The sequence below is a fragment of the Scyliorhinus canicula genome, chromosome 10 (assembly GCF_902713615.1).
Source record: "Scyliorhinus canicula chromosome 10, sScyCan1.1, whole genome shotgun sequence".
Lineage (NCBI taxonomy): Eukaryota > Metazoa > Chordata > Chondrichthyes > Carcharhiniformes > Scyliorhinidae > Scyliorhinus > Scyliorhinus canicula.
The window spans coordinates 123,141,883-123,391,794 of record NC_052155.1 but is presented as its reverse complement, the minus strand read 5'-3'; the positions used below and the strand labels follow the sequence as shown (position 1 = coordinate 123,391,794).

Here is a 249,912-nt window from a genome sequence, read left to right as displayed (position 1 = left end):
GGGGAGGGAGGGCTGTGGCGGAAAGGTGCACTGTGGGGGGGGGGGGGGGGGGCTGTGGCGGAAAGGTGCCCTGTGGGGGGGGCTGTGGCGGGAAGGTGCCCTGTGGGGGAGGGGGGCTGTACGAGAAGGTGCCCTGTGGGGATGCTGTGGCGGGAAGGTGCCCTGTGGGGAGGGGGGGCTGTGGCGGGAAGGTGCCCTGTGGGGGGGGCTGTGGCAGGAAGGTGCCCTGTGGGAGGGGGGGCTGTGGCGAGAAGGTGCCCTGTGGGAGGGGGGGCTGTGGCGGGAAGGTGCCCTGTGGGAGGGGGGGCTGTGGCGGGAAGGTGCCCTGTTGCCTGCCTGTGGCGGGAGGGTGCCCTGTGGGGGGGGGGGGGGGGGGGGGTGGCTGTGGCGGGAAGGTGCCCTGTGGGGGGGGGGGCTCTGGCGGGAAGGTGCCCTGTGGGGGTGGCTGTGGTGGGAAGGTGCCCTGTGGGTTGGGGGGGGGGGGGGGGACTGTGGTGGGAAAGTGCCCTGTGGGGGGGCTGTGGTGGGAAAGTGCCCTGTGGGGGGGCTGTGGTGGGAAAGTGCCCTGTGGGGGTGGGGTGGGGGGGGGGGTGGCTGTGGTGGGAAAGTGCCCTGTGGGGGGGCAGTGGTGGGAAAGTGCCCTGTGGGGGGGCTGTGGTGGGAAAGTGCCCTGTGGGGGGGCTGTGGTGGGAAAGTGCCCTGTGGGGGGGCTGTGGTGGGAAAGTGCCCTGTGGGGGTGGGTGGGGGGGGGGCTGTGGCGGGAAGTTGCCCTGTGGGGGGGGGGGGGGGGGCTGTGGCGGGAGGGTGCCCTGTGGGCGGGGTCCTGTGGCAGGAGGGTGCCCTGTGGGCGGGGGGCCTGTGGCAGGAGGGTGCCCTGTGGGGGGGGGGCTGTGGCAGGAGGGTGCCCTGTGGGGGGGGGGCTGTGGCAGGAGGGTGCCCTGTGGGGGGGGGGGGGCTGTGGCAGGAGGTTGCCCTGTGGGGGGGGGCTGTGGCAGGAGGGTGCCCTGTGGGGGTGGCTGTGGTGGGAAGGTGCCCTGTGGGTTGGGGGGGGGGGGCTGTGGTGGGAAAGTGCCCTGTGGGGGGGCTGTGGTGGGAAAGTGCCCAGTGGGGGGGCTGTGGTGGGAAAGTGCCCTGTGGGGGTGGGGTGGGGGGGGGGGGGTGGCTGTGGTGGGAAAGTGCCCTGTGGGGGGGCAGTGGTGGGAAAGTGCCCTGTGGGGGGGCAGTGGTGGGAAAGTGCCCTGTGGGGGGGCTGTGGTGGGAAGGTGCCCTGTGGGGGGACTGTGGCGGGAAGGTGCCCTGTGGGGGGGGGGGGGGGGGGGGGGGGGGGGCTGTGGCGGGAAGTTGCCCTGTGGGGGGGGGGGGGGGCTGTGGCGGGAGGGTGCCCTGTGGGCGGGGGGCCTGTGGCAGGAGGGTGCCCTGTGGGCGGGGGGCCTGTGGCAGGAGGGTGCCCTGTGGGGGGGGGGGCTGTGGCAGGAGGGTGCCCTGTGGGGGGGGGGCTGTGGCAGGAGGGTGCCCTGTGGGGGGGGGGGCTGTGGCAGGAGGTTGCCCTGTGGGGGGGGGGGCTGTGGCAGGAGGGTGCCCTGTGGGGGGGGCTGTGGCAGGAGGGTGCCCTGTGGGGGGGGGGCTGTGGCAGGAGGGTGCCCTGTGGGGGGGGTGGGGGCTGTGGCAGGAGGGTGCCCTGTGGGGGAGGGGGGGGGGCGCTGTGGCAGGAGGGTGCCCTGTGGGGTGGGGGGGCGGCTATGGCGGGAAGGTGCCCTGTGGCGGGAAGGTGCCCTGTGGCGGGAAGGTGCCCTGTGGGGGGGGCTGTGGCAGGAAGGTGCCCTGTGGGGGGGGGGGTGGGTGGCGGGAAGGTGCCCTGTGGGGGGGAGGCTGTGGCGGGAAGGTGCCCTGTGGGGGGGGGGGCGCTGTAGCGGGAGGGTGCCCTGTGGGGGGGGCTGTGGCAGGAGGGTGTCCTGTGGCGGGAAGGCGCCCTGTGGGGGGGGGGCTCTGGCGGGAAGGTGCCCTGTGGGTGGGGCTCTGGCGGGAAGGTGTCCTGTGGCGGGAAGGTGCCCTGTGGCGGGAAGGTGCCCTGTGGGGGGGCTGTGGTGGGAGGGTGCCCTGTGGGGGGGGGGGGGGGGGGGGGTGGCTGTGGCGGGAAGGTGCCCTGTGGAGGGGCTGTGGCGGGAAGGTGCCCTGTGGGGGGGGGGGGGCTGTAGCGGGAGAGTGCCCTGTGGGGGGTGGGGGGGGGGGGAGTGGCTGTGGTGGGAAGGTGCCCTGTGGGGGGGCTGTGGCGGGAAGGTGCCCTGTGGGGGGGGGGGGGCTGTAGCGGGAGAGTGCCCTGTGGGGGGGGGGGGCTGTGGCAGCAGGGTGCCCTGTGGGGGGGGGGGCTGTGGCAGGAGGGTGCCCTGTGGGGGGGGGGGGGGGCTGTAGCGGGAGAGTGCCCTGTGGGGGGGGGGGGCTGTGGCAGCAGGGTGCCCTGTGGGGGGGGGGGCTGTGGCAGGAGGGTGCCCTGTGGGGGGGGGGCTGTGGCAGGAGGGTGCCCTGTGGGGGGGGGGCTGTGGCAGGAGGGTGCCCTGTGGGGGGTGGGGGGGGCTGTGGCAGGAGGGTGCCCTGTGGGGGGGGGGGCTGTGGCAGGAGGGTGCCCTGTGGGGGGGGGGGGCTGTGGCAGGAGGGTGCCCTGTGGGGGGGGGGGCTGTGGCAGGAGGGTGCCCTGTGGGGGGGGGGGGGGGGCTGTGGCAGGAGGGTGCCCTGTGGGGGGGGGGCTATGGCGGGAAGATGCCCTGTGGCGGGAAGGTGCCCTGTGGCGGGAAGGTGCCCTGTGGGGGGGGGGCTGTGGCAGGAGGGTGCCCTGTGGGGGGGGGGGGGCTGTGGCAGGAGGGTGCCCTGTGGGGGGGGGGCGCTGTGGCAGGAGGGTGCCCTGTGGGGGGGGGGGGGCTGTGGCAGGAGGGTGCCCTGTGGGGGGGGGGCTGTGGCAGGAGGGTGCCCTGTGGGGGGGGGCTGTGGCAGGAGGGTGCCCTGTGGGGGGGCTGTGGCAGGAGGGTGCCCTGTGTGGGGGGGGGGGGCTGTGGCAGGAGGGTGCCCTGTGGGGGGGGGGCGCGCTGTGGCAGGAGGGTGCCCTGTGGGGTGGGGGGGCGGCTATGGCGGGAAGGTGCCCTGTGGCGGGAAGGTGCCCTGTGGCGGGAAGGTGCCCTGTGGGGGGGGCTGTGGCAGGAAGGTGCCCTGTGGGGGGGGGGGGGGTGGGTGGCGGGAAGGTGCCCTGTGGGGGGAAGGTGCCCTGTGGGGGGGGCTGTGGCAGGAGGGTGCCCTGTGGGGGGGGGGGCTGTGGCAGGAGGGTGCCCGTGGGGGGGGGGGGGCGCTGTGGCAGGAGGGTGCCCTGTGGGGGGGGGGGGCTGTGGCAGGAGGGTGCCCTGTGGGGGGGGGCTGTGGCAGGAGGGTTTTCTGTGGGGGGGGGCTGTGGCAGGAGGGTGCCCTGTGGGGGGGGCTGTGGCAGGAGGGTGCCCTGTGGGGGGGGGGGCTGTGGCAGGAGGGTGCCCTGTGGGGGGGGGGGCGCGCTGTGGCAGGAGGGTGCCCTGTGGGGTGGGGGGGCGGCTATGGCGGGAAGGTGCCCTGTGGCGGGAAGGTGCCCTGTGGCGGGAAGGTGCCCTGTGGCGGGAAGGTGCCCTGTGGGGGGGGCTGTGGCAGGAAGGGGCCCTGTGGGGGGGGGGGGGGGTGGCGGGAAGGTGCCCTGTGGGGGGAGGCTGTGGCGGGAAGGTGCCCTGTGGGGGGGGGGGGGGCGCTGTAGCGGGAGGGTGCCCTGTGGGGGGGGGGCTGTGGCAGGAGGGTGCCCTGTGGCGGGAAGGCGCCCTGTGGGGGGGGGGGGCTCTGGCGGGAAGGTGCCCTGTGGGTGGGGCTCTGGCGGGAAGGTGCCCTGTGGCGGGAAGGTGCCCTGTGGCGGGAAGGTGCCCTGTGGCGGGAAGGTGCCCTGTGGCGGGAAGGTGCCCTGTGGGGGGGCTGTGGTGGGAAGGTGCCCTGTGGGGGGGGGGGGGGGGGGGGTGGGTGGCTGTGGTGGGAAGGTGCCCTGTGGCGGGAAGGTGCCCTGTGGGGGGGGGGGGGGCTGTAGCGGGAGAGTGCCCTGTGGGGGGTGGGGGAGTGGCTGTGGTGGGAAGGTGCCCTGTGGGGGGGCTGTGGCGGGAAGGTGCCCTGTGGGGAGGGGGGGGCTGTAGCGGGAGAGTGCCCTGTGGGGGGGGGGGTGGCTGTGGCAGGAGGGTGCCCTGTGGGGGGGGGGCTGTGGCAGGAGGGTGCCCTGTGGGGGGGGGGGGGGGCTGTGGCGGGAAGGTGCCCTGTGGGGGTGGCTTTAGTGGGAAGGTGCCCTGTGGGGAGGGCTGTGGCGGGAAGGTGCCCTGTGGCGGGAAGGTGCCCTGTGGCGGGAAGGTGCCCTGTGGGGGGGGCTGTGGCATGAAGGTGCCCTGTGGGGGGTGGCGGGAAGGTGCCCTGTGGGGGGGGGGGGGTGGGTGGCAGGAAGGTGCCCTGTGGGGGGGGGGGTGGCGGGAAGGTGCCCTGTGGGGGGGGGGGGGTGGCGGGAAGGTGCCCTGTGGGGGGGGGGTGGCGGGAAGGTGCCCTGTGGGGGGGGGGGGTGGCGGGAAGGTGCCCTGTGGGGGGGGAGGTGGCGGGAAGGTGCCCTGTGGGGGGGGGGGGGGGGGTGGCGGGAAGGTGCCCTGTGGGGGGGAGGCTGTGGCGGGAAGGTGCCCTGTGGGGGGGAGGCTGTGGCGGGAAGGTGCCCTGTGGGGGGAGGGTGGCTGTGGCGGGAAGGTGCCCTGTGGGGGGGGGGGGGGGGGGGGCGCTGTGGCGGGAAAGTGCCCAGGATTAAGAAAATGATTCTGCAGAGAGAATGGGTAGGCGGGGCTGGGGTTAGGCCGGCCAAACTTGCTGTTCTGTTATTGGGCGGTGAATGCAAAGAAGGTGCAGGGCTGGAGCAAGGAGAGGGAGGTCTGGTGGGTTAAGATGATGGTGGGCATGTGCAGGGGGTCAGAGTTGCGGGTGCTGGCAACATCGCCGCTCCTGATGGCCCCAGAAAAGTACTCGGTGAGTCTGGTGTCCATATTGAAGATATGGAGGCAGTTCAGGCAACATTTTAAACTGGGGACCAGGTCAGGGGGGGTGTTGCTGATTACGGGGAACTATCTGTTCGAGCCGGGGAGGATGGATGTGAGGTTTCAGAGATGGGATGAGAGGGGTATCAAGGAAATGAAGGATTTGTGCCTTGCAGGCAGGTGGGTGGGGGGGGGGGGGGGGGGGGGTGATTTGCGAGCTTGGAGCAGTTGGAGAGAGGTATGGGTTGGTGCAGGGTGAAAGGTTTAGGTACCTGCAGGCTCGGGATTTCGCAATAAAGGTTTTCCCTACCTTCCCGATAGCACCGGCCTCTTTGTTGCTGGAGGTGGTGCTGTCAGCGGGAGTGCTTGAAAGGTGGGTTGTTTCGGCGATATAAGGGAGGATCCTGGAGGAGGACTGGGTGTCTATGGATGGGAATAAGACAAAGTGGGAGGAGGAGATGATGGGGTGGGGGTGGCGATGGAAGCGGGATTGTGGTGTGAGGTGCTGCGGAGGGTGAATGCCTTGACCTCGTGTGCAAGGTTGGGGTTGATGCAGCTGAAAGTCGTACATTGGGCACACCTCACAAAATCAAGAATGAGCCGGCTGTTCGAGGGAGTGGAGGATGTTTGTTAGCGATTTGGAGCCGGCCAACCTGCGCATGCGCGGCTGACGTTATTAGACGCGCCGGCCACGTCATTACCGTCGGCCGAGATTTACGACACGGCCCTCTTAGCCCCCCGGGGGCGGGGGGGGGGGTTAATAGGGGGCCAGGAGCGGCTTCCGACGGCGTCGTGAACCTCTCCGGCTTTCACGGCTGCATCGGGCCTTGCAGAGAATTCCGCGCAATATCTTTCTTCACAGTTTCGGGCTTTGATGCATAAAGTGCACATAATTGAAGAGTGACCAATTATGCTGTTTGAGTTGAGGATTTGACTTTATACTTTTTAAAACCAGTGCAGCTTTGATATTTTCTTTTGATCTGATTTCATAAAGGAACATGGAAACAATGAAATAAAATTGTTTGATGCAGCACAGGAGGCCAATCTTCCCATTATGGTTCTGTTGGCTCTTCGGTAAAGCTCTCTTATTAATCCCATTTCTCTTCCTGTAGTTTATTTTATTTCCAAGTATTTATCCAGTTCTCATGGCTGTTACAAGTACAGTACTGTGCTAAACCACTGTATTGTATGATATCTGCTGTATGTAACATGCCTGGGCTTGCCCCTGCTGGCTCCGCCTGTGGCTCCTCCCCACGCGCTCAAGTATAAAGGTGGCCAACCTCCGGCCCTGCTTTCAGTCTGGGGCCGGCTGCCAGCAGGTATCTTTAAGCCAATTAAAGTCACAGTTTCACTCTCAACTCATCTTCTGTCGTTATTGATGGTACATCAATTTAATTAGCTCAAAGTTTTAAGATGGACCAATCACTCAAACTTGATCGCCTGGAGCTGGACCCCCAAGCAGCCGATGCCACTACCACGTTCGAACACTGGCTACTCTGCTTTGAATCCTACATCAAATTCTCCGCCATCGCCAAGACCCACAAGCTGAGAATTCTCAACTCCTGGGTGAGCCCGCAAGTATACTTTATTATTAGGGATGCTGCCTCGTACGCGGATGCGATAACGCTATTGAAAGGACAGTATGTCAGGAAAGGCAATGAGGTGTACGCTGGGCATCTCCTTGCCACGAGGCGACAGTGCCCCGGAGAATCGCAAGCTGAATCTCTGCGCGCATTGCGGGTACTTGGCCGGAACTAAAATTGTAAGGCGGTATCGGTTGTTGAGCACACACAGTTGTTGATCTGGGACCCTTATGTCGCAGGCATAAAGTCAAATTACACCCGGCAGCACCTACTAGAAAGGGGTACACTCGACCTCCAAGAGACAGTACAGCTTTTGGACTCAGTAGAAGTGGCCATCCACAACATAGATGCCTACACCTCCGACCATGCGGCAACCTCGTGGACGTCGTGGGCGCCGCCAATCACCCGACCCGGGGGCGCCGCAAGCGTGTGCCGCGCAGCAACCCTCCAATTCCGGAGCCCCAAAGTGCTACTTCTGTGGCCAGGATAAGCACCCCAGACAACACTGCCCAGCGAGGAGGGCGACCTGCAACGGGGGCAGAAAGAAGGACCATTTTGCTTAAGTCTGCCAGGCCCGTCTTGTTTTTAAAACCAACAGCACTGCGTGGAGGCCGCCATTTTCACCATCACTCACCACGTGCGACCCCTGGGGCCGCCATCTTTGAATCACCCCGCCATCTCCCGGAACCCATGCTCACCCGATCGTAAGCGTCCTCTCACAACTCTGCGCTTCCGTGCTACTGGGGCTCGATTTCCAGTGCTATTTCAAAAGTGTTACCTTGGGGTTCAATGGACCCCTGCCCCCCCCCTCCCCCTCACCGTCTGTGGCCTCTCGACCCTTAAGGTCGCCCCACCCCTGCTCTTCACTAACCTCACCCCGGACTGTCAGCCCGTCGCCACTAGGAGCAGACAATACTGTGCTTGGGATAAGGCCTTTATCAGATCGGAGGTCCAGCGACTCCTGCGGGAAGGGCTCATAGAGGCCAGTACTAGCCTCTGGAGAGCCCAAGTGGTGGTCGTCAAGACTGGGACAAAGCACTGGTTGGTCATTGACTACAGTCAGACTATCAACCAGTCCATGCAGCTCGATGCGTACCCCCTCCCCCGCATATCTGACATGGTCAATCAGATGGCGCAGTACCGAGTCTTCTCCACTATTGATCTGAAGTCCACTTACCACCAGCTCCCTATCCACCCGGAGGACCGCCAATACACTGCCTTCAAGGCAGATGGCCTCCTCTATCACTTCCTCAGGGTCCCCTTCGGCGTCACCAATGGGGTCTCGGTCTTCCAACGGAAGATGGACCGAATGGTTGACCAGTACAAGCTGCAGGCCATGTTCCCGTATCTGGATAATGTCACCCTCTGCGGCCGTGACCAGCAGGACCATGACGCTAACCTCTGTAGCCACCTGGGGTGTCCACGTCCCGATTTCAAAATGGATGCCCGCAGAGAATGCAGGGAATATCGGCCAGCCACAGGAAAAACAAGCAGGTGCAAGGTTTCCTGTGTATTAAGATTTGCAGAACCCAGACAGAACCAAAACCAATAGCCATCTACATATTAATGAGCAATCCCCAGAAACAATCAGAAACATTGAATTAGTCGGGACCAAACCAGACACCCCGGCGCCAGCGGGAGCCAGGACAAAGGCAGGCCAACGGACACATAGGGCCCGCCCAACGATCAGGGAACAGCTCCAGTATTGGAGAAATCAATAGAAACGATTGGGACATGGTCCAATTAATTGGGACCAAGTCCGGGGTCAGCCCAAAAGGGCGCGAAAACCCCTGGGGACTATAAAGTAGAGTCCCCAAGTTCAGTTCGCTATCTTGGCCTTGGCTCTTAGTGCGGAGAGACCTGCCTAACAGCTCTTGGCAGCTCTCAAAGAACTCTTGACCGTGACTCTCAGCGAGGAGAGACCTGCCTAGCAGCTGCACCAACCAAGTAAGTCTCCAGTCAACACACGCTACGAGATAGACGCTCCTAGCTACTATTCCATATCAGCTTGAAGCCAGCAGATTCGGAACCGGACAAAGGCCATTGTTCCTCTAACCTGGTGGGCCATTCAAAAGCTAAGTATAGGCCTTTAGTTGCAGTGATAGTTTAGTAAGTAGAGTTTTATGCATGAGTAGTGATTGACTGTGTGTATAATAAATGCGTTTTGATTTGAAACTTACTAACTGGTGTATTAAGTTATTGATCAGCACTTGGCTTTGAACCTCGTGGTGGTATCAGAAAGATACCTGGCGACTCTAGAGCAAAGGTTATTAAAACAGAGCAATTAAGGAAAAGCATAACAAGCAACATTTATTGGCGACTCCGCCGAGACTTGAGTTAAAAGTGCCCCCCCCCCCCCCCTCCCCCACTCCCCCACTCCGAGAGAAGCCATAATTTGAATTAGAATCCAATTGGGAACAGAAATAACCACAAGTGTCCAAGCAGTTCTGATCAATCCTCCAGAATTCGGAAGTGTGTTAATGCATGCGTACTAACAGGGTTATAAGGTATAACTGAGAGATTTTGTTGCGGAAAAATGTTGTGAGTTTGTATTCCGGAAATTAGCGAAAGCCGTACCCGTGTTCGCAGCACCGCCTTATTACCCCTTTTCCAAATTTAAAGAGAGCCCTCAGACATATAAAAATGGCAATGAAGGCAATGGAACGCCTTATGAACCTGCTGGAATTCATGGTCGCAGCGACCAGTAGAGTAGGACAGTGGGAAGAAGAGATCAGAAAGTACCTGAATGGGAAGGGATAGCCCCTTTGGAGCGAATTTTTTGCAAATGAGGAAACAGGTCCCGGGAGTATAGCACATACTTGGTGGGAGAACCTGACAGAGATCCATAAGAAGAGCCTTGGGGAAAGCTCGCAAGCCGATGGTAATCGTGTCCTGTCTGGCACAATTGCGAGGCACAGAGGAGATGAGATCGTTCAGACGCTCCGTAAAGAGATAGATGAGAGGAATAGGATGAGTAAAGTCGATGTAAGCGACATAGAGAAGGAGAACATAGAATTAAAAGGGAAGTTGGCAGCGAAAGACAGAGAGGTGGATGATGCCAAGAGGGCACACCAGTCTTGTCTGGCGCACTTAAGCAGCTTCCAAACCCAGTACGACAAGGCCTACCAGGACACACAACGTGTGGTCCTGGTAAGACAAGAAACGGAACAGCAGGTAGAGGCATTGCAGAAGCAGTGCAGCGATTTAAATGCAGCTCTACGAGCACTCCATGCTTCCACCACGGAACAAAGGCAGAGCTTGGTAGACCATGCAAAGTGCCGGAAGCAGATTGCAGAATTGCAATCTCTGCTTTCAGTCCAGAATGGCTTTCAGAGCACATTCGGATCCCAATTAAATGAGGAAAACGGCCCCGATTGGCAAGAGTTAAATGAAACAGCGCATAGGTATGTACATGGAACATGTGCGCAAGAAAAGCCCCAGAAGAGAAGAGCACCCCAGCCCCCACAGAGCAGATAGATCACACCCCCATGAATCCAGTAACTACCCACCGCAGAGCCGCACCAGAAGGAGACACCGAGTTCCTTTATACAACCCCCTTAACCGTGACCCAATTACGGGACGCGTGCGAGAAGATCACACCGTCCCTCCCCACTTCAGACCCCCACCAATTCTTTGCTAAGGTCAAGCAGCAGGCAACTATGTACGGCCTGGACGAGCGAGAGCAAGTGAAGCTCACAGTTTTGAGCCTAGACCCTTCTGTAGTAGCAGCCCTTCCCGACCCACAGAATGTAGGAGGAGGCACCCTAGCAGAGATGCACATGGCGATCCTAGATGCGATTGGTTACAATAGAGGAGACCCAGTAGAAGGTTTGAATAGATGCAGGCAGAAGAAAACCGACCACCCCACAGCGTTTGCTGCTTGTGGATCCATTTCACGGCAGTTTTCGGAGATTTAACCCGCGCCCATTTGTCCTCCGATAACACGGCCAAATGGACTTGAATCCTGATCTCTCATGCCACAGAGGCAGGACAGAGAGCTTGTGCAAATTATGACCCCTCAGATGAGGCCCACAACGAAAAATTGGTTTTAAAAAGGTTGTCCCACGCTTGGGAGCAATCCGTGCACAATAAACCCACGTTTAGGAAACCCGATGAAGATCAGGCAGAGGCAGACATTCAGGCGGTAAAAACACACCAAAACGGTAAATGAAGGTAGGAACAGCCCACCCCAGAAATCTCAAGAATGTTATAACCGTGGTCAATTGGGATACTTTGCATGAGAGTGCAATGCCCCACAAAAGCCACAGAGAGCCCAACAGACAGGCACCCTAAATAGGAATAGGACAAAGCCTATTCACAGTGTTAGCGCCCGTTCAGACCAGGCAGGCATGAACGGCACAGACTGACGGTGTTCTGGCTCCCCAACTTGGGTCTGCGACACCCTTTGGGATAGGTCCCGTCGACCGGTCATTGCAGCAAAAGCACGGGGTCAGCCCGTTGAATTTCTATGGGACACAGGAGGGTCCCGCACCACACTTAATTCCTCCACCATGTTTCAGAACGACACGTGGCCCACTACCGACACCATCACCCTCAGCGGCTTTACAGGCCACTCACAGCAGGGACACATCACAGCCCCTGTCTCCATTCAGATTGGCAATATTACGACCAAACACCCCATAGTTTTAGTTGATCTGCTCCACACAGCAGAACACATTTTGGGAATTGATTTCCTGAGCTCCCACAACCTTTCATTCGATCCAGTAAACAAATGTGTCTGGAAAATGGCGAAAACAGGAAGAGCCCCCACCACGCTCACAGTAGGAGATTATGCTAATAGGATCAGCGCAGTAGGCGAATACTGGTTTGACCCGAGGATAATCAGCACAGACAAGCAGGTTAGGGCAGTTCTGCAGGAAAACAGAGCAGCATTTGCACATCATAAACACGATTGTGGTAGTATGGCTGGCTCGGTTCAGATTACAGCACCTGACCCCAGACCCCAGAAGCAATATGGATTTCCCCAAGAAGCAGAGGGAGAAATCTCAAAAGTTATGACAGCTTATTAGAACAGGGCGTACTAAGATCAGTAGCCTCCACTAATAATGCCCCGATTTGGTCAGTAAGAAAACCCAATGGATCATGGCGACTGACCATCGATTACCGGGAACTCAACAAAGTCACCCCAGCAGCAGCCCCCACTGTAGCCACAAGTCCCGAGACGATGCTCAAACAGGGTCTCCATTCCCGATATTTTACGGTTTTGGACATGAGCAACGGATTCTGGTCCATTCCATGCCAGTATAAATTTGCGTTCACTTTCAAAGGTCAGCAATATACGTGGACATGCCTCCCACAAGGATTCCACAACTCCCCTCCATTTTCCACCAACAGCTGGCAAATGGTTTATCTAAATTTTCTCGCCCCGAATGTCTGATCCAGTACATAGACGACCTGTTACTGCAGACAGACACAAAGGCAGAGCACATCTCGCTTCTGTCAGAACTCCTAGGACTCCTGCAGCAGATTGGATGTAAAGTTAACCCCAAAAAGGCCCAAATTTTGGAAGACAAGGTGCTATATTTGGGAACAATTATCAATCACGGTAAACACGAGATCGAGCATAAAAGGATTGATTCGATTGTCAAATTGCCCCTTCCCCAGAATGTATCACCCTCCGGTCGTTTTTAGGACTGGTTGGCTACTGCCGAAACCACATTGACGGTTTCGCCACTAAAGCAGCGCCCCTATCCGACCTTCTAAAGAAAAAAGCTCCTTGGGAATGGCTTCCGCAGCATACGGATGCTGTGGATGCTTTAAAACGCGCAGCCCCCGCACTACAGGTTCCCGACCCACTCTCCCCCTACGCTATAGAGGTAGCTAGCACAGACCGCACCCTTTCGGCCGTATTCCTCCAGGAACGACACGAACAGTTAAGACCCGTGGCATACGCCTCAAGAGTTTTAGATCCTAGGAGTTTCTGCCTGTGAAAGGCACCTGCTCGCAGTTTTTTGGGCAGTTCAGTATTTTTCATACATAACAGGACTCAACCCCATCACAATCCTCACAGAACACACCCCAACACAACATTTATTAGACGGAAGACTTAAGGATGGCACAGTCAGCCAGATCCGAGCAGCCCATTGGACCCTTCTTTTGCAGGGACGGGACATCACTGTTAAAAGGACTAAAATCTAAACTTTCCTTGTGGATAACTTACAGTACCCAGGCACCCCTCATGAATGTGAGATTATCTCACCACAACACAGGCCCCTTCATCGCTAAAACACCTCCCAAGAAGATAGGTAGTTCACCCCAGAGACCCCAGCCCAGACACGTGCGCACCCCTGAGAATATATGTGGATGGCTCTTCCACTGTATTAGATGGGAAACGCATAACAGGATGCAGAATTTATGTAGAGGACGCGCAGGGACGCGCCCTAGAAGAAATCTCCTTAAAGCTACCAGGACACTTAGGCTTGCAGGCAGCAGAACTGGCAGCCATTGCTTATATAGTAGATCACCCCGATTCATTCCCCAGCCCAGCAGACATATACTCGGACAGCCTCTATGTCTGCAACAGCCTGACAGAATTCCTACCCCTGTGGGAAGCAAGAGGAGTTGTTTCCGCAGACGGAAAGCCCCTACCATCAGCCCCAGTACTCCGACATATTTTAGAACAAGCCAAGGACAGGACATATGGAATCATAAAAGTTCGTAGTCACCACCGTTCTTCCCCACCTGGAAATGTAAAAGCTGACGCACTAGCTAAAGCAGGTTCCAGGCATGGTTATTTTTGGAACCCCCCCCCCCCCCCCCGAAAGCGCCCCGGACACGCAGTTCAGGTCTCACAGACCAATATCCAAGATTTAGCGCAGGCCCAGAAACAAGACGAAAATCTCAGGGAAATTTTAAAGGGAAACTTCCCAGCACCGTACGACAGATTTAGGAATTCTCTGACCACACATGACGGTGTGATCCCTAAGGATAGTCTCTATGTAGTTCCTGAGCAGGACAGGAATCAACTCATTTGTTTGTTCCATGACAGTCATGGACACCAGGGAATTGAGCCCACTGTTGCCCACCTCAGACAGCTCTGTTGGTGGCCAAATGTAAAAGCAGACATCACCCACTTCGTTGAGAATTGCTTGATCTGTGCCCAGAACAATCCAGACAGATATGCAAAAAAGGCTCAACTTAGCCACACCCACCCTGTTAATGGCCCCTGGACTAACCTCCAGATTGACTTTATCGGACACTTACCCCCTTGCAGGAATGGTTACAAATATGTGTTGGTGATCAGCGACACATTTACAAAATGGGTAGAGGCATTCCCATCAAGGACTAATACGGCGAAGACCACAGCCAAAATTCTGACCCACCACATCTCTACGAGATGGGGACTCCCCCGCAGCATTGAATCTGACCAAGGCTCTCATTTTACGGGACGCGTTATGAAAAACGTTCTGACAATATTTGGCATTACGCAAAAATTTCACATTGCATACCACCCCCAGTCAAGTGGTATTGTGGAAGGATGGACCCTGAAAGCCACCCTCAGAAAGATGGTTCAACAGAACAACAGCACATGGGACTCACTCCTCCCATTTGCTCTCATATTTTTACGCAACACAGTTTCCACATCCACAGGTTACACCCCCCACACTCTCATGACCGGATGACCCATGAAAGGCACAGAATATTTATTAGGTCTAGACTTGACAAGCCCCGAAGTAACGGCCCTCACCCACGAGAATGCAGTAAGACAGCTTGTACATAATGTTAAAACAGCTCAGCTAGAACATAGAACATAGAACATAGAACACTACAGCGCAGTACGGGCCCTTCTGTCCTCGATGTTGCGCCGACCTGTGAAACCATCTGAAGCCTATCTGACCTAGACTATTCCATTTTCATCCATATGTCTATCCAGTGACCACTTAAATGCCCTTAAAGTTGGCGAGTCTACTACTGTTGCAGGCAGGGCGTTCCACACCCCTACTACTCTCTGAGTAAAGAAACTGCCTCTGACATCTGTCCTATATCTATCACCCCTCAATTTAAAGCTATGTCCCCTCGTGTTGGTCATCACCATCCGAGGAAAAAGACTCTCACTGTCCACCCTATCTAACCCTCTGACTATCTTATATATCTCTATTAAGTCACCTCTCAGCCTTCTCCTCTCTAACGAAAACAACCTCAATTCCCTGAGCCTTTCCTCGTAAGACCTTCCCTCCATACCAGGCAACATCCTAGTAAATCTCCTCTGAACCCTTTCCAAAGCTTCCACATCCTTCCTATAATGTGGTGACCAGAACTGCACGCAGTACTCCAGGTGTGGCCGCACCAGAGTTATGTACAGCTGCAGCATGACCTTGTGGTTCCGAAACTCAATCCCCCTGCTTATAAAGGCTAGCACACCATATGCCTTCTTAACAGCCCTATTAACCTGGGTGGCAACTTTCAGGGATTTATGTACCTGGATGCCGAGATCGCTCTGTTCATCTACACTACCAAGAATCTTGCCATCAGCCCAGTACTCTGCATTCCTGTTACTCCTTCCAAAGTGAACCAGCTCACACTTTTCCGCATTAAACTCCATCTGCCACCTCTCAGCCCAGCTCTGCAGCTTATCTATGTCCCTCTGTATCCTATAACATCCTTCAGCACTATCCACAACTCCACCGACCTTCGTGTCATCTGCAAATTCACTAACCCATCCTTCTACACCTTCTTCCAGGTCATTTATAAAAATGACAAACAGCAGTGGCCCCAAAACAGATCCTTGCGGTACACCACTAGTAACTGAACTCCAGGATGAACATTTGCCATCAACCACCACCCTCTGTCTTCTTTCAGCTAGCCAATTACTGATCCAAACCGCTAAATCACCTTCAATTCCACACTTCCTTATTTTCTGCAATAGCCTACCGTGGGGAACCTTATCAAACGCCTTACTGAAATCCATATACACCACATCAACAGCTTTACCCTGATCCACCTGTTTGGTCACCTTCTCAAAAAACTTAATAAGGTTTGTGAGACATGACCTACCCTTCACAAAACCGTGTTGAGTATCGCTAATCAACTTGTTCTTTTCAAGATGATTATAAACCCTATCTCTTATAACCTTTTCCAACATTTTACCCACAACCGAAGTAAGGCTCACAGGTCTATAATTACCAGGGTTGTCTCTACTCCCCTTCTTGAACAAGGGGACAACATTTGCTATCCTCCAGTCTTCCGGCACTATTCCTGTCGACAAAGACGACATAAAGATCAAGGACAAAGGCTCTGCAATCTCCTCCCTGGCTTCCCAGAGAATCCTAGGATAAATCCCATCTGGCCCAGGGGACTTATCTATTTTGACATTTTCTAAAATTGCTAACACCTCCTCCTTTTGAACCTCAATTCCATCTAGCCTGGTCGACTGAACCTGAGTGTTCTCCTCGACAACATTGTCTTTCTCCAGTGTAAACACTGACGAAAAATATCCATTTAATGCTTCCCCTATCTCCTCTGATTCCACACACAACTTTCCACTACTATCCTTGATTGGCCCTAATCTTACTCGAGTCATTCTTTTGTTCCTGATATACCTATAGAAAACCTTAGGGTTTTCCTTGATCCTATCTGCCAACGACTTTTCGTGTCCTCTCCTCGCTCTTCTTAACTCTCCCTTTAGGTCCTTCCTGGCTAACTTGTAACTCTCAAGTGCCCTAACTGAGCCTTCATGTCTCATCCTAACATAAGCCTTCTTCTTCCTCTTGACAAGTGCTTCAACTTCCTTAGTAAACCACGGTTCCCTTGCTCGACAAATTCCTCCCTGCCTGACAGGTACATACTTATCAAGGACACGCAGTAGCTGTTCCTTGAAAAAGCTCCACATTTCGATTGTACCCATCCCCTGCAGTTTCCTTCCCCATCCTATACATCCTAAATCTTTTTTTAAAATAATTTTTATTGAAAGAATTTTTTACATGAAGATATTTACCCCAACTAAATACATCCTAAATCTTGCCGAATAGCATCATAATTGCCTTTCCCCCAGCTATAATTCTTGCCTTGCGGTATATACCTATCCCCCATTGCTAAAGTAAACATAACCGAGTTGTGATCACTATCACCAAAGTGCTCACCTACATCTAAATCTAACACCTGGCCGGGTTCATTACCCAGTACCAAATCCAATGTGGCCTCGCCCCTTGTTGGCCTGTCTACATACTGTGTCAGAAAACCCTCCTGCACACACTGCACAAAAACTGACCCATCTATAGTACTCGAACTATAGTATTTCCAGTCAATATTTGGAAAGTTAAAGTCCCCCATAACAACTACCCTGTTACTCTCGATCCTGTCAAGAATCATCTTTGCAATCCTTTCATCTACATCTCTGGAACTATTCGGAGGTCTATAGACAACTCCCAACAGGGTGACCTCTCCTCTACCGTTCCTAACCTCGGCCCATACTGCCTCAGTAGATGAGTCCTCAAGCGTCCTTTCTACCACCGTAATACTTTCCTTGATTAACAATGCCACACCCCCCCCTCTTTTACCATCTTCTCTGTTCTTACAAAAACATCTAAATCCTGGAACCTGCAACAACCATTCCTGTCCCTGCTCTACCCAGGTCTCCGAAATCGCCACAACATCGAGATCCCAGGTACCAACCCATGCTGCAAGCTCACCCACCTTATTCCGGATGCTCCTGGCGTTGAAGTAGACACACTTCAAACCAGCGTCCTGCTTGCCGGTGCCCTCTTTCGAACTTTTAACCCTATCCCTGACCTCACTACTCTCAACATCCTGTACACTGGGACTACAATTTAGGTTCCCATCCCCCTGCTGAATTAGTTTAAACCCCCCTGAAGAGCACTAGCAAATCTACCCCCCAGGATATTGGTACCCCTCTGGCTCAGGTGAAGACCATCCTGTTTGTAGAGGTCCCACCTACCCCAGAATGAGCCCCAATTATCCAGGAAACCAAAACCCTCCCTCCTGCACCATCCCTGTAGCCACGTGTTCAACTCCTCTAGTGGCTAGCAGCCGCAGTAAAACTAGGCACCAGAAAGAAACAGAGCAAGGCTTGTTTCGACAAGACAGTGCATGCAACTGAGTTTGCTGTAGGACAGCAGGTTATGCTGTCCCTTTACAACCCCAGCACATTCCTGTCACCCAAGTACTCAGGTCCATACTCCATTTCGGACAAAGTAAGCCCCTCCATGTATAAAATAAAGTACCCCAATGGAAAGTCTGCGTGGTTTCATATTAACCAGCTCAAGGCATATGGCTCGCAGTCTAACCACGCACACCACGTCATGCTCGCCGCAGCAGATGACCACACCCCGCCCACAGGACACTCATTCGTCCCCTCCCCCAGCCCGACCAGCCCATCCATGGACTCGACCTCGACTCTGCCCCGACTCCGCCCCGAAACGCCCACAGACGGCAGCGACAGTGACTGCGAAAACACAGTCGACAGCCACAGCACACCTCGCTACCATCCCCCTGCAACAGGCCCCACTCCCAGCGACTCTGAACACGATTCGAGTGATCCCTTCCTGATCACATTCCTTAATACCCCACACCCAGGATCACCGCCCTACGATGATGACCCCGACTCCATTACCTCCAAACTCGACACACATATTTGGCACCGCGACAATTCGTTCAGGCTCATCCGGAACGATGAGATGAACCCCAACTCACACCACGCAGCTTTGGCGACCCTTATCCACACAAGAGCATGGCATTCGGGAGAAGATGATGACGTTGAGTCTGACTCCCAAAACGAGAATCCCTTTGCGACCCTGTTCTCAACAGAAAACTGAGGTGTCCAGATGATGTTTTAAAAAGGAACCGCTAGGGAGAAACGGTGTCCTTTCTGATGGAACCTGCACGATATTCGTTGCATGTTTGTTTGTTTGTGTTTGTCAAATGTTCTTTGTTTGAATTTAAACAGCCTTCCACAGCCCCATGCCGAATTTGTCCACAGTTACCTATGAGAACTTACCGGCATGCTTATCAGCCGAAACCGCTGAGACCTTGCCAGCACCCATTTCATAATTGCTGTTCCGATTGGATGGTAGAGGCATTACTGCAACCCCCACGATTACTACATTCTTGCCCGTTCTTGCCGGTTACTCAGGCAGTGGAGAAACGAAACTAACCCCCGCCCTGTCTGAGGACCCCCCCCCTCTGGTCAGCCAAGCTCGGGTACAGCACAGCCCGCCCTACCCGGGGATTCCATCCAACTCTTACCCGCTACGGCCCATACGTACCTCATTTTGGCTCTTTTTATAGAATTTTCATAGAATTTACAGTGCAAAAGGAGGCCATTCAGCCCATCGAGTCTGCACCGGCTCTTGGAAAGAGCACCCTACCCAAGGTCAACACCTCCACCCTATCCCAATAACCCAGTAACCCCACCTAACACTAAGGGCAATTTATCATGGCCAATCCACCTAACCTGCACATCTTTGGACTGTGGGAGGAAGCCAGAGCACCTGGAGGAAACCCACGCACACACGGGGAGGATGTGCAGACTCCGCACAGACAGTGACCCAAGCCGGAATCGAACTTGGGACTCTGGAGCTGTGAAGCGATTGTGCTATCCACAATGCTACCGTGCTGCCCCAAATTTTGAAATTTTGTTTCAAAATGTTTTTGTTTTGTTTTAAGGTGACCCTTCGGTTGCTTCCCCTCATGCTATTTAGATCCTCAAACATTGGGATGGTAAATTGCACAGGCTGCGAGACGGCTCGCACTGTTTCAGTATTTTCAAGAATGTCCGGTCCAGAAATTCGGTTTAAAAAAAATGAGGGAGTCACAGATGGTGACCAATTATAATAGGTAATTGGCATTAAAGGACAGACAGACTAACACACGAGATCTTAATAATAACACGATAATAACAGATATTATGCTTGTATCCACAGAATTCCAGAAACTCCAGGACAAAAAGAGAAGGAGAAAGAGAAGAGAAGATGAGGACGACCTCCATCTTTCTTTACTGGACATTGTGTATTTGGTTGCGCGCGAACGCGAACCCTCTCACCCCCACCCCCCAGGCCATCAATGATTCACTCCCCTATAGTACACAGAGCCCAGTGACAATTAACAGTACCCCGACATGGTGTGATAAGTTTACCACATGGTATTCCCTTTCGTATGTTGTCGAAGCACTTCTAGCACTGGCGATACTCTGCAGCATCGTGCAGACTATCTGCATGAAGAAATGGCGAAGGAGAGCCTACCGCTCTCGCACCCCGGTATACAGGATAAGATCCCCTATTTTCGGTTTCCACCAGGCCCCTGAACCCCTTGACCTAGAATAAAGAACATTCGTTTTGTTTGTGCGTCTTCATTTGTAAATAAAGAAATGTGTTCATTTGTGACTAAAGGATTGTAAAACTCTGTGTTTGACTGCCAAACCAGAGGAAAATTTGAATGCTGCTATTTGAACAGTTAGGAAGTTAGTATGTTTGAATGATTTAAGTGAGAGTAGTTTATTGAGGATAGTTAGAGGTTCCAGTTTTTTGTTTTGTAATGCATGTCCTTTAATGACATAGCACCCCTTAGAGTTTTGATGATGTGCATGTAAAGTTGTTAGTTAAAGTTTTATTGCATAGTTATGGTCAGTGTAGAGGCCAAGCAGGAGTGCCCGCTGGGTCAGGGAATGAAGACACCACAGTAATGTGATCCTTCACACTTCGCGTTGAGGATCACAAGGAGGGAGTGTAGCCACCTGGGGTGGCCACTTCCCGATTCCAAAATGGAGGCCCGCAAAAAATGCAGGGAAAATCGGCCAGCCACAGGAAAAACAAGCAGTTTCCTGTGTATTAGGATTTGCAGAACCCAGACAGAACCGAAACCAATAGCCATCTACATACTAATGAGCAATCCCCAGAAACAATCAAAAACATTGAATCAATCGGGACCAAACCAGACTCCCCGGCGCCAGCGGGAACCAGGACAAAGGCAGGCCAACGGACACATAGGGCCCACCCAACGATCAAGGAACAGCTCCAGTATCAGAGAAATCAATAGAAATGATTGGGACATGGTCTAATTAATTGGGACCAAGTCCGGGGTCAGCCCAAAAGGGCGCGAAACCCCTGGGGACTATAAAGTAGAGTCCCCAAGTTCAGTTCGCTATCTTGGCCTTGGCTCTCAGTGAGGAGAGAGCTGCCTAACAGCTCTTGGCAGCTCTCAAAGAACTCTTGACCGTGACTCTCAGCAAGGAGAGACCTGCCTAGCAGCTGCACCAACCAAGTAAGTCTCCAGTCAACGCACGCTACGAGATAGACGCTCCTAGCTACTATTCCATACCAGCTTGAAGCCTGCAGATTCAGAACCGGACAAAGGCCATTGTTCCTCTGACCTGGTGGGCCACTTGAAAGCTAAGTATAGGCCTTTAGTTGCAGTGATAGTTTAGTAAGTAGAGTTTTATGCATGAGTAGTGATTGACTTTGTGTATAATAAATGTGTTTTAGTTTGAAACTTACTAACTGGTTTATTGAGTTATTGATCAGCACTTGGCTTTGAACCTCGTGGTGGTATCAGAAAGATACCTGGCGACACTAGAGCAAAGGTTATTAAAACAGAGCAATTAAGTAAAAGCATAACGAGCAACACCTCCAAAAATTCCTCCACACCGCCAAGCTCTTTAACCTCACATACAACAAGGAGAAATACGGTTTCCGCACAACCCGCCCAGCCATCCTTGGCTACGTTGTGGAAAACAGAGTTCTAGGGCCCGACCCCGACCACATGCACTCCCTTCTGGAGCTTCCCCTTCCCCACTGCCTCAAGGCCCTGAAGAGATGCCTGGGGTTCTTTTTCTACTATGCCCAGTAGGTCCCCAATTATGCCGTCAAGGCCCGCCCACTCATTAAATCCACCCTTTTTCCCCTGATGGCTGAGGTCCGCCTGGCCTTCAACTGCATCAAAGCAGATATTGCCAAGGCTGCAATGCATGCAATAGACAAGTCCATTCCCTTCCAGGTGGAGAGCAATACGTCCGACTTTGCCCTGGCTGCTACCCTCAACCAGGCGGGCAGGCCCGTGGCTTTCTTCTCCCGTTCCCTCCAGAGCTCTGAAAATCAACACTCCTCCATCGAAAAGAAGCCCAAGCCATTGTGGAAGCTGTGCAACATTGGAGGCATTAACTGGCCGGCAGGCGATTCACTCTCCTCACTGAACAACGGCCGGTTGCCTTCATGTTCAATAACACACAGCGAGGCAAGATCAAGAATGACAAGATCCTAAGGTGGAGGATCGAACTCTCCATCTATAATTATGATATCTTGTATCGACCTGGGAAGCTCAATGAGCCCCTATATGCCCTATCCCGCAGTACATGTGCCAGCGCACGAGTAGACTGACTCCGGTCCCCGGAGAATCGCTCGAGCTCGGATTACGCGGCGCGACTGGGGGGCCATTGACAGAGGCCCCCCCCCAGCGATTCTCCGGGCAAAACTGACGGTGTGGTTCTAACCACGTATTGCCGGTCGGGACCCCTGGTGGCGGCTGCGGACTCAGCACCACCCGGGCGGATCGAGCACTGGGGGAGTAGGCCTCATGGGTGGCTGGGGCAGCTCGGATCCGCGGGCACGCACCATCTCAGGGGGAGGGGCCTACATTGTCAATGTCGGTCTGTGGTCCGAGTCCGCCATGGCGCACGCCGTGGCTGCTGGAGGCCGCTGACGTGCACATGCGTGGACTCCCGACCGGAAGTGCGGGAGCCCGTATCCGCACCCAGAGCTGCGAGAAGCACTCCAGGGCCCTGCTAGCCCCCTGTAGGTAAGTGAATCAATTTAGTTTTTTGTAAGGAAAAACAAGAGTGAAACGCCAGCGTTTTTACGCCGCCTTGGGGACAGCCCCATTTTTGGAGAATCCAGCCCCATATGTCCCAAAAACTGGTGGATTGCATCAAACAGAATGTCCCTTCGTCTTTTTGCACCGGGCAAGGTACAAATCATATCTGACCAGGACATACTTGCAAAACGCAAAACAGTGTCCAACATTAGATATGATTCCGTGATTGGACAACATTTGCTAAATAACCCTCCGCGTGCTTAAAAATGACACTGACAACCAATGGAAGACCCATTGCTGCATCGCAGTGCAGCACTTGTGAGTGTGGAAAATTACATATATTAATAAACAGGACACTATTATTTGCAGAAAACATCTACACACATTGGACCTGTTTGAGCGCAGTTTAGATTTACCAAAAAATTCCAAGATTTTCATTATGAGGAGAGATTTTTTTTTAAATGTTTTTGTTAAGGCATTTATATATATATATATATATATCTAATATATCAAACACAACCAGAACCAAAAAGAGAACAGGAAATCTCATAACAGATAAATAACCAACACCCCCACGCCCTAAATTCCCTGCAGTTTCCTCCCTCCCCCCCCCCCCCCACCCCGCCTCTCTGCCTCTTTTTTTTTAAACCCCAAAGACCCCCCCCAATCCCATCCCCTGCTGACGTAACTATCCTGGAAGAAGTCGATAAACGGTTTCTATATAAACCCCTCCACAGACCCTCTCGAGGCGAACTTGATTTTTTACCAGCTTAAGGAATTCCGCGAGGTCGCTCACCCACATCCCTGGTTTTGGCGACCCCGAGTCCCTCCATCCCAGTAGGATCCGTCTCCGGGGTACCAGAGAGGCAAAGGCCAAAACATCAGCCTCTCTCAACCCCTGGACTCCCAGGTCTCCCGACTCTCCTAAAGTTTCCGATTCTGGACTCGGGATCACCTTCACCCTCAGCATCTCAGACATCATGTCTGTGAACCCCTGCCAAAATCCCTCCAGCTTCTGGCTTATCTCCCAAACCTCTGGCTTATCAAGAATCTATCTACTTAATTGTAGTCAACTACAACAGTGACACCAATGGGTGTACTTTTCCTGCACAAGCAAGCTCGTCTCCACAGCCTTTGATGGGTGTGATAGTTAGGGTCCATTCTCCGCGGTGCAATTCCAGTTATCAACACTAAATCTCACGACAGGGCCAGAATTAGATTTGCACCAACGAGATCTCGGTTTGAGATCTTCCCCGCCCTTCCACCGCTGACGTGACCAGGTATCCAGAAATTTAAATGTATTTAAATATAATTAGACGGCTTTATGCCCTAACTTCCAGCCCCCTAATGTTCCCCCGGTGGTGTGATGTCACGCTTGCGCAAATTACTACTGGTGTTTGAAAATGAAATCCAGTCCTGAGGTGCGCAGGTGCTTGGAAGCTCCGGAGTTGAGGGCCGACATCCCTCTCACAATGAAGGACAAAATTCCATTCGCCTTCTTAATCACCTGTTGCACCTGTAAACCAATTTTTTGTGACTCATGCACTCGCACACCCAGGTCTCTCTCTGCACAGCAGCATGTTTTAATATTTTATCATTTAAATAATAATCCCTTTTGCTGTTATTCCTACCAAAATGGATAACCTCTCATTTGTCAACATTGTATTCCATCTGCCAGACCCTAGCCCATTCACTTAACATATCCAAATCCCTCTGCAGACTTCCGGTATCCTCTGCACTTTTTGCTTTACCACTCATCTTAGTGTGGTCTGCAAACTGACACTTTGTCATTTTCTTGGAACATTCCGCCCGATATCTTGAATTTGGTAATTAATCTGCATTTTGGAGAAAGCATTAATAGATAGTAACAAAGTTGAGTAGATCGCTGCTACATCTGAGCAGACGCAATATAAAGACCATTCTGTCATTAAGATTAAAACACCTGATGCTTCTGTTTTCAAAGTAAAATTTGCTTCCTCCTCTTGTGAATGGAGACCAGGTATTTTCAGTCCTGCCCACTTTAATTCACCTGATAGAAGTCCTAATCCCACTTTAACTGTTTGGGACTCAAGAACAAAATTTCCATCCATTTGCCCCATTCAGCCAAATCTGCTTCTCTGTGTCTACAGTAATGCTGAACCTTGCTCTACCACCAGAGGTCGATCTTTCATGTTACCCGCTGCTGCTCATTGAACCTTTACAAAAGAATCCTTTGTTTTCACACCCATCTCCCTTGCTATTTCTTGAGCTGCTGTTCTGATAAATCCTATCTTTCGTTCCCATCTCAGTTTAAATAATTCATGAGGAACTTCTAATGAGAGATATACTAATGCATGTAGTTCTTGGATTCTTTTATTTTTGAGGACGTAGTCCTTATGTCGTAAATACATAATTAGAATTATAATCTTTATTATTGTCACAAGTAGGCTTACATTAACACTGCAATGAAGTTACTGTGAAAAGCCCCTCTTCGCCACACTTTTCGGATACACGGTGAATTCAGGATGTCCAATTCACCTAACAAGCACGCCTTTCAGGACTTGTGGGAGGAAACTGGAGCATCCGGAGGAAACCCACGCAGACACGGCGGGGAACGTGCAGACTCCACACAGACAGTGACCCAAGCAGGAATTGAACCTGGGACCCTGGTGCTGTGAAGCAACAGTGCTAACCACTGTGTTACTGTGCCACCCTATGATTGGCATCACGAGGATAAACTAAATGGGAATTAATAAACTACTTGCAGACTAAGTTTTGAGCAGCAAAAGCACAAGAACATGGGAACAGGAGTATGCCATTCAACCGTCAAGCCTGTCCCACCATTGAATTAGATCATGGCTGATCTGTGGCCTAACTCTATATCTGCATTAGGCCCATATTCCTTAATATCTTTGCTTAACAAAAATCTATCTCCCTCAGATTTAAATTAACAACTGATCTAGCTCCAACTGCTGTTTGTGGGAGAGAGTTCGTAACCCCTACCAACCTTTGTATGAAGATGTGTTTCCTAACATCTCTCCTGAACGGTCAAGCCCTAATTTGTATAGTAAGCACCCAAGCTTTAGAATCTCCAACCAGTGAACCTCTGTCTTTCCCTGTTAATAACTTGAAGACTTCAATCAGATCACCCTTAACCTTCAAACTTCTAGTGAAAACAGGCCTAATCCCTGTAGCCCAAGTTTAATTTTTGTAAACCTATGTTGCAGTCCTTCCGAGGTCAATGTATCCTTCCTGAGCTGTGGTGCCCAGAACTGCTCATAGTACTTCAAGTGGGGTCTAATTAGGGTTTTGTGTAGCTACAGCACAACTTCCATATCTTTATACTTCAATCCTCCAGATATAAATGCTAGCCTTCTATTAGCTTTATTGATTATTTTCTGCACTAGTTCATGGCATTTTAAGGATCTGTGCACTTGATCGCTCAAGTCATTTTGGACATCCACTGTACTTCACCTCTTCCCATTTGGAAAGTACAATCCTCTATCCTTTTTTTGGTCCAAAATGATAATCTCACATTTACTTACATTGAATTTCATCTCCCACAATTTTGCCCATTCACTTAGTCTGTCATTATAGCCTTGTAATTTTATGCTATCATCTTAGATTTAGATTTATTGTCATGTCTACCAAGGTACAATGAAAAGTATTGTTCTGCCTACGGTCCAGGCAGATTGTTCCATACATGAAAAACATAGGACATATGATAAATACACAATGTATGGACATAGAAATTGGGTGACGCATACGGAGTAAAGTGCTAGACTGATCTATGGATCTAGACTGTTTACAATGCCACCTAACTTGGAATCATCAGCAAATTTGGATATATGACTTTCTATGCCATCATCCAAGTCATTAATGAATAATATGAATAACTGAGGCCCCAACACAGATCCCTGTGGCACACACCACTAGTCACATCCTGCCAATTAGAATACTTACCCATTATCCCCACTTTCTGTCGCTTGCCATTCAACCAATTTCCTAACCATGTCAATAATTTGCTCTCAACTCTGAGGGCTTCCACCTTAGTTAACAGTCTCTGATGTGGGACTTTATCAAATGCCTTCTGGAAGTCCATATATAACATCCATAGACATTCCCCTGTCCACTACCTTAGTCACCTCTTCAAAAAATTAAATGAGATTTGTCAACAGAGCAACTGGATTAAAGCAAAATAACAAGCTGAAATCAAATCATTATTAGAAGCAACAGAGAGAACAGGCAACAGAATTTTTCTTCACATCGTTGTCTCTATATCCGTACCAATTCCGAGTGACAACTGCACAAACAGACGCACAATTGCACATACGACAGCACGGTGGCCGAGTGGTTAGTACTGTGGCTTCATAGAGCCAGGGTCCCAGGTTCGATTCCAGGCGGGGTCACTGTATGTGCGGCGTCTGCACGTTCTCCCCGTGTCTGCATGGGTTTCCTCCGGGTGCTCTGGTATCCTCCCACATCTGAAAGATGTGTTATTAGGTAATTTGGACATTCTGAATTCTCCCTCTGTGTACCCGAACAGGTGCCGGAATGTGGCGACTGGGGATTTTCCCAGTAACTTCATTTCAATGTCAGCCTACTTATGACAATAAAGATTATTATTATTACATACATTACAACTTATTATTGAACCAATGCATTACTGGTCATTAGTTGTGTCACACAAATCAGCTTAACGTGCATCCACTAAATAACAATGAGATAAACTTTGTCCCTGTGTGGTAGTATTACGGTACCTAACAATGCCGAGACACCATTGGTGGATAAGGCTCTCTGCTTATTGGTCCATTGGTATGTAAACTTGTTATCTATTGGTTAAGGCTGTAAGGTAGCTCCGCCCAGTAAAGGCAGGGTATAAGACCCCGTGTATCCCCCGCAGCTTCCTTTCTGTCCCTGAGCTGCTGGGGGAAACATCAAGCCTATTAAAGCCTTCAGTTCGGACTACAACCTTGTTTCTGTGGTCATTGATAGTGCATCAATTTAATAGGCTAGATGTTTCCCCCCAGCAGCTCAGGTACAGTGCCCAGGACCGGACCTTATCAGGTCTGAGGTCCAACGGCTTCTGAGGGAAGGGGTCATTGAAGCTAGCAACAGCCCCTGGAAAGTTCAAGTCGTGGTGGTAAAGACCGGGGAAAAGAAGAGGATAGTCATCGACTACAGTCAGACCATCAACAAGTTTACGCTGCTGGACGCGTATCCTCTCCCCCGCATATCCGACCTGGTCAACAGGATCACGCAATACAAGGTCTTCTCCATGGTGGACCTCAAGTCCGCCTACCACCAGCTCCCCATCCGCGCGAGTGTTCGCAAGTACACTGCTTTCGAGTCGGATGGGCGATTCTGCCACTCGGTGTCACGAACGGGGTATCGGTCTTTCAGCGAGAGATGGACCGAATGGTTGACCGATACGGTTTACGGGCAACATTCCCGTATCTCGACAATGTCACCATCTGCGGCCATGATCAGCAGGACCACGACACCAACCTACGTAAATTCCTCCAGACTGCAAAGATTCTTAATCTTGCATACAACGAGGACAAATGCATGTTTAGCACCGACCGCCTATCCATCCTTGGCTACGTAGTGCGAAATGGAGTGATAGGCCCTGACCCTGAACGCATGCGCCCCCTTAAGGAGTTCCCCCTCCCTCACTGCTCCAAGGCCCTGAAGCGCTGCCTAGGATTGTTCTCTTACTACGCCCAGTGGGTCCCCAACAATGCAGACAAAGCCTGTCCCCTGATCCAAACCACAACTTTTCCACTGTCGACAGAGGCCCACCAGGCCTTCAGCTGCATCAAAGCAGACATCGCCACGATGCACGTCAATGACGAGTCCCTCACCTTCCAGGTCGAGAGCGGCGCGTCTGATGTAGCTCTGGCAGCCACCCTCAACCAACCGGGCAGACCCGTGGCCGCCTTCTCGTGTACCCCCCATGCTTCCGAAATCCGCCATTCCTCGGACGAAAAGGAAGCACAGGCAATAGATCCTGTATCATCCCGGGAAGCTGAATGAGCCTCCTGATGCCCTGTCCCATGGCACATGTGCCAACGCACAAGTGGACCGCCTCCGAGCCCTCCACGAGGACCTCATCCACCCGGGGGTCACTCGTTTCTTCCATTTTGTAAAGACCCGCAACCTGCCCTACTCCATCGAGGAGGCCAGGGCAGCCACTAGGAATTGCCAAATATGCGTGGAGTGCAAGTCGCATTTCTACCGACCAGAGAAAGCGCACCTAATAAAGTCTTCCCATCCCTTTGAACGCCTCAGCATGGACTTCAAAGGTCCCCTCCCCTCTACCAACCGCAACATGTACTTTCTCAACATGATTGACGAGTACTCCCATTTCCCGTTCGCCATCCCCTGACCCGACATGACCACAACCACCATCATCAAAGCCCTCCACAACATTTTTACTCTGTTCAGATTCCCCACCTACATACACAGTGATAGGGGGTCCTCCTTTATGAGTGACGAACTGCATCAATTCCTGCTCAGCAAGAGCATTGCCTCGAGCAGGACGACCAGTTACAACCCCCGGGGTAACGGACAAGTTGAGAGGGAGAACGGAACGGTCTGGAAGACCGTCCTACTGGCCCTACGGTCTAGAAATCTCCCGGTCTCCCGCTGGCAGGAGGTCCTCCCGGATGCCCTCCACTCCATCCGGTCACTTCTCTGCACCGCAACTAATCAAACACCTCACCTCACCTCACCTCTCCTTGTTTTCCCCAGGAAGTCCTCTCAGGGACCTCGCTCCCGACCTGGCTGGTAGCCCCCGGGCCCATTCTGCTCCGAAAAAACGTGCGGGCGCACAAGTCGGACCTGTTGGTCGAGAGGGTCCATCTTCTCCACGCTAACCCCCAGTATGCCTACGTGGAGTACCCCGATGGCCGACAAGACACGGTCTCCCTACTAGACCTGGCGCCTGCCGGATCCCCTCGCACACCCTCGCCACCAGTCCCACCCTCCACCCCACCAGTGCACCTCACGGCAGCCCGCTTCCCTTGAGAATTGGTCTTTCCGCCGGCCCTGCCTGGGCCTCCCCGCACACCGACGCACTCTACAGGTGCTCCCTTCCCAGGTCAGTCAACCTCCCCACCAGCGCCATCTAAAGGTCTGGATGCCCCCTTCCTAGGTCAGCCAGCCCCACCAGCGCCATCTAGGAGTGTTGAAGCCTCCACGGAGACCGAGTCCACGCACCCGGAGTTACAGACGCCTGAACCTCCACCGACGTCACCGCCAAAGCTCCGTTGATCGTAGAGGATGAGCAAGGCCCCCGACAGTCTGATTGCATCATTGTGAACTGTACATAGACAATTAATTTGAAATGTGCATAACCAATTGTAATTTTGCAAGACTGTACTTTATTGTTGTAAATAGTTGTGACCAGTACGCAAACGCAGTACGAGGGTAATGCAGTACCTCCATAACCATTCATACTACCAGTTGTGCTATTCGACCCGTTCGTACTATCAGTTGTGGGTTGTGCGACCAAGCCTCCACCCCCGCCGGACTCTTTTTTTTTCAACAGGGGGTGAATCTATCGAGCCTATTAAAGCCTTCAGTTCGGACTACAACCTCGTTTCTGTGGTCATTGATAGTCCATCACCCTGCACATTGAACTTCTGTCTCCCCAAAGTGTGTGTGGGGTTCTCCCTATCTGGGCGTATCTATCTTCCTGAACTTTAATTTCTTTATTTGTTATTATTTTACTTCCTGTCATACCCTGCTTCACTTACTATTCATTCCTGAGCTGCATCTTGTGTCCATAGTCTTTTTAATGTTTCTTCAACATTTGCTCTTCTTTTTCTGCCATAGGGTGCGATTCAGTGACCCCGCTGCGCCTGTTGCGGATCCGGGTGCAATAGGTGAATTGCGCACAAGTCTCAAATCAGGCTCCACACTGGGCCGAACGTTGGTCACTTGCCCGGCACGATCTGGATCTTCCAACTCACTTAAATACCTGATGCCGGATTCACCCAGCGCCCGGGACTCAACAGCCATGCCCGGGAGACCTCACAGGGCCCCATTTAGTAATGGTCCACACAAACGTGTACCAGTCATAACAGCACCTGGGGGGGGGGGGGGGGGTCTCCCTCCCAGGCCATTGGAGAACCCGGCTGGTCAGTGACAGGGCAGGGTGGCATCCTGACACCCAGGCACTGCCAGTGTGTATCCGGGGGTCCTTGCTGGTGGGGGGGGGGGGGCGGCTGAGATGTGTTTTCGGGGCCTCCCCACGTTTGAGCAGTGAGGGGGCTCAAAAGAGCAGAGGGCCTGAAAGGGGAAAGATTGCCTAACAATATGGTGCCTGGATCGGAGTTGATACAAACTGTCTCGATTGAATTGATGGTCATCACCAGGATTCTGACCCAGTGAGTGAAGGAATGGCATGGTGTGTGCAGCTCTCATGTAATCCTCTTCCCTGTGCCAGCCTCTATAGACCCATCCTGCCTCTCCTTTCCCTGAACCTGTCCCTGCTTGGTCGAGCGGTAGGTTATTTATTAAAGTTCTCACAGCAGTTGGAATATATTTATTTAATGAATTACTGAGCACACGTCTAGTTTGGCCGAGGTGGGAAGCTGCCCCAGGGGAATGGGGCACAGGACTGAACTGAACTCTGAGTCAGGTCGGGCCGAGTCCTGGGCCTGCAGTTGCAGGGTAGCCGGTGGGTGGCGCGGGCGCCGGAGGTCGGATCAGCGGAAACCTCTTGATCGCGGCGGGAGGAGATGGCCGGCGCCATGGCGACGCTGCGGAGCGGCATGGGGACAGCGGTGGCCCGGGGCCCAGCGCTCATCCCGCGGGCTCTCCGTGCCAGGACTGCCTCGTCAGACACTGAGAAGCGGAGCGGCTTCGCAGTCGCCTACGAGCTGCACTCGGACCTGCAGCGAGGGTCGGAACCGGAGAGGCCAGCTTTGGGCGGCAGGAAGGTCGGTGTTTCCCCCCATACCTCCTGCGAATTGACATTAAATCAGGTTTTCATTTTAAAACTGGAGATTGAGAGATTTTTTGTGTAAAGACAGGTTTCAGATCAGCCATGATCTCATTGAATGAGGGGCTGGAGCGGCGCTTGCTCGGTCAGCTGGAGTCTGCCTGGTGCTCTGGACTCCTGTTGGTTCAAGGTTGAGCACAGTAAGAAGTCTTACAACACCAGGTTAAAGTCCAACAGGTTTGTTTCAAACACTAGCTTTCGGGGCACTACTCCTTCTTCAGGTGAATGAGCAGTGCTCCGAAAGCTAGTGTTTGAAACAAACCTGTTGGACTTTAACCTGGTGTTGTAAGACTTCTTGCTGTGCTCACCGCAGTCCAACGGGGGCATCTCCACATCATGGTTCAACGTTGGATTGCTGGATATTGCCCCAGGGACGGCTTGGCACATCTGTAATGGATGATGGGTGTCCAGAGGAAGGCGGTGGTCTTCCTGTCATATAACTGCACCGCCTGCCATGTTGCTGTTCTGTTACTTATTATGTTGCTGTTCTTGCTCTTCTCTGATGAGGGTCGCAGGTGACTTTGGCGAGTTACTGCAGTGCAGCTGCTATTCGCTGGAGCCATAACGTGCAGCGGTGGATATTGAGTCTGGGGACAAGGGCGAGGTCAAGGAGTAGTACTCAGGAAAGGGGTGAATATTTCCTCACACGACTTGCTTGAACATTTTGTAGAGTTGCTGATGGGTCACTTGTCACAGAGTGACCAGCCTCTGCCCTGCTCTAAGAACGTATAACATAGAACATACAGTGCAGAAGGAGGCCATTCACCCCATCGAGTCTGCACCAACCCACTTAAGCCTTCACTTCCACCCTATCCCTGTAACCCAATAACCCCTCCTAACCTTTTTGGTCACTAAGGTCATTTAGCATTGCCAATCCACCTAACCTGCACGTCTTTGGACTGTGGGAGGAAACCGGAGCACCCAGAGGAAATCCACGCAGACACGGGGAGAACGTGCAGACTCCGCACAGACAGTGACCCAGCAGGGAATCAAACCTGGGACCCTGGCGCTGTGAAGCCACAGTGCAATCCATTTGTGCTCCCGTGATGCCCCCTAATTAGAATAATAGGGCACTTGAATTTATTGCTTTGCTGTAGCCCGCCCCCTCATAACCCATAAAATACTTGAGTGTTCCTGCTATTCTCTTATGGTCAATTACAGATAGCCCCTAATGCAAAAACAAAATATTCTAGATTCTGCAATAGAAAATGCTGGAAATGCTCAGTAGGTCAGGTAGTATTTTTGGAAAAGAACAAAGAGGTTTTTTTTTCAGAATGGGCAAAAGTTAGAGATGTAACCGGATGTAAGCAAATCTAGAGGCAAAGAAAGGGAGAAAAGAACAAAAGGGAATGCCTGATAGAATGGAAGGCCAGAGAGATTAAATGACAAAGATTAAATGATAATGCAAGAAAACTGGAGATAGTAATGGGGATAAGTAAAGAAACAAAAAAGGTGGGTACAGTGGAGCTGTAAATGGGAAAGTGGGTGGTGTTACCATGCAACTGTTCTTGTCCTTGTCCTTCTAGATGGTAGTAGTTGTGAGTTTGGGAAGTGCTGTCGAGGGCAAGTTTGTCGAACTTTTTTCCTGGGACCCACTTTTGCCAACCAGCCGACCTTCATGACAAGGCTTCAGTTTGATGTTAAGAATCCCTGACATGGTGTTAAAGGAGACCCAAAAGCTTAACAACGTAGCACACGACCAGAACATATGAGTATGATTAGCTGGCTCCCAAGAATACCGCCCACAGCTGCCATCCACCTCTGAAAAAGGTGCTTGCCTTGGTTAGATGAGCCCTGTGCATCACCTTGAACTGATCAAACTGAACTGAGCTTAGGAGGATGTGGAGTTTATCCTGCGAAGAGCCTCACTCCACACCATTTCATACAGAACAGGACCCAATACATCCTCCCACTTTGTCTTCATCTCATTCAACAGAGCCGACTCCGCTGATAGAAGATCTTGCCATACATACCTGAAATACTCTCTTTCCCCCCCCCCACCCCGCAAACCACCACCAGATGTGGCCAAAGGTAATATCCAAGGAGGCGGTGGTATCATGGTGTCAAAGGAAATGAAGGAAAGTCCCTCCGCAAAAAAATCCTAAATCTGGGACTATCAAAACAAATTAGTAACTGCCTCGCAAGATATTCTTTGAATCTGGTGGTGGTGAGTACCCTGAGAATCTGGAGTTGAAATTTTACCGACAGCTCTTCAAAACTGGCAAGCCGACCTTCCACGAGCAAGTCCCCAAACCATTCCAGACCCTTACCATGTCTTAAACATCGAGTCTAAACATGCTGGCGCAAAGAAATGGTTGACACAGACAGGGGCCAATGACGACATGGAGCTAAATGTCCGAATTGCTTCCAGATCCTAAGGGTAGACACCACCACTGGATTCAAAGAATATTTCGTAGGAGAGAACAGAAACGAGGCAGGTACTAAGGCATCCAAAGTAGAGCCCCTACAAGAACTCGCCTCCATTTTCCCCGATATGGAAAACGGATCACTAACCCACCCCAGCACTTTCTCAATATTGACAGCCCAATAATAAAATAACAAATTGGGTAAAGCTAAACCACCTGATTTGTCTATCCCTCTGGAGGAATGCCCTACAGACCTTTGGAGTCTTGCCTGCCCAAATATACGAGGGCACCAATTTGTGAACTCTAACAAAAAAGGAGTTAGGGAGAAAGGTGGGGAGACACTGAGTAAAAAATAAAAACTTCAGGAGGACAGTCATATTAATAGTCTGAACCCTGCCCGCCAAGGACAGGGGTTAGTTATCCCACTTTTGCGACTCAGATTTGACCCCATTCACCAGGCTAGCATAATTTAATTTATGAAGTGAGGCCCAATCGTGGACCACCAGGATACTAAGATAACAAAAGCGAGATCTGACAAGGCCAAAAGGTAATGCCCCCCCAGACTGCTCCCCTTCCCGAGGGATTAACTGGGAAATATTTGTTCTTATCCAGATTCAGCTTATACCCAGAGAAGGAGCCAGAACTCCCAAGTAGCTTCATTATCTATCCATAGTGGAAACTGGGTCCATAATATAAAGAAGCAGATCACCTTTGAACAAGGACATCCTATGTTCCCATTCTCCCTGACTGATCCCGTCCCACCTATCAGAAGATCTCAACCCTACCACCAATGGTTTAATCGCTAAAGGAAATAATAGTGCAGACTGGACATCCTTGTCCCGTTCCCCTGTTCAAGCTCAAGGCATTAGTGCGGACGTGAGCCGCAGGAGCTCCATACAGTAACCAAACCAAAGACATGAACTTTTGTCCCAAACCAAACCTCCACCCTATCAAACGCTTTTTTGTCGTCCATGGATACAACCTCTGGTTCTGGCACAGGAGAAGTCATCTCTGAGGGTGGTAGGGCTCCAATCGCAGTGAGAATTTGCAAATAATTTAGTGTCCGCATTCAAAAGCAAATGAGTCATACAACCCATTCTTAGGATCCTTGCCTTCTTGGGATTCAAGAATAGAAGCCTGTGTAGGGCAAGGAATCATTGAACATTTCCAATAGTAACGGAATCAACTGACCTGCAAACACAATGGGGAATCCATCAGGGCTGCGTGTTTTACCCATCTGCATTAACCTCATACCGTTCAAAATCTCCGCAGAACTCAACGGGGATTCAAACTCCCGCCTTTCTCTCCAATGGGAAGGACAGCCTGTCTAAAACCTTACTCTCCTCTGGGGGCTCCGATCTATAAAGGTCCCTATCGAATGCTTTGTTGACTTTAAACGAGGTGGAAACCAAACAGCCACTGGAGCCCCTAATCTGTATAATCTCCTGGGAAGCCGCCTGCTGCCTCAGTTGATGAACTAAAAATGCTACTGACCTCCCAATGTTCATAGAATACCCCTTTCGAGGGACACAGTTGACTCACCACCTTACCTGTTGATAATTCAAGTTGCGTCTGCAACTTTTTCCTGCTCGCAAGCAACTCTGGGGTAGGGTCAAGCGAGTACTGATGGTCAACCTCCAAGGATGGAGTCCATCAGCCTCTGCCGTTCCACCATTGCAGTCCTTCCATGTGTGCATTTAAAAAAAATTTTTTTTTTTAGAGTACCCAATTCTCTTTTTTGTTCCAATTAAGGGGCAATTTAGCGTGGCCAATCCATCTATCCTGCACATCTTTGGGTTGTAAGGGTGAGACCCACACATATACGGGGAGAATGTGCAAACTCCACATGGACAGTGACCCAGGCCGGGATCGAACCCGGGTCCTCAGCGCCGTGAGGCAGCAGGCAGCAGTGCTAATCACCGCCACTGTGCTGACCCTTTTCCATATGTGCTTTAGAGGAAGTTATCCCTCCCCCCCTCCTCGTTTAAAGTCAACAAAGCATTCAATAGGGACCTTTATAGCCCTTAAGGGCTTCCTATAGCATAGAGGGTGATGTAGACTTGCTGTTGTAAAACTTGATATATTCCTCAATGGTGGAGGATATACATTCGCAAAATGCTTTGTCTGCAAATAACGCCGGATTCCAACCTCCCATGGTGGCCGCTGAGAGGGACCTGACTCTAGGAAAAAGTCCACAAAGTGTGGAGCATGGTCCAAAATCATAATATCCGAATACCCCACCCTCTTCACCCAGGGAGAAGAGACTTACCTACCAGAAAAAAGTCAATTTGTGAGTAAACCTGATGGATATGGGAATAAAAATGAAAAAACCTTATACCTCGGCTGTAAAAAATGGTAAGGATCTGCGCCCCCTCTCCATCTGTTCCATAAAAGCCAAAAGCGCTTTTGTCACCCCTGATGGAGCCAGCGACTTGCGCCTAGATTGATCCAACTCTGGATCTCGAACACAGTTTACGCTACCTGGCTCACCTATCCCTTCAGTAGGCGGCACAGTAGCACCGGGGTTGGCACTGTTGCTTCAAGCAGCAGGGTCCGAGGTTCAATTTCCTGCTTGGGTCACTATGTGTGGAGTCTGCACGTTCTCCCCATGTCTGCATGGGTTTCCTCCAGGTGCACCGGTTTCCTCCCACAAGTCTCAAAAGACGTGCTTGTTAGGTTAGGTGAATTGGACATTCTGAATTGTCACTCTGTGTACCAGAACAGAATGTGGCGACTAGGGCATTTTCTCAGTAACTTCATTGCAGTGTTAATGTAAACCTGATTGTGACACTAATAAAGATTATATTGTTCTGCAACCTGGTCTGGTCCCTTACCCGCAAATGAGTCTCCTGCGAAAACATCACATCGGCAAGCACTCAAACTTTTCAGGTGAGCGCATATACTCACCTTTTGTCTGGGCCGCCTAACCCCCTTAAATTCCAGGTGACCATCCGAATTGCCCCCCCCAAAAAAAATGGAGCCAGCCATTTCCACCAAAAGGTGTTGTCTAACAACTACTTAGAGAGTACAGACACAAGGCCCACCCAAGATGACAGCCACACCCACCAGCAAGACAAAACAAAGAGTAATTTGTAGAAAACTAACCCTATCCCCACCCCACTTCATCCCACTCCCCTTTCCTCCCACCTCCAAATAATACCTCACCCAAATGTACATACCGATAACACCATAACGAACACAACTCCCTCAACTAATCCTAACCCCAAACCAAACAAAAACCCTGAGTTAATTATCCCAAACCAAACTAGTATAACGAGCTGCAGCTACCCTCACCACTTTGCTCTCATTAGTTAGCTAACTCTTTGGCTAGCAGGGCAGCTCCCACCTTGGGTGAAAAAAAAACTACTGCCCAGTCCAAAGAAACAAAGTAGAACAAAATCCCATCGAATATCATAATGCAACTGGGAGCTATATCTCCCATAACAACCATAGTACAAAGAACAACATCTATCGTAACATTTAACGCCCCCCCAACATCCAACAGACGAAACAATCATCCCACCCAAGAGCAAAGAAATACAAACATGTACAAATAACCCCAACAACTCTCCACACCCACTTGCCCAACCTCAACAACCAAAAACCTTACAAAAACACAATCAACTCGAACCAAGCCCATGTTCTTTTACAAAGGCATCTGCATCCTCTGGAGCACTGAAATAATAGTCCTTCATCTCTAAAATCACTTGGAGCCATGCCAGGTACACCACCCCAAACCAAACTCCACTCTTATGCAGGGCGACTTTGGCCTTGTTGAACACTGTCAGCTTCCAATGTCCTGGTAAAGCCTGATGGCGTGGCCTTTCCATTTATAACAAGGTGCTCCTTAGCCCATTTCAGGACCTGTTCCTTCTCCTGGAAGCTGTGGAACGGTACAATAACAGCCCATGGTGTTTTGCTGGGTCGGGGTTCTGCCGGAATGTCCGATGGGCTCGATCCAGCTTGTGGAAAGGATCTGAATCCACCCTCCCCCAACATCTTCCCAAACATTTTTGAGAAGTACTCTGTGGGAGTTGGATCTTCCATACCTTCCTGCAACCCCACGATTCTGACGTTCTGCGAGTGGTTCTTCAGATATCTACCGTGGCCCTCAGTGCTTTATTTTAATCGGCCATCAGGGAGATCACAGCTTCCAGTGCGGCAATTTGTTCATAGTGTTTTGAAAGAGCCGTCTCCACGCTCTTAATCGGCAAGCCATGAGCTTTTACCGTTTCAAAGGTCTTTTCTAACTTTGACCAAATGGGAGCCAGGGCATCCTCTTATCGACTTACGAAGGTTGCCAGATACAGCCCTTCATTGCTTCTCAAATTCTATTACTAAGACGCTGAAAAGCACCTTGGCTGTTAGGAGTGGCCGGAGTCACAGGAGCAGCCTCCGCCATTTTCTCCACCGAGGAATCTTGAGAAGCCTCCAAATTCGTCGATGAATTTCTATCAACAGTTTTGATTGCCCTGGTCTTTCTTGGCTTTTCCCTTGTGTGGACACCTTATGCCATTGATCAGATGGGATTTTACTCAGAAACATCCATAGAAACTGGGCAAGAAGGGCCTAAATGCAAGTACAATCGCGGGAGCCACTTTATGCATGACTTCTTTCTACATGCCGCCATCAGAGGTCGTTCACTTTTGTCAATGTTTTGAATCAAGGCTGTAGTAAGATCAGGAGCTGTGTCGTCCTAGCAGAACCCAAACTGAGCATCAGTGAACAGGTATTGCAAAGCAAGTGCCGCTTGATAGCACTGTTGATGACCCCTTCATCGCTTTACTGTTGATCGATAGTAGATTGCTATCTGTTGGATTTGTCCCGGTTCTTGTGTATGGGACATACCTGGGCAATTTTCCATATTGCTGGGTAGAGGCCAGTGTTTTAGCTATACTGGAACAGCTTGGCTAGAGGTGTGGCAAGTTCTGGAGCAGAAGTCTTCAGTATACTATGCCAGAATATTGTCAGGGCCAGCAGCCATGGCAATATGTGGTGCCTTCAGTAGTTTCTTTATATCACTAGGAATGCATCGAATTGACTGAAGACTGATATTTGTGATGATGGGGACCCCTGGAGGAGGCTGTTATAGATCATCCAGTTCTGGCTGAAGATTGTTGTGAATGCTTCAGCTTTATCTTTTGCACTGATGTACTAAGATGCCGGCAAGCATCTCGGCTCCCCACCATGGGGACGGGAATGTTTGTGGAATCTCCTGCACACTCTTCACTTCCTTTCCCTCGCCTGTCACCTGGACACACCTTGTAGGACCTTGTTGCTGTTCGGCAATGGAGGTCCCGCTATAGAGGTAAGTCCTCCCCCTTAACACCAGAGACTTGGGGTGGAGGGCATTGCATGCAGCAGTCCCATACATCCATATGATCCATCACTTCACGGACTTTGAAGATGTCTGCCCTTTCTGTGGCTTTATGAAGTTCTTGGACCATGCTTGTATCAGTTTTAGACTCTTTTCAGTTACTTAAAAAACCCATTGTTGTAGTTTTATTCGCTCTTTAGCCCCACACTGCTGATCTGAAGGCACCTGGTGAGGGGAGGGGCTTGGAAGGAAGGGACCTCCTCATGAATCTGCTCCTGGGCCTGACAAATTTCCCATCAACCGTTCCAGGCAGAGGGCGATAAAGGGGATAATCCGACCCAACTGTCTGCCCCTCTGCTGCAGCTACATTCGTGGCTCGGTGTCCCTGGAGAGGGAGCGTGAGGTGTTCATTGGCACACTCGAGGCCTTCCGTGCACTTTGGGCATCACAAGGGCTTGGGTACTTTATTAACTTCTTTAATCCCATTTTGGTTTGATGTTTTAACTGTCATTTGTGATTTGATTTTGTTGTAGGGAGTTTTCCTTTAAGTGGCTGTCCCTATTACTTTGACTAATTAATATTTAATTAATTTAGTTTAATTGGTTTAAACCCAAAATAGTCGCAGCACAATATCAACATTAAAATGCCTGAGCATCCTCGATAAGGTTTACCCGACCCTGATATCACCCCTTTGCTTTGGGAGAGGAGTGCATCAGGCTGTGCCTTGTCTGGCCTACTGCATTCTATCTGCAGTGGAATCTTTCATTGCCTCTTGTGGAGGAGGTTGCCGGGATTTTCGTCCAGCAGAAGAGGATTCTGGGAGAAGTCAACTCCATCACCTTGACTGTATTGTGGATAGCTGAAGAACTGGTGTCAAGGAGCGGTTAAGCCTGAAACACTACATTAGTGTTTCCCTCCCTCCCTCCCTCCTTCCTCCTCTAAAAAAGGCACTGTGCGGAGAACAAGCAAGGTAAGATTCTTATTATATATTTCTTAAGTGTACAAGGACAGAGATGGCAGTTAGGACAGTGTTATGCTCTTCCTGCCAGATGTGGGAGATCGGGGAGCTTTCTAGCTTCTCTGATGACCATGTCAGCAGGAAGTGTGACCAACTGCATCTCCTCACAGACTACTGTTAGAGCAGCAGCTGGACACATTGAGGAAGATACAGAGGGGCAGAGAGTGTGATAACTAACTTCAAGGAGGTGGTTACACCACAGGTTCAGACAGGTAGATGGATGACCGCCAGGACAGGCAGTCAGGTAAGGCAGGATTCTCTTTTGGCTATTCCTCTCTCAAACAGGTATACCATTTTGGATACTGTTTGGGGGTGGCATAGCCTCTCAGAAGAAGGTAGCAGCATCAGCCAGGCCTGTGGCACCACAACTAGTTCTGCTGTAGAGCAGGGTCGGGCTAAATCTAAGCAAGTGATAGTGGTAGGAGACTTGATAGTCAGGGACACAGGCATTTTTTGTGGCCGCAAACTGGACTCAAGGATAGTGTGTTGCCTCCCTGGTGCCAGGATCCTGGATGTGTCTAAACAGCTACAGGTGGGAGAGTTTGCTAATTAGGGAGTAGATCACAGCTGTGTTGAGGGTAGATACATTGGAGGGATCTTGTAGAGAGGCATTATGGGTAGAGTTTAGGAATAAGAAGGATGAAATCACAAGGTTTGGGTGTGTACTATACACCTCAAAACAGACCGCAGGAGACAGAGTAGCAGTTGTGTAGTCAAATACTGAAAAGGTGTGAAAAAAGGGTCGTTGTGATGGGTAACTTTTACTTCCTCCATATTGACTGGGAATACCTTCCAACCAGGGGCTCGGATCTAGAGCAATTTGTTAGATGTGTCCAGGAGGGCTTTTTTGATACAGTATGTTCACAATCCATCAGGGAAGGGGCCATACTAGACTTGATATTGGGGAATGAGCCAGGCCAGGTGATTGATGTTTCAGTGGATGGGTGGGGTGGGGGGGGGGGGGGGGGGTGCAATTTGGGCTGAGCAACCATAAATCCAGAAGATTTTGGTTAGTAATCGACAAGGACAAGAGTGTCCCGTGGATGAGGCTGCTTAATTAGGCAAGGGCCAATTACATCCAAATTAGACAGGAACTGGGAAATGTGGATTGGGAGCGGCTATTTGAGGGCAAATCCATGTCTGACATGTGGGAGGCTTTTAAAAGCCAGTTGATTGAAGTGCAGGACAGGCATGTCCTCACAAAAATGAAGGATAGAAATGGCAGGATCCGGGAACCATTGGTGACGAAGGGAATTGTAAACTTAGTCACAAGGAAAAAGGAAGCATACGATAGGTCTAGGCATCTAAAAACTGGCAAAGTCCTTGAGGAGTACAGTGAAAGTAGGAAGGAGCCTAAACGTGGAATTAGGATGCTGAAAAGGGGCCATGAAATGGCTTTGGAAAATATGGTCAAGGGGAATCCCAAGGCGTTTTATGGATAGATTAGGAGCAAGAGGGTAGCACGAGAAATAGGAGGAATGTTATGTGTGGAACCACTGGAAGTGGGTGAAATCCTTAATGAGTACTTTGTATCGGTATTCACCCGGGAGAAGGAAATGGTGGATGTTGAGGTCAGGGATAGGTGTGTGAACGCTCTTGAGAATGTCACTATATGAAAGGAGGAAGTGTTGAGTATCCTAAATTGCATTAGGGCAGACAGTTCCCCGGGGCCAGCTGGGATCTATCCAGGTTATTGTGGGAGGCAAGGGGAGAAACAGCTGGACTCTTAACAGATATCTTCACTTCTTCTTTGATCACAGGCGAGGTTCCAGAGGACTGGAAAATAGCAATGTTGTCCCCTTGTTTAAGAAAGGAAGCAGGAATAATCCAGCAAATTGTAGGCCCGCGAACCTGATATCCGTGATGGGGAAGCTTTTGGAAAAGATGCTGAGGGACAGGATATATGCACATTTGAAGGAAAATGGACTAGTCAGTGACAGGCAGCATGGTTTTGTGTGGGGGAGGTCATGTCTCACCACGAGATTGAATTTTTTTGAAACTAAATTCACATGGAATACGGGGACACGTGGGCTGGTTAGATGGGATACAGAACTGGCTTGGTTAATATAGACAGAGTAGCGGTGGAAAGGAGTTTTTCAGAATGGAGATTTGTAACGAGTGGTGTTCCGCAGGAATCCGTGCTGGGACCTTTGTTTGTCGTATATATAAATGATCTAGAGGAAACTGTGGGTGGCCTGATTAATAAGTTTGCGGATGACACGAAGATTGGCGGAGTTGCTGATAGTGCCGAGGATTGTCAGAGATACAACAGGATATAGATAAATTGGAGACTTGGGCACAGAAATGGCAGATGGAGTTTAATCCGGACAAATGCGAGGTGATGCATTTTGGAGGATCAAATCCAGGTATGAATTATAATTTGTAAATGGCAGAACCCTTGGGAAGATTAACATGCAAAGGGATCTGGGCATGCAGGTCCACAGTTCCCTAAAAGTGGCAACACAGGTGGCCAAGAAAAAAGTGATTAAGAAAGCATATAGCACGTTTGCCTTCATCAGCCAGGAGTTGGGGTATCGTGTTGCAGCTATATAAAACCTTGGTTAGGCTGCATTTGGAGGATTGTGTGCAGTTCTGGTCACCACATTGTCAGAAGGATGTGGAAGCTTTGGAGAGAGTGCAAAGAAGGTTCACCAGGATGTTGCGTGGTCTCGAGGGTGTTGGCTATGAGGAAAGGTTGAATAAATTTACTGAGGTTGAGGGGAGAGCTGATCGAGGTCTATAACATTGAGAGGCATAGACAGGGTGGATAGTCAGAAGCTTTATCCAAGGGTGGAAGTGTCAATTACAAGGGGCCACAGGTTGAAGGTGAGTGGGGAGAAGTTTAAGGGAGATGTGCAGGGTATATTTTTAACGCAGAGAGTGGTGGGTGCCTGGAATGCAGTGCCTGAGGATGTGGTGGAAGCAGACACATTAGCAACATTTAAGAGGCACTTGGATGGGTACATGAATAGGGAGCAATAGAAGGAAACGGACTGAGTGAGGTCAGAAGGTTTTTTTTAGTTAGGGCATCATAATTGGCTTGGGCTTGGAGGGCCGAATGGCCTGTTCTTGTGCTATACTTTTCTTTGTTCTTAGTTCTTCTCTTTGATCTTGGGATTCATTCTGCATGGGTAGGGTATAGGAGTGGTCCTTTAGGTCTACACTGATGACGTGCCAGTCATGTTCACTTACCCTGCTGACCTGCAGAGGATGCGCGAGTGCCAGGCTGCGAACAGTGCTGCGGCCTCTGCCAGGATCAACTGGGTCATATGTTCCGGACTCCTGGTTGGTTCATGGCAGATGGACCTCCTGGAGGAGCTCAGGCCCCTGGAGCAGGACCAGCTTCCACTACTTGCAAGTGCACCTTTGCCCGGCTGGGGAATCCTGGCTGTGAATTGGCAGGAGCTGGAGGCCAAGGTCGCTGCTTGCATGAAACGCTGGACAGAGTTTTGGTCATAAACTAGCTGATTCCCCCCATGCTGTGGTACTGGCTGGTCACTTTGACCCCTCCCCCTGACTTTGTCACAATAATCCAGAAAATGCTCATACAGTTCTCCACAACATCATAGAATCCCGACAGTGCAGAAGGAGACCATTGAGGGGGGCGCTGGGCTTGACCTTCCTCCAGTCTCATATCCACATAATGTGATGCATGATCCGATATTACTATCGCAGTGTACTCAGCCCTACCATCCCCGGAGTACCAATTTCCCCATCACAGAAAAGTCATGAGTATACCTGCTTCATGTGGGAGAAGGAGAACTCCCTCTCTCCAGGGTGACTAAACCTCCAGGGGTCCATCCCACGTCCCCATCTGCTCCCATAAACACACCAATTATTTTGCTATCCCTGAAGTTATGAAGGACTATGCTTCTGGGATTCTCCAATAATGAATTCCATTAGCTGCTCCATCGGCAACTTGAGGGCATCGTGACATTGCGAGGTCTGTCATGTTCTCCTTTACTCCACCACGCCGTTCCTTTGAATCTTGGGCAGGGGCTTTGTTCAATTTTTGCCTTGTGTTATAGCCTGCCGATATCCTGCACCGAAGGAGAAACTACGAACTTGACAAACATTCTTCCCACCATGACACCAGTTGACACGTTTACCGGGTAAAAAGGGCCAGAAACCAAGTCTCCACGCAGGAGCCACCTTGTGTGCGACCACTTCGCTTATGGCCGCCACCAGTAGTTTATTTTTAACTCATTGGAGAGACACTTTTCTCTGAAGATGGTGTTAAAATGATTATATTTTAGTTGCAACCATCTCTTTTCTCTTGATCTTATTTGTCTGAAATGATGCTCCAATGTGAGGGTGTCCTTGACCACAACAGATACTAGTGAGACTGTTACACCAAGTGCACTTTAAATCGAAAGACAATTGCATCAAAGTTTTTAAAAAGAGATTTTAAACTTCTGTATCTTTCAAAAGGAGTGAAACTGCTGTTTTTATTTGTGCTTCTAATGGTGAGGGAGGTCATTGTTGACGAATGGAACAATTTTAATTTCAGGTAGCCAGTATTCATTCCACATTCAGATAAAGCACAGCTAAATGCTCAATAAAGTTCCTTCTACACTGCTCTACGCTCCCTCAGCCATCACTTGTGAAAAGAATCTTTACTGTACCGGTATGACATTTTCCAGTTTGCATGATAGCCATCCTTAGACCTAGATGAGAGACAATGCCAGTTAGTGCTGAATCAGGGTTTTCATTTTCTAGAATAGAATCATAGAATGGTTACAACACAGAAGGAAGCTCTTCACCCTGTCGTGTTCATGCCTATTCTCTGCGAGGGCAACTCAGCCAGAACGACTCCTGCCCTTTCCCTGGGCCCAGTATTTTTTCCTTTTTGTATGCTTATCCAATTTCCTCATTTGTGCTGCACCAAAGCAGCCTTAATTGAATCTCAATCAGGGCATTCCAATCCTAAACACGTTGCATAAAATACATTTTTCCTCATGAAAAATTTGTTTTCCTTTGCTTCTTATGCCATTCACCTTAAATTAGTGTCCTCCGGTTCTTGACATTTCCAACAAAGGGAACAGTTTCTCTCCATCTACTCTATCTTGATCACTCGTGAATCTATTATGATCTCCTTTCAACTTTCTTCCAAGGAGAACAACCCCCAGATACTCCAAACAATCCTCATAACTGGAGTCTCTCATCTCCCGAGCCATTCTCATAAATCTAATATGCACCCACTCTAAAGCCTTCCTACCCTTCCTAAAGTGTGGGGTGCCAAGAATTGGATAAAGTACTCTAGTTGAGGTTAAATCGGTGTTTTATAAAGGATCATTATAGCTTTATTGCTTTTGTACCCTATCCCTCTTGTTGTAAAGCCCAGATGCCAAATGCCTTTTAACCACTTTCTTTAAAAAAAAATTTAGAGTAACCAATTATTTTTTTTCCAATTAAGGGGCAATTTAGCATGGCCAATCCACCTAGCCTGCACATCTTTGGGTTGTGGGGGTGAAACCCATGCAAACACTCCACACGGACAGTGACCCAGAGCCGAGACAGAACCTGGGACCTCGGTGCCGTGAGGCAGCAGTGCTAACCATTGCGCCACCGTGCTGCTCACTAACCACTTTCTCAACCTGCTCTTCCACCTTCAATGATTTGTGTTACGGGTGTTGGGCTAATCTTATTTCACACCTTCTTTCCAGATAGCAGACAGGAGAATTTCATCTAATCATTCTTGACTGTTGTGACTCCGGTTTCAGAAGTGAAAGGCCAGTTTCTAACCCACTACACTACGCAGTTACCTTTGGTTACTTTTCAGTTGTTAATTTTCATAGAATAATTAAAAATGTGATGGAAACCGCCTCAGTTTTTAATTTGCATGGATGTGCAAATATATGCTTCATGGACTGTGTTGTTTACAGAAATCTCTTCTTTAGTTCTAACAGCCAGGCCTAATGATTAACATTGAATCAACTTCAACACTTTCTCCATCATTGGTCAAATTCTTTCTCTTCCAATTTTCCCTCCCTTTATCTTCTCTCTTGAATTTATTGACTACGCATGGATCTGTTTTCCTGGGTGACGCAGTGCCCTGGCATTTATTTCTTTGTGCAGATGGATAACAAGAGTTGTTAGGCTACTCAACCACGAACAACATAACTTAATTCTGTCCTCATCTGGGCCCTTGGATAAGTAGGTGGTCTGGCTAATATTTTCCTGTTTTCTCCCCTAATGAAACCAATTGTGATCTTCTAAAATGAGCTCAGTTAACTAAACACAGAGCAGGATTAAACCCAATGATTTTCCTGATCTCTATGGCTCAGTGGAAGATCAGATATTTTACAGTGAGCTTCTGTGAGAAATTGGATTTATATTTAGCAAATGATTTCAATTAAAATTTAAAAAAATTGAAGCAACTTAATTTTGTAAATTGATTTTTTTGCATTTGTTCCAAATTAATATAGTACAGGGCACATTTCATGATGTCTGTGCCAACCATAGCTTATCGGTTGTTACTCTTACCTCATGGTCAGATGGTTGCAGCTTCAAACCCCAGGCTGATAATCTAATCTTGTCTTGAGGGAACAGTTGCCGGTACTGTCTTTCAGATGACATACTAAACTGTGGTTCTGTCTGCCCCCTCAGGTAGATATACAAATCCTGAAGCACTATTTCAAAGAAGAGCAGAGAAGTTTTGCAAATGTCCTGCTCAGTATTTATCCCTCAGCCAACATCACTGAAGCAGATTATCGCGTTATTATTTGTGGAAGATTGCCTAGCGTAAATTGGCTGCTGTGATTTGTACATTACAAATGGTCATGTGTCAAAAAGTGCTTTATTGGTTGCAAACTGCTATGAGACATCCCGAGGATGTGAAATGTGCTACAAAAATGCAAGTTATTTCTTGTATTGAATTTGTTAACTTTATATTTATTGTAAGAAATAAATCATTAGGTTTATAGGACGAATTGAAATCCGAGAGTAATTTTAGAAATCCGTGATTGTTAGCATGAGGGACAGTGGTAAGTTATATTATTATCAGACAATCCCTAAAAGGCCCCAGACGCATTTATTATTATGTAGAAATAATTTGTTTTTTTTATGTAAGCCATAATCTTCCTGTTTCCCAGGAATTGATGTAAAACCTCCTTGAAGGATTTTAAGAAAATAGTCTGCGTTACCTCCTCTGGTATCCAAGTTGATTTCTCACCAGGAATAAATCAACTTAACACACTGCTTCCTTAATTCATATTGGTAGCCCTTAATTCTACCTAACTCCGGTCAAATACCATACTTGTATGATGGCTGCTTTAATTACCTTAAATGTGTGGATTAAATCTTCTCTAAATCTTTTCCGAGCCAACACAATTCCCGGTTTCTAGTTCTGCTCATTCACAGTCCAATGATCATAGTCCATGCTTATAAAGGGATGTGACAGGACAGCGCTGTGGCGCAGTGAGTTAGCCCTGCAGCCTCATGGTGCCGAGGTTCCAGGTTTAATCCCAGCTCTGGGTCCCAGTCTGAGTGGAGTTTGCACATTCTCCCTTGTCTGCGTGGGTTTCGCCCCCACAATCCAAAGATGTGCCGGTTAGGTGGATTGGCCACGCTAAATTGACCCTGAATTGGAAAAAATGAATTGGGTACTCTAAATTTTTTTTTTTTTAAATAAAGGGATGTGACTATGTTAGGTAAATGTGTTGGAACTATTTACTCATGTGAATGGTAAATGGTGATATGGGCGAGGAGGATTGCGTTTCTATCATTTTTTGTTGCGCTTCTTGTTGTGCAGGTTAGGTGGATTGGCCATAATAAATTGCCCTTAGTGACCAAAAAGGTTAGATGGGGTTATTGGGTTACGGGGATAGGGTGGAAGTGATGGTTGAAGTGGGTCGGTGAAGACTCGATGGGCCGAATGGCCTCCTTCTGCACTGGGTGTTCTATGTCTCTGTTCTCTGCACTTTCTCCAATGTAAAAGTATTCAGAGAAAAAACTGTATACAGTGCGCCAAATGAGATGATAAAGCCTAATATCACTCTATTTGAATTTTGTACTTAGTTGTCTGGTAAATACTATTCCGGCTCGGGTCACTATTTGCTTTGGCTATGGCCCATGACACCTGAGCTTGAACTTTGAGTGATGAGTGACCACTACCAAATCTTTTTCCCCTTCGGTTAACCTTTAACCAACAGGCATTCAGTTCTATTAGATGCACACTTGTGCGCATAACTGTGTACTTGTCCTTGTAGAAGGACATTTGCTGGCATTGGACCATCTTCCCAAACCTATTCAATATGGTTGCCGTCTGTTCCCTCTTCCAAGTTACTTAATCCAACATACAGTTTGTCATTTTGTAATCTTTATTACTGTGCTGCCTATACCCTTGGAAATTAATTATTATAATGAACAGAAGTCTGAGGCATCTCTCTTATGACCATTGCTATCCCATTTTCAATTTCCATTGTTTGTAGTCTCTTTGCTTTTAAACCCTACGTTTCACTCCCAGTGCTCCTAAATGTTAGGATCCCTTACCACAGTAATGGCATATGCATGATGCTACCATATTATCTTCCTGTTAGTGTGGAGTTTAAAACAGGAAAGGGATAACATTTATAAAGGCAGATGAACATATAATTTTTTTTTTTAATAAACAATTTTATTGAGGTAGTTTTTGGCTTTGTAAACAGTTACAGACATCAACAGAAAGAAAGCAAAAAAGGAAAAAATGTGCAAACATCCACGTACATTCAATACTTCAATCGTAACATACTGCACAAGCCCGCTCCTCTCCCACCGGTACTACCTGCCATTTCATCCCTCCTACTCTACTCTACCCCCCCCCCCCTTCCAGGAACATATCGCCCACACTTCCCACCCCCGCCCGCCGCCATGCTCGAAACCCCCCATCCATACTCCCGGGGGAAAACCAATGGTTGTCGCAGATTGGCGCCCAAACCGACGCCCCCGTCTCCCCTACATGCCTCCTCCACTGGCCCCATATCCTGGGGGCTGGTTTAGCTTACTGAGCTAAATCGCTGGCTTTTAAAGCAGACCAAGCAGGCCAGCAGCACGGTTCGATTCCCGTACCAGCCTCCCCGGACAGGCGCCGGAATGTGGCGACTCGGGGCTTTTCACAGTAACTTCATTGAAGCCTACTCGTGACAATAAGCCATTTTCATTTAATTTCATTTCATTCATTTCATATCCGCAGGGTCGCCACCACTACCGGGCTGGTGGAGTACCTGGCCGGCGGCAGCGTTAGAGGAGCCGTGACCAGGGCTGCCAAGCTGGAGCTCCTGCACGAAGCCGCCTCCACCCGCTCCCAGATAGACCCCGTACCCACCATCCACTTCCTTATCATAGCGATGTTGGCCGCCCAGTAATAATTAATCAGACTCGGCAAAGCCACCCGTCCATCGCTGCGGTTCCTCTCCAGCATCGCCGCCTTCACCCGCGGGGATTTTCCCGCCCAGACAAAGCTCATGATCAACCTGTTAACTCTTTTGAAGAAGGACTGTGGGACAAAGATCGGGAGGCACTGAAAAACAAACAGAAATCTAGGGAGGATTGTCATCTTTACAGTCTGCACCCTCCCTGCCAGCGACAGCGGGAGTGCATCCCATCTCCGAAACTCTCCCTTCATTTGCTCCACCACCCTGGCCAAATTTAACTTGTGCAGCCTTCCCCAGTCTCAAACAGCCTAAACGGTAGCCCTCTCAATCTGTTCTCCTGACCCCTTGCCTGTACCACAAACATTTCACTCTTGGCCGTATTTAATTTGTATCCTGAAAACTGGCCGAACTTCCTCAACATTCCCAGTATACTTCCCATCCCAGCCACTGGGTCCGACACGTACAGGAGCAGGTCGTCTGCGTAGAGAGACCCTATGTTCTACCCCGCCCCTCACCAACCCCTTCCATCCCTCTGCGGCTCTCAGCGCAATCGCCAGCGGCTCTATGGCCAGCGCAAACAGCAGCGGGGAGAGCGGGCAGCCCTGTCTGGTCCCTCGGTACAGCCTAAAGTACTCCGACACTTCTCTGTTAGTCCTGACGCTGGCCTTCGGGGCCTGATATAATAATTTGATCCAATCCACCTGTCCCTCCCCGAACCCAAACCGTCCGAGCACCTCCCATAGATAGTCCCACTCCACCCGGTCAAAGGCCTTCTCGGCGTCCATCGCCACCACTACCTCCACCTCCCTGCCCGCCAGTGCACCATTATTACATTAAGTAATCTTCTCAGGTTGGCCACCAGCTGCCTACCTTTCACAAACCCAGTTTGGCCCTCCCCAATCACCTCCATTACCCAGTCCTCCATTCTAACCCCCAGTACCTTTGCCAGGAGCTTGGCGTCAACATTAATCAGGGAGATTCGCCTGTAGGACCCGCACGTCTCCGGGTCTTTACCCCGCTTCAATATCAGTGATATAGTGGCTTGCGACATTATCGGCGGCAGGGTCCCTCTGTCCCTTGCCTCATTGAAAACCCTCACCAAGACCGGGCCCATCAGCTCAGAAAACGTCCTATAGAACTCTACTGGGTATCCATGCGGCCCCGGGGCTTAGATGAACATATAATTTAACCACTCAATATGTCTTGCCACCTTCAAAGATTGAGGCATATGCACCCGACTGCCCTCTGTTCCTGCACACTCTTGAGAATTGTGCCATTCTGCCAAAATACATCCTATTTCTCTATGTTGAATTCCATCTGTCACTTGTCTGCCCATTATGCAAGTCTGTCTGTGTCCTGCTGCAAGCAAGTGGTATCATCCTCACTGCTTACCATTCCTCAAAGTTTGTTAACATAGGAAAACTTTCACTTCCGGTTGCGGCTATGCGGAGCTAAGCCGCACGTTTGGCAGCTCCCGCTTTAAAAGGACTTGTGGGCTCTATTAAGGGTCCCAAATGGTGCTGATTTGATGATTCCCGGTGGATAAAGGGGTCTGGAGCAAAACCCCCTGAGATTTATGGTTCGGCTCGAAGTGGGGCGAGGAGAAAAACGGCAGCAGCTCCCCTGGAAAAGCGGGGGAAGGTGGACAAAATGGCGGCCGGTGGAGCCCCTGAGGAGTGGAGGCAGTGGGCTGAGGAGCAGCAGGCGGCCCTTCTGCGCTATTTCACGGAGCTGAAAGGGGAGTTGTTGGAATCCCTGAAGGTGACGACGAGTAAGCTGCTGGAGACCCAGACAACCCAGGGTGCAGCGATACTTGAGTTGCAGCAGCAGGCCTCTGAGCGCGAGGAGGATGTTTCGGCCCTCGTGGGGAAGGTGGAGATACACGAGGCACTTCATAAAAAGTGGCACGATCGGTTCGAGGAGATGGAGCTTCGGTCACGGAGGAAGAACCTGCGGATCCTGGGACTCGAGGAGGGGCTGGAGGGGTCGGACCTGCCGGCCTATGTGGCCGTGATGTTGAACTCGCTGGTGGGGGCAGGATCCTTCCATCTGCCCCTGGAGCTGGAGGGGGCCCATAGAGTGCTGGCCAGGCGGCCTAAGGCGAATGAACCCCCGCAGGCGGTGCTGGTGCGGTTCCATCGGTTCAGTGACCGGGAGTGTGTTCTCCGATGGGCCAAGAAGGTGAGGAGTAGTAAGTGGGAGAATTCGGTAGTGCGTATCTACCAGGACTGGAGTGCGGAGGTGGCCAAGCGGAGAGCCGGGTTTAACCGGACGAAGGCGGTGCTCCATGGAAAACAGGTGAAGTTCGGCATGTTGCCGCCTGCGCGCCTGTGGGTCACCTACAAGGACCGGCATCACTACTTTGAGTCCCCGGAGGAAGCGTGGGCCTTTGTGCAGGCTGAAAAGCTGGACTCGAACTAGAGATTGGGGGCTGTGTTTTTCTGAGTTTTCTATGAGTTTTTCTATTCTATTCATGTATCATTGTTTATGCTGTAGCGGGTTATTCTGTTTGTTTTTGTTTTTTCTCTCGCTTACGGACGATGTGCGTTATGGTTCTGTGTTCTAAGTGGGGTACTGGGGTTTGTGGTTGATCTGTGTCTTTGTTTGTATGGAGTTGGTGGTTGGGTTGGGACTGCGGTTTGGGAGCTGCATTGGTGGGGTGGGGCAGTGTGAAAGCGCGGGCTTTTCTCTGGTTTCCCGCGCTGCGGGACGAGGGGGTGGAGCTGGTGGCGAGGGGCGTGGTTATTAGACCGAGTTTCCCGCGCTGAAGCGGTGCCCAGGAGCTGATGCAGGGGAGAAGGGGGGGACCTCATATCGGGAGGGGTCGGAGTTAGAGCGGGAGCTGCCGGGGTCAGCAGAAGTCAGCTGGCTCACGGGACTACAGTGGAGGGAGAGTCGCGGCGAGGAGGGGTCCTAGCCTTGGGGGGGGGGGGGGGGGGGAGGATACCGGGTTGCTGCTGGATTGGCCAGGGAGGAGCTCGGGGGGGGGGGGGGGTCGGGGTGAGGCTCTATCGCCGTGGGAAACGGGCCGAATGGGTGATGGCCAGGGGCGAGCAGTCGATGGGTTATGGCTAGTCGAGGGGGCGGGGTGCCCCCTGATCCGGCTGATTACGTGGAACGTGAGGGGGTTGAATGGGCCAGTTAAGCGGGCTCGGGTATTTTCGCATCTGAAGGGGCTGAAGGCGGCCGTGGCCATGCTCCAGGAGACCCACCTGAAGGTGGCGGACCAGGTCCGTCTGAGGAAGGGGTGGGTGGGCAGGTTTTCCACTCTGGGCTCGACTCGAAGAACTGGGGGGTGGCGATCCTGGTGGGGAAGAGGGTGGCGTTTGAGGCGTCTGAGGTTGTGGCTGATAGTGGCGGCAGATATGTGATGGTGAGCGGTAAGTTGCAGGGGAAAGGGTGGTGTTGGTTAATGTGTACGCCCCAAATTGGGATGATGCTAGTTTCATGAGGCGTATGTTGGGCCGCATTCCTTTTTTTTTAATAAATTTAGAGTACCCAATTATTTTTTTCCAATTAAGGGGAAAAAATTTAGCGTGGCCAATTCACCTATCCTGCACATCTTTGGGTTGTGGGGGCGAAACCCACACAAACACGGGGAGAATGTGCAAACTCCACACGGACAGTGACCCAGACCTGGGATCGAACCTGGGACCTCGGCGCCGTGAGGCAGCAGGGCTAACCCACTGCGCCACCGTGCTGCCCTTGGGCCGCATTCCTGGCCTGGAGGTGGGGGGCTTGATCATGGGGGGGGACTTCAATGCGGTGCTGGATCCCCTACTGGATCGTTCTAGTTCAAGGACAGGCAGGAGGCCAGCGGCGGCCAAGGTATTGAGGGGGTTTATGGACCAGATGGGAGGAGTGGATCCCTGGAGGTTCGGGAGGCCGAGGGCTTGGGAGTACTCCTTTTTCTCCCATGTGCACAGGGTTTATTCCCGCATTGATTTCTTTGTCTTGAGCAGGGGACTGGTCTCGAGGGTGGAGGAGGCCGAATATTCGGCTATCGCGATTTTGGACCATGCTCCGCATTGGGTGGATCTGGAGATGGGGGAGGCGCAGGACCAGCGCCCGCTTTGGCATCTGGACGTGGGGTTGTTGGCTGATGAGGAGGTGTGCAGGAGGGTCCGGGGATGTATTGAGAGGTACCTCGAGGCCAATGATACTGGGGAGGTCCAGGTGAGGACGGTGTGGGAGGCTCTGAAGGCAGTGATTAGAGGGGAGCTGATCTCCATCCGAGCTCAGAGGGAGAGGGGGGAGAGGAGGGAGAGGGAGAGACTGGTGGAGGAGCTGTTGAGTGTGGATAGGAGGTATGCGGAGGCCCTGGAGGAGGGATTGCTGGGGGAACGGCGTAGCTTGCAGGCCAAGTTTGATTTATTGACCACCAGAAAGGCGGAGACACAGTGGAGGAAGGCGCAGGGAGCGGTCTATGAGTATGGAGAGAAGGCGAGCAGGATGCTGGCGCACCAGCTGCGTAAGCGGGACGCGGCTAGAGAGATTGGTGGAGTGAAGGATAGAGATGGGAATGTGGTGCGGCAGGGTGCAGAGGTCAATGAGGTCTTTAGGGACTTCTATAGGGAACTGTACTGGTCGGAGCCGCCGGCGGTGGGAGGGGGAATGGAGAATTTTTTGGACAGGCTCCGATTTCCAAGGGTGCAGGAGGAGCAGGTGGAGGGACTGGGGTCACCGATCGAGTTGGAGGAGCTGGTCAGTGAGATTGGCCGCATGCAGTCGGGGAAGGCGCCGGGACCGGATGGGTTCCCGGTTGAATTTTATAAGAAATATGCGGACCTGCTGGGCCCCCTGTTGGTCAGAACCTTTAATGAGGCATGGGAGGGGGGTGTTCTGCCCACGACGATGTCTTGGGCACAAACTGCCTGATCCTGATGCGTGATAAGGACCCCTTGCAGTGCAGTTCATACAGGCCGATTTCACTGCTGAATGTGGATGCCAAGTTGCTGGCGAAAATCTTGGCCACTAGAATAGAGGACTGTGTGCCGGGGGTGATACATGAAGATCAGACGGGTTTTGTGAAGGGGAGGCAGCTGAACGCTAACTTGCGAAGGCTGCTAAATGTGATAATGATGCCGGCAGCAGAAGGAGAGACAGAGATTGTGGTGGCATTGGATGCGGAGAAGGCCTTTGACAGGGTTGAGTGGGGGTACTTGTGGGAGAGATTCTGGTTTGGGGTGGGGTTTATTAAATGGGTGAGGTTGCTGTACGAGGCCCCGATGGCGAGTGTAGCGACAAATGGGAGGAGGTCCGAGTACTTCAGGCTCCACCGTGGGACGAGGCAGGGGTGCCCCCTGTCCCCCTTGCTTTTTGCGCTGGCAATAGAGCCTCTTGCCATGGCTCTCAGGGAGTCGGGGAGGTGGAGGGGTCTGGTGCGGGGTGGGGAGGAGCACCGAGTGTCGCTGTATGCAGACGACTTGCTGTTTTATGTAGCAGACCCGGTGTGGGGAATGCCGGAGGTGATGGAGATTCTTGCTGAGTTCGAGAGTTTCTCGGGATATAAATTGAACCTGGGCAAGCGTGAGCTGTTTGTCGTACACCCAGGAGATCAGGAGGAGGGGATTGGTAGGTTCCCGCTAAAGAGGGCAGTGAGGAGTTTTAGGTACCTGTGGGTTCAGGTGGCTAGGAGCTGGGGGACTCTGCACAAGCTCAATTTTACTAGGTTGGTGGAGCAGATGGAGGATGAATTTAAAAGGTGGGACATGCTGCCGTTGTCGTTGGAGGGTAGAGTACAGTCCGTTAAAATGACGGTGCTCCCGAGGTTTTGGTTTTTGTTTCAGTGCCTCCCCATTTTCGTTCCGAGGGCCTTTTTTAGGAGGGTGAACAGCAGCATTCTGGGATTTGTTTGGGCGCATGGGACTCCGAGGGTCAGGAGGGTCTTTTTGGAGCGGGGCAGGGATAGAGGGGGGCTGGCACTGCCCAGCCTCTCTGGGTACTATTGGGCGGCTAATGTCTCGATGGTACGCAAGTGGGTAATGGAGGGGGAGGGGGCAGCATGGAAAAGGATGGAGATGGCGTCCTGCGGAGGCACGAGCCTGAAGGCACTGGTAACGGCTCCGTTGCCGCTCCCTCCAACGAGGTACACCACGAGCCCGGTGGTGGCGGCCACCCTCAAAATTTACGGGCAGTGGAGGCGACACAGGGGGGAAGTGGGGGGCTCGGTGGAGGCCCCGCTGCGGGGGAACCACCGGTTTGTCCCAGGGAACACGGATGGCGGGTTCCTGGGGTGGCACAGGGCGGGCATTAGGAAGTTGGGAGACCTGTTTATTGACGGGAGGTTCGCGAGCCTTGGTGAACTGGAGGAGAAGTTTGAGCTCCCCCCGGGGAATATGTTCAGGTACCTTCAGGTCAAGGCGTTTGCTAGGCGAAAGCTGGAGGGGTTCCCTTTGCTGCCCCCGAGGGGGGTAAGGGATAGGGTGCGCCATGAATCCAATGTCCCGGTTGAGGCCGTATTCATGCGAGGGGAACTTGGCTATCAATTTCTGCTTGGTGATTCTGCGTTGTTGCACGTCCTGAAGGCCGCCTTGGAGAACGCTTACCCGAAGATCAGAGGATGAATGCCCTTGGCTGCTGAAGTGTTGCCCGACTGGAAGGGAACATTCCTGCCTGGCGATTGTCGGTCTCGCCAATATACCACGCCTCCGGACATCCATTCCTGCAGCGTATGCGGTAGACAACGTCGGCCAAGTCGCACAAGTATGTACCACATACCTAATGGGTGGTGTTCTCACGTGTAATGGTGGTACCCATGTTGCTGACCTGGCATGTCTTGCAGAGGTTGCCATGGTGGGGTTGTGTGATGTCGTGGTCACTGTTCTCCTGAAGGCTGGGTACTTTGCTGCAAACAGTGGTCTGTTTGAGGTCTTGCTGTTGTTTGAAGGCAAGTAGTGGGGATGGCCTTGGCAAGATGTTCGTCTTCATTGATTACGTGTTGAAGGTTGCGAAGAAGATGTTGTAGGTTCTCCATCACGGAAGGTCATCTCAGCACTTCGCTTTACCGCAAGCCCACGGATAACCTCACGATGCTCCACTTCTCCAGCTTCCACCCTAAACACATTACAGAAACCATCCCCTATGGACAAACCCTCTGCATACACAGGATCTGCCCAGCGGAGGAGGAATGTAACAGACATCTACAGATGCTGAAAGACGCACTCGTAAGAACGGAATATGGCGCTCGACTCATAGCTCAGTCTGTGACGGCCATGGCTGAGGGCCTTGACATCATGTCCCAGTCGCTGAGGGACATGTCCCAGATGCAGGTGGACATTACCGAGGCACTCCGGAGCGTGGCTCAGTCTCTGAGTACCATCGCTGAGGGTGAAACCATGATGCAGACAATGGGGAGCCTTCAGGACTGGCAGCGCCAGATGACTCACAGGCTTCTGGAGCTCAGTCCAGCTGCCCCTTCAACTCATGGAGTCACCAGGGCCCTACGTGCACCCTTGGGAAGGAGGAAGAGCTGGAGGTATCACGGGGCCTGCCACCATGGAGACTGAAGCAGTATCCAGTTCTTTTGAATCCGCCCCCTGACACTGGTGAGGGCAGTGGGCAGCGCGGTAGCATTGTGGATAGCACAATCGCTTCACAGCTCCAGGGTCCCAGGTTCGATTCCGGCTTGGGTCACACTCTGTGCAGAGTCTGCACATCCTCCCCGTGTGTGCGTGGGCTTCCTCCGGGTGCTCCGGTTTCCTCCCACAGTCCAAAGATGTGCAGGTTAGGTGGATTGGCCATGATAAATTGCCCTTAGTGTCCAAAATTGCCCTTAGGGTTGGGTGGGGTTACTGGGTTATGAGGTTATGGGGATAGGGTGGAGTTGTTGACCTTGGGTAGGGTGCTCTTTCCAAGAGCCGGTGCAGACTCGATGGGCTGAATGGCCTCCTTCTGCACTGTAAATTCTATGATTCTATGATTCTAACAGGGTGGCATGCGATGCTTGTGACACTGGCAAGTCGACTGGGGTCCTCCGACTCCAGGCCCTCCAGGGAACATCCACCAAAGGCTTCAAAGGCCATCGGACACGGAAAGCTACCTTCACCTCAGATGTACATACTAGGGGTGTTAGCGCGCTGTCAGCAGAAAGACAGACCTCTAATTTAATTGGATCCTGAGGAGCAGCAGAGCTTTCCTCACAGCGAGTGGTCAACGCACTCCTGCCTTGTATAGGGACCCACTGACAGTGTGAACACAAGCCCATCACCCTGGAGTGATATTACATCGACCCTTGGAGGGGGGGAACAGGATAGTCAGGGAAGAGGAAGTGTGACTGGGGTTGGGTGCTGGGGAATTGAGATGACTACACAGCCTCGTCTCGGGAGAATCTGGAGATAAGGGCCTCCCTAGTTTTCCTAGCATGTCGGGCCTTTGCCTTCGCCTGTCCTCCATCCTCCAACTCATCCTCGGACTGGTCCTCCAGCCCCTCCTGGTCTGTCTCTTCCGTCTACTCTTCAGATGAGGCTCCATGTTCCTCCTCTTCCAGCATGTCGCCCCGCTGCTGTGCCAGATTGTGGAGAGTACAGCAGACCATCACAAAGCAGGAAATTCTCTGGGGTCTGTAGAGCCCCACCAGAGTGGACCAGGCATCGAAACTGAGCCCGATGTACCACTGGTAGCATGGGCTTCATTCCGCGTCATCAGTCATGACCTCAAAGGGTATCCCTTGTCCTCCACGAGCCAACCCATCATCCTATTGAAGACATCGGTGATCTCCAATTGCCCCAGAATGTAGCTCTCATGAATGTTCCCAGGGTAGAGGGCACATGCATTTATGATCTTCAGGTGATGATCGCACATGATCAGAAGTGGAACCCCTTCCTGTTAATATAGGGTACTCCTTATTCCCCAGCGCTCGCAGGGTGGCATGCATGCCATCAATGGTCCCATGGACCTGGGATATCCCAGTAATGGCAGCGAATCCTGCAGTCCCAGCATCTTGGTGGACCTGGTCCAGGTCGAAGGTGATATAATCGGATGCTGTCACCTCCAAGATGCACATGTGGGCAGAAGATGGCGATATGCTCGAACCCTGGAATGACCCAGTGGCATAGAAATTTAGGGCTGTAGTGATCTTCACGGCCACCGGGAGCAGGTGTCCTTAAACTTCACAGGGTGCCATGTCTGTGAGGCTGTGGCATAGGTGCCGTACTATCTATCTTGAAACGAAGACTTCTGCCGCACATGCTGTCAGTTGGCTCATGCAAGGACAAATGACTTTTGTACCCCTTGGCACATCACTAGAATCCCCTTCTGGCCCTCTCCTCCGCCTGATGGGCAGCCAGCTCTTAAGGGTGTGAGGAGCCCCCTGTACAGGAGGTGCCTCCGGCCTTGCTGCCATCTTCAGCATCTGGCTGCCTCGGCTGCGACAAGCACAGCAGCCTCGGGATACACATCAGCAAACATATTTGTATCTGGACGAAATTTGAGAGGAGAGACCGCCAATCGGTCAAGGCTTCCATCCAGGGACCCTCCAGTTCCCCAAACCTCCCCCACCCTTAACATGATTGTCTTGCCTTCCCTCCGAGTGCAGTGCAGCGAACCAGTTGTGCTGGCAAACTTTACTCTGCACCACACCCCCAGCCAGATCACAAACCCCTTGACCCCAGACATCTGCCAGCAACATTAGGGACGTCGTGCTCAGCTGTCCTCTACTCGTCCAGACACTTACCCTTTGGATGCGAGACTGTCCTGAGTGGTAAAGCCCTGTTCTTTGGTGTTTGATTGTTGGTAGCTGCCCAGGGGTGACCTCTGACCTGGACCCTTCCAGCTCCCGGAACAACCCCAACCCCTCAGCTTCCTGTTTTTGTAAAGGAGTACTAAAGGACCCCTGCGTGACCTCAGGCTGGGAAGTCGATTGACTCCCAGGAGGCCACTGCATTTGACTTCAATCTCGCTAATGAGATTGAAATTAATGCAAATTAGGCTTACTAAACGTCTCACCATTTTTGGGCAAGATCCGGAACACGCCAGCGGAAGCGGGCTGGGTGAATTCAAATTGGTTTGCGCCTGGCAAGAATTTTGATTTTGGCCTCTCCCGTGATTTGCCTGGCGTGCCTAGATCAGTGCCGGGTGCGATGTGGGAGTTGAATCACGCCCATTATGTTTGGCCTTAGTAATATGTTGTAGCTAATGGGAGGAGCCAGGGGTTGAAGTAGTCATATATTAAGTTTCAGTGTTGGGTTTCAGTTTCTTTATAGATTTGATTGTGTACAGACCAACAGTTTTTCTCAAGACAGTTCAGTTAAAAAGATTTTGCCTGTGAACAGAACAGCAGTTTCTGATAAGGCTGGCAGATTAACCAGTAGTTTGACTCGGCAAGGAATCTGCAGCTGGTTCCTGAAGGATCTCTTTTTCAAAACGCTTTACTCAAGATATCTCTAACCAGTATGCATTCCTGGGTTGGCTAACTATATTTAAACGTGGATTTTGACCTGAGGTGGGCTTTGCTTGAGTGGAGATAAGACAGCAGTTTGAGTTGGTGTTTCATGTTACTGTTGAGCATTGTTTAACTGCTAAATTGTAAGCTATTTTTCTTTGAGTTTCAAATTAGTAATACAGTTTATTTTAATATACCATATCCCTATTTGTGTGTGGGATCACTCCTGGAGCGAAGTATCCTTTCTTCACAGTCTTACAAATGAAATAAAATATTGAGGTTTCTATCGGGTATCCTAGCAACTGTTGGGGTCTGGTCCGGTATCGTAATACCCTCCTCCCGCTGTACTTCACCTGCTTCTCCCTATGTTATAATTCAGATAATAAGATGGTGAAGCCTAGAAATGGAACCTAGTCTTTATATACTTATAGGCTTTTATTTACAAATACACACATGTATTGTAATCTCCGACTGACAACTGCATTTAAGCCTGTTCCTATAATACCATCAACTGAATACAAATAACGCCCAGTTTACACCCTATTCTGGAGGTATGAGACCATGTTAAACTGTGCTTCAAACTACCCATGCCAAACAGAGATTAATTTAAAAGCTTCAAGAAGTCATAATATAACATGAATGCAGCTGATAAAATGAATGAACTCTGTATCCATTGCTGGAGTACTGCTTGAAATGATTCGTGTTTCATAAAGCAGTTTATCAAATGTATGTAGCTATGTTTATTTAATGTTATTATGAATAGTGTCCTGTAGATCTGAACCTGCCTGTTTCACTTAATCAGTTTGGTACTCGGATTGTTGCGGCAATTGTCAACATTTTAGGTAATTTAAAAAGCTACAGAGGCATGTATGAGGCGCTTGGTATTATCCTCTGATGCCAGTGCAATAAAGCATCCAGAGTAACAGTCGACAGATGCTGAAAGCGCAGGATTAATTTATCCATTATAGAAGTCATGAATATATCAACAGTTTGAGGGACTTGGCAAGAATATTGGTCGCATTTTTAAATATTTCTTGATGTTTGTTTCTTCATGTTTGTTTCTATGCACAATACCCTACCAGTTATTCTATTTTATTTTTTATTGTATTTTTTATATTATTTACTATTTTCTTATCTTTGGTATGTTTGGGTGTGCCCTTTTCTTCTATATATGTGTGTATCTATATATATGTCTCTTACCCTGTGTACATAACGGTAAATATACTTTGTTCAAAAACCCAATAAAAAACATTTATTAAAAAATGTTTGTTTCTATCACTGTCTATACCCCCCACCATCCACCAAAGCCCTCCCTCTTCTTCCAGCCATTCATCTTTTTATAGTTAGGGGACTAAAGGAATGACACTCCCTCACAATCCAGGTTTTTTTGTCGATATCCAGTGACACAGAACAATAGAAAGTAGATATTGTTCCCATGACAGTAGATGGTGCCATTTGAAGTAAATGTAAGAATACATGTGGAATCACAACTTTAAAAATCTTTTTCATTCAGAAAACAAGATTAGAAAGGAATCTTTTTCATTCAGAAAACAAGATTAAAATCACCCATTTATAGATGTGAACGGGGGCGAAATTCTTTACTGCCTTTTTATTAGATTTTAGCAATGCGCATTTGCATGACAAGATTATCAGTGCAAATGGCTGAATCTTTTAAATCAGGACACCTTTTCTGGTTCACCCCTTGAGTTAATAATCATGTGTACAAATCCCTCTGGGATAGATTGCGGAAAGATGTTTAGAAGGAGACTGAACAGGCTTGTCTGGTGCATTTTCCTTCCTCTCCGTGGACCAAAAAAAGCTGCTGTTCTATCATTTGCAAAGGAAAATTGAAATTCTTAATATGAACACTGCATGTGAAAACTCATCAATAAGATTTATCATTTTTAACTTTGGCAACATGAAACAGAAATTAAATCTATCTGCACTTAAAAATCTAGGTAAGAGGGAGCAGAGGAGGTAGCATCTTTTAAGCACCAATTAAGTACTAATACTTTGATTTTATAGAACCAGCTCTTTGATGTAAAGAAGGTTATGTGATAGTCTCAGTTTTCAGTGCTGTGTAAGCCATCTTGTTTATATAGTAGCCAAGCATGAGTAAGCTTGGCTTCAAACTATAAGAACAATTCATTACTTACTTTCAAGCAACCACACCTTCCTCAGTGGCTGGGAAAGTCTATCGAACAGTGATGGAAAAAAGTGTACAGTACTCCTCCAGATTTGCTGAATGCTTAGCTTGCCTACAGCCAGAAAGGATTGCAGCTCATGCTGCTGAAGCATTGCCTCATGTACTTTACAGCTGTGCTATCAAAGTTAGGAATGCACTTCAGCAAAGTGCTACAGGTAAAAGGAGAAATTCACCAATATGGTGTACCGAAAGGTTTTTTTTTGATTAGTTTTATGATATTGCTGTTTTTTTTTTAAAAAGCATTTATTTGTACAGTTGTGATAACACTAATTGCTGCACTTGAAACTTTTTATAAAACTCATTTTACATTTAGGTAAGAATCACTTGAGGCATGAGGAAGGCAAAGGTATCAGTTATTTATAAAAGTGGGAATCATTTGATACCCATTTGATACACAGAAGCTTGGGCTTCTGTGAAAGAGTGAGCAAGTTAGAACCAATAATTCTCACCTCTACCTCTGCTTGTCTCTGTGAATGCACCAAGTATTGCAGTTGCATGGCTGTTATACTGCTGTTCCTAAAACTATCCACACAGAGGCATATCTGAGCAAAGTGCAAATTGTAGAGCCATAGTCAAAACACCAGAGGGAGACTTGCTAATTGATCTATTATTGGGACATTTTGTTTCAATATACTGTAGCTTTACATTTGAACAGCTGGTTCTGTTGTCTTGTAAAATGTTTGGTAGATTTCATTATGGTATACTGCATTGATTTGCAATTTAGCCAAGAGCACTGAAGCCCTTTTTTTGGTGTGTTAATTTTCCTGTTGTTTCACCCTCTCCTGGAGGTGATGTCACAAACTGGGATAAATAATAAATACTCACTTATTGTCACAAGTAGGCTTCAATGAAGTTACTGTGAAAACCCACATTCTGATGCTTGTTCGGGGAGGTTGGTACGGGAATTGAACCTGCGCTGCTGGCCTTTAGCCCACTGTACTATGTGGGTTCCACCATTCCTTCTGGTACTTTAGCTATTTGGTTAACCTCTTAAGTAAACAGTGAATGTCTGCGAGCTAACTCATCCTTGGAAAATACACAACTGATTTTGCCATTTACCAGAGTCTGCACTTGTGTATGTGCATCGTCTGTCTGGACAATAATCAGAAGAAGGGACCCTGCTTTATTTTTGCTTTCTCCAGTTTGGGTACCCCACTTCTTCTCCATCTAAATGATCAGCTCTCTCAAAATAAACCAAGGATTCAACCTGGGTTACTAAACGTTCACCCATTGATGAGCATTGCAGGATCATAACAAGGTGATGTGATTTCCCATTTGCCAAAATTAATGTTTTCATTGTGACATGTTAAATAACTGAAATTCTAGGGACATGCAATGCCTTCTATGTAATCCGTAAGAAGTCTTACAACACCAGGTTAAAGTCCAACAGGTTTGATTCAAACACGAGCTTTCGGAGCGGAGCTCCTTCCTCAGGTGAATGTCTGCACCTGAGGAAGGAGCTGCGCTCTGAAAGCTCGTGTTTGAATCAAACCTGTTGGACTTTAACCTGGTGTTGTAAGACTTCCTACTGTGCTCACCCCAGTCCAACACCGGCATCTCCACATCATGGCTATGTAATCCAATTACTATGTTATTAGATAACACATGATATACTGTCTCAGGCAGACATGAGCCAAAAGGAGGACACCTGTACTCACAGTAGTTTAATTTGCACTGAAAATACTGGTGAAACTTTTGCTGAGTGACAGCTCTTTATGAACATTATCAGAAAGTTATAGGTGGTCTTTGGGAACTTTTCTTCTATAAATTTAGAGTGCCCAATTCTTTTTTTCCAATTAACGGGCAATTTAGCGTGGCCAATCTACTTACCCTACACATCTTTTGGGTTTGTGGGGGTGACACACGCAGACACGGGGAGAATGTGCAAACTCCACACACTGACCTGGGGCCGAACCACGGTCCTTGGTGCCGTGAGGCAGCAGTGCTAACCACTGCACCACCAATGCCACCTCTGAATCTGGGAACTTTTTTAAGTTTAAAGTTTTATTTATTGCAGCATGTGGAAGTGTCAAGTTACCTCCTGGTTTGATCTTCCAAGGGATTCTGAAATAAGATTAATTTTGTTTCAGTTATCTGCCTATTTTGCTGCAAATGGAATTCCAACTTTTCAGCAATGCAAACCATACCCTATCACATTGTCTGGTTGTTAGCTCACATTTTTTTAAATCCATCACCCGTTACTCATTGAACTATTATTATTTTAGACAACAAGGAAGCATTTAATGTGACTTCCTTGCTAATTTTCCCTTCCTCACCTTTTCATTATGGATCCCCTCCAGACAGTTTAGATGAATTCTGGAATCTATTTTTGAGGAAAGCATGTCCAAAAATATCTCGTGATTCAGTTATTTCAATATATCTCTGCACTGTACAATTAGGACTTGGGAAATATAGATATTTGCTAATATAAATTGTTATTAGTCATAGTCCACAAAGGCTCCTGTATCAATTGAAGAGAAAATTGCTTATATAATAATTATCACTTATTGTCACAAGTAGGCTTCAATGAAGTTACTGTGAAAAGCCCCTAGTCGGCACATTCCGGTACCTGTTCGGGGAGGTACAGGAATTGAACCGGCGCTGCTAGCCTTGTTCTGCATTACAAACCAACTGTTTAGCCCACTGTGCTAAACCAGCCTCTGCATATAGCTTGAGGGGCACTACTCCAAAGGTATGGGGCAAGGTGATGAGGCAGGCCTCCATGAATTACCACTGCCAGTTCAGGGATTGAATCCAAAGTGTTGGCCTCGTTCTGACCACACTCTAGCCAACTGGGCTGACCGACCACCCTTGTATGGTGTTGCTTGATAATTTATTTGGTTAATACTAAATCACTCTGTTATAGTGTTGTGAACGGCCATGTCTAAGAGATTTAATTGATTTCCAGCAAATATAACGCTATATATTTCCCTATAGGTGGTCTTTGGGAACTTTTCTTCTATAAATTTAGAGTGCCCAATCCTTTTTTCCAATTAACGGGCAATTTAGCGTGGCCAATCTACTTACCCTGCACATCTTTTGGGTTTGTGGGGGTGACACACGCAGACACGGGGAGAATGTGCAAACTCCACACACTGACCCGGGGCCGAACCATGGTCCTTGATGCCATGAGACAGCAGTGCTAACCATTGCACCACCAATGCCACCTATATATAACCCTATGTATTATTATCATATTATCCATGATCAAGAAGTTTAATTTTTACCGATATTACATTTCTTTTTCTAGTATTTGAAATAAATGGCTGTCAAGTTGTTTTCTCGTATAATGTTTGTTCAGTGGATTACTCAACACGAGCTCCAGTGTGTGACATATGTTATCTGTATGCCTGGCACCAGCCTGCAAGAGCAATGGCTTTATCCAGAACTTAAGCGCTACAGTTGGATAGCTTTAATTACTTACACTTGCATTTGCATTTGGGTGGCACAGTGGTTAGCACTGTTGCCTCACAGCACCAGAGACCTGCGTTCGATTCTGACATTGGGTGACTGTGTGGAGTTTGCACTTTCTCCCCATATCTCTGTGGGTTTCCTCCAGGTGCTCCGGTTTCCTCCCACAGTCCAAAGATGTGCAGGTTAGATGGATTGGCCATGCTAAATTGTTCCTTTGTGTCCAAAGGTTAGGTAGGGTTAAGGGGATAGGGCAGAGGAGTGGGCTAGGTTAAGTGCTCTTTCTGAGGCTCTCTGCAGATTCAGTGGGCTGAATGACCTTCTGCACTGTAGGGATTCTATGTTCACAGAGCATACCTGAAGAGGTCAAAGATATCTACTGGCTCATAGGAGACCCTGGCTTGTGACTGACCAAAATGTAGAAGGCTCATTCAGGGGGGCACCGAGCACATTGAGAGACTTTGTTGGGAACGTGCAGAGGCAAAGTCGAACTGTCAGAGGCATCACACATAGCTCCAAACAGCCCATTTACCTAACCCTTCACCCTAACCCATTTGTGGAAGAGTCTGCAGGTCAAGCATTGAACCTATTGGCCATTTTAGAGAAGCCATTGAATCATAATAGAAACAAGTCATTCTCGTTCCTCAGGGATTGCCTAAAAAGAAGAGGCTCATTTTGATGAGAACTGCAAATGCAAACAAAATGTTTTCTGAACACATTTTGAAGAAAATGTTAATCATGAATTGGATTTTCTTTATTTCTTGTTTGTTTCTATACTGTTTATGTTTTTTTATTAGGTCACAAGATGTGAGCATGGCTGTCTAGGCCACCATTTTATTACCCATCCCTAATTGCCCCTGAGAAGGTGGTGATGAGCTGTCCTCTTGAACCATTGCAGTACACCTACATTGCTGCTAGGAAGGGAGTTTGAGGATTTTGATCCTGCGACAGTGAAGGAATAGCAATATAAGTCAGGATGATGTGTGACTTGGAGGGAATCTTGCAGGTTGTGGTGTTCCCATGTATTTGCTGCCCTTGCATCTTGTCGATGGTACACAGTACTGCATCTGTGCATCAGAGGTGGAGCAAATTGATGTTTCAGGTGGAATGTTTAGGGTGGTAATCAAGAAGTCTACTTGTCCTGGATGTTGTTGAATGTTGGAGCTTCATCCATCCAGGTAATTGGTGAGTATTGCATCGCACTCCTAACTTGTGGCTTGTAGATGGTGGACAGGCTTTGGGGAGCCAGGAGTTGTTACCCGTGGCAGAATTCTCAGCCTCTGACCAGCTTTTGTAGCCACAGTATTTAATAATAATCTTATTAGTGTCACAAGTAGACTCACATTAACACTGCAGTGAAGTTACTGTGAAAATCTCCTAGTTGCCACACTCTGGCGCCTGTTCAGATACACAGGGAGAACTCAGAATGTCCAATTCATCTAACAAGCACATCTTTCATGACTTGTAGAGGAAACCGGAGCACCCGGAAGAAACCCAAACAGACACTGGTAGAACGCACAGACTGTAACCCAAGCCGGGAATCAAACCCGGGTGTGAAACAACAGTGCTAACCACTGTGCTACCATGTCACCCCATTTATATACTGGTCTAGTTCAGTTTCTGGTTAATGTAACCCCCGCCTCCCGAAGGCTAATTAAATTGTGGACTTAAAGAGAAGCTGGTGCAATTTTAGTGATACCTTGCTAGGATCTTTAAATCTGAACCAATTGAGAATTAAGTTATGGCTGAATGCCTGATGGGGAGGTTTATTACTTATGAAATTTATAGAAATCATGAAGTATGCAGAAATTGAAAATACATATTCCTTGCAGTCATAACACAAGTTTATCCTTAGATTTAACCCGGCTCAGATTTCTCACAGCCCAATGTACAATGAACGTGTTTAGTTTTAGATTTCTTACATTCCAGGTTGATGATGGTGTTGCTCAGGTTTCACATAACAATCATCTGGTTCCTTCATGTCTGTTGAAATTTGATGTTCCAATATTATTCCCTTTGGAGAACATTAGTCAGAGATACAGTGAGCTAATCTTTTTCTTGTAACCTTTTTCACTGCCTATCATGCAAATTCATGAATGGGTTTAAGGCAGTCACCTTTGGTCCTGAAAAATGCTTCAGAATACTGAGAAAGAATAAGGTATATTAAACATTTGAGCAACAGATTAAGCTAGCCATATCATGCTGCTACTATGCTGTATCAACACGCGTTGTATTCTCCACTAACAGGATGCTGCAGTCAAGCCAAATAGACATTCTGCCTAACACACACATTAGGCAGTGTGGTATATGGATTTTAGTGCTGCTGTGATGCAGGTATGTAAGACATACATACATGAGAGGTGGATCTTATCAAACAGCATGATCCCGTTGGCTGTTTCCAACAGGCAGAGAGAGTTCAGACTATACTCGACCAGTCAGTGTATGCAAAGCTCAGAACATAATTCATGACTGGACAGTACTTAACAAACAATCCCGAGTGTGCTAATAATTACACTAGCAACCAATTTAAGATTATCAGTTGGACTCACATTGTGACTTTCTTAAGCTTGCTAGAAGCTACATAAGTTTGTATACAGGGCAGCGTCCACTGCAAATAGAATATTTCCAGGCATTGTGCCTTTTTCAATTAAACAAAAGCATAGGGGAACAATGGTTCCTTGTGCATTCTGCATGGTAGTACCTCGACCAAGCGGAGTCCATATGCCACCCTTTTCGCATGCACGATAAATTATTGTTCCCTTTTAAATGTTGTATTCTTGTGTCTGTCCTGATGAATGCAAGCTGAAATGCTTTGACAGTAGGTCTCATTTTTCAGCAATATTCAAGTTCTGTGTTACCAAGTGATAAATCATATATATGCTGTCACTGAAAAGTGGGAGATTCAGATCATGCATTTGTCAATCTTGAAATTTTCTGTATTTATGATTTCAGATCTCTAAACAGCTATTGACTCTTGCTCGTATTGTATCTCAACTGGGTTGTTGTCTTCACATAGCAGTTGAAAGTAAATGCTACCCATATTTAATTCAGAAACTGTAACTTCGTTATTAAATAACATGGTATATTTAAGTACCTGATGAATCACAACTGGCATTGTTCACAGTTGGTAAGTAGTGTTATGATCCCAGTTGATATAACTAGATGGGAAGATCCTAGATTGGAACCCTGGTTCAAAAGACCGTAACTCTTACTTTTTAAAAAGTAAAGTATGGAGGAACAGAGTCACAGGATCTCTCATTGGTTTTAACAATGAGAAAAAAACATTTATTAAACTTGAAAAATTGAATTCTAATGGAATACTCCTCTACCACACCTGCTTACCTTAAAAATACCCATATATTTAAAGATTGATATGGGTTACAAAGAACATCTTAAGTTAAAATGGTCTCATTAACACACACAGTCCCATTTAAGCATACAAGATGACTGTGGTCAAGTACATATTCTGCTCTGAACCCAAGTTAGTGTCTGGTTTTATGAGAATTTCCAAACTGCATTCCCAAAACACGCTTTAAATTTCTCTCGCATAATAATGCTTTCCCTTGGCAGCTTTATTCCAACATCCAGTCCAAGCTTTACAAATTACACTTTCAAACAAAGCTTCCACTCCATTTTTAACAATGAATCCTGTCCAGGTTTTTACACTAACCCCTTTAGGATTTCTTTGTCATCACTGCTATGCAAACTCCTCATAATTGCATTCACTCTCGATTCCTAGACTCTTATTAAAATTACATCAAGCCTTTCATCTATTTCTTAAGTCTGCTGTCCCACTTTAAATCTAGTCACTGCGATTGTCTCTTTAATTCAGAACATTTTGTTTACTCTTCTTTGAATTCTTCTGAACAATACCTTGGTCTCTGTTCAATTAACTCCAGTCTTACTGGACACTCTTGGCTGTCCCAATTCCCTGGTTATCTGGACTATAAGTTATACGTTAGGAGGTCTGCCTCTTTGCAGCTCTCATCCTGTCCAGTCTGATGGCATAATCAAGAGATGTTCTATCCCTGAGATCCTGTCTCCAACTACTCTCAAATTATCCAAACTTAAAACATTAAAGCTTTTTACCCTATAAGGGATTTATAAGGACCTCCAGTTGCTAAGCAGCCTCCACATGCATATGTCTTTTGTTTATTTTTGACACTATAGCCCTTTCTAAGCACAATAGAAACCAAGTTGGAACTTAACCAACCCCGACACATAAACTGCTGTATCCAGCATGAAGCTAACTATAAGTTTTACCTTTCCAGGCATCAAAACATTAAATTAAACACACCCTTCTAATGTTTACCAGTACAAATATAAATCCCTTGAAACTACTTTTGCTTTCCCAACAGCAGTGGGAAGTAGAGTTTCAGGGCATGGGAATATTAGGAATGACAGGAGTGTGTTATGCTAGGTGCGGCAGTGGTAAAGAGTGACAGTTTGATATTGGAACATCAAGATGGTGGCAAATTATGGGAGCATTGCAAGATATGTCAGTACTGAGGAAAGGTTCCTGAAGGTGGAGTGAGTGGGAAGAAGATGGTGTGTGTGGTCCTTTAGTGCTCTGGTGGAATCTAGGAGCTATGGCTATGGGGGGCTTGGGAGCTGACAGACAATATTCTTGGGTCTAGGGGTATTGGAGGCCTGCACTTGGAACTGCAGGTGAACAGATTTGATGTGGTGTGATTTCAGGATGCAGTAATATAGCATAGGAAAAAGGCACAGAGTCTGTTATGATTGAGGAAAGTAAGTTTGTTTTCTGAGCATTGAGGGAGTCAGTCTGAAGCTATTGGTGAAGGCTTGGCTTAGATTTGGTTAGGTATGCTACCAAGGACAGTCTAAAGTTACTTGAATGTGGATCTTCACTCGGTGACGAGAAAGGTGTTGATAGCCACCTCTTCCCACTCTTATAAAAGCCATACTGTTGCAGTTTTTGGGAACTGATTGTTCTGATTTAACGTTCAGTATTCATAAAATAACTTTAACCCAATTCTGGAGTCATGATCAATTGGGCATTTATGTGATTGGGAGGAAACAGTGGAGAATCGGGAAAGGAGAGAACAATGAGGGTTGGAGGCAGCAGAGAGTTAGAGTTCAAAGAACTGAGCACCAATTCACAAGAAATTGCAGAGCAAGTATCAGATAAGTGGCATGCTTTACACACAGGCTTTGGACAAGTGCACTGTGGCGAATAGTGTCACATATACAAAAGCTACAAATTGAGAACTCGGTATTCAATTAGAGGCAAGCATAATAAATAGGTTTTAAAGATGATGGAAAAAAACATTGGTTGTTAATTGTTCGACTAGCAGGAAAATCAAGCTATGGTCAAGAGTTTTTTTTTTATAAATGTTTTTATTCAGTTTTCATATTTTATATTGAACAAATTACAAATTGTTAGGAGAGAAAAAGAACAAAAAAAAAAAAAAAAAAAAAAAAAAAAAAAAAAAAACAACAAACAAAAACGCAAAAAATAACATACATATTTACAGGTAAGCATCTTCGTAGTAGTAACTGCGCCCCCCCCCCCCCCCCCCCCCAACATGTTTATTTAGTTTGGTTTTGGGCCTTAGCTAGCCATCGAACCCCCGTACCGAACCTGTAGCCCCTCCCGCTACCTTCCCCCGACTATTCTTCCTCTTGTACATTGGCCACAAATAGGTCCCGGAACAGTTGCATGAATGGCTCCCACGTTCTGTGGAAGCCGTCGTCCGACCCTCGGATGGCAAATTTGATTTTCTCCATTTGGAGAGATTCCGAGAGGTCGGACAGCCAATCCGCAGCTCTGGGCGGTGCTGCTGACCGCCAGCCAAACAGGATTCTACGGCGGGCGATCAGGGAGGCAAAGGCAAGGGCGTCCGCCCTCCTCCCCAGGAATAGATCTGGCTGTTCTGAAACCCCGAAGACCGCCACTATCGGGCATGGCTCCACCCTCACTCCCACCACTTTGGACATAACCTCGAAGAAGGCTGTCCAGTACTCCACGAGTCTGGGGCAAGACCAGAACATGTGGGCGTGGTTGGCCGGGCCTCTTTGGCACCGTTCACATCTGTCTTCCACCTCCGGGAAGAACCTACTCATACGGGTTCTTGTTAAGTGGGCTCTATGTACCACTTTTAGTTGCGTCAGGCTGAGCCTTGCGCACGTGGAGGTGGAGTTGACCCTATGCAGTGCTTCGCTCCAGAGTCCCCACCCTATCTCCATCCCCAGGTCGTCCTCCCATTTCCTTCTTGTTGCGTCCAGTACGGTGTCGTCCCTATCTACCAGTCGGTCATACATGTCACTACAGTTCCCTTTCTCTAGGATACTTGCGTCCAGTAGGTCTTCCAGTAGTGTCTGTCGTGGCGGTTGTGGGTACGTCCTTGTCTCCTTTCGTAGGAAGTTTTTGAGCTGCAGGTACCGTAGCTCGTTCCCCCCAGCTAGCTGAAACTTCTCTGTCAGTTCGTCCAGTGTCGTAGGAAGTTTTTGAGCTGCAGGTACCGTATGGTCAAGAGTTTTAATGGATAGTATCTACTGAGTGAAGATCCACATGCAAGTATCAATGATCAAGATACCAAGAGTGGGACAACATTGTTGCAGCATCGTTTCCTCCACTATTTGCCATTTATTGTTTAGTGTGCTAAAACATGTTTTTTAAATCTGCGGTGATTAAATTGGATATTTTAAAATATAATTTTGATAATTTTCTTATTCAGTGAGTCTTAGCTAATGACTTCTCAGCTGCAAAAGTTAACTATTTTAAAATTAATCATTGCTGAATTTACTTAGAACCATAGAACGGTTATGGTACAGAAACAAACAATTCAGCCCATGTATCTGCATGGGCCAAAAATGTAATCCTACTTTCCAGCACCTGGTCTGTCGTCTTGAAGGTTGCAGCACTTCAGATGCTGATCCAGGTACCTTTTAAATGTGTTGAGCATTTCAGCCTCCGCTACCAACTTCAGCAGTGAAATCCAGACCCCACCACCATCTGAGGAGGCTTTTCCTCATGTCTCCTCTAATCCGTCAACCAATCACCTTAAATCCATGCCCCCTGGTACTTGACCCCTCAGTTTGGGGAAACATGTCTTTTCTGTCTACACTATCTTGGCGCCTCATAATTTTGTACACCTCAATTAGGTTATCCCTTGGTCTCCTCTATTTTAAGGAAAACAGCCCTAGGCTATCCGATCTCTCCTCATAGCTGCAATTTTCAAGCCTGGTAACATTCTTGTAAACCTCTCTGCACCCTCTCCAGAACAATTATGTGCTTTACCTAACACAAAGGCTCCTTTGGGCCATAAATAACTTTGTCTGTGGCCTCATCATTAATTTAGCAAGTGTTAGGATCCTGGACAAGAACGCAACTGTTTGTAATTTGTAAAACTGTGAGGAAATGTTATTGCACCACAGGAATGATAACACTGACCCATAGGTATCTTGTGTTAAAATAAACTTTAACTTAAACACCAAATTCATCACGTTACCAACAAAGAAACAGCTTTACAGTTAACAGTTACAACAGTTTTTATGTAAAAGAGAAAACCGTAACTTCCTAAACCTGCCACTATATTCCAATTAAGCAAACCAAATATTTCAAATACCACTCTTGAATAAAGTTAACAACACCCAGGTTTCTACTTGCTTTTCCCCTGTGCGGAATCTTTGGAGAGAACCTACGATTGTGACAAAACTAAAACACCTCTGTTCAGATGAGAGTTCTCGGATCAACTGATTTAAGATAGACCTGGCTCCTCCCATTAACTATATCATCTGCACCCAAAGTGTAAGGCGCTATTTTGCCTATTATGTCAAGATGCTCTGACAAGGGGCGGCACAATGGCACACACCTCCAGGATCCCTGGTTCAATTCCGGTCTTGGGTGACTGCCTGTGTAGAGTTTGCACCCCATGTCTGCGTGGGTTTCCTCTGGGTGCTCCGGTTTCCTCCCACAGTCCAAAGATGTGCAGGTTAGGTGGGTTGGCCATGCTAAATTGCCCCTTAGTGTTCAAAAGGTAGGTCGGGTTACTGGGATACGGGGATAGGGTGGAGGCCTGGGCTTGAGTAGGATGCTCTTTCCAGACTCGATGGGCCGATTGGCCTCCTGCACTGTAAATTCTATGATGTCCCTTGACTTGTTTAGCCAGGACCAAAACAATACCCCTCATTAATTCTAATCTAAACAATATTTCATTAGCTAGTTATCTGTAAACAAGTACATGTTTCTCAATCTATTAGCAGAAGATTTGACCTGCAGATCTTTTACAACGTTTTAATCAGAGCTTCACCAGTCATACTGTCTATATGCATCTTAACCCAGGTTTAAACATTGCTGAAAAACCACATAAAACATAATAGATGGCAATTTATTGCATTCATCATCTGAGTAAGTCATTTATTTCCTGGTCACTCGCTTGATTTTATAACTGTTCAGTTTTGGCATAAGTTCATTTATTCTTTGTAACAGTATGGTTTGCAATCTAATAAAGGTGAACTTTGCATCATTCATCTCAAACAAAATGAAGAGTTTAGAAAATTTAGAATGCAAATTTATTATCTCCAGCAACCCCCCAACCCTTCCACTGCAACACCAACCACTTCGATAAGTGGAAATGGTCTTCCCTATAATCCAGAGTGTGCTTTAAAATGCCTACTATTTAGGTAAACAACAGAATTTAGTAATTGATCAGAGGGCCTCTATCATTGTACACCAACTAATTAAAAGGTATTCATGCACCTCATATCGCTGGCTTTAAAAGCAGGCCAGCAGCACGGTTCGATTCCCGTAACAGCCTCCCCGAACAGGCGCCGGAATGTGGCGACTAGGGGCTTTTCACAGTAACTTCATTTGAAGCCTACTCGTGACAATAAGCGATTTTCATTTCATTTCATTTCAAAGGTGGATTTAACATATACATTGATAATTAAGCTGTAAAACATATGACAGGTAATGAGCAAAATTTAGTACCAAAGTGTATTTACAGTAAGTATTGCTATAATACTATAAACCTGAACATTAGAACTACTTGCCTGTTGTGCCAAACTCTTGTAGTGCAACTATGACATTCATGATGTGTAAACATTCTCGGGTAAACCTTCTGTACAAAAAGCAGCAAATCTAACCAGTCAATTACTGTGCTCCTAGTCTGCTTCTATTCATCAGGAAAATTATGGAAGGAGTTATCAACAATGCCACCAAGTAACACCAATAATGTACTTGCTGGTGCTCAGTTGGGTTCATTTAGACCTGTTTAGCTTCAGGCTTTGTCAAAACCTTAGTCCAGACTAAAGCTAACAAAAGAAATTAGATGCTGTTATCAAAATTCAGTCATTGTAGTGCCTGGACTGCATTGCAGAAATACTTCTTTTAAATATTCTCAGCCCAACCATATTTAGCTGCTTCATTATGACCTTCCCTCCATCATAGAGTCAGAATTATTGACGATTATACAGTGCCGTTTTGAATATCAAGGATACCAATAAACTGCTGCATTGAGATATCTCTGCAGTAAATCAGTGTTAGACTACAAAATTCATATTTTGTTTCAACTGGAGCCAATCACCGATCACTAAAGTACATGCATTTCCTCTTTGACACCCATATGTCTGGTTTCCCTATCAAATGTGTCTTTTTAAAATATATTTATTGAAACAAGGGAACATTGACATGTCACATTTATTATTCATCCTTCACTGTACTGAGGAAACAGTGTTGGGCCTTCTTGAAAAGACTGGCCATTTTGATTGTTAATCTATGTTGTTAACCACTCTTCCACTGTTAATATAGGAGTCAAATCAATAATCTAACGCAGACAAAGTATATTTAACCACAGAGAGATGAAAAAGTAAAACTTTCTACAATATCCCTTTGTACACTGTTTTACTAGAGGCGTTACTACATTATATTTGCCATTCCCCAAAACCAAAAAGTGTCTTGGTCTCTGATGTTTTTCACTGGCGACGCAATCAGGATTGGGAGGAGATCAGTGAGGGAAATCATTGCCACAACACGCACATGCTATTAGTCTGTGGCATAGCACTTCAGAGCAACTGTTCCTTTATTGCTCTCTTGATGTGTATTCTAAAGTAAAATTAGAAAAACATAGAATGTCTCATAAAATATTTTACTGTTTTATGTGGAAGAAATGCTTTTCATTTGTTTTTTTATTGCTATGCAATAATTCATATAAACACATTTTGTTAGACGTTGCAAAATTGGACAGAACATTAGGCAAAGTGTTCTAATTCTTGTGTCTGTTGTTTTAGGATTAGTAAATGTACCTTGAACCCACGTCTTACATTACATATACTGTGTCCACCCCAGTCCAATGCCGGCATCTCCACATCGTTATATTTTGATGACGGTGTCTTTTAAATTAAATTTCTGCCCCCCCCCCCCCCCCCCCCCCGCCTCCCCTCCCCATCCCCATCCCCATCCCCATCCCCATTCTGGTTGTGTCTCTCAAGGAAACTCCGTTCTTTAACAAAACAAGTAGCGTGAGCTTGGGTAAAAGAAGGCTGCTGCTTTGCCCCTTACCATAGAGACATTGGAATAGATTTTTGTCTTCACCACATGGGTGGAAAATTGCCCGAGCACTTCACCATGCTTTATAGAACTTTTCTGATTCTTATTCAATTAAAATTGTTAGGATGCCAAATGTGAGCGTTTTGGAAAGGCTGTATGATCTGCTCTGCCAGATTACAGCCTGGTTGGTGAGTCAAAAATCTACCCCATAGTATTCTATTGGTACAGGACTCCCACATCCGGGAAACTCGGAACCAAATGTGTGCCTGATTGGGAATTTGATGGATTTTGGCACCCAGGCCTAGCATGTACTTTTAATATATAAATAAAGTAACATAAGTAAAGAACAAAATGCTTTTATTCTATTATTTTATTTTGGGGAATTCTGTTGTGCATGAATTGGCATTTCCTACATGAAACAGTGATTTCAAAAGAAAAAGTACTTGATTGGCTAGAAACAGCTTTGGGATGCACTTACTGCGTTAATGGCATTATGGATGAAAACTTTTTTTCCCTTTTTAAATGTCTGTTTTATGTACTATTGATGTTATTAATGCTCATCAATGTGAGTGATATTAGTGCTGGTGAAGGGAATGCTTTGACATAGCGCATTAGCATTATCAGCATTCTATCGGTGTCAATCAGCAGAAGATTGGGAGCATCAAAATATTAACAGAACAAGCTACTAATTTGAGTCCTTCTCCAATTAGGTTATTTCTTCTTGCTAAGTGGGATAGCCAACTTAGTGTCATTGTGTGCAGAGTTCTGATAGTTTGTGTGGTAGATCAGGAACTGTATTGAGACTGCAGATACTTTGTCTTGAAACTCAAGTTGAGAGAGATGAGCCATTTGTCCCATTGATTAGGGTTGGTTTCGAATCGAGATCCCATTGAAATTTTTGTGATCCCAGTTTATTTTTCATACTATACAATGAATCCTGTATCTTTTAATGAAACAACATAAATAATAAATCAAATTCAAAACTGACAACTTGGAATTTTACATAAGAATTTTTAAAGTAATTATTGCTGCAATATTAGCATTGTTTAACAGTGTTTTAGCACATCGTAGTGCAGAAATATTTTGTGGAGTACCAGTAGGAGTGCTAATTCTTTTAAATATTTTATGTATTTGAGAAGTTTGCACAATAACATCTTATTCACCATACTAATTGAGAACCAAAGATGCCTGGACAGTTCTGAAAGGAGCAAGTTATTTTTCCCCTTCCTCCATTTCTTGCCAAACATTGAAACTTTACCCCTTTTAGCTCTAATGATTAATTCAAGCAATCCGCATGGGAATGAATCATTAGAATCATAGAATGTACAGTGCAGAAGGAGGCCATTCGGCCCATCAGGTCTGCACCGGCCCTTGGAAAGAGGATCCTACTTAAGATCACGCCTCCACCCTATCCCCATAACCCAGAAACTCCACCTAACCCTTTGGACGCAAAGGGACAATTTAGCATGGCCAATCCACCTAACCTGCACATCTTTGGACTGTGGAAGGAAACCCACGCACACATAGGGAGAACATACAAAGTGCAAACACCACACAGTTACCCGAGGCTGGAATTGCACCCAATGAAAACTTTGAGAATCTATCCTGTCAAATTTGACAACTGATTGATTTGATTTGATTTATTGTCACATGTACCGAAGTATAGTGAAAGTTCTGCGGCCGCGGGAACGTAAACAGTACATACATAGTAGACAAAAGAATAATCAATAGAGCGCATTGACAGTGCTCCTCACAAACATAACTGCTTTTAGACAAAAAACAAAATGTTAACTGCAATAAGGTCTGTAATTTACTTAGCCAAACATAAATTATTTTGTGTAGCAATAGACTGCACAAAACACTAGGCACATGGATTGAAGTAGAGCTTGTGAATCCTGCTTGGCACATGTTCCATACTGCACTATTAAATTGATGCTGTTTATCTTAGGACTTGGAATAGTTGAATACTTAAAGATTTGATAAGTTATCTCAAAGTGTTGTATGAAATGTTTTTGACTCTTCCCATTAAAGCTAACTTCTACCCTTTAACCATTAGTGTTTTTTACCTTCGATAGTTCTGTCTGCCTGTTCCAGTGATCCCAGTACTTTGCTAAAAGCGTGTGTGTGGTCATAATTTTTGACCATTGGGTGATGCTGTGAGTATATGTTGAGCAAAAACAGCGAGTAATGTTGCAGCTACACTACAGCTACAGTGCAGCATGTATAATTTTTAATACTCTACTTTTGTCATTGATCATTAGAGAATAAAAGTTATTAAAACACTTTCAATAATAATTAACCAAGTCCTCCTTATTGTGAAGTTTAAGACACAACTTCATATCATTATGACATTATGGATAAACTGTCCCGAGGGCCGAAGGCCCTGTTCTGTGCTGTACTGTTCTATTCAAGAACCATATCAACTTGATGAGGGCCTTGTTATCCATGAATGATTGTTAATGAGGCTTTCTTGTGACTAAATTATTAGTGCCATAAGAATTCAAGCTACAACAAAGCTTTTAACTTGAATGTAGTAATTGAAGGATTTGGGCATTTTCAAGATTTTATTCACACAGCAGGAGTGATTCCTTCCAAAGACATCCATGCTTCCTACGAACTGAAACGTTACCTAGTGGTCTGAGAGTTAGGACGCTCCAGGTGAACAATATCTGGACACTAGTGACAAAAAAAATAAGGACCTCTGTGGCTGATGAGTAAATAATGCTTTGATAAATCATATTCTTCAGACAACAAGTCAAATCTATTTTTTTAAAATCTAAATATTAAAAATAAAAGCAATTATGAAGAGATAATTTACAAGGTTTCTCATTTAATTCATGGAAACTGTTGTAAAATAACAAAATATTTGGAATACCTCAAGTTCCTGACATTTTCTGTAGTGTCACACTGTAATGCAAATTCCCTGTTGCCCCTGTGCTCACTGACCTCCATTCGTTCCAGGTTAAAGTAATACCTTGAATTTAAAATTCTCATCTTTGTTTTCAAATCCCTCCATGGCCTTGCTACTCCCTATCTCTGCTCTGGCTTCTTGAGCATCCCTGCTTTTAATTACTCCACCAGCTCCCTAAGTCTAGGCTCTGAAGTACAATCTCCGTGCCTTTAAATTGTTTTCCTCTTTTTAGACACTCTGTAAAACCTACATCTTTTACGAAGCTTTTGGTCATCTAACCTACTTATCTGACATGGTGTCAAGTTATGTTTGATGATACTCCTGTGAAGCACCTTAGAATGTTTCATTACATTGCATATAAATATAAGTTGCTGTTTTTGCAGTATAACTCCAGTTACTCTCTAAAGTCAGAATTTTCTGACAAAATGCTTGGGTGATTTGTTGGACTTGAGACCTATATAAACTGAAATCCTTTTAATGTTATGAAAAAGTGCCAAGTCTTTCTGGCACTTTGGCAATTAAAAAAAAATCTTGGTGTAAAGCTCTATACATGTATGTAAGTGTGAATGCATAGAGCTTATTCCTCGTGGGCAGCGTGCAGTTCAGAATCATGGTCAAACTCCAGTATTGCTTTCTTCCCACTGCCAATTTAGAAAACAGACGAGTAATGCAGCAGAATTAGCAATGTGCAAACTAAATGTACAGTGGCATTTGCTTGGTGTTGTACAGCTATTACCAGAGTTGGATGTTGGAGCCAGAGATTTGCCAAAATTTGCTTATTTTCAAGGAAGATTACAACAGGTGCTTAAAGAAGTGCTTGAGACAAAAATGCATACTGCTTTTCTAGAACTGTCTTAATGAAAAATGAAAATGAAAATCGCTTATTGTCACGAGTAGGTTTCAATGAAGTTACTGTGAAAAGCCCCTAGTCGCCACATTCCGGCGCCTGTAAGACTTTCTACATTTAAAATAAAGAGTTGGAACGCATTTTATAGGAATAATTACTATGTGAAGATTTACAGAAGTCTTTATTCATCTCGGTCACACATAGGTCATCTTGGTTTCTAAGAAGGGCATGAGAGAATTCAAAGATTCACCAAGGCTGCTAGATTTTAAGTAGTCTCTTCCCCAAATTCTTAATTTTCTGCAATTGCAGACCTAGTGGCTCATTGTTTTTCTTGCTGTATTTCACTTGCTGTATTTCAATATGTTGTCTTGCTAATGCTGGAAGTTATTTTTGGAAAGAAAAATATAAAGAATTCCTGCGAGTGTGTTAACAGAATCATTGTATGCTTGCAGGACAGAGGGATGCTATTTGCCTTCCATTGGTGGAATGGGATACTAACACAAGAGTTGAAAACCATTGCTTAAGCTGCTTTATTGATGGCAGCAGGATTAAACACTTCAGTTAGATCTTGAGTTACATCTTTGGTCTGAGGGTTCACAGTCAATGTTGAAGTGACAGCACTTGCCGCTGGCCTCAGAGAAAGCTCTCCACAGAGGTCTAGTCTGTCTATATGGCATGGATTTCTCCTGTCCTGATATCAGTTTGAATCCAATGCCAAGCAAGCCATTGGGATTTCCAGGCACCCAGAAACAATGATGTAATCAAGCAGGATGAACAGCCAATTGCATTGAAATATTTTCACAACAGAAAATCAGGGGGTAAAATCTATTGACTCTCTTCAATTAAAATTTAGTGGAGAGCAAAATAAATAATTAGGAGATAAACTTGAAGCTGAAATATCAAACTTGGTTGTGAGCCACATTTTGAGCTCCTCCCCCGGCGGGTTTGTAGGCTCTGGGGGAGGCTGGGGCGCATGAAAACGAGATTTCTGCTGCACGTGCTCCCCACCCTCAAAGCCCCAGTGACCTCGATCACTCCCCAAACCTAGATTTGGTCGCTGGCTTCCTGGTGCAGTTCTTCGTCCAACCACTGCAGCATTGTTGCTGTACGAACTGGAGAACTGCTGGCCAGTCATATTGGTCGACAGGTCTCCAAGGTGGGCCTTCCTCCCAAGTGAGGTACAGAAGTCCCACCCACTGCCATTCAATGCTTATTTGAATCTAAAATGGCAACGGGTCAGCTAGAGTCAGAGTGGGTATGTTGCTTGTTGACTCTTCAGATGGTGAGGATCCTATGAGGGATACATTTTAAATTGCACAAAAATTAATTTTTCTGGAGCAATGAGACTGTTTAGCAATAATTATGAACTTCGTATGTTGTTAACCCTTTTATATAACTATACAAGGCATTGGTGAGATCACATCTAGAATATTGTGCACAGTTTTGGTCCCCTTATTTGAGGAAAGATGTAGTGGCATTGGAGGTAGTTCAGAGGAGGTTCACAAGGTTGATTCCAGAGATGAGGGGTTTGTCGAATGAAGAGAGATTGAACAGTTTAGGCCTATAGTTTAGAAGAATGAGGGGAGATCAAATTGAGGTATACAAGATGATAAAAGGTATGGATAACATAGACGTGGAGCAGAATTAGCCAAATGACCTAATTCTGCTTCTGTATCTTGTATCTCATTCAACAGGGTGCAAAGTATTAAAGGGCTTTTACAGCAAGTTTAACAAATTAAAAGGGCAAGTTCTTATCAGTTCTGTGATTTCTTCTTAGAGGGCTGTCCGAGGTAGGTTCTTTACTCAGAGTGGTTAGAGTGTGGAATGGACTGCCTGCTGTGATAGTGGAGTCGGACACTTTAGGAACTTTCAAGCAGTTATTGGATAGGCACATAGAACATAGAACAGTACAGCACAGAACAGGCCCTTCGGCCCTCAATGTTGTGCCGAGCCATGATCACCCTACTCAAACCCACGTATCCACCCTATACCCATAACCCAACAACCCCCCCCCCCCCCCCCCCCCCCTTAACCTTACTTTTATTAGGACACTACGGGCAATTTAGCATGGCCAATCCACCTAACCCGCACATCTTTGGACTTTGGGAGGAAACCGGAGCACCCGGAGGAAACCCACGCACACAGGGGGAGGACGTGCAGACTCCACACAGACAGTGACCCAGCTGGGAATCGAACCTGGGACCCTGGAGCTGTGAAGCATTTATGCTAACCACCATGCTACCCTGCTGCCCCTTTGGAGCACATGGAGCACACCAGAATGACAGGGAGTGGGATAGCTTGATCTTGGTTTCGGACAAAGCTCAGCACAACATCGAGGGCTGAAGGGCCTGTTCTGTGCTGTCCTGTTCTATGTTCTTGATTGCAGCCTGGGGAATTTCACCAGAGCATCTTTTTGTACAGTATAGGAATCACTGAAAGCATTTCTTGGATTTCCACATTTGACTGGGCCTGTGCAGATTCCGGAAGTTCTGTCAGTTTCAGAGGAGTGGCAAAATAATTTGCTGATCATTACTCCTGCCGCAAAATCAGGTCCAATTTTGTTGGAGTTAGCTAAGTAGACTAAGTATTGTAAAATATGGTCTGAAAGAGTAGGTTACATTGGAATTGCATGATGAACAAGCCTCGAATGTAATTTTTAAAAAATGTCTTAATGTTTCTCTTTTAGGTGACTTCCCAGAAAGAGGACTCATTTGCGTCGTTATTGAGGCACTGCCCTCTGACACAGATGGGCCCTTCCAAAGACAAAATAGTCATTGGTAAAATCTTCCATATAGTGGATGATGACCTTTATATCGACTTCGGTGGAAAGTTTCATTGTGTGTGCAGAAGACCAGCAGAAGATGGAGAGTAAGTTGCTTAGTGCCAATCATGAAACATCTGACAGTTCATTTTAAACTAATATATCTTTAAAATGTGATTCTAATTATAAGATCAATAGTTTATTGGTTAAAATTAAATATTTTCATCATGTTACCTGCTTATTGCCAGTAAAAAAAATAATTTCAAATCAATTTTGGTAAAGACGAAGAAAATAAATGCTAACGTTCTCAGAATCATTTTATTCACAAAAGCTTAAGAAAAGCTTAAATAAATCCAAAGATGTGCAGGTAACGTGGATTGGCCAAACTAAATTGCCCTTTAGTGTCCAAAGATGTGTAGGTTAGGTGGGGTTACGGGGATAGGGCAGGAGATTGGGCCTGGGTAGGGTGCTTTCTCGGTGGGTGGGTGCAGAATCAATGGGCCAAATGGCCTCCTTCTGCACTGTAGGGATTCTATTCTGTCAAGCGTAATTTAGTGCTCGTGTTGAAAAATGTTTCCTGACACGTAGGTTTTTTGAGGACACGTGAAAAGGTTCACTCTTTTCAGTCCATTTGTCTGTGAATGACGACATCAGTAGTTTAAAAGTGTTTGTTAATAAAGAATTATCTTGGAAACTTTTCATTCATATTACTTAGGAATAGAAGATACCCTGATTATTGTGTTCACTCTTTTCCAAATGAGATGAGTGTATTCAATTGATGGTTATCTTGAAACTTTAGTCTGCATGTTGTGAGGCATGTTGAATAAAATACACATCATCCTGGCATTCTTCATCATTGTTGGAGAAGTTTTAAAAAAGTGACATTGTCATCAAAGCTTTCCAAGGGTTTTACTGTTGTCTGGTGAACTGACTTTTGCTGAACAGAAGCAGAATACCAACTCTCCAACACTTCTTCCTACCATTCTCTGGACTTGACCTCCACCATTGAATATCAAGCTATTGCTTCGAGAAATGTAATTGATCTCATCTCCTCTGGCGCTCTTCCCACCATGGCTTCTAAATTAATAGCCCCTTAACCTTGAACCCTTCTACTTCTTTCCCAAGATCAGCAAACAGGACTGACCTGTTAAACCTATAATTGCACTGAAGTTATTATTTCTTATTCTTTCTTTCCCTTGCCTTATCCAGTCTCTTTCAATCTATGTCTGTGACTCTTCCAATACCCTGCCACTTTGATAGTTTTCAATTTCCTGGTCCTAATTGTCGTCTCTTCACCATGGACTTCTATCTCCCCACATCTCTTTCCCCACCAGGACAGTGTTAGGGCTCTGCACTACTTCCCTAAGAGACCCAATCAGTCTCCATCCTCGTCTGCCTGGTGAATATGTTCTGAAATTTACATTTCTTGTTAACCTCGGATCACTTCCTTCAAATATAAGGTGTTGTTCTGGATACCTGCATGTGTCTTGCCTTTTTATAGAAATGTGGAGCATCCCTTGCTCTAGTTCCAGTCCAACTTTTGGGGGAGGGGGGGTTGGGGGGGGGGGGGGGGGAGGGGGGGGGGGTTAGGGGGGGTGGTTAGGGGTAGTGGAGTCATTGTCGTCTTCTTCTTCCTCTTCTTCTCCTCTTTCCATAACATTCCTAATTTTCCCTTCGGTCTCTGTATCTGAGGGTAGGCTATCAACAAAGATTCACTGAAAGTCTGTTGACTTTCTCAGCTACCTTACAACCTGCTTCCTGTAAGGACTCCATTTCATTCTCCCTGTTTATTTGCCTTTGCCTTTGTCACATCTGTTCTGTTAAAGCAATCTTCTGTATCACCGTTTCTGATATGTTTTTCTTTTTCCTCAACCAGCGATATCCCCAAACTGTTAGGCATGGGCATTAAATTGTGGCCCAGCCAGCAACAATCACATCCCGTAAACATACAAAGTGTCATTCCCTGCGGTTCTGTTCTTAACCCATTCAATCCCATTCCTCCCCAGCAAGAGCCACAATAGGGTCCCCTTGTTCTCACCTTCCACTCCATCATCCTCCGTATTCAATGAAACATCCACTGCCATTTTCACTACCTCCAGTCTGATGCCACAACCAAACAGGTCTTCCCATGTCAGCATTCTGAAGGGACTCTGGTCTATTCCTCAATCATCCCCAACAGCTACTCCCCTTCCCACACACCTACCATGCAAGTGCAGGAAATGTAATATCTGCCCTTTAGCTCCTTTATCCTCACTATCCATGGCCCCAAATATTGTTTCCAGATGAAACAGTGATTTACATTTATCTCTTTTAATTAAGTGTACTATATTCACTGTTCATAATGCAGTTTGCCCGACACTGGGGAGACCAAACGCAGATTGGATGACTGCTTTGCAGAATACCACTGCAAACATGACCACCTCTTCCAGTTGACTGTCATTTTAGTTCTCCAATCTGCTCTCGCAGTGATCTCTATCCTTGGCCACTGCAGTATTTTAATAAAGCTCCGCTTCTGGAGGAACAGGCACAATAGCACAGAGGTTAGCACCATTGCTTCACGGCTCCAGAGTCCCAAGTTCAATTCCTGGCTTGGGTCACTGTCTGTGCGGAGTCTGCACGTTCTCCCTGTGTCTGCGTGAGTTTCCTCCGGGTGCTCCGGTTTCCCCCCACAGTCCAAAAATGTGAAGGTTAGGTGGATTAGCCATGATAAAATTGCCCTTAGTGTCCTAAAAGGTTATGTGGGGTTGCAGGGATAGGGTGGAAGCGTGGGATTAAGTAGGATGCTCTTTACAAGGGCCGGTGCAGACTCAATAGCCTCCTTCTGCACTGTAAATTCTATGATTCTATGAACAGTACCTGATCTTTTGACCATTTTACAGCCTTCCAAGCTTTCTCCTCCTTTGATCATCTCATTTTTTTTAGCCTTTTCACCTCCCAAGTACAATAAAAATGTTCTCACTAAGATACCTTAAGTATTGCTAAAAAATAAATATGCCGTCAAATTGGACAGACAGAAAAATGTCAGATTTCAAAAGGAGCAATAATTTATACTGCATGGAAAAAATATTGGTTTGCAAGTCAACTCTGGTCCAATTTTCTGATCTCTCTCCCCTGAGTTCACTGCGCTCTTATCCTCTCTTATGCTCTAGCAGGAGCCATCCATTGTGCGACCTCCACTACACGTTGCCACTGGAAGCCAGCTTGCAGGGTGGGGGCATGCCCATTACAGTGGATATGCTGGCTGAGTGAAGGCGGTGAAGTTTGAGCATCAATTCGGCAAATATTTTGATCGGCATCAGAAGGAGATGATGTCCTCACTAAAGGAGTTGGTGGATGATGACCTGGCCCTGATAAAAGAGACTCTGGGAAAGACATTGGCGGTGTGGGAGCAAGGAGAGGTGTTGAAGTGGATGGAGGAGGCGTTGCCGCGGCACAGCGACTAGTTCATTTCGATGAGTGAGGCATTATGGAAGGTGCAGGAGAGTAACAAAGGGCTGAGGGCTAAAGTGGAGGACCTGGAGAACATGTCACAAAGGCAGAATCTGTGGATTGTGGGACTGCCCGAGGGGTTGGAGGGCCGGGAGCCGATGGAGTACTTTTGAGGAGATTTCAGCCAAGTTGTTGGGGGGAGGAGGACGACCCCTCCCTCTATAGACTGGATAGTGCTCACCGGTTGCTCCGGCCGTAACTGAACAAACTACCAAGAGCTGTGAAAGTCTGATTCCACAGCTACCAGGTGAAGGAGAAAGTGCTGAGATGAGCGAAGCCGAATGGAGAGGTGAGGCGGGAAGACGTTGGTATTCATATATACCAGGATCTCGTGGCAGAGCTGGCAAGATGGCAGGTGGTCTTTGGTAGGACGAAGGCAGCGTTGTACAAGAGCAACGTGCGGTTTGGGATGGTCTATCCGGAGAAGCTAAGAGTTACACACAACCCCAGCGACTATTAATTTGAGATGGCGGAGGCATTCGTGAAATGCTGAAGGACTGGAACTGAACTGTGTTTAGACTTTGTTTTTCTTCATGTTGTGTTGGGCAGTGAATGGTTTTGGGGCATTGGAGTAATATGCTGGGATTTGTTTCCCTATGTTTGGGGTCTATTTTGTGGGGATGTGTGGAGGAATTGGGTGTGGATGTCGTCTTGTTGGTATATTTGGTATTGAACCTGTGGGGGGAGGAACCGCCTCGCTAGCAAACTCAGATTGGATAGTGATCGGGAGGAAGGTGGGGAAAGGGCCCTGCCTGTTGGAACCTGTGTGGACAGGTTTCGATGGGCCTGGTTTGAATGGTGGGGTGATGGGTACTATGCAGGGAGAAGTGGTTTCAAGAGGAGGTGGCTGAGGAGCATCTGGAAAGGGGGAGGGAGGACAAGTTGGCTGACGGTAATAAGGGGTAGGGATGGGTCCCGCTTGCTGGGTTGGGCCAGGAGCAGTGATCATGACTGATCGGGGGAGGGAGGGGGGTGGTAAGGGGGAGGGGGAGGTGTTGAGAGACACCCGGTCTGTATGGTAAGGTGGAACGTGTGAGGGTTGGGTGGGAGCCGGTGAAGTGAGTGAGAGTCTTGTCACATTTGAAAAGCTTGAGAGTTGATGTGGAACTGCTGCATGAGACCCATCTGAGGGTGAAAGACCAGGTGAGGCTTCGGAAGGGCTGGGTGAGTCAGGTGTTCCACTCGGACTTTGACAGCAGGGTCCGGGCCGTAGCGATACTGGTATGTAAGAGAGTGAGATTTCAGATGGGCAGACTAGAGAGGGTGGGTATGTTCTAATAATGGGTGCTTTTGAGGGGAGGCTGTTGGTGTTGGTTAGTGTGTATGCCTTGAATTGGGACAATCGGTTCTTCAAGAGGATGGTGGCTGACATACCAAGTTTGGGTATGCACCAGTTAATTCTGGGAGGGGAGTGGTTGTGAATAGATCTAAGCACGCAGCTGATGGATTTCTTTGTCACTGTGATCGAGACCATTCACTCAGTTGTCTTTGCTGCATCCCTCTCTTCCATTTGCCTACTGGGCCAAGCTTCCGCAAAAGCTCTTCCTGCCCTTAGCCTTGAACTTGCATCATTGTACAGTTTCTGACCTATCTTCCCTCATGCCATCTAGCTTTTTTTGCCATTAGCCTCACTTCATGTTACCTTCACCCTATTCCCACTGATTTGCAGACCACCTAACTTCCCTTCCAGATGTTAGTGTTAGTTGATATTGTTAATGGTTCCCTTTCTCCAGTTACTACCCCCAGTTTAAATCGCTGTCATCAACCTCTTTTCAAAAAACCCAAACCTTGCTGTCACCACCTCATTTCCAACCTCCCATTCCTCTCCAAAGCCCTTAACATGTCATCTCCTCAAATCATGTTTCCGCCCCTCCTACCAAAGTCACAAATGATATCAAATGTGAACGTGACAAAGATAAACTATCCTCCTCTGATTAAATTCTTCTAGTCTGATCTTTCTAAGAAATGGAAACGTTTATTAAGATTTTATATTTTCCTCAAGCCTTCAGAACTATAAAGATGTAAGAAACATGTTTTTATTCTTACAGCAGCATTCTAGGGGTTAACTAATATGTTTCACATTTAAATGTTTTGAAACATTAGCATGTGTAATTTGTCTATTAATACAATGTGTAGTGAATTTTCCATCTTTCATTTATCATCGTCTTGGTTGGAGTTAATCCAGGTCTAGATTTCCTCTCTGAAATCCAAGGTTAGTGCATTTTGATGGATGTTTCATGTAAGGTCCTGCTCAAATACATTGAATAATTTCTGGTTGTTTGTTGGAACATCAATTGGGTTATCTCCTTGCCACAAATATTTTCTCCTTTCCTCTTAACAAGGACATGCAGAAAGTTATGCTTAGTCCAGTTTTCAGTTTATCATTATAGCTGCTTGTGAAATAACAGTTCATTACTGAGGTGTTTAACACTTTCTAGATTTGTTGAAAGTTTGCAGTCATCAGTTGAAGCCCCAGTCAGTTATTGCGTGCTACACTGATGACATTCAGCTCTATTAAGGATGATGTACTAGCTTATTTACTGCTGCAGATGGCAATGATTAATGCTTACAATCATATGTAAGTGACAAACAGAAAAAAGCCTTAGTAGGCCTGTCTCATAGTCATGTTCGAACTGAGCTACATAGCTCTCAATGCACCCTATCCATCATCCGCCTTGCTGTCTCCTGGGAAAGGCAAAAACACAGACTTTAAAAAAAAACTCAGACCAATCCAAGGAACAATAAATTCTGGTTAAATCCCTTCATGGCTGCATTCTCTTTCTCCACCCTGACGCACCACACCTTAAATTCTGCGTTCCTTTCGCTTGCCTCTTATACATTACCAGTGCTGCTAACTAGCACAGATTTTCCGTACTTCATACGGAAAATCTGCTTGAATATGGCAATACGATTTCTCGCATTGAAATACACAATCCACTGCAGCCCTTGGTCAAATTCAACCTGACACCACACTGAAGGAGAGTATTTAAGCGAGAGGAGTTTTATTTTAGGAGGAAAGAAAATAAATATTAAGAGGCAGCTCCCTATAAATGGCCGGCTGGCTTGTGGCATCGGGGGCGGGGGGAGGTGGGAAGAGGAGCTGATTGGCAAGCCGCAGCGAATGCATTCTCCCAAAACGCTTTGATTGGTTTCCTTGGCGACGGATGCTGGAAGACAGGGCCCCACGCAGAGGTCCCCTCTCTGCGCCCACACACTATACAGCGTATGCGTGTCATGTGATCTTTGCGCGTATGTAAAAGCTTTCTATTTGCATTTTCCATTAATGTTTTAGATTTGTGCAATAAATGTGTAAACTTGGTGGGCATTTTTTCTTTGAAATGAAAATACCGATTTTACTGCCAAAATACTGATTTTTGTTATCTGGAATACTGATTTCTGTTGAAAAAGGTTGGCAGCTCTGCATTACCACATTGACTATCGTACAATCGTACAATCTGAAATGTCTTCTCATCTTGTTTGGCCATGATTAAACCCACCTCTTTGACTACACTTTTGCTTTTTTTGTCCTATCCTGGGTCTCTGATTTGTCATAGAATGCCTACAGTGCAGAAGGAGGCCATTAGGCCCATCGAGTTTCCACCGGCCCTCTGAAAGAGGGCCCTACCCAGATTCACTCCCCTGCTTTATACCCGTAACGCCACCTAGCCATTGGACATTAAGGGACAATTTAGTATGGGGATAGGGTGGAAGTGAGGGCTTAAGTGAGTCGGTGCAGACTCAATGGGCCGAATGGCCTCCCTCTGCACTGTATGTTCTATGTTCTAATCATCTAACCTGAACATCTTTGGACTGTAGGAGGAAATGGGAGCACCTGGAGGAAACCCATGCAGACACGGGGAGAATGTGCAGATTCAGTCACCCAAGGATGGAATTGAGCCCGAGTCCCTGGTGCAGTGAGGCAGCAGTGCTAGCCACTGTGCCACCGTGCCATCCTTGTCTTGGGACCTTTTCCGATAGTGAAGGCATGATATAAGTGGAGTTTTTTTTTTAAAATTAGATTTTGTCACCAATCACCTTTCCTGTTTATGTTTGCTACCTACTATGAGACAATTTGGAACAGTACTGTGTGGGGAAGCCCTCCAATTTGTGCTGATTATCTATCACACTACAGTTAATGAGGATATAACCCTCATCTTGCTCACTGTCCATGTCTAATGTAAACCCTTGTTACATATATGTTTATTTGATTATTATTATACAGATCATCTTGAAGCTTTCTCCTTGCAATTGATTCCCTTAGCTTTCCAGTTACTGATGGATTTGTGGTTGCTTGGGTATTAAATGTCACCTTTAACTAGCATAAAATGTTTGAAGAGATTTCAGTCTTTTATTATACATTTTTAAATTTTGCAATTTCTAATTATTAAAGTACAATTTTAAAAAAGTTATTAACCCAAATATTATGTGGCCAACTATTAAAATAAGCAGATAAGAAAGGGTTACTATCTACAATTGAATTAAAGTGTTCAAATTAAAGCGAGCAGCTAATTCAAGCAAGTAAAAGTGGCTTTATACTTCAGGAGATGACTTTAGGCTTCTTTGCTGGCCTATCACACGCACTGAACGTTGTGCTGACTGGAGGTGGGAGTAAAAGGCTTTTCTTATGATTGCACTTCCTAGACTATTTAGCCCGCATTCAGAAGAGAACAGTGGCTGGAGACAAAAGCTGTATACACTGTAAAAACAGAGCACCAAAGCAGCAGTACACTGACTCATTCTTCGCTGTGTGTGAGAACTGAGGGGGACTCTATTCACTGCCTTTGTGCTGGTGTCTGTCAACAGCGCTGTTTGAGGCAATGGCTATTGTGTTCGCCAATGTTTCTTATTGACCTATGTCTCTGCTTGTAATGTTCCCAGGGTTGGACCTGTGAGTGAAAGAATATTTGGAAAGGGTAATAGTCGACCAAATGCATTTCACAGTACTGTCAACTGAACTATTAAATCTAAACTGTGGTTTGCAGTAATGCAAACAGGTAATTATGTAGTCACAGCTGTAGTGTACAATAATGTCTTTTGGCATTTGATAATCTTTTTAAAATTATGGTTTAGTATGCCTGTTCCATTGTGAGTACTAATGGTAGTAACAGAAAATTGACAAGATGATTTGTGATGTTGGCAAGTCAGAAAAGTGGAAAGTTTTTGAAAATTGTCATATTTATAGTTAATGTTTGTCTTTTTTCTACGGCTTTTAATGGTTCAATCTTGATAGTTAATCTGACTTTCTTGCTCACTGTATTTGACCTTGGCTGAATGCCACAGTCGGTTCAGACTGGTTTTAGATTTGACTGCGGGAATTCTTGTGGCTTTAGGGCCTCTTGGCTGTGCCTTGTATATTTAGCACTGCCTGTCTCTTTGCCTACCTTTCTGGGAAAGAGAGAAGCAGCTTAAATCTTAAAACAAAACACGGAATTTCTCCCATCTGGCTTTGCAGTTCTGTTGAAGGTACCTGTCAGAGGTGCAGATTTCTAATGATTCACTACACTTGCCGCAGACCATTTACAGGAGGACTGTGACCGCAAAGAAAATCTCAGTCAACTTTCCCAGAGTTTGCAGCTGGTCAGTCCTGACTAAAAGGACACGACTCATTGTATGAAAATGGCTGAGGATTTTCACCTCTGAAGATCGTGTAAACCTGTTGCTGTCTGTCCATTTGGTAATCTGACAGATAACCGGTCTGAATGATTTGAACCCCAAAGTTAAACAGGTGTCAAGTATTTTACAATGAGGATGTGTTATTTTTAAATTATTTTTTAAAAACTGACTATTTAATGTACCTAATTTAAACTTCAAATTTGTTAAAGAATGAGCCAGCAGAATAAATGTTTTAACATAATTGGAAAAATATGTAGTTTTTCATGTTTTAATTTTAAATAGTTTATTTTTAGGATTTTCCATCGCAGTACATTGCCTTTTCTCAATTTTCCCACACAGTTGGGTGTGGTATATTTTAACTATTTGAGACCATAACTCAATGTTCTGTCGCTGTCAAGTACATTTGTAGCTTGCTTTATGCTTTTTTTAGTGGATTAGTTGGGAGAAGTGCTTTTGGTCAATTAAATTGATTGGTCATGCAATGGATTTTTCACATCTACTAAGGTCTCTTCATTGCTTATCCAGCATCCAATACTGTGTAAGCAAAAATTACTTTTTTAAAAAAATATATATATTTTTATTCTCCTCATTTTCCACTTTTTCATCAAAAATATACACCCAACAAAAGATAACCAACAATAACAAATACAATAATAATCCCCCAACCAGCATCCTCTTCAATATATAAACCCAACCCTCCCCCTACAACCCAAATACAAAACAATACAAACCAAAAGAGAACCCACGGTCATCCCATACGTGGTAAACAATAAACAATACACTCAAACCACCCTCCCCTAATGTTTGATGGCATCTAATTCGTGAAAGCGCAGGATAAACAATGCCCATGAATTGTAGAGCCTTTCCATCCTCCTCCACAACTCAAACTTCACCTTCTCGAACATCAAAATTTCCAGCAGGTCCCCCGCCACGCCGAGGCACAGGACGGAGAAGCATACCTCCACCTTTCGGGAAATCAGCGAGGCGAAGGCTAAGACATCTGCCCCCACATCCGCCTGCAGCCCAGGCTGGTCCGACACCCCGAATATGGCTCCTGGGAGACCTGGTACGAATCTCTCTCTCATGCATCACCCCTGAGATGACCTTAAAGACCTCCCTCAAATGCCCCTCCAGCTTTGGACAGGACCCAAACATGTGAACGTAGTTTGCGCGACTCCTTCTATAGTGCTCACACACATCCTCCACCCCCTTAAAGAGTTAGCTCAATTGTATCAGCTCCAACCTCGTGCAAGAAGTTGAGGCATTCACCCTCTGGAGCACCTCACACCACAGCCCGCCCTCCATACCCTCCCCCAACTTTTCCTCCCACTTCACTTTAATCCCCTCCAATGATACCTTGTCCTCTCCCAGAATCTTCCCATAAATGCCGACACCACCCCTGCCATTAATACCTCCTCCAACAATGTGGACGACGCATTCACCACCCACTAATAATATAATAGATTCGGGAGCCCCAACCCCATGCTGCTGTCCTCTCTGCCGAAGTACCTTCCTAATCCTAGCTACCCCCCCCCCCCCCCCCCCCCCCCCCCAACCCCCAAATAAATGAGGTAATCAACTTCTCCACCTCCTTGAAAAATGCCTTCGGTAAAAAAGGTCGGTAAACAAAAACTGCAGCAACACATTCATTTTAATCGTCTGCACCCAACCTGCGAGCGACAGAGGACGACCACCCCACCTTGCCAAGTCTGCCTTTACCCTCCCACCAAACTAGTAAGATTGTACCTACAGAGCCCCCCCCACCCCCAGTCCTGCGCCACCTGCACTCCCAGATATCTAAAGTGTGTCGCCGCCCTGCAAAATGGCAGCCCACCCCACTCCCAGCCGGGACACCGCAAAGTATTCACTTTGGTCCAAATTTAGCTCATACCCCGAAAAGGACCCAAACGCCGAAGCAGTGTTAGCATACCCCTCATCAACGCACTCGGCTCTGACATGTACAGTAATAAATCATCCGCGTATAAAGATACCCTATGTTGCCCCCCCCTCCCGCACTATTCCCTACCACACCCCCAAACAACTCAACGCGATGGCCAAAGGCTCGATCGCTAGCGCAAATAACAGAGGGAACATGGGATACCCCTGCCTGGTCCCCCAGTCCAGAGCAAAATACCCCAAACTCATATTGTTTGTTCGGACACTCGCCTCGGCTCCCTATACAATAACCGTACCCACTCCACAAATCGCAGCCCAAAACCAAACCGCTCTGCCACCGCCATCAAATACCCACTCTACCCAATCAAATGCTTTTTCTGCGTTCAGCACAATCACAATCTCTAGCGCCCTCCCCTCTGCTGGTGCCATAACTACATTCAACACCCTCCTAATATTCGAAAATAGCTGCCTCCCTTTCACGAGTGTCTTTGCATCCACATTCAGTAGCGATATAGTCCTGTACGACCCACACTGTTGGATCCTTATCCTTCTTTAGCAACAAGGAGATCGAGGCCTGCCCCAAAGTCTGTTGGAGCACCCCCTTCCCTATCGCCTCCTCAAGCATCCCCACCATTAGTGGCGTCAATTTATCCCTCAACTTCTTAGAATACTCCACCGGGAACCCATCCGGCCCTGCTACCTTCCCCGACTGCCTCCTCCCAATTGCTTCCTTTATCTTCTGCTCCCCTATTGCCCCCTCCAATGTGGCCCTATCCTCCTCCCCCAACCTCGGGTGTTCCAAACCGTCCAGGAATTCCCGCATCTGCCTATCCTATACCCGGTGGCTCTGACCTATACAACTTCTCGTAAAACTCCTCGAATACCCTAGTAATCTGGTCCGGGACCACCACCAATTTCCCCGTCCTATCCCGCACCTGAACAATTTAGCAAAAATTACTTCTTACTAAATATTTGGAAGTCAGAACTCATTGTATTCAGTGCCTGCTGCAAGCTCGGTGTCTTACCCATTGACAGCATCCCTCTTCAAAAACAACTTTCGAAGATTGAACCAGACTGTTTGTAATCTTGGTGTTATTTTTGACCCTGGGATGAGCTTCTCACCATATATCCGTGCAATCAATAAGAATAGCTGTTTCTATCTCTAACATCTTCCGACTCAGCTCCTTTTCTGCTGAAATCCTCAACTTGTCTTCCTGTTTAGACAATTGTTCTAATGCACTCCTGGTCGACTTCCTGGATTTTACCCTTTTGTAAACCTGAGGTCCTCCAAAAAACTCCTGCCCATGTCATAGCTCACAGCGAGACCTGTTTACCCATCACCCTTGTGCGTAGCGGCACATGTTGGTTCACGGTTAAGCAAAACCTCAGTTTTAATATTCCCAGTATGCGTTTTCAAAGCTCTCCGTTGCCTTGCAGCTCCTTGTGTCTGTCGTTTCCTCCAGCCTTACAACCCTCCGAGATGTGTTCTAATTCTGAACTCTTGAAAATCCCCAGTTTTAGTCACTTCCTCGTTGGCAACTATGGCTTCAGCTGCCAACACACGAGGTTCTGGAATTCCCACCCTATACCTCTCTGCCTTGTTTTTCCTTTAAGATGCTCTGATCGATAAGTCCCATTGTCTTGAGAGATAGTTGGGTGCCTCGGATTGTTTGAGAGCGTTCCTGTTCATCACGTGGGAGGTTTTTCTAGGTTAGAGGGGCTATAAAGACGAGATGTTGTCATAATTGAAGCTTAGCACTAATCTTTGAGATTAGAATTTGAACAGATAATCTTTTGCTTAAGTAAAGATCAGAGCATTACTTAAGGCCTGGTTTGTCAAACTTAATTCCAGATTCATGTCAAATATTGTACGAAAGCATCATTGTACAATATATTTAAATAATTGAGTTCTAAGGATACATTGCTCATAATTGCCCATTTCTCCTTTTTCTCTCAGAATTGATCCAGAATTATGATTTATTTTCTGTTATTAAAGATTGCAGTTTTATTATTTTCTTTTAAAAAGTGTTTGATTTTAAGATAACAATCCTGAAAGATGTGCTGTTAGGTGAATTGGACATTCTGAATTCTCCCTCTGTGTACCTGAACAGGACTGGAGTGTGGCGACTAGGGGCTTTTCTCAGTAACTTCATTGCAGTGTTAATGTAAGCCTACTTGTGACAATAAAGATTATTATTATTAGCAGTAACATGAAGATGCTAACTGCACTCCGGTATTTGATTCAAAAATTTGCAGTTTCTGTTTCAGGAAGCCTGGTCAAAAATATTGCATTGAGCCTACAACATAGGAAACAGGCCTAGAGTCATAATTTGCAGATCATATAAAAATAGGAGATGTAGTTTAAGATCAAAGGAGATTGCATAGGGATAATGATAAGATAGGGAATGGGCTAATAAGTGGCAGATGTCAGTTAATGTGAGGTGGATCATTTTGGTTAATAAAAAGCCGTAATTATACTCCCTGTTGTGGAAGAAGAGAGTGATTTAGGAGTAAAGTTACATGGAGTATGATGGCCTTGTCATTTTCACTGCTGGATTATTAGTCCAAAGCTATGAGTTCAAATTTCATCATGGTATGTTGGGAAATTTAATTAATGAAAAACTGGTAATTTAGGCCTGGCACCAGATTAAGTAACAATGAAAGCTGCTGGATTTTCATTTAAATCCAACTGGTTCAGTTAAGTCCTTCATGCAAGGGAACCTGCCACCCATTTCCAGTCCTGGCCCCTGTCTGACCTTAGTTCCATATAACGTGGTTGATTCTTAATACTCATGGGGCAGTTGGGGCTGGGAAATAAATGTGTCCTTGTCAGCATCACCCATGTTGCAAGAAATTTTTTTTTAAAGGTAGCACCATAGGTTAATAAGATTGTAAAACAAAAAGCAAATGGAATTGTGGTTTTATTGTGAACAGTCTAGATAATGAAAGCCAAGAAGGTTTTTAAATTAATTTACTGGATGTGGGTATCACTGGTTCGGCCAGAATTTATTGCCCATCCCTCATTGCTGTTGAGAAGGTGGTGGTGAGCTGCCTTCTTGAACAGTTGCAGTCCCTGAGGTATAGGAACACCCACGATGCTCTTAGAAAGGGAATTCCAAGATTTTGATTCAGCGACACTGAAGGAACGGTGCTATATTTCCAAGTACGGATGGTGAATGAGTTGGAGTGGAATCTCCAGATGCTGGTTTCTCAGATATCTGCTGGCCTTACCCTTTCTAGATGGTAGTGGTGGTGGGTTTGGAAGGTGCAGCCCAAAGAACTTTGGCGAGGTCCTGAATGCATTTTGTAGATAGTGCACACTGCTAGCATAGTTCATTGATGATGGAGGGATTACATGTTTGTGGAAGGGGAAGGTATCATTCCGTTGATGGTGGAGGGATTGCATGTTTGTGGAAGGGGAAGGTATGATTCCGTGAGTGTGATTATGTCAGGCTGTTGTTTGATTAATCTGTGGCACAGCTGTCCCAATTTTGGCACAAGCGTCCTGAGTAAGGAGGACTTTGCAGGGTCGACACGGTTTTCGGTTGCCGTTTCCGGTGCTTAGGTGAATGACTGTTGGCCCGTCTGGTTTTGTTCCTTTTTGTTTCCTTTGTAGCAGTTGGTTACAACCAAATGGCTTGCTAGGCCATTTTGGAGGGCATTTCAGAATTAACCACATAGCTCTGGGTCTGGAGTCACATATAGGCCAGACCAGGTAAAGGTGGCAGGTTTCCTTCCCTAAAGGACATTACTGAACCAAATGGGTAATGATTAGCATATTTTATATAAGACCTAAGTTACTAGCTACTGACTTTTGATTTATGCTTAAAATGTTACATTAATTACACCTTCCAATTATTCAAGAAAAAAAATCAAATCTGTTTTGGACAGCAAGTAAAGCTCACCTGCACTATGTCTACCACATTTTCACTCCTGGCTTGTGCAGGCGCACTTAATTCTAGTAATTCTTCAGATGATGCAAGGTGTTGCCTATATGGGTTTTCTAGTAAAGTTCCAGTGGAAAACATAGCCAACTTTAAGTCCTGGGGCATGTCTACTTGTCGGGTAAAATTTCTAGCTGCTCAGAAACATATGCTTGGCAAAACTATACTTGGGGGAACTCAAGCCTGATAGCAACCATGTTTATATCCTCCGATACAAAGCTGTTTATTTCAGCAGTTCAATCTACTGGTACAGTGGTTTCCTTCTCAGACTTCTGCAGAAACAAAATCCATCAATTCTATCTTGGTGGGTAGTTAGGGGAAGTGACCTGGCTCCGACAGTTTCCCTATTAACACACCTATCACTGGTCATCCCCCTTCAGATAAGTTGCAATAATTTTGAACTCTTATGAACTGATATGAATTTTCTATGATCGAAGAAACTACTTCTCCACATTTGTAGAGATATTCAGATTGTTGCAAAGCATACAAGAGTATCCATGCTGGCTCATTATTTATTAAGTATCGAAGGCATCCTTACATGAAGTTCATCCCCATGGTAACCTAGAAGTTGAAGTGTTTTCAGCTTGGCATCTTCACACGAGGACATCTGAGCTTGATTATAGTTTTAGCACAGGCTTTTACAACATTGTCATGGGCGCTCACTTCTTTTTCTGTTTCTTTCACACAGCTTTTTCTCTGCCTCTTTCACTAGTTTTTCAAAATTCTTGTAATTCATTCCAGATTTCGAGCAATAATACATCACTTACCATTGTCTCAAAACCCTAAAAGTAGTTATTAGGTGGTACCTTACTGTGTAACTGAGGCTGTACTCTACATAGACTTGACCATTCTCAAATAATTTTGAAAATACAGTATTCAAATAGTTACTGTCCTTCTATGAGCTGTAATAAATTATTTTGGTGCATTAAAGGAACATTTCAACTTGCTCCTTAGAATGGCTCTATTCACATACCTTCATGGAGCTAATATTTGTATCTAATTTAGCAAACATCAAACTTTTTATTTAAAGCTGCTCAAGTTGTCTAACATTTCAAATAGAAATGCTACTAACTCTGGCTGAGGTTTTACACTTGGCTACGGTCAACGGGACATTAATTGGCTTCAGGAGAGACTTCCACCCCCATCTGCAGAGGAGGTCACACCTCCAAGAATGGACAGCCATTCTCTCACTTCAGAAGAGAGGTGGCCACAGCTGGTACTGCATCCAGTCCCCAAAGGCGATCATCACTGGAGCCAGAGACTGAAATAGATGTGGTGGTGTGGAAGGCATTTGCACTCGGAGAAGGCTGGTAGGACCCGGCAAGAGGGTTGGGGAGACCAGTAAGAGCAAGCCAGGTTGGAGAGGGGTAAATATGGGGTTGGGAGGAAAGACATTGGGGAGAGCGGGATTTGTAATGGCAAAGGGGGCCTTGTAAAGCAGGAACTCACTCACTCCTCCATGCCCGCCCGCCTTCCTCTCCAAAGCCTCGCCAACCTGAGCAGTAAGTGCTGCTGGACTTTACACTAGGTGTCTGCCTGCCGCGAGAAGAAATTGGCCACTTAAAGGCCTCAGTTGGCACATGGGTAGATGAGCCACCTGACGTTTCTGCCCGCTGCCTTTAAAATTACAGTGGGTCAGGAGAGCGAAACTAGGTGCCAGGAATGGCACCTATGGCATTGAACCCATTTTATTACCCTGCTGCATCCTAATCGTACCTGGGAGATAGTAAAATTCAGCCCTGTGTCTACAATTGAGGTGCAGAAACTTTGGCAAATTTTTTCGGAAGGGGAAGGAAGCATGCCACTTCTCCTCTTTAAGGCTTGCAACAAATGTTTCACTTGTTTACTTTCCTATGGAGGATGGAAAGATGTGGAAAAGTAAGTGACTTTTAACTTGATATGGGAAGCAATTTGTTGCAAATGCTACAGGATTAATCCAAACCATTGCCTTATTCCGAGCTTTTCACAGTAACTACATTGATGCCTGCTTGTGACAATAAGGGATTATTATAATATTATTATTATTATTCTGGGTTGTTTCTTAAGTGTCATTATAAGGTTGAAGTAGGGCAACATGGTGGCACAGTGGTTAGCACTGCAGCCTCATGGCGCCGAGGTCCCAGGTTCGATCCCGTCCCTGGGTCACTGTCCGTGTGGAGTTTGCACATTCTCCTCGTGTTTGCGTTGATTTCACCCCCACAACCCAAAGCTTTGCAGGGTAGGTGGATTGGCCACGCTAAATTGCCCCCTTAATTGGAAAAAATTAATTGGGCACTTTAATTTTTTTTGATTATACGGTTGAGGTAGCACATCATAGGTACAAAAAATAGCTTCCGTCTCCATGAATTTAGCAGGGAATTGATTGTGGTTGTGAAATACGAGTCTCACAATTCTCCAATGGGGTAACCTCCACTCAACAAGACATTCTGACTCTTTATTTTCACTCTGGTGCACGAGAGCTGCTATTTTCTCAAAGCAATAGTCTTTGAAGGGTTTTATTACAAAAATAATGTCCTCCCATTCCCTTTCAAGATGACAGGTACAAAGTTTGAAATCTATCCCAGTAGCTTGGGTGGTTAGCATGTAGTTCAGAGTAGCACCAACAGCGTGAGCTTGGCTCTGGCCTGGCTGAGGTAGAGTTGGCACCTGCCTCCTTGCCCTGCCCCTGAGAGTGGAGGGCAACTGACAAAAACTTGTCAAGAAAATGGTTCATGATCAAGCATCAGCAGACTATGAGCCATAGTCCTGTCCTGCCTTTCAGCAAAGCACACATGACTTCACATGATCACTAGATGGTAAACAATGTAGATGTGAAGATGAAAAACTGGACTTAGCCACTAGCAAAACCAGGAAACTATTCTAGTTTTATAGCCACGTGTTAGAACTGGATATTTCAAACCTTTTTAGTTAAGTAACATGTGCATCCAGACACCTGGTTTGTGAAAATCTATAATTCACTTGTGTTCATTCTTGCGTTTCAATAGGTGCAGCAATATGCTTTCCTTGGGCCTGTATTTACATCAGCTACTGTGGCTAATTTCCTCTAACTTGTTGGAACTCATACACAAACAATTTTATTTTGTATTAGATATATTGTGACATGATGCTATCAGTGTAAAATATATTGCTGTTCAGTTGAAGGTATTTCTACTTCAAGGGACAAGTAGTTAATTTTGAGTACATCCCACAGCCAGGGAATTGTTTTGGGGTTTTAATAAATTGTAGCCTTTAGTTATGAAACATATGCTTTAATCTTTCTAAAAGGATCATGAGCAGGCCTTGAATAGTCCATTGTTAGTATATAATGAAAAACAGGAGTTCCTACACATATCCTTTAAATATGTTAAAGTGGTAAATGTATTCTTTTAGTGCAAAGATTTAATAGAATAACATTTTTTGATGTTTTTGAACTTTCTTACTTATGGTCTGCCAAACATCTGCCGCACTCATATGTTCATAAGGAATGAGAATGGGAGTAGGCCACTCAAGCCTGCTCTGACATTCAGTAGGATCATGACTGATCTGACATTCCTCGTGCACTTTCCTGCCGTTTTCCCAGAACACTTGATTCCTTTATTGATCAAGAAGCTATTTATCGTGATCTAAAATATAAACATGGACTCTGCCCCCACAGTTCTGTGACAAGGAGTTCCAAAGTACTCAAGAGAAGAAATTCCTCCCGATCTCCAGTCTTAAATTGGCACCCCTTTATTCTGAGACTATGCCCTCTGGTCCGAGACTCTCCCGTGAGGGGAAACATCCTATCCGCTTTGTCCTTCCTACACCCATAATTTTGCCTTCTAAATATAGGATTGGTTTTGTTGTCTGCTCGAAATGTGATCTCAAAGTTCCAATTTTGTTGATAGTTGAAGCAGCACTGCATGAATGCCCAAACCTTTTCAAATCGGAAAACATAAACACGTGGCTTGTTATCCTATGCATGGAAAGATCACCAATTGTTTTAACTAAGTTTAACACGATGCAACATTGTTTATATTTGAGAATCTGGAACTTTCCCAATCTGCATCAATTTATGTTGGAGAAGTTCCATCCTAGGTTTCCTATTATATTGGTTGTAATTGAACTGAATATTAGGTGCTGCATATAATGTGCAGCGATCCATGTTGCCCATACTTACCTGGTTATGTATGGCTCCAACAACTCTCAAGAAGCTTGACACAATCCTAAAAGAAATAGCTTCTGTGATCGTGGATGCATTGGTTGTAATTTTCCCCAAATCCTTGGATTCTGTTGATGTATCGGAAAACTGCCAATGTGACCCCTATTCAAAAAGGGAGGGAGGCAAAACACGGGTAAATATAGTTTAATTAACCATATGTCTATTGTTGGAAAAGTGTTGGAATCAATTACTAAGGAAGTAATAGCATATTTGGACAATCATAATCTAATCAAACAGTCAGCATGGCTTTGTGAAAGGGAAATCGCGGCGGCGCAGTGATTAGCACTGCTGCCTCACGGTGCCGAGCACCCAGGTTCGATCATGGCCCCAGGTCGCTGTCTGTGTTTAGTGGTGTATCTACATGAGATGGACTGAGGGGATTAAAAAGAAACCTTTCAAACCTGTTAGATTTCTAACTTTTTCCCCTTTGGATGAAGAGTCATCAACCTGAAACATTAACTCTGCTTCTCTCTTAATGGCACTTCAGGGGGGTCTTGCCATTGGAGACCCCTGAGTGGTGGGAACAGGGCAGGGTAGTACCCTGGCACTCCCCCTGGTACCTAGGTGCCTTGACACTGTCATCTGAGCACCCTAGCAGTGCCACCTGGGCTCTGCCAGGCTTCCATGGTGACCCTGTCTGAGTGGCTGGCAGTGTTAGGGTTCCTGGCTACCAAGTTGGGGCTGCCAAGGGTCAGGGTCGATGGGGGGGGGGGGGGTCTCTGCCAATTGGAAGGGGGGTTCCCAGGGCCATGACAAGGTTGGATGGGTGATGGGGTCGATAAAGCCGTGGGGAGGGGTGATGAGGGTCAATAAAGCAATGGGGGGCCTGAAATGGTGGGCGGGTGCGGGGTTAGGCTGGGGCTACCGCTCAGCTAGCTCGCAGGAAATCCCTCTAAGTGCAGCCTCGACAGGGAGAAACACCCCGAGGCCCCAAAAAACGGCAAGTGCTGTTAAATTGCGGGGTGTTTATTGGTGCTGCAACCACCGAGAAACACCCCACTAAATGTGCCCAAAAGCGGACTTTAACATTTGTCTGCTAAATCGCACCCTATATTTCAGATTTCCAGCACCTGCAGTATTTTGCTTTTGTTTTGCGTAACAGTTTTGTAAAGAGCGTTCCAAGGTAATTCACAGATATAAAGAAGGTGTCACTGAACCAGGAAAAGAGTGATGAATGCAGCCAATTTTAAGTTGAAGTTAATCGAAGGCAGAGGTGAGGCTAGTAAGAAGAGTGCTCGAATAATCAGATGTGGAGGTGACACAAACGTGTCTGCTATGGTTAGGGCAATGTCATTGAGGGAAAATAAGCTCACTTTGAGATTGCAAAGATTTGGGTTCTGAAATTAGGCTTTGCGGAGTATGTGCCAGATGCATAAATTTCAGATGTAACTGTCATCTTACAAGCCTGGAAAGCTTATTTTCTGTCCATAGAACGGAGTGCAAGAAACTGCCTGGTATCATGAAACTTGCTTTAAAGGATTTAGAGAGAGAATTACATAAATGTTACAGCACAGAAATACATCACCAATCCGAATCACTTCAGGTTGGACATTTATTCTCCATGAACTGTTGCCCTAAATCTTATGCATCTGCAATGTTTCTTCATTACTTTAATTCAAAATACTTGCCTAATGTATTCACTGACCCTACAGACCAAGAAGCTCTGAAACTTTGCTGCGTTAAATCATGGTGTTGGCTACAGATTATACAGCAGTTCGGCACTACAATTGGTCTTAACGTCTCAAAATGAGGAAAGATGGGGACACTGAACCACAAAGGTTTTGAGATCTGATTGCTATTTTCTGATCCTGGCTGCAAGTATGCTTGGATAAAGGTTGGAAAAAAGCAGGATTAAGCTTTGTGTCAACCTAGTCCACATTCTCCCATGAATACTGTGCCATTACATGACTTTGGTGAGATACTCGAGGGCTGATGGAGGGGCGGTGGTGGTATTGTCACGGGATGGGTCATCCAGAGACCCAGGGTAATACTCTGGAGACCCGGGCCCGAATACAGTATGGTAGAAATTGAATCCAATAAATATCTGGAATTAAAAGTCTAATGATGACCATGAAACCTTTATCGATTGTTGTAGAAAAACCCAGCTTCACGAATGTCCTTTTGGGAAGGAAACCTGTTGTCCTCACCTTGTCTGACCAAATAGACTCCAGATCCACAGCAATGTGGTTGACTCTTAAATGCCCTCTGAAATGGCCTAGCAAGCCACTCAGTTGTATCAAACTGCGACAAATTCAATAAAAAGGGAAAGAAAGCGGATGGACCATTCGCCAACCTAGGCACTGGAAAACAACAAAGGCAAGCGCAGCCCTGTCAACCCTGCAAAGTGCTCCTTCCTAACATCTGGGGGCTTGTACCAAAGTTGGGAGAGCAGTCTAAAGACTAATCAGATAACAACCTGACATAGTCATACTCACAGAATCATACTTTACAGATAATGTCCCAGACATCATTTTCACCATCTTTAGGTATGTCCTGTTCCACCTGCAGACCCAGCAGAGAGTCAGTGGTATAAAGTTGAGAGGGAGTCCTCAACTACGTCTCGAGACCACATGAAGTCTTATGGCATCAGGTCAAACATGGGCAAGGAAACCCCCTGCTGATTACCACCGTCAGCTGGAATCAGTACCCCTCCATGTCATGACACCCTGGGCCAGAGCGCAGTCAATTCCAGCCACACTTGACCGGAGTCGCAACACAGTTAAAATTAACTTTTAATTTTAAAAATAGCCAAATCTTTGACTGCCCATTATCGACAGTCACCAGGTTTGAAAATTCAAACACAATTAATTTTTATTATTAACAGTAACTATAATTAAAGAGGCAACAAATGCAACTGGTTAACTGCAATAGCATTTCTAAAACCCCCTCTTTAACTCGCTCCACCCTCTACGTACACATAAGACAAACAAACACAGTGGTGTTAAGAAAAAGTACTAAAAGTATAAGTCTTTCAGATGAATATCTTCCAGTTAAATTCTTTCTTCAGTCTAGCCCTACAGTTGGATGACACCTTTGCTTCATTCTATAATGGTTTTCATTATAGACTCATCAGGGTCTAGAGACTTCTGCCTTTAGACAGTAGGCAGCAGAGAGAGAGGAGTTCCAACAATTTGACCCAGCTACAGTAAAGGAACAATGAGTTAGTTCAAAGTCACGATGTGTGTTTCATGTGTTGTTTTAGGATCACAGTGGTTGCTGATAATTTGCACTAAAACATAGCTAATTTTTCATGATTGTGCAACGATTTTTTTTGTTGCAGGAATTTCTTTCCCCCATTTGTTGATGTCAATTAATGCCTATGGCATCTGCACAGATCCTTCTTGTGAGAACATCAGTCTGGCTTCTTGGTACTGATCAGCTGCTAAAGGGATAGGAATCTGCCAGATGGTAGCAACTGACTGATTCAGGCTAAAATTCAGTTAAGTGAAAGGAAAAGAACAAACAGGTTCTAGGTCTGAAAGAAATGTGAAACTGGGGGTGTATGGTGTTCAGGGCACCAGCTTGCATTGTTTCTGCCTGGGAAAGAATGTCGAGGCTAGCAGGAAGACCACAGCAAATGAAATGATGTCTTGTTTAGTGCAACTAACCTCAAGACTGCGGAGGCAGTCTGTCTCTGTAGCGGAATTAAGTTTGAACTGTGTTCCATGTGTACAGGGCCGTCACCTGATTTTTTTCCCCATTTTGTGTAATTAGCTTTGTTATTTTTACTCTAGCTTTTTTTGTGGTTTGATTTTAAATAGAAATGCCACAATAAAAACTAATTAGAGATGAGACATTTTTTAAAAAGTTTTTGTCGAGGTTTTACATATTTTTAATATTTCTAGAATAAAGGGATAATGAGCATGTAACGCAAAGCCACTGGTGGGTTCAAGAGCTAGAGAAATCTTCAAACTTAGTGAGGTGGAAATTACCAAATTATGCCGTTCCACAGATGTGTGGAGTAGATTAAAATGGTAGTAAATAGAAATCAAGAATGACAAACCTGTCTGTAGTCTAGAAAAGAGGTTTTAATATCTTCTAGGCTGCACTTTATGTTCACTTTTTCTTCTTCCCAACTTTAGAAAAGGGAAGATCATATTATGTTATCCTGTGTAGCTGTGAGAAGTGTAAATTATCCCCCTCTATCCTTCTCAATCTGTCAGATGCCTTTGACACGGTTGACCACACCATACATTTTTAATGTCTGCAATATCATCCAGATGGGTGGGACTGCTGTCGCCTGGTTTCATTCCTATCTATTTTTCAATTCATTAGCTGGATACGGGGGTCGTTGGCTAGGCCAGAATTTATTTCCCATTCCTCTTTGCCCTTGAGAAGTCGATGAGCTGCCTTCTGAGCCACTGGAGTCCTGAGCTGTAGGTACACCCACAGTGCTGTTAAGGAGTTTTGGGATTTTGGCCCAGCGACTGTAAAGGAACATTTACATGCCAGGATGGTAAGTTACTTGGAATGGAACTTCCAGGTGGTGGTGTTCCCATGTATCTAGAACAAAGAACATTACAGCTCAGGAACAGGCCCTTCGGCCCACCTGCTCCAATCCAGATTCCTTATTTAGACCTACTTGCCCAAATGACCTGTATCTCTCCCTTCCCCGCCCGTTCTTGTGTCTATCAAGATACATCTTAAAGTTGCTCTTGTGCCTGCCTCCACCATCTCCACTGGTAACGCGTTCCAGGCACTCACCACCCTCTGCGTGACTTTCCCTGCACATCTCTCCTAAACTTTCCCCCCATCTGCTGCCCTTGTCCTTCTAGATGGTAGCTGTTGTGGGTTTGGAAGGTACTGTCTAAGGAGTCTTGGTGAGTTCCTGGTGGAGCCAATTCATCAATGGTGGAGGGAATAAATGTTTGTGAAAGCGATACCAATTGAGCGGGCTGCTTTTTCCTGTGTGGTGTTGAACATCTGGAATATTGTTGGAGCTGCACTCATCCAGAAAAGTGGAGAGTATTCCGCCACACTCCTGACTTGTCCTTTGTAGATGATGGACAGGCTTTGTGGAGTCAGAAGGTGAGTTACACACCACATAGTTCCTAGCCCTTAACCTGCTCTTGTCGCCATAGGGAGATAGATATAGGACAGATGTCAGAGGTAGGTTCTTTACTCGGAGAGTAGTAAGGGCGTGGAATGCCCTGCCTGCAACAGTAGTGGACTCGCCAACACTAAACGCATTCAAATGGTCATTGGATAGGCATATGGACGATAAGGGAATAGTGTAGAGGAACTTTAGAAGGGTTTCACAGGACGGTGCAACAGGGCCTGTACTGCGCTGTAATGTTCTATGTTCTATAAAATATATGGCCATTTAGCCCATCGAGTCTGCTCTGCCTTTCAATGCGATCATGACTGATCTGATGTACACAGTATTCAAATGGCTAGTCCAGTTCAGTTTCTGGTCAATGGCATCCCCAGGATGGTGTTGGCGTTGGCGATGATAATGCCGTTGAATGTCCAGGGCAATGGTTAGATTCTCTCTCGTTGGAGATGGTCATTGCTTAGCACTTGTGTGGCATGAATGTCATTTTCTACATGTAGTCTCAAACCTGGATATGGACTGTTTCAGTATCTGTGGAGTTGCGGATGATGCTGAACATGATGCAATCATCAACGAACATCCCCAGTTTTGATGTTATGATGGAAGGAAGGTCATTCATGAAGCAGCTGAAGATAGTTTGGCCGAGAACACTACCCTGAAGAACTCTTGCAGTGGTATCCTGGAACTGAGATGATTGACATCCAACCACCACAACCATCTTCCCTTGTGCCAGATATGACTCCCAACAGTGGAGGGTTTCCCCCTGATTCCCATTGACTACAGTTTTGCTAGGGTCCTTGATGTCACATTCGGCTTAAATGCTGCCTTGATGTCAAGGGCTGTCCCTCTAATTTCAACACTGGAATTGAGCTTTTTTGTCCATGCTTGAACCGAGGCTATAATGAGGTCAGGAGTGAGTGACACTGGTGAACCCAAACTGAGCATCAGTGAGCAGGCTAATACTAAACAATTGCCGCTTGATAGCACTGTTGATGACCCCTTCCATCACTTTGCTGATGATTGAGTGTAGCCTGATGGACTGATAATTGGTCAGTTTAGATTTTTGTCCTGTTTCTTGAATATAGGACATATAGGAAATTTTCCATATTGCCAGGTAGATGCCAGTGTTTGAGCTGGACTGGAACACCTATCTTATCATAGCCTTCCTGATTTTGCAAAAAAATTATATTTTCCGTTCACTTGAGTTCACCTTGTTGCTCGTGTCATAACACACACCAGGTCCTCTTCACCTATTAACTCTGTGCTCCCAATCATGCAACATCTTGATTTTAAAATTGTCACCCTTCGTTCCAAATCCTTCTATGTCCTTGTCCTTCTTTATCTCTGCAATATCTTCCAGTCATACAATCCTACACCCCTTGAGAACCCACAATTTAAATTGCTCCGCAATGATTGACTGGTTCTCACTGCAAAGCACCCAAACTTGGGAATTTTGGGAGGGGGTTGCTAGGATAGGTCAGCGATGGTCAATGTGGAGGGCTCGGATTGGTCGGGTGGTCAATGGGTGATGTTGATTGTCAACGTGGGGAGGTAGGATGGGTCTTTATCCATGTAAATATATTGCCCTCTACTCCATCAGCCCTCATCTTGCCTATTAGCCTTTTGTGTGGCACCTTGTTGAATGCCTCTTGGAAGTCCAAGTGTATTACATCTTCCCTTTTATTTATCATTTTAGTTACATCCTTAAAATAATCTAATATATTTGTCAATCAGGATTCCCCTTTTGTAAAAACAAGTTGACTTGTTCTAATCACACGATACTTGTCTTAAGTGTGTTGTTAAAATTTCCTAAATAGACTTCCGGAGGTGGCTATGAAGGAGTAAGTCGCACATTTGGTGGCTCCCGCTCGGGTCGGACTGCTCCCCCGGTTTCTTACCATACTTGAACTGTAAAACTGAAGACAGAGGCAATTGTGTACTGAATTCCCACATCGGTGCATGGAGAGGAGGATTAGGAGTGCTCGTAAAGGCAGAAACAGAAAGACAGAGAAGGCTTGGGCTGAAGCTGCAGCGGGAGACAGCATGGCGGACCCAGCGGTCAACGGAACAACTGATGCAAGTTATTCAGGAAGGCTTTGCTAAGCAGAAACGGGACTGCTTGAACCCGAGAAAAGAGTCGATTGAGCGACTGGAGCTTAGATTGGACGCCCAAGATCGGGCGATCCAGAAGGTAGAGAAGGCGCTGGCTGAGCAGGAGGAACATCAAACTGCGGTGGAGTTGGAGGTGGGGATGCTGAGAGACCAGCAGAAGAAGCTCCTGGAGAAGGTGGAGGACCTAGAGAACAGGTCCCGCCGGCAGAATGTGAGAATCATTGGGCTCTCGGAGGGGTCCGAAGGAGCGGACCCTGGGGCATACATCGCAGATATGTTTGAGAAGCTGCTGGGGGATGGGGCATTCTCCCGACCCTTGGAGGTGGGCAGGGCTCACAGAGCATTCGCAAGGAATACGCGAACGGGAGAACCCCTCCCGAAGGCAATGGTGGTGAGATTCCCACAGGTACTTGGATAAGGAGCACATTCTACAGTGGGCCAAGCACAGACACGGAGCTGTAGTTGGACAACAGTATCCTGCAGGTTTAACAAGATCTGAGTGTGGCGGTGGCCAGGAGAAGAGCAGGCTTCAACCCAGGTTAGGTCGATCCTTTTTAAGAAAAAGCTGAAGTTCGGACTGTTGTATCCGGCCCGTCTCTGGGTCACGTACGAGGAACAGCATTTTTATTTTGAGTCGCCTGAGGATGCGCTGGACTTTGTGAGAAGGAAAGGACTGGTGGTGGACTGAGACCTTTCGAACTTTGCTGCAACGTTCGTGTTTTTTTTTCTTTTTGTTTCTCTGTGCTTTTTTAAAAAAAGTTTCTCGTTTTTTCGTTTTGTGGAAGCTGTTTGTAATGCCTTCTGTATTGATTTGGGACCAGTGGCAGAGCTGAGTGAGTTAAGGTTTTCATTTGCACTGTTGGGGGATGGAGGTGTACTTGTTTAGATTTTGGTGTTTTTCTGTCGGGCAATTGTGTGGGGTTTGTTTCATGTTGGAGTATGTTTGTAAGGGGAGGGGGGGACAATAGGTGGGAGACTATCTGGCGCCAGGTATGGGGGCCACCAAGCTAGCTGGGCAGGCTAGCTCACGGAAGTGCAGTGGGGGGGGGGGGGGGGGGGGGCATATGTTCAGTTTATCAAAGGGGTTGGGTTACAGAGTGTTGTTACTGGGGGGGGGGGGGGGGAATGTTCTGCTGATGCGGGAGGGACTTGGGCCAAGTGACAGAGAGGAGGTTGGGGGCTGAGGCTGCCTGGGGTCGGGCCAGTGGAGGCGCGGAGCATGGGCTGGAGGTGGGCCCAAAAAAGGGGATGGCTGATCGACGAAGGTGGGGAGGGGTAATGAGCCCCCCGACTAGGCTGTTCACCTGGAATGTTTGAGGGTTAAATGGGCTGGTCAAGAGGGCACGTGTGTTCGCGAATCTTTGGGGACTGAAGGCGGACGTGGTAATGTTGCAGGAGATGCACCTTAGAGTAACTGACCAGATTAGATTGAGGAAAGGCTGGGTCAGTTAGGTCTTTCACTCGGGACTGGATGCAAGGACTAGAGGGGTCGTGATCCTGATCAATAAGCGGGTGGTGTTTAAGGCGGGTCGAATAGTTTCGATGTGGGAGGTCGGTGCATGAGAGGGTGCAGGTGATATTAGTAAGTGTGTATGCACCAAATTAGGATGATGCGGAGTTTATAAAGAGGATGCTCTGGAAGATACTGGACCTGGACTCGCACAGGTTGGCCATGGGAGAGGACTTCAACACAATTATTGACCCTGGCTTGGACCGGTCAAGCTCAAATGGGCAGGGTGCCAGCAATGGCAAAGGAGCTAAAAGGGCTCATGGAGCAAGGGGGGGGGTGGAGGTGGAGTGGGGGGGGTGGATCCAGGGAGATTTGGGAAGCCAAGGGTGAAGGAGTTCTCACACGTGCATAAAGTATACTCCCGGATCGATTTCTTAATTTTGAGCAGGGCCTTTCTGGCTGGGGTAATGGACACGGGGTACTCGCCGATCACAATCTCAGACTATGCTCCGCACTGGGTTGACCTGCAGGTTAGTAAAGACAGGAACCAGCGCCCGCACTGGAGGTTAAATGTGGGACTTTTGGCTGACGAAGCGGTTTGCGAGCGGCTGAGGAAATGTATTCAGAACTACCTTCAGGTCAACGACACGGGGAAAATTTCAGCAGCGATGGTCTGGGAAGCACTGAAGGCAGTGGTCAGAGGGGAGCTGATCTCGATATGGGCCCATAGGGAGATGGTGGACAAGGCAGAGATGGACCGACTGGTTAAGGAGATACTACAGATGGATGGGAGGTATGCCGAGACCCCAGAGGCAGGGCTTTTAAGGGAACGACGAAGGCTAAAGGCGGAGTTCGGCTTGTGTAAGGGAGGGCGGTGGAGCAGCTGAGAAAGGCGTGGGGGGGGCGATCTATGAGTATGGTGAGAAGGCCAGCAGAATTCTTGCACAGCAGCTCAAAGAGGGAGGCAGCTGGTGAGATGGGGAAAGTAAATGAAGGAGATGCGAACCTGGTTGGAGATGCAGCATGGGTGAATAAGGTGTTTAGGGATTTCTACAGTAGGCTGTATAGGTCGGAACCCCCTATGGGGCCGGAGGGGATGAGGCACTTCTTGGGGGGGCTCAATTTCCCAAAGGTGGACGGGGAGCTGGTAGAAGGGCTGGGTGCGCCGATCGGATTGGAAGAGACAGTGGAAGGGCTGAAGGCAATGCAGGCTGGTAAAGCCCCAGGGCGGACGGTTACCCAGTGGAGCTTTATAAAATGTTTTCTGCGATGTTGGGGCTGTTGTTGATGAGGATGTTCAATGAGGCAAGGGAAAGAGGGGTGCTGCCCCCGACGATGTCCCAGGCCACGATTTCACTGATTCTGAAGTGGGACAAGAACCTGGAGCTGTGTGGGTCCTACAGGCCGATATCCCTGTTGAATGTGAACGCCAAACTGCTGGCCAAAATTTTGTCCTTCCGGGATTGAGGATTGTGTTCCGGACGTTACTGGGGTGGATCAGGAGGGGTTTGTTATGGGTAGGCAGTTGGTGGTAAATGTAAGAAGGCTGTTAAACGTGATCATGATGCCCTTGGAAGGTAGGGAGGTGGAGGTAGTGATCGCAATGGATGCAGAAAAGGTTTTTGATCGGGTAGAATGGGATTATCTTTGGGAGGTACTGGGACGCTTCAGATTTGGGCGGGGCTTTACCGACTGGGTCAGGTTGCTGTATCAGGCTCCTGTGGCAAGTGTACAGACGAATAGGATAACATCGGACTATTTTAGACTGCACCAGGGGACGAGACAGGGATGCCCCCTCTCCCCACTGTTGTTCGCGCTAGCTATAGAACCATTGGCAATTGCTCTGAGAGCCTCGAGGGGCTGGTCCGGTGAGGAGTGGTGGAGCACAGAGTCTCGCTCTATGCAGACGACTGGCTTCTGTATGTATCGGACCCATTAGAGGGGATGGAAGAAATCATGAGGATTCTAGGGGAATTTGGCCGGTTTTTGGGGTATAAGCTAAATGGGAAAAGTGAGATGTTTGCGGTCCAGGAGCGGGGACAGGAGAGGCGATTGGGGGAGTTGCCGTTTAGATTAGGAGGGGGAAACTTTAGCTCCCTAGGCATTCAAGTGGCGTGGGAATGGGACCGGCTGCATAAATTAAATCTGGCCCGGCTAGTAGACCAAATGAATGATTTTTGGAGATGGGACGCGCACCCGTTGCCACTAGCTGGGGGATGCAGACGGTGAAGATGATGGTCCTCCCGAAATTCCTGTTTGTGTTTCAATGTTGCCCCATCTTTATCCCGCGGTCCTTTTTTAAACGGGTCAACAAAGTGATCTCTGGCTTTGTTTAGGTGGGCAAGACCCCGCGGGTAAGGAAGGTCATGCTTGAGCAGAGTCGGGGAGAGGGCGGGCTGGCGCTGCCAAATTTTAGTAACTATTATTGGGCGGCGAATATAGCCATGATGATGAAGTGCGTGGTGGGGGACGGGTCGGCATGGGAGCGAATGGAGGCGGCTTCATGCAAAGGCACCAGTTTGGGGGCGTTGGTAACTGCGCTCTGCCGTTCCCGCCGGCATAGTACTCCACCAGCCCCGTGGTGGTGACGGCCCTGAGAGTCTGGGGGCAAGGAGGAGACATGTGGGAGCAGAGGGAGCATCGGTCTGGTCCTCAATCTGTAATAATCACCAGTTTAGACTGGGAAGTATGGATGGGGGATTCCAGATATGGCAGAAAGCAGGGATTGTGTGGATGGGGGATATGTTTATAGAGGGGAGCTTTCCGAGTATGAGGAGGAGAAGTTTGGGTTGGCGAGGGAAACAAATTCAGGTATCTGCAGGTGGGGGAATTTCCTACGTAAACAGGTGTCAACCTTCCCGCTCCTACCGCTAAGGGGGATTCAGGACAGAGTAGTTTCCAAAGAGTGGGTAGGAGAAGGGAGCATCTCGGACATTTACAAGGAACTTATGGGGTCAGAGGAGACTCAGACCGAGGAGCTGAAGCGCAAGTGGGAGGAGGAGCTGGGAGAAGAGATAGAGGATGGTCTATGGGCGGACGAGTTGGGTGGAGTCGACGCGTCCACAACATGTGCCAGGCTCAGCCTGACACAATTTAAGGTTGTTCACCGACCTCACATGACAGTGGCTCAGATGAGCAGATTCTTTGGGGTGGAAGATAGGTGTGCAAAATGTGCGGGAGGACCAACAAACCATGTCCACATGTTCTGGACATGTCCGAAGCTTAGGGTATTTTGGCAGGGGTTTGCAGATGTCATGTCCATGGTGTTAAAAACAAGGGTGGCGCTGAGTCCAGAGGTGGCGATTTTTGGGGTGTCGGAAGATCCGGGAATCCAGGAGGAGAAAGAGGCAGACGTTCTGGCCTTTGCTTCCCTGGTAGCACGGAGACGGATACTATTAGCTTGGAGGGACACAAAACCCCCAAAGTCGGAGACCTGGCTATCGGACATGGCTAGCTTCCTCTGTTTGGAGAAAATCAAGTTCACCTTGAGAGGGTAACTGTCCTGGTTCGCCCGGAGTTGGCAACCGTTCGCCGACTTCGGGGAAAATTAATCATCAGCAGAAGGCAGGGGGGGTGTTAGTTTAGCTTAGAGTAGGGGGTTAATAAATATAAGGGATGGAGATGGCTTTTGCACTATGTTGATAGTTTCATGTACATTGTTTATTGTGTTGTTATAATACCAAAAAATACCTCAATAAAATGTTTCTTTTTTTTAAAAATCCGAAATAGATTTCAGTATTTTCCCAAAGACTGATGTTAGGTTAAATGGCCTGTAGTTAACTCCCTGTGATCTCTCTCTCTCCTTTCTTGAAAAGCATGTTACATTTGCCAACTTCAAATCTCATGGGGCCATTCCCGAACCTAAGGAATTTTGGAAAATCGTAGCCAGTTCATCCGCAACTCTGCAGCTGTCTCATTTAGATTCCTCGGGTGTAGGCCATCAGGTGCTTGGGATTTGTCGCATTTTAATCACTCAAGTTTCTCTAATACTTTTCTCTGCAGATAGTAATTATCTAAATTTCCACAATCTTCTTAGCCCCTAGGTTACCCCTCTACTTGTATAAAACTCGTGTCTTCTACACAAAGTAATTGTTCACTGTCTCTGCTATTTCTTCATTCCACAAGATACTTTCTCCTGTCTCTACTTCTAAGGGACCAATGTTTAATTTAGCTACTGTCTTCCTTTTTGTATACTTATGAAACACCCTACAATTTGTTTTCATATCGCTGATTAATTTATTCTCATTCTATTTTTCCCATTTAATTGACTTTTTGGTGGCCCTTTGCTGGTTTGTAAAACACTCCCAATTCTCAGACTTGCTACTGTTCTTTGAAACATTTTAAGCCACGTGTTTTAATCTAATAATATCCTTAATTTACTCAGTTAACCATGGATGAGTGTTTCTTGTGGAGTTTGTTTATTAACGGAATATATTTTTGTTGAACATTTTGAATTGTTCCTTTAAAGGTTTCCAATGTTTATTTACCACCAGACCTTTTAGTCTATTTACCCATTTACTTTCATACCACCTTTGTCACAGAAGAGTATCCCAGGGTGCTTCACAAAGTTATAATCCGACAAAAATTAAAACAAAAGCAAAGGCATTGGCAAAGGTGACTAAAAATTTGGTCAAAGAGGTAGGTTTTAAGGAGGATCTCGAAGGAAGAGAAGTGGAGATATTTAGGGTTGAATTCCCACTGCTTCAGCCCCAACCAGCTGAAGGCCAATGGAGTGGCAAAGGGAGTGGAGGGTGCATTAGAGACCAGAGTTGTGGCACAGTTCTCAAGAGTTTTTTCTGACTAGAGGAGGTTACAGAAAGAGCAACAGGAAATAAATAAATACTTGCATTTTTATAGCTCTTACCATATCCACCAGACATCTCAAAGTGCTTTGCGGTCAATGAAGTGCCTTTGAAACATAGAGTGGAATTCTCAGACCCCTCTGTCGCGTGTTTCTCGGTGGCACGCCATTCTTTCTTCCCTCCACTTGTCAATGAGATTTCCCATTGAAGCCACCCCACGTTACTGGGAAACACTCGGACGGGAGTGTGCTGCCAGTGGGAAAAGAGAATCCCAACGGCCTGAGAATTCCAGTCATGGTCATTGTTGTATTGTGGGAAGAACAGCAACCATTTGTGCAAAGCAAACTCTCTCAAACAGCAGTGAGATAATGACCAGGCAATTGGGTTTTATGACGCTGATTAAAGTATAAATATTGGCCAGGACACTGAGAACTCCCCTGCTTTTCTTCAAAATAGTGCCATAGGATCTGTTACATCCAGTGAAGTAGGCAGATGGAGCCTCAGCTGAGAGTTCACCTGAAAGATGTGACCTCTGATGGTGCAGTGCTCCCTCAGTAGTGCAGTGGAATGTCAGCCTTAATTTTGTTTGTCTTGAGCCCTGTAGGGGGAATTGAAACCAGAACCTTTTGAGTCGGGTGAGAGGGCCATCAACTGAGCCACAGCTGAATTTAAAATCAAGGGGGACTGCAGGTCAAACCACAGGAGTGCTGACTACAAGAGTATTGTAATAGTTGAATGGAGAGGTAAGAAAGATTCATTTTGACTGAAGCAGGGGCTAAGACAAGTAATACTATGGAGTGGCTGAAAGCTGCCTTTATGATGAAATTGATAAGGGATCCAAAGCTCAGCTGGGAGTCCTATAGGCTGAGGATGTGGACGGTCAGCTTCAATTTGAGGTAATGGAAGGGGGTGTGGATGAAATTGGTAACGAGGGTAATAGAATTTGCGATAGGGATGGACTATGGACTCTATTTTAGAACCATAGAATTCCTACAGTTCAGATGGAGGCCTTTGGCCCATCAAGACTACACCGACCCTCTGAAAGAGCAACCACCCTAGGCCCACTCCCCTGCCCTATCCCTGTACCCCACCTAACCTGCACACCTTTGGACTGTGGGAGGAAACCATGCAGACACGGGAACGAAGTGCAAACTCCGCACAGTCCCCCAAGGCTGGAATGGAACCCGGGTCGCTGGTGCTGTGAGGCAGCAGTGCTAACCGCTGTGCTATCGTGCTGCCCATTTTGTAAACATTTTGTATTGTTTAATGATGGTTGAATGTTTTTCCCAATGCGGCAATTCAGATGTATGGAGGGGATAGCAGTTAAGAGCAATGGTCTTGTCAGACCCACAGTATATTTTCAGCATAATAGTCTTTTAAAATGTTGAAATCTTGTCTGTCTGGAATGACCCTATCCCATGAACTTTGTACTTGAAGAAAAACTTGAAATGCCACTTGACTTACCATACATAATGTATTCATCATTCAACTGAAAAAGTAATACATTAAACTTTAAATAGTAATTGGGTACACAAGAATACAGGATATTGTTGTAATTATTTTGTTAATATTCCTTGAAATAACTCAGGCTATCTTGGTGGGGGATGTCAGTGCTGCTTGAGGAATCTTTTTATTTTACGTAATAAGTAACAGCATTCCCAAATTTCCTTTATTCTGCATTAACCCTCTTCTCAGGCAAACACTCCCCATGATATTTTCCTATTTACTTGTATATTTTACAAGAAATGGCTTCACACCAAATAGTTCCACAGAATAAATATCCAAGTCTGAGTTGCTTGTTTTTAGTTCTAGCAAAGATGAACACGATCAATGGGTGCTTTAGGTTCACATGTTCCATGTAATACCTCAGCCTGAAAGATGCAATTTGAGATTTGGCGATGTATCCAGAAAAGTGAAAGCTCAGCTGATTTATCCAAATAGACTTGCATTTTTCAGGAAACTTTAAGAACAGCGGTCTCCAAAGAATATTAACCTCTTGCACACTGATTCCACATCTGTTTAATATTGTGCCCTTGTCTTTTTCCACCTTGGTGGACAGTGGATCAATGCATTTTCTACTGTATTCATTTTAAACATTTTCACAACTAGATGTTAGAGGGTAGATGATGAATTTTACACAAGCCCACACCAGGAGCAGTGCTTCACTGAGATGGTAGGGCTGGCAACTTTGGGTCAAGAAGCTTCTGTGCTAGTAGTGAAGCAATGCTATATTTTTCAAGGAAGAATTTTCACCCTAAAGTTTCCCTTCGGCCCTCATGTATAACTTCCACAATTATTAGACTGAGTTGGTAACTGTCTGGTCTGAGCTTACAAGTATAAAATGGGTGCATCTGTAATCCTGGGACCCCACCTACTTCAGTACGCTTCTTAAAAGATTATTGTTTTGCATTAACTAATTAAATTTTTGGATATTTTTCTTTCAATGCTTTCCTTCATTTTTTTCTTTCTGCAATTTAAATACCATGAAAAGTGGTAAAATGGGAATTCCTTTTTGGTTCTGATCATTCTATCTAACTTAACTGAGATGGACATTCATGACAGACTAAACAAATGCAGACACGATGCAGCACAGAGGCTGAAGTAGGGGAAAGGTAGTTAATGCTGTGGAGGTAGAGACGTTAATGGACTTGTCCTCACTAACGTTCTTAAATTGATCTGATGTAAGTCTGAACTTGTCAAAAACTGCCATCCACCTAGTATCTTGCACTAATTTCTCTTGCTTTTTTCCGTCTTCTTGTCTGCCTTCATTAGTTTTGCATCAATCAATCTACTTTTCCTCAACTCCATGGCCTTGCCGTTTCCTATCTCTGCCATTTCATCCAGTGTTGTCAGTTCATGCTGTTTGCTCTTCAGGCTCCTCCTATCTCCCCATCAATTCCAGCCACATAACCTTTACCCATATTGGCCCCACCCTGTGATATGTTCTTACTCTACCTCATTTGCACCTCCTTCAAAAACCAGCTCCAAAATTAACTGATCGGCACCATAACCCACCTCAGGACGCTTAGTTCATGGTTTGCTTAGTTCTTGGTTTCGCTTTTAAGCATTTTGGGATACTTCATGTGATAAAATGCAAAATGAATACTTGCTTATTCAGTTCAAGTTGCCTTTCCTCCAATCTATTCCAGGGTCCTGATCATTGTCCCTTAAATTGTATATAGCTGTTGTAAAATTCAACAAATTATGTCCACTGTCTCACTTTTGTCCAGAAGTTAAGTAAATTTATTAATGATTATGAAGTCCAAAAATAGTTGCTGTACTGAAGCAGATGGAAAATTCCAAATGCAGTGTAGCAATTTATATTTTTGTCTACATTCCATTGGCATTTTACTCTGTTTTATTAATTTCCTGCCTTAACCTGCATTTCTTCACACGACTGTGAGAAATTAAATGAATTAAACAAAATTTTGAGCTTCCTATTTTTTTCAGTCAATTGCTGCTATTTCCCTGATATCCCAAGCTGATCGGTTGATAGCAATTTCAACAAAGTAGTTATCTGCATTTCTCAAGTGTGTGGAAATTATGCCACATTTATCAAAAATTTTAATATGGGACAATCAAAATGAATATTTATTGGGATAAGATTCTATCCATTTTTACGGATGCATGTGACGCCTTCAGATTTTCTTTGGGAAGCTTAATTACTATTTCTTGCTTCATGTCATTATAGGTGCCAGTCTTGAACCTGGTTGACGCTCGTTAGCCAATAGTACATGATGAGAATTTGAATATCTTTTAGTCCACTAGGTGGCACACCTGTTAAAATGAAGCTTCTTGAATGTGAGTTAAAGGAGCAAATTGTGTTGTTCAGTTGCTTATTGTTTTTGACTTAATAGAAAAATGTGCAGGTTCAAAAGGAGAGTGGTGAATAGGAGGTGTTGACACGATTGCCAATTTAAAGAAAAAAATTTGAAGAACTTCTGCTTGTTTTCTGCTTAAATTCCAGCACAAATTTAAAATGAGCACTTGCTCTCATGTTTTCCATCATCTATTCCACTTGTTCAAAGATTCGGAGATTTGGTTTGCCAAAACCAGGGCTCACCTCCACCAAGGTTGAAGTTGTGAGCTTCCACTGATTCAGTTGGCATGAGAAGGAATCTGTGCTTCTATTTAGGCACCAGTACTCTCTCCAGGGCCTGTGGCTGCACAACCATTTGAAATGTTCAATGTATTGTAAAAAACAGACCACTCATAATAGCAAACTCCAACAGGGAGTGAGGCTGAACATCAAATCCCAACAACAAAAGGCTCGAGCGAGAACAGGAAAAAAGTGCAACTATGATTGGAAGAGTAGAGTGCGAGTGAGCGAGGAGATACCCGTGATTGCGGGAGCAGCAAACGCAGGAAAGAAGGAATCTGTTACTGGAGGAGCAGTGAGTATGGGACAAAGGGAATCTGTGATTGGAGAAGGAGTGAGCGTGGGAAAGAGGATATCTCTAATTGGAGGAGCAGGAGAAAGGAAATTAGTATATTGAGGAATAGCAGTGCAGGGCAGAGGTAACCTGTAACTGGAGGATTTGTGAACATGGGAGAGAGGGAATCTCTAATTGGAGGAGCAGCGAATGAAGTAGAAAGAAAATCTGTGATTGGATCAGCAAGTCATGCAGAAGGGGGAGAGGGTGATTGAAAGAGCAGCAAGTTTGAGTGGGTAGAGACACCCACTGGGACTGCAAAACCAGACAAGGCCTCAGCCCAGGGAAAGACTGAACTTCAGAAGGTGAATGGGCTCCAGATTCATCTGTCAAGGGTTCGAGATTAGATGGGGTGGGGATTGGATGGGGTGTGTTTTCGGGGATGGGGGAGGAGACTCTGAATAATTCCCTGGTAGCTGGCCAGCCTGTGAGGAGAGGGATGAGCCAGAGGACAGTGCTGAGAGCGAGGGAACAATCTGATTGCCAACTCTGCATTAGAACAAGCTTGGGAGTGCTTCGAATTTGTAAGTTTAGAATGACCCAGAAAGTCCCACCACAGCGATACTTTCATGGCCCATCACATGCAGATAAACCCACAGAGTATGAGATAAAATGATCAATGGATGAAACTTCAGTCAGCTCCTAATGATTTCTGTTGGGCAGGCTTATGCAGATTGCCTAACTGATCGTATATATGGAACATGCACAATCAACTATCTCAATCAACAGCCAACTACCTTTAGAGTGGGAAAGGGACATATGAGGAGAGGGGGAATGGGACGTGTGTGGAGAGGAGAGGGGGAAGGGACGTGTGTATAGAGTTGAGGGGGAAGGGACGTGTGTATAGAGTTGAGGGGGAAGGGACGTGCATGGAGAGGAGAGGGGGAAGGGGACGCGTGTGCAGAGGAGAGGGGAAGGGGACGCGGGTGGAGAGGAGGGGGGAAGGGGACGCGGGTGGAGAGGAGAGGAGGAAGGGGATGCGGGTGGAGAGGAGAGGGGGAAGGGGACGTGTGTAGAGAGGAGAGGGGGAAGGGGACGTGTGTGGAGAGGAGAGGGGGAAGGGGATGCGGGTGGAGAGGAGAGGAGAGGGGAAGGGGACGCGTGTGGAGAGTTGAGGGGGAAGGGACATGTGTGGAGAGGGGGAAGGGGACGTGTGTGGAGAGGGGGAAGGGGACGTGTGTGAAGGGGAAAGGGAGCGCGTGGAGAGGGGGAAAGGGGTGAGTGTGGAGAGTTGAGGGGGAAGGGAAGCATGTGGAGAGTTGACCGGGAAGGGGACGCATATGCAGAGGAGAGGGGGAAGGGAAATGTATGCAGCGGAGAGGGGGAAAGGAACACGTGTAGAGAGTTGGGGGAAGGGGACGCGTGTGGCGAGGAGAGGGGAAAAAGGGGCGTGTATGGAGAGGAGAGGGGAAACAGCACTCAAAAAGATCGACACTATCAATGACAATACAGCCCATTTGATCGGCACCCCATCCACCACCTTCAACATTCACTCTCTCCACCAGTGGCGCATAGCTGCAGCAATGAATGCCATGCACAGCTTCAACAGCACCGTTCCAAGGCTTCATCAACAGCACCTTCCCAAGGCTTCATCAACAGCACCTTCCCACGGCTTCGTCGACAGCACCTTCCCAAGGCTTCATCGACAGCACCTTCCCAAGGCTTCGTCGACAGCACCTTCCCAAGGCTTCGTCGACAGCACCTTCCCAAGGCTTCGCCGACAGCACCTTCCCAAGGCTTCGACAGCACCTTCCCAAGGCTTCGACAGCACCTTCCCAAGGCTTCATCAACAGCACCTTCCCAAGGCTTCGTCGACAGCACCTTCCCAAGGCTTCGTTGACAGCACCTTCCCAAGGCTTCGTTGACAGCACCTTCCCAAGGCTTCGTCGACAGCACCTTCCCAAGGCTTCGTCGACAGCACCTTCCCAAGGCTTCGTCGACAGCACCTTCCCAAGGCTTCGTCGACAGCACCTTCCCAAGGCTTCGTCGATAGTACCTTTCCAAGGCTTCAGACTCTATCACTTAAAAGAACAAGAGCTGCAGACGCATGGGAACACCGCTACCTGCACGTTCTTTTCCAAATCAGTTACCATCCTGACTTGGAATTAGACTGTGTTCTTTCAGTGTTGCTGTGTCACAACCTGGAACTTCCTTAACAGCACTATAGGTATACTTCCCCCACATTTACACGAAGGCAGCTCACCACCACCATCTCAATATAACTAAGGGTGAGCAATAAATGCTGGCCTAGCCAGAGATACTTTCCAAGAATTTTTTTTTAAAGGCAGGGTCCACTCCTGTTTCAGTGAGCAGTGCAGGAGCAGCAGCAGGCATAGTTAAAAATGAGATGCCAGAAGCTATGACGATATGAATGCTAAAAAGTGGAAGGATCCTTCGATAGACAGAGCAAAGTAATCTCACAACCAACAGATCAGACCAAAGCTCTGCAGTCTTGCTGCGTCCAGTTGTGAATGGTGGTGACCAATTTAACATCTAACCTGAGGAGAAGGCTCCAATAAAATCCCCATCTTAATAATGACAGAACCTTGCATGTCAGTGTGAAAGACAAGGCTGAAACATTTGCAATCATCTTCAACCAGAAGTGCCAAGTTGAGGAAACTTCTTGACATTACTATCATTGAATGCTCACCATCATGGTGGGGAGTGAGTGGAGGTGTTGCATCATTGACCAGAATGATAACTTGACCAAGCATATATATACTGTGGCTGCAAGAGTAGATCAATGGCTGTGAATTCTGCAGTGAGTAACTTGTCTCCTCACTCCCCCAATCCTGCCAACCATCTGCAAGGCACCAGGCAGGACTGTGATGGCATAATCTTCACTTGCCTGAATGAGTGCAGTTTCAACAAGACTCGAGCGTGACACCATCCAAGACAAAGAAGTTTGCTTGGTCATCAGCCCAACCACTGCCTTAAAACATCAAATCCTTCCATCACTTCCAGCAGCAGTATGTGCCATTTGAAAGATGCCGCAGCACACCAACATGCCTTTGACAGCACCTTTCAAACTTGCTATCTCTACTGTTTAGAAGAGCAAAGGGAGCAGATGCATGGGAACATCACCATCTGCAGCTTCCACTCCAAGCCGCCCATGATCCTGACATGGAACTACATCATCATTCCCTCCCTCCCAAACAGCATTGTGTGTACCTATACCAGATGGACTGCAGCTTTTCACGAGGGTAATTAGGGATGAGCAGTAAATGCTGATCTTGCTGACAGAACTCGTACCAAGAGCAAATAACGAAACATTAAGTCAGGTTAATCACAGGCTGAGGGCTGAGCACCCTGATTAAAAATACTTATGATGATAAATCAACTTTCAGCTCTATCAATGAAACTGGTCCAGGTTGTTACTCTTAAATGCATAAAAGAATATTTTTAATGGAAGGAGAAAACATTTTCATATACTATTACACTGTTCAATTGTGTTAGGTCATATTAGTTACTATGTGGTTATACTGATACATTTTAGCAGAAACTAGAAATGTAACAACGTGCACAATTTCCCAATTGCACCTAAAGTGGCATCTCTACCCCTCATGCTAAATGAGCACTTAGCAGCTTTTTTCAGAATCTTTTTGGATTTTATTGTGGAACACATCCTGTAAAGGAACAGGGCTGAAAATGCTGAAATCCTTAAAAGCCCACATGGTTGTCTATTTTACTGGTCTATTTGAGTCGATAGCAAAATATAATTGTTTTTAAATGATTCCTGATGCAACTTGTTATAGAACATAGAACAGTACAGCACAGAACAGGCCCTTCGGCCCTCGATGTTGTGCCGAGCCATGATCACCCTACTCAAACCCACGTATCCACCCTATACCCGTAACCCAACAACCCCCCCCCCCTTAACCTTACTTTTTAGGACACTACGGGCAATTTAGCATGGCCAATCCACCTAACCCGCACATCTTTGGACTGTGGGAGGAAACCGGAGCACCCGGAGGAAACCCACGCACACACGGGGAGGACGTGCAGACTCCGCACAGACAGTGACCCAGCCGGGAATCGAACCTGGGACCCTGGAGCTGTGAAGCATTTGTGCTAACCACCATGCTACCGTGCTGCCCATTACTACATTGTTGTATTCTAATTGCACACACAGCACATTAGCAGATGTATGGCGCTACTGACAATTGGAAAACTTGTCAGGATGTGAGGGGTTAATAAGCTGTTTGATGCTAGTGAAAACTGCAGCAGCCTGCTGGTTGACAACAGCTGAAACATGGTGGCATCTGCTGTGACAGCACCTTTCTGACAGATTCTCAGGTTTGTAACTGGGGTAAAAGCTCTGCTGAGACTGTCAAACTGCTACTTTCACACCGGCAGCTGTGTTGTTTGATCAGGATGCACTCAGGGTAAATTGACCTTAGATCTGTGGCTTCAAAAGAATCTGGTACCTGTCAAAAATTATTCGCAGTAGTTCAGAATGAACAGTACTGACCGATTAACATTGCAATGATGTTAAAAATTAATTTTATATTCACTGAAATTTAGTTCTCGAGCCCAGTATTTAATATGCGGTACAAAGTATTTCACTGCTGGTTTGTTGAGTCACATAATATCATAATCAGTAATGCGGAGTTGAATTGAGCATCTTCACTGAATGGGAAAAGCAAAATCAGCCAATCTTCAAATGGAACAGAAGAAAATCACAGGAAGAAACAAAAAAAAATTCATTATTTGTGTCATTATTATATTAGTCAAAATCTAATGATATATTTTGCAGCTTAATTATGTTTTTCACACTGTAATGGATGGTATGCTCAGGGAATTCATATATAATTCAGTTGGTACCATTTTAGCATTGTGTTTTATTGTATAAGAAACTATTGGCCAGAGCATTGTGCAGTAGAATCCTTTTGCATTTTTAGGTCTTTGGTTGGAATCCATTCCTGTCGGGGCCTTTTAAAATCAGATTTAATTGGCAATTTATAAACTTGTTTCATTCTCGAGATGTTATTTGGTTTTTATTCCCAGAATCGGAAACTGGGTCAGGTAGAATTAGATCCAAAAACTAGGAAAGATTCACAGAAAATTAGTTAAAACTAGTTTTATTTCAGCATCACCAAACCTGTAAAAGCAGCTAATGAGATGCAGTTAAGCTAAATGGCAACCGATAATTTTTTACTCCGTTCACAAACATTACTTTTATTGGCCTTGATGGCAGTTCTGAAGTTTTGGCAATTGCAATGGTTGCATTGAACAATGTTGCCAAGGTTGGTTTGTGCACAATCTTGGATGAATGGTATAATAAAATCATTATAGTTAGGATATATATTTGGTTTAACAACATTCTCAAGGCTGTTCAGATATACTTGCCTCAAAATACAGCATTGTTCCCAGTATAGAAGTTCTCAAATGATAATACATCCTGAGACACATTTTCATTCCTTCTTTATCCGATGAACATTGTAAACTCTAATTGCTCCCTGTTCGATGGGGGTTCTAGATTGTTGCTCAGTCTTTTACTTCAGGCTAATGTTGGGGTAGCCAGTAATTGCCCTCATCTAATAAGTGTGTAAATTGTTCGAGTTTGCTGCAATATCTCTTTGATTGCCACCGTTATTCTTCATGAGACAGCATTTAATTCTCTCTCGAATTCTTCTAAGTGCTCAGAAAACTTATTTTGGGTTGCCTCTCTTCCTGAATTTGGCACTGAAAGTCCGGTCTTAGAATGTGAATGCATTGTGTTGCTACTGTGTCTGTGCACACTTGAAAACACAATGCAGTTGTGTCGGGGGATGGAGGAAAACCAGCAAGAATTTTTCTTCTGATCCACCAAGCTAGGTGAGTTCATTTTAGTGAAAATTGGCAATACACCTCCTATGTGAGTTGGCCATGCTTAATAATGCAGAGATCACAAATCCATTTATCAACTCTGCTATATAGTTCATTTGTGAAAGCAATCTTAAACCTCTCACAAAATTGATTGTTTGAAGAATTTTCTGTGGGGCTTCTTGAGGTGCATTGGGATGAGGGTGTTCCAATACAGACTTCGAGAAGAACATTGCCAGGCCTCTTTCTTAGCGTGTACTTTAATGGCAAGTTGACTTAAGCACAATTTTTGAAATTACAAACCAACTAGCTACATTATATACCAGAAAGCACTGTGGATAGAATCCACACAAGATAAATCAATAAACTATTTTGATGATAAATACTTTTCTGTATGAAGCATGCAAGGCACATGTAATAAAATTTTAAGTCAGGTTTTTTAGAAGATAGAGTAATGTAAAGAGGCAATGTTTGCATGAAAACACATTTAGTAACACTTTTTTGTTTAAAAACAACTATTGAAAATTACGTTGAAATTCGCCATTATTTAACATGCATATTGTGCTGCCGTGCAAAAGATTTAGTATAGTTTTTTATCCTCCCCAATATGTCTTCTCCATTTGGTTCCGTTTTTAGTTTTATTCTATTTGCATCTTTGTTAATGGCCTTGGCATTTTTCTATGTCAGAGGCACAATATCTATACAAATTGTTGCTGCTTTCTTCCCCTGGATTTCATACATTTAATCTTCTACCCATAGAACATAGAACGGTACAGCACAGAACAGACCCTTCAGCCCTTGATGTTGTGCCGAACATTGTCCGAAACCGAGATCAAGCTATCCCACTCCCTGTCATTCTGGTGTGCTCCATGTGCCTATCGAATAACCGCTTGATAGTTCCTAAAGTGTCTGACTCCACTATCCATCCACAGGCAGTCCATTCCACACCCTAACCACACTCTGAGTAAAGAACCTACCTCGGACATCCCTCCTATATCTCCCACCCTGAATCTTATAGTTATGCACCCTTGTGACAGCTACATCCACCCGAGGAAATAGTCTCTGAACGTCCACTCTATCTATCCCGCTCATCATCTTATAAACCTCTATTAAGTCACCTCTCATCCTCCTCCGCTCCAGAGAAAAGCCCTAGCTCCCTCAACCTTTCCTCATAAGACCTATCCTGCAAACCAGGCAGCATCCTGGTAAATCTCCTTTGCACCCTTTCCAATGCTTCCACATCCTTCCTATAATGAGGTGACCAGAACTGCACACAATTCTCCAAATGTGGTCTCACCAGGGTCATGTATAGTTGCAGCATAACCCCGCGGCTCTTAAACTCAAGCCCCCTGTTAATAAACACTAACACACTATAAGCCTTCTTCACGGCTCTATCCACTTGAGTGGCAACCTTCAGAGATCTGTGGACATGAACCCCAAGATCTCTCTGTTCCTCCACATTCCTCAGAACCCTGCTGTTGACCCTGTAATCCGCATTCAAATTTTTTCTACCAAAATGAATCACCTCGCACTTAACAGGGTTAAACTCCATCTGCCATTTTTCGGCCCAGCTCTGCATGCTATCAATGTCTCTTTGCAGCCTACAACAGCCCTCCACCTCATCCACTACTCCACCAATCTTGGTGTCATCAGCAAATTTACTGACCCACCCTTCAGCCCCCTCCTCCAATGTTCCCTGATCCCTCCCTGATCCCTTTGGTACACTGCTGGTAACTGGTCTCCAGTCTGAAAATTTTCCATCCACCACCACCCCTCTGTCTTCTATGTGATAGCCAGTTACTTATCCAATTGGCCAAATTTCCCTCTATCCCACACCTCCTCACTTTCTTCATGAGACGACCATGGGGAACCGTATCAAACGCCTTACTAAAATCCATATCTACCTTTATTCTAGCTCCCTCAAATTCCTGAACTGCTAATTTTCTGTTGACTCTAGTCCATTGTTTAATTTTAAACACCTCAATAAAAGCATCCTGAAATCTTTGCGTTCTAATAATTGTTGTCTCCTAAAATGTGTTAAACATACAGCATGCTAATCACAAAAGAGAATCAAGAGTTATTGTCATCAACAGCAACCTATATTTACCTGGCGCCTTCATGTCCCAAGGGGCTTCACAGGAGCATTTATAAAACAAAATATAAGACCAAACCACATTAGGAGTTATTTAAAAAAATATAAATTTGGAATACCCAATATTTTGTTCTCCAATTAAAGGGCAATTAAGCGTGGCCAATCCGCCTAACCTGTACATCTTTGGGTTGTGGGGGTGAAACCCACACAGACCTGGGGAGAATGTGAAAACTCCACACGGACAGTGACCCAGGGCCGGGATTCGAACCTGGGACCTCAGCGCCGCAGTCCCAGTGCTAACCACTGCGCCACATGTCGCCCCTTACGTTAGGAGTTATTAGATCAGATGATCAAAAGATTGGTGAAAGTGGCAGGTTTTCAGGAGTGTTTCAAAGGAAGAAAGCAAGGTAGAGAGATATAGGAAGAAAATTCCAAAACCATGCTGAAACAGCTGAAGGTGGGGTCATTAAAAATGGCTCAAGAGTCTAAAATTAGATGAACGCAGATATCCTTAAGGGTTGTGGGACTGGAGGAGGTTACAGAGGTAGGAAGAAGTGAAAACCACGGAGGGATTTGAAAACAATGAGAATTTTAAAATGAAGACATTGCTTGATTGGGAGCCAATGCAGGTCAAAAAGCACCCAGCAGAGGCTGCAGAAGAGGTTTCTGGGAGGAGTCAACTCAGTCACCTCAACTGTACGGTGGGTAGCTGAAGAACTGGTGTCAAGGAGCGGTTAAGCCCGAACAATACATTAATGTTTCCCTCCCTCCCTCCTCTAACCAAAAAAAAAGGCCCTGTGAGGAGGACAAGCAAAGTAAGATTCTTATTCTTATATCTGTCTTAAATGTGCAAGGACAGAGATAGCAATTAGTGTGATATACTCCTCCTGCCAGATGTTGGAGATCAAGGAGCTTTCTAACATTCCTGATGACAATGCCTGCGGGAAGTGTGACCAGCTGCATCTCCTCACAGACTATGTAGTTCGGTTGGAGCAGCAGCTGAACACATAGTGAGCTTACAGGGGGAAGAGTGTGAGATATTGATAGATACTAGCTTCAGGGAGGTAGTCACACCACAGGTTCAGACAGGTAGATGGGTGACCGCCAGGGCAGGTAAGGCAGGAGCCTCCTGTGGCTATTTCCCTCTCAAACAGGTAAATCATTTTGGATACTGTTGTGGGGATAGCCTTTTAGAGGAAGGTACCAGCAGCAGCCAGGTTAGTTCAAATGTAGAGCAGGGTCGATCAAGTGAGTGATAGTAGTAGGAGACTCGGCAGTCAGGGGCACATACAGGCGTTTCTGTGGCTGCAAATGGGACTCAAGGATGGTGTGTTGCCTCCCTGGTGCCAAGGTCCTGGATGTCACTAAACAGCTACAGGGTAAACAGGAGGGTAAACAGACAGTTGTCATTGTCCATATTGATACTAATGACATAGGCAGAAAGAGGGAAGAGCTCCTGAAAAGATAATTCAGGGAGTTAGGTCGGGAGCTAAAAAGCAGGACCTCTAGGGTAGTAATTTCATGATTACTCCTCATGCCACATGCTAGTGAGGCTTGGAGTAGGGAGATAGTACAGTTGAACACGTGGCTAAAGAACTTGTGTATGAGAGAGGGCTTTAGATATTTGGATCACTGGGATGTCTTCCAGGGAAGGTGGGACCTGTACAAGAAGGACGGGTTGTACCTGAACTGAAGGGGCACCAATATCCTGGGGGGGGGGAGGTTTGCCAGTGCTGTTCAGAAGGGTTTAAACTAGTGTGGCGGGGGTGGGAACTGGAACATTAAGCCAGTAAGTGTAGAGACTGGGGAAAAAAGTGAGACTGAGATAAACATAGCGCAGAGTAAGAGCAGGCAGAGGGAAGCCGCAGGGTTCTGTGGGATTGTAGGTCTGGGGTGCGTTTGCTTCAATGCAAGAAGTGTAACAGGTAAGACAGATGAACTGAGAGCTTGGATTACTGCATGAAACTATGATGTAATTTACGGAGACATGGGCAGCGATTCTCCGCAACCACGATGGGTGGGAGAATAGCGGGAGGACCGCTCCCGCACCTCCCGCTATCTCCCCCCCCCCCCCCCCCCCCCCCCAAAATGGCGTGTCCGGTTTTCCGCCTGCCGTTCCTGACCTGTTCATGACGGCGGCAACCACACCTGGTCGCTGCCGTCGTGAACATGGCGCGCCAGGTAAGTGTGGGGTCTGGGGGAACGGATCGGGGATCGAGCACCACGACCGTGCTTGGGAGGGGACTGGCCCGCGATCGGTGCCCACCGATCGTCGGGCTGGCGTCTCAAGGGGACGCACTCTTTCCCCTCTGCCGCCCCGCAAGATCAAGCCGCCACGTCTTGCGGGGCAGCTGAGGGGAAAGACGGCAACCGCACATGCGCGGGATGGAGCTGTCCAACCCGCGCATGCGCGGCTGATGTCATTAGGCGCCGCCACCGCGTCATTCTTGGCGCGCCGGGCCTTGAAGCCAGGGACAAGGCCTGCCGCCGAGTTTCCCGGTACGGCCCTTCTATCCCCTGGGTAGGGGAGAATAGGGGGCCGGGAGACGCTTCCGACGGCGTCGGGCCTTGCGGAGAATTCCGCCCTTGGTTAAAGAATGGCCAGGACTGGCAGCTTAACATTCCGGGATATCGTTTTAGACGGGACAGAAGGTGAAACAAAAGAGATGGAAAAGTTGCATTGCTCATTAGAGAGCAGATCACAGCTGTTGAGGGAAGACACATTGGATGGATCTTGTACTGAGGCATTGTGGGTGGAGCTCGGGAATAGAAAGGGTTAAATCACAATGTTGGGAGTGCACTAAGACCTCAAAACAGCCCGAGACAGAGGAGTAGTTGTGTAGTCACATACTGAAAAAGTGTGGGGGGAAAAAGACAGGGTAGTTGCGATGGGTGACTTTAACTTCCCCCATATTGACTGGGAATTCCTTACAGCCAGGGGCTAAGATGTAGAGCAATTTGTTAGATATGTCCAGGAGGGCTTTTTGATACAATATGTTGCCAATCCAACCAGGGAAGGGGCCATACTAGACTTGATATTGGGGAATAAGCCAGGCCAGTAGATTGATGTTTCAGTGGGGGAGCATTTTGGGCTTAATCGTCATAATTCCATAAGATTTCGAGTGGCCCACGGGTGAGGGTGCTGAATTGAGTGAGGGACAATTATATCCAAATTAGACAGGAACTGGGGAATGTGGATTGGTTGCAGCTATTTGAGGGCAAATCCACGTATGACACGTGGGAGGCTTTTAAAGGCCAGTTGCTTGAAGTGCAAGACAGGCATGTCCCCGAAAAAGTGAAGAATAGAAATGGCAGGATTCGAGAACCATGGATGACAAGGGAAATTGTAAGCTTAGTCAAAAGGAAAAAGGAGACATATGATAGGTCTAGGTGTCTAAAAACTGATGAAGCGCTTGAGGAGTACAGTGAAAGTAGGAAGGAACTTAAACGTGGAATTAGGAGGGCTAAAAGGGGCCAGGAAATATCTTTAGCAAACATGGTTAATGAGAATCCACAAGGCTTTTTATGCATATATTTGGAGCAAGAGGATAGTAAGAGAAAGAGTAGGTCCACTCAATTATTATTAATAATCTTTATTGTCACAAGTAGGCTTACATTAACACTGCAATGAAGTTACTGTGAAAAGCCCCTATTCGCCACATTTTGGCGCTTGTTCGGGTACATGGAGGGAGAATTCTGAATGTCAAAATTACCTAACACCACATATGGGTGGCAAAGCAGCACAGTGGTTAGCACTGTTGCTTCACAACGCCAGGGCCCCAGGTTTGATTCCCCACTTGGGTTACTGTCAATGCGGAGTCTGTACGTTCTCAGTGTGCGTGGGATTCCTCCGGGTGCTCCGGTTTCCTCGGAAGTTACGCGTGGAACCACAGAAAGTGGGTGAAATCCTTAATAAGTACTTTGTATTGGTATTCACCAGGGAGAAGGACATGACGGATGCTGAGGTCAGAGTTAGGTGTGTGAACGCTCTTGAGTACGTTAAAGGAGGAAGTGTTGAGTATTCAAAATTGCTTTAGGTTGACAAGTCCCCAGGGCCAGGTGGGATCTATCCCAGGCTACTGTGGGAGGCAAGTGGAGAAATAGCTAGGAACTTAACAGCTATCTTCACATCCTCTTTGACCACAGGCGAGGTTCCAGAGGACTGGAAAATAGCCAATGTTGCTCCCTTGTTTAAGAAAGGAAGCAGGGATAATCCGCAAACTATAGGCCGGTGAGCCTGACATCAGTGGTGGGGAAGCTTTTGGAAAAGATACTTGGGGACAGGATACATGCACGTGTGGAGGAAAATGGACTCGTTAGTGACAGGCAGCATGGTTTTGTACAGGGAAGGTCATGTTTTTGTTTTTAATAAATGTTTTTTATTGGGTTTTTGAATAAAGTATATTTACCGTTATGTACACAAAATAGAATACATGTGTGTATATATACATAGAAGAGAAGGGAACACGCACAAAAAACAGAACAAGCAACAACAAGCAAAGAAAAGTTAGAATAAAATAACTGGTGTAGGGTATTATGTGCTGGCTCAACAACAGCAGCTCTGTACAGTTGGCAGTATTGTTTTTAGCACATAAGTAGGCATCTGTTTGTGGGGGGGGGGAACTCGGGGGTACATATACATTTGGGCGTCAGGGAAACAATTACAGAGGGCAATACGCAAATGGATCTGTTGTTGCTTGCTTCTCCTGGACAGTTTTCGCTGCCGTTGTCGTCTCCGCTTCCTCCTTTTGTCCCGTCTTTCGCCCGGATTTTCCTTGTTCCCTGCTCCTGTAGATGGCAAGTTTGTTATTGTTTCCCTCCTTCCGGCTGCCATTCCCTTGCCTCCCTCCCACCTCACTGGTTACCCTCTATTGTTCCCTATCTCCTCCCTCTTCCACCCCCTCCCATTCTCCTGTGGTTCGCCTTTCTTTTCTCTTAGGTATAGCTGCTATTTCCCCCCGCCCCCGGTCTATCCCTCACTCCCCCGCCTCGGTTACTTTCCCCTGATTCTTGGCTACCTGGCTATTCTTCTGCTTGTTTGTTGGCCACGAACAGGTCCTGGAACAATTGGGTGAATGGCTCCCACGTTCTGTGGAAGCTGTCGTCTGACCCTCTGATGGCGAATTTGATTTTCTCCATTTGGAGAGATTCTGAGAGGTTGGACAGCCAGTCTGCAGCTCTGGGTGGTGCTGCTGACCACCAGCCAAACAGGATTCTATGGCGGGCGATCAGGGAGGCAAAGGCAAGGACGGATACAGAACTGGCTTGGTTATAGAAGACAGAGTAGCGGTGGAAGGATGTTTTTCAGAATAGAGATCTGTAGCTAGTGGTATTGCGCAGGAATCAGTGCTGGGGCCTCTGTTTGTCGTATATATCAATGACCTGGAGAAAAATGTGTGTGGTCTGATTAGTAAATTTGCGGATGACACGAAGATTGGTGGAGTTGCTGATAGTGCCGAGGATTGTCAAAGGATACAACAGGATATAGATTGGATACTTGGGCACAGAAATGGCAGATGGAGTTTAATCCGAACAAATGTGAGGCGATGCATTTTGGACGATCAAATCCAGGTATGAATTATACTGTAAATGGCAGAACCTTTAGGAACATTAACATACACAGGGATCTGGGCTTGCAGATCGACAGTTCTCTGAAAGTGGCAACACAGGTGGCCAATCCTTCTCTTGCTCAAATTGGTGATTAATGAAAAAAACTGTCATTCATGTTGATTTGAATGTTTCAGCGATCATAGCTCAATCAAATTTGTTATTTATACAATTGCTTAGTAAAGAGACATTTTTGGCATGTGTAGTTGGTGGGACAACAACTCAGACAATCAAGGAGGGCAGACTAGATGCTCTTAGATTCTCCCGAATCTAAGAAGCCCTGAGATACTGGAAATACCAATGGCTCAAGTGCAATGGGGAATTAGGAACAGGAGTGCCATGAGCGTGCCAATTCTCCGCTTTGCTTCTTTTGCTTCCAGTCCAGTTTTAAACCCAGTTTTAAACCCAAATCTATTTTGCGAAGAGTGGCAATAAAGGATAAAAGAGAAAGGTTTGGGATCACTGCCCTTCACTCCTGCGGCATTCCTGCTCGCATTGTTTAACAAGTAAGTCTGCAACACTGTGTTACAGATGGGAGAGGTGGTAGGATAATGTTTCCCCTTCTCACCTCTTGGCTGTCTGCAAGAAGATGTGTTTTAGAGGGAGTGTTCAGACTTTTGGAATGTTGTGATTTTCATCAATAAATATTATGCAGGCTTTCATATAAATTTAAATCAAAAGAACACATGGGTTTTTATTCACACACCACACCCCAAAATATATGGAATTAAACATACTCACTCCCTCATACACACAGGTCAAGATGGATTCTAGAGACAAAGCATGCATTTAGGTTTCTAGCAAAATAAAATACAAGAAGTAAATCACGTGTCCAAATTTTAGTACTTTAAAAATGTACGTGTATCAGTCTTGGATTGTTCTCCCTTGTGGTCCTTCAGTGAATGGAAGGTGGCAGCCTCTGAGCCACGAGATGAAGTTGTGCTCAAGTTTTGTAGAGGCAAAGCTTTGCAGATGGAAACGAATTAATCCCCCTCTCTCATGCGTGGGTTACCTTCTTGGTGGGAGGGGTTCTTTCCTGTTAGTTTGCAGACTGACCTACTTGGTCTCCTTATGGAGTCATAAGATTGTTATCTTAAGCCAGTTTTGATCTCAAGATGTCAGGTTTCAGTGCCTCCCATAATTGGTTGGAGCTAGGCTGATTGATGCACAACAGGGAAATGATTGATGACCCAGCAACATGCCAGCTACGATTAGCTCACTTGAAGGCTTTATTTGATATTCCCACCTCGCGACCTTGGCAAACCTGGTAGTCATTTTTTGTTAATCTCTTCCATTGGACTGGTAAGGGTGGTCCATTTCCACTTGGGAAACCCATTTGCATTTGAGAACTTTCCAGAAGCAGGTTCAGATGTGAGTTCATACTTTGCCTGTGTAGCAATTACAAAGAGTAGCCACCTGACCCTCAGCAGCCATCATGGGCAGCATTTTGACCACTTTTTAAAGTCAATTTTCAAATGTCCATATTTGCTGAAGACTGAAAGGTAAGAATTGGATACCCTTGTAGGAAGGACATGACCGTGACAACTGCTGATTCAAGACAATGAGCTGAGCTCTCAATGTTTTTTCTATGTTGTGCAGTGTCGAGCGATGGTTATCCACTGTAAGGCGTTTGTTTCTTTAGGATAATGTTTTTCTTGAATGTACATGTACATTTGGTGCCACAACACTGAACAAAGGATCACTGAATTGGAACCTTTGTGCATTCTGTGTGCTTTTCCTGAGACTTGGCAGTGTTAGGAAAAAGAGATAGTTCAAGTCATTTATTTTTATTTTTGTGGATATTATAAATAAGGTATGGCTTTAAGTAAACTTAATTTATGTTTATGTATTTGTGTGCTAAGAAAGGATTAAAACTTTAGTGTTAGTTTCATGTAAAAAGAAGTGCCTGCAAGTCTGTAGGTTGGTTTTGATGCCTACATTATATTGAGGTTTTGGTACGTTAAAACAAACACGTTATAAAGATAAGCTGTGGCTTAGCAACCAGGGCCCCACAAAAAAGCAGAAACAGTTAGTTGAGTTGAAAGATGCTTACCCAGGAGTAAGCAGCTTTCTTGGAAACTGATAGAACAGGCAGGACAATGCACAGGGACAGAAAGCTAGTTCCAATCTCAGGAAGAGCAAGTCCCAGAAACCAGTGAATGGGACAGAAGAGAGCTTGAGGAAGACTGTTGTCAAAGAACGAGGCATAATGGAGCAGTGGGTAACACGGCTGCTTCATGGTGCCAGGGACCAGGTTCGATTCTGACCTCGGGCGACTGTCTGTGTGGAGTTTACGCAGTCTCCCAATGTCTGCATGTGTTTCCTCTGGGTGCTCCAGTTTTCCCTCTCAATCCAAAGATGTGCTGGTAAGGTGGATTAGCCACGCTAAATTGCCCCTTACTGTCCAAAGGCTAGGTGGGGTTTCGGAGCTGGGTAAGGGGCTCTTTCGGAGGGTTGATGCAGACTCAAAGGGCTGAATGGCCTCCTTCTGCACTGTAAGCATACTTCTATTATATGAACGTGAATCTGGAAAAACGATTTTGTTTGGTGAAGTCAAGAGCAGGAGAGGCTCCAAATTGAAGACCGGGCTGCAAGGTGCAGATCTGGGGGACGTTAGCTGTGAGAAGCCAGATATCCGAGGTGATAAATAGGTTGGTGACACCATAATACAGCCTGTGAAGCAGTGGTGTTCTGTTGGCGTGACTGAGCACCTGAGAGATTGAGTGGATGTTTGAATACACATGGTGATCTAGGGAAGGGGAATACCAAAAGGAGAGGTTGAAATGCTCAAGGTGGACCTTTGGTGAAGTAATCTGAGAGAAAACATTATTTGAGAAGTGATTCCAAGGAATGTTCTGTCGGGCGGAGTTTGGAAACCCTCGTGTGAAAGACGTGCCAGTGAGATCAGCTGGTTCATCAAGTGACTAGCATCTGGGGGGAAGTGACAAAAAATTCATAGAAGTTATACTGGGTAGCTAGCATCTGTTACTTGTTTTCAGAGTGTGGGTGTCTGACCACATTTCACCGATTGGTTTATCTGGAATGTGTACTTATTAAGAACATTAGAGTCTAAGATGGATTTTGTAACTGGTGTTATCCTTATAAATTTGTATGTGTCTGTAACGGTATAGCTGGGGTGAAGGAGTAATGTGTTCTAGTTAATCTTTTCTTGTTTAATGTGTTATTCCTTTGTTACATGTTCATCGACTATCCTGTGACTCTGTTCATCCACCTATCTAAAAGTTAGAATCTATCAAGCTGGATTCCATCCTGGGATCTGACTTATCCAGTCGTAACATCAGTTGGGATCTTAACAAAAGTGGGAGCACATCTGGGATCTTCTTGCAACTTGGACAGCAGGTTACTGGATGCTGAATAGTAATACTTGATCTCTGGTTTATTCTTATCAGGTGGGATCTGTACTTGGTACAGTGTACTGAGGTACTGGACATAGAAATTAGAATTGCAATGAGGTATGCTATACAGTTTGGAATCAGAAATGTTGTTGGAAATTACAAGGGAAGATGTAACCCTGACTGATTTATAAAAGTAGTTACGAGTAAGCTAACTAAATTGGCAGGTAGATTGCAGTTAGCATTAACTGTAGGGACGAAGAAAGCAGGCATAATTCATTATAGGCAACCCTGACCTATGCAAGAAATCTAGGTATGACCTTCGCAAAGCCATCAGGGGTGCCAAGAGACAATGCTAGACTAAGCAAGAGTCACAAAGTAACGACATGGATTCTCGTCAGTTTTAACAAGGCTTAACAACATAACATGGTACAAAGCAAAACCAAGTAGAATCTCCGGCAGCAGTGCGTCCCTCTCTGATGAACTCTATGCATTCTATGCTTGTTACGAGCAGGAAACCAAAAAACCATCGTCAACTGCCCCAATAGCCTCAGACACACCCATACCGACCGTCTTAACCTCTGACGTCAGATTGGCCTTCTTGAAAGTGAACCCTTGGAAAGCAATGGAGCCTGACAAAGTCCCTGGGCGTGCACTCAGATTCTGCACGTAGCAACTGCCGGGTGTGTTCGGGGACATCTTTAATCTCTTCTCTACTCCGTTCCAAGGTTCCCACCTGCTTTAAGAAGACCACCATCAAACCAGTACCAAAGAAGAACCAGGCAACGTGCCTTAAGGATGACCATACACCTATCATTACAAAGTGCTGCGAGAGGTTTGGTCATGAGACACATCAACTCCATACTCCTGGAATGCCTTGATCCACTGCATTCCGCAAACCACCAAAACCAGTCCACAGCAAATGCAATCTCCCTGGCCCTACACTCATTCCTGAACATCTCGACAACAGAGACTCCTACATCAGACTCCTAATATTGACTACAGCTCCGCCTTCAACACCGTAACCCCAGCTAAGCTGATATCAGAACTCCAAAACCTAGGACTTGGTTCCTCCCTCTGCAACTTCCAGACCCATAGGCCACAATCAGTAAGGATAAACAACAACACCTCCTCCATGATAGTCCTCAATACTGGGGCCCCACAAGGCTGTGTACAAAACCCCCTACTATGCTCCCTATACACACGCAACTGTATGGCAAAATTTGGTTCCAACTCTATCTACAAGTTTGCCGATGACATGTTGTAGTGGGTCGGATCTCGAATAACGATGAGTCAGAGTACAGGAGGGAGATAGATAATTTAGTGGTGTGGTGCAACGACAACAATCTCTCCCTCAATGTCAGCAAAACTTTGGATTTTGCAAGCCCAGGCTAGATGGTGGGGGATGAATGTAATGTGACATGAATACAAGGTCCCGGTTGAGGCCGTACTCATGTGTGCGGAACTTGGCTATAAGTTTCTGCTTGGCGATTTTGCGTTGTCGTATGTCCTGTAGACCGCCTTGGAGAACGCTTACCCGGAGATCAGAGGCTGAATGCCCTTGACTGCTGAAGTGTTCCCCAACTGGAAGGGAATATTCCTGCCTGGCGATTGTCGCGCGATGTCCGTTAATCTGATGTCTCAGCGTCTGCATGGTCGCGCCAATGTACCGCGCTTCGGGACATCCTTTCGTGCAGCGTTTGAGGTGGACATCGTTGGTCGAGTCGCACGATTATGTACTGCATACCTGGTGGGTGGTGTTCTCGCGTGTAATGGTGGTACCCATGTTGATGATCTGGCACGTCTTGCAGCGATTGCCATGGCAGGGTTGTGTGGTGTTGTGGTCGCTGTTCTGAAGGCTGGGTAGTTTGCTGCAAACAATGGTATGTTTGAGGTTGCACGGTTGTTTGAAGGCAAAGTAGTGGGGGTGTGTGGATGACCATGGCAAGATGTTCATCTTCATCGATGACTTTTTGAAGGCTGCGAAGAAGATGTCGTAGTTTCTCCGCTCCGGGGAAGTACTGGACGACAAATGGTACTCTTGTCGGTTGTGTCCCGTGTTTGTCTTTGGTCGGTGCGGTTTTTTGCTGTGACACGTTGGAACTGCAATCGATCAGTCGAGCACCATATCCTGTTTTTCGAGAGCATCTTTCAGCATCTGTAGATGTCTGTTATGCTCGTCCTCATCTGAGCAGATCCTGTGTATAGGGAGGTCTTGCCCATAGGGGATGGCTTCTTTAATGTGTTTAGGGTGGAAGCTGGAGAAGTGGAGCATTGTGAGGTTATCCCTGGGCTTGCGGTAAAGCGAAGTGCTGAGGTGATCGTCCTTGATGGAGATGAGTGTGTTCAAGAATGCAACCGATTTTGGAAAGTAGTCCGTGATGAGTCTGATGGTGGATGGAACTTATTGATATCTTTGTGTAGTCCTTTCAGTGATTCTTCGCCGTGGGTCCAAAGGAAAAAAATGTCATCGATGTATCTGATGTATAACGTCGGTTGAAGGTCCTGTGCGGTGAGGAGGTCCTGTTCAAACTTGTGCATGAAGATGTTGGCATATTGAATTGCGAATTTGGTCCCCATGGCTGTTCCGTGCATCTGGATTAAGAACTTGATGTCGAAGGTGAAGACGTTGTGATCCAGAATGAAGTAGATGAGTTGCAGAATTGCGTCTGGAGATTGGCAGTTGTCGGTGTTGAGTACTGAGGCTGTTGCAACAATGCCGTCGTCATGGGGGATGCTGGTGTCGAGTGCCGTGACATCCATTGTGACAAGGAATGTTCCTGGTTCAACTGGTCCATGGGTGCTGAGTTTCTGTAGGAAGTCCGTTGTGTCGCGACAAAAGCTGGGCGTATCTTATACGATGGGTTTCAAGATGCCCTTGATGTAGCCAGAGAGGTTCTCACACAGGGTCCCATTGCCTGATACGATAGGACGGCCTGGTGTGTTGGCCTTGTGTATTTTCGGGAGGCAATAGAGATCTCCAACGCAGGGAGTACGTGGGATGAGAGCACGTAGGGTGCTCTGAAGATCTGGATCGAAGGTCTTGATCAGTCTGTTGAGTTGGCGGGTGTGTTCCTTGGTCGGATCTGCGGGTAAATGTCTGTAATGTTCCTGGTTGTTGGGTTGTCGGCACACTTCTTTACAGTAGTCCGTTCTGTTCAGTATGATAGCAGCCCTCCTTTGTCAGCTGGTTTGATGACTATGTTGCGGTTGGTCTTGAGAGCACGGAAGGCATTCTGTTGTGCTTGGGTGACGTTCGGGGCTGTCTTGTGAATCCGACTGATGAATCTGGCTTTGACGCGACTCCTGAAGGCTTGAGCATACATGTCGCGTCTAGGGCAGCAGCCTTCCGAAGAGGTCCAATTCGACTCCTTCTTCAGCAGTCAGGGGCATTCAGCCTCTGACCTCTGGGTAAGCGTTCTCCAAGGTGGCATTCAGGACGCGCGACAACGCAAAATCGCCGAGCAGAAACTTATAGTCAATTTCCGCACACGTGAGTACGGTCTCAAACGGGATCTTGGATTCATGTCGCATTACATTCATCCCCCCACCTGGCTTGGGCTTGCAAAATCCTACCAACTGTCCTGGCTTGAGACAATTCACAACTACTTAACCTGGGGTTACCCCTAGGAAGGAGCAGTGCTCCGAAAGCTAGTGTTTGAAACAAATCTGTTGGACTTTAACCTGGTGTTGTAAGACTTCTTACCAAGAAAGCAGAACAGCACCTATACTTCCTCAGGAAACGCGGCATGTCCACGTTGACTCTTACCAATTTTTACAGAAGTCGGCAGCATCACAGTTTGGTATGGCAACTGCTGGGCCCAAGACCATTAGATACTGCAGAGAGCCGTGAAAACAGCCCAGTACATCACGTGAACCCACCTCCCACCCATTGACTCCATTTCCATGTCGTGCTGGCTTGGGAAAAGCGGGTATCATAATCAAAGACCTCTCCGCCACGGATTATTCCATCTTCAAACCTCTTCCATCAGACAGGAGATACAAAAGTCTGAGAACACGCACTAACAGATTCAAAAACAGCTTCTTCACCGCACTTGCCAGACTCCTGAATGACTCTCTTATGGACTGAATTGATATCTCCGGGCATCTTCTCTACTACGTTCTGTATGCTTCACCCTATCTATGTATTTACATTGTATATCTATCGCATGTCCAATGTTTTTGATGTATGGAACAATCTGTCTGGATTGCAGACAGAACAATACTTTTCACCATACCTCGGTACACGGGATAATAAACCCAAATCAAATATTGAAGTAATTGGAAGGGATACCAAGGAGACCACATTCTCCAGGATGAGTTAAATGAGTTAAAATTCAGTTGCAAATGAAAAAGTTGAATTGGAGGCGAGAGAAAGCGAAGAAAATGTAAGAGAAAGCATTTCAAAGGGAGAAAGTAGAAAAGCAAGAGTGAGAAAGGCGACAGGAAATGGAATTGGAGAAGCCAACAAGGGAGAAAAGAAAAAAGGAGAGAGACAGTAAAGTCCGCTTATAAGGCTGACAATTAAAGAAGTACTTCCTTCCAACATAAGGTCAGATATGAGGAAGTTCGCTGATGATTGCACAATGTTCAGCATCATTCGTGACTCCTCAGATACTGAAACAGTCCATGTGTAAATGTAGTGAGACCTGGCAACATACAGGCTTGGGCTGACAAATGGCAAGTAACATTCATGCCCCACAAGTGCCAGGCAATGACCATCTCCAATAAGAGGATTGAATCATTGCCCCATGACATTCAATGCCATTACCATCACTGAATCCCCTACTATCAACATCCTGGGGGTTACCACTGACCAGAAACTGAACTGGCCTAGCCATATAAATACTGTGGCTACAGGTGCAGGTCCGAGGTACGAAATCCTGCGACGAGTAATTCCCCTCCTGACTCCTCAAAGCCTGTCCACCACCTACAAGGTGCTAGATAGGAGAATAATGGAATACTCCCCACTTGCCTGGATGAGTGTAGCTCGAACAATACTCAAGAAGCTCGACACCCAGGCCAAAGCAACCCACTTGATTGACAACCCTTCCACAAACATTCATTCCCTCCAGCACCAATGCACAGTAGCAGTAGTGTGTACCATCTACAAGATGCACTGCAGGAACTCACCAAGGCTCCGTAGACAGTACTTTCCATCTGCCATCTAGGACGAGAAGAGCAGCAGATACATGGGAATATCACCACCTGGAAATTCCCCTCCCAAGTCATTCACCATCCTGACTTGGAAATATATCGCCATTCCTTCACTGTCGCTGGGTCAAAATGCTGGAACTCCCTTTTTTTCAATTTTTCCAATTAAGGGTCAATTTGATGTTGCCAATCTACCTACCTTGCACATCTTTGGATTATGGGGGTGAAACCTATGCAGACTCAGGGCGAATGTGTAAATTCCACACGGGAAGTGACCTGGGGCCAGGATCGAACCCGGGTTCACGGCGCCGTGAGTGCTAACCACTGTGCCGCCCGGAACTCCCTAACAGTACTTTGGTTCTACCTACACCACATGGATTGCAATCCATGATTGGATTCAAGAGGCAGCTCACTACCATCTTCAGGCCAACTAGGGATGGGCAACAAATGCTATCCTAGCCAGTGACACCCACATCTTGTAAAAATTAATGTTAAAAAGATGACACCAGAAGATGAGGAAGGACTTATTTCCTGATCAGAACTCTGTGGAGAGATGTTTAAATTTGTACAAGCTCTTCTAAAGTTTGAGGAAAGAGATGTAGAAGCATTCTTTGTTTAGTTCGAAAATATAGCTAGGCAAGTTAAATGGCTACAAGAAATCTGGAGTTTGTTCTTACAGGTTGGTAGTCAGATCTCATGAGTTTTATGCCAAAAGTATGTGGATTCTGATGCAGTAAAGAAGGCAATTCTGAGTGTGTTTGAGTTAATTCTTGAAGCTAACAGACAGAAGTTTTGATTGGCAAGGAAACAGCCTGGACAGATTTATTTTGAATTTAAGAGGGTAAAGCAAAGTAATTTTGACCATTGGATACATACATCAAAGGTAGACAACATACGAAGGTGAGGGAAACAATTTTCCTGGAATAATTTAAAGGTTCACTTCCTTCGGCAATTAGAATCCATGTGGAAAATCAGAAAGTTAAAACAGTTAGACAGGTAGCAGAGATGGGTGATGATTATGAGCTGGTCCATAGATCAAAACCTTTTTTTCCTGACACCCTTTTAAACCTGTGGACAAACGGTGGGAAGGTAAAAGGAAGGTAAGCAAGCAGGGAACAGTTTGGAACGGTCATGAAATTCCACCTTGGACCAGAAAAGAAGGTTTTGAGAGTGGAAATGGCATCCAACGATAAGTGTTTCCATTGTAACAAGGTGAGACGTTTGCAGGCAGATTGCTAGAAACTAAAAGGGAGACTAATTGTAGTGGCAGGAAAGTCAGGCTATTAAAGATTCTGAATGTTTTGTTTCAAAGGGAGAAGTGTTCCCTTGCTCCCTTCTCAAAATAAGTAAATAAATTATAATTTTGATACAGGGACAGATCAGTCATTGACAGTGGCTGAAGAAACAATGTGTTCCTGATGGCTTTATGAAGGTATAGTATTAATATGGGTATTAATGGGTTTATGAACCTGTTTCTTTGTGCAAAGTCAATGTAAGAAGTCGCTTCGTAAATGGAATTGATACAATGGGAACTATTCCTGAATCACCTATTGAAGAGGTAGATTTTCGGGTAATGATTTGGCTAATGGAGGCAGCTGTGTTGCAGTAGCCGGTCAATCATGTTGATCTTAACCAACTCTTGTAAAGTGATCAAAATGACACTCTCATTGCAGGTACCAAGCAATTGAAGGAAAAGTTAGAACTTTGTTATGAAAAGAACAGTGATATGCTTGGACTTGGAAGCAAACTGGAAAAATGAAAGAGAGAATAGGTGGTATGGTGAGTCGCAGTTCTGAGGTTGTTCCTGTGAATAAGAACTAATTTCCAAACTGTGATCCAGTCACCAGAAGACCAGAAGACGCAGGAGTAGCCCATTTGGCCCATTGGATCTGCTCCCCCATTCAATGAGGTAATTGAATGGTGACACAGTGGTTAGCATGGCTGCCTCACAGCGCCAGGGAACCTGGGTTTGGCCTTGGGTTGCTGTTTGTGTGGAGTTTGTACATTCTCGCCATGTCTGTGAGGGTTTTCTGAGTGCTCTGGTTTCTCCCCACAGTTAAAGATGTGTGGGTTAGGCAGACTGACCATGATGAATTGCCCCTTAGTGTCCAGGGATGTGCAGGTTAGGGTGTGAGGTTACAGGGATATGGCGGAGTGGACATGGGTAAAGTGCTCATTCGAAAGATCGGTGCAGAGTCGATGGGCTGAATGGCCTCCTTCTGCACTGCTGGGATTCCTTGATTCTATGACTAATATATATATAATCCTCAACTCTGCTTTCCCAACTTCACAGAGAATTGATCCAAGTAACCTGACTAATGTATCAAATTCAGTAATGGACAACAGGAAAACAATTGAAGGGCCTGAAAAATTAGAAATTATAAAGTGTCAACAAAAAGCGACTAAATTTGGAACATGATACATCCAGGTCAATGACCAGGGACAGTGATCCCTCTGCTCTCCCCCCCCCCCCCCCCTCTTCTCTCTCTCCCCCCCCCCCCTCTTCTCTCTCCCCCCCCCCCCCCCTCTTCTCTCTGGCCCCCTCCCTCTGGTTTCCACACCTCTTCCCCCACTCTCTCTTTCTTCACCCCCTTCTTTCTTCCCCCCTCTTTCCTTTCTTCCCAAATCAACATTAACAGTATACCAGTGATGTTCAGCAGTAACTTTGAACTACATTGCTCTTTGTGCTGTCAGATTGCTTGTTCATCTCCTGTTTTATGCATCTTAACATTCTCCAACTAGACATTGGAAGGACTGAAGCCATCATCTTTGTCCACAACCTCCAGTAGCTTACTCCAGTAGCTTACTCCAGTATCCTCATTGGTAACTTCCCATCTCTATCCTTCATAAAATGCAGATTCTCCCAAATTTATTGCTGTATCCTATTCATCAACGGGAACTGCTCGCCCATCACCCCTTCATTGATTGTGTCCAACCTGTCTCACATTTAAATGTTTTGTTTTTGCCTTTAAATCCTTAGCTTCTGCCTCCTCCATCTCTAATCTTCTGCCAAACAGCTATTTCTCTTCCTGTCACTTCTTTCCCCTGTCTTTCATCTCTTTTGCATTCCCCTTTGTCTTGGCACTGAAAGCATGTTTCTAAATATCTTTATTTCTCTCTATTAAAGACTACAACTTCTAATCAAACCTTTGGTCACTGTCCCAAATTTTTTCGGTGAAGTATTGGCAAATGTGCCGCATACAGGCATTTGTTGGGTTAGTTTTTCTTCATTGTGAGGAAATGCCATGATTCGATCCATTCAGACCTTTGACCCTTCACTAGAAATTATCCTTAGCCTTCATGGAAAAGTGTCAGATTTTTACAACCTATTGGGCATTTGTAGAAAATAAAACAAAAATGTTGGAAATACTCAAAAGGCCAGACAGCATCTGTAGAGAAAAATAGAGTTAACACTTCAGGTTGATGACCTTACATTTCTATCTTCTGTCTGATGTAAGAGTTTTTAAGCCAGTAGAAGGTGAAGGCGGGGCAGAAAGAACAAAATGGAGGGTATATGATAGGGAACTTTTCTACGACTTTCATCGGAGGTTCCGGAAGCATAGTACCTATAGTACTTTGTATATTTATCTTTTTTTTATTGTCACAAGTAGACTTATATTAACACTGCAATGAAGTTACTGTGAAAAGCCCCTAGTCGCCACATTCCAGCACCTGTTCGGGTACACAGAGGGAGAATTCAGAATTCTCAGCTGGTACAGGAATTGAACCCACGCTGCTGGCCTTGGTCTGCATTACAAACCAGCTATCTAGCCCACTGAGCTTAACCAGCCCTGTCCCCTTCTTTGACAGCAATTCTGACGAGAATCTTGCCTCAGGGATTTCCACTACATGGCTAGCAATAGGCCTTCTGTTATCAGTTTTTAGCCCCTCAATAACCACTGTTTCAGCTCGAGTAAGCTCTTTGCAACTCAATGATTTGGACAACTTTATTATTGAATTGATTTGATTGGTTTTTAGTTTCTCAGATAGAAATGCAATGAACTATTCAATGCATCTATGCAATCTGATTTTATATATGCCTTCTATTCATTGTATAATCTTTCAGTTCTAAATAAGGGTGACCAAAGCCATGGAAGACTCATTGTTAACAACCTTATCAGATTACACATTTCTTGTTACAGAAACTGCAGTATGAAAATTAAAACAAACTTAATTTTTAGAATAACCCAGTCTTGAACATAACTACTGATTATTAAATTTTCAGTTATAATTCATTGAAACTTACCACCTTACCATCCTCTATTTCTGACTGGTGACTAATTAGTACAATTATTTGATGAATGCATTTGATTGATTACAGATTACAAAATAGCTTTGTCAGTTAAATGTTAGTCTCAAACTGGCTTCCTTGATCTTGTTAGCTTATTAAAGTGAATGTAAAATAAAACTGGCCTAGAAATGTTCAAATTCTAATAAAATTCACTACCTAGGCCACATGGACCTAATCATCCATCTTGGCACTCTACAGACTTCCGAACTTAATCTCGAGTTCAAAAAATTTAGATCATAACCTCTGTTTCCATCTTGTTCTAAGTTTTGTCTGTAGTTTTTTTTGCTGGTTTGTTTCTTTATTACTTCATGTTGCATTTGGATGGCTGCTTTATAGCCATTTACACTTCATCTGGACCCAACTTATATCCCTTTACTGCACCCATTATCACTCATGGCTTTTGTACCACGTTGGCTTTTGCATCATGAAATATTTTGTTAGTTAATCTCTCCTGCCCTCCCTATCACATTCCAGCCCGTTGTTCTTTGTAGCCCTTCCCTTCACCCATAGCTTCACGTTATCGGCCTGAAACATTAAATATTTCTCTCTATGGATGCTCCAGACTTGCTGACTGTTTCCAGCATTTTTTGTTTTCATTTCACATTTCCAGCATCCACAGTATTTAGCATTTGTAGAATTCAACCTCGTGTTTTAGCCCCAATGTTATAAACACACACTGGTTTCAATGAATTAATGATTAGAATGTCAGCAAGGTCTCTGAAATTGCTAGCCTGCTTGGCTTATTTTCAGCTGATTTGTTATTATCCAGAAAATATACACATTACAATAGAGCTTCTCAAATTTCAAAAATATCCTTATTGATGTGCTAAAGCCTGAAATACCGTATTAAACAGTGGAAGAACAATACTTAAAATAAGCATGATATAAAAGCAAAATATGTTGGATGCTGGAAATCTGAAATAAAAACAGAAATTGCTGGAAATAGTCAGCATGAATGGCAGCATCTCTGGAGAGAGAAACCGTTAACATGAAGAAGAGGCATGTTGAGCTCAAAATGTTGACTCTGTTTCTCTCTCCATAGTTGTTACCAGACCCATTAAATATTTCTAGCAGTTTGTTTTTTTAAAGTAAGCCCTTTGCCAGCACTGATACAATGCTCCATTTTCCTTTTTTAACATTTATCTTCAACTTAATTCCTTTATTAGTCCTGTTTATTACACCAATTCTTTTTATTTTTGCAATGTATTTAATTTGAAAATATATATTTTCCTTTGTTCTAACTCCTTGCTTGCTCTTCAAAAAAAGACAAGTTGAAAAAGGCAAGATTTAGTTTCCAGTCAACACAAAATGTATACATTGGCATACATTTGCCATAGTCCCAGATGACCGTAGGCTGCTTTCTCCTTTGAGGGGGAGAGCTGACTGGTGGTGATTTAACCTGAGAATCACCACACCTCAGGTGAGGGATAAGGTTGAGAAGGCGGGCCTTCATGGATAACCTCAGTCGGTACAGGAATTAAGCCCATGTTTTAAAAAAACTTTAGATTACCCAATTTTTTTTCCCAATTAGCGTGGCCAATCCACCTAACTTGCACATCTTTGGGTTGTGGGGGTGAAACCTATGCAGACAGAGGGAGAATGTGCAAACTCCACACGGACAGTGAACCAGGGCCGGGATTCGAACCTGGGTCCTCAGCGCCATAGTCCCAGTGTTAACCACTGCGCCACGTGCCACCCAAATTAAGCACATATTATTGGTCTGCATCATAAAGAGGCTGTCCAGCCAACTGAGCTAAACTAGCCCCTGTTCATGTAATTACGCGTAAATTGTAAATGCATTCACTCGGAGGTGTTCGGAGGGTTAAAAATGCTCATTCTCGTATGTTTTGTTTGCTTTCTTCAAATTGCATAGGTTGTTGAGACAGGTTGAAAGAATTAAAATTAATGAAGTTAGTTCTATTATTACGAGGATATTAACTTTTAAAGACCACCTTCTGGCTACAGTGCCTCCCAAATGTATTGCACATTAAATGTTACGGTTTAGAGTTGGTTTCAGATGAACGTCACTCAGTTGGGGAGATGGGGATACTGTTTTGAGTGAAATGTGCTAACACTCGTCAAATTTCACGGTCATGCACAAGATATTATCTGCAACTAGTGATTCCACACTGCCGAAACCCCCTGAGACTATGGTTCTTTGCCAAAGGCATTTTTCCACCAGGAGATTAGAGAAGAGACTAAAAAGGGCCGATCTGCCTAAAATGTAGGCTGTATTGTGCATGTGGGTCACATGGTGTGAAGAGATGGAGTAAAAAGAGAAATAGATTGCAAAACAACCAAATTTAAGCCAAATTATTCAGCCTTATTTTTCCATGAAATAATGCAGGATTGATATTAATGCAATTATCTTGTAATTACACTTACTGCCAGCGATTAGCTCATTGTACCCATCAAAAAACCAAGCACATTGAAGTGAATGATTTTTTGATTAAAATATTCTCTCCCTAACTAGCTTGTAGAGTTTTAAACCAACTTGCACTTTTTTCAAAAATCAGTAAGTATTTTTCTCTTACAATTCAGACAGTAAACAATTTACTACCGTCTCCGTCCTCCAAAGGTATGACTTTCTTTATGATTCTCGACCATCAGTTTTTATTGCTGCGTCTCTTGAGCTTGGATAATTGGTTTTGGAACACTGCATTTAAGCACGGTGAGCTGAATGTTCTTTTTACCTTCCATTGGACCTCAGAAGTTTGCAACGCTGAAAAACGCTTTGTTGGATTGTTGCCAGAGCAATCGAAAACTGGATCTGAGCCCCCTACCATGGCCCAGAACTTTTTACTTCTTTCAAGATATATATATATCCAATTTTTCCTTAAAGCACAATAGTGTCTGCCTCAATTACTTGCGATATGGCAAATTATTCTATGCTTCAAAAACTCTAGTTTTAGCTGAGTTGGGAAATCGTAAAAAAAGACTTGAATTTTAAAAGAAAGCAATTTGCCACTTTGGTAACAAGCCTGAAGCAGATCCAGGTCAGAATGGAACAATATAGATTGAAGTACCTTGCATTCTGTTCCAACAATGTGTTTCAATCCCATTTTCTTAACAGCTTTGAATGACTGTGAAAGTTAGTTCCCACACAAACCATTGTGTGTGAAATTCTAGATTTTTGATCATTTCACACCTTATTTCTTGTAGTTTTGCCCATGGATTTGGCTAACTAGAAACTAGGTTGAAATCATCCAGTCACACTCCTTACCAGTAAGTGAATAACTTGCCCCTATCAGCCAGAGTTTGGTTTGTGCTCTGGTACATGCAATAATCCATACTCTTAAAATGGAAAAAAAAATGTTGCATTTGTTCACATTGCACATGTGTACATGTACATCCTCAATAGGATTCACTCCTTGTTAATTGGGGGGGATTTATGACAGGAAATGGATCAGATTCTGCATGATTTCAAGCAAATTCTGTCTGCTGTTTGCCACTATATTGATGAGCTTGTCAGCTAAAAGCAGTAAAAAAAAGTATTATGGTTGAAAAGACCCTGTGGTGAAGAGGTTAAGGTGCAAGTTTCACAGCACCGTCCTGTGTGGGTGGTGGCAGACACTTGAGTTGATGTGTCTGATGTCTGAGGGGTTTTGTCGGGTCCCAGCATGACTATTTGCTGGGAATGTCTTGGGGACACCCATCCCAGGGAAAAGGCTGACATTTGATCTGCATTTTTAGCATGTTGTGCCTCTTATCCACTAAATCATAGCATAGCATTGGCAATGAAACACAAACCTGCAATTCAAGAATGACTGAAAGTTAGCAGAGGAGCACACAGTGGACAAAATAAAAACAGAAATGGCTGAGTTGCAGGGGACACTTGTTTTCATGAGTGATAGATATGTAGAAAATATAACTCCAATAGGTTAATATAAAATATATTGCGATAATGCTTTTAGCAAAATCTGAAGAACACTTAAAAAAAAACCTATCTGGCTTGAATTGCAGAATTTAGCAACAGATTAAAAAAATTTAAAAACACCGAGCTAATTAAGGAGAATTTACAAAGATAGTTGCTACTTATGCATTTGATAGATGCTACATATTGAGGATTGGTGGCATGCTTCTTCCATAAACGAGAAGCTCCAAGGAATAATTGCAATTTAGTTATTCCAGAAATCTAGTGCGGAGCAGAATTCAGGCACATTGGCACAGGGAGGAATGAAAGGAAATGACTCGGCCATCACCTACCATTAGACTGAGTAGAATATGTTGCATGTAGTGGAGTCATGCCATGGACTCACCAGTCCGAGGCCCGAGCGAGAAATTAAACCAGTTTCCCATTCCTAATTGCTATTCAGTGATCTCAATTGAAAGCCCACTTATGTGAATGTCAAGTCAGCATGGATCTGGATGTGGTTACGATGCATCCAAGGTCAAATAATCTGCTGGAATTTTAGCCAGACTTTCAGAGAGATGATGGGCACTTCGGTAAAATGCTGTATTCCGCCAATCATTAAATACTTCAGGAAAATATATTATATTGAGAAAAAGGAGAAAGAGGAATATTATGTTGAGAAAAGGGAGAGGAGATGTAATGTCTGAATACTTGGTCATCTAAGTCGCACATTTCTGAATTCTAACAATCAAATATTTCTATCTTACTGTGAAATGCACTTAGTTTAGTTTACCTTTTGTGAATAAGGTAGAGGATTTAACTTTTGTATATACATGGTAACAAGTTCAAATAATGTGTTCTTAAATATCCACTACTCAGTAATACTATCTATTTTGTATACTTCAAAGTCATCATCTGAGTTTTAAAAAATCTTGATGTGGAGATGCCGGCGTTGGACTGGGGTGAGCACAGTAAGAAGTCATACAACACCAGGTTAAAGTCCAACATGTTTGTATCAAACACTAGCTTTCGGAGCACGGCTCCTTCATTCACCTGAGAAAGGAGCAGTGCTCCGAAAGCTAGTTTTAAAAAATCTGAAATACCCAATAATTTACAAAAAGAAAAGTAAATAACACCAGTGAAAATTTAGTGCAAAAATGCATGAAATTCAAATTAAGCAATTTTGAATAGAGAATCATAGAATCTCTAAAGAGCAGAAGAAGACTATTCCGCCTATCGAGTCTGCACCGACCTCTGAAAAAGCACCCTACCTAGGCCCAATCCCCCACTGTTGTATTAGTCAATGTCCATCACTGGAGCCATAGGTGGCCTCCAACACTGTCAACATGAGAGGGCTGTGGAGTAGCTCGATCGCACTCCGGTTGTCCCTTCTTCAGGGGTCAGCCAGGGTCCCACAAATACCCAAAAGGTGAAGATCAGCAGCTGGACACCCCAGGTCCAACTGCCCAGTAGTCTGCAGCTCCCCTCTTCCTGTGACCCGATCAGCTGCAGCTCCACAGGCCCAGGAGGATGCAGCAGGCCCACAGCAGGACATCTCAAGCAGGCTCTCTCGGTCTCTGCTCTCAAGAGGATGTCTGCCAAAGCCATCACAGACAACAAAGCACTGCAGTCAACAGGCTGCCTCCAACTCCACTGTGGATGTCGGGGAACCAGAAGATGTATCATAGAATCCCTACAGTGCAGAAGGAGGCCATTCAGCCCACCGAGTCTGCACCAACTCTCTGAAAGAGCCCCGCCCTATCCCTGTAACCCAGTAACCCCACCTAACCTTTTGGATACTAAGGGGCAATTTAGGATGGCCAATCCACCTAACCTGCACATCTTTGGACTGGGAGGAAACTAGCACCCAGAGGAAACCCACGCAGACACAGGCAGTCACCCAAGGCCGGAATTGAACTTGGGTCCCTGGCGCTGTGAGACAGCAGTGATAACCACTGTGCCATTGTGCGATAGATTTAGGAAAATTAAGAAATATTAAGGTCACAACGGATGTTCGCAAGATATATATATTGTGCAAAACTGTCAATAGAATATGACCATTCCACATCTCTTGTGTTTGCTTCCTTTTCATTAAGAGATGTGTTGCAGTCAAACAGGTAGCACGCTGTGATCCTTCACCCCCACTTATTTCAGATGTTGTGATCATGGTCATGTTGTATGTGTAACCTACTTGCATTTCACTGCAGTGTCTGGTTGTTTTCATATTAATTCCGACATCAGTGATGCCTCACCTGTAATGTTATATGTGCTTGTGGAAGGCATTTTGTTCACAGGCTTTGCAAAGTTGTCTAATTTTCACTCTTTGCTGCATGACGTAAAGGCAGAGATCTTCCCCAATGTTGTATGCATGCTCGAAACGTGATGATGTCATTTGGAAGGACAGAAGTGTAAACAGATTGAGATGGGTGACATGTCCTAAAACGGCATGCACTCTCATCTGCCAGGACCTTTGTGCTATGACACTATACTCTCAGGGATTGTGCGTTCTTGTCTGGCTGCTTCTACCTTAAGCAAACCGGCCTCCTCCTTTGCAATCATAACCCCCTTCATTCATTTCTCTGTGGAATTATGCAGGCAGCAATGAATGCAGGCTCCATTTTCTTGGTGGTCTCCTCTCTGTCGCATCAATGAGTAAGACACAAGAGTCAGGACTCCTGCAATACTAATCTTTATGTCAATGACTTGAAAGTGATTTGTGGCTTCACATCCCTGGATCCTAGATTGCCAAGTAGTCGCGACAGAGATTGCAACTTTCTGACTGTACACTAATAAGCTGAGCATTACGTGCAAACACTTTGCCATCTTAAGTCTACGACATTCTGGCACTCTGAGCCAAATTAGTATCCTTGCACTCAAACCTTCAGGCCTGAGCATTTCTAACTATGTAGCGTCTGTGTTACAGCCACAAGGCACTCTTTTCATTGCACATATGGAGCACTGTGCATCCTCTCACCTGACCACTGGCCGTGGTCACATGTGCTAATTCCAAATGATCATGTGGTGGACCATGGACTCATTGAGCACCTGGAGGAAACCCACAAAAACGCTGGGAGAAATGCAGACTCCGCACAGACAGTGACCCAGCAGGGAATCGAACCTGGGACCCTGGCGCTGTGAAGCCATGGTGCTATCCACTTGTGCTACCGTGCTGCCCTGGAGGCATGTTAACGGCTGACATGCAGTTGTTTGAATGCCATCCTCCTCAGGTGGTCCATATTCATTGAAAAAGTGAGAAAACATGCAGGCCACCATCCCTGAGTGAAAGGGTCAGATATCATTAGGATTGGGAACAAGGTGACCGGGTGGATTGACCATCTGTAATGAATTGAGACCTACCAAACCTCCTTGGCAGCCTTGGCCTAAGTCTCACCATTCAGTCACCCCATCGATGTTACTCAGAATATGTCGTCTATGATCTTTTGCATGCATTTGTGTGCAGATGCTTGGGAGATCCTGCAGAGGTCCCCAGTCGAGCCCTGAAAGGAGCCAGTGGCATAGACGTTGAGTGCAGCTGTTACTTTAACATCCACCAGCAAAGAATATCCTCTGAGTCCTTATGGCGGAGATTTGTGGAAGATGTGGTAAATGTTGTGTAACCAGATCACAAGACATGGAGGCATCGGCGACACTGGTTCGTGGCCATCTACAGATAAGACAAATGATGTCTGTGCACTGGGTGCAGTGAGATGTTCTGATCTCCTTAACCTCTGCATCTGGGCCTGAGTCTTCAGGGTTTGGCTTCTATCTTGAGGAAACCGGCCTCCTCCTTTGAAATCATGTCCTCCTTCACTCATTTTTCTCTGGAATTATGCAAGCAGCAATGAATGCAGACTCCATTTTCTTGGTGGTCTCCTCTCTGCCGCATCAATGAGAAACACACAAGTCAGGACTCGACTGCAATACTGATCTTTATGTCAATGACTTGAAAGTAATTTGTGGCTTCACAGCCCTGGATCCCATATTGCCAAGTAATCACCACAGAGACAATTTACAAAGTGGGGTGAGTACCAAGGTGCTCCCCGTCTCCCGAATCATGAACAACTGCAATATGACTGCTTTGACCAGGTGCCTGGATATGCTATTTTCAGCACAGGCATGGGCATCCTCATACATAGCACTGTAATACTACAGTGTTTGGAATATACATGAATGTAAATTTTTAAACAGACAATACAATATGTTGAGGGTAGCCTAAGGCTCCGGCAGGGAGGGTGATGGTGGTGGTAAGTTCTCAGTGCCAGACTAACTAGAGTTCTCCCTTTACAAGAGCAGGAACCACCAGAGGGTCATCGCTGAAGAAGTAAACATTAAGATTACTCTCCCTCATAAGCTTGTCAGCCCTCCCCATATCCGTTGATGACATTATTCTTGTAGTGTATATCTGTTAGTTAGTCCACCAACATTCTGAGGTGGAGATGCTTATTCCCGGTGGCTACCTGAGCCTTCAACACCTTGGGTCACTGTCACACTCTGGGAATGTCCCCTTCGCCATGCATGTCCTTGCCTTCCAGCCTTCAAATGTGCCAGAGGCCACTTACATCTTTCGCCAAGAAAGCCTTCCATCTGCAGCCTTTGAATAGATCTATATCCCCGCCTTATCGATGGTCTGGTGGGTCGACACTTTCACGGACAATCACAAACTGGATTTATGATGGCGTAAAACCAATTTTTGCAATCTTGCTAGAATTTCCTCTTCCGCCCGCCATGATGTCCGCCGCAACTGGGAGCAGAAAATCCCGGCCTATGTGCCAACATGTTATAATAGAAAATTTGAATGGTAGTGACACTTGGTTCATGAACAATGAATGCAGTAATAATAATAATGATCTGAACAGAATAACAGTGAATTATTAATAATAATCTTTATTGTCACAAGTAGGCTTACATTAACACTGCAATGAAGTTACTGTGAAAATCCCCTAGTCGCCACACTCCAACGCCTGTTCGGGTACACTGAGGGAGAATTCAGAAGGGGATAGGGTGGGGGAGTGGAACCAGGTAGGGAACTCTTTCAGAGGGTCAGTGGAGACTTGATGGGCTGAATTCCACTGTAGGAATTCTAGTGTTCTATTCCATGGTTCTAGGAAACCCATGCAGACATGGGGAGAATGTATAAACACCACACAGTCACCCAAAGTCCGAATTAAACACGTGCTAACCGGTGTGCCACCATGTTAAATATCTTTCTGCCTTGTTTACTTCAATTATCTTATTCATTTATAATTATCTCAATTAAATGTTGTGTCCTGATGTTTCAGTAAGACATCTGTATAAGTTTGTGCAGTTTAATGTAAAACATTTATTCACAAAAATAATTTTCTAAATACAAAATCTTGAAACCAGTTAACATTAAACTTAACGTTTAACTTTATCAGCTGAACAATGATATATAACTACTTCAACTTTTATAAATTTCTTGTAATAAAATATATTTTCTCACTTAAACGGTTCTATCAATTTGTAAAGGGGAGGGAGGGAAGAGGGTGGGAGGAAAGAGGGAGGATGGGAAGGATTTTGCCAATTATTAATTGACAAGCTCAAAGTCCTAAAGCCAGCAGCTGCTGAAGCGCAGTGTCCTGGCACACATTTCCTCTGACATCATTTTGGGATGTCTTTTGGCAGTGCACTCTTAAGGGTGGGTGATTGATTTGCTGCAATACCTGTGGGACAGATAGTTCATATGAGCTCATAGGAGGCTAGCCTATATCAACTAAGGAATTAAATTTCGTTAGTCCATTTGAAGTAAACACAGGCGTCTAAGGATGAGCATTACATCAGGGAGACTCATAAAAAACTCAGCTTAAAATACATTGCAAAATCCAAGTGTACTTTAGCTCTGCTAACATTAGTGTCATTGAAGGAGTCAATAGCACCAGTATCACTGCCCATATGCTTCGGGTGTCAGAGTCCTGACTGCTAAAGCAAATTTTCTTCACAGAGTTCGAGGAAGGATCCCGAACAAGAGGAGGACAAAGGAATCTCTTCAAAGATACCTTGTAGAGGGCAGCACGGTGGCCTAGTGGTTAGCACAACCACCTCACGGCGCTGAGGTCCCAGGTTCGATCCCGGCTCTGGGTCACTGTCCGTGTGGAGTTTGCACATTCTCCCCGTGTCTGCGTGGATTTTGCCCCCACAACCCAAAAATGTGGAGAGTAGGTGGATTGGCCACGCTACATTGCCCCTTAATTGGAAAAAATAATTGGGTAATCTAAATTTATAAAAAAAAAATACCTTGTAGGCTTATCTCAGGAAATGGAACGTAGATATCAATGCCTGGAAGACCTTTGCTCAGAAGAGCCCTATTTGGCGGAACGTTCAAACCCTCCACCACCGACGAACAGTGGCAGCCGTGTGTACCATCTACAAGATGCACTGCAGTAATTCATCAAGGTTCCTTAGATAGCACCTTCCAAACCCAAGACCACTACCATCTAGGGCGGGATCATAGAGCCAAAGATGTTTACAGCATGGAAACGGGCCCTTCGGCCCAGCTTGTCCATGCTGCCCAGTTTCTATCACTAAGCTAGTCCCACTTGCCTGCATTTGGCCCACATCCCTGTATACCCACCCTGCCCATGTAACTGTCTAACAGTTTTTGAAAGGACAAAATTGTACCCGCCTCTACCCCTGCCTCTGGTATCTGAGAATTCCACTCTACTCCTTCAAAGAATCAGCTCATCCTCGCCCTTGTGAGGTGTGCTCTGTATATCACCTTCAGCTGTATCAGCCCCAACCTCACGCACACGGTGGAGGCATTTACTCTCCGGGGCACTCTCCAGAACCCCTCCTCCGTATCCTCTCCCAACTCTTCCTCCCACTTTGCTTTGATCACTTCCAATAGTGCCTTCTCTTCCAAAATAGCTCCGTAAATCGCTGACACTACCCCCTTCTCCAGTCCCCCGTCGTCAGCACCTCCTCCTGCAACGTGGAGGCCGGCTCCTCAGGGAAGTTCTGTATTTCCTTTCTGGCAAAATCTCGAACCTGCATGTATCTAAACATTTCCCCCTGCTCCAGCCCATACTTCGTGTCCAGCTTCTTCAATCCTGCAAACTGATCCCAAAAAAACAAATCTTTCAGTGCCTTAATCCCCTTCTCCTCCCATTGCCGAAAATTTCCATCCCACCTCCCTGGCTCAAATCAGTGGTTCCCCCGAATCGGCATTTCCCTTGACCCTGCCCCCAACCCGAAGTGTTGGCGAAACTTCCTCCAAATTTTAACACGGAGTATCTTAGGTGTACAATTATACCCGTTAGTGAGTGATCACCACATGCTATCCATTATAGCTCCATTAATGGAATTAACATCCTCATGACAAATCAAAATTTAAAAACATCCTTCTTTCACCTTCTGTGACTTCCAACTCATTTTGTACAATAAAGTGCCCTTTTAATGGAATTAGCAGCGTTAGGATAAACCAAAGTTTAAAAAAATATATCTCATACTTTAATTGTATTTGCATTTTAAACATATTTATAAACGCTAAACACTAATAATATAAAATGTTAACCTTCCAAGAAAAAAACTCCTGATGTTTCCTGCCTTTGCTAGATTGAAAAGGTTCCATGTAAATAAAAGGTGTAAAAACTCATCAAAAATCCGGGTAAGTGGCCCAAGTTAGCGCTGTAGCTGGATTTTTCATTCAGGGCTCCAGAGCAGCGCAGGGCATTAAGCAGTCAGAAAAAGCAGCCGAGAGTTGAAACGCTGCATGCTTCCAGCGCACATGCCTGAATGCCTGCACCTCCGCGGCACACCAGCGACTTAAGTTGAGAATCATGCAGGAAGTTGAGGGCCCAAATCTTGCATTTTAACCTTTTTTGTGCTACCTTATGAAATGCCAATTCCCTGGTTCCACTTTATCAGCCCTGCCAGTGAGACCTTCAAAGAAACTTCAATAAACTTGAATTTCCCTTTCGCTGGGAGGCACGGTAGCGCAGTGGTTAACACTTGCTTCACAGCTCCAGGGTTCCATATTCGATTCCCGGCTTGGGTCACTGTCTGTGCGGGGTCTGCACGTTCTCCACGTGTTGGCGTGGGTTTCCTCCGGTTTCCTCCCCAAGTCCCGAAAGAAGCGCTGTTTGGTAATTTTGACATTCTGAATTCTCCCTCAGTGTACCCGAACAGGCGCCTGAATGTGGTGACTCGGGGATTTTCACAGTAACTTCATTGTAGTGTTCATGAAAGCCTACTTGTGGCAATAATAAAGATTATTATTAAACTCGTATTGATTTTTTTTGATCACTGAGATTTTCTTAAGTGTTTTGTTAAGAATTCCTTATGAATAGATTCCAGCATTTTTCTGACATCTGATGTCAGGTTTACTTGTCTGTAGTTCCCTGTTTATTGTTCTCTCCCTCCTTTCTTAAATAGTGGTAACATTTGCTAATGTAAATCTGCTTTAACTGTTCTAGAATCTCGGGAATTTTGGTGAATCATAACCAGTGCATCATCTATCTCAGAACCCTTAGACATAGGTCATTAGGTGATGGGGATTTGTTGACTTTTAGTCCTTCGGGTTCCTCTAATATTTGTCTCTGCTGATAATTACCTTGAGTTCCTCACTCTAATTTGTCCCTAGTTTACCCTCTATTTCTGGTATATAATTTTTGTCATCTACTGCGAAGTAAAGACAAAATCTCTGGCCTCCTGCAGCATGTTTCACAGTGGCGGGAGATGACCCACCATTGGCCGGTGGTGGGATTTCCCAGTGAATCCGCCCCATACGGTGGGGGGGGGGGTGTGCTGTTGACCAGACGAGAAGGTCCTCCAGCTTGAAGAGCTGGAAAATCTCACCCAAAGTATTCGTTCAAAACCTGGTCTATTTTCTGATTCTTCTATTATTTTAACCTGGCTCTGCCTCCAAAGGACCACATGTACTTCAGTTACTCTAATCTTTTTAAATGTAATTATGAAAGCTCTTCATTCTATTCTTATATCTGTCCCTGGCTAGCTTGCTGTCATGTATTATTTTTCCCTTTTTTATTAACTTTATTCAGACTTATTACTATGCTTTGTAACATTTAAAGTCCTTAGCTTCCCTTGTAAACCACGGCTGCATTGTTAGATCCACAAAATGGATTTATTTTTTATTCCAGAAACAATTGCATTTCTTTTATTAAAGTGTATATTTTTAAGTTTTATACAATAAAAAGATAAACAATCAACCAATGAAGATGTAAAGCTGCAAAGTCAAAAAGTTACAAAAAATCCCTAATAAAAAATACAAATTAAAACCTATAACTAAACCCCCTGCGTTGACCTGGAGAAAGGCGGAAACAAGTTCCCTACCTTATTGCATGTCCGAGGGATCTCATGTGAGGCTGATTGCCGCTTGAGTTGATGAGCCAGAAGACGACTGGCCTCCTCCTCATGCTCATAAAACATACTCCTGGAGAATTGTTACTGACGCAAAGGATTGCCGGTGCACACCAGCTCAAATTAGGTCTGTAATTTTATCATGTTCACCAGTAGCTGCGGAGTAGGATCAAACGAGTACTGGTGGTCCACCTCTGGGATCGAGTCCACCAGCCTCTGCTGCTCCACTTTCACCATCTTCAGCATGTATGCCCCATAAGAAATAATTTCCCTCACTAATGACGACCTTAAGAGCCTCCTAAAGAGTGGAAAAAGAGATTGAGTCTGACTTGTTTATTTTAATATAATCTTCTATAGACATTTATTGTCTCACGGAAGAGTAGTGTCTGGTCTCTAGGGTGGGCATTGGGTAGGGCCGGACTGTTAACAGTAGATCAACAAAATGTGATATGTGGTTGGAGATAACAATCATTGACTACTCAGCCGCAACCACCGAAAGGAGGAGAGCCCTACCAAAAATTTAAAAAGTAAATGCGGGAATGTGCATGATGGGCATGTGGGTAAAAAAATTATTTATCGATTGGGTGCAAAACGTGCCAGGGATCGCTCTCCCAGTCCCCCATCTGTGCTTTAAAGAGCCAAAGCCCTGGCCGCCCTGAATGGGACAAGAGATTTAGGTTTGGAACAATCCAATTTAGGGTCCAAAACACAGTTCAGGTCGCTGTCTAAAATCAGCTGGTGTGAGTCAAGGTTTGGGAGAAATTTTAAAAGAGAATTGATAAAAATCATGTCATCACAGTGAAGGGCATAAACTTTAACCATTACTACCGGAGTGCTCACCAGGGAGCCACAAATAATAATATAACAACCATTGAGGTTGGCTATTATCTGAAAGAAGGAGAATTGAACTCTGTTATTAATTTAAATTGTCATGCCCCTGACCCTGCAATCAAAACTGGAGTGAAAAACCTGCCGGACCCAACCCTTTTGTAACCTGGTCTGGTGCTTGACACGGAATGGGGTTTCCTGCAAGAAGACAACATCGGAGTTTAGGCTCTCAAGATGGGCAAATGCCCTTGACTGTTTTACTGCCTGATCATTCCAGGTAACCAAACAAATTGGAGGCCTTCCACAACTCCTTAATTGCCAATCGACCATTCCCAAAGAGAAATACCAATCAAGGTACACTGAAAACCTTGAAAAGGTAAAATAAAATAAAGACCCAAGACAGCCACGGAGTCCAGTCAGATGACTCGACAAAGGATAATCCGCAGGCACCATCAGAAAACTAACACTAATACCGACCCCCCCCCCCCCCCCACCTCAACAATGCCATATTGAAACAGTAAAAAACAATCCCCTATCCCAAAACCTGCTATTAACAAAACACAACTAACTATACACTCTAAATTCATTCTCACAGACTACTGTGAAGAGCTACAGAAAACACTCTATCTCTGCCTCTGGTAACTGACCCCTCTGTTAGCAGGAAGACTCCCAACTGGAAAGTCAACACCGGAGCCCCGCAAGGCTGTGTACTTAGCCCCCTACTCTACTCCCTGTACAAATACGACTGCGTGGCAAAACTTGGCCCCATCTACAAGTTTGCTGACGATACGACCATAGTGGGCCTGATCTTGAATAACGACGAGTCAGAATACAGGAGGGAGATAGAGAACCTAGTGGAGTGGTGTAGTGACAACAATCTCTCCTTCAATGCCAGCAAAACTAAAGAGCTGGTCATTGACTTCAGGAAGCAAAGTACTGTACACACCCCTGTCAGCATCAACGGGGACGAGGTGGAAATGGTTAGCAGTTTCAAATTCCTAGGGGTGTACATCTCCAAAAATCTGTCCTGGTCCACCCACGCCGACGCTACCACCAAGAAAGCACAACAGCGCCTATACTTCCTCAGGAAACTAAGGAAATTCGGCCTGTCCACATTAACCCTTACCAACATTTACAGATGCACCGTAGAAAGCATCTTATTGGGCCGCATCACAGCCTGGTATGGCAACTGCTCGGCCCAGGACCGCAAGAAACTTCAGAGAGTCGTGAACACCGTCCAGTCCATCACACAAACCTGCCTCCCATCCATTGACTCCATCTACACCTCCCACTGCCTGGGGAAAGCAGGCAGCATAATCAAAGATCCCTCCCACCCGGCTTACTCACACTTCCAAATTCTTCCATCAGGCAGGTGATACAGAAGTCTGAGAACATGCACGAACAGACTCAAAAACAGCTTCTTCCCCACTATCACCAGACTCCTAAATGACCCTCTTATGGACTGACCTCATTAACACTACACCCTGTATGCTTCATCCGATGCCAGTGCTTATGTAGTTACATTGTATATGTTGTGTTGCCCTATTATGTATTTTCTTTTATTCCCTTTTCTCCCCATGTACTTCATGATCTGGTGAGCTGCTTGCAGAAAAATAGTTTTCACTGTACCTCGGTACACGTGGCAAAAAACAAATTCAATCCAATCCAATCCAATACAGCCGTTTCTAGATTACAATGCTGCATTAGTGTTCAATTATCACACCCAACAACGATGATGAAAAGAGAAAGAGAACAACAAACTGACAGCAAAGATAAGCAGAAAACCCAATCAAGGTTATTTTGAGAACACTCAAACCCCGAACATGAAAAAAATAAAATATTAAGGACCTGTCCACAGGGCCATAAAATAGATTGAAGATAGATTAAACAGTACTCTCAAGCGTTCAAACAAAGGAGTCTGCATCTTCCAGCACTTCAAAAAAAGTGTTCCTTTCCCCTAAGAGCCCGAAGGCAAGCTGGGTAGGTCATTCAAATCTGATTCCATTTCTATACAAGGTGGCTTTCACTCTGTTGAAGGCAGCTCTTTGTTTTGCCGAGTCTGCACTCAGATCTTGGTACAACCTGATGGAGTGACCTTCACATTTGACATTGCGATGCTCTCTAGCCCAGTGAAGGAGCTGTTCCTTTTCCTTGAAACTCTGAAATTGTACGATAACTGCACAGTGGATCTCCAGATCGAGACTTTGGTTGCAGAGAGCGGTGGGCCCGGTCTAATTCCGTGTTGGGGTGATGGGGGGGGATAGAACACATTCTCACCCACCATTTTGCAAAAATAGTCAGTAGGGGTGCGGTCCTCCACCCCTGCGGCATTCGCAAAATGCAATGTCCTACTTCCTGGATCTATTTTCCAGGTCACTTATTATGGCCTTCAATTACTTATTACATTCAACCACCGAAGTAAGATTGGCTTCTAGTGAGGTGATCCGATGGTCACTGTGATCTGCTAATGCCGCTTTGTAGACTTTAATTGGCTCCATGAGCCTCGACAGTCTTATTTGTGTTGTCTAAGGCCAAACGAATGGGGCCAAGGCCTCTTTGATCGATTTTTTTAAAGATCTACCGCCAAACTATGTTAGTTTGCTCGCCAAAATGCTACCGAGATCCTAGGCTGTTAGTGGAGTGGTCGGAAAAGGAGAACCCAACCCCACCATCTTCCAGAAAAATCCTGCGAGGTTTCCGAATCTGTCTGCAGATTTCGGCCTGGATCCTTCTGAGTTTTGTCTCTCCTGTACATCTAGATAAGATAGAAGCTCTGATTTTTGAAAAGTAAACGAATTGAGGTGCCAGGAAAGATGTTTTTAAAAGTCCGCTTTCTTGTGGGAGCCACCTCGTAAGAGCCCTCCCTTTACATTGCGCCACGGAAGTTTAACAATTGCATTTCTATAGCGTCTTCTACATCAAACCATCCTCTGTCTACTTCACACATTGAAATAGGGATGGATGGCCTCCTTCTGGGCTGCAATCACTATATATACTAACCCATGGTGATTTTTTTTGTGAGGATTGGTTATAAATAGAGTGGTAACTAAAAGCCTAACCAAGTGAAAAAAGATGGTTTTGAGATGTTTAAAAGAGGAAGGGGTGCACAGGTTTACTAAGGGACAATCAGAGATGCAGCAATTGTAGATTCTTCCACTAATGGTTGGGTAAGGAAAGGGGGGGGGGGTTGCAAAAAAAAAAAAGTGCAAAAGACCTGGGGTATGATCTGCCCAGAGGCCGACTACCTGGGTGCCTTTGATCGCTTGTGAAGCCCCTGTCAGTACTGTTCCGCCTGGTTCCCATTTGCGGGGACTAGTACTGAATGGCTCCTGGCTGAGGTCTCCTCAACGAGGCTGATAGATGCCGGGTGACCATTGGATCTGGCACGAACATTGCTAAGTGGGTTCTTAAATTCACTTGGCCATGCGAGAATGGCCGGCACCCAGATCGCAAGATCTCACAACATCTCGCAAGATCTCATTAGGTCATGTGAGGCGTAACGGCCATCGGGAATGCTAGGGCAGGCCTCTCCCGGGATCTACTCACCGTGTGCCTCTCTGATTCCAGCGGGACACAGCCGGTAGATCTCGTCCTTGGTGAATGCATGACTTGATTGGAAGATTTTGCAGAGGTCAATTGAGGGAAGGCACTGAAGACGTGATGATCACTAAAAGGACTTTAATATGCTGAGGTCAGGGATCCAATATAGATCATCAAAAACTGGGGCTTTGTGAGGGTAGGCTTTGTTTTGCTAAGTTTGAATTTTTGAAGGATCTGAAAGGATAAATAAAGAAGTCTCGGATGACAAAAACATGGCTAACTGGATGCAGGACCAGACAGCAATTTGTGGGTAAATATTTACAGTTTTGATAACACAAAGGATGTGAGGATTATAATTTAGAGATTAATGTTTATCTCAAGTATCTCAAACCCATACACAGTAAATATCAATTTTAAATAATACAGGTTTCCCTGGGTTAATCCTTGGATACTCAAACTTTTCTTCCTATTCCCCAATGCACCAACCCTCCCCATATTATGCATATGTCAGTGACACTCTGTAGCTCCTTGTGATTGCCCCCATTCCCTGCAAACATTTCTTGGTACTTGCACACTCGGCAAGACAATTTCCCAATGCATTCACCATCTACCACTGCCATCTAGTGCACCTGCACCTTAAACCCCTCGCTTCAACCATTGCTTCACCCAGGAAACTATCCAATGCTTTCTTATCTTACATTTCCTTCTCCATTCCTGTAATCATCCTTGTGGTGCCATTTCTGTTTGGTTGTTTTTTGTGATTGTATTCTTCCAAAACAAATTCTAGGGCCTACAACAGCAATTGGAGTTCCCCATTCTGTGCCTATTGCCTCCACCCCATCAGTTTCAAGCTTTGTTTTTACGCTCCGCCCTTATCTTGTCCTTACTGTAGATTGGCTAGCTCTCTTCTCTACACTTTTCTCTTGGTTTTCCACTGCAGGCTCACCTTTTCCAAATTCCTGATGGGCAAGTTTCAACCCTGTACCAGAAAAGGGTATTAATAATAGTTGTCATCTTGCTAATTAATGCCCTGGCCTTTAATGAAAGAAAACAACACATCAGAGACATGCAGCAAGGAAGGCATGCATAAATCAGGACTTACATTTATATATTGCTTTCCACAACTCCAGCTCAAGCCAAAATGTCTTGCAGCCAACAAAGTACATTTGAAGTGCAGTCACTGTTCAACTATAAGAATAGAGAGAAGGAAGAAAAGATTTAAAGATAGAGAGAGGTTGAGAAAAAGAGTTGGGTTGCACAGAGATGCAGACAGCAAGAGAAAATGTATGACCGTTTAATACTAAGAAACTGTAAAAGAATTTAACTATAACAGAGGAAGCAAAGCTTTAGAAAGAGGATGTCCAAGTAGGAAGACATTGAAAAAGACTTTTTTATTTTTGCTCATGAATCAGCCCATGCTAGAGCAACTTATATCATTTTATAAATGGTACTGAAACCACAAGAACAAATTTTTAATCATGCTCAATTTTTTCATGTACTGCCTCTTTCCACTATAGTTGAATAGCTTTCTTTTGAACATATACCTTTTAGTTTTAAAAGAAGGATAAAAATAGCTGAACTGCATTAAAATTAGCCCTTGACAGTTGCAACTAACACAACCTATTTGGGAAGCTTTATCCATCACCGGTCTCTTCATGTTGGTTGCCAGGCTGTCGTAGGGTTTAGAACAGAGAAGAAAAGGATTACTTCAAAGCCTGAAAGTGGGATGCATAACTTCTCGACTGTGCATCAGTTGTGTGACATTAAGCTGAACTTTTAAGCTATTTAGACCTTGTGAGTTACTTCAATGAAGAAGCAAAATATAGTAATGAGCCCACATCTTTTCATTTTTAGCAGTTATTTATTTTCATTTAAGACTAGCCTTTTTGTTGCTTAATCTCCATCATCCTGTGGCTCAAACTTCAGTGATATTTGTATGCACTTAATGAAACTGCTGTTTTTTGTGTTTGAGTCTCAGTGGGACAGAATACTTTGGTATCTAAAGAAATAAAGCTCCTTCCCTCCCCCATTGCTGTTTCTGCACTGACAAAGTGATGAACTTGTATATCTTTTAAGGTATAGGCAAGAAGTTCCCATGAAGGGCCTTACAATATGTAGATTAGAGATGGTTACTTTGACCAAGGTGGTTAACAATTCCCTTAAAAAAGGTAAGAGATTTTTTAAGGTCAAAGTATTTGAAATAAAACTAGCCTTCATGCATTGTCAGGCATGACTATACAGTATTAAATTTCTTGCACCCAGATACTCCAAACATTTCAGATCGTATTATGTGGCCATGAGCCTTCCAAATGTTTTATATATAATTCTAATGATTGTACTTGCACTAAAAAACATTTCAGTCAGGATGCTTTCAGTCCTTATTGTTTGAAAAAATAAAGGATGAATTTAGAGTAATTTCTAGTCTTGCTGACATCTAATTTTTCCTGTATCAGTTCTAGCTAGCAAGAGTAGTTCTGGTGACTAGTTACTTACATGATCTGACTGCTACAAGAAACATGTCCGAGAAAGGTTCCCAAAATTGTATTTGTCAACCCTACTAATTGCCAGAGGAAATTTAAATTTAAAATTATGTGAACTGATAATTTTGAAAATGTCTTTCAATTACCTTCTTATTTCAGTATGTATTCCAATTGCTGCTTGTGGGGTGGGTGGGGGGAGGGGGGAGGTAGTCCTCAGTATAGATGTACCTTATGAATAGGCGATGGCATTTTGTAAGAATAATTAAAATTCCATGTCAGTGTTAATTACTTTAGCATCAGTATTATAGTTAATAGTCATGTAGAAATTAATGAGATGTGGGGTTTTCTTTTACCGCTATGTGCAACTTTGTTGTCATATTTTAAAATCTGCCTTTTAAATACACCCACAATATTAGTGTGAGCAAAGCCTACTGGGTTCTACTGGTTGCATTTGGTATATGAGGACTCTTGTGCAAGACCTTAGATTGGAACCCCAGGATGTTAAGGGTAAGAGTGTCCTAGCAAGATCCTAACGTCAGCAGATTTCTATTTTTTTCATTATGTTTTGTTCACTACTACTGGCAAAATGAAACATGTTCTGCAGTATCACTGTTTCCTTTGGGTGGCTGGCAGTGCTTTGGGAGATGGGAGAGAGGACTCCCTGGTCTGTGTCAATATTTACTTGAAAACCACTGTGTGATGCATAAAGTAAATTGTGAAAATATGAATACACTATGTTAATTTTCACAATACCATATCTCAGGCAGGCCATTTCTGGAAGGCAGCGTCAGAAACATATACACTATTTTTGTTAGCAGTCCTTTATGCTGATTGTTACAATACATTTATCATACATGTCATAATTATGATCCTAAAAGCCTTCAGTGCTGTGCCATTTATTTTCTCTGAGAAAATCTTTTTCATTTGTTTGAAAGTGATAATGAGAAAAAAAATGAGTAACTCTTATGCATCAGTAGTCTAATAACAAAGGCAAGTAAAAGTTTAGGCCATTCACTGTTGGTGAAAGTCAACTTTGGTTGGGGCACAAAATGGGCTATAGCTAATCAGTTGCACGTTACCCACTTCACATGTTTTTCCATTGTATATACTTCAATCCAAAGCCACCATATATTTAATTGTGTTTTTTTTAATACAAATTCAAAGCACCCAATTCATTTCTTTTCCAATTAAGGGGCAATTTAGCATGGCCAATCCACCTACCCTGCGCATCTTTGGGTTGTGGGAGTGAGACCCACGCAGACACGGGGAGAATGTGCAAACTTCATACGGACAGTGGCCTGGGGCCAGGATCGAACCCGGGTCCTCAGCGCCTTGAGGCAGCAGTGCTAACAACGGTGCTTTAATTGTGGTTTTAATATTCTCTAAATATCTTTCAAGAAACCTATTGAGCTGGATTCTCCAGTTCCCAAGCCGCATGTTTCTCAGAGATGCGCCGTTTGCTGGCACTGGGATTCTCTCTTCCCGCCACTTGTCAATGAGGTTTCCCATTGAAGCCACCTCATGCTGCTGGGAAACCCATGGGCTGGGCTACGCTGCCATTGGGAATAGAAAATCCCAACAGTAAGACAATTCCAGCCATTGTCTAAAGGAACATAAATGGTTTTGATTTGCATTTTACTGCTTTTTTATTTTTTTTTAAATGTATGCCAATAGGTTTCAAGACTATGATTTAAACCCCATAAATGTTCTGAATTCATAATTGAATTATGGTTTGCGCTGAAGTGGAGATATAAATCTCTCCAGTGATCTTCACAATATATTCTGTTCAAGTACGAATTGGGCAAAGAAGTTGGCAATGTTAATAAGTAGAGCTGGATCTGATATTGAGCCATATTCCCTTTTTCGTGGTTTAGTACAGTTGAGGCAGTTATGTAAGTCAGTTATTGTGTTGTATAGATTCTTATGCTTAAAATGTGAACTTAAAGTTTGTTGGACATTTAGGTGATGCAACCTTAGCTGAATCATGTTTTGAGATTATTTTCAACTAGATTCCAGCTACTTAAATGTGTGGCAACATCTTTGTGAAATATGAGAATGATTTAGTGGCATAATATCTAGCTTACTTTATATTCAACAGTTTCCTGTTTTACTAAATATAATTAACTTGCTAATGCATAAATGAAGCAAATATGAATTCTTCGTTTTTTACTAAGACTTGTCAACTTGTTGCATGCTTTGTAGCAAAGCCTAACCTGGGGTAAAGGTCTAACAAGTGTCGTGTTAGGTACACTGGTCTAACACTGGCAGCAACTGGATGCAGCTTAGATCAGAAAGATACTCCAGACATTGAAGTTAGTTCAACATTGAAGTTAGTTCAATTTGGTTTATTGAACTAATAGCACAGTTAGCACAGTTCTCTGTGAGTTCGACTCTCTGCTAACTTAAGTGTGGTTACTGTGTCTGACTGAACCAGAGCCATATGGTGGTGTGTGAGATTGTAACAACACCCTTGACTGACGCTCTAGATGTTCATCAATGGCAAGAGGCGGAGTGTGAGTGCCTTGTGTCATTTATAATCAGATCCCACCCCTGAGTGACCTTCTTGCTTATTGGTCATGTCCTGTTCTCCGTGTCCATTAGCTGCTTGTCTGTATATCATTATGTGTGTGTGTGTGTGCCTCCATATCATGACAACAGGCACATCTGAGCATCTGAAATAGCATTTCTTTGTTCTTGTGTATTTTATCATGCATTCCTGTTCAAACCAAACATATGCTTTGTTTCTTTTTATTGTAGAGGTGGATAGAATTTCACTAGTTATCAAAAGTAATGTTTTGAAAAGTTTGAAGAAATAGTAATTTATACGTAAATAAATTATCACCTGGACATTGTGCACCAGTAATCCTATACTCTGGGGAAACTTAAATTGCCTTCTGAATCATTAAGGATAAAATACTGCAATATAGCAGAGTTTGTTCCTTAATTGAGCTACAATCCACAAAACCCAAATGCAGGTGGCAACACCAGCTAATGGGATGGAGGTATTACTAGATTGGTAATATTTGCATTGTGGTAAATATTTTAACTTTTCAATTCTCAATTGTTCTCAATAACGCATTCCTGTCCCAAATATTCCCTATTCAGCGAATCATTTTAGTCCAGTAATACACAGCTCCTCCTTTCTTCCCCACTCCTACCATTACCCATCTGCAGGAAACACTGCAACACAAATGGCCTAAACGTTTGTCAGGGGTACAATGAGGTAATAAGAAATGGTGTTTTATGGAAGAGCCCTTTAGCATTAGAACATGCAATATGAGGAATCCATGGCCATATTTGATTCAGTTATTTGATCAGTATCTATTGAGCCGACAGTCGCATAGGTTGTTCCTTCCTCACTGAATTAGTACCATATTATTAATGAAAAATCTTTTCGTAGTTTGCATATTGGTGCATTTGATTGTCAGACAATAGAGAACTGACAATGAGCAATCCGTGTTATTTCCAGCTGTGCTCCCAACCAGCCAGTTTCTAGTGGAGTTGGACATAATGGAGAAAGGTTGCCCAAACTGGGTATCAAGACAAAAGAGTCTTTAGGAATCATATAAACCCTATACATTATGCAGTTGCCAGCAGATATTTTATTTTACAGTGAGCACATCATGGCTTGTTTATTTAGGGAGATCAAAGATTATGTGCAACAAGTAGGAGAATGGAATTAGACTAAGTGCTTCTTTGGAGAAAGACACTGGTACAGAGTTGATGGTTCAGGAGATCAGCTTTTATGTTATAAACTTATGGGCGATGTGTGAAAGTCTCTGCCCTTGTCATCAAGACAACATTTGACCAAGTCTGGCACCAAAAATTAATGCAAAATTGAAATCAATGGGAATCAGTGGGAAAACACTCTGCTGTTTGGACTCATACCAGGCACAAAGGGAAATGGTGTGGGTGTTGGAGGTCAATCTTCTTAGTTCCAGGACATCACTGCAGGAGTTCCTCAGGAGAGTGTCCTAGGCCCAACAATCTTCAGCTTTTTAATCAGTGACCTTCCCTTCGTCACAAGATCAGAAATGGAGATGTTTGCAATGTTGAATACAATTCACGACTCTTCAGATACTGAAGCAGTCTGTGTCCAAATGCAGCAAGGCCTGGATAGCATTCAGGCTTAGGCTGATCAATGCCAAATAACATTTGTGTGACACAAATGCCAGGCAATGACCATCTCCAACAAGAGAGAACCTAACCATCTCCCCTTGACATTCAATGTAATTACCAATGCTGAATCTCCCACGATCAACATCCTGGGAGTTACCATTGACCAGGAACTGAACTGGACTGGCCATATTAATACTGTGTCTATAAGAGCTAGCTTGCGGCTGGGAATTCTGTCAAGCATAACTTACCTACTCAAAGTCTGTCCATCTTCTATAAGGCAAAGTCAGAAGTTCAATAGAATATTCTGCACTTGCCTGGATGAGTGCAGCTCCAACAACGCTCAAGAACCTCATTGGAGCATAGGAATTAGGCAATTCAGCCCTTCGAGCCTGCTCTGCCATTCAATCAGATCTTGGCTGACTCTTTCTGGTTTCAGATCCAGCTCCCCACCTGTTCCCCATATTCCTTTAACCCATTTTTCAAATCAGAAATATATCTTATCTCCTTGAAACTAAAGACTCCACTACACTATGGGGCAGTGAGTTCCACAAATTCACCACCCTCTGTGAAAGTAGTTTTTCCTCTTCTCATTCTAAATCAACCATCTCTCAACCTATATCTGTGACCTCTGATTCCAAATTGCCCCACAAGGGGAAATATTTGGTCTCCGATTACTTCATCAATCCCTTTTAGTATTTTGTATACCTCAATCAGATCCCCTCTCATCCTTCTAACTCCAGCGAGTATAAGCCAAACTGTTTAATCTCTCCTCATACGCAGCCCTTTCATCACCCGGAATCAATCTGATGAACCTCCTCTGAACTGCCTCCAATGCCACCACAGCCTTCCTCAAATAAGGAGACCAAAACTGGACACCATACTCCAAATGTAGTCTCAACACCCTATACAATTGCAACGTCTCTACTTTTATAATGCAGTCCTTTTGCAGTAAGCGCTCACATTCCATTGTCTTTTTAATTACATGCTGTACCTGCATACCAACTTTCTGTCATTCATGAACAAAGACACCCAGATCCCTCTGCGCAGACACACTTTGAAGCTTCTTTTCCATTTTGATAATTTGCCTTTCTATTTTTCCGGCCAAAATGAATAACCTCACACTTATCCACATTAAACTCCATCTGCCAAATTGTGGCAAATTCTCCTAAACTATCTAATACCATCTGTAAACTCTTTATCTCCTCTTCACTGCTTGCTTTCCAAGCTCTTTTAGTGTCATCTACAAATTTTGCTATGTTACACTCTGTCCTTGCTTGCAGATCATTTATATAGATTGTGAACAGTTAAAATCTGAGAACTGACCCCTGTGACGCCCCACTAGTTATAGTTTGCCAGCCAGAGAAGGACCCATTTATTCCAACTCTCTGCTTTCTGTCAGCCAGCCAATCCTCAATTTAATCTGGTACTCTATCCCCAGTCCCCTGCAATCTCACTTTCTGGATCAGTCTTTTATGTGGCACCTTGTCAAAGCCTTCTGGAAGTCTAGATATACCACATCCACAGGTTCCCCACTATCCACCTTGCTGATTACGTCCTCAAAGAACTCGAGCAAGTTTGGGAAGAATGTGCAAACCCAGGAACTCAGTGCTGAGAGGCTTGGAATTTGCACAATTGAATTCATTCTGAAGGACAGCAGTGAGATTGGTTTGACTCTTAATCGCCATGTCGTAATCCTAGTTATGATGATTGTAAGTGCACTTTATGGCCTCTTATCTGAAATTAAAGGAAAGAAACAGGACGAGACAGAACTGGGGCAAGTGTGACAAGCTCCCGGTAAAAGTTTTAAAACGTTGTCATTCCAACTATAACATGGATGAAAACTAAATTACCTTGTTCATTCTGAATCTTTCCCAAGCCCCAAATGCACAGCCTTGCGCAATAGATTCTGGGAAAATCGTGTGTGAAACGTGCACACTAAAAATGTCACGCTGTCATTCCAGTTAAACAGTGATATATCGTTTCTGGCACTATATAAAGTTTCAAGACTTGAAGTATTGTGCCAGTTTAATTTTATTTTCTCCAGCTGTAAGTTCTTTCCACCTTGACTTGAACTTCTGCTGAGGCTGGTTAAATAAGAGAATTTTGCTTAATAATCTAACTTGTCCAAGATTTTGTGTTCTTTTAAAAGAAAATTATGTTGTTGGAATCATAATTGAGAAATTGATTTGTAACATGATTTTTTTTTAAATTCTGTCCTTGTTTCTTGATTTTCTTCAACTCTAATTCAGCTTGCCCATATATTTTTCTGTTTGTCTTCCAGTTTTACATTTGTCCAGTGCTTATTTCGCTGCCTGCTTTTTTTTATTGTCACATTTCTGGGGCTGGTTTAGCACAGTGGGCTAAATAGCTGGCTTGTGATGCAGAACAAGGCCAGCAGCATGGGTTCAATTCCCATACTGGCCTCCCCGAATAGGTGCTGGAATGTGGCGACTAGGGGCTTTTCACAGTAACTTCATTGTAGCCTACTTGTGACAATGAGCGATTATTATTATTATTCTCGATATATCCTCCCTGATTCAAGTTCAATAACATCAGCCAATATTTTGGGATGGAAAATGCAAAGAATTGCTAAAGCGGCGATGAGTGTAGTACAGAAGGGATGAAATGTATATGCTTATTGAGGTAAATTTGATATTCTCAGCTTATTAATTGTTGCTGTTACAATTCTATTTTTGTCCAGATTTTTACACTTAAAACCTTGATTAAACTGGCTATAAGTTAATTTATGAACTAAGCCCATGTAAGGATTATGGCATTGTTATTTATACAGGTTGCAAATCTCTTTTGGAAATAAATCTCTGAGTGAATCATTTCCTGGAATGAGAAATTGGTTAATAAATTTAACTATTCATATTCCAAATTTAAAATATTACAGCGCCCATTTTAATTGTTCCAGATGCTGCTTTTGTTTGAACAAGATTTTGGGCTAACATATCTCGATGTAAAATTTGGTTTACATAACGTGTGCACGTGTAATTATGCCTCTCTTATAAATTTGTCCTGTGAAGTGGTGTCACTCAACTAGTTTTATTGCAGACAATGTTTACAATGCTGATCCTCTGGAAATAGTATTGAAATTGGCAATGGAATAAAGAGTGCAGCTGCACTGGTAACAAACTTTTCGCATATAGAAAATAAATTATACAAATATGCTTAGAAGTGACAACTCACTTCCAAGCATATTTTGATCTATATGTTCTAAATATTCTGCTACGGTTTCTTTCCACTGCAGTGCCATTGCATTGGAAATGTTTAGAGAATTTCTGGAAGTGATGGTAAGCTCCCTTTAAAGAAAAACCTTTATTGTGCAAACTAATTCTCAGTTGTGGAAACATATCTAATTGCCCTTTGCTTGATGCCTGAAAGCATCATAAGAGATCAGACAGCAGGCCGGTTTTATGCAGCGGGTGCTATGAGAAAGTGCAGCATAAGAGCAGTTAAGATAAGAGCTTGGCCTCAATGTATTTGGTTTAGAGTTCAGAGAAATTGTTCAAAAGCAAAGTACTTGAAGTTTGAACCAAAAGCCAGACGCAGCCGACAGTTTAATCCCATGTATGTTTGGCTGGGAGGCGTTCGACTGTTTAACATTTAAACATAGGGAGCCCTGGTTGTTTGGGAGATTAAGGATTTGGTGCCTGTCTGTAATGATGGGGGTTAGATAAGATTACTATGCCGACAGCAACCTATCATTTGCCTCTCCCTATGAATCCTGTTGATGGGAAGAAACAAAACTATATCTATGTTTCATCGTGTTGATCCTAATATATAAGAAGTGGCCTTCTGGTGCCAGAAGAAGTGCAGGGCTGGGCCCACTGATAATCATGTTATTTGCTTCAAATGATGTTTTGGAGCGATGGCCTCTATTTTCAGTTATTATGATAAAGTTACTGTTTTTTTTTAAATAAAACAAATTTAAAGCATTTTCTCCATATTTAGCCTGCGTGTTGGCAGTGCACCACTGCTGCCTATAAGCGAGAGTCATTGAGTCATTCCTGCACAGAGGATGCCATTTGGGCCATCAAATTCAAGAGGATAGATCTGCAAATTGCTGTACAGTTGAAAACAGTGTTCCTGTATAATGGGTTTATAATTTTGGACAAATTCATAAAACCCAACTGCCACTATCTTTTTTTTTGTTGTTTTGTCTAAATTTGGCTAAAAATTGATTCAACAGACTGACTTGATTGATCCAACTGTTGATCTTCTATTGAATGCCACTACTGTTTGATAGTATAGGGAGAGTCATGCAATATGCTAGGGAAAACAAAAAACAAAATATTGCAGATGGTGGAAATGTAAAACAGAAACAGGAAGTAGTGGAAACCAAATGTATCAGTCAGCATTTCTGGAACGAGCAGGCATATATATTTCTGTTCCCGGTGTCAATAAGAATTCTAGAACAGGTCTCGCATTCAATTTTGAATATTTGTCTCTTGTATTAGTGGATTTTTGTCCACATTACATGGTCAGTCCTTATTTTCAACTGCATCCTATCACGGAGCATCAGGATGATGAAGAGGGCCCAAAGCTTCATTTTCAAAATGTAGCTACTGGTTACCAATTAGAATTATCGGTTGGTGATAAAAGTAGCTAAGATAAAATGTTTTTTTTAGTGGCCAATCTTTTTGGTTTAGGGTTATGCAATATGTAGTATATAGAACATAGAACAGTACAGCACAGAACAGGCCCTTCGGCCCTCAATGTTGTGCCGAGCAATGATCACCCCACTCAAACCCACGTATCAATCCTATACCCGTAACCCAACAACCCCCCCCTTAACCTTACTTTTTAGGACACTACGGGCAATTTAGCATGGCCAATCCACCTAACCCGCACATCTTTGGACTGTGGGAGGAAACCGGAGCACCCGGAGGAAACCCAAGCACACACGGGGAGGACGTGCAGATTCCGCACAGACAGTGACCCAGCCGGGAATCGAACCTGGGACCCTGGAGCTGTGAAGCATTTATGCTAACCACCATGCTACCGTGCGGCCGGTATAATTTGCAACGAAAGCTAAAACGGTATATATCTTGGCAGGTGCTCCTCAGAGCAGTGTCCTCGGCCCAACTCCTCCTTCAGTTACTTTTCTTATACTGTAAGGTCAGAAGTGGGGATGTTTGCTGGTGGTTGTAGAGTATTCAATCTATTTGCAATCCTCAGATAATGAAGCCGCCCTGCCCTCATACAGCAAGGCCTAGACAACAATAAGGCTTTGACTGATAAGTGGCAAGTAATACTTGTGCCACACAGATGCCAGTCAATGACCATCCCTAGATAACCCAACCACCTCCTGGTGAACATCATCAGTATTACCATTGTTGAATCCCCAGGAACCTGGGAGTCACCATTGATCCAAAACCTAACCAGACAAGCCATTTAAATATAGTGCTCAGAAGAGCAGGTTGGAGGCTGGTTATTCTGCAGTATGTGACTCATCTCCTAAATCCCCAAAGCCTATCCACCATCTACAAGGCACAAGTCAATATGTAATGCATTCATCAAGGCAATCATCCGATTGCCTCGATGAGTGCAGCTCCAACAACATTCAATTGGCACCCTATTCACCACTTTAATTGTCCATTCCCTCTACCACGTGCACACAGTGGCAACAGCAGCAACTTGCCAATGAATTTTTTAAAAGTTATACACTAAATGATCTCCTGTGGTGATGGTTGAGGTGAGTCAGAAAATATAGTACAATGTTTTATAACGTGGGGTGTTATGCTGTGTAACACACATAATTATCATTGCCACTGATTTATGATCACTGATTTAGTCATATTCTACTTTGTTCTGAGAGTATTAGTCACATTTTGGGAGTTGAAAACTGAATCGGTGGTCTTGATCAGTTCAATGAGTATCCTTATTTTCTAAATATCCCATTATTTTGTATTTATGTAATATTTTATCCCTTAGTATTTTTAAAACCAAACTGAGTAAGATTGTAAGACGTAGATAAATGCCTTTTGTTTAACTAGTATCAAACCGAGGCAAGGTGCCAAGGTTTAGCAGTGATTTTGGGGGGTTGTGGTGGAGTTAGTGGTAGGTGATGGGAATGCAGCCGTTGTTGCTTTGGGGACAACATTGGTGTGAGGATCATGGATTTGGGAGCTCTGTAATTTAGCAACATAATAGAGGGGAATCTTGTGATTTGGTAAAACCTCTGTGGTCAAATATGGGTTTGGTTCCCAGGAATTGTCAATGGGAATGACAAAGGTCCGATACCATTATGGAAGAGCAGGTATCTGGGTTTGACAGCACTTGAGTGTCGTGCTGTTGTATAAGAATTGAAATCTTGCTTTATGATTGATTATTAGAAAAATACTGTTTTCTTTAGATAAATATCTGCATAAATATACAGAATCCACTGTGTCTGCCTCAGTGGAATAGTAAATAAACAGCTATTTGAATAAAATTACTTTTTGTTTTTGAACAGTAAAATTCAATCAGCAATCTGTGTATCAAAAATAACCGTATATAGTTTCAGCAGGAATTAATTAGTAGCTGGATTAATGAATCTTTTGTAAGCATTGTTTAAATGTAATGGGACACTGTCTCTTCATCTTTCAGCTTGATTTTTTTTTGTAATACAAATTGGAGTTAATAACTTTATTTAAAAGTTTAGTTGAAAGCCGACTCAAATTCACCATCCATTTTGTAAACACTTTCAAAAAGCCAACTTGAAATACTGTTTTATGCAAAACACAATTTAACTTCAAATATACCTTGTTTATAACTTGAACATAAAAGTTACAAAAAAGTTATAGTCTGACAGTTTGAAGTGAGTTTCTGCTTATTTCTTTCATGTACAATAATGAGGGATAAGAATAGACACAAATGTGATTAACTCAGTTTTCAGTGCTGTAAACCTCTGTGGCTGAGTCTTCCGAAACAGATGATGTTGTTGTGTACTTAGATCTGAGACCTCCCAGCTGCACCTCATTGGATATTTACAGATGAGGTGGCCATTTGGGCAACTTAATTTCTCCATCAGAACAATCTTGCATTTCTCAGGTTTTGGGACTCAATCCCTTCACCTCGGGTGAGCGGCATTTGGTACTGGTCCTGACAAACGGGACCAAAGGGAACGGCACTTGTGGGTGTCTTGAAGAAGATCAGAAGGCCCTAGCAGCATGCCCTTTGGACAGGGTGGTGCCCTGGCACTGCTGGTGCCACCTAGGTACCCTGGCAGAACTAGCCTGGTATCCTAGCAGTACCACCTGGGTGCCATCTTGGTACTGCCAAGGTGCTCAGGTGGCACAGCCAGCTGGGTGTTAGAGGATGCGGGTGGGGGGGGCGGGGGCGGGGAGAGGGGCCAGGGGACCCTCACATGTTGCATTCTGGCTGCGGGGAGGTCGAGATTGTTTTTGTGGGCCTCGGAGATTGGATTGCCATTTAAAAATGACGTCCCGATCTCTCGCTGCAACACAAATTTCCGGCGAGCAGAGCTCCCCGTTGTAAAAAATGAGGCTATGTGTGGCCTTGGCACGCGATCCCCATTTAGGCTCCTTATTCAACATGATAGCGGCTAAACACACTCGCTAGGTCAGGGGTGGGCAAACTACGGCCCGCGGGCCGCATGCGGCCCGCCAAAGGTATTTCTGCGGCCCGCCAAGTCATTAAAAAAAAAAAAAATTTTTTTTTTTTAAATTTTTTTTTTTTTTTTTAATTTTTTTTAAGGTTAATGGAGGCGGGCTGTTGGGTTACTTACTGGTATAGGGTGGATACATTGACTTGAGTAGGGTGATCATTGCTCGGCACAACGTCGAGGGCCGAAGGGCCTGTTCTGTGCTGTACTGTTCTATGTTCTATATGAGGCGCCCAGAATCATAACCGGGTGAAGTAATTATTTTACTTAATATACTATGCGGCCCTTTGTGAATTGTGAATTTTTGAATGTGGCCCTTGCACGGAAAAGTTTGCCCACCCCTGCGCTAGGTGACTTTGTTCCCTTTTTGGGAAGATCGCGCCCTATATCTATGGAAAAGATGTTTGCATTTTCAAATTCTGCCTGCTTGGCTAAATTAAAAAGGTCAATAATCAGGTTAACACAATATTGTTGTCAGAACAGACCACATGAAACAATATTGGTTGATTTGAACCAAAGGACTGCACTGTTGTTTGGCTGCAGAGGCAGGACCGGAAGTGGGGGAAACCCAAAATTGGATCCCTGAGCACCATGCCAGCTGCCCAAATGGGTCCCAGCTCCTAGCGATTTCAGAAGGTACATCAGGACCTGTACACTAGCAGTCGAGCAAAACACATCAGTTCATCAAATCATTATGCAAATGAGCCACCTCCGAGTTGGTTAAAAAGCAGAAAGTGTTTTTGTTTTGTCAGCTCAAAAACCATGAAGCATCGCGACCATGTCCTTGAGTGAAAGCAGCATTGCAGCACAGTCATTCATGTAAAAGGGCCTATCTAATATTGCATAAAAGGAAGAGAGCTTGGGGGTCGGGGTGAGGTTGGGGGGGGGGGGGGGGGGGCTGCTCATGCAATGACACAGTGGCTATTGAAGGTGAAGAGGTTGTATACTCGAGCTATTGAAGGGGGAGTGACCCAACGGGGATTAGTAAGGCATACAAGTGTCAAGGTAGATGATGTCAGAGTCATGTGCCCTGATGGGGGACCTCCTCCATTGTTGCCACTTGCATCGGCACACCTGCCAGAAGGTGACCATGGCACTGAACCTGCTTTTCAAGGGGCAGCAGATGACCTCTCAGACATCTCTCAGTCAACAGCCCATAATAGGAGGTGATGTCTGATAGCAATTACACAGGCACAGAGGCCTGTCAACTCCTCACGTGCGGAGGGTTATCAGCTACACCCATGTGGTGATCAAGGTACCAGCAGATCAGCCAGGGACATTCATTAATCAGGAGGATTTCCACTCTCTCAACATGTATGCAACCAACAGAAGTGTATCCTCCAGGTCAGTGCATGGTATCCTGGCAGCTGCCACAACTCCTTCATGTTTAGGCAATTGCAGATGCTGTAGCTGTTCATGCCACAGGAGAGATTATGTGGATCATTGCTTCTCTTGGACAGACTCTGTCTCACCATCACTGACTTTCTGATGGGCTGCCACCCTGGCAACGTCAAAGGCCTCATCCTCCATTGACATTAGAATTGCAAAGTGGTGCACCCCACCACCTGATGAAGCCCTTTCTCCGGAGTTGTGAGCTTGTTTCTCCTCAGAGTTGAGATCAAGAGAGGTAAGATCATGTTGCCCTCATTCACCATTTTCAATGGCTCAGACATGTGATTTCAGTACCTTTAGTGATGCCAAATCTGCAATTGATGGTAAAGTGATATTTCCCACTAGCTTTACAGTGCTCTGGGCACACACCTTTTTAATGACCTGGCACCCATCAGGCAGTTCAGCTTGTGGGTAAATTGGTCAGTACAGAACTGGAGTCTTGTCATTTAGCTGTGACGCTGTGGGTCTTCAGTCTACCATTGAAAGGCTTGCAGCATTATATCCACAACCTGTTGACAATGCTGCGGCTGCTTACTTCATGTGCAACCTGCAGCAATGCCTGCTTCATTGGCTGGCTGGTCCCCTCTTTCTGCTTTCTGGGAATAGTGCACTCAACTGTTCAGTCACTGCCTCCAGAAGAACCTCAAAGGAGATGACTGAAAATCACAGGGCTGCCCTTGCCTGGGGGCCTGTCTGCTGGTGGCCTGCTGCTCTGCTCTCTCCTCCATTCTTAACTTACTGCTCGCCCAAAATGAATGTCCTTTAGGTTCATCCTTTAAATCGACGACTCACTGTGTCCGCCATCCCTAATTGGACAGCAAATGTGCTATCTGGCAATTAACTGGCCATTTCGCTAAAGTTCCTTGAGTTCATAAAGTTGTGTAAAGTTTCCAGAGGCATACCTGCCTTACGCAAAGGACGCTGCATGCTAAGGCAATATTTACTGGCCGACTCAGTGACTGTGAAGGGGTATCAGAATGAAGACCCGCTTGTGTGCACTTTACATCCAAAGATACACTTTCCTGAAGAATCTGTATTCATGAATAGGAATCTAGCTGATTTTCTCCCTGACTCCCTCCCCTCCCCCCACCCCGTGTTCCTCCTTCCCTCCCCCTGGTGTCCCGTTCTCCCCCCCCCCCCCCCCCCCAGGTGTTCCTCCTCTTTCTCTCCCCCCCCCCCCTGTGTTTCTCCTCCTTCTTCCCCCCCCCATGTTCCTCCTCCTTCTTCCCCCCCCCATGTTCCTCCTCCTTCTCCCCCCCATGTTCCTCCTCCTCCCCCCCATGTTCCTCCTCCTTCTCTCCCCCCCCCCCCCCGTGTTCCTCCTCCTTCTCCCACCCCCCCCCACGGTGTTCCTCCCCCTCTCCCCCCCATGTTCCTCCTCCTTTCTCCCCCCCCCCCCTCCCCCCCCCCCCCCCCCATGAAGCCTACTGCCATGGAAGCTAAATGTAGTGGCATATTACAGCAGCAGTGTCTGCTGGAAACAAGTTTGCTAAAGGCTATCTTTAAAAAATATGATGTCCATGCAAAGTGTAACGTCCAATGCAATTTTGATGTCACTGATATCCTTAAAACAAAACTCGTGACTATGTACCAAATTATCTTAGATCTATTTATACTTCTGGTGAACTTTTGTGCTCCTCTGCAAGAACCTGCTCAAACTTACACTGGAACACCTACCCAGCAATTATGCACACAGACACTACACTTGGTGAAAGCTGCAGTGGTCACTTTGGTGGTTAAATGATTTCATATTAGTGGGTAGCACACCAGACACAAATGGAGTAATGTTGTCAACTGCAAGAGCCTCCAGCTTTATTCTGAGACTGTCCTGTGCACCAAAGATCATAGTCAAAGGATTGAAAACCTAACAAAAAAACTAAGTAGCATCCGTAAGTGATGAAACCAAATCTCATGATAAGCTTTATTTCCTGTTGTACTTGTAAGACAGTATTTTGAAGAATATGTAAGTAGGGTACCTCAGTCCTTTAGCCAGTGGACATGCCAACCACGATTTGTGGTCAGTGGCCAGAGAAGAGCACTCTGTGACAGGAATTTCCATTTCCCATTTCCCAATGGTAGTTTAAATCTGGCACCAACTTAACAGACATCTTGGTACACAGCAGCAGTGATGTCAGCAAGCAGGTAGACAACCAATCAAATTGAAGTATTTATACCAGAAAGTTAGCCAGTAAACCAGAAAGTTAAAAGCACCTACAATCCTTCACGCTTAATTTAAGTTTTCAGGCAGTGATGTACGATGATATTAAGCTTGAAGCTAAAATAACCATAAAATGTTTTGAATTGTTTGTTTTAAACTTTGTAGATTTTTTTTCATTATTTCAAAATTTAATTTTCCGCAAATATAAAATTTGCTTTTCAGAGCTGGTAATGTTTTTTAGAAGTAATTTTTTTTTTTTTTTTAAATAAATTTAGAGTACCGAATTATTTTTTCCAATTAAGGGGCAATTTAGCATGGTCAATCCACCTACCCTGCACATCTTTGGGTTGTGGGGGCGAAACCCACGCAGACACGGGGAGAATGTGCAAACACCACACGGACAGTGACCCAGGGCCGGGATTCGAACCCGGGTCCTCAGTGCCGCAGGCAGCAATGCTAACCACTGTGCCACCGTGCTGCCCTTGTTTAGCAGTAATAACGAAATTAGAGCACTGGTAAAACCCAGTTACACCTCATTCAAGAAGATGTAACATTTTCAAGGTTTTTACGGTGAAACTAGCAGTGTAGAATTATAAGTTGTAGCTAACTTATGATTGTAATGGAGATTGCAGTCTGTGGGAACCTCTACAGGACTTCCCAAACTAGGGTTGCAAGCTCTGTGGCAGCAATTGCAGCCGCAGAGCTCCACCTGAATGGTAACAGCAGCAAAGCCCCTTTTAATCCTGGTGTTTTTTAATGGTGGGCCTGGCCTAAATGCATATGCTTGCTCCATAAAACCAACAGGAAAGGTAAGTTTTGAAAAAATGTGCAGTATCAAAAACTCTGCCCCCCCAACTCTCCTTGCCTCTCCCACTTTCACAGCTCCCATTGAAGGGCAACAGCATTTTGAAGCATCGAGTTGGGGTCCGAGTGGGAAGGCCCATGAAGGAGCTAGAATCACTGAAAAACTTCTGCATTGTTCTTTGCATATCAGTTTCAACAGCGTAATGGCACTGAATGCCAACAGTTTCACCAGATTACCATAGTGTATTACAGGCTATTAAATCTTTTCATGACCATTTCAAAAAACTCTATACAATAGTGTGAGTGAGTGTGTCTGAAACACATTTATCACTATTGTGAATAAACATACAAAGTTGGTGTGTTCATTTCTTATTGTGCATAAAATCCAGAATACATTTTGATGCTATCTGAATTATATCCAAGGTATTCATGTTGGTTACTTTCTAATCTGTGTTATGGATGCTGTAAATTTAATATCACAGCATCTATTGTGATTGCTTATGAATTGTTCCGAGGATAAAAATGAGTATGTTAATTTTAAGAAAAGGTAAAAAATTAGATTCTGGTATCAAGGTAAAGATTATTGCTAACTTTAGTTAAATATATGTTCCACTCAAAAAATAGACCAATTATTAGGAATTACACACAGGCCTAGTATCCTCTTGTTTGCGTTTCATTTATAAGCTGTAGCAGCTCCATGAAGTTTGTTTAAAATATCATACAAATTGTATTTTTCTTTGTCTAGGAAGTATCAGAAGGAAATTAAGGTGCGTTTGAAACTTGTTGATCTAGAGCTGACATCGCGCTTTCTTGGGGCCAAGACAGACACAACACTGCTGGAGGCAGAAGCTGCACTCTTGGGGTTGCTGGACAGCAAGGATTCAAAGCAAAGAGAGTGAAAGTTATAAGTAATGGCCTGGTGTGATTTTGTGTCCACAAATAATATGTATTTCTCTCTTAACTATTTAAAAAAATAAAAAAATTATACGGTGCATTTTTTTGTGTGTTTGTCAATTCAAAATCTGCACGCACACATTTTCATTGATACAGCTTATGAACAAAAAACCAAAGCACCAAAATAATAATGTTTTTGCTTTAAAAAGAGACCTGCTGTCAAAGCTTTTCATCTTGCGCTCATCAGGACAGTTCACAAAAATACCAAGTGTAATGGGATCAATTTAGATTGCATAAGAACAGATTGCTGATTGGTTGGTAAGTCGACTCTGGTCAAGGCATTGCCCTGGAAAGTACACCAGCGGCCAGCTAACTGCCGCGCTTTTGTTTGAATACACAGTGAGCCACTCAGTGAGCCTGACTGATTATCTTAAATTGGTAGCCAGTGTAATTTTTAGCACAGTTCGAATAGTTTTAGCAAGTGTTGTACAGTTGTGAAAACACATCAAATGCTGAGCACTATGGGGTGGATTCTCCTCCGTTGGTAGCGGAGTTCCCGATGCAGCGAAAAACCACGTGTTGGGCAAAAAATGGGATCACTGCCCTTCCAATAGTCCAGTCTCCCATCAGAGAGATTGTACCATTTATACCAAATTAATGGGCTGAAAGTCCGATTCTCCACATTTCAGTGATGCTCCGGCCCTCGCGGCCAAGATCATGTGGGCCTGGATTTGTGCAAATAATTTTAAGCGTGGCCCTGACACGGTGGACCCCATTATGCGTCAAGGGGGTAAGTATGTAACATAGGTTCCCCAAAGTCCATCAGAGGTCTCTCCCCCCACAATGCAAATCAGAGACCCCCTCCCCCCGCCTGATAGCTAAACAGTTCAGGCAGAAACTGAAATATCATTGCTTTTTCACTTACCTGTCCCTTACACCTGCTGCCTTAGACAGAAGTGTCGAAAGCAACAGCTGTTACTTCATAGAAAGCTAAAACACATTACAAGGCCTATGATCAGCGAGTCATCTGTAAATTTACAAAGAGAAATAGCTTTTAGTAGGCTGCAATTGACAGGGTAATAGCTTCCAGACAGCGAGGTGTGTGGAATGTTTATTTTCATCTTCCTTCACAGTAAATTCATCTCATGTACCCTGCTGTGAACCTCATCACAATGTTTATAAACATCTAGGAGTTAAATGCTTTCATTTCCTCTTTTTCTCAGCACAAAGAACTCAACTGCTTTTGATGTGGTGATAGTTAGATGTTAGATAGGGGAGAGTAGGGGATGATGACCCTACTTGTCAACAAAGGGAAACCGCCAGACCTTGGTATCGGCCACCCACTAAAAATGATGGCCAGATAGCAGCATCCCGAACAAAATCCCGAAAGTTACTGCCATGCATTAATTAGCATGGCTAGGGAGAGTGAGTTGCTCCTGGGCGCCACTCCTAGCGCCAGTGCAGACCAGGAGCAATTTACTCCAGGGGGAGGAGACTATGTTTTGAGTTTTGCAGCCAAGAGTTGGATATGGTCTATACTTTGCCTGTTGAGAACATCCGACGGGATGTACTATTTGGTACTATCTGTCAGTCATTGGGATGTTTGGACAATGTATCTAGAATCACACCAGCATTGAAATTCATCTACCATATTACTCATTTGTATGATAGGCAGAATGTCATTTTGGATGGATTGCACTATCGTGTTAGTGGTGGGTACCACTCGTACTGTTGCTGCTCATCTCCCACTATAGCGTTGGCCTTAAAGAAATAGCACATATGCTCCACGTATTGCATCCAATCTTCCATGCTTGCACCGAACACATCAAGTCTACCAAAGAGCGGCATATTGGAAATGGTGCAAACCGTAATTTAGTGGGATGAGAGGAGATGGCAGTTCATTCAATAGATAGCAGCGCCGACTGTAGCTTCACGTTTACCCTCGTCATCAATGTAATGGTTACAGCGGAGTCCAGATCTTGAATATGAAGGAAAACTGTTTATTGTTTAAAGCAACTATATACACCCAACATTCAGTTGCCAGGTGAGGCTACTCTAGCTCTGCTCCCATCGAGAGCAGCTTTTATGTTACGAGTCCATTACTCTATTGATAAGGCCCCGACTCTGATTGGGGCAGCTCGTATTCCACGAGGCTCACTGGGAGGCTGATCAGCCCATCCACATTGGTCTTGTGCAGGTTATAACACCAACCAATCAGCGCTCTTTTCTCATGTCATATAAATTGCTGTTCCCTTTACTATTGGTATTTGGGGAATTATCCTGATGCGTGCAAGATGAAAAGTTTGGACAGCACGTTTCTTTTTTCAGTCATACTCGAGTGCCGTGCAACCAAACTATTAACAAAATTCCCAATTTTCACTCTCTCGAAATATGCTGTTCTCTGCAGAGGTAAGGTTTTCAAAGTTGCTGCTCTTATAAGAACCTGTAAATTAGTGTCATGAGGCTAGTCAACATCACAGCAGCAACCACTCATACCCTCAACTAGTGTCCATACATGTGCATTTTCCAGCACAACCACATCTCCGAAATGTTTTACTATTGCACTGAGATTAACAAAGAATTTTGTTGAATATAATACTAAGATTCATCCTTCTTTCTTTTGAGTAAGATACTATTTTACTACAATAAAGACAAAATTCTGGAAATACCCAGCATGTCTGGCAGCATCCGTGGAGAGGGAAACAGTTAATATTTCAGGTCAATGCCCTAGTTTAGCGGGTAGGAAGAAAATCTAAAATGTTTATACATTTATGCAAATATTGTGTTTCCATTTATAATAAGTTAGGCCCTTGATCAACTTAATCGTCACAAAAAGAATTGATGATTGAGTTGCATTTATGCAGCAATTCTATTTCAGGTTTGCTGGAATAATATCACAAGCAACTTATTGGGTGGGCAATGCATCTGAAACTGATATGTGTTACTTTCTGATATTGGCCCCTATCAGTCAATGCATTAGTAGCTTATTCTGGTTACATTTCTGTTCCTATAACTTGCATTGCTTGCTTTACATTACATAAAGCAGAATTGTACATTCTAGTCAAATTTCCTGGTGGCCTTCCTGCCAGTCCCTGACCTGTCAACAATTTTACATTGGTTATGGCCTAGGGAAGCTTGCCAATTCTCGCCCCAATTGAGACCCACTTAAGGATCAATTCACACCCGGCCTCAATTTTGATGCTGGCAGGAGGAATTCAGGGATAGGTTAGCCTATTCGGGCCTCAGGTGAGAAGAGGAGACCACCTTCATCCCCCACCCCCTCCACAGGCCTCTCCATCAGGACCCCTACAGTATTTCCCCACACCTCTAAGCCTCACGTAATTTGCCTTCCCCCCCCCCCCCCCCCCCCCCACCCTGATTCTAAACTCTGGACCTTAGAATCTGGAGGCTGCTTGTAATCTCAGTCCAGGCCACTGCTGCCTGGCATTGATGGGACTACAGAACCACTGGCCAATCAGACTGGCTGACAGCTCCCTTAGGCGAGACTTTTTGCCTAAGGGGCGGATGGAGGTCCTGTCTCCAACCAGTGAACGTTCGGTGTGTTAAATAGCAGTGGGGCTGTTGTGATCGGGTGGCAGGGCAGGAAACCACATCATTCAAAAACCCTGTCTGTGATGCTGTTTTAAATGGGATTATGACATGGGCGCATCTGTGATCAGATACGCAGGAGGCACTGCAAGATGTTTATGGTTTTCACCAGCACTTCATGTTTTTATGATTCTGGCTTTCATTCTATGAATTAATTGCAGAATGAAAATCTTGATAGACAAAAATCTGTTGCATGATTAATGTAAGATGCAAAGAAATATTGAATCAATTGAGGTGGAAACTGCTGGATTTTTTCTTCTTTTCTATCCTTTTCAGTCTAGCTTAAGGATATCAAATTCAAATGATCTTTAGGGCCAAATTTCTGATGAAAGTAGTTTCAGGCCAAACCAATATTGTTTTACAAAAGACATATCCATTGGATTAAAGATTTATGTAGTGAGATCCTATCATGTTATTAAATTGAAGATAACAGATGTCTTGTTTCTGAAAAAGATCTTGTAAACTTGTAATGAAATCAAAATACTAATAGCAGGCCTAATAGTATTAGAAAACACTTAATATTCTGGTTATAAAAACTTTAATAAGCTATGTATGTTCATTACAATAGCAAATAAAATTAAGTAAATATTTAATTATCAAAGGCAAATTTTTTTTAAAAATAAATTTTATTGAAATTTTTTTAATTTATACAACAACATCGAACCATAATAAAATACCAACAATAACAATGATAGCAATCATAAACTTTCGCCCCTCCTCAATGAACAACACAACATATTAACAACAACTTAAATTAACACAATGTTAAGTTACATAACCGTAGAGCAAAAAAATAGAAACTATAATAAGGAACCCCCCCCCCCCCCCCCCTTACCCTCCCTCTCTCCCCCACCCCCTCTCCCCCCCCCCCCCCCCCCCCGGGTTGCTGCTGCTATTGACCAAGATACCTATCTTTGAGCCAGGAAGTCCAGAAAAGGCTGCCACCGTTTATAGAACCCTTGTATCGATCCTCTCAGGGAAAATTTGACCCTCTCCAATTTTATAAATCCCGCCATGTCACTGATCCAGGTCTCCACACTTGGGGGCCTCGCATCCTTCCATTGCAGCAAGATCCTCCGCCGGGCTACTAGGGACGCAAAGGCCAAGACACTGGCCTCTTTCGCCTCCTGCACTCCCGGCTCCACCGCAACTCCAAAAATAGCGAGTCCCCACCCTGGTTTGACCCTGGATCCAACCACCCTCGACACCGTCCCCGCCACCCCCTTCCAGAATTCTTCCAGTGCCGGGCATGCCCAGAACATATGGGCATGATTCGCTGGACTCCCCGAACACCTGGTGCACCTGTCCTCACCCCCAAAGAACCTACTCATCCTAGTCCCGGACATGTGGGGCCGGTGCAGCACCTTAAATTGGATGAGACTAAGCCTCGCACATGAAGAGGAAGAGTTGACTCTCTCCATGGCATCCGCCCAAGTCCCGTCCTCTATCTGCTCCCCGAGTTCCTCCTCCCATTTAGCCTTCAGCTCCTCCACTGACGACTCCTCCACCTCCTGCATTACCTTATAGTTGTCAGACACCTTCCCCTCTCCGACCCACACCCCCGAAAGCACTCTGTCCATCGTCCCCTGCGAGGGCAGCAAAGGGAATCCCTCTACCTGTCGCCTAGCAAACGCCTTTACCTGCAAGTATCTGAACATGTTCCCTTGGGGAAGCCCAAATTTATCTTCCAGTTCCCCCAGGCCCGCAAACCTCCCGCCAATAAACAGGTCCCTCAATTTACTGATGCCCACCCTTTGCCACCCCCTAAATCCCCCATCATTGTTCCCCGGGATGAACTGATGATTTCCACCCAATGGCGCCTCCATCGAGCCCCCTGTTCCCCCCCTATGCCGTCTCCACTGTCCCTAGATTCTTAGGGTCGCCGCCACCACCGGGCTCGTGGTATACCTCTACGGCACCGTTGCCAAGACACATAGGCTTGTACCTCCACATGACGCTATCTCCATTCTTTTCCACGCCGCCCCCCCCCCCCCCCCCCCCCCCCACCTCCATCACCTATTTACGCACCATTGACACATTGGCCGCCCAATAGTACCCCAAAAGATTGGGCAGCACCAGCCCGCCTCTATCCCTCCCTCACTCCAGGAAAACCCTCTTCACTCTCGGAGTCCCATGTGCCCACACAAAGCTCAAAATACTGCTAGTCACTCTCCTAAAGAAGGCCCTGGGGATGAAGATGGGCAGGCACTGAAAGAGGAACAAGAACCTCGGAAGCACCGTCATTTTGACGGACTGCACCCTCCCTGCCAACGACAGTGGCAGCATGTCCCACCTCTTGAACTCCTCCTTCATCTGATCCACAAGCCTGGTGAAATTATGCTTGTGAAGAGTCCCCCAGTCCCTGGCCACCTGCACCCCCAGGTACCTAAAGCTCTCCCCTGCCCGCCTAAGCGGGAGCCTATCAATTCCTTCCTCCTGGTCTCCAGGGTGCACCACAAACACCTCACTCTTGCCTAAATTTAGTTTATAGCCTGAAAAGGTCCCAAACTCAGCTAGCAGCTCCATCACCCCTGGCATCCCTCCCACCAGGTCCGCCACATACAGTAACAGGTCATCGGCATACAACGACACCCTATGTTCCTCCCCACATCGCACCAAACCTCTCCACCTCCCTCAACGCCATCGCCAGCGGCTCGATTGCCAGTGCAAACAACAAGGGGGACGGGGCAACCCTGCCTGGTCCCTCGGTAAAGCCGGAAGTACTCCGACCTCCTCCCATTTGTGGCCACACACGCCATCGGGGCCTCATATAGCAGCCTCACCCATCTAATAAACCCTTCACCAAATCCAAACCTCCCCAACACCTCCCATAAGTACCCCCACTCCATTCTATTGAAGGTCTTCTCTGCATCCAGCGCCACCACTAGCTCAGCCTCCCCCTCAATCGCCGGCATCATGATGACATTCAATAATCTCCGCACATTCGTGTTCAGCTGCCTTCCCTTCACAAACCCTGTCTGGTCCTCGTGTACAATCCCTGGCACACAGTCCTCTATCCTGTTGGCCAGGATTTTTGCCAGCACCTTAGCATCCACATTGAGGAGAGATATGGGCCTGTATGAACCACACTGCTGGGGGTCCTTGTCCCTCTTTAAGATTAACGAAATCAGCGCCCGCGACATCGTCGGGGGCAAAGTCCCCCCTTCCCACGCTTCATTAAGTGTCCGCACCAGCAAGGGGCCCACTAGGTCCACAAACTTTTATAAAATTCCACCGGGAACCCATCCGGCCCCGGCGCCTTCCCTGACTGCATCTGTCCGATCCCCTTAACTAGCTCCTCCAGCTCAATCGGCGCCCACAAACCCTCCACCTGCTCCTCCTGCACCTTCGGGAAAGAAAGCCTGTCGAGGAACCTCTCCATTCCCCTCCTCTCCACCGTTGGCTCCGACCGGTACAGTTCCCCGTAAAAGTCCTTGAAGACCTCATTCACCTCTACCCCTTCCGCGCCACATTCCCATTCTTGTCTCTCACTCCAGCAATTTCCTTAGCCGCATCCCGCTTGCGGAGCTGATGAGCCAGCATCCTACTCGCCTTTTCACCATGTTCGTACACTGCCCCTTGTGCCTTCCTCCACTGTGCCTCTGCCTTTCTAGTGGTCAGCAAATCAAATTTAGCCTGTAGGCTGCGCCTCTCCCCCAACAGTCCCTCCTCTGGTGCCTCTGCGTACCTCCTGTCTACCTCCAGCATCTTTCCCACCAGTCTATCCCTCTCGCTCCTCTCCCTGTGTGTCCGGATGGATATCAGCTCCCCACGAATCACTGCCATCAGGGCTTTCCAGACCATCCCCACCTGGACCTCCCCCGTATCATTCACCTCGAGGTACCCCTCAATACTTGCCCGGACCCTCCTACACACCTCCTCCTCCGCCAACAACCCCACATCTAACCGCCACAACGGGCGCTGGTCCCGCACCTCCCCCATCTCCAACTCTATCCAATGCGGAGCGTGGTCGGAGATTGCAATGGCCAAATATTCGGCCTCCTCCACTCTCGGAATCAGTCCCCTACTCACCACGAAGAAGTCTATCCGAGAATAGACCCTATGTACGTGGGAGAAGAAAGAGTACTCCCGTGCCCTCGGCCTCACAAACCTCCATGGATCCACCCCACCCATCTGGTCCATAAACCCTCTCAGTACCTTGGCCGCCGCCGGCCTCCTACCCGTCCTGGAGCTGGACCGATCCAGTGAAGGATCCAACACCGTATTGAAGTCCCCCCCATAATCAGACCTCCCGCATCTAGATCCGGGACCCGTCCCAGCATACGCCTCATGAAGCCCGCATCGTCCCAATTTGGGGCATACACACTAGCATGTACCACCTTCTCTCCTTGTAGCCTTCCCCTAACCATAACAACCCTACCCCCCTTATCCGCCACCACCTCCGATGCCTCAAACAACACATTTTTCCCCACCAGAATCGCCACTCCCTGGTTCTTCACATCCAACCCAGAGTGGAAAACCTGCCCCACCCACCCCTTCCTCAGACGGACCTGGTCCGCCACCTTCAGGTGGGTCTCCTGAAGCATTGCCACATATGCCTTTAGCCCCCACAGATGAGCAAGTACCCTCGACCGCTTTACCGGCCCATTCAATCCTCTCGCATTCCAGGTGACCAACCGGGTCAGAGGGCGTCCCGCTCCCCTCCCCCGTCGACTAGCCATAGCCTGTCGACTGCCCGCCCGACCCAGTCGCCACAGCGACAACACCTCACCTCTGTCCCCCCAGCCCCCACCAGCTCCTTCTTGATCCTACCAGCAGCAACCCGGTATTCCCTTTCCCCCCCCCCCCCCCCCCCCCCCCCCCAGGCTAGGAACCCTCCTAGCTGTGAACCGTCCTCCATTGTACTTCCGTGGGTCAGCTAACTTCTGCTGACCCCGGAAACTCCCGCCAAAAATCCGACCCCTCCCAAAGTGGGATCATCCCCCATCCTATCCCTCCTCCAGGCACCGCTCCAGCGCGGGGAAGAACCAGTTAAGGCCCCGCGCCCCCGTCACCGTCTCCACCCCCCAGCCCCGCAGCGCGGGAAACCAGAGGAAAACACGCGCTTTCGCACTGCCCCACCACACCCTTCTGACGCAGTTCCCAAAAAGCAGCCCCACTCCATACCCCCAACCCGATATAGAATACAACAAACCCCCCCAACCCTCCCTGCAAGATATAAAACTCAAACAATGCCCCACAACAAAAAACAGAACAACACCCCAATAAATAACCATATCAAAATGACAAAAGTACAGAAAAAGAGAACACAGCAACAGCAGAAACCAGCAATAAAATATTACAACCGACCCCGCAACCCCCAGCCCCTAGTTCGAGTCCAGTTTCTCCGTCCGCACGAAGGCCCACGCCTCCTCCGGGGAATCAAAATAATAATGCCGGTCCGAATAAGTTACCCACAGGCGAGCAGGCTGCAACATTCCAAACTTTATCTTCTTGTGCAGCACCTATTTCGTCCGATTAAACCCAGACCACCGCTTAGCCACCTCCGCACTCCAATCCTGGTAGATCCGTACTACCCCATTCTCCCAGTTGCTGCTCTTCACCTTCTTGGCCCAGCGCAGCACACACTCCCGATCACTGAACCGGTGGAACCTCACCAGCAACGCACGCGGGGGTTCATTCTACTTAGGCCTCCTGGCGAGCACCCTGTGGGCTCCCTCCAGCTCCAGGGGCAGATGGAAAGATCCTGCCCCCACTAGCGAGTTCAGCATCGTAGCCACGTAGGTTGTCAGATCCGACCCCTCCAGCCCCTCCGCGAGGCCCAAGATCCTCAGATTTTTCCGCCTCATAAGGTGATCAAGCTCCTCGAAGCGGTCCTGCCACTTCTTGTGGAGTGCCTCGTGCCCCTCCACCTTACTCACGAGGACCACGGCCTCCTCCTCTCGTTGAGTGGCCTGCGTCTGCAATGCCTTGATGGCAGCACCCTGGGTCGTCTGAATCCCGAGAGCCTTTTGTTCGTTTCCTGCAGAGAGCTCAGTACCTCAGCCTTGAAATCTGCAAAACAGCGCAGGAGAGCAGCTTGCTGCTCCTGGGCCCACTGCTTCCACTCCTCTGGAGCTCCGCCGGCTGCCATCTTGGATTCCTTCCCCCTTTTTTTCTGGGGAGCTGCTGCCGTTTTTTCCCCCTTTCCACTCCGAGTTCGAGTCATGAAATGCGGAGAAAGTCGATCAGCACACCTTCTCCCACCGGGAGAAGTTGAAAAAATTCCGTTTTGGGCTCTAAAAAGAGCCGAAAAGTCCGTTTGAAACGGGAGCTCCCAAATGTGCGGCTTCCTACGTCATCGCCGCCACCGGAAGTCCCCCAAAGGCAAATTATTAATGACAAATGTAACATTAACTTTTTCTGTAATCAACTTTTTGATGTTCGGTTCCATTGATTGAATGGAAGCTGTTTTTAGCACAGTATCTAAATGCTTGTTAGTTAAATTAGATCACAGTTTGGAATTGGTACTGTTCATTGATGTAAACAGTTGCTCGTATAAACATGCGGTGCTAAAATTGATAGTATTTGTGAGGCATACAATTTCATTTGAATGTAATTATCTACCAAATAGCTATCAAACGCCTCGATTTTCAATGTTGCAAACCTTTCCTTCAGTTTTGTGTCAGACTGAAGATTGGTGAGTTCCATTTGCAGCTCAATAGGGTCGTTTTTCACAGAAAAATAAAACGGGGTGGGCTGAATAACTGAAACTCATGTTTGTTGCTCCTAAAGTCTGAAAATCTTTTCTCAATCTTTTCTCCGTTCAGCAATCTTTCTTCAAATTGTTACTACATAAAAAGTAACTATTTTCAAGCAGCGACTTGAATGTGGAAAACATGCCATGTTGCAAAGTGTGAGTTGTTTTTTCCCCCCAAAGGATTCGTTTATTTTTAAAGGCACAAATACTGTCATAGAGCTCAGTGACAACCTGGTTACATTCTTGTGTTCAGGATATTAAGATGTCCAGTAATGTCAACCAAGAAGACAAGGTCTAGCAGCCATTCAGTATTCTGTACTTCAGCCAAGGGTTTATTCTTCCTGTTCATAAACTTTTCGATCTTGTGTCTCATTTCTGAGAAGTGCTTTTTCACTGTCCTGCGACTCAGCCAGCGCACTTCAGCGATGTTTGGTAACCCATACCAATCCGCAGCAGTTTCCTGAACTAGCTGATATGAATTGTTGGTGATTGAGAGCACCAGTTGGAGAAAACTGTTTTTAAAACAATAGTCATTACATTTCCCATAGGGTTTTAGCACAAGAGTGCTTTTTGGCACAGAATGCAATGAAATGCACAGAACTCAGGATTTTTTGTTTTAACTTCTGCCTTTCTGCCCACCATAGATTGTGCTCCATCCGTTGCAATGCTCACCACCTACTCTAAGCTACACCTAATTTATCCAATATTGTTATTGCATTATTAAAAATATCCTTTCCCTTGGTAGTATCATTCATTGACACTAACTCCACAAATTCCTCCATCACGTTAATATATTCATCACTAACATGAACAAGCTAACTGTGCTACATCACATGTGCTTTTGTCAGTCAATATTGAAAAGGCTGTCAAAGACTTCATCTGATCCTGGAGTTGAAGTGTCTTTATTATTTTTTGATAATTCACAGATACTTTTGGAAACCGTGTTTCTCCAAAGACTAATATTTTGAAAATATAGTTGATTATCTGGGCATACAATGTTCGCAGCACGGTAGCATTGTGGATAGCACAATCGCTTCACAGCTCCAGGGTTCCAGGTTCGATTCCAGCTTGGGTCGCTGTCTGTGCGGAGTCTGCACATCCTCCCCGTGTGTGCATGGGTTTCCTCCGGGTGCTCCGGTTTCCTCCCACAGTCCAAAGATGTGCAGGTTAGGTGGATTGGCCATGATAAATTGCCCTTAGTGTCCAAAATTGCCCTTAGTGTTGGGTGGGGTTATTTGGTTATGGGGATAGGGTGGAGGTGTTAACCTTGGGTAGGGTGCTCTTTCCATGAGCCGGTGCAGACTCGATGGGCCGAATGGCCTCCTTCTGCACTGTAAATTCTATGTAAAAAAAAAAATCCACTTTTTTGCCAGTTCTCCCTCAGAAAATAGCTTTGAAAAAGCTGTAATTTCTTGAGCAATTACAAAACTTGTTTTCAACGTGCCATCACTTATGGGGTTTTTTTTCCAATTTAGATTACTCAATTATTGTTTTCCACTTAAGGGGCAATTTAGGGTGGCCAATCCACCTAACCTGCAAATCTTTGGGTTGTGGAGGTGAAACCCACGCAGACATGGGGTGAGTGTGCAAACTCCACATGGACAGTGGTCCAGGGCCGGCATCGAACCCGGATCCTCAGCGCCGTAGGGCCATCATATATGTTATGCACATTTCTAAACATGCATTGAGGCTTTTTCAACAACTATGCCAATTCTGCCAACTTGTCTTCTCGAAGCTTGTCTGTGTCCTTGTCCTATATATCAGTGTGGCATGATTAATATTGCCTTTCAATGTTGTATTCTTTGGCAACATGATTGCAAACAAATTAAGCTTAAAGGCTTTCCACTTGCTTAAGTAAAAAAGTACAAGAGTTTCCATTTGTTTAAAAATGCACATTATCTTCATCTACTTTTCTCTTCATAAACATGATTAAGTATATATTTATATTACCAGTAATTCTGCAACTATCTACAAATGCTCTTACTGGATAATTTCTAGTTAGAAGTGATATATGCCTAACTTTCACACTTGAGAAACTGATGGCTTCTGCTTAAAATACGTGGTACTAAAATGGTGGCGAAGTTGCATGCACGCCTGTGCAGCTAATTGTGCTGTGCAGATGCACCCACTGCCTCACTGCGATTAAATTCTCCCCAGCCTCATTCCAGCTCTGCATCTAATGAAAACGATTGTATTTCTGAATTTTAAAAGGATTTAAATCGAGGTTAGAAAAAAAATCAAAACTGTACAATTCACATCATTTGTTAATGTAAGAAACTGAGGGCGCTTTTAACAAAAAAAAGGTGTATATTTCAAAATGTTTGGCAGGTCACATCACAACCTTCTGCAGGCCGGATCGGGCCCGCGGGCTGTATGTTTGACACCCCCTGTCGAGAGAAATTATTTTATGCAGAGGGTTGCAAGAACATAGAATTCCCTACCATAATGATGAAAAAAACATCCATAATCACTTGAAAAGAGATAATGATAAATTCTTGAAAAAACAAATATTTTATGGGGAAACTGAAGTTAGCATGAACACTAAACTAAAAAGGAATACTTAAATTTTGCAGCACAGTGGTTAGAACTGCTGCCTCAGCACCAGGGGACAGGGTTCAATTCCCACTTTGTGTGACTGTGTGGAGTTTGCACATTCTCTCCATGTCTGTGTAGGTTTCCTCCTGGTGTTCCGGTTTTCTCCCACTGTCCAAAGATGTGCATAGTAGGTGGATTGGCCATGCTAAATTGTTCGTTAGTGTCCAAAAGGTTAGGTGTGGTTACAGGGTTATGGGGATAGGTTGGGGACATGGGCCTAGGTAGGGTGCTCTTTTGCAGGGTCAGTGCAAACGCGATGGGCCAAATGGTCTCCTGCACTGTAGTGATTCTATGATTCCAACACTTTGTTACAAATAGAAGTTTCAAACCTGCACATGTTCTTTTAGAAATCCAAATTCTTTAATTTTCCACCCCCATCTCTTCGAAAGCTATTAATTTCACACTTGGGGTATGCTTCAAAACATTTCAGTCACCCTGAAGTACATCATCCAAGTGACCCTTCTGCAAGAGTCTGCATGGTAAATGTTTTCAAGCTATTTGACTCTAGGGACATTGCAATCAAATGTTGTTCTGTCCCCTTAAGCCCAGGCATTGAGGGAATTTGCTGCATTCCTGCTGTCACCCTGGATAAGCCTTCTTGCTTTCTTTAATAATTTCTGAGTAAGCCAAAGAAAATAGGTAAATAATAGGAGGTAAATAAAATAAATATCAAACATGTCGATTTTATTGAGACGAATTAAAGCAAGTGAAATATGGCGGTATTTTTATGTGTACTGAAAGACTAATCATTTATTACCATTGGCATAGGATGAATAAGAAGAAAAAAGACTTGCATTTATGTAGCGCTTTTCATGACCACTGGATGTCTCAAACTGTTTTACATCCAATTGACTACTTTTTGAAGTTTAGTCACTGTTGTGATGTAGGAAACCCCAACAAACAGCAATGTAATAGGCCAGATAATCTGGATATTTTTGGTGATGTTATTTGACAGGTAAGTATTGGCGTATTATTATTATTATAACTCCCCTGCACTTCTTATAAATAATGCCATGGGATATTTTACATGCACCCAAGCAGACAGCTGAGGCCTGGGTTTGAAAGCCTGTACTGAAAGATGGCACACCCAAAAGGCCGTGCTCTCCCAGTACTACACTGGACTATCAACTTTGATTTTAGATTTCACATTTTTATTATTACTGAATTACAGCAGCATGTTTGCATTCCATAGTCTGATGACTGATAAATATTCTGTTGTATAAAGCATAGCATTTGAATTCAGTATACAGTGTAATATATTCTTCCATTATAGGAACACAATGTTCCTTTTGAACATTTTACATATTTCATGGAAATTGATTAATCTACTTTAGCCCATTGTAGTGTGAATGCTATTTCTTAACTATGATCATTAATTTGTTCACTTAAATTGTTTCTCATGTATTAACTAGAAGTGATACTCTGTCAAATGCAGGAGGAAATAAGGGGTAGAAAAAGTAAAGTGAGCTGTTAAAGAGCAGCAATTGTTTGGAATATTCCTGCCATGCCCTTTGGTCTCTGGTCTGGAGCATCTATGCACACGCTAGATCACAGGGGAGCAGCAGTTTCATTTACCGATTCAGCGACTTTGAAAAAAGTCCCTGTTCCTAATTAGTGTTGCAAGTTGTACAGATCAATGGTGGGTTAAACTGAGCTGCCCACTCAAGTGGTGGGCGTACCATTTCATAAAAGGAAGAGGTTCTTCTCTTTCATGGTGCTGGGTTCTTTCAGTTCAGCTACAGTGGGCTTGATTCTTGTGTGAAAAACAACTGCCACAATACTTAAATCCTAACCTCCTCACCCCTGACGGCATGGGAAAGTGCACTCCTCAGCTGTTAGTTATATAAAGGCTGTTGCAGTCATGAGAAATGTTGATTAAAAAAAAATGCAGTTTAACATCTCTTCCCCCCCCCCTCCCCTCTATGTCAGCTGGTCGAGCGAGCTGTCTAATTGGAAAAATGCTTTTCTGGGTGTTTGCTGTAATTGACCAAAATTATTGTGGTCTTTTATTGTTTGCAAAGAAAATATGCAATTTGCCACATATTTATCCTAACTTTTAAATAAGCTAAGTCCAGAGTTTTTTGTTACAATGTTGATTTTTGTCTAATTTTAAAATGAATATGATTTTTAATATGCAGTTTTAATAACTTTTTGTATCAAATGTTTGCTGAAACATTGAGATTGTTCTAAAGATATTTCCTGAAGTATAATGGACTAAGTGCACATTTTGTTTCATTCCATTCCTTTTGTAGTGACTGTAGTGACTATTAAAAAGTGCATTATTAAAACAATTTTAGAAAATACAGGTTACAAAGACAACAGCTGTTGCTGAAACATGTTTACTAATTATTACTTCAGACTTTCAAACAAAAAGTTATATAATAATTTTTCAAAATATATTTAGGATGTAATGGTACAGCTCCTAAGAGAATATAATGTGCCACAAAACCACGCCTCCAGAGGAGATTGAGACCTGAGCACAACGCCTTCGACTGCTCGGCCATTCTAACCCATTTATCAAGGCCACGCCTTCTCAACCTTGCCGCTCGCCTGAGGTGTAGTGACCCTCAGTAAATCACCACCAGTCTGCTCTCCCCCTCAAGGGGGATAGCAGTCTCTGGTCATCTGGGACTATGGCGACTTTACTTTTACAATGTGCTATAACTGCAAAATGATGGGAGTTTTTAACCTGAGGTGCCTACAGTGATGAAGCTAGTCCACCAAGAATAAAAGAGGATACGAAGCAAATGAAAAAGAAATGGTTAGATGACACTAAATTTCTATTATAAAAGTATTCAGCTTGTGGAAGAAATGGAAAGCTGAACAAGTTAAGTTGTTCCACAGTTTTGAGGTCTTGGGAAACACCACATTCATTAGATCAGGAGGCAGTTCAGTGAATCTTGCTTAATTCTAGTAAAGTTTTAATCATGATTTTCTATCTACCAATTGCAATGCTAGTCATGTTCCTGTGGATGAGGAAGCTCAGCACTTTCCCAAAGGGACGAGTATGAAATTGGAAGCCCTGTCACCTTTAACTGCTCTTACACACCACCGAGCTACTGTGGTGTAGGAGCTGGACTCCAGTTAACCTTGGCCGGTGATGTTGCATGACCCTCATATTTAAAGGCTGTTTATTGCACTACACATCTAAAAGACTGGAGAAGAACACAGATCGAGTAAGAGTTCCAAGATAGATTCCAGTCCCAGCTGCACTCTTGAAAACAGAATACAGCCAAGCGGAATCGCTTCTCCATAAAGATGGAATACACCAGGACAAATGAAAAGGCATCCTGAAGATCTTTATATATTGGTATTTGAATTTCCCCAAGGGCACTCATGGACTATTCCATAATCTAAGTGATAGCCATAAATCCTTGAATAGGCACCTACCATTGCTTCCTTGTAGGAGATACAGCAAGAGTCAAGGTTTAATTTTATTTTGTATTCTATGCGACTTACAAAAGCAAAATATTGTGGGTGCTACCTAACCTGAATATTTCAAGCATTTTTCTGTTTGTGTCCCTATTTATATCCTTCTTGAGCCCAAATCGAGAATTTACTGTGTGGAAAGCTGGCAATAATACCCTTTCAATAACACCAAACTGCTGATTACAAAACACCATATAATGAATGTGATTTTTCACTTTCTTCAAATTAAAATTGATTGTGGTCTATTTGAGTTAATGAAAATCTGTGTGTGCATCTGTAATTAAACATGTGCTAAGTGGTAGACCTGAGCCTCACTTAACTGAGTAGAACAGATGTATAGTGAATAATTAATGGACAAATGATGGGTCACTGATAGTTAATAATTTATAATAAGATTGTTCCAAAACAAAATGTCATGTTTATTCATCATGGTTATATGGAGTAGTGACATCTGAAATGCTATAAAGAAGCAGTTATTAAACACTGCTTATATAAAAGTTTTTTCTTCAACAAAATAGATAATTCGTAATTATTCATATCTCACACAATGCAGTAAATAATGTATTTAATATCATTTTGAATATCGAGAAAGCAGCAGCCAGATATCCCAATTATAGGATGAAATGATGCTGGCCTAGTAACTCTAGCTTGAAAATGGTACCATTGCTTTTGATATATTCCTTTGCATGCTTGGGTTCATCATGCAATACAGACCAATCTACCAAGCACCAACTATTTCAGTGCAGGTTGAGTATTCAAGCCTGTGGCCCAACAGCATACTTTATTTACCCTGCACTGTGTAACTGTCATAAACGAGCTGGAGGAGTCTGCAGTGTTTTGGCAGTTTCATTGCACATTCGGTAATGGCGCTGGCAGGGCGGAATCAATTACTAGCCAGTCAAGATTTTCCCACAGGTTAGGGCTTGGGAAAAGACTTTACTGCTGCCTAGACAGCTGGCATGGAGTGTCCACTGGGAAAGTGGTCTGCTGAATGAGAGACGGACAGTTCCATGTGATAAATCTGGTGGTAAACTGGTGACTGTTCATAAATTAAAGAACAAACAGCAAAATGTGTATGTATTCCCCTCCTAACCTGTGCTAGCTCTGTGTTTTAGGACAGTTAGAACCTCTCATTTTATTTTAATTTTTAAAGTTGCCTTTGTTCATAGAACAAATTTTTCATCAAAGTTTACATTTTAATTATTTTTCTCTATTTAGGCTTTATGTAGCCAAGAGCAATGTAATTGTTTTGTATAAATAAAATTCTCCAGTGTAATAACCAGTGTTTTTACCAGGATAGAAAGATGAAGTGTATGAGAGTCAAAAACAGAATTAAAATTAATTTTGTTGGGGAGGGGAGGGGAAGTTTCATGTTTTGTAATTTACCTCGTTGGCATCGAAAATCTAGTCAACATTAGAGAATTGAAAGAAAATTTAGTGAAAGAGCTGATAGAGATAGTGGGGAAGTTGCCAAGTGTTGCAGTGGATTTCACTTCACATCTCGTGGGGCCGTGTTGACTGGGATATATCTCATTAAAACAAATAAGCAGATGGTTCTGTCTGTCTATCCATCTGTAAACATTGACTTCTTCATGCAGAGAGTTAAATATTTTATGGGCCTCTTAAAGCTTGGCAATCCTTAGGTTATTAACTTTAATGGCAAAGTGGACATGAGAAAATAACTGGTCTTATAAATGAAAGTAACAACAGAAGAAAATGATCTTTCCATAGAATCATGGGGTTAATTCCCCCTCTGGGACTAAGCCCCACGATGTGGGTACAAACAGGGAGTGATTCCTGCTGTGGAGGTCAGTGGAAAATTGTGCATTATCTTCCAACCCCGACCTATTAAATTATCTACTTGGGATTATCACCGTATTCCGTGGCAAGCAGGGCAGGTATGATGGTGTGTGTCCTGCCACCATATATGCATGTCATATTAAAAAGACACTCAACATCACTGATTTACCATTGAAGAAAGAAGATATATCTCCTGAAAAAGTAGATGGACATTCAGGAACACGCTGAGGCTGGAAGATGGTCCTCCTGGAGCAAACAAAGATGGATCCCAGGCTGGAAGATGGACCTCCTCGATCCACCTGTAGATGGTTTCCCACCCATTACTGTAGTATGATGTTCCCAGGTCCAGGGATGCTGGTGGCCTCCACCCCAAACTGGAAGAATTGTTCAGGTGAGACCAAACCTGCATGCCATATTATTCCAGACATGTTCTGGACTGGCCTGTTTCACGGAGAATCAGGCATGGGGCAAGATTCCAGTCGGGCCATCATATGTATCCCCATCAGCTCAATGCAAATCCGTTTGACGCGGGCCTCCACCGGGTTTCCTGATCTACCAGGGTGGGCAGCAGCAGAAAGTCTCACAGGAAATTCACCAGCATAAAACAAATTTCTGAACTCCTGCCAAATTCTGTCATCCTGACTCGGTAAAAATTCAGGCTATTAGCTCTGTTTCTCTCTCTCCACAGATGCTGAGTATTTCCTGCACTTTGCATTTATTTCAATTTCTAGTATTTGCTGTATTTTGTTTTTGTCCCATCTCGCCCATACTGTATTGCAGGGGATTCATTGTGGCAGGCCCATGAAGGAGAGTGCCCACCTATGATTCAATTATATATTATTCTTTTGGTTCTTATACAGAACCACTTTCCAATAATTGGGTTAGAACTGTTGAAAATTTACAGCACAGAAGGAGGCCATTCAGTCCATCTTGTCCATGCCAGCCTGAGGACACTCAGGTGCCCTTTCTAATCCCACCTTCCTGCACCCCGTCCAATGCCTTGTATCTTACAGCACTGAGGGTCTCTGCCTCCACCATCAACTCAGGCAGAAAATTCCAGACTCCCACTACCCTCTGGGTAAAACAGTTTTATAATCTTTATTATTGTCACAAGTAACCTTACATTAACACTGCAATGAAGTTACTGTGAAAATCCCCTAGTCGCCACATTCTGGCGCCTGTTCGGGTACACAGAGGGAGAATTCAGAATGTCCAATTCACCTAACAGCACGTCTTTCGGGATTTGTGGGAGGAAACTGGAGCACCCGGAGGAACCCATGCAGACACAGGGAGAACGTGCAGACTCCGCACAGACAGTGACCCAAGCCAGGAATCAAACCTCGGACCATGGAGCTGTGAAGCAACAGTGCTAACTACTGTGCTACCGTGCTGTCCCTCATGTTCTTCCTCATGTCCCCTCTACAGCCCCCTCTAGGGGCTGGTTTAGCTCACTCAGCTAAATCGCTGGCTTTTCAAGCAGGCCAGCAGCACGGTTCGATTCCCGTACCAGCATCCCCAGACAGGTGCCGGAATGTGGCGACTAGGGGCTTTTCACAGTAACTTCATTGAAGCCTACTCGTGACAATAAGTGATTTTCATTTCATTTCATTCACCTTCTGTCATTTATCTTGAATCTATTTCTCCTGGTTCTGGAATTCTCCACCGGGGAAACAATTTTATTCTGTCCAGCCTATCTCTCCTCCTCATAATTTTGTACACCTCAATGAAGTCACCCCTCAGCCACTTTGTTCCAAGGAATTTAACTGCAACCTATCCAATCTCTCGTAGCTACACTTTTCTAGCCCTGGCAACATTCTTGTTAACCTCTTGTGCACTCTCTCCAGTGCAATTACGTCCTTCCTGTGTAGGGAACCTCTTGAATCTTTGTCTGATTCTGGTTTCCTTTTTAATTTGTCTTGCTGACTGCTCTAAAACTGAAAACTTTGGATTTAAATGGCAGACTTTGGTTTCAAACTGAAACACCCCTGGTCTAATGTGCTATTTGAACAGGCCCAAGCACTCCCCTCGGTTCAGTGTGCTTATGTGTTCTACTTCAATGACGTCATTTTGATGGACTTGGCTAGCAGTCAATCAACTTTTGCATTCAGGATTTGTTCAGTTCTCGATTTTGATTGGTAGAGCACTTCAGAAGTTTCTGGGAGGAAGAAGCACAGACTCCATTTTAATTCTGTTCTGTTTAAGCCAGGAGAGAACAGGTTTGAACTGTCTCTATCAGCTAAGACTGGTGGTATAAAGCACTCTCCAGCCAGGTTTAACCTCTGATTAAAAGGCTGTAAACAATCTCTGCAGCCAGGTTTGTAAAAGCCGAACCTCTGCTTGGGAGGCTGAGGGAGGCACAGTGCTGATGGCTCACTACTGGGATGCCTAGAGGTCTGAAAGAAAAGACCCTTTTTCTCTTTCTCTTCATTACAGTTAATCTTGATTTGCAGAAATAGCAGACATGCCTTCCAGAGGTGGAGTGGATAGAAAACCCTGTTTTAAATTCTCAGGCAGAGAATTCTAAAATTGTCTCAGTGAGACTGAGAGTCAATCTGGTGGCAGTCAGTCAAGCGAAAGAAGAAATTCTACAGTCTGCAGGTTCTAATTGAAGGCATGAGCCACAGAGTCAGAACCGGTGGATTTCTAGCGTCCCGAGAAAATCGCCGCCGACAAAGATCACAATCTCAGCAGCGAAGATACTCATGAAATGAAATGAAAATCGCTTATTGTCACGAGTAGGCTTCAAATGAAGTTACTGTGAAAAGCTCCTAGTCGCCACATTCCGGCGCCTGTTTGGGGATGCTGGTACGGGAATTGAACCGTGCTGCTGGCTTGCCTTGGTCTGCTTTCAAAGCCAGCGATTTAGCCCTGTGCTAAACCAGCCCCAAAACCAGCCTCATCTCTCACTCCCAGTTTAATCCCCATTATTTTTATATTTCCCTACCCCCACTGTGTGTCTATCTTGTGGGTGTAGAGGGTGGGATGGTGTTAGAGGAATAATTAGATTAACGTATCGTTGTTCTATTATCACCATTACATGTTTATCTTTTTTCTTGTTTTAAAACAGTTACTAAGTTTTACTTACAAATCTGGCACATGTAAGCCATTGGAGCAGTCGAGGGTCAAATATATCTGATAAATATTCATACTATTGATTAATTCACTTATTTTTAAAAAATAAATTTAGAGTATCCAAATTTTTTTTCCAATTAAGGGGCAATTTAGCGTGGCCCTGGGCCGGGATTCGAACCCGGGTCCTCAGCACCATAGGCTACAGTGCTAACCACTCTGCCACATGCCACTTTGATTAATTCATTTATGTTGGGACCTCCGGGGCCTGTGGGGCCTGAGTTGAGTGTGCACTAGCCCAGGGTGCCTTAACACTAATGTGGTGACTAGAATTCCACACAATACTCCAGTTGTGGCTTCAAAGTGTTTTATACAATTCCAACATTATCTCTTTTTATATGCTATCCCTCTGCCAATGAAGTAGAGCATTCCATATACTTTCTTTACAACCTTGTCTACTGAACTGCTGCCTCTAGGGACCTGTATACTAGTACGCCAAGATCTCTCACTTCATCTATCCCTCTTCATATATTCCCACTCAGTGTGTACTCCCTATAACTGTTTGACCTCCCTAGATGCATGAACTCACACTTCTCTGTGTTAAAATTCATCTGTCACTTTATCGGCCACTGAACCAATCCATCTATATAATTTTGGAGATTATTGCTATCCTCTACACTGCCAATCACTCAGCCAATCTTTGTGTTGTCTGCAAGTTTCCCAATTGTGCCCCCCACGTTCAAATCCAAATTGTTAATAAATAGCACAAGCAGTAAACACCGAGCCCTGTGGACAACACCACTTGAAACAACTTTCCATTTGCAAGGGCTGCCATTGACCATTACCCTTTGTTTCTTGTTACTAAGCCAACTTTGATCCATTTTGCCACATTGTCTTGTATTTTACTTTTGCCACATTGTCTTGTATTTTACTTTTGCCACATTGTCTTGTATTTTACTTTTTTAACCAATCTGCCATGTGGGACTTTGTCAAACGCCTTGCTGAAATCCATGTGCACAACATCCACTGCACTATCTTCAGCCCTTCTTGTAACTTCCTCAAATAATTCAATCAAATTTGTGAGACAAGAACTTCTTTTAACAAATCCATGCTGACTATCCCTGACTAGTCCATTCTTTTCTATGTGACAGTTAATGCTATCTCTCAGGATTGATTCTACTAATTTGCCCACCACTGACGAGACAAACTTTCTATAACTGTTTGGCATTTCCTTCGATCCCTTCTTGAACAATAGAACCACGTTTTCATTTCTCCAGTACCTTCCTTGTGTCTAGTGTGGATTGGAAAATCATCCTCCTAGTATCTGCTATCTCCTCCCTGATGTCCTTCAGTAGCCTTGGAAATAATCCATCTGGCCCTGGTGACTTAGCAACTTTCAAGGGTTCCAACCTTTTGAATACTTCCTCTCTATGATTAGCCCATCCAATATCTCAGTGTTCCTCCTGGATTACTATATCTCCATCATCCATTTCCTTTATAAACATGGCAACAAGATATTCATTTAAAACCCTTGCCGTAGCTTCTATATTTACACATAAGTTTCTTTCTTCATCTCTGATAGATCCCACTTTTTCCTTAACTAACATTTTATGATTAATATATTGATAAATCATCTTTGGGTTTTCTTTAACTTTACTTGCTATATTTTTTCATTCCCTCTCTTTGATTTCTTTACTTCCTTTTTGACTTTGTCCCTGCACTTCCGATACTCGTCTAGGCTAACCGCAATGCTAGCTACAGTGCTTAGCTCTTTATGCCTATCGTGCGCTTTCTTTTTCTGTTTGATCTTCCCCTGTATTCCTCTAGACAGGTCTAGATTTGGCAGTACCACTCTTATTTTTGTTGGGGACATGTCTACTTTGTACATTTAGGATTTCGCTTTTTAGTACTTTCCACTGATTTATCCTCCAGCAATGCTGGCCAGTCTACCAAAGCCAAATCCCTTCTTATTTCTACAAAATTTGCCTTCCCCCAGTTCAAAATGTTTACTCCTACTTCAGCAAGGAGTCAGGAGGGCTAAAAGGGGTCTACTTCAGCAAGGAGTCAGGAGGGCTAAAAGGGGTCACGAAAAGTCATTGGCAAATAGGGTTAAGGAAAATCCCAAGGCTTTTTACGCGTACATAAAAAGCAAGAGGGTAGCCAGGGAAAAGCTTGGCCCACTGAAAGACAGGAGATGGAATCTATGTGTGGAGCCAGAGGAAATGGGCGAGGTACTAAATGAATACTTTGCATCAGTATTCACCAAAGAGAAGAATTGGTGGATGTTGAGTCTGGAGAAGGGTGTGTAGATAGCCTGGGTCATATTGACATCCAAAAAGATGAGGTGTTGGACGCCTTGAAAAATATTAAGGTGAATAAGTCCCCAGGGCCTGATGGGATCTACCCCAGAATACTGAAGGAGGCAAGAGAGGAAATTGCTGAGGCCTTGACAGAAATCTTTGGATCCTCACTGTCTTCAGGTGATGTCCTGGAGGACTGGAGAATAGCTAATGTTGTTCCTTTGTTTAAGAAGGGAAACAAGGATAATCCAGGGAACTACAGGCCGGTGAGCCTTATGTCAGTGGTAGGGAAATTACAGGAGAGAATTCTTCGAAACAGGATCTACTCCCATTTGGAAGCAAGTGGATGTATTAGCGAGAGACAGCACGGTCTCCTGAACGGGAAGTCGTGTCTCATTAACTTGATGGGAGTTTTTCGAGGAGGTCACAAAGATGACTGATGTAGGTAGAGCAGTGGATGTTGTCTACATGGACTTCAGTGAGGCCTTTGACAAGGTCCCTCATGGCAGACTGGTACAATAGGTGAAGTCATACAAGATCAGAGGTGAGCTAGCAAGATGGATACAGATCTGGCTAGATCATAGAAGGCAGAGAGTAGCAATGGAAGAGTGCTTTTCTGAATGGAGGGCTGTGACAAATGGTGTTCCGCATGGATCAGTGCTGGGGCCTTTGCTGTTTGTCAAGCAGAATTATAAATGATTTGGAGGAAAATGTAACTGGTCTGATTAGTAAGTTTGCGGACGACACAAAGGTTGGTGAAATTGCGGATAGCGATGAGGACTGTCAGAAGATACAGCAGGATTTAGATTGTTTGGATACTTGGACGGAGAGATGGCCGATGGAGTTTAATCCGGACAAATGTGAGGTGATGGATTTTGGAAGGTCTAAAACAGGAAGGGAATATAGAGTGGTAGAACCCTCAAGAGTATTGACAGTCAGAGAGATCTAGGTGTACAGGTCCACAGGTCACTAAAAGGGGCAACACAGGTGGAGAAGGTAGTCAAGAAGGCATACAGCATGCTTGCCTTCATTGGCCGGGGCATTGAGTATATAAATTGGCAAGTCATGTTGCAGATGTATAGAGCCTTAGCTCGGCCACACTTGGAGTATAGTGTTCAATTCTGGTCGCCACACTACCAGAAGGATGTGGAGGCTTTAGAGAGGGTGCAAAAGTGATTTACCAGGATGTTGCCTGGTATGGAGGGCATTAGCTATGAGGAGAGGTTGAATAAACTCGTTTTGTTCTCACTGGAACGACGGAGTTGAGGAGCGACCTGATAAAGGTCTACAAAATTATGAGGGGCATAGACAGGGTGGATAGTCAGAGACTTTTTCCCAGGGTAGAGGGGTCAATTACTTGGGGACATAGGTTTAAGGTGTGAGGGGCAATGTTTAGAAGAGATGTACGAGGCAAGTTTTTTTACACGGAGGGTAGTGGGTGTCTGGAACTCGCTGCCGGAGGAGGTGGTGGAAGCAGGGACGTTAGTGACATTTAAGGGGCATCTTGACAAATACATGAATAGGATGGGAATAGAGGAATACGGACCCCTGAAGTGTAGAAGATTTTAGTTTAGACGGGCAGCATGGTCGGCGCAGGCTTGGAGGGCCGAAGGGCCTGTTCCTGTGCTGTACCTTTCTTTGTTCTTTGTCCTGTTTTATCTCTGTCCTTTTCCACTGAATCCAACTGTTATTGGAAATGACCACGAACGTGAAGGATTTTGCTCAGCCCACAACAGTCTTTCGCAATCTTACCATTACCGTGAGCTTTTCACATATGCAGATTGGTAGAATAATGATAACGTCCTGAAATTAACCTTCCGCCGAATTCAACATCTGTGAGATGCAGTTTTAGCTTTAAGCTGATGCTAAAGTTAAGGAGTGTAAATCAGGTATCAAGGTTGACGCCAAAGTGAATTAGACTAACCTGCGTACTTCAGAATTCTCACTTCTCTTTGCTGTAGTGCGCCATAATAGCAGAGTTGATGCAAAGCAAGACCATACCAAAATCATTGCCTAACATTTACACTGTACACTGAGTGTTTGAGCCCAAACACTCATATTAAACAGCGTTTCACGAACACTTGCTTCAATCTGGTCCATTCTATTCACTGCTCCCAATGCAGTCTCCTCCTCTGCATTGGGGAGACTAAAGCCAGACTGGGTGGCCATTCACTCAGTCCACAAGCATAGCCCCAATCTTCCTGTTGCTTGCCATTTTAACTAAGCGCCTTGCTCTCTTTCCCACATGTCCATCCTTGGACTACTACAATGCTCCAGTGAAGTCCAAAGCAAGCTGGAGGAGCAGCATCTCCTCTTCCAATTAGGCATGTTACAGCCCACGGGACTCAACATTGAGTTCAACAACTTTATTCTGATCTTTCTCCTTCATCTTAAACCCTTTCCCCCCCCCCAAATATGTCATACATTTATTGTCATAATGCAAACACCATCCCTTCCCCCTCCCCGAGCAGGCCATCTATCTTTTGTTCTTAAGGTTGCTATAGCTTGTTGCAATCTCTCCCAGTTACAGTTTATGTCTAACACATTCTCCCTCTCTTTTTAGTTCTGATAAAGAGTCAAATGCTCGGTTAACTCTTCTCTCTTCACAAAGATGATGAAATGAAAATGAAAATCGCTTATTGTCATGAGTAGGCTTCAATGAAGTTACTGTGAAAAGCCCCTAGTCGCTACATTCCAGCGCCTGTTCGGGGAGGCTGGTACGGGAATTGAACCATGCTGCTGGCCTGCCTTGGTCTGCTTTATAAGCCAGCGATTTAGCCCAGTGTGCTAAACCAGCCCCTAGCAGATACCAGACCCGTTCCGAGTTTATCTAGCATTCTGTGATCATAAGAACGAGGAACAGGAGTAGGCAATGCAGCCCCTCGAGTCCGCTCCGCTGTTCAATACGATCATGGCTGATCTCATCTTGGCCTCATCTCCACTTTCCTGGCTGTTCTCTATAGTCCTTCAACCCACCACAAATTAAATATCTGTCTACCTTAAATTAAATTTACCCAATGTCCCGGCATCTATCACTGTGGGGTAGTGAATTTCACAGATTCATGACACTGAGTGAAGTAATTTCTCCTCGCCTCTCTTTTTAAAATCTGCTACTCCTTATCCTAAAACTATGACCTCTCGTTCTTGTTTTGGATTCCAGCATCCTCAGTATTTTGCTTATTTTCGTATAACCTTTTGAGTCAATTTCAATTATAAAATTTTAACGCCATTCTCAGGGTTTTCGTTGCATTATAAGCTCCTGTCCCAAGCACTTGAGGATCATCCTGATTCATTACATTGATTTCAATCAAATGTTAATGCTGGTTGTTAAATTACTAAAAGACAGTAATCTAGTTCAGGATCTACTTCCTGTCACATGGCACTGGCACAAGCCATCTTTATTAGCATAACTCCTATAAACTCTGTTTTTCTGTCACAATATACAAGTATAATCCCATTAACATCAAAGGACGTTATGCAACAAGATATCAGTTTCACATGAGTGGTGATAGAGATCTGAGACTAAAAACATGAGACTTGTCTGGGATTTCCTTGCTGCGTTTAGAATTGAAATCATCCCTTTGGTTAAAGATGTATGAGGTAATTGTTCACTCGAAGCCCAAATCAGAAACTTGAGTGCTCCACGCATTAAGGGTTGAAAAATCCAATTTCTGTTATAGGTTGTCAGCAGGCTAGGTGCTCCACAAGGAGTAAGGTGCTATAAATATAATGCGCTATTGACTGCCGGTTTTCTTAAAGGTTCCTTCATTGGCATTTAATGATGCCACAATAATATTAGTCAGGATTTGAGTGGGACCGGAAATTCCCACCAAAGCGCCGTATTTTGCCTCACAACACATTAATTATAGCTGCACAGGCTGGGCTGGAAAGATTCCTGGTGGGCGGCTTCCGATTCATCGCCAGCTCACCGATTCCTCATTCTGAGCGTCATATTTAAACAGTACCTTTGCACAGCTTTCTCAATCTCTCCAGCCCAGGATTGCTAAAGATATCACAGCCCCTAAAGGGAAGAGGACAGCAGCCCCAAGTTCAGCGATAGCTCCCCTGAGCGCCTGCTGGATAATGTAGAAGTCCGCCATGTCCAATACTCTTGTAGTGGCCTCAGGAGATCACCAATACCACCACCCCGGCAATGGCAGTGGTGGTCAGTGCCAATGCTGCCCACAAGGGGTTAACTACCCAATGCAGAAAGTGGATCAATGATCTCATCTGTGCTGCCACCTCATTGCTCTGAACTCACAATCACATCACACAATTACAGGGCTCTCACTCCCTGTCAGCTAAGAACATCACCACTCACTCTCTCACACTCCTTCACATCTCCATCTGGCCTCATATCCTCTGCCGATCATGTCCTCATCCCATCCATGGCTCCCCTTACCACACCCACATGCCATGTATCCTTATCATCTGCCTTGGCATGAGTCTTGCTCACACTCTCTCCATCCGCTTTTATGCAGAGCACACTCAGACAATAAAAGGGAGGTCCCAAACCGAGGTTGGTGTGCGGAAAGCAAAGTTTCCCATTCCCTTTAAAAATCCCGCCATTGAGCTGAAAAGAGAGGATGTGGACCATGCATACAACGACACCCAAAGTATGCCGTGGCCCTCCAAGTTTTGCATTCCAGAGAAGGCCTGCCAGGTTCATCATAGACAACGGGGCGTAGCAGTCAACAGGTGCCTCCACCTCCACTGTGGATGTTGGGCAAGAAACAAGACACAGTTGTAGGAAAGATTTAGGAGCACAACGGGCGTACGTATGTTCATAATGTGTATAAAATGTGCAAAAATGTAAACAGAGTCACACTCATTTCATGTCTCCTCTTATGTCTGCCTCCTTTCTATAAAGAATTATGTTTCTGTCAATCAGATATGATACCATGGTTCCTCTCCGCACCCCAGTTATCTCACGTGTCACTATCATGGGCATCTCGTCTATGTAGTGTGCTTCCAAATCACCACAGTGTGTGGTGCTTTTCCATATTGTTCTCTATCTCAGTGATGCCTTAACCGTAATGTTAAGAGTGCATGTGGAACAAACCTCATTTACATGCTTTGCAGGCAAAAAACACATGCTGCAGTGTGGGGCACTGGCCAGTGGTGAGGCCCCATATGGAGAGGTGACTGCTGTGGTGGGAGCATATGGGAACACCAATCAGAGCCTTGGTAGCTCTAAATTTGCTGATAGGCTATGAGCCTATGAGCAGGGAACACAGAACAACGTCTAATTGGAGGACTTCCCTTGAGAGCGGGACAACAGATTGCCAGATGATGATAGGTGGTGGCGACTTAGAACAGTTCAAACATGGATCTCCTGAATTGGTGTGAAGTTTCTGAACTTTCACTGAGCAAAGGTGCAAAGCAGCATCCAGGTTCCTGGCATTCAGTCTCGCGGGAGCTTGAGGCACTGACCCACCATCGGAGTGCGAGCCTGGAAAGCCTAGAGCGAGGCAAGGAGGATGCACTGACCAATGGCCGTCGAGGGGGAGCCGCAGGGCGACTCTCGCTCTACAGGCCAGGGCTTAGAGTGAGAGGCCAACTAACCAAAATTAACAGAGGCCACTAGGCCAGATGGCCAGGCAGCCAACCAGGAGCGCACACAGTCGCCGAAGCTCGAGGCGACTGAGAGGGGAGCAGAGCAGCAGTTGGGAGCTGCGAAGAGGGTCAGGCAAGCGATGGCGGCATGTCTCGGAGAATCAATATTGAGGCCAGTGGGAGAGGGGTAAATCGGCCAGAGCCAGTTAGGCAGGACTGGAGGGGAGAGGGTTGAGCAGCAAAAACATCTTCCTTCTTTCGGTTTTGCATGTTGCATTCACTGCCTTTTTGGTGTCAGTCATTTCTCTCTCTTTGTGGTGTTTTTATGATACTAGGCTTGCCTTGATCATCCATCAGAATCACAGCTTTCCTAAAAATGATTGCCAGTGGCCAAGCAGTGTTTTTCGATTTCTGTGTCTTGCATTGTATGTGCTGAGGGTGGGGGTGGTCAGGATGTCATTCGAGGTGGGGCTCAACGTCATTCTGGGCAGGGCTTGACATTATTACGGTGGAGCTCGATGTCCTTGGAGGCGGGCCGCCACATCACCAGGAAGCGGGTGTGATGTGGGGCCCACAAATTGGGAGACCGTGAAGTCCCCAAGAGTGTACGTTTGCACGGTCATCTCCTGTTTATTCCTGGCTGTGTGCGATTGAGGCAGAGATGTTGAGTGTAAATTGAGAGAGAGGCCTCTTGCAAGATTTAACGGTGTTGTCACATCACTGAGTCAGGCGCAACGAGGCCATACGATCATGCCCATTCCACTATCTCATCTGCATTCCTGATTGTTGAAGGTGCAGTGTACAAGGAGAGATACGTTTGAACATGACAAAGGGTTTTAAATCGTGAAATCCCATGTGCTCTCTGTCTCTTGGGAGAGTTTTCCTGCAATGCGCTCATAGTCATCTTGTGCAGTCAGCATCACAATGAAGCCTAGGAACACTGACCTTGCAGACAGCATCGCAGTGATGCAGTCTGGGAACTCTGTCCTTGCAGGCAGCATCACAGTGAAGCTGTCTGGGAATGCTAATTTCGCAGTCAGCATTGCAGGGAAGTGGTCTGGGAAGGCTGTCCTCACAGTCAGCATTGCAGGGATGCAGTCTTTGAACACTATCCTCGCAGTCAGCATTGCAGGGATGCAGTCTTTGAACACTATCCTCGCAGTCAGCATTGCAGGGATGCAGTCTGGGAACGCTGTCCTCACAGTCAGCATTGCAGGGATGCAGTCTGGGAACACTATCCTCGCAGTCAGCATTGCAGGGATGCAGACTGGAAACGCTGTCCTCACAGTCAGCGTTGCGGAGAAGCAGTCTGGGAACGGTGTACACGCAATCAGCGTCACAGTGAAGTAGTCTGGAAACAGTGTCCTTGCAGTCAGCGTCACAGTGAAGTAGTCTGGAAACAGTGTCCTTGCAGTCAGCATCGCAGTGAAGTAGTCTGGGAACAGTGTCCTTGCAGTCAGCGTCGCAGTACAGCGGTCTTGGGACAATGTTCTCACAGCCAGTGTCACAAAGAAGCAATCATTTTAAAGTGTTGTTTTTGAAAAAAGGGATTAACTGAGAAACAACATAAATAAGTGAAAGTCAGGGTTAGAAAGTAATATAAGTAAACAAAGTAGAGTAAGGGAAGTAAAGTTCGTGTAAGGGGCGGTAACTTAATGGTATACTTAGATAGGCATGGTTATAAAAAGGAGTAAATAAGGGGCTTAAGAGCAGTCATCGCAGAAGAGCTTGCTTCCATGTTATGCTCCTCCTGTGCTATGTAACAAATCATGGAAGCTACAGTTATCCCTGGTGATCACATGCAGGAAGTGCAGCTGCTAGCCAACCACATTTCGGAGCTGAGGGAGCATTCACTGTGGGGCATCCATGATGCTGAGCAAGTCGTGGACGGCACATTCAGTCAGGTGGTCACATATTGAACAGACAGAAAGGGTGGCAACCAAGCAGAGTAGAGGAAGGCAGGTAATGCAGGAGTCCCACGTGACCATTCCCCTTTTTAACAGATATACCATTTTGGATACTGTTGGGTGAGATGACTGTACAGGGGAAAGCAGTGACAGCCAGCTTCATGGCACCATGGGTAGGTCTGCTGCACAAGAGGGGAAGAGGAAGAACAGCAAGGGAATTAAATTGTAAGGGAACTGACAGGCATTTCTGTGGCCGCAAAAGATACTCCAGGATGGTATGTTACCTTCCGGGTGCCAGGATCAGTGATGTTACTGAATGACTGCAGGACATAATGAAGGAAGGGGGCAAACAGACAAATATCAGGATACACATTGATACCAATGATATTGGTAGAAAAAGGGATGAGGTCCTGCAAGCATATTTTAGGGAGCTAGGAAGTAGATTAGCAAACAGGATCCAGAAGGTATTAAACTCTGGACTACCTCCAGTGCCATTTGCTAGTGAATATAGAAATAGGAGGTTAGCCAAGATGAATGTGTGGCTGAAGAGATAGTGCAGGAGGGAGGGCTTTAGATTTCTGGGACATTGGGGCCATTTTTGGCATGGTGGGCCTGTACAAAATGGATGGGTTGCACCTGAACCGAAATGGGACCCCTGTCCTTGCAGGAATGTTTGCTGATGCTGTTAGGAAGGGTTTAAACAAATTTTTCTGGGGGGGTGGGATCCTAAGAGAAGGTTCAGCAGGGGGAGATGTAGAAATGAAATTAGAAGTTATAGGCCCGTTAAGTCACAATTGAGTCTGGCAAGATTGGATGGTATTTATTTTAAAGCAAGGAGTCTGACGAACAAGGCAGATGAGTTGAGAGCACAAATTGTTTGTGCCCATGATGTAATTGCTGTCACTGAGACATGGTTGAGAGAGCTCAATATGCCAGGATATAGGATCTACAGGCGAGACAGGGAAGAAAGTAATTTTCATCAAGGAATCAATTACGGCAGTAAGGAGGGCCGACATCCCAGAAGGCTTTTCAAATAAATCCATTTGGGTAAAACTTAAAACCCAAAAAGGAGCAATCACATTGCTGGGAGTGTTCTATAGGCTCCTAAATATCCGAAAGAAATAGAAGAGCAGATGTGCAGGCAAATTTCAGAGAAGTGTGAAAGTAATAGGATAGTAATAGGATTTCAACTTCCCCAATATTAACTGGGGTAGTTATAGTGTGGAAAGGTTTAGAGGGAGCGGAATTCTTAAAATATGTCAAGGAGAACTTTTTAAGTCAGTAAGTAGAACATCCTGCAAGAGATGGGCAGCCCTGGAGTTAATTTTAGCGAACAAAGCCGGACAAGTGGTTGGAAGTATCAGTCGGGGAGAATTTGCAGACAGCGATCATAACTTTGTTTAATTCAATATTATTATGGAAAAGGACAAGGATGGGTCTGAAATCAAAGGTTTTCTTTTGTTTTTTGTGTTTTTCATTTTTTTCTTTTGTGTTTTTTTGTATTTTTTTCTGAAATCAAAGTTCTAAACTGGGGAAAGGCTGATTTTAATAAGATTAACATGATTTGGCCAGAGTGGCAGGAAGCAGACACTTTTAGTTAAATCTGTGATGGAACAGTGGGACACATTCAAAGTAGGAAATAGGGAGAGTACAGGGCCAACATGTTACAATCAAGAAAAAGGGTGGGACCAACAAATCCAGTCAACCCTGGATATCGAGGGATATACAACATTGGATGAAGAGAAAAATGGAGGTTTGTGGCAAATATCGAAGGCCCAAAACAGCAGAAGCCCTCAAGGTGTCTAGAAAGTGCAAGAGGGAATTTAAAAAGAAAATTAGTAGAGCATAAAGGAGACATGAAAGGATACTAGCAGATAAATTTGAGGGCAGCACGGTAGCATTGTGGATAGCATAATTGCTTCACAGCTCCAGGGTCCCAGGTTCGATTCCGGCTTGGGTCACTGTCTGTGCGGAGTCTGCACGTCTTCCCCGTGTTTGCGTGGGTTTCCTCCAGGTGCTCCGGTTTCCTCCCACAGTCCAAAGATGTGCAGGTTAGGTGGATTGCCCTTAGTGTTCAAAATTGCCCTTAGTGTTGGGTGGGGTTACTGGGTTATGGGGATAGGGTGGAGGTGTTGACCTTGGGTAGGGTGCTCTTTCCAAGAGCCAGTGCAGACTCGATGGGCCGAATGGCCTCCTTCTGCACTGTAAATTCTGTGAAATAAAATAAAATCCTAAGTTATTTTCCAAGTATATAAAGGGTAAAAGTATAACTAGGAAAAGAGTAGGGCCTATTAAGGACCACAGTGGTAATTAACATAGACAGAGAGGAAGTTCGGAGTGGTCTGGTGGACTTTAAAGTAGATAAACCTCCAGGGCCAGATGAAATGTATCCCAGGCTGCTGAGTGAGGCAAGAGAGGAAATAGCAGGGGTGCTGGTAAAAACTTTCAGTTCCTCTCTGGCCATCGGAGAGGTGCCGGAGGACTGGAGGATAGCCACTGTGATCCCATTATTCAAGAAGGGAGGAAGGGATAAACCAGGAAACTACAGGCCAGTCAGTCTAAACCTCCATGGTGGGAAAACTATTAGAATCAATTCTGAGAGACAGAATTAATCTGCATCTGGGGGGGGGGGGGGGGGGGGGGGCAGAGATTAATCAACAGACAGCAGGGTTTTGTTAAGTGGAGGTCATATCTGACCAACTTGATTACATTTTCTGAAGAGGTGACCAGGTCTGTAGATGAGGGCAATGCGTTTGACATCATCTATGTGGAATCCAGCAAAGCTTTTGATAAGGTCCCGCATGGGAGACTGATAGCAAAGGTGAGAGCCCATAGGATCCAAGGAAACTTGGCCAATTGGATCCAGAAATGGCCGAGTGTCAGGAAGCAGAGGGTGATGGTCGAGGGTGTTTTTCTGACTGGTAGCCTGTGTCCAGTGGGTTCCTGCAGGGATCATTTTGGGGCCCTTGCTGTTTGTGGTTTATATAAATAATTTAGATATGAATGTAGGACGGTTGATCAGTAAGTCTGCGGATGAAACAAAAATAGAAGGGGTGGTAAATAGTGAGGAGGGTTTCCTTAGATTACAGGAGGATATAGATGGGCTGGTCAGATGGGCGAATCAGTGGCAAATGAATTCAATCCGGATAAGTGTGATGCACTTGAGCAGGACAAACGAGGCAAGGGTATAGACTAGGCCATGAGACACAGGAGCAGAATTAGACCACCCAGCCCATCGAGCCTGCTCCGCCATTCAATCATGGCTATTTTTCTCATCCCCATTCTTGTGCCTTTTGCCCATAACCCCTGATCCCTTTATTAATCAAGAACCTATCTATCTCTGTCTTAAAGCCACTCAGTGACTTGGCCTCCACAACCTCTTGCGGCAAAGAGTTCCATAGATTCACCACCCTCTGGCTGAAGAAATTCCTCCTCATCTCAGTTTTAAAGAACCGTTCATTTAGTCTGAGATTGTGTCCTCTGGTTCTAATTTTTCTTACTAGTGGAAACATCCTCTCCACGTCCACTCTATCCAGGCCTCGCAGTATCCAGTAAGTTTCAATAAGATTTCCCCTCATCCTTCTAAACTCCAATGAGTACAGACCCAGAGTCTTCAACTGTTCCTAACATTGCATTTGCCCTCCTAACTACCGACTGAACCTGCAAGAGAATCATGGTGAACAGCAGGATCTTGAGAAGCACTGAGGGGCAGAGGGACCTTGGTGTGCATGTGCACTGGTCCCTTAAGATAGCAGGGAAGGTAGAGACAGTGATTAAGAAGGCATATGGTATACTTGCCTTTATTAGCTGCGGCATGGAGTTTAAGAGATGCTGGAAATTTATAAAACATTGGTTAGGACATACTTTAAGAAGTACTTAGTTGTGTACTTGTGATGCAAAACCAGAAAATGAGTTTAGAATAATTGGGTGGTTGTTTTGACCGGCGGAGATGTGATGGACAAAAGGGCCTTTTCTGTGCTGTAAACCTCTATGACTCAGAGATTGTGTGTGAGGCTGTCAACCAACCGTGTTTTCAGAGTGTACGTCTGCTCAGCTGATGAATAAATAGCGCACCTTGCCAAAGGCACTCAGTGCCTAATTGGGAGAACAGGTATCGGAAAGAGTGGGGCCCACGGAGAGCCACCCCCTTGCCCTTAATCATCCAAATTCTGCTGCCCATAGCTTGACTTGCATTAAGTCCTGTTTTATCTACAATGATGCACATTGACTTCCAGTCCAGTGACATCCTAATTTTAAAATTCTCATTCTTTTCCCAACTCCCTCCATGGCCTGCCTGTCCTTATTGCTGTAATTTCCTGCAGCCCCAAACCCTCTGAGGTATCTGTGCCTATTTAATTCTGGCTGTGCCTTCAGTTGGCTACGTAAGAAATAGGAACAGGAATCAGCCATTTGAGCATGCTTCACTATTCAAGAAGACCAAGGCCAATCTAATTGTGGCCTTAACTCCACTTTCCTGTCTCGGCCCTAAACTCAGAATTTCCTTTCTCCATCTCCCCGCTTCTCTCTTGCTTTTCTCCTTTAAGGCAATCCTGAAAAAAACGACCTCTTTGACCAAGGTTTGTTCATCTGACCTTGTATCTCCTTATGTGGCCCAGTGTCATATATTATTTTATAATGCCTCTGTGAAGTGCCTTGGACATTTTATTATGTTGAGGGCACTATAAATATACAAGTTACTTTTCTTGGAGGAAGAAAACTCAATTGTAGTTGCCATGCCTGGTTCCATCCAGTCACTCCCCTGTTGGAAAATGCCTTTGTGGACAAAAGGGAAGACAAGAATAGTCTCAGTTATTTTGAGTGCAATAGATAATGGGCTGCTGATATTCACTGTCAAGGCCTGTGCTATTAATTTTATTAATAACTGTGTTATTAATCATACGCAGTATAAGTCACTACCTTGATTAAAGAATGGAGGCTATAAATTGTCAGGAAATTTTAAATTCCGGCCTCTCTGCACCTGGTATATAAATCATAAAGATACAACCAAAAGAAAAAAAACACTTGCATTTATTTAATGCGTAATCTCTCTCAGAAAAGTCTCAAAGCCCTTCACATGATTATACTTTTGATGTTCAATGATGCATATTGATAGCCAAACATATATTTTGCGCAGTACAATTTTGTAAATTTTCTTCAAAAATGTTAAAATGTGTTTCAAAAATTGTGGCAAAAGGAAATTGGGTAATTATCTGAAGCGGTTTGAAGGGTTACAGGGAAATAGAAGGACTATTTAAGTTGCACTCAAAAGAACCGGCATTGACATGATAGGCCAAATGGCCCCTTCTATGTTGTAACCATTCTATGATTCTATTTTCTTTCCTTCCCCCGCTAAAGCTTTGCCTCACTGAGACACAATTCCACACATGCTTCGTTCTGGGCTCAGTCCAGGTCTGTATGTGGGAGCCTTAACAAAGAATCTACTTGACCACAAGGTAGTATTGCAGGTTACCATCAGTCCTGCCTTCACACAGCACCTTTAACCATGCAGCCTTGCTGCTTGGGAGCAGAAACACCGACCTAGTTTTCATCCTCTAATGTTGTTCCGTTATCAGTCAATAGCCAAGATCAGTTAATTCATCACAGATCAACCATTGAATTGGATTGCATTGTTCAGCCACTCACTAGATACGCTAACTGCATCATCAGAGTGGCAATGTTGATGAGATTGGGAATATTTTCAGTGACATTAATGGAACAGCCCAAAACCAGCAATGTATCAAAAAAAATCTATGAGGCTTTATGTATGAGTCGGTTTCGCGAAATGTAGGTATATCTAAGTAACCTGATATCTAACTAACTTTAATAAAGATTCAATGGTTGTCATACATGTGAATTTTGATTAGAAATTTTATATTTGCTGCGCAAGAGATTGTTAACTAAAATAGATTGGGTATCATAGCCTTGTGATTATGGTACTGGGCTAACACTGAACTAAATTGATGACTTCAAATCCTCCATTACTTTAAATTCCACCATAGCAAGCTTTGATATTTAATTTAGTAAATCTGATCATTTTTGAGGACCTATCACCAGGTAAGTAATCCTCCAGGTTTTCAGGTTGGCATGCAAACCCAATTGGGGCGACATAGTGGATAGCACTGCTGCCTCACAGCCCCAGGGTCCTGGGTTCAATTCCGACCTCGGGTGACTACGTGGAGTTTGCACTTTCTCCCCGTGTCTGCGTGGGTTTCCTCCGGGTGCTCGGGTTTCATACATTCATAGATTTCATAGAATCTATAGCGCAGAAGGAGGCCGTTTCCTCCCACAGCCCAAAGATGTGTAGGTTAGGTGGATTGGCCATGCTAAATTCCCCCTTAGTGTCCAAAAGGTTAGGTGGGGTTACTGGGATATGGGGATAGGTTGGAGGCATGGGCTTGGGTAGCGTGCTCTTCCAAGGGCCAGTGCAAACTCGATGGGCTGAATGGCCTCCTTCTGCACTGTAAATTCTATAGTTCACTAATGTGAATGAAAAATGAAAATCGCTTATTGTCACGAGTAGGTTTCAAATGAAGTTACTGTGAAAAGCCCCTAGTCGCCACATTCCGGCGCCTGTCCGGGGAGGCTGGCCTACTTGGTCTGCTTTAAAAGCCAGCGATTTAGCCCAGTGTGGAAGAGAACCTGCCATCCTAACTTTGTCTGACCTACCTGTGACACCAGTTCCACACTAGGTAGTAGGCCCTTAATGCCCTCAGGGCAACCAAGGAGTGGCTTTAAGGATTGCCTTGCCGATATCGGTCACATACCGAAAACAAAAGATTGCATGCAAAGCTGTTTTAGAGGTAACAAGCAGATAGTTGTAATGGAAGGGATATATTCTCGGATAGCAGGTGATTAATGTTTTCACTAAGGCCATCATTTCTAATGCATTTGAAGGTGATGGGAGTTTGTTCTTGGCGTGTGACAGGAAATGGGGTCTTATATAACCTGTGGTGCTGTCGGACATGTCTTGCATCAGAGCCAGGACAGGAAGCTTGTATTTACTGACTTAGAAAGGAACTACAGCTGTATAATCCTAGCCTCCTGCAGTTTGACTTTGTTTCCCAGGCAGCACATAGGACAGGAACAGACAGGACAGACTCACTGTCACATCTGTTACTTCAATGATACTGAGACAGGATAGACTGAAGTGGGGCAATGCTATTTTGAGGCAGCATCAATTAGTCCTTTGGTTAAATTGTATAATTGGAAAATCTTTTTTTTAAAAACCTCTAGAAAAATGAAAAAAAATAAACTGCTGATATTTTTAAAAATAAATTTAGAGTACCCAATTAGTTTTTCCAATTAGTACAGTAAGAAGTCTTACAACACCAGGTTAAAGTCCAACAGGTTTGTTTCAAACACTAGCTTTCGGAGCACTGCTCTTTCCTCAGGTGAATGAAGAGGTATGCCGGCATCTCCACATCATTTTTCCAATTAAGGTGCACTTTAGCGGGACCAAGCCACCTATTCTGCCCATCTTTGGGTTGTCGGGGTGAAACCCAACCAGACATGGGGAGAACGTGCAAACGCCACACGGACAGTGACCCAGAGCCGGGATCGAACCTGGGACCTCAGCGCCGTGAGGCAGCTGTGCTAACCACTAGGCCACCGCGCTGCCCTAAACCCAACCAGGCATGGGGAGAACGTGCAAACTCCACACAGACAGTGACCCAGGGCCAGAATTCAAACCCGGGTCCTCAGCGCCATAGGCCACTGTGCCGGCCCATTGATGTTTTTAAAGAAGTTATGTTTCTAACAAAATAAAAGATACATTCATAAAAGCAGTGCTTAGATTTCATATATTTTGTGTTGAGTGACTTCTTCAAAATGGCCCCGGTTTTGCAGTCAGCAGTGGAGCAACGACACTCTCCATTGGCCTCAAAGAAAGTTGCCCCAAGATAAGCGATCACTGTGATTGGTTTTTGCCATTCTCAACGGCAGTTTAAATCTGGCACGAAGTCAACGTCTGAGCATGCAGAGCTATGATGTCAGCAGGCAGATAAATATCTAATCACATTGAAGTGTTCACAAACAGCAAGTCAAGAAATTAAAGACAATCCTTCACTTTTAATTTAAATTTCACATAGGGGTGTAAATGATTTTTAAAGAAAATATGGTTTTGCAGTGGGACTAACAGTAAGAATGGAAGTTCTCTCCAATCTCTCATTATTTCACTCTGGGGTGCCTCTCAAATGCACCCTCTGGAGAGGCATAGAATCACTCATCACAACTTCTGTATTTCTGCGTTATTCTGTGCATGTGACTCCAGAAATTGCTTTGAGTTTCAATGGAGTAATAATGTCGAAGATTGACAATTTTGTCATCATTGCTGCCATAAAATCCAGGTCAATGACTCTGTCCTGAACTAAACGTTGCTATCAGGTTCTGCATTGTCATTCCACTGTATAACAGTGAACTTTAGTTTTGAATATGAAAAGCATTCTTGAAAGCATTTTAAGGAATAGTTACTCTAAAGTATGACCATTAGGTTCAGGATCTGGGCCGGGATTTTCCCCTACCCGGCGGGGCAGGGGGTCCCGGCGGGATGGAGTGGCGTGAACCACTCCGGCGCGGGCCGCACCTTTCAGGGCCAAGCCCTAACCTTGAGGGGCTAGGCCCGCGCCGGAGTGGTTGGCGCCCCGCCAGCCGGCGGGAAAGGCCTTTGGCGCCACGGCAGCCGGGGCTGAAGGGACTTCGCCGGCCGGCAGAAGTCCGCGCATGCGCTGGAGCGTCAGCGGCTGCTGACGTCATCCCCGCGCATGCGCAGGGGAGGCGGTCACTTCCACGTCGGCCATCGTGAATGTTATGGCCAACGCGGAAGGAAAAGAGTGGGGGCACCCCCCGGGGCCAGATCACCCTGCGCATCCCCCCAGGACGCAGGAGCCCGCCCGCGCCGCCAGTCCCGCCGGTAAGGTAGGTGGTTTGATTGCCGGCGGCGGGACTGGCGTGACAGCAGCGTGACTTCGGCCCATCGCGGGCCGGAGAATCGCCCGGGGGGGGGGGGGGGGGGGGCGCCGATAGGCGCGGCGCGATTCCTGCCCCCGCCGATCTGTGGTGCCGGAGACTTCGGAAGACGGCGGGGGCGGGATTGACGCCGGCCCCCGGCGATTCTCCAACCCGGTGGGGGGGGTCGGAGAATCCCGCCCTTGATGTATCTTAAACATCTGCATATTAACTGTTTGGCCTGTTGTGTTTTTAAAATTTTCCACTACCTGAATGTTATGCGCAGACTCCCACACCTTATCCCACATCACCACCACCCCCATCCATTCTAGCCCCCAATACACACACACACGCCATTATTTATAGTTTCAGTGAAAATAAATGGGATTTTCGTAAATTCCTGCCCAAGGTCAACGGACCTTTTAATGATCTGTTAAATTGTTCATCCCGTTTGCAATGATTCCTGCGACAGGCAGGATTTAAACATTACCTCTATTCTGTGGTGATTAAATTTTATGCAATTGAAATTCAGTTATACGTTAATAAGGTTACTTGAATGGAACCAAGTAAATTTTAAAAAATTCAAGGATTAGGATATAGTTTTACTGGACAAAATTGACATTGTTCTTGGCTAGGTTTAGTTGAAGGGGGAACACACAAGGGTATATTGCAGCCTGGAACTGCCCAGTCTCATTGATGTTTTGTGAAATTAATTCTTCATTTTTCAATTTGATCTGTTTGTTGTTGTCCATTTTGATTAATTCAAGGTTCAGCCCCACACGCCAAGGAGGGTAGCACTGCAACACCTATGCAGCCTGTCAGCAGGTCTCGGCCCTCCAGCGGTCATCTCGGGCAACAGAGCATGGAAGCCAGCAGACCGTCTGATCCTCAGATGCAGATCCTGGGAATACACCTCGACATAGCGGGAGGGTGAGAAAGGCAAAGAAAGATAGTCACATAGTGGGCACGGTTGAATGTAGGCATGAGGAGCGATTAGTCCCGAGTGTTGGAACCATCAAATATAATAAAAATCATGTTGATCAGTCAAAGTGCCTCCCCGTTCTCATGCAATTGCAGCAAGCTCCAACAACCACCACGCAATGATTGTGAATCTTTCATCTGCTCTGAGGATGGAAGCACAATGATTCAGCCCCTCCCACTGTGTCAGCGCTGTAATACAGCACTGTGCCCCAGCTCTCCCCACAGCAGTCAGGCCTCTCATTTCTACCAGCATTCTTTCACCATGAGGAAGCCAACAGCTGAAAGCTCGTCAGAGTCTGTTCACCTCCTCGGTAGGTGCAGACACATTCCAGTGCCCCTAACGTCAGAGGAGGCAGTAGCAGCTGAGATGTGTCATTCAGCAGCTCATTGCCCCCAGATCACGCTGTTCGGTAGCAGGTCACGCTCTGGTCTCTGTCAGGCAGGAGTCAGTCACAGGAGATAAACAGAGTGTTGCTCTGTCTTCGCTGCAAGACATCATCACTCTCCTGCATCGTCTTGTCTCTTTTGTGCCCTGCCCATGAAAGGGGCAGTCAAGACGATGACCTCCCGCTGGCAGAACACAAGTCAAAAGATCTGACACCCTGTACATCCCTGGACACCAAGAGCCAATCAACCTAAGCTACACATCTTTGGACTGTGGGAGGAAACTGGGGTACCCGGAGGAAACCCACGCAGACACAGGGAGAACGTGCAAACCCCACACAGCCACCCAAGGTCGGAATTGAGCCCAGGTCCCTGGTGCTCTGACCACTGCTTCCCCCCACATTTGCCTCTCTCAACTCCACTTGACAGATGCTCTTCCATCTTGGGGAACTTTAGTGGCCTGTGTGAGGCCTCCCCCCGGCAACGGGACTGAGACCACGAGAGTGCACTCACTTGACCTGCGTGCTGACTTCCTGGGGGTATGAAGCACTACTATCTTTCATGTCTTGTAATGGCTGACTGATGAGGTCAGTTACCCTGGTGTCTTTCTTTGGGAGCAATGTCTATGCCGCCTCTGTGTTATGGAGAGGTGTGTGCAAGCCATGGATTTCAATGCTTGGAGCATTGGGTTAATGATTGGGCACCAATCAGTGGCAGAATCATGCATTACAATACTGACTAAATTGGCACAATTGACTCGTCAAGGATGGGTCAGGGATTTGATTAGGGAAGTGGCTTCCCCCGTGGCAAGTGACATTCACCTGATTCATGTCAAGACTGCAATTTTCAATCCGCTTCATCCTTAGACTTGAACCTCATTTCCCCAGCTTTATTGGGTTGTGGATCAAATGGGCCTTCCAATTGAGCAGCAATCTACCTCTACTACATCCCTGATGGCCTGGTCTCCAAGACCAGGGCCATTTCCCATCCACACAGCTAATGCCCTGAGGCTGCACTTTGCAGCCTGAGGGTGGGGTTTAATTTTAACTGCACGCGTCGTCCCCCTGTATGTGGGTCATTTTTCCCTCATGGAGCTACTCACCTCCCCATGTCAGAGACCCCCCCCCCCCCCCCCCCCCCACACTGATCAGGCAGCCTGACCTCTCATGGAATCCACACATGGACCTCACAGTCGCTTCCTGTGCTGACACTGTGATTTTTACCGCTCCCACACACTTACAGCTGCCACTCCAGAATGGCCATCCCTCCGATGAAAGATCGCTTCAAACCCATGATGCCCGAATTACACACCGGGTGCCAGACCCCTTGGAGACCTACTAAGGTCTGCAAGCATCAAGCCCCCCATCCCTATTCCGAGACTCATCCCTCCCCCAGGTAGTTCCCCCATGTCCTCTCTGATGTCCCCTCTCCATTGGACACCCTGTAGGGCCATGGTGGCCTGAATGCTCACCTCCAAAATCCCCTTTGGAGGTGAGGTCACAATGTTGTCTTTTTCATAGCGCTGTTGTAAATCACTCCGGCGGTAATGAATATTCAGAGAGGGTTGAAGCTCCAGTGAAATGACAGTTAATGCATTTAAATGAGGTTCCTGACATTTCTGCGCAAGAACCTTGTTGTGTCACTGTTCAGGGGCAGAGGAAATCGCGTAATGGGATCTTGCCAGCGAGAATCACGTATCCCGGCTCTCAAGGGATTTTACACCTGCATAGTCTTTTTAAAAAAACATTTTTATTCAGGGCATTTTAAATTTATACACAAAACAAGGAAACTATTATCTTTATATTCTTGCCATAATACAGAACAAATCCCTCCATCCCTCTTAACACCCCACATGCCCCATATTATACTTGTAATATAAAAGAACAATAAAAAAACACTTCTCCCCCCCCCTCCACTCACTCTCTCTCCCCCCCTACCCACCCTCCCTTCCTCCTGCCCACCTACTAATGTCTACCACACCTTGCAGAAGCATTGAACAACCTCCACCTCGAGAAGAACCCCTACTCTGAACACCTAATGGCAAATTTTATTTTTCCAAATGTAAGGATTCCGCAAGTCACTCACCCACCCTGCAGCTTTGGGCTGCTCCAGATCCCTCACCCTAGCAAGATCCGCCTCCGGGCTATCAGGGAGGCGAAGGCCAACACTCCAGCCTCTCTCCCCATCTACAATCCCAGATCCTCCCGACATCCTGAATATCGCCACCGACGGGCTCCGGACCACTCTAACTCCCAAAATCTCCGACATAACCTGCCAAAACTCCACCAACGTCCGGCAAGAAGAGAACATGCGAGTGTGGTTTGCCGGCCCCCATGAACACGGACCACATTTATCCTCCACCCTGGAAAAAAAACATGTCATCCCTGATACCGTCATGTGCACTCCGTGCACCACTTTGAATTGAATTAGGCTCAATCTTGCACAAGAAGAGGTTGAGTTTACCCTCCGCAGGGCCTTGCTCCATACCCCCACCTCAAAATCTCCCCTCGGCTCTTCCACCCACCTCTGTTTTACCTTCTCCACCGAGGCCCTCTCCTTCTCCATTAGCTCCCCATAAATATTGGAGACCCTCCTTCCCCTATCTCGTCCTCAGACATAATCTTTTTCAAGCAACAATGGGCAACATTGGAAATATGCCCAATCCGTTCTTCACAAAGTCCTTGATTTCGCAAATACCGAAACCATAGAACATAGAACATAGAACAGTACAGCACAGAACAGGCCCTTCGGCCCTCGATGTTGTGCCGAGCAATGATCACCCTACTCAAACCCACGTATCCACCCTATACCCGTAACCCAATAACCCTCCCCCTTAACCTTACTTTTTAGGACACTACGGGCAATTTAGCATAGCCAATCCACCTAACCCGCACATCTTTGGACTGTGGGAGGAAACCGGAGCACCCGGAGGAAACCCACGCACACATGGGGAGGACGTGCAGACTCCACACAGACAGTGACCCAGTCGGGAATCGAACCTGGGACCCTGGAGCTGTGAAGCATTTATGCTAACCACCATGCTACCGTGCTTCCCCACGACAACTCAAACTTCTCCACTAACTCTCCCAAATCTGAAAACCTGCCCTCCACAAACAAATTCCTAAACTTCTCTATCCCCTCTTGCTCCCACGTCCTGAACTCTGAGTCCAACGTCACTGGGATAAATCTATGGTGATAACAAATCAGTACCCACAGCGACATGCCCTCAATCCTAAAATATTGCCTGCACTGATCCCAGTCTCTGAGCGATGCAACCACCACCGGACTCATGAAGTATTTGGCCAGCACGAACGGAAGACTAGTCAACACTGGTACCCTGAAACCCGTCCCCCTACACAAAGCCTCTTCTACCCACCTCCATACCCACCCTTCCCCCATGACCTACTTCTGAACCTTCTCTACGTTCGACGCCCAGTAGTAATTCAAGAAATTCGTCAAAGCTAACCCTCCCCTCTGCCTATTCCTCTCCAAAAACACCTTCCTAACCCTAAGTACCTTGCCCGCCCATCTAAAATCTGAAATCAACCTATTTATCCTCACAAAAAAGATCTAGGGACAAAAATTGGGAAACTCTGAAAGAGAAACAGAAATCTTGGTAAGCTCTGACCTTCACAGCCTGGACCCTCCCTGCCAACGAACAAGGAAGAACATCCCGCTTCATCCTTCATCCCCTCCACTAAATTAACCAAATTCAGCTTATGCAACTGAGCCCAACCACAAACCACCTTTATTCCCAGATATTGAAAGCTCGACTTGACCAGCCGAAATGGCAACTTCTCCAAACTCCTCCCTTGCATCTGAGTATTAATCAGGAACACTTTGCTTTCCCACATTGAGCTTATACCCTGAGAATGCCCCAAACTCTGTCAATACCTCCATAACCCTATCCATACTCCCCACCGTGCCTATGTCAGAGCAGCAAGTCATCTGCATACGGGGACACTCAATGCTCCATCCCCCCTCTCTCTATACCCCTCCACCCCGTTGAAGCCCTAAGTGCCATCGCTAATGACTCAATCGGCAATGCAAAAAACAACTGGCACAGCGGACAGCCCTGTAACGTTCCCTGGTGCAAACAGAAATTGTATTGTTTGTATGTACACTCTCTGCGGGAGCCCTGTACAACATCTTGATCCACCCTACTAACCCCTGCCCAAAGCCAAACTGTCCCAATACTTCAAACAAATACTCCCACTCAATCTGCTCCAACACCTCGCTTTTTATGCTGACAGCTAACACGGGCTCAAAATTCCACCCTTGGTTCTGGGGTGAGGTGGGCCAAGTAGATCGAGTGTCATTCGGACAACGTTTGGGGAACAGTGATCATTGTATCATGGTTGGCTATGGAAATAGACAAGGAACGATACAGAGTAAAAATGATTAACTGAGGCAAAGCTAACTCCAATTGGGTAAGAATGATTCCGACCTAGTAGATTGGAATCAAACGTTTGACAGGCAAGACTAAATGAACAATGGGTTATAAAGAAGAGTTTGTTTAGGCACAGTTACCCATGAAGGGGAAACATTGTGCACACAAATCCAGAGCTCACTATATGACAAAAGATTGAAACGAAATGTGCTTGTGACAGATTTTAGATTATGTATACAACAGAAACCATGTTGAATATAGAAGGTTCAGTGAGAAGCAAAGGGAGAGTATGATAAGAGATTGGCAGCTAACATAAAAGGGAATCTGTAATCATATAAATACGCATATAAATAAGCATATAAATAGTAAAAGGATCATCCCATTGAGTGGGACCAAAAAGGAGATTTATGCATGGCTGAGATATTAAATAAAGATTATGAATCTGTCTTTACCAAGGAATAAATGCTGCATGGGTCAAGGTGAAAGAGGAAGTCAGACTCTTGATAAAGATGATGTTTTGGATTGATTACCTGTTTGTAAGGCACCAGGTGAGATGCACCCAAAAATACTAAGGGAAGCGAGAGTAGAAATTCCTTAGACTCATGGATGGTGCCGGAGGACTGGAGAATTGCAAATGTTACACCCTTGTTCAAACAAAGGTGTAAAGATAAGCCCAGCAACTACAGTGACAGGGAAGCTTCAAGAAGTGATAATTCGGGACAAAATCAATAGTTCCTTGGGCAAATGCAGGTTAATTAAGGAAAGCGAACAGAAATTTGTTTAGGGAAAATTGTGTTTAACTAATTTGCTTGAGGTTTTTGATGAGCTGACAGAAGGGGTCGATGGGGGGAGTAATACTATTGATGTGGTGTACACGGACTTCCAAAAGACATTTGTTAAAGTGTCGTACAATGGACTTGGAAACAAAATTAGAGTTCATGGAATAAAAGGAACAGCAACAAAATGGATATGGTCTCAGTGACAGGAATGAGAGTAGTGATTAATGGGATTTTTTGGACTGAAGGAATGTTTTATAGCGGAGTTTCCCAGAGGTCGATGTTAGGACCCCTGCTCTGTCTGATACATGTTAATGATCTAGACTTGGAGTACGGGGCACAATTTCAAAATTTGCAGACGCACAAAACTTAGAAGTATTGTGAACTGAGGTTAGTATAGAACTTCAATAAGCAGATTGGTGGAAAGGGCAGACAAGCGACAGATGAAATTTAATGCAGAGAAGTGTGAAGTGATTCATTTTGAGAGAGATAATATAAAAGAAAGGGTACAATTCTAAAGTGGGAGCAGGGATCTGAATGTCTGTGTATAAATGATTGAAGATAGTGAGATACATTGAAGAGCAGCTCATAAAGCGTATGACATCTTGGGCTTTATCAATAAGGCATAGAGTACAAAAGCAAGGAAGTTATGTTAAACCTGTATCAAACATTGGTTCAGCCTCAACTACAGTATTGCGTCCAATTTAGGCACCACATTTTAGGAAGGATGATTGTAAAGGCATCAGAGAAGGTGCAGAAATGATTCACAGAATGGTTCTAGGGATGAGGAACTTCAATTAAAGATAGATTGAAGAATTTGGGATTGTTCTCCTTGGAGCAGAATGGTTGGGGGGCTTGATAGAGGTATTCAAAATCGTAGGGATCTGGACAGAGTCAATAGGGAAAAACTGTGCCCTTTATGGAAGCCCTGATGTGGAGATGCCAGCATTGGATTGGAGTCGGCACAGTAAGAAATCTTACAATACCAGGTTAAAGTCCAACAGGTTTGTTTCGAATCACTAGCTTTCGGAGCGCAGCTCCTTCCTCTCACCCGAAGAAGGAGCTGTGCTCCGAAAGCTAACAAACCTGTTGGACTTTAACCTGGTGTTGTAAGACCATTTATGGAAAGGTCGCAAAATAGAGGGCACAAATTTAAGGTAATTGGCAAAAGAAGCAACGGCGACATGAGGAATGACTGTTTTAGTGAACGGTTAGGACCTGGAATGCACTGTCTGATAATGTGGCGGAGGCAGGGTCAATTAAGACATTCAAGAGGAAATTAGAGAATGTGCAGGCCATGTAGAGAAGGCAGGAGAGTGGTACTAGGTGAATTGTTCCTTCAGTGGACCAGCACAAAGCTGACAGGCCAAGTGGTCATCTTCTGTGCTGTAACCATTCTATGATTTGAAGAAAATGTCAGTTCACAGATGGGGAAGAAAGCATAATAAAATTTGTAATCAATCAATGCACATCTCATGCAAGTGATATAGAAATGTAAAAGTATAAAATCACACTATGTACTAGGTACAAAGTAATAACTGTGATTCTGTTCTATTACAATGCAGTAGCATAATCATGAGGTTCAACTAAATTCATAAACCAGGACACTTGACCATGAATCAAGTTAAAAATCTCTTGGATTGTAGTTACAGTTTTCAGAACACACTATACGAGCCTGTATGGTTTTTGTATAGTCTGTGCAATATTCCTTTTTGTCAGTCCGATTTGTTTATTTTGCTGTCACTGCAAGGCACGCTTGAACCTTGGGGTTTTGTAGATTATGTTGCAACACGGTGTTTTACATAGGGGTAGAGAGGGAAAGGACATTGGGAGCAACAGGAAGCAATCGGTAATTTCACCACCACCATTTACACCGCCCAGGTTGAACTGTTCCACATCTTCCTGCCTTTCAACACCACTGTGATTTTCACAGAAAATTGCTCCAGTGCTTAAGGCTTGCAGAGCTTATGGTCCTGTGGTTAAATTTGGCAAACAGTGGAACAATTCAAACTCATGGCTAGAATTCCATGAGCAGTTCAATTTTGGCTGATCCTGCAATTCACACTATTTAGATGAACATAGGTTATGCTCACATTAAATCTGCACCAGCTGGAACTACAGAAGGTGCATGCAGTGAAGTTTCATCCAAATTTAGTTTAGAAATCTGAATACAACTTCAGCTCCCTGCCATATATACAGGTGTGGATGAGGGATGAGGGCGGTCTGAGGGGGTGGAGGGAGTGTTAATGCTGTCATGATATTTTTGTTGACTCTATAACTTTGACGACGATTTGTGCGGCTTTATGATTCTACAGCTACTTGTAGGCCTCTGACTCCTTGATAGATTGGCTATTCTTCAAGTGTAACAGGACCATGCATGTTCACAGGCTATTTGGCTGTGGGAGCATACAATTGAGCTCAACCACATTCCAACTATGCAGGTCCTTTAAACAAGACTTATTTTATGGCAGCCAGAACTAGCAGCACCGGTGAGCCCATAGATATCAAAGGGCATTTGTAGTCTCTCCTTATTGTTGCCTGGTTAAGATCAAATAAGTCAACAAAGATCATGGAACAAATCAGGAAACATGGTGATGAAGTGGCTGAGAGGTTGAAGCAATGGATTGCTAATCCATTGTGCTTGGCAGAGGCGGTTTTGAATCCTATCCTCATGGTAAATTTAAGAAATGTTTAATGTTTTGCTTGTTTGTTGCTGCCAATGAGGATGGTGGAAGCAGAGATGTTCAATGATTTCAAAACTAAGTTAGATTTGCAGTTGAAGGAAACAAACTTGCAGAACTATGATGTGGAGATACTGGTGTTGGACTGGGGTGGGCACAGTAAGAAGTCTTACAACATCAGGTCAAAGTCCAACAGGTTTGTTTCGAATCACTACCTTTCGAGCGCAGCTCCTTCCTCAGGTGAATGAAGAGGTGTGTTCCACAAACACGTAAATAGACAATGTCAATGATGCAAGATGATACTTTGAATGCGATCTTTGCAGGTAATTAAGTCTTTACAGGTCCAGACAGTGCGGCTGGAGCGAGGAATAATCACAGGTTAAAGAGGTGTGAATTGTTTCAAGCCAGGACAGTTGGTGGGATTTTGCAAGCCCAGGCCAGATGGTAGGGTGTGAATGTAATGAGACATGAATCCAAGATCCTGGTTGAGGCCGGACGCATGAGTACTGGTCACAATCCTGGAACACCTTTTTTGACAGCACTGTGGGTGTTCCTACAACACATGGACTGCAGCAGCTCATCATCGCCTTGTAAGTGGCAATTAGGGATGAGCAATAAATGCTGGTCTAGGCAGTGATGGCTGCATCCCACAGATTAATAATTTTTTTAAAACCACACATGAATGTGGATGTAAGACTTCTCTTGATTCAAAGAGACCTGGATCATGAGGATCTAAATGAGGCTGGCTGATTTGCCTAGCTTTGGGTAGAGAGGGGAATCTCCAGGGTGACCATAAACAGTAAAAAAAAACAATTTTGGGATTAGAAGTTATCTGGTTGAAAAGCAAAAGAAGGGAAGCAAGTCCTCAGGAGGTGATAGCCACTTTGGACTTCTTCTGGGTGAATAGAATGTCTAATTAAGGGACAGAGTAAAGTATAACCACAGAACAAAATTTTTGATTTTTATAAATGTTAAATGTTTTTTCCCCCCTCTAGTTAAGATTGTACGTTGTCCATAAGTCAAAATAATGTTTTGTCAATGTTCCTTTAGTGTGGTACAGTAAAAGTCTGAAAACTTGAAATCTCATGCAATTACTTTACGTTCGTCACTAAGGATTTGAATTTCTTTTTAAATACTGTCTCCATGGAGATTGTAGCAATAGAAGTCACAGGGAAACAAAAGCTATACAAAGGAAATTGGTCGTGCTTAGTGGAATATACTTCAAGGTAAGGAATCTAGTGAATAAGGCAGATAAGCTGAGGACACAGGTAGACCCTTAAACATACACTACCATAGCTATTATTTGAAAGAAAAACAGGAACGACAGTTGGGATAGAGAGGAATACAATGTCATGTGAGAGTACCTTTACGAAATGGTGTTTATAAATGGGTGTGTATTACTGCAGTGATGTCAGAGTGGGCGGAACTGGGCTGTCTGTCAGCTTTTTACTTTAGTTTTAGGCTGTTTGCTGCAGGGTATCTTTTAGTATTGTTTTCAGTGTTGGAGCTGAAGCCAGACAGTGCAGGTGTACTGTTGATCTCTCTGCCATGAAAAAGCTATCTCTTGATCATTTGGTGAATTCAGAATTATAAATGTTCTCAGTAGTGAATGTAAACCTAATGTGCTTCTGTTAAAAGGTGTTTATTTGGTCTTCTGGATGTTGTTTGGGAAGTTATTAAGGATTACTTAGTGTTGTATTCTTTTGGGGTTGTATTTGAATTGATAGTTGCTAAGATGTTCACTTTATGTTTTAAAAAGGTTAATTTGAGTTCATAGAATAAACATTGTTTTGCTTTAAAAAATACTTCTCCGTTTCTGCTGTACCACCCCTGTAGAGTGGGCTGTGTACTCCCCATACCACAATCTATTAAAAGTTGTGGGTCAGGTGAACTCCATGATACACTTTTGGGTTCTCTAAACCCTGGCCCATAACAAATTAGGTGCTCAAGGTGGATAAAAGTCTATCTATTCGATTGGCTTAGTGAACTTAAAGCCAGTGAGGGGTGAGCATATTGTGGTTGCTTTTCGGGTGTTGTATTTCAGTTTAAATAGGGAGTGTTTTGTGGACAATGGCTCTTTCAGCGTCTCAGAAGTTTTTAGGGGTGGAGACAGTCACACGCAGTGCCTTACGGACAGAGACTAAAAGCAGACTCTTAGATTTGGCAAAAACATTGCAGTTAACATTACCTGACAAAATGCAAAAATATGAGGTAATTATGGCGGTGGCTAAGCATTTTAAGTTGCCTAAGATACAGTCTGACTCATTAGAAATGGCAAAGATCCAGTTGCAGATTAAGCAACTTGAATATGAGAAAGAATCAAAGTAGCTTGAATACGAAAGAGAGGAAAAAGAGAGGGAGTGGAAAGAGAAGGAGATAGAGAGGACAAAGAAAAGGAGAGAGAAGAAAGGAGAAAAGAAAGAATAACCCGAGTAGAACAAAAGAAAGAGAAAGGGAGTTACAGATCAGGGAAAAAGATAAAGAGAGAGAGTTTCAACTTCAGAAAATGGCCATGAAACATGACAGTCAGTTAAAATTGGTAGATGTAAAGGGAAATGTACAGTTGGATGATAGTGATGAGGATAGAGTGTAAGAGCGTCATAGTCGAAGACTTGGTGGGGATCTATTTAAATTTGTCCAAGCATTGCCAAGGTTTGACGAAAAGGAGGTGGAATGGAAGCCTTTTTTATTTCATTAGAAGGTGGCTAAACAAATGAAATGACCACAGGACCTGTGGGTATTACTGATTCAAACAAAGCTGTAGGTAGGGCTAGTGAAATGTTTTAGGTATCTGGGACATATGAGGAGGTGAAAAAATCCCATCTTAGGTGCATATGAACGAGTACCTGAAGCTTACAGACAAAGGTTTAGAAATTTAAGGAAATAATTTGGGCAAACATACATGGAGTTTGAAAGGCTCAAACAGAGTAATTTTGATAGGTGGATAAGGGCTTTGAAAACAGACCAAACGTAAGAAGCTCTCAGAGAAATTATACTTTTGGAGGAGTTTAAAAATTCAATTTCTGATGTAGTGAGAACTCATGCGGAAGAGCAGAGTGTTAAAACTGCGAGATTAGCAGCAGAAATGGCAGATGATTATGAATTAGTTCATAAATCAAAGCTTGATTTCCGACATCAGTTTCAGCCAGTGAGGGACAGAAACTGGGGACATGAGAAATACTCAAGTGGTAACGGTCAAGGTGATCTGATGGGAGATAATAAGGAGAGTGTACCTCGGATTAATAAGGAAATCAAGGATGGTTGAAAATAAATGAAACGTTTCAAATGTTTTCACTGTAGTAAACTAGGCCATGTAAAGTCACAGTGTTGGTGGTTGAAGAAAAGCACTGGGAAGGTTGATGTGGTAAAACAGGATAAGACAGTGGGGTTTGTTAAAGTGGTAAAGGAAAGTCCAAGTGAAGCGAAGGAGGTGCAAAAGATTGCACCGCCTGATCAAGAGGTGATTGATAAGAAGGTGCCAGATCTCTAAAGAATTTACTTTTGTGGGTAAAGTTTACTCATGTGTATCAGAAGGAGCAGGTAAAGAAGGCACAATTTAAGAGATACGGGAGCTAGTCAGTCTTTAATGGTAAGAGATGAGGAGTTATGTAGTTTGGGAAGAATGTTGCCAGAAAAGGTGGTAATATGTGGAATTCAGGGTGAGAGGAGTAGTGTTCCATTGTATAAGGTAAGGTTGGAAAGTCCAGTGAAGAGTGGTGAAGTGGTAGTAGGAGTAATAGAGAAACTATCTTGTTCAGGAATACAGTTTATCTTGGGTAATGATATAGCTGGATCACAGGTGGGAGTGATGCCTACTGTGGTTGATAAGCCAGTGGAAAATCAGACAACTGAAGTGTTGAAGGACAAATATCCTGGGATTTTTCTGGATTGTGTAGTAACAAGATCGCAAAGTCATATGTTAAGACAGGAGGAGAAATCAAAGAGTGAAGATGAAGTTGAAGTGCAATTATCACAAACGATTTTTGATCAGATGGTTGAAAAAGAACAAGAAAAGGTGGAGGATGAGGCGGATATTTTTAGTTCAGGAAAATTGGCGGAGTTACAAGAGAAAGCTGTAGAAATAAAACGGATGTATCAGAAAGCATACACGGAAAAGGAATCTGAGTGTATACCAGAGTGTTATTAACATAAAAGTGATGTCTTGATGAGGAAATGGAGACCTTTACATATGCAGGCGGATGAAAAGTGGGCAGAAGTTCATCAAGTAGTATTACCGGTAGGGCATAGAAAGGAGATGTTGCGAGTTGCACATGAGGTACCAGTGTGAGGTCATTTGGGAATAAGGAAAACTCAAGCTAAAATCCAGAAACATTTTCATTGGCCTGAACTACGTAAAGATGTAGTTACATTTTGTCACACATGTCAAGTGATAGGTAAACCTCAAGCAGTGATAAAACCAGTGCCCTTAATACCCATTTCAGCATTTGAAGAACCTTTTACATGGCTCCTAACTGATGGCGAAGGGCTGCTTCCTAAAACGAAAAGTGGGAATCAATACCTTTTCACGATAATGGATGTGTCTACGAGGTTTCCAGAGGCCATTCCAGTATGTAATATTACAGCTAAAAAGATTGTGGAGGAGTTACTTAAATTCTTTACCAGATATGGACTACCCACAGAAATACAATCGGATCAAGGATCAAATTTTACCTCAAGGTTATTCAAAGAAGCTATGGATAGCTGAGGAATAAAACAATTTAAATCAACTGCGTACCATCCAGAATCGCAGGGAGCGTTAGAAAGGTGGCATCAGACGTTAAAGACAATGTTGAGGGCTTATTGTCACGATTACCCAGAGGATTGGGATAAAGGAATTCCACTCGAACTGTTTGCAATTAGGGATGCACCTAATCAGTCAACCAAATTTAGTCCTTTTGAACTAATTTTTGGTCACGAGGTAAGAGGACCACTTAAATTGATTAAGGAAAATTGGTGAGTGAGAAATCAGAACTTACATTATTGGATTATGTGTCAAATTTTAGGGAACGATTAAATAGAGCAGGTGAATTGGCTAGACAGCATTTAAAAGTTGCACAAAATGTGATGAAATGGATAGCGGCCAAGAAATCCAAAGTTTGTAGTTTTGCCAGTGGAGATAAAGTTTTAGTATTGTTACTAGTGGTAGGTGAACCTTTAAAAGCAAGGTTTTGTGGACCTTATCAGATTGAAAGAAAATTAAGTGAGGTGAATTATGTGGTAAAAACACCAGATAGAAGGAAGACTCACCGAGTGTGTTGTGAATATGCTTAAAAGGTACCTTGAAAGGAAAGGAGAGAAAAAGGAGGTTTTAATGAATCTAATTCAAAGTGACAAACCAAATCCAGATGACTGTGAATTTGACATACCTTAAATTAAATTGGAAAATGAGGATGTTCTTAAAAATTGGGATAAGTTGTGGAGTTACCTTCCAGAGGAAAAACGGACTGACCTGAAAGAGTTATTATATCACATGGGCAAGTTTGTGGAGATAAATTGGGAAGCACTAAAATGGCTATAGATGATGTAGATGTGGGAAGGGCTGTTCCGATCAAACAACATCCATACAGACTTAACCGTTTAAAATTGGTACAGGTTAACAAAGAGATTAAGAGTATGCTTAAAAATGGCATAATTGAAGTGGATTGCAGCCAATGGAGCTCATCCATAGTGATGGTACCTGAACCAGACGGTACCTGAACCAGACAGTACCCGATGGTTGTGTATGGACCATAGAAAGGTTAATGCAGTTCCAAGAATGGACTCTTATCCTATCCCATGTTTGGAGGATTGCATTGAGAAAGTGGGACAATCAATTTTTATTTCTAAACTGGATTTACTTAAAGGTTGCTGGCAGGTACCTTTAACCGAAAGGGTGAAGGAGATTTGAGCTTTTGTGACTCCAGATGGTATATTTGGCATGAAAAACGCCCCAGCCACATTTCAATGGTTAACTAACAAAGTTGTTTCAGGATTACCCAATTGTGCGGTATACATCGACGATCTGGTAATTTATAGCCAGACATGGACAAACATTTAAAACATCTCATGGAGTTATTCAATCAACTTCAGGAGGCGGGTTCGGTGATAAACTTAGCCAAAAGTGAATTTGGAAAAGGCCAAGTCACTTTCCTTGGCGATACAATCGAACAGGGTCGAATGGTCAGACGGGATGTGAAACCAACAGTAATTGAGGAGTTTCCGATACCCTCAAGACGAAGAGAAATAATGCAATTTCTTGGCATGAGTGGATTTGATTGAACATTTGTGCAAAGATTTTGTGGTGAGATTGCTCCAGTGATGGACTTCCCGAAGAAACGTCAAAAATTTCAATCAACAGCGGAGTTTCAACAGGCATTTGACTGTCTGAAAGCTGTGATAACTAATGCTCATGTGTTGGAGAATTGCAAGGGATTTTGTGATCAGATTGAACTAAAGTATCTGACTTTAAAGTGAAATGCCGAGGCATAGAGAAATGGAAGGATCGTGCAGAGACCTTCTTGTTCAGAGAGACTGTCAATCGAGAAGGAGTTTATTTGGAGGAAGAAGAATGAAAAAAATGGACTATATTATTATACCTGTTTGCATGTGTTGTTTTTTGAAACAAAAAGGTATGTTTACTGTATGCATTTCTTAAAGGATAGTGAAAAGGTGAAAAATTCATAGAATAGAATTTATAGTGCAGAAGGAGGCCATTTGGCCCATCGAGTGCACCAGCTCTTGGAAAGAGCACCCTACCCAAGCCCACACCACCCTATCCCCATAACCCAGTAACCCCACTCAACCAACAGTAAGGGCAATTTTGGACACGAAGGGCAATTTAGCATGGCCAATCCACCTGACCTGCACATCTTTTGACAGTGGGAGGAAACCGGAGCACCCGGAGGAAATGCACGCATACACAGGGAGAACGTGCAGACTCCGCACAGTGACCCAGCCAGGAATTGAACCTGGTACCCTGGAGCTGTGAAGCAATTGTGCTAACCACTATGCTACCGTGCTGCCATCTTGAAGTTGATGGGTTTTTTTTTCTTGGGGGAGTTGTCATGTGAGAGTACCTTTAAGAAATGGGTGTTTATAAATGGGTGTGTATTACTGCAGTGATGTCAGAGTGGGTGGAGCTGGGCTGTCTGTCAGCTTTTTACTTTAGTTTTAGGCTGTTTGCTGCAGGGTGTGTTTTAGTTTCGTTTTCAGTGTTGGAGCTGAAGCCAGGCAGAGCAGGTGTACTGTTAATCTCTCTGTCATGAAAAAACTATCTCTTGATCATTTGGTGAATTCTGAATTATAAATGTTCTCAGTCGTGAATGTAAACCTAATGTGCTTCTGTTAAAAAGTGTTTCTTTTGTCTTCTGGTTGTTGTTTGGGAAGTTATTAAGGATTACTTAGTGTTGTATTCTTTGGGGGTTGTATTTGAATTGATAGTTGTTAAGATGTTCTCTGTATGTTTTAAAAAGGTTAACTTGAGTTCATAGAATAAACATTATTTTGCTTTAAAAAATACTTTTCCATTTCTGCTGTACCACACCTGTAGAGTGGGCCGTAAGCTCCCCGTACCACAATCTATTAACAGTTGTGGGTCATGTGAACTCCATGATACACTTTTGGGTTCTCTAAACCCTGGCCTATAACAAAATGAAAAATTGTTGAAGAAGCATTTACAACCATGATAAAGGATGAAAGAGGATTATTATGAGGTCATGTGCCTTGAACTGAAGAACAAAAAAGGGCCAAATCACACTGTTGTGAATTTACGACATCCTCAAAAAAATCACAGGCAGATAAAGAGGAAAAACAAGAGGGTAGTAATAGAGGATTTCAACTCCGCTAATATCAGCGTGAAAAAGGCATCGAGGATGCAGAATCATAGAATGCATTTAGGAGAACGTTTTAAAGCAGTATGTAGCAAGCCCAGTGACCGAGGTAGTGACTCTGGGCTTACTTTTACTGACAAAGTTGGGCAGGTGGCAGTGGCAGCCAGTGCCAGAGCAATCTGGTGGTCGTATTTCTAATTCAGTTAGATTTGACGCAGTTATTGAGAAGGGCAAAGATGGATTAGGCTTAAATATTTTCAGTTGGGGAACTGCTACTTTTACAAAGCTGAGATGTGATTTTGAAACAGTGGACTGGAAATAGGGGGGACTCTCAAATCTAGAACCCCTGAGGATCAAGGACCATACAAGAGGTTTCCTCCAGTTACTGAGAGCTCAGCGTTACAGACTGGAGAAGTATATAAAGTGCAGAGATGAACTTAAAAAGGAAATTAAGAAAGCAAAGAGAGGGCATGAAAAAAATATTGGGAAAACCCAAAGCTTTTTTATAAATACATAAAAGACTAAGACAATAACAAAGGAAAATGTAGGGTTTATGAGAGATCACATAGGTAACCTATTTGTGGAAGTAGAATCCATGGACATAGTTATTAATACTTTGTGCCTGCCTTCAAAGAGGGACGCGATGCAGACACCTTAGCTAGGAAGGAGGGTCTAAAATATTGGATGGGATAAACATAGTGAGAAGAACATTAATGGGTTTAGATTTATGGAAGTGGATACATTGTCACACCTGGATAAAATGTATCTTAGGCAGTTCAGAGAAGAAGGAGAGGAAATAATGGAGACTCTGATCAACATTTTTCTATCTGGCTATAGATGTTGTGCTGAAGGAATGGAGAACTGCTAACATTGTACTGTTAGTTAAAAAGGGAGAAAACGATAGGCATTATAATTACAGGTCAATTAGTCTAACCTCAATGATGGGAAAATTATTGGTAAAAATTCTGCCACTATTATTATCATTTAGAGAGGCATTGATTAATCAAGGACAGTTGGCATGGATTTGTTTGGTGAAGGTTATGTCAGAATAACTTGATTGAAATTTTTTGAAGTGGTAACAATGAGCGTAGCGTGTTCATGTAGCCTATGTCAATGTTTGCAAAGGTAACAGGCTGTCCTGCATGACAGTCCAGTCAGAAGGTTTTGAGCCCATGCAATCCAAGGGAAAATGGCAAGTTGGATCCAAAGTTAACTCAGTGGCAGGAAGCACAGGTTCAGTACTACATCCCTTGCTTTTCGTAGTACATATCAATTATATGGATTTAAGTTTTGGGGGGCACGATTAAAACGTTTGAGACGATACATAAATTGGCCGTGTGGTTGGTATTGAGGAAGAGTTGGAGATCATAAGATTTTATTAGTGAATTGATCAAGTCTGTAGAAAAGTGGCAAATGGAATTGAACCCAGAGAAATGTGAGGCAATGTATTTGGTTATGGAAAACAAGGCAGGGGGACAGACAAGAGGCAGGAAGCTACAGACCACCGATTCTGAAAGGGAAAAATGTGCACTTACCTGCACTTGGATATCGCAATGAACCTTCCTCTCCACAAACAGTTGGCTTGTAATACAGAACAAGGCCAGCAGCGCATGTTCAATTCCCGTACCGGCCTCCCTGAACAGGCGCCGGAGTGTGCCGACTAGGAGCTTTTCACAGTAAATTCATTGAAGGCTGCTTGTGACAATAAGTGATTATTATTTTTGAGGTCATGATCATCCAAAACCAACTCTGCTGTGCCGCCCATATGTTTAGGATTTCAGAGTCTGCCAAAGCAAATCTTCTTCACCCAGCTCAAGGAAGGATCCTGAACAAAAAGAGGGCAAAAAAGTTCTTTAAAGACACTTTGTAGGCTTCCCAAGAAATTGAACATAGAGGTCAATGCCTGGGAGACCTTTGCTCAGAACAGACCTCCTTGGAGGAACCTCCTGATTAGGGGCTAAAGAAATACCAAATGGCAGTCTATGAAACAGACCAATGTGTCCATTAACAGTCAAATATGACTTATCATGTAACTCAAGTTGCAAATAGGCATTAGTCAGAACTAATTTTGAAAATATCTGGCCTCCTGAAATGTCATGAATAGGCCCTTCACATTCAGTAAAGTATTGGGTGGATTACATTCTAGTACCTGATTCACAGTCACTTTATAATCCTCACAGATCCGTACACTACCATCTGACTTTGGTACTACCATTACGCGAGTGACCCAATTACTCTGTTCTACTTTAGATATAATGTTCTCAGTATGGTGAATGTGTAACCACTATAAATTCACACTGTACAATATTGTGTCCCTGTGGGCTCCATCTGTGAGCCGTTGCACAGCTCTGCCCACAGCGGGAGATGAGGAGCATGTACAGGGCTCCGCCCCCAGCAGGAAGTATAAGTGCTGCGGTCCTAAGAGTCCGCCCTCAGTTCAGTTTAGTTGCAGGCAGGCTCAGTTGTAAGCCGATTAAAGCCACAGTTTACTTCATTTGTGTCTCTGAATGAATTGATGGTCGCATCAATTTAATCGGCTTAAAAGCTACTATGGAATCAGCCCTCAAACCTGACTGACTGGAACTCGATCCACAGGCTGCAGAAGCAAAAGACATTTTTTTGCATTGGCTTTGGTGCTCAAGGCCTACCTGGCTGCTTCGACTACCTCCTCTGTTACAGAAGAACAGAAACTCAGTCTTCTCCACGCACGGGTGAGCCATCGTATTTCAACTCAACTTGATGGAACTGACTCTATACTGAGGCCCTTGCGATACTCGACCGCCTGTACGTGCGGCCCGTGAATGAAGACTACGCACGGCCCATCTTTACAACTCGCCGCCAGCGCCCTGCAGAGTCGCTAGAAGACTACCTACGCGACCTTAAAGCTCTAGCGTGAGAATGTAACTTCCAGGCCGTGACAGCCTCCCAGCACATGGAACTCGCCGTCCGAGACGTGTATGTTGCAGGGGTCCGATCCAATTATGTGTGACAGCGTCTTCTCGAGAGAGGGGCCCAGGACCTGGAGGACACGGTAAATCTAATATTCCAAAGTTTAAATGCGTTCCCGGCCGATCACGCGACCCCATCGTGGACCCCCGACCAGAGACTGCCCCAGGCCTGGGCTGCGTGGCCACCCGCCCACCACGGAGGGCTATCATGCCACTTTTGTGGCCAGCCCCGACACTCCCGGCAGCACTGCCCGGCCCGCAACGCGACCTGCAGAAGCTGCAGGTGGAAAGGGCACTTTGCTAAGGTCTGCCTGGCCAAAGCTAAAAACTCTAACTCGAACCATAACCCGAACACTCGCTCCTCCAACTCACAGGCCCGCAGACCCCGCAATGTGGCAGCGTGTCTGCCGACTCTGCCTCCGCACAACATGTGCGACTCATGGGGGCCGCCACCTTGGCAATCATCCCCCATGCGGCCGGCCATGTGTGATTCATGGGGGCGCCATATTGGCCGCCATCTTCCTCGCCGCCCGCCACGTGCGATCCACGGGGGCGGTCATCTTGAACGCCATCTTCCTCGCCGCCCGCCAGTTCACCCAGATCTGGGGCACTACCACGGGGGCCTCGCTTCCATCCTGGTTGAGGACACCGGGCCCTGTCCTCCTTCGGAAGCACGTCCGGGCACATAAAACAGACCCCCTGGTAGAGAGGGTCCTGCTTCTGCACTCAAACCCCCACTACGCGTTTGTCGAACACCCCGATGGCCGACAGGACACTGTTTCCCTCCGGGACCTGGCACCTGCAGGATCTACTACTGCTACTACCACTACCACTACCGCCGAGGTACCCCCCACACTATACCCCATCCGATCTCCCACGCCCTGTGTCCCTGCACCTACTTTCTTCCCGCGCCCCCTTCCACCCGTCACACCAGTCAGGAACGAAGCTCTGGAAGAACCACCCCCGGAGTCCACCCTCGGATTAGCACCAAACATCTGTCCACAGCCATCCGAAGCGGCTGCAACTCCGGTGCTCCGTCGGTCTCAACGCACAATTTGAGCGCCGGACCGACTGAACTTGTAGACCCGTCACCCTTGCCGGACTTGATTTTTTTAACAGGGGGTGAATGTAGTGAATGTGTAACCACTATAAATTCACACTGTACATTACTGTGTCTCTATGGGCTCCATCTGTGAGCTGTTGCGTGGCTCTGCCCACAGGGGGAGATGAGGAGCATGTACAGGGATCCGCCCTTGGCTCCGCCCCCAGCAAGAAGTATAAGTGCTGCAGTCCTATGAGTCCGCCCTCAGTTCAGTTTAGTCGCAGGCAGGCTCAGTTGTAAGCCGATTAAAGCCACAGTTTACTTCACTCGTTTCTCTGAATGAATTGATGGTCGCATCACTCAGTCTGAAGTCTTTTCAGTTATTGCCATACTTTCTCTTTTACAGTATAGTGCACTGGGTGAGGCCTGCAGTAAACTGAACTTACGCTCCACTGAACCCATACATTGGCCTTACATCATTGTATCAGTTTGCCAGTTTCAGTGTCACTTAAAGGTACTTGATGATCACGTAATCTTGCATTCTGAATTTCACATCCACAGTAGAAAGCTTGCTCCAATTTAGCTTGGGCTGTTAACCAGTTCCTTCCTCACAAGCCTGATATTCAGCCTTCATTACAATGATGGGCAATTTTACACAATGCTCTCTGTATGTGACTGGAATTGACAGACTTCCCATTTGGGGAATTTTCTCTGCTCCATATCTTCATAATTCTATGAACAATTTCTCCAGTTGATGTTGACTCATCTTTTCACGGTGAAATGATTCAGGGTTTACGTTAACTGATGCCCTGTATTGACCCCCATGTTTCCTGGAACTCCATCAAATGCTACTTGAACTATGATGCTCAGTGAATTTCCACTAGACATCCTTGTGTTTCAGGTTGTATGGGTCTCAACCAAGCCCTCATTGACCTGGTGCTGTTCAACAACCATATCCAGTGACTGCTGTTTCCTCCAACCAGCATTTTGCTCCATTTATAGCCTTTCAACATGCCTTGACAAGATGACCCTTCTTCTTGCAACTGTAGCGCTCTGCCTTCACAAATGACCAATTCTGTGCCCAATGTTAACCTAAGCACCATTAACGAGACCTTGTACCTCTGCTACTACCAACTGCTGTTGATGGGGTCTCCTGCTTACTCGGGTGCTGCGGCAGACGACTGAAGATTGTTTTTTTAAAAATAAATTTAGAGTACCCAATTCCTTTTTTTTTCAATTAAGGGGCAATTCAGCATGGCCAATCTACCCACCTTGCAGATCCTTCAATTGTTGGGGTGAGACCCACGCAGACACGCGGAGAATGTGCAAACTCCACACGGACAGTGACCCAGGGCTGGGATCGAACTCAAGTCCTCAGCGCCGTGAGGCAGCTGTGCTGACCACTGCACCACCCTGCTGCTGACTGAAAATGGTTAACTATGAATTCTTTTGAGTTACATGCCACAACATCCCTGGACAATTCTGTTTGGCAAGCAATGTTGAAAATTAACTTTGCAAATATCGGTGAGCGAGTGCAAATGTGTTCACAAATCTGTCCCACAATGCTCTCACTTGAAATTCACCAAAATTAGAAGGAATGAACAGCTTTCTCGAATCCACCACTTTTCCACTGTCCCACTGGACAGTTGATTCCCTGTTCCAAACTGATGGCTTTCCGCAATCTCCAAAGGTTTGGCACTGCACTGCTGCTCAGGTTTGCACAAAATGCCCGACAGCAGTATGTCTTTTGGCTTCGTGTTATGACACCCTGGGCTAGTACGCGGTCAATTACAGCCCCATGTGTCCTAGATGGGCAAAATAAGTGAATTAACCAATAATTCTGATTTAAAAACCTGAGGTCTTTGGCTGTCCAATAATCACAGTCACTAGGTTTGTAATTGTAAACACAATTATTGTTTACATATAACAAGAACTATAAAGAAACATGCAGCAAATACAACTGTTTAACTATGAGCGAATTCCTAATCCCCATTTTAACCTGCCCGCACCCTCTACACACACATATGAGGCAGACAAACATAGAGGGGTGGAAAGGGGTTAAAATAATATGTGAAAGGAAGAAAGAGTCTTTGTTTCAGATCATGGTTCTCAATACAATCTTCACAGCAAACTTGCAGGTTCAAGTCTTTGTTTATATCCTTGAATGGTCTCCTCTGAAGATTCATTCATTCATTCAGGTTTTCTGTAGTTTAGAAGATGCAGTATTCATAGGCCTTCTATGGAGCGGCACCTTACAGCAGTATTTCTGGAGAGTGATAGCACCAACAACAGGCTTTTTGGAGAGAAGTAGCACCCATAGCAGCCTTTCTGGACTTTGCTTATACAGCCTGTAATGGTTTTTCTGTAAATAGATTCATCCAGGCTCTCTGCCAGTTCAGAAACATCGCCTTTCTGGAGAAAAACGGAGAGATTCTTGGCTTTCTGGTGCCAGGAGTAAAACTGAAACCTTGAAATTCTGAAAAGCATCCTAGTGGTATAGTGTCCAATCACCATCTGTTACGGGTAGAGCACAGCCTTTTGGGTCAATTCATTGGCCACCAGCCAACCAATCAAACTGAGTCCCAATCCATCTCTTCCACTGGTGCTGACCAGTTTGCAATTCCGATTTAAACCAGCACAGACTTGTGGATTCTTCTGTTCGAATTAAAGATACAGACTGCTTGCCTTAAAGTAATCATCCCTGGATCAAAAATGTAAGGGCAAAAATGAAAGAAAGGGGAAATAAGGAAATAAACAGAGAACAAGCAGGAAGGATCCTTACATCACCAGGGATGAGCAAATTTCTCAGCATTTCATCCACTTCTGCGCCTGCTTCTGTTGAAAATATTTCCTTTGCCCTACTGCCTGATTCAAGCTGATTCAAGCTGGATTACTCGGATCTTTGAAGATATTATTAGTAGTGAAAAACATCTCGAGCCCTCCACATACTGAATGACACTCAGCCATGGCTGTACTCTCCCAGATGTCGAATAATACCTTTTGATATAGCTATCTTTGCAAGTCAGACCACCCACATATACAAAAAGCCTTTTCTCTGATACTGAATTTTTTAACCCATTTCTCAGCAAAAGGAAAAGATCTGCTAGTGCGCCGGAAGCTTCTCCAACCCGAATTTGTTAAACTAGGAAAATCCACAATCACACCCTGTTGCCAAACTGTAATATCTTTTCAGGACAGGAACACTGGAGCACAAACATGGAGTCCTAATACCCAAATAAATAGGTTTATTCCAGTTTTGATTTTATATAAATACATATAAAATTGACCACAGGAGAGTGCTATTACACAAATCATGGACAGGATACTCCGTTTGGGAGACAATGGGCAGGACTCTTTCACCCCGGGACCGGGCCAGAGAATCACTGAGACCGACGCGAATTGTGCCATGCCGCCCTGACGCCCCGATGCCTGCCCGCCGATTCTCCGGAGAGCGGAGAACTGGCACCATTGGCGCCGGCGCGGTACGGGTCAGGGGCTGCTCTACGGGCCCCACCCCCCGGTGATTCTCGGTCCGGGATGGGCCGAACGGCCACGCTAAAAAAGCCGAGTCCCGCCGGCGCCACCCATACCTGCTCTTAGCCAGCGTGGATGGATCTGGGGGTGGCCTGGTTGGGGGGGGGGGGGGGGGGGGTCCGACCCCGGGGAGGGGCCTCCACTGTGGCCTGGCCCACGATCGGAGCCTACCGATTTGCGGGCCGGCCTCTCGGGCTGGGGGCCTCTTTTGATCCGCGCTGGCCCCTGTAGCCCTACGCCATGTTGCGTCGAGGCCGGCGCGGAGAAGGGAGCAACTGCACATGCGCAGCAATCGCGCCGGTCCCACTGCTCATGCGCAGGCCAGCGGCGCCCATCTGATACTGGGGATCAGCAGCTGGAGTGGCGTGGGTCGCTCCAGTGCCATGCTGGCCCCTATAGTGGTCAGAATTGCTGCTCCTGAGGCCATGTTGACGCCGTTGAGAAATGCGATGACGTTTATGATGGCGTCAAAACTTAGCCTCAGGCTCAGACAATCCCGCCCAATTTGTTCTCCCTCCGGAGCTGAATTGCACCTGATTTGCACACCTGATGGGAGCAAAAATCCAGAAGTGATTCCCAATCCTTTGCCTAATGTAGGGAATCCCGCTATCAGGCTACCATTTTAAGCAGGTGGCCTCTGGAGCGAGGTCCCGCGACAGGGCCCCCCTCTACTTCACAACTCTATTCAGCTCCCAGCAGCTCAATTCAACAACCCCCCAGGAGTTTTTGGATTACCATCCTCCCCCCAGTATGGGGGAAGAACGGACACCCCCCCCCCACCACCCCACCACATCAGAGGCCCTCTAAATAAAGAGACCCACAATAGAAACCTCTTAAATAAAGAGACTCCTTAAATAAGACCTCCAGGTGGAGAGAACCCCCACCTTCAAATCTCTTAAATAAAGCGACCCCCCACAGAAGAGAGACCCCTGTCTGGAAGCTAGAGAGCAGTCCAAAACTAAGGATTGTGAAAAAAATCACTACTTTAACATTCACCTGGGTGATACACCTGCTGGCTCAGACACAGGTAGCAGCACCTATCAATTCCTCGAAAGAGAAAACCGGTCAGCTGGGTTTAAACCTCCTCAAATCTTTGATCTGCAAGCCATTCATTCATTTCCCTTTGATATTGATTTTCCCAGGCTGCCATTGACAGCTTCAACACCCCTCGCTATTAGCCTTGTTCCATTCATCTCCCTTCATGGTTGAGTAAATTTGAATTGGTCAACTGTGAAACTAACCGCAATGTTTGCAAACATTACGTTTTGATTGACAGCTCCTGGACCACTTCAAGCAGAGTTAAGTGCTTTCCATTTGTCTCCCTACACGGTTGAGTGAATTTGACATGGCCAGCTGTGAAACTAACAGGAGACTCTTAATTGGGGATCTCTGGTGGAGTGGTTGTGGGAGTGGGGTCTGGTGGGGGTAGGATAGTGAGGTCTTGCATTGTGGGGGACTTTGGGAGCAACCCCCTTAAAGAGTTGCGCCCGTGATCCACCGTGAGGTCCACAGTGCCTATTACACGCTTGTCAGAACCAGCACCAATTCTCACCCACGTGATTCTTGGCCCAGAGGACCAGAGAATTAGGAGGACCTGGAGAATAAGATGCCTGGCCCACAAAAAGGATAAAAATCGGTCTTAATGACCCACCCGGAGCGCAAACCTCAATTCCTAGCCATCCATGGGCTGGAGCATCAGAAAGACCGATCCTGTTTTCTACCTGCTGGATGCTCCACCTCATCGGGAACTTCACTACTGATGGTGCGAGGTGGAAAATCCAGCCCCATGTTTGATAAACAGTGTTTTGAGAAGTGGATAGATGATCGGAATGCCAGTCGATTTTTAGAAGGCACTTAATAAGATAAGATCCCTCACAAGAGGCTAGTTAGAAAAATTCTCAAGTCAAAGTAGAATGCGACATTCCACAAACTGGTGCATCTAGCTTTGAAACACACCCACCTATTTTTCGATCATTATTTCACCTCCTCCACCATCTTGCTGCCCTTTGGTTGTTTTGAGGATTTGAAACCCCTGTGAGCTAACTTTACCTTAATATCAGTTGAACATGAATGGTATCAAACTCTGTGGCTAAATGCTCAATTATTCTGAGTTGTAACAGATGCGTTTGTGTTAGGCTAAAATGTAGCAGCGCATACGGTTTCTCTCAGTGCTAACATGCTGCCCAAATAGGAAGCTCCAGCTGACAGAACTGTACCGGATAACAGATGTCACAATGGCAATGTTATGAAGTTCTAAGCCTGAGCTTTCATGTGCAAAACCTCAAATGTAAGAAGTGTTAGGTTTTCCCCAGCAACAAGATTATTATGGCTTCATCACCAAAGTTTGATGCATTTTGTATCTAACATTTTTCCTGAATCTCATGGATGTTTGTTGGGATATGCATTGTTATATAGTGCATTTTAATTTGCTGTATGTTGAATGTGCTGAGATTTTTCTGAAAGACATCTAGCTCAACATTAATGCAACTCTTATAACAAATGATGCTTCTTAAAATTCAATTAAAAATATTCCTTAGCATTCTCACAAAATTATACTTGCATTATGCTGCATTTTTACCAGAATAGATGCTGTATATACCAATAAGAATTCAGAGCTTTTGTGAAAGCTGTCTTTGCTCAAATTGCATTTTTTTTTAATAACCTTCCCTTTATCACTCTTGCTATTCAG

At 45.4% G+C, this 249,912-nt stretch overlaps 1 protein-coding gene across 1 annotated transcript; it reads left to right on the top strand.

The window, feature by feature from the left end:
* Positions 1-31,109: 31,109 nt before the first annotated feature.
* On the top strand, positions 31,110-182,869 carry mrps28 (mitochondrial ribosomal protein S28). Its single transcript, XM_038809677.1, has 3 exons — positions 31,110-31,338; positions 82,410-82,591; positions 182,623-182,869. The coding sequence occupies exons 1-3, from the start codon at positions 31,138-31,140 to the stop codon at positions 182,774-182,776; spliced, it is 537 nt and encodes a 178-aa protein (XP_038665605.1). The 5' UTR covers positions 31,110-31,137; the 3' UTR covers positions 182,777-182,869.
* Positions 182,870-249,912: the final 67,043 nt, after the last annotated feature.

Coding starts and splice junctions, on each gene's coding strand:
- mrps28 (XM_038809677.1), top strand. CDS start 31,138: ATGGCCGGCGCCATGGCGACGCTGCGGAGCGGCATGGGGACAGCGGTG. Junction 31,339..82,409: donor CAGCTTTGGGCGGCAGGAAG/GTCGGTGTTTCC, acceptor TTTCTCTTTTAG/GTGACTTCCCAGAAAGAGGA. Junction 82,592..182,622: donor AGACCAGCAGAAGATGGAGA/GTAAGTTGCTTA, acceptor TTCTTTGTCTAG/GAAGTATCAGAAGGAAATTA.